At 41.6% G+C, this 288,358-nt stretch overlaps 8 protein-coding genes, 2 long non-coding RNA genes and 1 other non-coding gene across 12 annotated transcripts in view; 6 read left to right on the top strand and 5 right to left on the bottom strand.

Annotated features, from left to right (window-relative positions):
• fzd4 (frizzled class receptor 4) overlaps window positions 1-6,733 on the top strand; it is a 12,275-nt gene extending 5,542 nt beyond the window's left edge. Inside the window, exons 4-6 of the mRNA XM_049576515.1 lie at window positions 650-795; window positions 1,464-1,711; window positions 3,541-6,733. Coding sequence (XP_049432472.1) covers window positions 650-795; window positions 1,464-1,711; window positions 3,541-3,959 — 813 coding nt within the window. The 3' untranslated portion in view covers window positions 3,960-6,733. The remainder of the gene's footprint in view (window positions 1-649; window positions 796-1,463; window positions 1,712-3,540) is intronic.
• Window positions 6,734-52,143: 45,410 nt separating this feature from the next.
• On the bottom strand, window positions 52,144-62,618 carry rab38a (RAB38a, member RAS oncogene family). The gene is made up of 3 exons (XM_049576362.1): window positions 62,229-62,618; window positions 56,896-57,176; window positions 52,144-52,430 (listed from the first exon to the last, which is right to left on the bottom strand). Exons 1-3 carry the CDS (start codon window positions 62,428-62,430, stop codon window positions 52,275-52,277), a joined length of 639 nt encoding a protein of 212 aa, XP_049432319.1. The 5' UTR covers window positions 62,431-62,618; the 3' UTR covers window positions 52,144-52,274.
• A 2,151-nt stretch (window positions 62,619-64,769) lies between these two features.
• ctsc (cathepsin C) lies at window positions 64,770-75,965 on the bottom strand. Its single transcript, XM_049576358.1, has 8 exons — window positions 75,372-75,965; window positions 73,683-73,828; window positions 72,852-73,006; window positions 71,403-71,558; window positions 71,061-71,179; window positions 68,523-68,654; window positions 65,855-66,087; window positions 64,770-65,686 (listed from the first exon to the last, which is right to left on the bottom strand). The coding sequence occupies exons 1-8, from the start codon at window positions 75,535-75,537 to the stop codon at window positions 65,420-65,422; spliced, it is 1,374 nt and encodes a 457-aa protein (XP_049432315.1). The 5' UTR covers window positions 75,538-75,965; the 3' UTR covers window positions 64,770-65,419.
• Window positions 75,966-96,158: 20,193 nt separating this feature from the next.
• Window positions 96,159-192,874, bottom strand: grm5b (glutamate receptor, metabotropic 5b). 2 transcript variants are annotated; one of them, XM_049577267.1, is made up of 18 exons: window positions 192,811-192,874; window positions 184,754-185,144; window positions 183,116-183,553; window positions 182,758-182,872; window positions 167,547-167,621; window positions 166,936-167,110; window positions 119,231-119,466; window positions 118,396-118,517; window positions 117,483-117,607; window positions 117,213-117,381; window positions 115,605-115,731; window positions 111,376-111,493; window positions 109,553-109,739; window positions 107,945-108,103; window positions 106,598-106,723; window positions 104,024-104,206; window positions 102,624-102,790; window positions 96,159-99,200 (listed from the first exon to the last, which is right to left on the bottom strand). In XM_049577267.1, the coding sequence occupies exons 2-18, from the start codon at window positions 184,943-184,945 to the stop codon at window positions 98,063-98,065; spliced, it is 3,852 nt and encodes a 1,283-aa protein (XP_049433224.1). In that variant the 5' UTR covers window positions 184,946-185,144; window positions 192,811-192,874; the 3' UTR covers window positions 96,159-98,062. The 2 variants fall into 2 exon arrangements, with proteins under 2 accessions (XP_049433224.1, XP_049433223.1); XM_049577266.1 differs by lacking the exon at window positions 192,811-192,874 and adding an exon at window positions 190,947-191,096.
• Window positions 192,875-204,474: 11,600 nt separating this feature from the next.
• tyr (tyrosinase) lies at window positions 204,475-209,067 on the top strand. The gene is made up of 5 exons (XM_049576446.1): window positions 204,475-205,302; window positions 205,826-206,042; window positions 207,757-207,904; window positions 208,089-208,270; window positions 208,366-209,067. The coding sequence occupies exons 1-5, from the start codon at window positions 204,475-204,477 to the stop codon at window positions 208,611-208,613; spliced, it is 1,623 nt and encodes a 540-aa protein (XP_049432403.1). The 3' UTR covers window positions 208,614-209,067.
• A 591-nt stretch (window positions 209,068-209,658) lies between these two features.
• Window positions 209,659-242,688, bottom strand: LOC125889452 (NADPH oxidase 4). Its single transcript, XM_049577481.1, has 18 exons — window positions 242,271-242,688; window positions 241,732-241,827; window positions 235,298-235,408; window positions 234,757-234,841; window positions 231,922-232,019; window positions 230,658-230,685; window positions 230,226-230,298; window positions 226,894-226,974; window positions 224,792-224,951; window positions 223,628-223,792; window positions 223,381-223,443; window positions 222,610-222,670; window positions 219,485-219,566; window positions 217,397-217,516; window positions 217,177-217,285; window positions 215,062-215,130; window positions 212,151-212,251; window positions 209,659-212,063 (listed from the first exon to the last, which is right to left on the bottom strand). The coding sequence occupies exons 1-18, from the start codon at window positions 242,325-242,327 to the stop codon at window positions 211,943-211,945; spliced, it is 1,680 nt and encodes a 559-aa protein (XP_049433438.1). The 5' UTR covers window positions 242,328-242,688; the 3' UTR covers window positions 209,659-211,942.
• On the bottom strand, window positions 214,279-214,350 carry trnad-guc (transfer RNA aspartic acid (anticodon GUC)). Its single transcript has one exon. It is a non-coding gene; the product is annotated as a tRNA-Asp (tRNA).
• A 6,946-nt stretch (window positions 242,689-249,634) lies between the features above and the next one.
• LOC125889437 (putative N-acetylated-alpha-linked acidic dipeptidase) lies at window positions 249,635-265,976 on the top strand. The gene is made up of 20 exons (XM_049577460.1): window positions 249,635-249,796; window positions 250,427-250,538; window positions 251,791-251,977; window positions 255,697-255,798; window positions 255,906-256,031; window positions 256,349-256,429; window positions 256,718-256,823; window positions 256,906-256,999; window positions 258,297-258,392; window positions 259,173-259,258; window positions 259,528-259,647; window positions 260,800-260,882; window positions 260,964-261,027; window positions 261,134-261,201; window positions 261,348-261,439; window positions 262,289-262,379; window positions 262,914-263,178; window positions 263,282-263,363; window positions 264,500-264,592; window positions 265,547-265,976. The coding sequence occupies exons 1-20, from the start codon at window positions 249,715-249,717 to the stop codon at window positions 265,734-265,736; spliced, it is 2,220 nt and encodes a 739-aa protein (XP_049433417.1). The 5' UTR covers window positions 249,635-249,714; the 3' UTR covers window positions 265,737-265,976.
• Window positions 265,977-278,540: 12,564 nt separating this feature from the next.
• Window positions 278,541-279,729, top strand: LOC125889383 (uncharacterized). Its single transcript, XR_007449452.1, has 3 exons — window positions 278,541-278,618; window positions 278,784-278,866; window positions 279,504-279,729. It is a non-coding gene; the product is annotated as an uncharacterized LOC125889383 (long non-coding RNA).
• A 29-nt stretch (window positions 279,730-279,758) lies between these two features.
• Window positions 279,759-280,771, top strand: LOC125889382 (uncharacterized). Its single transcript, XR_007449451.1, has 3 exons — window positions 279,759-279,860; window positions 279,935-279,983; window positions 280,072-280,771. It is a non-coding gene; the product is annotated as an uncharacterized LOC125889382 (long non-coding RNA).
• A 5,268-nt stretch (window positions 280,772-286,039) lies between these two features.
• The window catches only part of LOC125889378 (uncharacterized), a 4,133-nt gene continuing 1,814 nt past the window's right edge, over window positions 286,040-288,358 (top strand). The window contains exons 1-6 of the mRNA XM_049577290.1: window positions 286,040-286,081; window positions 286,465-286,794; window positions 287,171-287,297; window positions 287,463-287,545; window positions 287,907-287,960; window positions 288,281-288,358. The exon at window positions 288,281-288,358 is cut by the window's right edge and continues 27 nt beyond it. Coding sequence (XP_049433247.1) covers window positions 286,470-286,794; window positions 287,171-287,297; window positions 287,463-287,545; window positions 287,907-287,960; window positions 288,281-288,358 — 667 coding nt within the window. The 5' untranslated portion in view covers window positions 286,040-286,081; window positions 286,465-286,469. The remainder of the gene's footprint in view (window positions 286,082-286,464; window positions 286,795-287,170; window positions 287,298-287,462; window positions 287,546-287,906; window positions 287,961-288,280) is intronic.

The following is a 288,358-nucleotide window of genomic DNA, read 5'->3' as shown; positions in this document are numbered from 1 at the left end:
ATTTCATTTAAAGCCATACCATGAGGATTAATTATTAAAAAAATGAGTATAACAAGGCTACAACACAATGACTGATGCTTATTTTCTAGTTAGTAGCAGAGAACAGCAGAATGACTGTAGTAAATGTTAACACACTCCTACCCGTGTATTATACTGCTGAAAATGAGACCCAAACAGTTTCAAATATTCAGAATCCACATGTATTGATAAATCGATTCTTTCCCTTGCCTTTTTTAACATTTGGCCGGGGTCAACAGATACAAATTAGGCTAACAAGGCTTAGAGTTTTTATTCCTGTCGATCAATGAGCTTTGTCCAATAAAAATAATTAAATTAAATACATTAAAAGAACAATAACTGCACCAAGAAATTAATGGGTTGATCCCTATGAAATGTGTACATTATTCAACAAACCAAAGCAAATACAGATACCAGTCAAAACAATAAAGCAGTAATAAACCTAGTTTTAGGCTTTTTTAATTACCAAATACTAATAAAACATATTTATGTTCTGCATATCTAAATGGAAAAGTCAGATTTTGAGTTGGTTTGTAATAAGAATAACAGATTATGTGACTTTATGTCTTTTATGTATTAATATTTTTTTAACCATTTTCTTTCCACTGTCACTGTCCGTCCTTTCCTGCAGGTACGGTTGACACTGGGCAGGGAGCGTGTTTCCTGTGACCTGGATGCCACCGCTGTCCCGATTCTAGTACAAGAAGGGTTAAAGAGCACTGGCTGTGCCATCGTCTTCCTCCTGCTCTACTTCTTTGGCATGGCCTCCTCACTCTGGTTAGTACAAACACACACACACACACACGTTTTATCGTATCAATCTTTCATGTCTTTGTCCCATTGTCATCAGCTGTTGTGAATGGACTTTTGTAGAACAATTGGAACACAAGACTTGCATCCTGTTTTCTTTAAAGTCTAACTATCCTGTCTCATAACCTTTGGACTAGATGAATTCATTTCCACGCACAAAGGCAGGCTTTGTAAAAAAAGAAAAAGAAAATGCCACTTTTTGAGTGCGTGCTATACTACAGTCTCAGTGGAAGCACTCTGCTGTCGCAGCGCTTTTTCTTTCCTTTTCACTTTGCCCTCATTTTCCTGTTTGTCTTCACTTTTTCCTTTTGGAAGAGCAGCAGACTGAAAAGCCCAAGGACCTCACTGTCTCCTTAAACATGATCACATCCCTCTGTTATGTAACCCATAACTATCTCACGATGAGCTAATTACAACAGAGGGAATTTTAAGGAAATGTTATATAGAGGGCAAAGTTAAGTTTTGAGCTCTGCAGCAGTAAACAGTAGCCCACTGTAACCTCAGCATCTTGTTTCCAGGAAACATGTGATTGTTATTTGCAACTGAATTGAATGCCGGTTCAGATATCTGATAACTGCACATATGAGCTGTGTTTAACCTTTTCTCTTACTCTCCTTGTGCTCTCTTTCTTTCAGGTGGGTGATCCTGACCCTCACATGGTTCTTGGCTGCTGGACTGAAGTGGGGCCATGAAGCCATTGAAATGCACAGCTCCTACTTCCACATAGCAGCTTGGGCAATCCCAGCCGTTAAAACCATCGTCATCCTCATTATGCGACTGGTAGATGCAGATGACCTGACAGGACTCTGCTATGTGGGCAACCAGCAGCAGGAGGCACTCACAGGCTTTGTGGTGGCACCGCTTGCCACATACCTTCTAATAGGTAATTACAACATGATAGTACAATCAGTTTATCTATTTTTTAAGTTTCCTTATTTTTTAAAATAAATAGTGCTTATACCAGAGGTGTGGACTTGAGTGGACTAGAGTCACAAATTGATGACTTTTGACACAATTTGACAAAATGACTCATGTCCTCATTTGGACTTGAGCCTTTTGACTTTTGACTTGAAAATACTTGATACTTTTCCCCAAAGATATTAAAGAAGGTCATTTAAAAAGTGTGCCGTGAATCAATTTATTTTCCCTTATTTCCTGAATCAGCTAACATTCACGCTATTCATTCCCAAGTCGACATTTGAGTGCTCTGACATATTTTCCGCATTGAACGTCTGCAGACAGCTGTAATGACCTGGGCGCACGAATGGTTCTATTCATTGTACAGTTTGGGGCTCTGCCTCAGTTTCCAGCAAATAAAAGGAGGGCTGGTAGGTGAGCTTACCGTCCTCCTATTGCAGTGACTGTGGAGAGCTTGACCACAGTGTTTTGGACAAGACTGGAGTATAGAACAAGAGGCTGGAGGATGCGCAGTCGCCATGCTTGCTGTACATACAGTTTGCATGGTCACATGGGTGGATGACGATATTTATGTCGCATAGACCAACGCAGACCGTCGCAGACACGGAAACTATGAATTGGCCCTAAATCCTCAGATGATGCAGTTTGTTTGAACCTATCCGAATTTTGTTTGAACTAGAAAAGCACTCAGAGAGTGCAGACCTCCACCAAGTAGGTGATATTCCCTCCCCCTCTGCATCAGATTTTGCAGCCTGCATCACAATTAGGTTATTTATAGAATACTATTTTTTCGCGTGAGGCGCGCGTCTTGGAAGTGTTTGCATGTGTTTTCCCTATGGCGATGGCGCTTGCGCACCGAAACGTGACGTGTCTGGTGAGAATGCCAACAAAAACCGCGTCGCTTCTGCCACCTGGATACAGGTTTCCATGTTAGCCCCACCCAGACATCAAGTTGGGAGGCAGTTTTAATCAACAGCAGCATTTTGTACATACTGTGTCATTGAGTCAGGAAAACCCCCATTCAGTCAGACGATAGACTTTATGTATTCCTGACGAGCCCAGTAGGCCTACTCGCACTGCCAGCCGGTGGCGCACGTCTGGTCATGGAATGAGTCTATTCTAAAACTCGGTGAATACACAGTGCCATTTAGCGCTATTTTATTATTTTATCCACTTGCTTCAACTGATCATCAAAATTATCATCTGTTCCTTGTCCCATTATCCACCTTTCCTGAAAATTTCATCAAAATCCGTTCATAACTTTTTGAGTTATTTTGCAGACAAACAAACAGACAAACAAACAAACAGACCAACACCGGCGAAAACATAACCTCCTTGGTGGAGGTAACAAATTGCAGTATGTAAAATATGAAGGTTGAAAATTGCACGCGATGACGCAAAACTTCCAGCAAACATGTTTTAAGACATAAAACACAAATTTAAAAAAAACAGTTGTGATTTTTTTGTAAATTTAATGTATTATTGCTCTGTTGTTAAAATGACATTACATTCGGTGAAGAGTGCATTATGATTTGTTTAGGAAACTCAAAGTTTAGGACTTAGGAGTTGATTTGGAACTTCAGTGAAAAGACTTGAGACCCACTTGTGACTTGCAAAAACAATGACTTGGTCCCACCTCTGGCTTATACCTATGTTACATATACACAGGCCCCACAGTCTTTCTCTAACATGTATAATCCCAAGTTCTTTAATTGCTTTGTGTGACTGTCATTATGTTTTTTTCTTATATCTGCTGGTCTTTATTTGACTATTGTTACCCTCTCTGAACCTCAGGCACTCTGTTCATCTGTGCTGGCCTCGTGGCTCTTTTCAAGATCCGCTCCAATCTGCAGAAGGACGGCGCCAAAACAGACAAGCTGGAGCGTTTAATGGTGAAGATTGGAGTATTTTCTGTTCTCTACACCGTCCCGGCATCCACCGTTATTGGCTGTTACCTCTACCAGCTCTCCCACTGGGGGGAGTTCAGAGCCAGCACCCGGGACTCATACGTGGCATCAGAGATGCTTCGAATCTTCATGTCACTGCTCGTAGGCATCACATCAGGCATGTGGATCTGGTCAGCAAAAACCCTCCACACCTGGCAGCGCTGTTCTGCCCGCCTGCTCAGGGACAGCAGGGCAAACCGAGGGGGCAAAAGGGCTCCGGGCGAGGGCTGGATCAAACCGGGGAAAGGCAACGAGACAGTTGTGTGAGGAGGAAGAGAGAGGGAAATGGACTTCTACCTGCTTCTCTGTCACTTACAGATACTCACTCTGCCGAACAAAAGGTGGAGAGGACAGAGGAAAGAGATGAGAGGGAGAAGCAGGAGTTTCTCAAGGAAGCCACTGGATGTAATGGCATCATAAAAGCTCGCTGAGAGTCTGCAAGCATGCCTCACCCCCTCTAACTGCCTCTTACAGTGATAATGGAGGAGAAAATTGGAGGATTGGGTCGTACATTAGTAGCAACAGTAGCCTCTCTACCTCTGTTAGACTTCTTTTGCCCAGAGAGATAGAGAAAGTGGAAAATGAAGGAGACAGAGAGACGAAAAAAGGCAGAACAGAAGCGTCAATATGCAGACCAGGCACACCCACAAGCTGTGTAGCACCACGTCTACCTCTCTGCCTCGCTTTCCTCCAGAGCCCTCAGCAGAAGAGACTGAACCTGCTGGAGACAGTAACCCTGATGCCGTTGTGTCTTTTGGGGGTCTTTTGAAGTTTTGAATTTTACACTGGAGAGTCCTGGTGCAGACATTATACAGGTATAGGTTGATGTTTCCCAAAAGCATCTGAGTTCCTGTGAGGTTTTTTTTATGTCCACACGGGAAATTACAAATGAAATCCCAGACCAAGAGTAATTATAATATCATAAAAACATAAAATATGGCCTTAAACCTGTGATTTGTTTACTTTTGAACCACGCTATTCTACATTTTTGTAAATTATTACCTTTTGTACAATATGAAAGAGCAGGTGATTTTATTACTCAGAATTTTTTGGGGAAACCAGCTCTAAGCTGTAATAATGCACTATAATTCTCGACAATATGTGAAGTGTCTGTGCTTGTCACAAGTGCATTACCAGGGACGGCAGTGATGTAACAACAAATTATTACACAGTATGTTAATATGCAGAGAGCCTTTAACAATTTGGTCGATTTTCATAGTGAACGCTGCAGAAAAAATAACTAATTAAGTCACAATCACTTTTTTAACAAATATTGTGAAGGCAGGAGCAGCGAAACATAGTGAGATTATTTTTTTAATGTGTAATTGAGGTAAAGTCTGTGGTAGCTATAAAGCTCACTACAATGAATCCTGGGAGCCCCCCAGCCGTGCCTTTTATTAACCCATAAATGTGCAAGCGGTGAGGCGTCTGGGAAATGTAGGCCTGTGTGTTTTACCTCAGTAATCTACGGGAAGCTCAGCTAACTTCTAATGATGTGTGCAGCCTTTGTGCAAACCCTGTACTGTATATGCTCTTGAGTTACCATGAAATCCAGGAAATGAAATTATTCCCTCTGCCCTCTTTTCCAAACACCGGACCCGAGGCACGTCAAAGAATTACACGTTATTAGACAATCACTTGCCAAAAGACACATTATGCAGTAACAGAGAGCTGTCACAGACACATGCATGTGCACATGCACATATATGCAGATACACACAGAGGAATCAGTTCCCACGAATCTCATCCGCCAGCAGTTATGATCGCTATCAGAGTAATAACTCCAATAATAGGAAACGGTATCTGCTTAATTATGTCTGCTTTCCATCTTTTTTAAGCTATGATTCTTCATCCCTTCAATTCATAAGGCCATCACTGTCTGTTCTACCTGCATATCTGTCTGTCCGTGTGTCTGATGCTCTCATTAGCCCGCTGCCTGCCTGTTGCTCTTTAACCTCCTCTACTGCATAGCTCATTTCCCAGACAATCAAGTCATCCCTGGCAAAGATTATTGTACATTACATTTCAGAAATTCACGGACGATAGGGACGAGATAACTGCTTATAGAATGTACTATAAGCTTTAATTACAGTGAGTTACACCTGGTCGTTCTGCTGCACTCACCAAACTCTGCAACTGCTCCAGTGTACCATATATTTGCCTGACAATCTAGCAAAGCTCTTGCGTTTCAGTAAGTCTTTGAATGTATAATACGTGGGGGGTGTCACATTACGTATGCCTTCTACATTTAAGTAAAGAAAATTTGATTCTTGGCTATTTCAATGCATAAGGGCTTGAATAATTTGGAGCTTTGCCCCTGTGTGTCATTTGAAACCATATAGTGCCTCCCACAGCTTGTCACAGGTATTTTAACATTGAAGGGGACAGAAAGTAGCTTTAAAGTGTGCACGGCCTTTTACCTAAATCATGCTAAATGTAACAGCAGCCTTATTGCATTCAGTTTACTTCTGGTGGTTCTGGTGAAACCTAGAATGCTGTAAAAAAGCAGTTTTTCTCAAACCAGCACACTTTGGCACACTTATTGAATTTCCAGAGTCAGGCAAACATTACAGCGAGTTAAAATGAATTGAATTAACCTCTGACCACCTCCCCTCTGAGCTAATGCAGTTTCCCTCTGAAACTCAAGTTCTGGCCGTCCACTCTGGTATGACCACACTGAGCTTCAGGTGACATTTCCAAACAATCACTCAACAGTGGTGCCTTGAAACATGCTGAGTGTGTGCCGCGGCGTAATGAAGACTGAGAACCACTGTTACTACAGATGTGTGAACGCTTTTTCAGAAGCCCAGATATGCATTAAAGTTGGGGGTCAGTTCGTCGGCGCTGATCATAGCCTTTAAGGTCTAGACTGTTCCTTTTGTGTAGAGAACATGTTGTCTTGATGATGTCATCAATGTATTATAAAGAAATTGCTAATTTATCCTTGTAAAAACGTGACAGCAAATTTTAAGACTTGTTTGTTATTTAAAAACACTTTTGTATCAGAAGAAGATGATGAATAAAAACGTTTTGGTTTCCAATATGTGGATGCAAGTTTCTGTATTCACGTGCATGTGTGTGTGTGTGTGCTTCAAATAAGTATAATAGAAATAGGGCTGCAACAATTTTTCTTTTTTTTTTTTGCAATTAATCAGCTGATTTTTTTTTTTTTTTGTGACTGCTTTTTTGGTCAAGGTAAAAAAAGCCTTTTACAATTTCCTGAAGCCCAGAGTGACATCTTTGACTGTCTTATTTTGTCCAACCAATAATTCAAAACCAAAACACATTCTGTTAACTATCACATTCGACAAAGAAAAGCAACCTATTTTTACATGTGGTATCTTGGCTGATAAAAGTATAAATAGATTTTCCAAAAAAGATGCTAACAAACTCATCTGCCAACTTATATAACTACTGCTCTACAATACGATACGATACGATACGATTTTATTGTCCCTGAGGAAATATGTTTTGGATACATGCCGTACCTGCCGTTAAAAAGATACAAAAAGTCTGTATATACAGTTCCTATGTATTCAGTCCATACACAGAGCTGTTGCAATTCTCAATCCCACATACTCAGTACCTACAGTACATGTACAGACTGCCATCAACCAACAAATTCCACACTGCCCAGTGCACCACATATCTGTCATCATAACATAACATAACATAACATAACATAGTTATGATGTTAAAAATAAGAAATATACACACATATTTATATATACATATGTACATATATACACACATAAATAGACACTTACATGCACATACATACCTACACATACACACTGTATGGTTGAGCTACAGTTAGCTTCCCATTTAAGGCTTTAATGGACAAGGGGACAAAAGAGTTTTTTAAGTGGTTAAGCCATCTATCAATCTGATCTATTGATTTATTGACTAACAACTTCGACTTCAAATAGAGTTAATGTCATGTATTCACACCTGTACGGCTGGTAAACATGTTGATGTTATTATATTGCTATCGTGATATTAGACGTATCATCTTAGATTTTGGATATTTCTTAGGGCGTTTGCAGACCTAAAAGTCCGGACCAAGGTTCATGTTTTTGTTACATTGTATACATTTAGTCCCTTGGTTTTGCATTCACAATGCAATTCTGTGAGCGGACTAAAGAACTTTACATGACATATTTACGCTCATCTACATGGGTTGCGTCACCTTATATTTGACATCGATTGGTTTATAAATGGGCGGGGGTCTGACATCAGCATGTTGTCAAGTAGGCGGGTAGGAGTCCCCTCAATGTTTACAAACATTACCTCACGCAAATGGACGAACCGATTCTAATAATTGCCACGCTACTCATGCTATTATGGCATTGCTATCAGCTGCAGCACCAACCTAGAGCACAATACTCGCGGCTCATACAAAAACGAAATATAAATCTACACCTTGTGCGAACATGTCATCGTCGCCTGCAGGAAGGAGGTGGAGGAGACAGCTAGCAATGTTAGCAATGCTGAGAGCCCTGCCAACATGGGGGTGACCAGTGTCGAGGTGAGTGACCATAGACGGCTCGTTTTTGATGGTGGACTTGACTTCTCTCATGGCAGAAATGAACAACCGGCGCACCAGAATTTCTTGTCAATGGTCTGAAAGTCTGAACCATCCAAAAAAATTCTTTCACACTAGTAACGGACCTGACCATAGTTCTGTTTGGTCCGGACCGAGGCAACCTCTTTTGGCCGGACTAAATTTCAGCCGTTTGGTCCGGACCGTGGTCCAGGGGTAGTTTTCACACCTGCGGACCAAACTGGAAAGTCCAAAAGTCTGCACCAAACAACCTAGGTGTGAAAAGGCCCTTAGTTTCAAAGGCTGCATTACAGTTAAGTGGTGTAATCTTCTGAACTTACCAGGCTGCTCTAGCTATTCTATTATTTGCCCTTTGTTACCATTAGTCAAAAATCAAGGTATCTGGTCAAAAATACTGTGATGTTTGATTGTCTCCAAATCACCGAGCCATATAGAGCAGGGATCAAAGACAAAGGCCCAGACACACCAGGAGTGGCATCAAAGAACCCATGGCGACAAGACCAACTGCTGCGTCGCCTGAAGCGTCTCAGCCAAAAAGTTGCACTTGAACATGCCACAAAACTACAGTCATCATCCAACTCGCACAAACATTCTGAGCCTGCATAAGATAAAATAACTCTCCAAACAGCAGGCAGCAGTAGTCTGTATTTGTCATTTAAAAAAAGAAAACCAGAGGACAGACGGGACGGATTCAAGACACTAGTTAACCAGTTACACACAACCCGATGTTTAAAAAACAAGGGATATTTACTGAGCAGTGACACAAAGAATCCCAAACTGTTTCTGCTGAACTCACTGGCTAAAAAAAAACAACTTACCTAACAACACGTTTGTTTCAATCTCAGGCCCTCCTGACTTTAGCCATTTGTTTGCTTTCCATAACCATGTTCCCTTTTCTTGCACTGAGCTGAACTACCAGTCAGAGCTATGTCTTGCACAAATGGGCCTCGCCGTCTCTGATTCTGATTCAACATGCTGAATCGGCCGAAAAGGGGACGAGGGCTGACCAGTGCAGTACACACCTCAAAAAGTGGGGCAACAGATGCTCACTGGAGGTTCGACCGCTGGCTTGGTGTGCCAGGGCCCTTAGAGGTTAATGAGCAATCCTGCCTCAGTGTGTCATGTAAAGACATCTCCATGCCCTGTGAAAGCAGCTACTGGGTTGTTAGGAGTGAGTGAGCAAAATGATTGAGTGATTCTGGGTCTATGTTGCATCTGAAACTCCTCTCCTCTCATTTGTGTTCACTTAATGAGTTGAACAATGCTGCCACCTCTTGTCTGATGAACAAATTAACCGTCTGTGCTTCATCAGGCACTAACTATAGTATCTCCACATAGAACATCTATACAGCAGCGACTCTGTTTTGATCTCTTTCACGTTTCTTTTTAACAGTTTCTTTGGGGTAGGATAAGAAATGCTCCATGACCACTAAAATTTGTTTTGAATCCACAGTGGAAACACAGTGATTATACTGTGTAAACATTACTGTACCATCAATCACATCTCATCAGCTATGAACTTACAACCTCCCCAACACACATGCTCACTTACACGTACACACAGGAACACTCACAGAGGCACACACACACCTCCTCGCACTTCGAAATTAGTTGTAATTTGGTTTTCACAATTACACTTAATGCAAGCTAGGCTGTAATTTACCAGCGCAGGGGTAAAATTGCATTTGGAGAAACTGATTAATTCTGGGCATGCTCTAGAGTGTGTGTGTGGGTGTGTGTGTGTGTGTGTGTGTCGGCAAAAGAGAAAAAGACAGAGTCCAAATATCTAAGTCTGCAGCTCAGATTGCCTTCCTGTAATTTACTGTGAGTGAACTGAGTGTTTGTTTAAGAACTCACTCAAAGGCCTGAGGTAAAGGGAAAGTGACAGCATCTACTGCTCTATTGTTTCCAGATGTGGCTCCACTAACACACACAAACACACACACATGCGCGCACGCACACGCATGCATGTTCACAATCTGACATGCACATTCACACAAATAGACAGAAAGAGGAGGAGCTGGAGACGTTCAATGCTCTGAAATTCATACCCTACATGGTGGTTTCTGTATACAACAGTGAGTGTGTGTGTGTGTGTGCGTGTGTGGGTGTTTGTGTAAGTCTGTGTCAAAGCACACAACTGAATGCCACAGGTCATTTTATCTCCAGGCTTCTCCTCCCGGGCAGCAGTTTCCACGTTTCTGTGGTTCTTTGGAGATTCAGTAACTTGTCACACATACAAATCTTTAACAGCTAACAGTTCGCCCTGAATGCTGATTTTCCAGACTTAAAAATAACAGAAAATTACACTTCTAACTTTAATTCTTACTCACAAATGACAGCTTTTACCGTATAACCTCTGGATCTCCGCTCTTGCGGTGACATTTAGACACAAGCGGTTCACACACATGCACACTCAGTAACACACACTTTGTTCCACTCCGTTAGCAGGCAGCATGTTAGTGTTTCTTTTTTCTTACAAAGCCAAAATGTAGAAGGGCCCTATTAAAATTCCTTGGACTAATATTCCTGGGAATGTATTTTTTAGTGTTGAGTTCCCTTGTGTGTATACGTCTGTGTGTGCACGCATGGCTGTGTGCGTGTGTAAAGGGGAAAAAGGGACTGCAATAAAAACTGAGTGACAAAGAGCGGGAGAGATGCTGACATAAGGACCATGAGACAGAGAAATTCAAGAGACAGAAAAGAAGAAGTGAAAGAAAAGGGAAATATGGAGACAAAAATAGAGAAGGGAGGGAAAGTGAGAGTGCCAAGAAGAGAGAAAAGGAAATCTGTCATCCTCCAACGGCAGAATGCTGCAGCTGTTCCCTCTCAGTAATGTTGAAATCATTTTCCCATTCTGCTCAGCGTCTACGCTGTATGAATAGTTCTGAGTAATGGCCACCACTAGGGATTCTGGGTGACGTAGTCATCTTGGCCGGAGAGCCAATTTGGTGCAAGAAGGATTTGTAAATCCTGGTTCCCCGGCCAAACAAGCTAACGAGTTGAGACTGAAATCTGAAAGCGTGGCCAAGAGGGAGATTGGAGAATTATTCACCATCAAGCTGAAACAGAGAGCTCTTTATGCACAGCAGGGGGTGTGAAGGATTGGATTTATTTCATGCTAGACAAAGATATACTGTATGTTTAAGGTCAGGTCAGGTATTTAAAAAAACATATTACTTTAAAGTCAAAGAATAATCTGTCAATTTTACTGCCCAAAACTAAAACAGCATTTTAAAGCACCATGTTTGGATAAAGTGGAGCAATACTGGAGCTATAGTGAAATACACTGATCAGCCACAACATTAAAACCACTGGTGGGTGAAGTGAATAACATTGATTATCACAGTGCCATTGGTGAGTGCTGCTGCCATGAGGGGGCACACTTGGTCCGTAACGTGTTTGGGTGGGTGGTGCGTGTCAAGCTGCATCCACATGAATGCCAGGACCTAAGGTTTCCCAGCAGTACGTAGCATTGTAACAAGATGATTTTCACACAACCTGTCATGGCTGATTGGTGTAGACTGTAGATTGTGCTTAATGTCTTCATGGTAGATTTCTGCCTCATTTTCCTCACAAAGTCATGATATCTCAAAACCTTTCAGTCCCTAAACAACCAACATCAGACTGAACCTCATAAAACCTGCACTTGACACAAGACAATTTGATGTTAATGTGTGAGCAGTGCTACTGCTATGACATTACACCACAATATAATGGTGCCTTGTCCTTTTGTCACCACTAGATGTCACTCTTTGTGCAGACCAATCCATCATGTTTCCATCCACCCATCCTAGTTTTATGCTCATTTGGTTGAATTGGAAATATTAATTGACCATAGATGTTGCTTACATATATCCAGCACATTACTGGGGAAGCTATTTTACTGAGATCATCATGTCTACTGGTTGGACAAGAAAAGAAGACTGATCTGATAATCAAAAATAAATCTGTGATAACTAAACCTGTTCTTTGTATTTTACTCATGACTTTCTGTCATTTCAGTACCATATTTTTTTTTTTTTTGGGGGGGGGGGGGGGTTGAAATCCGCTCAACAACTGACAACATATTTCAAATGAAAGATAAAATCACTGTTTATCATTATGGATTATAGTATATTAAGTTGTGTATTCCTACTTCCTTATTCCTTTTACTCCACTACTTCCCACAGCTGTAGTTACTTATTACTTTGCAAATTAGGCTCTGAACTACACACAGATGTTTTTAATTACTCTTGCTAATTAGACCTCTGGTGAGGTGTAAGATGGTTGGAGCTATGCAATCATGTAATGCCGCTATACTCAATGTACTAATGATGCCAAAGAATGATACAAGTGTAAGTCGTCCTGTGGGGGGAACGTCAATCATGCCCAGTCCGTGCTCACCCACATAGTCCTGAGAAGGATACAATAAGAGGATAACTGAGAGCACACTGTGTGAGTGGACTATGGATGAGCAGGGGCTAACAAAATATATGATCCCTCACATAAAGTAATATGCATTGATCTATCTCATGCTGTACGTAAAGGGCACTCAGGGGTGCAGTGTATTGTGTATAGAGACTGTACTGTTGGAGGTGAAGCAAGTGTGTTACCATGAATAAATGTGGTACGATGGTGCAGAGAGGCTGAGTGATTCCATGTTATTTCAGCAGGCCATTTGTCAACTTTAGAATGTCAACCGGTCAATACAGTCACTTCATCTCTCTCCGTCTCACTCTCACAGACAAACAGGGAGACAGACAGAGAAGGAGAGAAAAAAATGATTGAGTGGGGGAGGACAGGAAAGAGAAGGGAAAGAAGCGGGGATTGAAAAAGAGAATGACAGTGGCGGCGTTGTGTGCTTGTCGAGAAAAACTCGGAGAAAAAGATGGAAGGAAGAGTCTAACAAGCGGAGCATAAATGATGCTATTGTTTTCCTCAATCAGAAAGCCAGTTTGGCCAGCCAAATGACTGGAAATGACTCATACAAACATAATCTATCTCCAAGAGCCCGTCTTGGTTTGTTTCCCATTAGTTTTTCCTGTGCGTCTGAGCTCAGACGGTACAGAAATAGAAGGCATAGAAAGACCTGGAAGGTCATTTTGTTGATGTCGTATTTTCTCAGTGTTCTGCTTTTATGTGGTTTGAACCAAAAGAAGTCAGCTGGTCTTATCACTGTTCCAGCTGCCTGTCGTCAACCTAGCCCTGAGCCCTCATGGGGAAATGGTTAGTTGTTGTTTGTGTGTCATTACACACTTGATAGCTTTACTATTTTTGTTAAATGTAGTTCTGTTTTCAATATTTTCAGATTATCTTCCTCAACTTTTCCACTTCATGCAGGGGCATGTCCCTCTGTGATCATCCCATGTCTGTTCTTTGAACTCAGAGGTTTTTGGGGGTCCCTGAATGCAGCTCAAGCAAACTTCATGACTTCAGTTTGAGTCGCGGGGGAGATAATTAAGGAACAAACTGTTTGATTATCACATTTAAGACTACCTTTCGATCAGTTTGTAATCAGATCAATCTGAGCTGATCAGATTGGATTGATGGATTAGAGGAGCAGCTGCTGCAGAGGCAAGTGAAAGCAGTTTTCTTCTGCTGCCGTTACGATGGTTGGACCCAGCGCTGGACCATAGTGGGCACAGTTTCCATGGGAATGCAGCCTGTTTCATCTAAAGCAGGTTGAACCGATAGATGACATTAAAACTATGTGAATTGACGAACGCTTAAGAGTCACTTTTATCGTGCTTGGCACCCTGCTGCTCTGTCTGTGCAAAAAAAACGGCCATGCTCTGCCATGAGCAAGGGACAGAGAGAGATGCACCTCTGGACATTAGCAAGCACTATGACCAGGAGGACTACCCTTCCTTTGCTAACCAAGCGCTGGAGCCTTCGCTCTGCTCCTCCCTGCCCTCCGCGCTTCCACTGCGGCCTGTTGTAACCAGGAATGCCTGCTGCTGGGGCTCAGCCTGGAGTCAAAAAGTAAACTATAACTGCGTTCTCTCAGCTGTAACAAGGTTGCTCGCAGATAGTGTTTGCTCTTGTTCTGTCATGATACATAAAAGCGAGGGAAACCAATAGGGCTGTACCCAAATATTCGGATATTCGAATATTCGTTTCTATGGGTAGGTATTTGTTATGAAAATTTGGTATTCGATATTCATTTTTTTATTTACTTTTTTTTTTTTTTTTTACATATTTCTTGGTGCTAAATGTAGTCTTTTTGTTGTTGGTAAATGTAGGTTATCAATAAAAATCAAAACTTTTAAATTGCATTGTTAAAAATGTGAAAATATAGTATCGCCTACCAACTGAGCTTGTGCGCACGGCACGGCAGGCTTGAGCGCATCCGTCTGAGGCTGTGGATCAATGCCAAGTTTTACCGCTTTATCACTATTCCCTCTAACTTGTAGCTGTTTTTTCGTTATCTTTTGAATTCAATATGAATTATGGAACCGTTTTTGTCAAGGTTTGTTTCCCCCGTTTTGTACAATAAATTATTGTTTAAAGTTTCAACAAGTTTCTTTTGGAGTGCGTGACACAAGTGTGTTTTGAAAATGGCCGCGGACTGTCACCTGCTCAATGCATCAGTACCTTCGGATGCCATGACAGCCAATGATGTCAAAAATTTACAGACCGATTTAACAGACGATCACTGCTGCCCGACCTGCAGGTCCATTTGCGGGCCCCGCGGGTTACGGGTCGACCCGCGCATCACTACTCAGCTCAGTCTATAAATGCTGTACACAACAGTAAGGCTATAGACATTATATTCTGTTCAGGCCGGCAGAACCAGCAACACATCAGCTCTACAGTGCACGCACAGCACTGCTGATTAACTATTTCATTGCAGCACAGAGTGTCTGCCAGCAACCAATTACTTGCAGAGGCTTCCTACAACTTGTTTCAGCAGTTCCAAATTAATCAGAAGACAAATTAAACAGGGTGACTAGCCAATGTGAAAATCAAAAGAAAGCATAGAATAATGTACTGAAGGAGACTGTTGTGCCATCACATTTTTTTGTGGTTTGAGAGTAAAGATCCAGTCGCCGCTGTGCAAAACTCCCCAATACAATTAGGTCCGAAAAAACCCCGGAGGAATGCTTTGCAAGGAGTCTTTGAAAGGAGCCGAGCCTGGCGTAAAACCGGAGAGAGCAGGCAGCACGGCCACAGCAAACAAAATTAAATCTCTAATGGCAGATGGTTGGCTTGTAACACAATTCTGATTACTCAGATGATCTCATCTTCGAATATGTAAAAGTAGAACAACAAACTTTAAAGCCCAAATTTTAATTAGACCCTGAATGTCTCCTCTCTAACACTGGTAACAGGAAGTCATTGGATTTGTATGCAAGTTCCTGTGTTTGGGTGGTCTGTGTGTCTGTATGTAGTGTTGGCACGTTAATGTGCCATCTCATGTTTGACAGTGTTTGCGTGTGTGTGTGTGTGTGTGTGTGTGTGTGTTGTCTTAGCCTCATGGGTCACTGACTTTGTACTGCCAGTTTTAAACTTTGGACACCTGAATAGCAATGAGACAATTAGCTAAAGCCTATGATCCAGGACTCACTGTGCCCTGCTTATTAGAACTGGTCCACCTGCACCCCTGTCAAACCGATATGGAAATTAAATGGTGTGCACACGCTGCACACACACACACACACACACACACACACACACACACACACACACAAATACAGACACAGTTACAAATCAAAAGTCATCAGACAAGGAATAGAACTGCAGGCAGAATACGAGGAGAGACAGAGCAGGGGAGGAGGAGAGGCCAGGAGGGTAAAAGATAGCATCTTTTTTGTTGCATGTTTTATCAGCCACATGACTACGGTAATAAACATATGACCTGGATCCAAGAGTTTGTGCTCTACAAAAAAGGACCAGAACTGATACGCTACAGCATTCATTGAAGATTATTGATAACCTACTTAAAACTCTTAAATTATTACTGGGGACTTTATTTACTGCTGGTTTGTTGAACCCCTAATTCAAGTCATAAGTGCACAGAGGAATGAGGAAGATGCTTTAGGCCACAAAAATATAAAACATTTTCTGCAGTGACAAATGTAATACAACTGTCAGTGGAGGCTGGTTTGGGTTTTATCGCAGTGCCATATATTTACAGTCTTAATATGATTATTTATGAAAGGCTGAATTAAAGAGTTTACATTCAATAATTTAATGGAAAAAATGCTATCTTCTCAATGCCTATCCTTAATTCTATCACCATGTGACACTGTCAACCTTGACACATGAACACCAAGTGAATCATATGTTTAGGATTGAGGACATTAGTTACTTATTTTTAACCTGTGGCACATATCCAAGAGGCCATTTTTGACAAGTATGTCACAAAAACTGCCTCGGGGTAATGCAGCGAAAGTATTAGTTGCAGTTTTCATTTGAAAAGGCTAAAATACTGGATAAAATGAAGAAAAAAGTAAATATAGTGTAGCCACCTGATACCTTACAACACTCACACCACATTAACCTTGTGTGTGTATTCTGGAGGTGCAACAATACACACATTCGTATTGAGGCTTTCAGTTTGGTACAAATTAGAAGCCGGACAATACATTGAATGATCCTATTACATTTGGAAAATAAAGTACAGCTTAATCTAGTGGTTCCCAACTGGTGGTTCACCATCCAAAAGTGGGTCCTGGGTTCATTATGAATGGACTGCAAGTGACTCGCAAACATGTCAAGTTTGTAAAAAACACACCTTATTTTTAAGTGCAGTGAATTTCCAACAGAGCTTTTGTTTTGAAGTGCCATTTTATGCTGTCAAGTGAGTAACTAATGGAAAGCTACTTCACAGAGACGGCAAACTAGCTTGAAGACATGGCCAAATAGAAGTAGGATGCTGAATGTATTAAACCGTTTGGACCTTGAGCTAATGACTAAGGAGAAATCTGGACCCCGTGACTGGATAAATCAAGAGCCCTTTTTACACTGACAGATTTTCTGTGAATGTTGGACCGTTTTGCCGGCAAGCTGTGAGCATTTAGACACACAGAGCCAGATTGGCGAGTTGATCCGAGGTGCCCAGTTTTCCGCCTCGTAGGGTAGTCAATATTGGCGGAACTCTTTTAGTTTAAAAAGACCGAGGCGGGGGCATCGGTAGTGTAGTGGATAGTGCCGGTGCCCCATGTACAGAGGCATTGCCTCGCTGCAGTGGCTGCGGGTTTGAATCCGGCTCGTGGCCCTTTGCTACATGTCAGTCCCCACTCTCTCTGTCTCCCCCTTTCACTAACTGTCCTGTCATTAAAGGCAAAAAAAAGCCCACAAAAATAATCTTAAAAAAAACCCAAAACACCCAGGCAGCATTCCGCAACGGGAGGGGCTATTGAAGACTTGTGGGAGGAGCTGTTGATGACGCCGCACGTGCGAGCCACTGGTGGTGGATAAACAGGAAACAGCTGATAGCAGGAATTAGCAAGCAGCTAGTAGCAAGAGGGAAACGCAAACCTGACCTGACAGACACTGTAAAGATGAACAACTTAGGAGACAAGGAATTGTGCAGCCTCCTTGACCTCGCAAACAAAGAGGCCATTAATCATCAGATGGCAGGAACGGTGAAGAACAGGCCGACCTACGAGAGAATCGCCGAAGGACTGACCAGCTTCCCTCCCACGTCACTGTTTACGTCACATGCTGAGCTACACGTTTTGTTACTTGCTCACGCCCCCCATTGCTCCGAAAAAGGCGCATTCTGTATAAACAAAAGTAGGCAGGCGGCAATTTGCTGCACTGATTGGGCTTTCCTGCAAATTTGCACAATTCCTATCTACAAAGGGCTAAGGAAAAAATTTTTACAAATCAAGGAAATTTCTCCGGCACTTCTACAGTTTTGCTGTATTGAAAATATACCAGACCGTGACACCACTGTATCGAACCAAACTATGAACTTTGTGAACTGTTACATCCCAAGTACCCATTCAGCTTGCGCCTAAAGTAGTTAAGTTATAATGTGTTTACAGTACATCACACATAATGAGAAAAATGTTTGCCTGCGGGTTATTTCTAATGATGATAACTGGAGTTTCAAAGCTTGAATCGAGAAGAAAGGTTAGTTTCTGCCACTGATGGTGGATTTTAGAAACTTGAGTTTTAATGTATTGCCAGATAGCACCAGGACAGTTAGTCAACCGTTTTAACTGATTCAGTGATTTAAGAGCTTAAAGATTTAAAAGCTTTTGATGGAAGAGTGAAGTAAATCTAAAACACAACTTCTATTATAATAATTAGAGTGTCTTCACGAAAACAGCTAACAGATGACTGCAGTAGATGCTCATGAAGACAGAGTGGATATTCTGTGCTTTCTGAGAAACATTCATATTTCAGATCTGTTTGCGTATTACTGAGGCTTTCCCTTCCTCCTCTCTGTTTGGTTGCAGCTTCATGTGCCCTTCCTTGTGTTTACTTTTTATCAAATTTGTGGTATAATGTTTGCAGCGGGCAGCTTCTCTGCAAATATCACAACTGGCAACATATGAGTAGGCCACAGTGTTGCTCAAAATACTAAAAAATATGCTACTTTTTCAGACAGAAACCAGCTGGGCCACAGCGGCCAAGTCACAACTAATCTCCCCTTTTACTGTCAGCGGTGATGATGCTGTGGTACGAACACAGTCCAGCAGGAAATGGAAGAAGAATGGATTTGTTTTGAGCAAAGCACAAAGGAAGGAGAGTGCCATGGTTTTTAGTTGCAGGCCTCCAGCTGTAAAAGATGAGGATGTCAGGTGGTTTTTGCACAGGCTGGACCCAAATTACACCAACTCCAAGGGCATGTGCACATACAGGATGTGAATGTGCACTAGGGCTGCCAAGATTAGTCGACTAATCGATGACTAATCGACTGTGGTCAACTAATCGGTTTGAGTCATTTTTCATAGAAAAGTACTATAAAAGTACCCCAAAATACTCTTACTGCAGCTTCTTATGTTGAAATATTGGCAGCTTTACACACTCTCCCATGACAGTGAACTAAAACCCTTTGGCATGAGTATGTAACAAGAGATTAGATGACATAACTTTGGGGTTTGGGTGAGACAGATTGACATTTTTCAACATTTTAACACATTTTTCGATGAAATGATTAGTCGACTAATCAAAGAAATAATCAGTCGACAATGAAAATAATCGTTAGTGGCAGCCCTAATGTGCACAAAACATTCAGGACTCTAGTTTCTAGCAGACCGGGCGAGGCGGGGGCACAGCGCACCGGCGCTTCGCCAACTGGGTGTGGCCAGGTGGATTTTGCAAGTTTGACACACCGTGCTCCTGGTGCAGCTACTCCTCTTTCCCACCTCCGTCCTTCCTACCTGCGCAAGTCGGAAAGAGGGAGGAGAGAAAACGTGGAGTGGGTTTTACACACATCACACCAATCAAATGAGCCCTTCTCCTCGCCCTTAAATGCACCACGCGAAGGTGTAATGAGAGTTTACTGAATTCGCCATGGCAGAAGAGAGCAGCAGCGTCAGACGGCCAAACTTCTCCCAGGAGGAAACTGATGTTTTGGTCCGGGAGGTCTGCTCGCAGTGTCCGAATATACGGAACTGCGAGCAGACCTCCACGGGCTGATGATGCAAAGGTAGCCTGGGAGGAGGTCACCACAATTGTAAATCAATGTTGCGTTTCTCTCGAGCGCGCGCGCTGTCTCTTTCTCTCTCGCAATCTCACTCTGTTTCTTTTCTTTTGACTATTCTAAGATGACAGATGCTGAATATATACTCCCTATCTGATGCTGTGGCTGTTTGTGGTTGGCTGAGAGGGATGTGAACTCATTAGTTTTGTTAATCAAATCAGGTTGGGTTTCCATTACACGTGCCAGTCCCCTTTGATCTGACATCAGATGTGACGGGACAGTCGATATAGAGATACATTTATGTGCTGATTGCAGATAGTTGCATTGAATAGTGGTTTTGTTGGGTATTTATTGCCTGATATTCTGGAAACCTGCCTGTGACATTTTGGTGAGGTGTGCGCACTGTATGCCCGTCAGCCAATCTTCCACTTACACCAGCTGCGCTCCACCTGCGCTAACAGTAGACGTGGTTTCAGCTGGCGAGCTTTTAGCGCACCTTCGGCGAAGCCTTTTGGCACGAAACTGTCACTGTGCCAAGCTGGATCTGTCGACACCTCCCCCTGCTGCACCGCCACACCCATCTCAGCGTACCTCGGTCTGCCAAACTACCAAACTGAGCGCGCCTCGGGTTGCGCTGCTCGAAACTAGCTCTGCGCGGGGTTCACCACCCTGCGCTGCGCCGGGAAACTAGAGCCTTCAATGTTCAAATTGGACAATTAATCATATTCGCTTTTTCAGGCTCTATCGGGGGAGCACCAAATACTACACCACTATTAAGTATGAATGCATAGCTGCTGTTTTCCTGTCAATCATGAATTAAACAGTTTTGTTTTGGGGTTTGGGGGAGAATGCCAAAGAGCCATACTGCCAAATAACAGCGTCTCTCATGAAGGAGTGGGACATCAGGGACAGATGCTGCTGCATTTATGAAATTCAGCCATGCTGTTTGCATAAGTGCAGGACGTGGACACCTGTTCCTTCCACATACTGCAGCGTGTGAGAGCCACTGGCTCAGCCCTGGTATGACAACAAACACTATCCCCTGTGACCACAGAAGAATATAACTATACAGGTGAGTGCTTCAGTGTGCCGTCATCCTTCAATGATGCCACCATGGAGCTGTCAGAGGAGGAGAGTTTTTGGCTCCAGTGCAATACCACTATCAAGAATGATTGAGTACTCTGTCCTAGAAAGAAATCCCTTTGCAGTTTACCTAGGAGAAAACCTGAGTATAATGTCAATAACAACAACGCTGGAGCCAAGATTTAAGACCAAGAGATTCTTTAGCCAACACTGAGCTGCCAAGGCAACAATGGCTTACATCAAAGTGTACTTTACTAAAAACAGCAAATCCCTCTGTAACATCACAACCATGAATGAAAACATCATTTTCATCCCACATTGTTGTACTAGCAACCTTCCCAGGTGATCTTATACTATATTTTATCTGCAATATAGCTTACATATATGAGTATTATCATAGAAAACAAACAGATCAGCAAGCTCACAGTATTCACTGACAGTCTGTCACCATTCTTTGAGTGGAACCATCTGGGTGTATTTGTGGAGCGTAGCAGGAGGAGATAGTGTGACTGAAACAATGCCAAATAAGTACATCCTCACCTGTAGAAGCTGGTGACAATCTAAACAAAATCAATTCATGTTACAGAAAGATTTTTTTTTATAGTGTAGTTTAATTTTGTTTGTTTGGTGCGACATTCTCTTGTCACCCCTCCATGTTTCTGGGGACACATAAGCACTTATGACTCACTTGTGTTGGCTGCACATTAAGCTACCCTTCTCTGCCTTTAAAATGTATTTATTTGTGTGCTATTTGAGAAATCAAAGGCAACTGGCTTCCCACTTTTCTCGTGTTCGTAAGATGTGAATCACCCACAGAAGGTTAAATACTGCAGAACTCGCCCTCCAGTTAGCTGAAATGAGGAAGCCACTCAGACGAATGGCATCTTCAAAACTTTACAGCAAGTTCATCTGTCTTTACCAGGGTGGTAGCTATCACTGACGGCATGAAAGAACCAGTATGGAGTAATAACAACAATGGCAAGTGCTGTAGACTAAGAGAAGATAGACACTGCTATCAAGGCTGTTCTTAATTGAGATGTCTTCTACATATTGCCCAACAACGTAGTTTGTTTCACTTAACTCCGTTCCACTCTTAAAACCCTGGCAAAATAGGTAAGTTGGCATGGCTGTGGACTTAAAATGACGTTAGACTCAAAAGGATACATGGGTCTCACATGACTGATTAGGGAAAATTGAATCCCCTTCCCTAATAAAAATCAATGTGGACACATTGTCATGCTAACAATGAAAACCAGCTGAAAGTTCTGTCTGATATCAGGTAAGTGTTATTGCTTTAGGTCAAAAACATAAACTAAAATTAGAATTACTGCCACATGGATGTATGCCTCCACATACCAGTCAAGTTTATCTTACAGTTTAAATCCATGTCTTTGAAAATATGGATGCTTCGAACACACTGTCCCCCCGACAGCACAGAAGATCTACACCATCAGCACATTATCTGACCAAATATTTGTCCTTCTGTTCCTGAGATATGACACAGAATAATGGCCAGAGATACGTTTAAAGTAGAATATTATGATGTCACAGTGAAGCTGATCTCTGACCTGTTGGATATAAAATGTCATAACTGCATTATTTTATCCTATTAGACAATTGTGTGAAGTTTTGTCATAATTAGCCAATAAATTCTTGAGTTATGGCCCAAAACGTATTTTGTGAGGTCACAGTGACCTTAACCTTTAACATTCAACCACAGAGTTTATTCTTCAGTCCAAGTGGGTGTTTGTGTCAAATTTAAAGAAATTCCCTTAAGGTGAGCTTGAGATATCGTGTTAACAAGAATGAGACAGATGTAAGGTCACACTGACCTTGATCTTTGACCACCAAGATCCAATCAGTTCATTGTTGAGTGCAAGTAAACGCCTGTTCCAAAATTGAAGAAATTCTTCAAGGTGTTCCTGAGAGATTGCATTCACAAAAATAAGACAATGTCACAGTGACCTTGACCTCAGACCACCAAAATCTAATTAGTTCATCCATATTTTTTTTTTTTTTTGGTTAAAGATTTTTTTGGGGGCATTTTGGCCTTTAATTGATAGGACAGACAAGCGGAGTCAATGGGGGTGCTGTGGCCGTGCTGCCTGCTCTCTCTGGTTTTACACCGGGCTCGGCTCCTTTCAAAGACTCCTTGCAAAGCACTCCTCCGGGGGGTTTTCGGACCTAATTGTATTGGGGAGTTTTGCACAGCGACGTCCGGATCTTTGCTCTCAAACCACAAAAAAATGTGATGGCACAACAGTCTCCTTCAGTACATTATTCTATGCTTTCTTTTGATTTTCACATTGGCTAGTCACCCTGTTTAATTTGTCTTCTGATTAAATCGGAACCGCTGAAACAAGTTGTAGGAAGCCTCTGCAAGTAATTGGTTGCTGGCAGACACTCTGTGCTGCAATAAAATGGTTAATCAGCAGTGCCGTGCGTGCACTGTAGAGCCGATGCGCTGCTGGTTCTGCCGGCCTGAACAGAATATAATGTCTATAGCCTTGCTGTTGTGTACAGCATTTATAGACCGAGCTGAGTAGTGATGCGCGGGTCGACCCGTAACCCGCGGGGCCCGCAAATGGACCTGCAGGTCGGGCAGCAGTGATCGTCTGTTAAATCGGTCTGTAAATGATATTTTGACATCTTTGGCTATTACTGTCATGGCATCCAAAGGTACTGATGTGTTGAGCAGGTGACAGTCCACGGTCGTTTTCAAAACACACTTGTGTCACGCACTCCAAAAGAAACTTGTTGAAACTTAACAATAATTTATTGTACAAAACGGGGGAAACAAACCTTGACGGTTTAATTACAAAAACGGTTCCATAATTCATATTAAATTCAAAAGATAACGAAAAAACAGCTACAAGTTAGAGGGAATAGTGATAGAGTGGTAAAACTTGGCATTGATCCACAGCCTCAGACGGATGCGCTCATGCGTGCCGTGTGCACAAGCTCAGTTGGTAGGCCATACAATATTTTCACATTTTTAACAATGCAATTTAAAAGTTTGGATTTTTATTGATAATCTACATTTACCAACAACAAAAAGACTACATTTAGCACCAAGAAATATGTAAAAAAAAACAAAAAAAAAACAAAGTAAATAAAAAAATGAATATCGAATACCAAATTTTCATAACGAATACCTACCCATAGAAACGAATATCTGAATATTTGGGTACAGCCCTACCAAAAATGTGGAGAAAGAATTTTTACTCTTATTTTATGGTTGACCAAAAATTTCCTAGGGAGCTAAGGTTGCATTCGGGGACTTAAAACTCTTGACCTCAGTATTTATAAAGTCCTGGCTCTGGCCCTGCCTTTCAGTCACTTTTGCCAGATATCTCATGACCTGCACGACCGACAAACCTTTTACAGACACATAGCAGTAGTTAGGAGTTAGCTTTGGAAGGGCAGACAAGTTATTCTCACGTGAAATGTTCAATAACTTGCTGACGTGCAATGAAACCATGAGTCATGTAGTGCATGTGCCAGTCTCTTGCCCTGCTGTGCCTCCCAATTCTCCTCTCAGTCAGGTAGCACTGCCCTGGCCAAGTGATGATGTAATAATATCCAACTAAAATCCCCTTGAAGCTGACAGCTCTCTGGTTTCGGAGACTATGTGGTCTAATAAAAGCTGACACTGCCACATCTGTGGTTACTTATTAGTTATTGCTTTAGGGAAAGTACAGAATAATCAGTCGAAGCAAGCATTAAAATTAAACCAATGAACCTACTGTATGAATATTGAATACATGATGTAACAGCTGGCTGTGTGCCATCTCTGATTTAGTGATGTAGTCATGTGACTCTCAGGAAATGTTTTCTTTCTTTCCCTTTTGTTCATTGGGCTATTAGATGTATTAACACTACATCTGATGATCCAGGTATATAACTTCATTTAGCAGCTTTCAACATCAAAGTGTTTGCTTCGAGAAATGCACATAGATGAATAAATCCTATAGGATCAGACATTAAAATACTCATTACTTTCAGATTGAGCCCTGTTCCTGGCAGGCAGCCTCCCTGCTGTCTGAGCCAGCTCACCACCAGAGGGTGATCAGTGGGCAGTGCTGCACAATTTTTCCAATGATCCATGCGGATGTCCAAAACATATGCCTTCAGGTCTCGTTTAACAACTACAGAGTTAATCACCAACTCGATGAGTTCTGGCACTAATTGCACTTATAAACCACCATGTGTCAGGACAATAAATGTGGTCTGAACAGTCTAGGAGCAACACACAGAGACTGGCTGCTGTATATCGGTACTTAAAATTCCACTCCACCTCTGCCTCCCCTTTTTTCCCCCTGAGAAATGATGCACCAAATTCCCTGAGCCAGTTCATGTTGTCACGTTCAACATTACATGATGCTTCATCTAAGGCCGTTCTGCCCTGTTCTCTGTACACACCACCCTCATCCTTCACCTCGCAAATGAGCAAATATTATCTTTTCTCCCTGTGCTGGGATAGTCCTGGGTAATACTGAGGAATTTAGGGAGTCTTTGCAGGATCCTGCAGATCCTGCAAAGGTAGTGTGGACATCGGTTCATCACTGGTATGCCCACCACATGGGGATATGCAATGATTGAAACCACACAGCCGAGTCTGAGAGACATTACCGCAACAAAAGAAGCCAAAGTACATAGACAAACGCACATGCACTTGAATGTGAAATGGCATACATAAGTGCACTCACGTCTTTGAAGGGATACTCTCCTGGAATACACAATGACTCTCATACATGGAGGCACACTTAACAAACGTTGAGGTGGGTGATCAGTCTTATTTTACAGCAACATCTTGGGAGCAGTCTGCGAACATCTATGGTAAATTTAAATGTCAGACAAAGCTTTAATGACAAAGCTTTTATATCTGAAATGTCAAGAAAATCTACATTCCTCTCGCTTCCTGGGTCTGTCCACGGAGATACACACATACACAAAGACACACACTGACATACCTATTAACAAGCACATCGTGCCAGTGCTACTCCACATTTCCATTTCTCTTCACTTCTCATCTCTCTTTTACATTTCTCTCGTCTCCTACTTCATGGTGACGGTGATGTCAGTTGTCTTCGATCAGTCATTAATCCCTCTTACAATGCAGTCCATGACAAAGTATCTCAATTAGGGCTGCAACTAATGATTATTATCATCAGTTATTCTTATGATCGTTTTCTCGATTGGTCCACAAAATTTTAAACAATGTCGATCATTACTCCTTTAAGGCCATGGGAACACTCCAACAGCCAAAGATATTCACATTACAATGATATAAAACAGTGAAAAGCAGAAAATCCTCATATTTAAAAGGCTGAAACTACCGACTGTTAAACATGTTTGCTTATAAACTTGCTTGAAATGGGTGGCACAGTAGTGCAGTGGTGAGCATAAGGCCCGTTTCCACCGCAGGAACTTTGGGGTAAATTTACGGGGCCGGGGCCGTTGGTGCGTGTCTCCACCGCAGGAACCACCCCCAGGACAGAGTTCCGGAACTTTTACAGGGGCTAAACAAGTCCCTGCCTCGGAGTAGGTACTCAGAACGGCCCCAAAAGACTCCTGGCTGGGGCTTGGGGTTTATTAACAGAAAGCAACAAAATAGCCGGCATTTTTAAAACTCAGCAGACGAGGATTAGCTTGTTCACATAGCTTCCGCCGCCATGTAAAAAACCTCACTAAATGGCCCGTGAAAAAATTATTCTTTCCAGCGGATATCTTAGTTACAACATGATTGAGCTAGCAAAGCAGTTTTGTGTTGTTATGTGTGGTATTTATTAAGTTATGGGAAATCACGATGTCTAGAAAGCATCAGCTGACAGGGACGGCTAACAGCAGCAAAGCTAACATCAGGACATCATCTGTTAAAAGCCTCCCGTTGTCGGATACGACATGAAACTACTCCAGTTAGCTCAATCATGTTGTAACTAAGACATCCGCTGGAAAAAATATTTTTTTCACGGGCCATTTAGTGAGTTATTACAGACACCGCTAACGGCTAATGGCATCCCTACGTCGCCCCGGTCAAAATGGTCACATCCAGAGGCAGCCCGTAACTTTACAGGAACCTTCCTCGTACTTCGCTCTCTCAGTGGAGACACGGCGGTTGAGAGGGCCGAACGAGAGGACGTTCCTGTAGTGGTTCCTGCCCCCCAAATAGTACCAGGAACTTCTTCAGTGGAAACGGGCCTATTGTCACCTCACAGACAGAGGCCTCCTGGTTTGAACCCCATCCTGAGCGTTCAAACCCCGGGTTTGGGGAGTCCTTCTGTGCAGAGTTTGTTTCCCTGTGTCAGCGTGGGTTTTCTCCAGGTGCTCCAGCTTCCTCCCACAGTCCAAAGACATGCAGGTTAATTGGTGACTCTATTGTCCGTAGGTGTGAATGTGAGCGTGAATGGTTGTCTGTCCAGGATGTACCCCGCCTCTCGTTCAGTGTCAGCTGGGATAGGCTCCAGCCCCTCAACAACCCCTAAAAGGATAAGTGGTAACTGAAAATACAACTACTACAACTACACCTACTAGAATGCACTGCACTGCACTGGACCAATAAACCTTCCCACTGGTGAGTGATGTAATGCAAGAATGGCCGTTTTGACACAGGAAACAATATGGCCGCCAGCTGGTAACAAATGAACTCGGATTGCAGTGAGACAGAAAGCTAGAATATGTTTCTGAAAACATTTTAGGTGAGAAATATGCAACGCAGTGACAGAATCTTGGTCCTTACTTGATCAGCACTGCTTGGATTTACATTTTGATCAAAGTTTGGTCTGACTTAGAGAGTTAGACAGGTTCTCTCTCTTGATCCGCTTTTATAGTCTTTGGGCCTCTGCAAAACCGGATCCTACCCACTCCCACTTCATCTTGGAGTGTGGCTCCATTTGTAGTCACCTTCATAGCTGAATGAAGCACCCAATATCAAAGTGTAGGGTGTAAACATAGTGGCAAGCTTTGGGACACACATCCACACAAGGAGCTGTCATTATATTTGGTAACCATGGAGAAAAGAAAAAAATTACTCCCATTTTATGATCTTTATATGTATTTACATCACTTTTATTTGATTCATGCTGCTGTAAACCAGGATTTGGGTAGCATATATTATTCTTTTGTCATTAAAATAAACAATGAATAAATAAATAAACAAAGTGAATAAATAACACATCAAAAGGTTTAAAATGTATCCCTGGGATTCACTGGTGACATTTCTTGTCTTTTACTTTGTAAACATCTTTTTGTTTTTCACTCTTAAGTTTATAAGCTGCTCCTTTTTGCAACACTTCCGGATACACTACTGTTGATAGCTGATGGGTTCAAAGATGCTACCATTTTATAGACACTAGAGAGGTGTATATAAGATCTGCAGATTTGAGATGGGAGATCTGGATGCTGGTAAGATGAAGGGAAGTTTAGCACAGTTCATTAACATATAATATTCACATTGTTATGATACAAAGCTGGTTAAAAAATGGCAAAGTGTCACTTTAATCATTTAAGCTCTAACCTCAATAACTTTTGGCCAAGTTTTCATTAAATTGGCTGTTGTTATTCAAAGACCCCAGAGGATGATTTGTTTTTTGGTAACCTTTGATCTTCCTCGTGGCATCGCCAACAATTTCTCTAAAGAAGAGAAATTTAATGAGCACACTTGGAAGATCAGTATTATACTTTTTGAGCTTTGCTCTAGTTTCACCCTAAAGTCCAATTGTCAAGTTTGGACATGATACCTTATAATCTAATAGCTAGATTGAAATGAAATTTGCGGAGTACATTTATGTGCCCATGCTATTTTATTTCAGTGGAAGCAAAGCCACCCTCAGGACAAACTTCATGTTCTCAGATAGAATACCAGCAAAATGGCAGTATGATGTTTGTCAGTTTCAAGAGGTTTCCCTTTCTCTGCCTTACACTTTTCCATATACCCATCCTTTCTTAGCGCAGTTTCCGCTTGAATTTGACACCTTCTCCCATCTCCTCCTATAGACCACACTCCTTTCTCCTCTCCTTTACAATCACCTCCTATTTTCCATAACCTCTTGTTCCACATTCGTAATCCCCCACATGCACTTATCTTTCCTGCTTCCACCTTAGCCTCATTCCTGGTCACACCCCCTCTGTCCCTTTCCATCCCCTCCATCCCATCCATCCCTTTCCATCCCTCTCCTCCTATTGAGTGCTGCTTAAGGCCATAATCTGTCTTCCAGTGCTCACCGCTGATTGGGTCCGCAGGGAAATGGCAGCAGGAGACAGGTGGAGCAGCAGGGCAGCTGTGACTGAGAAATAGATTGTGTGTGTGTGTGTGTGTGTGTGTGTGTGTGTGTGTGTGTGTGTGCACACGTGCGTGTGTGTTAGAGCACGTGTGTGCGTAACTGCGAGTGTGAGCGAGAGAAAGAGAGAGACAGAAGCAGGTGAGTGTATGAGAAGAGATGGAGGAACACCTGAACATAGGAATGAGATCTCTGGCCCTCATTTACGTTTAACTTTTCTCTTCTTGTTAAGCTCCATTTTCTGTCAAACAGACACATGCAGTCAAACACACATGCTCTGTCTCTTTCCAATAACCATGCAGGAGTTGCATGCATTATGCATGGACGTGGATGAGGCCAAGGAATAGGCAGGTTATGTGTGCGTGCGTCTGTGAATGTGTGCTGGGCAGTGCAGTGTGACCTATCGGCTATACACTCCCAGTCCAAATCCCCTTTTAGACAGGTACGTGGCTTAGATCGATTCCTGAGATATATAAGAGATGTGTGTGCTCAAGCACAACTGTGCTTCACTCTTCATGTCCATGTGCACATAATAAATCTGTGTCTGGCTACTAAATCTGTGTGTGTGTGTGTGTGTGTGTGTGTGTGTGTGTGTGTGTTTGTTGATCTCAGTCCCGGATGTTTGTTGTGCAATTTATTCAAACAACCTTTACAGCGGGAGAGCTCATTTAAGTCCAGAAAGGCCCTCAGACTAACTCAAGAAGAAGAAGGTATTCTAAGCATATTAAACAAACTTGCATAACACCAAAGTTCCACAAACTTTAAAACTTAAATCTTATGACTGCACCAGGCCCTTAAATGCAGGCAGGAAGTTTAATCCCTTTTCTGAAGACAGCCACTTTGCAAACTATGCATACAATCACGGATGGATTACTGAATGGGCCAACCGAGCACAGGCCCAGGGGCCCAAAGCATTAGGGGCACCACCTGGCCTTCACCTGAAAAATGTCAGTCAAATTAAGGTGCACGGGACCAGGAAGAGACTCAAAATGGCCTCAAAGAGACACACAAAGACCATAAAGAGATGCAAAGGAACTGCAGAGACACAAAATAACTACACAAAAAGGGCCAAAACAACCACAAAGAGACACAAAATTACATCATGAGGCACAAAACAACCACAAAGAGATGCAAAACTACCACAAGAACACACAGAATTGCCAAAACCACAAAAAGATGCATAACGACTACAAAGAGACACACAACAACAACAACAACAAAAAAAGAGGCAAAACCAGCACAAAGTCTACGGGTGCAACCCATGTTTCCCTCATTTGCATCTTTTCTTTGCATCTTAGTCCCTCCCACCAGGGATGCATGGAGAGATGCAAGAAAACCATGCAGATTGAAATATGTTTTTGAAGAAATGAGATGTTGTTTCCTCTGAAGCGTCTTGTCAAGCAACGACCGTTTCTGATAAAAGTGACATCTGATCACAGCTGGATCAGCTGTCAGACGGCTTTAACAGCTGTAGAGACTTTTGATGGAGCTTGTTTCTGCACATGTGCACTGTGCTCATACTAATAAAGGCACAAAGTTCTCACTGCCAGCACAACAGTGAGCTATCTATTCTCTGTTTCACAAACACCTTAACATAAATAACCTGCATTCTGTATTTGAAATACATATGTACTGTGTCCCATTTGAAGGTGCAGACTGTCTTTATATTATTTATTCATTATTTGCATCAGTATTTATTGATATTCTGATTGTTAATTCATATTCTAATAACCCAGAGTATGATTATTGTGTCTTTTCAGGGAAAATTTAAATTATGCAGCTCATCAACCTGACGCTCAGAAATGATTAGCCTCATGTGACTGAATGGAAATGATTATCGGTGATGTAGAAGTGTTTCTTGCTGACAGATACGCTCTCTCTGACTTTAATTATCTCCATAATATATGTTAATGTTGTGAAAGGAAAACTCTTTCTAATAAATGAAGAAAGCTGTCGGTCTTTACTTGTTAAGACCTACTGTTTACACAGCTGATTTTTAACTAGATGATGAATCAGAGAAAGAAAATATAAAACTTGGGATTGATACACTCGAGTTTGTTTATCTCTTATCTGATTAACCTGGAGTGATCTGCTTGCAATATATGCTGTTTAACTTTAAAGTTATTGCTGCACAGATTGTAGACTCTAACATACTATAATTGTGACAGTGAAGTTACATCTACAGCTCTGTCTGTTATTTTTATAGCTATGTCCTGTTGTTGTTTGCAATAATTATTATTATTTTGTGCACTTAAACAATCAGTATTCCTATTATTAGTATTGGACTGGTGATCAGTTACTTAAATGCGCCGTCATCCATCATTACGACTTCTGACAGCTGTCAATCAGCTGTCATCTGTTTGCAGCCAGTAGATGTGACATATCGACCGCCGGGTCATAATACTAAATCTTTTTCTGGCATGCTATATAGTGTGGCAGTATGGGTATTGGAATGCACATTTGCGATGTGCCCCATGTGTCTTGCTTCTGAGTGTGAGAGGGGGAGGGGCCTTTTGCATATCTGTGCCCAGGGGCCCATATTGTCTCATAATTCGCCCATGCATACAACTGACTATAACTTTACAGCCACGCTCCTCAGGAGATCCTCACTGAAAGTAACCACACATAAGGACAAACCATGCAATTCCTGAAACTGACCGACATAAATAAAGTCAGACTATGAACACCATGGCGGGTGCAACAAAAATCAAATTATCTGGCATTACAGTAACACACAGATGCAAAAGCGATACAAACACCTGCAGAAACTGCAGTTTGGGGGCATCATTCAGTGCGCAAACACTGCGCTGACGCTCTTTTGGGAGTTCACCTGTACTCACCAGTTTCAACAGGCTCAGCCTTCAGATAAGACAAATACAATCTTAATCTCTAAAATTCAACAAAAATGAGTAGTTTATCTAAAACGTCATCTTGTTGAGTCGACATCTGAACCAATCAGCTGTTATATCAGATGAGAGCCAGGCAGTCGTTGGAGAGCAACTGCAGTGCCTGGCTCTAAAAACTGCGGCCGCCTCGCTCTCGCGGCTTTATCGCTGTCCACTTTTGTAATACGTCAGAGGAGGTTGGGATGAAGTCGGACACAAAACTAACCGGCATGCATTGTGCGCCGATTGCCGGTGATCGAATCTGCGCAGGACTGGCTCATCTCGAACGAACCTAACGTTGCGCCCTCATTGCGTCTGGTCCAACCGATGCAGTCTGCCTCTCTGTCCCGCTGCGCTCTGTATTTATTTTTTATTCCCAATTTTACGCACCTAAACTGAGTGTTCAGCAGTCACAGCGCAGGAGTTTACTAGGGAAACCACACAGGCCGTGCGCACCTGTCTGCAGCTACAAGCCTCTACCATGCGCACAGCCACACCCAGCATGCACCTTGTCTGTTTGCTGCGCATCATTGCAGGTGTGTTTGATTTGGATCACACAGCGTGCCAGCCGGGTGGTGTTACATTCAGCAAGATGCAACATCTATAATCTATGCCACAGTGTAATCCTCTTGACCACATCTCATAATGACTTTAAATTAATGCAGTGTCCTGTGTTCAGAAACTGCCAACACAAACACAAACTATTAAATTTAGCCTGTCCCTCCATCTTCATTGTTTAGGAGAAAAATAAATTAAAGGCAAGACACCATATTAGTGCTTCACTCGCTGGTGTTATCTATTTTGTAGCTTAGACATTAAGCTGGAGATCTCATGGTCATTTTAAGAGACCATTCTGTAACAATGTTATTTTCTCCCTGTGTGATTTTAATGTTCAACATGTCCAAAAAGAAGCCTTAGGTCTTTAATTTTAAGGGACCCTGAAACTTGATGTTTTAAATTATTGAAAAAGGCTCTGCTGTCAAGCTCTGTTCTATCTGTGCTGAGAGAAATTGATCTACGGTTAGATAGTTAACCACGGGAATGACAGCATAAACCAGCAATGAAAGCAGGCGCAGTAATCCAAAGCAATCCGCTTTCAGAAGTGACTGTCATAATATGGATTTTGCCTTTAAGACTGATGGTCTGAAATGTTAAGGACATGCTGGCCTACAGTGCAACGACCAATGCCAAGCCTCAGTATAATACTGAAGCATAATGTGTGTTGATATTCAGTCACACCCAGTCCCACATCAGTGGTTGAGGCCACTTGTAGATCCAGAGGCATCATTATATTTTAATACAAAACTGAACTATGTAATTTTAGCCGTGGGCATATTCAGCTTTGCTATTTTATGACAGCAAATCTGTCTCTCCTCTGTGGGCATCTGTGTGTGTGTGTGTGTGTGTGTGTGTGTGTAGGAGTTGGCTTGTGAGGGACAGTTGCAGAGGCTGACAGTGTGCCCATGAAGCCGTTGCAGCAGGAGCATTTGCCAGCCCCTGGCACTTCATCAAAGACAACAAGATGGGGACAGAAAGAGAAAAAGACATGAAAGCGAGACGGGGTGAGGGAGATGGGAGAGGGCTTGTGTTACAGCATATGGCCTGTGTGGGGAGACAGATGTTTCTGTGCGGTTGGGAAAGGTGAGCGCATACGTGCCCTGTTGCGTCTGCAATTGCAATCCCCCCACCCCCCCCATGGGATGAACAGACAGATGTGTGGAGAGGCCGCACTGGCATGCTGTGAATCTCAGAGCTCATCCAACATCTCTCTAATGAAATTCTCTCTTCTCCTCTCCACCATTGCCATCATCATGTCCTCTTCATCTCCTCATCACGCCTCACTTTCACGATTCCTCCAGAGTTGCTCATACTCTGGCATCTCTCCTCTCAGACCCCCCTCTTCACAGCTTTCTTTTCAGTTACTCATCTTCTCACTTTTCCTACAGTGTGCATGTTAGCCATTCTGTCGCCGGCACTCGTGCATGTTCAGTGCACGATCTACAAGTTTGTGCATAGGGTGTTTTAGGGTGCGCTCTTAGTGCCTTTTCTATAAATATGTCCCATGATTCCTGATTTAATTACTGCTGTTTATTTGACAGAGAGCGCTCAGGGTAACATTTTGCCATTCTCAAATACCTTAACAAATAAGAGTAACTGACTCTAATGCAGTGGTTTCAGATTTCCTTCATTTTCAGGCTGGTTTTGTGGATTTGGAGCTAAATGTTTTGCCTGGAGCACATAGTGTATTAATGATACTCGCTACCTGGAGAGGTTGGAAAAAGATATATGTGTCTTCCCTGTTCCAAAACCAAAATCAAACCCTGAAAAGTGTAGGGTTAGCTAGCTAGCTACTGAAGATACAGCCTACTGAATGTATACACATGCTGCTTTTGCTTTTTAATGATTATAACAGTGAAACAAAGACTGACCCTGCTGTACAGGAACCAGTGAAGGGAAGCAGGGGAACTTTGCTGATATTCAACCAGCTGTGTGTCATCACAGTGTGCACAGATGAACGATGTTTGACTTCCCCTGGAGAGCCCTGCCCATCCCAGGTGGGGCACTGGCACAGGGGTGAAGCCAAACACAGTTCATCTGCACACACTGCGATGCCACACAGCTGGTTCAATATCAGCAAAGTTTCCCTTTATATTCATTGTCTTCTGTGGCGATCAGCAGTGATGTGGTGGTTCACTTTTACACTGTGATCTGTAGCCTATAGTTCGGCTTTAGCTTCTAACTATCTTTGTCTTTTGAACCTGTTGTTGCTGCTGAGTCAGTTTGACATCCTGGATATATCCTTCAAACACAGACTGTAGACCCCTCTGTCTGCTTCTCTCTGGAATCACTCTTTCATTTTTCCAAAAATATGATAATATTTCTTCAGGGAGTGCAGTTAGCTACAGTGTGGGCTGCATGCTTACTCTGGCAGTTTGTCGGACCATCACAACGGGGCGGGGCTTAGCGAAAGGTCAGTTCAAGACTTGGTGTGTTTGCAGGAAAATAAGACAGGTTAAAAACAATGTGGTGTTTAACTGTCTCTGGTGACAGTGCTGATATAGCTGTGGTAGGTGAGCCTCAGTTTTAGTACAGATCAGGAGCAAGCCAATCTGTATGATATACTCACAATATTACAATTATTCCCAAACCGATCAGGAAAATAGTGATTGTGGTCCATGAAAAAAAGATAGGATGTGCTTCTTTGACAGCTAAACTACCCCAATAATCCTACTTGTCCAATAGTGCGACAGTATGGCTTCCTGTTTATAAACTGCATGTGATATCCACAGGTCTTCTTGGTGTATACATCAGGACAGAGAGAATGTAGCATTTGTTCTTCTTTCATTATCTTTACTGCCTGTGAAATATGAATCCTGGAGAACGTGTGCATCATCGCAACAGACCTCATATTTGTTTTCTTTTCACAGATTTTTCATCTATCTGCTATGTCCATTTATCTTCTGTCTTTTCTCTCCTTCCTCGCTGTGAATGTGCACAGATGAGTACGGCGTCAGGTCTCAGGTGGTCTCATGTGTTTCTCCTGTTTTTATCCTTATTCCCTCTCCCAGGGAGAGTTATAGATCACATTGTATGTTGTGTGTGTGTGTGTGTGTGTGTGTGTGTGTGTGTGTGTGTGTGTGTGTGTGTGTGTGTGTGTGTGTGTGTGTGTGTGTGTGACAGAGGGGGATAGAGAGAAAAAGAGAGAGAGACTTGATTAAGGAGCAGAGAGTGAAGCAAAGGCTGTGGCAGGATGGTAAAGGTGAGACAGACACATTGTCTTGCTTACAGAGGATTTCTGGATGTAAATGACTGCATTATAACATAATTTACAGTTTAGACATTTAGAGAGAAGAATTATAAGTGGGCCTAAACTGAGTGACCCATTGTTGAGGAATAAAGGAAGGTTTTGGCTGTGTTGCAACATTTACTTCTTTAAAAATATGCTGTACAGGGTTTACCTTTTTCTGCAGAGACTCTGCCCTCTGCATTTATTTTCTTATTCTTTTAATATTTTCTGTACCTGGGACATTTATGGACGTGTACCCCCACAGGTCTCAGGTGAGGCTGGCGGTCTATAAAAAGGTAGAAACCAGGTGCCAGACTGTAAGCAGCTGGCATTCAAGAGGCACAGCACCAAAAAAACTCAAACATCCCAAGGTGAAATGGCAAATATGGGTGAATCTGAGGTTTACTTTTCCTTTCAGTGTCGCTGGTGATGGTCTTTACAAACATTAACTGACAGTCCTGCATAGTATACCTTTAAAGCAGTGGTTTCCAAGTTGCGGGTCCATTCTGAATGGATCAGAAGTGACTCGGGAACATGTTGGGTTTGTAAAAACACACTTTAATTTGAAGAACAGTGAATTTTTGGCACAAAGCTTTTACAGTGAAGTGCCGTTTCCTGCTGTAGGACATGACAGCTACTTGACAGAGACAGCAAACTAGGTCAAGGACACGGCCAAATGTATGTATGGACCTTGAACTAATGGCTGAGGAGCAATCTGGACCCCGTGGGTGGACCACATGGGAACCATTGCTTTAAAGGGTGATTTTATAATGAAGTGCTAGTTTTAAATGCTGACAATATCTATAGGTCATAATACAGTACTGCTTTTAAGGGACATATATAAATGAAACCATCTAACATTAATCAGTCATCATTCATCTACTGAGTTATAATCACCCAGTTTATTTAGTGCATCTGTTATTAGGCTAATAGATAATGAACCTGACAGAGTCTGTCTGTTTTGATGCTTTGAGACACTCTGTGTGCACAGTTACAACCAACAGGTACAATGAAATATATACAGCATACAAACCTCCTTGTGTGCAATGAGCTTCTTCGATGGATTATTCTGTGACAACTCCTGTTTATAATCAGCACCCTGGAAGGAAAGTCCTGCTGTGCACAGAGCAGTATTAGCATTAGCATTATATTAATGATATGTTACTGCAGCACTATTATGAGTCCAGTAACTTTGACTGGAGTGTGATCTGGATAAGAGTGTCAGCTGACTGGTAAATGTAAACATGGCGCCAGACTGTTATTACAGACTGAGCCTGAGAAAGAGATTAGATGTTTTGTCTGACGCAGGTCACATTCCTTGACCTTGCATGTGATGTGCAGCATTGATAACAATGCCCTAATCTGCTCCCAGTGCTACTGCTGTTACTATAACTGGGAGCAGTGGGTCGAGGTTACGCACTGGTTTTAGTCTTGGGCAGAAAAACACATCACATGGAGCCACAATCAAACAACCACAGACACTAGCTCCATGGTGAAGTTGTCAGCTGATGTTTTTATCAGCATGTATATGTGATATTAAAGCTTCCATATGTAGCATATCCTTATACAGTGGTTCATGTGTTATTTAATGAATTAGTGCCCTATGAGTGATGGCACTTCCTTCTCTACTCCTGTCAGTGCATTGATTGCAGCCTTCCTGAATACATGGTTGCATGGATTATGTGGATTATACACAAGTACAAACAGTGCACGAGAACAGCCTGCCATATGTCATCACCTTATGAAGTTTATATCGCTAACAAGTTAGCAGATAGTGGCCTATCTATACACCCCGCAGACACATAATTAGGAGTCGTGTTTCTGTTGACCTGAGGAATCTAAGTTGAATATTCAGTCTTCTTGAAGCTCTGTTTTGCTCCCCACCAACTCCTGAGGGAGTTATCTAACTGTTTAGCTGCTAAGCTAGCAGCTGGAAATGACTGATCCAAACCAAAACAATGAGCTGATGCCAAAGACCGTATAAATAATAGACGTAGCTACCGTGATCCCAGCCATTGGTTCACAGTCTGCTGTTTTAAACTTGAATTTGGCATCTCAGCCATTGCCATCTTGGATTTTTGGAGCCAGAAGTGACCATATTTGGATGGTAGGGTGGAGCTGTGGAGGGGCAAAGGATGAATCTGACTCATAGCGATGCCTAGCAGACAGCCATCACTTGCCCTCCCCTTTATTTATGCATAACTTTAAGCTTTAATTAAATTTAAACAAGTTGCTTATATAAAAATAAACCCCTCGTCCAGTTGTCATGAAGGGGGAAATTAGAAATAGAGACCAAAACCGTATTTGTGCCAGGCTGCAAACATGTTTATTGCTGCTGTAAAATTGGGCATTTTAACATGGGGGGTCTACGGGGATTGAGTCACCTCTGGAGCCAGCCTCAAGTGGCCATTAGAGGAACTGCAGTTTTTGGCTCTTCTGTGTTGGCTTCATTTTTCATCCCTGGAGGTTGCCACTTGGCTGAGATACACTAAAGTATTTGAGAGAAACTGCAGAGTTGTGTGATGGTTTTCTGTGGGCTCGTCACCACAGAGATCACCTTTTACATTACATATGATCCAAAAGTACAGATTACTGACAGGATCCGTCTTTCAAAAACTGTGTCTGTTTATCTTTGATGGTAATTTATTGATCTTTGGTACAAACTCCAGCAAACTCTAAGCACCGGTGAGAAACTAGAAATGCCTGAGGGTCACAAGCCTGACAGAGTTAAGCGGCCTCTGTGTTTTGATGTTAGAATTAATGGGCCATGTGTGTGCCATGTAAGTTGGGGAGAGGGGGAGGTATGGTGAATTACAACTCCCTATGTAGGGATATCCCACCATTGAGTCTATGCAGGTCATTAGAGCGAAAATCCAAACACACATACACACACACAAATAAACACTGTGGCAGCCTCGCTTCGATTTATTACCTCTATTTATATCTGTTACGGCCGTGGAGGAGAGGAGGAGGGGGATGGAGTAGGAGGAAGAGGAGGAGGACTGGGGATTGGAGAAAGCGGAGAAATGGGGCAAGAGAGAGATGGATCTGGAGAATAGCAGGATAGGGAGGTGGGAGGAGAGGAGGGGTGGGGGGCAGGATGAGGAGTGAGCGGGTGTTTTTGGTACAAAGAAAACAGAACATGAGAACACAAGAAAGAGACAAAGAAAGGCGAAGACAGACCAGAGAGGAGAGAGATGTCTGTAGGATTCTGGGACAGCTGAGATCTTGCGGAGCAAGACGACATCCTCTGTTGCCATGACAACTGCCTCCACGTGAGCGATCGCTCGGTCCCATGCTTTCTCGCCCACACAGAGAGGAGACACACACATGCTCATAGACACAACTCTTCAACATGCCCTCAAACTCCCACGCTGCCTGGCAACTTACCTCTCATCCGCCCACCTCCTTCCTATCCGTCCTCCCACTCTCCAGCCATCAATCTATCTGTGCAGCCAGCACATCAGCATCAATGCTTCCTTGTACCGTCTACCACCCTTATATATGTCCACGGAGTCATTTCCTTCCTTTAGGGATGTCTTTTGAGTTATCAGAGACGAGTGTTGAAAGTTTTGCAGATGTACAAATGCTTTAGGTATCACAGCCTTAGATCATGTGTTTAACTTTGCAAAGCATTACCTTTCTTTTTTATCTCCAGTTTAACATGTTTGTCTATGTGTTTGTGCAGCCAGATTATGTGGGAGTGTGTTTGTTGGTATGCAGTGTTTGTGCAATGCAACACATGCACTGCTAGATAGCGCTGTAAGGCACCACAGCTGCTGAACCGAATCCACAGACACCTACAGTGACTCCAGAGTACAAATCCATGCACAGTTTTTGAATGTGTGGGGGGAGAAGAAAAAAAAAAAAAACACTCACTGACACACCGGATTGAACACACTCAGCACAAGGTCACATTAACATGGTTATTCTGTACACATGCTGTTCTGTACACATCCGCAGGAGGAGAGACAGTTGGCACAGAAGGGAAGGGCATTGCTGACCAATATTCTACCTAGCCTTTTTCTCTGCCAAGGCAAAGAGCGCCAGTAAACATGCTGCTGCTGCCACACACACACACACACACACACACACACAGTGGCCTTGGCCAAAAGAAACCCAGGGACAAACACAATGCAGCAGCAATCAACTTCCTGAGCGGAGAGACACTTGTTATAAAGTGGAAACCATTAAATCCATACTGACATAAATTTTGCTGACATTTCCTACCTCCTTTTGCCACAGTCGAAAGAGGGTTAACTGGACAAATTGAGTGTAATTGTATGGTAATGTGACACAAATATAACCCTATTGTTTCGACAGGGGACACTGAGGCATTGTGCACCTAGAACATGAATAAGTACCATAGACTGTATAAAATAAGTACATGGAAAAACAACAATTAAAGAGACACCCAGCCAACATTTGTATGTGGGGCCCATGTGGGTGGTAAATGGGCTGAAAAATGGACCCTATGTTTCACCTAAAAAACATAGCTCGTCTCCACCCTCACTCTCCCCCACTGTTGCTGAAACTCTCATCCATGCCTTCATCACATCCAGAATTGACTACTGTAACAGCATTCTTTATGGTACACCATCCAAACTCCTAAATAAACTCCAATACATCCAGGACTCTGCTACCCGTCTGCATCACCCCATCCTTCAGAACCTCCACTGCTCATAAAGCCCTCCATAACCAGCCTCCTCCCACCTCACTGACCTGCTCCACCACCACACTCCTTCCCCGCAGCCTCCGCTCCTCTGACGCCAACCTCCTGACTCCACCACTCAGGACCAGGCTCTGGACCTGGGGCGACAGAGCCTTCTCCATATCTGCCCCCTCCCTCTGGAACTTTCGAGACTGCTCTGACCTCTTGACTGAAATCACTACTCAAACCTCATCTTTTCAAAACGGCTTTAATGTGTGTATTTTATTGTATTCTAATTTGTGATCGATTTCAACCAATGTGCTCTATAAATGAAATGTATTATCATTATCATAATTATTATAAATGGGTTCCATAATGGCCCCATGCCAATTGCCCACATGGGTGGGTTTACTCATAGGCCTGCCAGATTAGATGCCTATTTTGGGCTCACACCCACTTGGTACCCAGGTAGCTGTGGCGTAACCCATGTTGGACCCACAGGTAAACCCACCTATGTGAGCATGTGTCATGGGGCCGTTACAAAACCTATGGACAATGCCATATAGCACCCATTTTCAGCCCATTTACTACCCACATGAACCCCTCATACAGATGTTGGCTGGGCAATAAGGTATAAGACGTTGCAGTGACAATCAACAGCCCTATTTTTAACATTCGGCACCAAAATGTGTCACATCGCTGTCCAAGGTGCTGATCCTGGGACAGGCAGGGGTACAGAGTTGTTGATGCACTGACAGCAGTCTGGAACTGATGCATAACATGTGCAACATAAAGTAAAAATCACTCAGGGAGGACATGAAGACACAATACACTTATTTTTACACATCAGTGTCTCTTAAAATGCTCTCAGTGTGTGTGCTGTATTTAATTTGAATATAAATCATACCATTATTTCCGGTGAATGCAAAATAGTACCTATACCCCACAGTACAGGACACATCATACATCATGTCATCACTCCACTAGATGCACTTTTGAATGAGAAAAAATGGCCTTGAGTGCTCAGACTTTCTTGTTTGCATGACGGCAGGCTCGGGCTCTTCCAGCATGCTCTAGAGAAACACCCTGAAAAGGTCAACAATCTACAAGGTTAACACAGACTCATACACATACCTGCAGACTGCGCCTTGGAAGAAACTTGAGGACTATAAGGGGAAACCTAAAAGGAAGACAATGCAAACTTATCACAGCATGTGTGTGTGAGTTTTTCTCACTGTGAGTTGACAGTGCTAATCACTGAGTCACTATGTCACCTCATACACAGACAGCCTGTTCAAATAGAAAGCAGGCGCTGTCGGTCACTGATGATCTGCGCGGCGGTGTTGATGACAGCCGAGATTTGCAACTTCGGGGACGATGCCAGGTTTTCAAACCAGGCAGAGATCCAATTGCATACTAAGCGGTCTGTGATGAGTCTGTAAAAACAGTATTTGTCTTTTGTGTACATTCCAGCACTCCCCCCCCTAACTGTGTGAACCTGAATGTAAGTGACTACTTGCTTTTTTATGTGTGTGATGTAAAATTAATAGCAGCCAGTTTACTGAAAATCGTGAACTGAACATCACAACCATTTTAAAGTTTGTGGATGATTAAAAGTCAAACTCTAACATGGCTTAAAAGGAAAGTGTACATGTGCAATCCACTGAATTCTTCAGGGATTTTCAGTCTCTAATCGTAACAACAGATGATAGCAATCATCTCCTTTTCCTTTCATAACGTGCACAAACACAAGAAGGGAGTTCTTGTAGCATAGGAACAGCATTGAGATCTTAGAGCTGCATTTTCTTTCAAAGGTTCATCCAGGGACTTAAAGATGTTTTCTTTGTCTGACAGTGTGGTTAATCAGGTGAAACTAAGACTACACTGCTTGGTGTCAATAATATAGTGTTGGAAAAAAACACTCTAACAAAGAAGTCAAACTTAATCACATGTGTAAGGACAAACAGTCTGTGTTGTTCTCCATCTTTAACTCAGCGCAGAAACATCTCAAAGAAATTACTTCCTGCTCTCTGGCTCATTCAGTGCTTGTTAGAGTGACAGTGTAGGAGCACTTGTCTGGCTTAGACAGAGACATACCTGATGTGCCCTCTTTAGCTCTCCCAGCACAGGTTTTTTTTTTTTGGATTTAGACAAAAAGCCCCTGGTGGGCAGTTCTTTGCTGTCTGGACAACCACTCAGTCAGGGGCTGCCCACAGTACATTATTGTGTTTTTGGCCCAGTTGGCAGTACATTACATCACTAACAACCTTTGCTTCTGGATTTTAAGTCCATCAGAGGGCAGAAAAGACATGAAATTAGACATGATGTAAAAGTGCACTAAAAAGTTTTCGGTCTCTGTAGAAGAAACATGAACGAGAGTTGAATGAGGTTTTTATTTACCTCCAAGTAGGATATTATTTTAATAGGAGGTGCTATCCTGCAGAATCTGAGTTTTATAAAATGAAATCAGGCCTCAGTTCAAATCCAAATAAGTACATCTCTAGATTGTATAATGCTCTCCTTCATGCTAAACATTATAAACGCCTTGAATGTTAAAGAAAAAAGGAAAATAGAAGCAACAATTGAGCTTTCTGAAAAGGTTTGAGGGGAAACTTGCAGTTTTCAGTCATCCTCAAATACCTCCATGGATTGGAGAGAACATGTGGGTAAAGAAATATCAAGAAATGTTAAAATCCTGCACCAGCAAAAGTCACAAGAATCTGAGTTGGACAAGGTGGAGACAATGTGGATCAGAGAGCAAATCGTTTTCATATATTCTGGGACTGTCTGAGTTTATATTAGAAGGACATCCTCCAAACATTAAGCACATTATTTAACACTCCAATACTCCTGAACTTGGAGACTTTCTTTATCTCAGACGTAAAATAAATACCTCGTCCTCATATTAGATTCACAGCTAAAATTCGAGAAGCATGTTAAGATGATGAGCAAACGTACATACATTTAGACTTATCAGAGACTATTTACTATCTCACAGTTTTGTGCATGCTGTTTTTTTCACATTTAAGTTACTGTGTAAGATCTTGGTCACAAGCAGCATCTACAATAACTAAGCCTCTTATGATGATATACAATCAAGCAATTAAAATTTTGGACAGGAAACCAATATGAGCACATCATTGTCATGTTCTTCAGAAACTAAGTTTTGATAATTGAATTAATTTTTGCCAGTTTCAAACTCATCCATAAATGCCGACATAATCAGCCTCCCCAGGTGCTCAGTGACCTTGTGGTTCCACTTAGAGCTCCTGGCTCAGTAACACGTGGAGCAGCCAACGGGAATTGTAAGGTTCCCCTGTGTAACTCCTCATTTGGGCAAACAGCTTTTTCTGTCTGTGGAATTAACATGTGGAATTCTTTACCTACAGAACTCAAATTGGATCCTGATTTAGATCCCTCTAAACTCAAACTGAAACAGTTTTTGAAGAGGAATCAGTCATGCAGTCATGAATAATTTGGTGCTTCCTATTCTATGGTGCTAATTATGTATCGCAGTTTGTGTCTTGTATTGTTCTGTCTGTATTTTATTGTTGTTTGTACTTTGCACTGTTATTTGTGTTCTTGTTGCTGAGTCTTTTGTCTTTTGTATTTTACAGCCCAGCTAGGGACAGGCATTTCAAATTAGCTAAGGCTATAAATGCTGTGGTGTGTGGCATTTATGTATGCTACATACTTGTCCCTATACAAAAAAACACTAAATATATAAATAAATGAACAAAGGGACTCACAACAACTAAGGAAAGGGACAAAACAATTGCAAAAAAAATACAAACTGACTACAAAGATGCAAAGCAACTACACAAAGACTCAAAACTACTACTTAAGCCCTATTCGGACAAGATTAGTTTTACACAGGTACGTGGGGTAAAGTAATAATTACCAGAGATTTTAGTCCCGTCCAAATGTGCCATGTCAGTAATCATTACCGCATGATGTCAGTGAAGATTACCGCGACTTTTACCTTCTGTAATAGGGTCCCGGAAAATTACCTCAGGTAATACTAATCCCGTGCGAATAGACCAGCAGTAAATATGCGTGTGTAGATATTTCGTCATATCCTGTTTACAAGTGGTTTTTCACGGATTTTCAAGCACGAAGGCTCTTGAAGAAGCACTCAGTTTTGCACTTCACAGTCGGACAAGTCCGTGTGAAACCTCAGGTACTGTGGGCCTACGACGAACACGATTCAAGTGTGGTACGCACAGGAAGCAACGTCATACGCACATGACAACAGGAGGGGACGGCGGTGCATGAAAGGATTTACCCCTCCCACTTGTGGTTGTTTTACTGATATTTCTTATCCCCTGTGAATTGGCCATTAATATTACCGACGTCCTGTGGTAATGTGACATTACCCCACGTGCCCATGTAAAACTAATCCCATCCGAATAGTGCTATAAAGAGACTCAAAATGTCCACAAAGAGACTCAACATGCCCACAAAGAGACTCAAAATGACCACAAGGAGACACAACATGACTACAAAGACTCAAAATGACTACAAACAGACACAAAATGACAACAGAGATTCAAAATGACAACAAAGAGACTCAAAATGACTACAAAAAGACAGACACAAACAAACAGACACAGAACTGGTAGCCACTGTTTCATCCACGCTTCCACAAGCACCCTACCCAAATGCTTGACTCATTTAATAGTTTCCATCTAATTTTAGCATTTCAGCTTTAGATGAATCAAATAGTGGGCATAACCAGAACACAAATGAGCATTTTCTGAGGGAATATCTACTAATTTGTACCAACGTATGACATCATTAAAAACAAACACAAATGAACAATCCTTTAATACACAGGCCTGTAAATCCCATCAAATCTAAAGGTACAAAGGCTGGTATTGGTGGCAAAAATGTACAAACAATATCACGTCCTGTATCACTGCTGTATGTGTAAGCAAATCCTCAGGTGTAGTCAGTACTACATTTGCCTGCGTGTGTGTGCATGCGACCTGGGTCTGGCATTGAAGCGGATTCTCTCTCCAGCCAACGTGGTTGCAAATGATGAATCATCCAGAGTAGGCCTTTGATATTCCACATAGCACTCCATTTAAAAACTGCTGCTGTGAGGTCGGACACACACACACACACACACACACACACACACACACACACACACACACACACACACAGGTAGACGCAAATGCAGACAAAACCTCACACTTATCGATGAAAGTTGGAGGTGCAGCCGCTATTTTCATTCATGCAGAGTCTCCCTTGGCTCCTGCTATCGATTCCGTTTTACCGGGTGTTTAATTCACAGCCAGGGTACGCCTGCCACAGTCTCCACTTCCAACACCTCTCTCAATGTTTATCGACCGTATAGTTGCACTGCAGCCGAGCTCAGTGCCTGTATTTTCACTGTGGCTGTTTTATTGCTGCACTTATAAATCATATTATCCATACTCATATGTATCAATGCTGCAAAACCAAGATGCTTTATCTTCGAAGGGTATTTTGTCATTTAAGAACAAGAGGCTGAATTTACAGTGGACAGCCATTAGGATTTATTCTTGCAAAGTTTGTTCTTGCCAAGAAATCCTTGCAAACTCCAGCTGAAGGCTAATGCAAACATTTAATACCATGTACCGAACAATAACTGTGACGCCCTGACAGGTAGAGCTGTGTGCATATATATATTGGTGTGTATGTGTGTGTTTGAGTTAGTGTGTGTGTAAGAAAGAGGGAGAGAGAAAAGCCTTTTAAGTCATTCTGCAATCACGTGCAGCTTATTTCCCCCTTATCCTGTATGACTGAGAAGTCTTGTGATTATAGTCCCTTGTTGTGGTTCCTCTCTTTCTCTCATTTTTCTCCTCACTCTGTTACACGGGAAAGGAATCTAGAAGAACGACAAGGACAGGGCCTGTGAGTAAAGAGAAACGACACTATCACTCTCTCTGCAGCGTGTTGCCTTAGAGACCAGCAGAGAGCAGATAAATCTGTGAAATCTTCTGATCATCTCTGTATGTGTGTGTGTTTCAGTGTGTGTGAGGAGGGTGCCTGTGTGGGTGCACAGAGAAGGGGGTCGGCATCTGACACACGGCAGAGGAAAATTCCCACATAACCTCGCTCCTTGCTCCCTCCGCCCTGTGTTGTCTCTCACAAATTGTTAGATCAAAGCTGAAAAATCGGATCCAATTATTATTACAAATTACAGAGTGGCATCGTCTTTCTCCAGCACATGCCCTCACATCTGAACCGATAACCAACAGAGACTCTGTTAAACAATAGATTGTGTATTTTGGTCTCACTGGGATAAAAAGAAACCACAGTGTTAAACAAGGCAAAAAATGTTATCTTCAGAGGGTGTTAATTAGATGGAGTGTGTGTCAGGATAAAGGAGAGGAGTGGTGGTGGAGGCAAAAGACTGGAAAAGGTTGAGTAACAGGACAGTCGTGTTTTGGTACAACAAATTTACAAACTGAGCATCATCTCACCACACTAGTGAAATTAGCGTCTGAGGAAGCTACAGCGGTTGAGTAGATATATCTGCAGCTGGAGCAGCTATGTGACCCACCCACATGCTACATGACTGCCCACACAATCAGCCGCCTTCACTCCTTGATCCAGAAGCAGAAGCCCTATAGCAAAATGACAAGCTAGCACTTCACCAGCTATGAAATGTTATGTAGGATTTATAGGCTACTTCTGCGTCAAATCGATGCTTACCTATATTGTAGGCTCTGCGTAGACGTAGCACCTACACCATACCCTACGCCATAGCCTAATGTGCAGCTCTCCAGAAATGTAACTGCACGTTGCGGCGACACAGACCACCTGTCTATTTTTGCAAGGTGAAACCATTTCCCTCAGTGGAAACAAAGCTTTTAACTTTAATTTCACAGATTATAAAAATAATTTGTAAAGACAAAGCCTTCACAGAATAGAATAAGTCTTGTGAGTTATTTATCCTGGCTTCATATGAGTAGAGGAAATATCAGCCCGTTGCTAGACTAATTTATACAATGTAAAATGCCATAGGCTTGGGCTAATAACGTTAGCATGTTGTATTTGTTTGGAAACCGTGTTTAGTATCAGACAATTGTTTTGTCAATGAATCTTGTGAGTTGTTATGGAGCTGAATTTTGTAATGTTACCTTTGTTAAATGTTGCTGTTGTCCCTGGTTTCATATGAGTAGAGAAAAAGTCCATTAGCTGCTTGGCTAATTTATACAATGTAAAACGCCATAGGCTTGTGCTAAAAACATTAGCATGTTGTATTTGTGGGGAAAATGTGTCCGGATAAAGACAAGTACTTTGTCTGTGAATGCTGCGAGTTATAGTGAAGCTGATTTGTGCAGTTGTGTTTGAAATTGTCTCTATTAAGCCATGTTTAATGTGTGTTTAATGTGTGTTTTGAATCAACCAAACTTTACAGCACTTCACAGAAACCCCGCCGCCCACTAGTGTTTTGGAGGTGTAACTGCAGAATGACAGACACACCACTGCACTGTTGCGTTGGAGCAGAGTTCAAATAACCATTGGGTTGGTGGATTTGTCTTGTCGTGGTGGCGGGCGCAATTTGTATGTTCTCCATGTTGTGAAGGCATCAAACTGAAGAACAGTGCTGCAGCTATACAAATCTCACAGCAGTTGCAGTTGCTGGTGAACAAGCAAACAAGCCAGCAGATATTGTGGCAGGCAACAGTCTCAATCAAATGTTGGTGGCAATGCTCCATCCAGTTGCAATTTGGCATTAAAAGAAAAGAAGAAGCGGTCAGATGTTGGCAATAACCATTTCTGTGAAGTGCACAACAGCAGTGTTTGATTTGAGATGACAGTATCCTGTCAAAATTCACCCATTACACAAGTACACAGTGTACACAGTGTTCTACATAAAAGTATATTAACAGAAGTATTCAATTTAGACACAGCTGGATTAAAAAACATATACAAGTAAATCTAATTTAAATGTCACAATTCTACTTTGTGTGGTTGCTTTTTTGTCCTACAGTGTGATGGTCACAGCCAACACAGGTTACTTTCATTTACGGTCAACTATACCTGAACAAGTCAAATCACACAGTTAGTTCAATTTAGAATCTGTTTATTTGCTTTTAATGTTACGTTGTTTAATTTAAGTGTACACATTCTGGCATTGTAAGGTTACAAAGGCAAATTGTTTGATATTAATTATCTGTTTCTTTGTCTCCAAGTTACCGTGGTTGTCTGGGGAGGTCCCTTCCTGGTGGAGCAAAAGGCGTGGCTGAGGGCTGAGGGCTGAGGGCTCCTAAATCCTGGAGCCAACTCATTGGACCAAACCATGTGCTGCCATGTCATGGGGGGATTTGGATTTAGTTCGTTAGTTTTGTTATGTTGACCTTTTTTATAGGCCTAGCTGTCCATTTCTTGGTTTGAAATTTTTCATGCATTTTTGGTGGAAATAAAAACCCACGATTTTGTCAACAACTCCCATGTCCTTTTGCCTCACTGCTTGGTTCCTGACATGACGAATTGGTGCTAGTCATTGAGAGGGCGTGTGGGTCAGCCCCAGGTTTGCCTGTTCTTTGCTGTGACAGCCAAGGTGGAAGCTACACTTGGTCTTAAAGAAATGATCATCAACATCAAGAAATTCTAGGTACAGTATGACGTATTATGTTTCTGAAACAATGGACCACTACAGTGTTATCTGGTATGAAGGTAAAGACTGTGCAGTTCCAGCTGGCTGCAGTCATATGGCAGGTCAGATGCAGGTCACTGAATAAAGTAAATCAACAAACAAAACTATTATACTGGAATCTGAACTCTCTGTGAAATTGGATTTTCATCATATTTAGTGGGGGTGACTGGTAACTCATACTGTGAGAAAAACATAACCCTCTCCTAAGAGGAACTGAATGAATGTTTATCCATGAGCCTGAAATTTCCTAAAAAGAGAGACACCGTAAATAAATCCTGTTGTTCAGTGCCAGAAGACTTAGAATTGCATAAACTGAAATGTGTTATGCTTTCACTGAACCTGTGAATCTAAAAGGTATGATGCAGTCTGATTTTTAGTAACCACCTTCTAACATAATACACCATTTATTTCTCATGTGGGTCCAGCAATGATGATGGTGATTTGGAAAATGGTGCATTAATTAGCTGCGTCTTCAAAGGATATCTGACCTGAGTGGTTGTGAGGTTGCCGTTTGCAAAACCTTTACTCTTAGAAAAATTGGTTCATAGCAAGGCTGATAAAATTACCAGAAAAATAACAGGAGGATGTCAGTCACGCGCAATCTGGTCACAACCTAAAAACAAACTAACTACCCACAGATATAAAACCCTCAAATTGATTGTCATTGTACCAGGGACACTCTCTAAATAAGATTTTCTCCACCAGAGCCCCTTCTAAATGTCTGCTGTTTGACTGGTGTATATGACTTAAAACAAAATATCTGGATCTGCTTACGGGGACACAGACACGCTCTCTTAAAACAAGGGAAATAATGGTGAAATGTATCCCGCATTAAAACAAAATCCACTGTATATTTTATGTTAGAAAACAGCATGTTTTTAACGGTAGTTTAGCCCACTGTATCAGAGTGATTTAGATGTACGAATGCTGTCAACTCACCCAGGTGTTTTCACTTTGTTTCCTGATTAGGCCCCTTCTTGGGGCTGTGTAGATGTGTACCACCTTTGCTCAAAAGTATTTTCTTTCATATGTAATGTCACAGTGTCAGATGTTCATATTAGACATGGCCAAAGTTTCAAAAATGTGCCGCAAAGTGCCGCAAAGTGCCGCATTTTTCCATTACAGTCATTCCCCAGCTGCAGTGATGGACCCAGAAATGCTGCCCAATCAGAGCAGACTGGGCCTTTTTAGGAGAGGGGCTTAAAAAGACAGGTGCTAAAATTGAGAGTCTCATACAGATGGTGAATATGGGTGTTCCAGCACAGACAGTATAAGGGAAATAAGGTGCTGTTTTTAACAACCCATTCTCACTCCGAAGTCATTGAAATCCAGGGCATGGGCTGTGACTTGCGGTGTCAGACACTGAGAAAAAAGTCATCCTTAACGTCGGCATGATACACAGCCGGTCGCCATTATGGTTTAACGGTGCTCGCTGGTGTCGGGGGAAACGCGGTGGGACAAGAACAACAATTAAGGCGGCAAAAGTCCAAGGAGGGAAGGTGGGAGGGGTGGTGGATGGGTCCAACAAACAGCAACTTTCACCCGTGAGAGTGGTGTTTGTGTCTTGAAGATTATAAAGCTAAACCCTGTTCATTTTTCCTAAACCTAACCATGTGCTTTTGTTGTTAGAGGGAAAAAAACTTCAATTTGTGTTGTTGTACTGATGTAGTGCTTTTATTTTGAAAGAGACTGTATGTAAAATGATAAATTTCCTGTGAAAACGGAAATGTATTTTGAAAGAAGACAGTGCATTTAACAGGCAGAACTTGACACGGCTTCCCAGAACGTCAACAACCAACACACCCAGGCTACCTTTCATAACATATCTTGAAGTAGAAGGTCCATAACCAAACGTCAATATGTGACGAGGTCGGAGTAAGAATGTGATTTGAACAGTAAAACCTGTTAACGTGTCCTAGTAAAAACCCAAAATACAACTACAAACCCAGAAATTGCAAAAAAGCGTAACAGATCCCCTTTACTCAACAGCCCCCTCACTCTCCTGTAAATCTGTCGCACCTGTTAGGGCGGGACTATTCACACCTTTATCATCATTGGTCCAAATTGCTAGAGTGATTGAAAAAACCCAGGTGTGTAGACTAAATCATAAAATCACATCCAGACATCGGTCAGTAAAGCGATGGTTTATTCATAAGAACATGTTGAAAACTGGATACATCTTTGGTTCTATAATCTGTCTTATTATTCTGTATATAATATGTACATGTTTGTATATATATATGCATTTATCCCATAATTACAAATATTACAAATATCAAACAATAGAATATAAATGTAATATAAAACCATTGAATTAGAATGGAAACTTCTTTCTTTAAGGAGTTCTTTAAGTGGAGTTCTATCACAGTGATGGAAAGTAAGGTACATACCTTTAAGTGCACTTATAAATAAAATATGTAGTGACATATCTATTGAAGACATTAAATAAAATGGTTTGTATTAGAAAAGGCACTTAGATCAATATAATCTGTTATACATTACTGCAGGTGGCAGATGTGCATGAGGGAAGACATACAAAGACAAATGACCGTGTAAAACAAGATGAAACCAGATCTTAAGAAACCATTGCTAATAATGTAGCTGTAGTGTTATCAACAAGCAACAAGGAAGAGACACAGAAAAATAAAGAGTGGGCAAGAGAAGGAGGGAGAAAGAGAGACAGCGTGGTTCGTAAATAGAGATTACATCCATGGACCTTTCTACAGATTTACTGTGATATTCTGCAATCTTTCTGTGCCTGTGCTCATTAACTGTGTCTCCATGGTAACCCAAGTGGCAGTGTCAAGGTTTGAAGTCGCCCAGAGGGTGACCTTGCCTTGGACAAGCGCACACAGCTGCATCCATCTCTCTTTCTGTCTCCTTTTCTTGAGCCAGCTGCCTGTCTGTCATCCGCTCACCCCCACCCACCCACCGACCCAACCACTCCACCCAACCCGAGCTACCACACAGGAAAAACAGTTGGCAACCCTACTTCCTTCCTTAAAAAGTGGTTCTCCCTCTGTCTCTTGCTCACAGACAAACTCAACTTTGTGTGTAAAGAGATACAAAAGGACATCCAACTGTCGGGGGCAGTTACTGGGATCTGAAGCAGGAGGAGCATGTCCCGCCTTTGTCATTCTCTAACTGGGGGGTGATGGTGTCGGGGACTTCTGATTGGAGCATGTCATTCTCACTGGCAATGATGTGTTTCACCAAGCAGTTCGCCGCTTCATCGATGTTGATGTTTTCCTGAAAAGAGAAGGAAAAAGTAAAAGAAACAAATAAAAATTGAGACTGAAATATGAGGAGGTGGGAGAGAGAGGAGAGGAGGAGGCAAGAGAAACACTTTTTATCAAAGAAACAAAAGTGCAGCAGGAAAAACCTGTGGGAGCAGGTGAGTGAAGCAAATGGACCATTACTAAACTGAGTAGATGGATGACGCACCAGCCAGCAGCCATGATGTGAACACAAAGTGAAAAGGGAGTTTTACATAAATTTCTCCCCAGCTGCTGCCACTGTGTCGCTGCCGTGGGGGCAGTGACAAATGACAATACAACCTCATGCTTCATCTACGCACAAACACGATGCGATGACTGATCAAACAATTGTAACGTGTGAAATCTCTGAATTGAACAACAGCATTAGAGTGTAACAAATACAGACAGTAAACCAAAGCAGAAGTTTCAACAGTGCGTCTACATGTACAGTATTAGAAACTATTCTCAGCTTGAATGTCAGTGCCTTACACGCTCTAGCAGATAAGGTATTGAGCGTCTCCTCATTTTGGATGAGCTGGCTACACTCACAATGATAAAAAGGCTATGGTTACATAAAAATACAACACAAGCACTCACATACAATACAGATGCCAACCCAAATTAACTGTAATGATTAATCTATGCAAATTGTATTCCTTTTCCAACATGTATCTCACAACGTCAAACAAAATTCATCCAAAAATAATTTTTTAGGTCCTGGATAATGTGAAAGACTGTGTTTTCTGTTACAGGTGAGTAGCTTGATTTGTCTTGCCTGATTCTACCTATTCTGCCCATCAAAATAAAACACAAATGCAAAATGACCATTCTGAACAGCACCCAGAAATTAGACAGCACCAATACAAAAGATTCAGAGTGACTTGGACCGCAGCTGAAGGACTAGGGAAATAGAGAAATGGCCCTGGGCGTTCGAGGGAGGTTCACATGAGGAGAGGACCAGCAGCACCAGCGAGTATTAATGAGACACACACACACACACACACACACACACACACACACACACACAGACATGCACACTCGTTCTTAATATGTGATGCAGTAGCAGCAGAGATGCTGAATATTCATAAGATCTAACAGTGTGCTCAGTTGGATGTGACATGGTGCCGTCTGCAGCTCCCTGAGCTTCTCCCACATACAGAAAAACCCCTCTGTGTGCCATGTCGTGATCTATCCTGCTTACTGTTGGATCTGGAACAAAGAATTCTTGTGCATGCAGACCGTGTGCAGCATTGTTGAAGATAAAAGTTTGAAATGATTCTCCTGGCATGTTATTTGGCAGTGAGCTCAGAATACGTGAGATATCATCCTGATATGTTACAGACTCACTTAAAATTCAAAACTGTATACTTTCTAGTGGTGTCACAAAACTGGAATTTCTAGCTTCTCTACAATACCTTGAAAAAATATCAATACATAAATACCATTTTTTAATACCACAGAAAAATGGACATAAAAGGCATTAAATGTAAAACTTATATTAAAAGACAAATATAACAAGGCTGAGAAAACACAGCTGATGAAGAATTAGGTAACGGTGTATCGATACCATTTCAAATACTCAGAATCCATGTATCGATAAATTAATATTTTTTGACAACACTACTTTCTTATACAAATGACACTTGAGGCATATGGATTTAATGGTCAATGGCTTTCTATATTTATGGTTATAAATATGATGACTCTTGGTCACATGATTTGTGGTGGCGTCTCAGTTCCTTTACTGGTTTATTGAAGGCTCTCAGTGAGTGTGCCACACTGTGAAGCCAATTTGACATAGTGGCCAAATTGTATAAATACAACCTCCGAGTCCATCATGTAACGCCATTGGGCCCAAATATGAGTTTTTCTCATATACTTATATTAGAGGAAATGTCTGTAAAGCAGTGGAGATTTGATCCATTCATTCTAAAAGTCTCCCGCATTATTGGGCTCTATGGGCCCAGTGATGCTGGCTGATTTTACGCTTGGGAAGCCGAACCACTGAGCAAGGACCAGGGGCCCGTCTCAACACTCTATCAAGTTTTCTTTGTACATCTGTGGGTTACTGCCTCGATTTCAACTGCTCCAGTCCTAAATTTATCTTTGGCAACTGGGGTGGCCTTTAACAAAAAGGTACATAACTTCCAAATGGATCTACAGTCTTCCACAAGATTTCTTTTGGGAAGACATGGTCATGAGCCAAAGGACAGCTGATTAACAGTTCATGCCAATGGGGTATCAATGGGAGCGGCCTATAACAAAAAAAAGCATATAACTTTAAAAACGGATTAATGTGACATAACTAAACTTTGTAGACAGACAAACACACACACAGCCACAAACACTCATAGACAAATACACACACACCATTGTGCCATGTCTCTTTTCACAGCTCATGAACTGGTTGTCGTAGGGAGGTGTCATTGGATGAGTGACGAGTGTTTTTGAGGTTGTGTGCCTGTGTGAATGCATGAACGCGTATATGCTTGTGTGTGTGCTCATTCATTTTCCGTAACTGCTTATCCTGTTAGGGGTCACAGGGGGACTGGAGCCCACCCAGCTGACACTGGGCAAGAGGTAGGATACACCCTGGACAGGTCGCCAGACTATCACAAGGCTGAGACAAAGAGACATACAACCGTTCACGCTAGATTAAAATCAATAAACATTTTCTATTGCCTTGGTGAAGGCACACACTGAGTACTCTCTGTTGTCAGTTTGACACAGTTGTGCACCTCCGACAGCTACAGTGCACAAGAAAACAAGAGAGAGAAAACACGTCTCGGCTTTTTTCCCTCACCTACCATCCAGCTGTGAGATTCCTGCGCCACATTAGCTGCTATCACTATCAGGCTTGTGTCGGTGTCTCACTGAGTTAGTGTGTAGGTGGGTGAATCCTCAGCTCATCTCACAGTCAGAGCTCAGTCACCACGTTCTTTCACTCCTGTCTGCGTCTAAGAGTCTTGACTTATACTGTACATTTATTTGTTAGTTTAAAAGTCTTATATTTGTGTTTCATATTTTCAGGTGTTTTCCCCTGTTTTCAGTCTTTGTGCAAAGCTAAGCTAACCATCTTCTAGCTCCAGCTTCCTATTTAACAACCATGACAGTGGAATCAGTCTTAAATCACATAGGAAAAAAAGCAAGCATTCTCAAAATAAATCCCCTCGAAAGGTGCACGGCCAAAAACAGCGACAAAGGGAAAAATGCCAGTGCTCACAAATGTCCTTTTGGTAAATTTAATAGACCAATTTGGGTGAAAAAGACAGAAAACAGAAAGTCTTTGTCACATACTGATGAAGACTTTTTGTCGAAACGTCTGTGTTTCTGGTACTGCCACCCAAGTTGGTTTATTAAATTTACCAAAAGGACATTTGTGAGTGCTGGCATTTTTCCCTTTGGTGGAATCAGTCTTCTCATCTAACTCTGGGCAAGAATGCAAGTCAGGGTATTTCCCAAAATGCCCCACTATTCCTTTAATGTCTGTATCCATTAGTAGAAATCAGTGAACTGATATATTCCCTCATCATTCTTGGACACCCTCCCTGGATGCAAGAAAAAAACTGATGCAAGTGCAGCTGACCTAAAATAACATAGTGGGAATGTCTGCTGTGAGACTCAGATCTGCTCACTGACTGAAGCAAAAACTGAGTAGACTGAGAGTCTGTTAAACTCAGCACTTTTAAAGGAATACTTCCCCAACAGAATGATCATTTGTAAATCACTTACTCACCCAGTGTAGCCTTGAATTCACAAGGAAAACGTAGTTATTTTTACATACCTCCCCAGTAAATGAGGAATCCAAAATGAAGAGAATTCTTCATGTCTTGGAGTAGGAGAGGCAACAATGGTAAAACTATACCAAAACATCCGTTTACAAACCGTCACACAATTTGTGCAGTATAATGCGAGTCTCATTTTTCCAGTCATATGCTCACTGCTTCCCAAATGCATGTATTTTACACCACAACCTTACTATTTAAAATACTTCCTCATTAACATTCTCATGGGAGACGAGTAGCCCGCCTAGGCAAGGACGTACTTTGAACTCTGCTCTTGCATTCCATTGAGCAGATTCATTGCGCATTTTCTCCGTTTATGGATTCTTTGTTCAACTTGTTCAACTGAGTTTTCCTTGCTAATTAAACGTAACGCATGGTGAGTAATTGATATAGAAATGGTCATCATGTGGGTGAAGTATTCCTTTAAAGAATTTCTTCACTTCCTGAATGTGCCTCTGTGGTAGTGTCTCCACGGGTTAATCAGGTGTTTGGTCTGCTACAGTCCAGCTGGTAGGGCGTCAGATGCTTCTCAAGGACATCTGAACAGGAAGGACATGCTTGCTTGAACCTCAGCGCTCCGTCGAAGGCTACTCTATGTAGCCACAGCAACAATCCCGACAGCTGTGTTGCTGCTTTGTATTCATGTATGTGTGTATGTGCCATCTTTCTCACCTTGGCAGACGTCTCGTACCATCCCACAAAGCCGTTCTCCTGGCAGAACTGCTCCATCTTTATTCCATTATTGGTCAGAACATCCCGGCCCTGGTCACATTTATTGGCCAAAAGCACAGTGGCTACATGTTTCCCATTGGCAAGTGTCAGTTTGGAATCCAAGTCCTCCTTCCATTTGGTGACGGCCTCAAAGGAGGCGGGCCTTGTGACGTCAAACACGATGAAGGCGCCCATGGCCTCACGGTAGTACACGCGGGTCATGTTGCCAAACCTCTCCTGACCTGGAAGACACACACGGACAAGGACATAGATGTATACACACAAAGAAAGAGACTGCAACTTTGGTACCAGTGTAAAGATGTAAAGATGTGTTATACTTTCACAGATGCACATAGAAGAATTCTATTTTTATTTCGATCAGCTTTATGCTGGCACTGAAAGAACAGCAAGTGATGCTGCTTCACCTCAGCAGCAAACAGACACAGAGGCATGCAACATCCGATTTACTCATTTTATCACACCCCTGTCTCAAATGTGCTACCATGCAAGCATTCCCGACATACCCACTCTCTCTCTCACACACACACACACACACACACATAATTACATGCATTTTTTTAACTGTTAGATCTGCAAAAAGAGAAAGATAAGATGTAGATATGGATAGAGGCAGGACAGGAGGAGGAGAGAGGAGTCTTTGGTGTGTGCCTGCCTGTGAACTGTAAAAATTCCTCAGGGTAAAATTAATTCGATAAGCTCTGTAGGAATGTTGTATCCTCACAGATTTTTCCCATCCATAGCGTCTGCTAGAGCACCATCAGTACCAGCCTCACAGTTCAGCTTGTGGGCAAGACATTTTCACACTGTAGAGTAACCCCAAAAATCTAAACCGATCCTCTCAAAAGCAGTTTGCATCCAGAGGAAGAGGAATCAAGATGGTATTAATTTCAGGGTTGTCAAATATACAGCCCATGGGCCAGAACTAACCCACCAAAGGGTCCAATCCAGCCAAGTGGACGACTTCACGCACTAAATATTGATGTACTTGCAAAGGCTAAGAGGAGCCAAGTTTCAGGAGCAAGGTAAACAACAATACTGCCTCAGAGGCTTTTCCACCCTGACCAGAACACAGCAAAACATATTCAACTTGATATTGAACACTGTACAAAATACTGTCAATCAGCAGCTTCAGTATAAAGAAACATGTATCAGACTTCTGACTTAAAGCAATACCTTTAGATTTGTGAACTGTTGGTAAGGCAGGCATAACTTCACCTGATTCCTGAATAGCTTCCAGGTTAGTTTGGTGTGGGGATGCCAGCCTTACTACACAGGAGTGGAAATGTATGGAAAAATTCACATGTAATTGTACTAAGTAGAGTTTGATACCCCTGCTTTACATGCGACTGTGTTGAGGCCCACGGGATCATTTGCTACTCACCTGGCGCCTTATTTCGGAAACTTCCTAAGTTTGAAATCCGATCTTATCTTAGTTTAGGATGACAGTTAGCATTCTTAGCCTGTGCAGAAACACATTTCCTAACTGCATTTAGGAAAGAAAAAATCCTATCTCATCAATTTAGCCACAACTGTCCTAACTGAGGGATTTCCCACCTTATGAATCCTAAATTAGGATGGCATAGACTCTGTCCTAAATTCATGAAAACTGCCAAAACTGCTCGTCCATCCCAAGCAGCCCACTGGTGCATTCTATCAAAGATACATACCGTCTCTTGCACTTCACCCACAAAATGGCCGTCTGTAAATCAGTTTGTCATTCCATGTTACCTTGAGTTGGTGAAGTCATTTTTTTTTCTCACATGCCTCATGAAACATGGCGAACATATTGATTTATCGGGGGGCCACGTTTAATACAAACTCTCACACAACTCGAGCAGAATAATTCAAATCTCATTTAACCAGTCGTATGCTCAGTAATTCTGATTTTTTTGAATGAATGAATTTTGCTAAAAACCATATGATTTAAAACTGAACTGAAAGTGAAAGCTATCTATGCTTTCTCTGAAGCCAAACTCCATTGCTAAGGTTTTTCAGGGAATATTCATGTTCACTGTTAACCGTGGAGACACGCGAGAAGAGTTTTCTTCACAAATTCAAAGTAACACGGCATGACTAACTGATTTACAAATGGTCATTTTGTAGGACAAGTATTCCTTTAACATAGATGCAGGCATGACAGGATGAGTACAAACCGAAAAATGTAATTTACAGTTGTAGTTAGGATTTCTTAAGACAAGACGAGACAATATAAGACAATATGAGATAAGATAAGATAAGATAAGATAAAATAAGAGCTCTGAGATAGGATAGCACACACCCATGAATTTAGGAATTGCCTCTGTAATAGGAAGATAGGATTTTTCCTGTCTTTGACACTTAAGTTAACACAGCACAAGCAGTTAGGATATTTTTTTTTCTGTAATGAGGCCTCTGCTTTCCTGCACAGGTGGATCAGAGCACAGGGTCAGCTGCAGAACAGCTGGGAGAAGGTGTGTCTAGTTCAAGGACATGTCAGAAGGCAGAACACTGTATTAGATCCATAGAAGTATCACAGTGTCACCATATACCAAATGAAAAATAATGTTCCCACATTTCTGTCTGAACCAACTAAAACATACCAATGTTTTCCGGGCAATGATCAAGTAAAAATACTATAAAATGTTTTCAAACTTTATAACTATAATATTCATGATTAAATGTGTTCAGAAAAAGATAGCCTTATCTGTTCTACTTCATCAGGACTGTGTGGATGTAGTTTGATGAGATTTGACAGACAGTGTATCATTTTAATTTAAATATTTTTAAATCATGATTGATGCACAGGTTTAATTGACATCACCTTTCTGAAACTGAATCTTTCCAAATTATACTGCTAAAAAGAACTCAGACAAAAACATAAATACATAGATCTCTCATATAAAATAAACCAAACTGTTTTACGATGGCAAAAACTTGTGTGTTAATGCGTAGACCCCTGTGCTGATAGTAAAGAGCTGATTGAGAAAGCAGACAGAGCCTTTAAGGTGCAACGGCTTCATTAATAGAAATTAAATGTGATAATTATTCCATCGAAATGAGGGAGGGCAGATGCCCAAAAGGTCGGGAGTTCATCTCAGTATTATGTCAAACCTGGTCTGCAGCCAAAGACTCCCACTCAACATGTTTATCTATGTGATTTCAAGAGGCTGAACAGTATATAAAACTCCCATAATCTGCCCTAACCCAGCTTCACTCACATCTTCATGCTATATTGAGCAGCTGGCCATGTTATCCTGTCGGCCCTGAGCATAGAAAAAATGGCAACAAAAATAGAACGGTTGAAGTTATTATTTGTCTTGGGAAACGTACAGAAACAGCAGGTGATTTATTACATCTGTGGCCTGAGAAAACTTCAGTCCAGCTTCAGATCCCCAAACAAACCCACAGCAGTGCTGGGGAAAGTAAATCTGTTTTAAAAAGGACATTTAATCCACATATTTGTTTTGTAACCTGTGATTATTTGACAATGGACACATAATATGGCCCACATAATATTATAATGGACAGACTGTACGGATTTAAGATTAACAGGCTTTTTCCAAGGCCTCCACGACTTCAGAGTGACTGTAGGGAGCACATACAATACAGACCTATTGCTCTGAGGGAGACACTCATCCTTCGTTCACAATAAAAGCTTTCTGTATACAAGAGCTTGGGCCTCAAATCTCCCTCACATGAGTTTGAGACACATGACTGCTTGCGCTCACTGGAGAGGGCGCACAGGAGGGGAGAGAACAGCAGGTCAGAGGATTCTTCTAAACCTCAGCCGACACTCATGTGAGATGAGACTGCTGTAGCCTTTAGGTTTCATGTCCTTCCCAACAGCAGCCCACTCAAAAGCCTTCATTATTTCAGTGTCTGCCAAAGGCAGTCAAAGCATTTCAACACTGACTGCGAAAAGATATTAGAATATCTTATTTGCACAGAAGATATTTTCTACGCTCTTATCAAAAGGACTGAGGCGGGCACGTCATATCTGAACCTCAATAAATGCATACAACAAAATAAATTTTAAAAAAGGTGAAGAATACAGAGTATCTTAAAGGTGAGGAATGTCACGCAGCACATAAGATTGCAGAGAAAAGGCAAGTGGCCACTGGAGGCAAGACAGAATTACTGTTACAGAATACAGATACAGAATATATGTATCAATGAATTAATTCATGAGTAACATGACTTAAATCTTAAAGACAACTCAGATGCCACCTGCACATGGCCCCACAGAATAGAGCAGATTTAATTTTGTTTAAGAAAAGTGAAAGGTCATAAATACTTTCCTGATTTAATAACAACAATATATATGTAATGATATCCATAATCCATATGTGATGTTTTTGAACCTTGGTTACGGAGAAAGTTTCTCTGTCTGGATTTGTGTGTGAGCTGCTTGTGAGTATAAATAAAGAGAAACATGTAATTGCAGCAATGCATTGCCAAGTGATTTGAAGTGAGTAACAGGTCAGCTGGTGCACATGAGGAACATTAAGCCCGGATCACAACTGTGACGAAATAGTCTCATGCTCATGCTCTGAATTGCTGTCTTTTTCTTTATCACTAACCTTAATCTATCTGTGTATCTAAAGTACGCAATTCTTTGAAAGTAAGGCCATGACATCTGACACAAGCCTATATTTTCTATTTGAGCAGCTGAATTCTGATAAATATTTAAATTATGATATGAAAAGTTTTGTCTCTAACCTTAAACAACATGCATTAACATTGGGGAAAAAAATGATTTTCATAACCACCACACTGAGAGATTGTAGAGCAGATTCATTTAACCGTGTGATATTCAAAAAAGAATACGCAACATAATTATAAACATAATTTCCTCCAGGACTAAAACTTGCAACTAACATTAATGAATTTCCAAATGTAGCCTTCAGCTATTTTTACTTAGAAGGACATTTTCAAATAGACTGAGTGAATTTATTTAATTGTCTATCAAAGCAGTTCATTTTTCAATTTCGTCTGAAAAACAAACAACAAAAATAAGTATTTTCTCAAGAGTATTAACCAATAAACTAATATCCATCTATTTTAGAACAATGTGCCCTGCCATATGGGCTACATCTGCACAAATCCCAACTAATTTCTAATATATTTATTCAGTTAAAGATACTAAATCGACTTTTCTCCTTTGCTGTGGCTTACTCAAAAAAATGTATAAAGTTTGAGTCAAAGAAAATTCATAGAACCGCCTGGAAATTTCAAACTTCCTATCAAACTTTCTATGATCCCTCATATTTGTTTGCGTAAAAGTTGGACCGTACCTGCAATGTCCCACAGCTGCAGACGCACCGTCTCCTGGTCCCAGTTGAGGACTTTGAGTGCGAAGTCCACCCCGATGGTGGCTCGGTAATTGGGGCTGAAGTTGTGATGCACATACCGCTTGATGATGCTGGTCTTGCCCACACCGAGGTCCCCTATGACAAGAATCTTATAGAGATGCTCCTTGTTGTGGTTGTTCTGCATGGCGACCGAGGAGGGCGAGAGCTGAGCATGAATCCACCGTTGTGGAGAGGGCCGGGGGATGAAAGGGGGAGACGCGCAGGACGGCGCACAGAGGACTGAGGGGGAGCTGGGAATGAGTTCAGAGGCGAAGCTGGAGAGAGGAGAGGGGAGGTGAGGTAACGTTACGCCCTGGCCCGCTGAGGGAAGCGGAGCAGAGACGTCTGGACCTTGTGACTCACGCAGGGAGCTCCCTGAGAGTGCCGGGATGTATTTGAAACACCCAGTGGACAGTGGAAGAAGTAATTAGATTACTTAGAAAAGTAGCAATCCATTAGAAGTAAAAGTCTTGCATCTACAATGTAAAATAATTGTCAGCAAATTGTATTTAAAGTTTCAAAAGTACAAAGAGTGGTGGAAAATAACTACATTTACTCAAGTGATGTAGGCTACTTAAGCACAATCTCCAGGTACCTGTACGCTCCACCTGTTATGCTCCACTAGACCTCAGAGGCAAATATTATACTTTCTACTTTACTTTTATTTTTTCATAACTTTGCAGACTCAGATTCATAATACAAAATATAAGTCAACAAATACACTATGGCTTATTATGATGGATAAATATAACACTATTGATGAAGATGAAGAAAATGCAATTATTTTTATTGTCACTGTATATAAATACAACAAAACTCAATACACAGATTAAATTCATTTCAAGAGTGATAAATTAATAATAAAGGAGGGGATATCATTCATTCATACTCTAAACACACACACGCTGCACACATACACACACACAAGCAGTGTTAACAGCTGTGAACGTGAAGTAAGAAAAAAGTAAAATAAAACCACCACCTCCTGGCGATGGTGAGGCCTTCTACGTTGAGCTGGAGACCCGCTATCGCTGCAGTCTGTGAACATTGTGAAGACACTGGTTTCGCTTTTCGCACGTAACCTTGCAACTATTCTTTAGCTACTCGCAGGAGAGGCCACCTGGAGGCTGTCTTCAACTCCCCCTGAAACACAATCAAGGAACTATGGCTACGCAGATGACCTGGTCATTCTATTCAGCAAGTCATCCTGGGAAGCAGCAGCAGAGGGCCTCTCTGAAGACATGAACATCCTGTCGTCATACTGTACCTGAAGAACTGGCGACTCAAGCTCAGTGTTGACAAGACCGTAGAATCAATGTTCCACCTCAACAACAAAGTTCAACCCGCGAACTACAGTTCCAGCCCTTCCCCACATATCTGTGTGTGAAGCTTGACAGGACACTGTCATTTAAACAACACCTGGTCAGCGTCAAGGCAAAGACAACCGTCCGTGCCGCACTAATACACCGTCTAGCTGGTGCCACATTAGGAGCCACGATGAAGACACTGAGCTTTTCCACCATGGCCTTCGTGTTTTCAGCCGCTGAGTACTGTGCTCCAGTCTGGTGCTGTAGCCCCCATGCCACGAAGCTGGCTGCCGCACTCGAAGCCTCCCTACGGACTGTCTGCAGATGTCTATGAGCCACCACAACAAACCAACTGTCGGTCCTCGCTGGTATCGCTCCAGCAGGTCAGACGAGCAGCAGCCACACTGGCCCTTGCTCAAAAGACACAGACGAGTGAATCCCACCTCCTCCACAAGATCGCAATGGAGACACTACAGCGCTTGCATCGGAAGTCCAGGCGCCGTACAATACCATCTGATACCTCCAAGGCCGCCTAGGTCAAGGCAAAATGGAGGGAGCAGTGCAGGAACCATCCAGGCTTCACCACTACACTGCAGACTCCACACGTTTCCGGCAAGCACATACTCTGAAAGCAATGGACAACCCTCAACCGCCTGAGGACAGGCAATGCATAATACAAAAATTGGGTCTCGTAGAAAGTGCCCACTGCGAATGCAGGGATCCACTACAATCTGTGGAACACATAATAACCAGCTGGCCCAAACACCAGCCACCAAATGGCAACTGTAGTCTAGTTGACCTGAACAATGAAACATTGGATTGGCTTGCCTCAACGGAGCTGAAGGTCTAAGGACCTACGCCAGAAGAAGAGTAAATACAAGCTACTTAGTTACTTTGGTCAGAAAATTAAACTAAGATTTACCCACATAAAGGAGCTCGTGACAGTAAATCAACCATTTTTCCATTCCTTCACCTCCTTATACAGTTATATTGTTTTGCTTGTAGTTTGTTGTTAACCTCATCATACATTTTGGTTTGTTATGAGAATCTTTGCTTGAGAGTAAACTGTTGATTGACTCCAGTCAAAGCTAAAACAGACCTTAAATAAAATCAAACATTGCAGGAAGATTGAATTAAAAATTCGTTCCATCTTTCACACGCAAAGAAATCATGCAGACATTTTGAAATGCTTTTATTCTGTCAAATTTAAAAAAAAACAAAACAGTGCAAATCAGAATAAAAGGCACCACAATCAGTAAAATCCCTTTATTGATTCTGTATTCCCTTTTAAATGCTTCAAAGGAAACGCCTACAAATTGCCCCAGAGAGAAACACGGCAGTCACGGTTTCAATTTGATGCAAGGACAGAAGGTGTTACAATTCTCCACTGTTGCTTCCCTGAGACAAAGAATCAAGGTCCTGCACCTGACAGGCAAACACAAACACTGACTCCTCAGTTACCAGTTCCCTTTCAATCAGAATTTATCACACTTCATGATTTGTCACAGCATGTACCGAGACATTTTGAGTCCAAGTTTGTGTCGGCAGTTACAGCTTGAATTAAAATCGTCCATAGGCAGCTAATCAGTGATTGGTAAAATCAGGAAATGTTTAAAAAAAATAAAAGCAATGTGGTAGGCTAACATGCTAAAATCATGGCATCCAAAGAGCAGAAGAGCAGTTTTCCTCCAATTCAAATCTGCTGTCAACAGTATGTGTCAGTACTTACTTATACTTTTAACTAATGTCAGAGATGCTTAATTTTATGACATCTACAGTGGGTAGATGTTGAAACTATTCCTTCCTTTCATCCTCACTTTACAGCCTCTACAGTTTGGGGATGGGGTTGGCTGCTACAGCGATGCTCTCGATGGAACACTCATCGCTACCCCGGCGGATTCGGAAGTAGCCATCCTCGCCCCAGTCTGTGCCCCAGCTGTTCTTGACAATCCAGTACTTCTGTCCGGTCTTGTGGCAGCGGCCATACCCAACCAGCAGCACGGCATGGTTGGTCAGCTCGAAGGGATTGAAGGAGTCTGCGAGGCCTGTGTGGTGGTAGATGCCCTCCTTATAGTTCATGAAGTCAGGGTAGACCTGTGGGAGGATAGGGGCACTTTAAGACTAAGGATCTTTTGTTTCTCAGATAAGTTAAGGATTAAAACGCAATTTCTCAACCACAAAACTCAACCAAAACTCTAAGCTGCACTGACAGAGCAAAACTATACTATGCTGTATGTATAGAAACAGCAGCAGCTGTTTTACCTCAAAGGCCACTGCCATGGGTCCATTTTTGACGAGTTCCAACATCATGGCCATCTCACTGCAGCCGCCATAAAATCCACCGACGTAGCTGTATTCAGCAGTGTAAATGCGGCCGCAGTTTTGAGGAACACCACATGGAGAGTCCTTTGCAATATACGGAAAGCATGACTCATCCACAATGCCAAAATCCTGTATATACTTCCCAATCAGGTATGGGAACCCACCATCGCAACCTTAAAGAGGAGAGATGAACGTTAAATACTGTTTGTTCAAATAGGTCTGAAATTCATTATCATCACCAAGAAATATTATTGGAGGTCCTCGACTGTCTAACTGGTTAAGAAAAACAAAACAAAACTTAAGTATTCTGATTAGGGAGGACGGTCTGTCCCAGAGCTCAGAGCCCAGAGCGCTCTCCATACAGCAATGTTACACTTTTCCTTCATCATAATGTATTGCAAGATAAATATTCGACTAAGTAGGGGAGACTGGGAACAGCTGTAACATTTTTTGGTCTTGATGTCATTACTCCAAAATCTCTTGAGCCATTTGGATACAGTTTTTATGTGGGTAACTTGTGTCTGTTTTCTACTTGATGACAGATATTAATTGTTTTTACAAGCAATGTTAGAGTCAGAACATTGATTAAAACATTAGAAGTTAAATGTTGCATCTGCCCCAAGGTGCAGGGAAGATTCAAACAGCTTATGAGGGTAACTGTAACAACACATTTAATACCTTCATATAAATACCAAGGACAACAATAAACTTCTATGCAGGGCTCAACAATAACAATTGCCCGATTGCCCGGGGCAAGTAAAACTCAAGGTCAGGCATGTAAACTAACAACTCACTTGCCCAATTGGGCAAGTTGCTAAAAATAGTAAAAGTTAATAACTAATTGATAAAATAAATGTATTTTAAAACACGCTCCTTTGGCTCTGATGCAGCGGTCTCTCTGCCGGAAGTCACAGGCACACGCTGTGTAACAATATCCTGCCCACAGCCCCCATTTATTGGTTACATGGCACAAGTGAAGCCAATCAACCAGCACTGCAATAAATCGACCAATCGAGCAGGGGACTACAGCCCTAATAAACAAAGAAGGCTGAATGAAGCCTGTACTTCTGGTTTTCACTTGCACTCACATGATTTGACACTGTCATTTTTGTGTAGGAATTAAGCTACAATACATGACATATGTTGTTTTACAGTGTGAATAAAGATTACATAACATAAAAATAACTGCAGTCATTGTTATTTGATAGCCGCTTAAATTAAACAATTTTAATAGGGCAAGTAAAAACTGACCTTAGGCAAGTAGATCTCTGACCAACTTGCCCAACCGGGCAAGTGAAAAAAAACCTTAGCGTTAAACCCTGCTATGAATATAGATATGATTAAAAAAAGTCATTATCCACTGAACAATTAATTTTAGCTTAATTAGAACAGTATATTTAATAATACAGACATCAGTTTGTCTTTTGACAGGCAGAGAGGGACCATCACAGACTACATGCATAATGGTGTCATAGCTCTGCCTCATTTCAGGTTTTCCCACACATTCATTTGTTTGTGGCGGCCCGCCACAATTAAAACATCTGGTGCACGTAAAACATCCGTCATGTTTTGATTTTCAATTTTTGGAGCTGGACTGTTCATTAGGGAGCGCTGTTGGATTACACATACCGTGCAGTTATTCATAGCTCCTTAAGACTGTAAAAATAAAAAATGTAGTTACTGTGACGTCACTCGTTTGGGGGACTCCCATTTTAAAGCCTTGAGTTCTGCATTTCAGCCGTTGCAGTCGCGGTTTTTTAAAGCAAGAAGTAACTATATTTGGGTGAGAGGCTGGCGCTGTGGAAAAGTGAGGGGTGGATCTGACTGAGCAGCTGAGTACACTATCCACAGACAGCCTATTACCCAAAGTGGACCGCCCTTGATTATGTACAACTTTAAACTGTGAAAAAATATAAATGGATGGGTTGTATAAAAATTCAGCCTGCAGTTGTCATGAAGGGTGAATTTAGCAATAGAGACAAAACATGTTTTTTGTACCAGGCTGTAAACATGTTTATTTCTGCTGTGAAGTTGGGCATTTTAACATGAGTGTCTATGGGGATAGGCCTGCATTTGGAGCCAGCCTCAAGTGGCCATTCAAAGAACTGCAGGTTTTGGTGCTTCTGTGTTGGCTTCATTTGCAAGCCCCAGAGGCTGCTGCTTGATTACTCCACACTCTCAGAGCCCAGATCGCAATCTGGGCACTGACAGAGCAGCAGAATGCAGTGGAAGTGAAACTAGGGTCTAAACGTTTGCCTTGCCTCTGCAGCAGTTGCTCCAGATCAGATCGCCTGATCAATAATCTAGCCCACAACTCAAAACTCCTCAAACTGCTGCGGATGAAAAAAAATAACTCATGAAGAGCTCCGCCTGTGGTGCCTTTGTGGACACAGACTGATACAACAGGACACACAGGCAAGAAAAAAGATTTTAGAAGATTTTAGTTCTGATTGCCGCAATGTGAGATGTTACCATTGCTCCTGGTCTCCCCTACATCACCTACATTTTCTAACTGCTGCCTGATCGATATCTACAATACTCTGCCTTTTTAAAGTAAAATGAATCAATATGGTTGTGAAACAAGATTTTAGAGTTCGAGTTAGTTTACCTTGAGAATACTCAGAACAGGAAACCACTTGCTGCGGGCTGAGGATGGGATTCGCGGTGTTGTTGGTGAGGATTCGAATACGAGCTTCCAACATTCCCATGGAGGCAAAGGAGTAGCAGCTTCCACATGATGCTGTAAACAGAATGTCAAAGATTCACCTTTGAGTTAAATCGCACTGCTGTGAAATACAACACCTTTAACACTGTCCACAAAAACTGTCCAAAGACACTGTAGGTACCTGTCAACAGCACATGCAGTCCTCTAAAAGACCCCTAAAATAAAACCCTCATAATGTGGTAACTGTGCACTGTAATTTGTTTCAGAGTATATTTCATCAATTGGTACCAAGTTTCTGTAATTCTCCTACTCCAGTATACTTATCCGCATTAGTTGTAATGCATAATAATGGAGCAAGGCACAGACACAGATACACTCATTAAAGCCGCTGGTTAGCATCAATAATGTGAGACACCAGGTTCTTAATAAAATGCTCTGCAGAAACAAATTAGGTCAGAGAACAGATGCTGTGGGGATTTGCAGGGTGGTTTAATTGTAGTAATGATTCAAGTCAGGGTGACAGTGAGAACAGTTTTCATTTGAGTCCAAGACTTAAGTCTCTTAAGACTAATAAGATGTTACAACTTTAAATTAAAGATCTGCGCTAGTGGGAAAACTTTGCCGTCCTAATATTTTATAATATGATGTAATCAGTTCCCGAGATGAGAGATGAAAAGTTTGTCACGTTTGACCCACAGGACACAAAAGTTAGAGCTCCCTCAGAGGACTTATGTGGAAGCTTTAAAGGAATACTTCACTCAAAAAATGAGTTTTTGTACATCAGTTACCCCGTGTTACACTGACTTTGTGAAGAAAAATGGTTTTGCATTTTTCTCACACGCCTCCACGGTGAAGGAAGAATCCAAAATCTGAGAAAATTATTAAAAAATTGGACTAAAAAGGGGGCTGCAATAGCTAACAACAGCAGCTATCAAAACCATCTGGATACAAACACTTACACAACTCTTGCAAGTCTCATTTATGCAGTACTTTCACATGCACGGGGTCAGTAACTGAAATACAAATGATCAATTTGTGGGTGAAGTATTTCTTTAAAGGGCACCTATTACTCTTTTCTGTGCTTTGTTTAATGTTACAATGAAGGATGTTGATATTAAGCGTGGCCAAACTTTCAAATAATGAGGCAAATGTATGTGGAAGTAATCCCTGTGAGACAAAACAAAGGTTTCCCACCATTCTGAATGCTTTGTTTCCAGTAGTTTTCTACTCTGGTTACAGTATGATGTCATAGTGTGCTAGATTTATTTATCTGTTCCAGGCACGCTACTGCAAGTGTTTACATAGTCTTACTGCTACATGAAGCTAAGCTAACATCTGGGAAACCAGTAACCTTGGTTGCTGATGTTGTTATTTGCCCCCAGTTTTTGGATCATATTGGATCATATTACTGTTCATTTTGAAGCTTTTATTAGTGATTTTTCACAGTAGAAAGGGCCGCTATTCTACGTTACAGCCATTCCTCGGTTGCAGTGACGGTGCCAAGACCCTGAGATATGGAAGACCTGTAAACACAGATCATTTAGAGCAGACTGGGCTTTTTTCGGTAGGGAGGCTTAAGGAGACAAGCGCTAAAACAGAGCATCTCAGACGTAAGATGAATACAGGTGTTCCAGCCCAGACAGCATGAACAAAATAAAGCGTTCTCATACCAATTTTTGTGAACTGAAATGGAACCTACAAAGTCCACCTGACTCAAAACGCTGAAGCAAAAATAAGCTCCGCAGCACTGCACAGTGGCTTAGAGGGCTTCTATTGAGACTCTCCAGCTCTCTCCAGATCCTTAAACCCAGCCCTACAGAGGCCCTCTCAGACACTCAAACTACTCAGCACGCATAATCTCTCCACTCACACACAAGGCTGTACAGAAACACAGGAGGAGAGCAGAAAGCAGACCCGGGCCTGCCAAGAGGAGCGCAAAGTAGCTGGCGAACTGCTGTTCAGTGTCTGCCTTACCGACAGCTGCTCAAGTGTAAAAGTGCGGCTTTGTCTGCCTCCTGGAAGTCTTCTGATTCATATCTGTGAAATTTCTAATATCATGTGTGCACAGGTGTAACACAGTTAACTCTCTGTCCCTTTAAAATCAAGTTTTGGGATGCTCACAGCAACTTAATGTGATACAGTCTCCAGCTTTTGTTTGATATCTAGTGTTGGAAAAAAATGTTGTACATTTCAAATCCATTGTTAGCATAGTAAGCACCCATTATCTTGGAAGGCTAACTTGGTTTACTATAACAGGTGAACGACACTGTCACCCAGAACATCCCGCTGAACCACATTCAAAAATCTGGCACTTCAGTGACGTAAGAAAAAGGAGCAAACCGTCGAATAGTCAGTGAATCCAATTCGACTGACACAATTCTGAGTCGTGTACAGCCCTATAACCAATTAACCTTGCATGTCAGCACACAACAGCAAAAAATAAAGCCTCAAGGTTTCTAAAGAACAGCAACTGAATGTCACCTTGGTTTCGCACAGGGCTGACAAAGTTAACGCCGTCAATGTTTCTCCAGTCCCAGTGCTCAGGTAGAGCTGCCGCCATCTTGGCTACATTAGCTTCCACAGGCCTAGGGCGAACACGCCTAAAGTAAAAAGGAATGATGAGGGAACTTTATATTAGACATTTTGCCTTGAGAAACAGTTTTACAAGAAACTTAAGAGGCCATATTATACATTTTAGAGTGGACATCCACCTCTTAAATGCACTAGTTATTCATTTAGAAGATTATATGTCTAATATTTGTGCAATGAAGTATTTTTTTTTCCTCCGTGGTTATAGTATGGGAAATGCAAATAAATACACACATGGGGATACGGGAGGCGGGCCCTCCTGCTCTGTAGTGAAGCTCCTGCAAAGTGTACATCTCAAGCTCTGGGTAGAGTGCAGCCTTCCAGGATTTCTGAACAGTGTTGATGGTTTCAATGAAGTCCAGGTTGTGTTTGTACGGCTTCTGGAGCAGCCTGAAGGGCGAATAATGTTACAGGTTAGGCTTTTTTTTTTCCCATAAAAGGGGGCTCATTTGCCACAGAAACATAAGAAAAAAAGATATTGCAAGCATCTGCTGAGTTAAATCACAGTGTTAGTTAGTATGTGCATCTTTGACAAAACACACACCTGTCAGTGTAATAAAATTATACAGTTGCACTGCAAAAAAGTACCACTTCTGTTAGTTTAAATTGGATAATTAAGACTTGCAAAGATATTTTCCAGTTATTCATACTTAACAGTTTTGCAAAGGGGTTTAGTGCTAAATTGTTCCCTTGAGGGTTGAAAGTATTCCAGTATGAAACTACACCTAACAGAAAGTTAAAAGGAAGGACAGTACAAATCCAAATACAAAGCAGAACTACAGAAACCATCCACTACTGAATTACATGCAGAAATGTTAAGTGCAGCCTTGACAGACACACAAAGGTGTGAATCATTATCATGAGTGCAGAGTTTCACATTTCATAGTGAAAGAAGAGGTTACAATACTTACAGATTCATATTACAAAGTATATATTTTTTTAATTGCAACTGTGAGGAAAAACAGTTTAGATAAATACAACACTTGCCATGCACCCCCCCTACTGCTTGCAAGTTGAGTGGAATAGCTCTCGTCATAGAAACAAAGAGGGTTAGGTTGCAAAGCATTGCCTACACAAACAGACCTCAAATTCCACTGATCATTGTTGTCAGTGGAGGAACAAACATAGGTTAAACATTAAAACATCTTGGCATACTCTAAAAAATACTTCTGCAGTCCAAAGCTCATGAGCAAGCAGGGGCAAAGATGAAGACAGACATTTTAAATGTGAAAATGCAACTCTTTTATAGTTTTATGATGTAACTGTGGTCAAGAAATATACTAAAATAATAAAATAATATACTAAACAATAAATTGAATCTGGTTGAGCTCCAACTGGAACCAAAGAGGCCAGGAAGCAGCTTTATGTTGCCAGGAACTGTGTCAACATTCATTTCTCCACAAGGCATTTTGGTATCGCCTGTTCAGCAACATTTGTGCTTCAACATCAGATTTCTCAGATGTACATTCAGATTTCAGGCCTGTGCCCAAGCCTCACTGTGGCTAACTTATTCGCATCAGAGGAGGAACGAAGGAGGAAATGAAAGTGTTGATTAAAGCTGAGATGTCAAAGCTGCACAGCGCACTGAGCGCGGGCATCGTCAACACTGCCTGCGCTTAGATTCTGTGTACATCTGCACCACTGATGTCATGCTTGTTAGCTTAGCCATCATAATATACGTACCAGCTGCTGAAGAGTGGTTTGTAATCTACACGGGGTGGTGCTGATTTCACTCTCTTCCCCACAAAACAGGCCCAGTTGTTCCCCAGAACATCATGGACCCACCCTGGCAGGGTCTGGTCACAGTAGCTGGTCACTTTAGAGCCCTCTTGAGTGTACTAGAGGTGTAGTAAGGCAGATTAGGGATTGTTTAATATGCAATTTTATGCAAATACAAACACACAGGTCTTTAAAAAAGCAACTAAGTTAATATCAGATTATTGTGTATAAAGTAAGATATTTTCAGCACATTGTTCGGACATTCACTGTTATAAGCTTGAGAAGGAAAACAAACCAAAAAAAATTCTCCATTCATCTCACTAAAGCAAGTCTAGAAAATGGGGAAGTTGAACTAGACATGGGTAAATCATGACAGGCTTGAAGGCTGTCAAACTTCCCTCAGCTCCGTGTCACATGAGTAACGGCAAACATTAACACATGACTGCAAGATTAACGTTGAATATAGCTGCTTTCAAACAGTGCATTATTTCCTACTAATTTCAGGCTGGCCTAGTGCACCAAAGATACGCATAGTTTCCAGATGAGAGCAGAGGAAACTGAGTGACAGTGAAACTAAACCTTTAATGTCAGGAGGTGCTGAATGATGAACTGAACTTTGACTACATAAAGTCTGTGATCAGCTGGGCAGGAGATGAACAGTGCATGATACAAGCTGAGTTATACGAATGGAATATTAACTTGTTTGTTGCAAGCATTTTACTGGACTGTAGTGAACCTTGACCACCCAGGAAATTAAAAAATACTGAACTGACTGCTCAGATGTGCAACTTTTACCTTAAAGAAGGCGAACCATTTGTACCCATTAAGGACCACTTCATAGCCCTGGTTGTAGATGAGGGTGAAGAAGCCAGTGTGCCCCAGCTCATCTGTGGCTACAGACAGTTTCTCAAGGGTCACAGTCACCGTGCTCTCACCTGTGGCTGAGGAGGAGCACCGCAACATGCAAGAGTTACACTGCAGGAAATGATTCAACTTTTCCTTTACAATCATCAGTACTTAACAAAAAACATTAACCAAATGCTCCTATATTGAGCGTGGCAATATTACAATCTGATATAATGTTAATATAATGTTCTTAAAAAGGGAACACCACCTATGCTAAGAATTTCAGTACTTTCTAGGAAAGTGAAATCAATAGTTGTGAGCATGAGCTACTCTCTCAAAGCCAGAAACCAGAGACGTTACTTTAAACTTGTGATGTCATCAATCACAAACTCTGGAGCTGCTCCACAGACAATGAATGAGAGCCTGATGTTGTGGATCCACAGAATATTCGCTTTCTGTTTTATACACAAATGAGATTTAGTCTAATATAGCAAGCATGTCTAAAGTCCAGCCAGAGGGCGAATCGTGGCCTGTGGACCGATTTTAAACGGCCCCCAGCTTGTTCAAAATGCACTACATGTGGCTAACACACAATTTGGTTATTTAACCAAGTTCACTTTGCATTTTTTCCATTCACCTCACGAAGGCAAGACTATCATACAGTTTGTGGACATGCATAAAATAGTAACTATACAGGAAACTAATGTGTTTCCATAAAGAGATAGTAGACAAGCAAACGCACAGTCAACAGCAGACCTTTTCCTGCTTGGCAGCAAACATGGCCACAGCAAAGAAGAGATAATGGACAGCCAGGGCAGCCTCTTTCAGGAACACAAGGCAGTTGAATACTTAACTAATGATGAAACAACTGCATTTATCTTATTAGTATCCAATTTATTTGATACCTGACACTCTTTTATAGCGTACTTAGCTCTAAAACAGAAAAATGTACCCATGTAACATCTTTCCTAATTCATTGCCTAAGGAGCACCTCCAGACTTTATGCTCTGTGACATCATACTTTTTACTTTTAGCTCTCCAGTCTTTTGGGGAGAGAGTTGCTCATGTTGACTAATATTTTTTGACTATCTTAGACCATAGATATAACATGTATGTGATCTTAAGATGGACATAGTCCCCCTTTGAATTACAGCCCTGATGTAGGAGTAGTGAGACATACTGTAAGTCCTTTTCCTTTAATGCTCTAACATATTTTGCTAATAAAGCTGACACAAACTCTGATTTATATATGATGTGAAGAGTATTTGTATTTATACATGCATTAATGTGTAAGATATTTTACATAAAAGTTAACATTTGTAGTGTACCAATGTTAGCTTGAAGCTAATCTTCATCTGTAGTCCCTTGGCAGGTCAAAACATGCGCACACTGGTGAAAGAACACCACTAAGTATATTGTGAAAAGTACTATTAAAGTAATGTGTATACCTGACTGATGGTACACAAAGAGGAAGAAATCAGGGGAGCATCAGGATACACCCTGCTTTCTGTCTTAACTTAAAACCTAAATTCAGCAGGCCCTAAAATGTCACCTGATTTCCAAAATTGCGAAACTACTTCCGTCTCTTCTGCCCAGTCCCATGATGAGCAGTTTATTCTGTAGTAATATGGTCTTTACCTTCAGCGGAGCAGTTAACAGTCTTGTCGTGTCCTCCTTTGGACAACTGAAACACCCATGTCCCCAGCAGGTCCTCGTAGGTGCAGTTGGCCGGGGTGTCACCCCAAGACCCCTCAACCCACAGCAGCAGCACACACACGAGCACACCGCTCAGCCTCATCTTCATACACGGCTAGCTAACCTACCTATACACACACTTCAAAAACTACGCGGCTAACTCTGCGTCCACTGAGAAAAGCTAAAGCTTGAACCTGTTTGGTTTCAGCACCACCGGCCCCACTTTAACTCATCTGTTAACCCCTGTTTTCTGCCTGTTATTTAAACTTTTAACAAAGAGACACACTCCAACTTCTACGGTCAAGATAACTCCCTGAAGCTAAACACTGAACTGTACATGCGCCCAAGTAGCTAGCTCTTAGGCATTTTCTAGATATACAAGAGTATTTTCACGACATTAGCTCATTAATATTAATTAAACTATAAACATACGCGAGCTCTCAGCAAGCTAACATGTCTTATCGTAACGTTTCAACTCGTCCACTTCTGACCAATCTTGCTGTGATTTCAGCGAACAAGAAACAGCACACAGGTATATATCTCAACCACGACCGTGCTTTGTCTGTCCTTCGCTTTTTGGTTTCGGTTTCCTTGTCATGTGACTACCCGCCAGCTGCGGACATGCGCAGTATACACGAGAAATGAACCGCATGAGTTGCTGTCCCTTTTTTTAAAAAAAAAAAAATTAGTTAATTATGTCAGCTTTAGTGATATTTTAAATCAAATATCAGTTTTAAAAAAGAGAAATAAATGAAATGTCATACAATAAAAATTAAAATGTAACTGTAAGAATTTGAAAGTGACACCATGATTTAAAAAAAAAAAATTAAAAAATAAAGAAATAAATAATAAAATCAAAATACTATAGAGATTTTTATTTATTTATTTATTTTTGACTGTTATATGTATATTTTGGAGAAAAAAAAATCTATACTTATGGATTCAGTGTTTTTAGAGCCTGGGTTTTACTTTTGAAATTTTGGTCATACACTGTAGGCTTTTTTCACAGCACACATTTTATTTTTTCATAGCAGAAAAAAGCAAAGCCAGATGGAATTAATAACATTAATGACAACTGCATTAAGCATATGTGTGCCAGTTCCTAGGCCCACTGACGGGGCTTATTTGAACTTCCAAAGTGTGCCAACTTTTGTATTAGCGTCCTTCAGAACAATCCCACAATTGAACAAATTGAAGCAGTGTCCACTACTTATTGTTAAAAATCCTTCAATGAAGTGCATCACATTTCATAGATGCAAAAAAAAGAAATGTGGTGTTCAGGCAGTATTGGATGGTTGACACTGACTGTTTGCAGTATGCTGTGTGGCTACATCCAGTCATATTCATGCAGGTGTACAGTGCCAAAGTTATGATCTTCACTTATCACTGTTACTCTAACGATCATGCTCATGCAACGCAGTTTGCTGCCACAGCTTGTTCAGCCACCCCAAAGTTCTCCTTAGTTTATATAATATCTTGCATTGTTGATTTAACTAACATTTAATGATAATGTAGGCCTATGTGTTTTTTTTTTTCTCAGGGGGATTGGGTTTCTGAAGCAGAATCCTTGGATTCCTTAAGAGCATCATCGAACAGCAGAGCCTATTCCACCAAATCTGAATGTCAGTAAGAGGCAAAATCATCTGAAAAATCACTTCGCTGCTCACTATAGAGTAAGCTAAGTGTTTATTATATTGAGAGTCATATTAGTGAATGAATGAACCAGGTTGTGACTTCACACACAGCCAAAATATGACTACCAAGCAAGCTGCAAGTAAATCTACATTTAACCATTGTATCTTAACTCTTCATATCACTTTATAATCGACCATTTTATTACTGCACACGCACTCAGCTGTGGTAGAAACTAAAAGTTGTTTTTAAATGACAGTTTGGTTAAAGAGATCTCCATTAGTACTTTGATCATGTAGCAATGTTGAAACATTAACAGGGTGCGTGATGTCTTGTGTGATGAGCCAGAAAGAGCAAATGACATTGCATTAAGAGCTGGCAGCGGGTGGAGTGGCAGCAAATTGCCTTACACAGAGAAGCTCACCCAGAGGTTGATCCTGGAGTGTTTGAACATACTGAGCCCCAAAATTCACCTTTTGAATTAGTTTGTGTAAACAGGACAATAAGGTCCTGTTGATGCTGCTGTTTAGTTGCTGTTTGCCACTTTATATTCGTGTTTGCAATGCCACAATATTCTTACAATCCCTGTGGACGACGTCTCTTTTTACTTTTCTCCTGAGGGAGGTCAGAGTGTCAGCTTTCCTGTTTGCATGCGTTTGAGTGTGTGTGTGTGCGTGCATGTGTCACTGCATCCTGATGGGTCTGTATTAAAGGGGATAAAGAGCTTTATTTTTTACCAGCGGGCACTTAAGGGAAGTGCTGGAGGCTTTGATCACCATAGTAACCATGACATAGACTGACTCATCTCCTTGACAGACCATAATAAGCACTCATCTGAAGAAGGGACTGAAGAGGTATTAGTCATGCAGTCTCATTAGTGCCATTACACTGTGTTTGTGTGTGTGTGTGTGTGTGTGTGTGTGCGCGCGCGCATTAGTGTGGGCACATGTGTATATTATTGCGTTTATGTGACTGTGTGTGCCTATGCAATAACGCAAAATCGAGGAGCAGGGAGATGGAGGGATGATGTTATGAATGTTAACAGCCTGAACCCACTGAGCTCCCTCTGAGAGTGACTCATTGAAACTCATGTTTCAATCTTGATATTGTTCTCGCTTCCACTGGCAGGAAATTAAAACTCAAGTGACTTTCAGTTCTGCTATATTGGCACCCACAGATTTGTTCCCTGCTTGCATGGCTTCCTCTCTCCCTCCATCACACGTTCTCTTATTCTGTCTTGCCTTTTTGGTTTCTCCCCTCTCCATACTTCCGACTGGTGTTGTTTAATTTCTTGTGCGTGTCTCAACAACACATAGTCACACAAGCTCAAGATCTGATTTATACGAGTTTACACACCTATCAGTAACACCTGTTCAATTATTTTTTTGATTAATTGATTTGAGTCAAAGAATGTGTTTAAAATGTCAAAGAAATCCATCACAGTTTCCAAGAGCCCAATGTGACACCTTTTACTATCTTATTTTGTTCAAAAATAGTCCAAAACACAACAATACTCTTACAGACTCATCCATCCATTTTCATCTGCATATCTGGGGCTGGGTCGCGGGGGCAGCAGGCCAAGCAAAGCAACCCAGACATCCCTCTCCCCAGCAACACTTTCCAGCTCCTCCTGGGGGACCCCAAGGCGTTCCCAGGCCAGATGAGATATGTAATCCCTCCAGTTCTAGGTCTGCCCCGGAGCCGCCTACCAGTGGGACGTGCCTGTAGCACCTCTATCGGGATGCGCCCAGGAGGCATCCTGATCAGATGCCCGAACCACCTCAACTGACCCCTTTCGACGCGAAAGAGCAGCGGCTCTACTCCGAGCTCCCTCCAGATGTCCGAGCTCCTTACCCTATCTCTAAGGCTGAGCCCAGCCATGACACGGTGGAAACTCATTTCGACCACTTTTACCCTCAATCTCAGTCACTACCCAGAGCTCGTGACCATAGGCAAGGGTTGGGACGTACAGGTCCAGAAAATCGAAAGCTTCACCTTCTGGCCCAGCTCCCTGTTCACCACGACGGTCCAGTGCAGCACCCACATCTTACAGACTCCTCCTCCCAACTGAAAGCCTTTCGGCTGCCAGTCAGTTGTCTGCCAGTTGCCAGTCAGCAACAGGTCTCTTGACAGGGCATGTCTGGATCTCATTCCAGCCAAGGACCAGCCATGGACAGTACAAGGTCCCAGTGGGGATCCACCATGGCCCCGCCTGCACTTTTGCCTGAAAAAATAACTTAATGAATTGTTTCAGCTCCAGCCTGTGTGCAGGTATCTGTGTGTGAGTATGTGCACCTTTACAGGTGTACAGTATGTGTATGAGCATAAGCACGCCTTCATCTGCACTTATCTTCTTTGTATTCTCTTCACAGTTCCTCACTCCCTACTACATAAAAAATCCCTTTCCTGAAACTGCAGCAGCCATTTGAGCGTGATCAATCCTGTATTACCCATTTATGCAAATTTAAACTTGGAATAAATTACTGAAATTAATAGAAGTGTAATAATAATAAAAGTAATTTATGAAACCGTTTGCTCCAGTCCTCAGTTCAGACAAGTTAGGTCATGTTCGAAGCTATAAATACCTGATGAACATCTGTGACTAAACTGCCTTCATTTCTACATTAACATGCTGTTTGAAGGCCATTAAACTCCTCATGTCGCTTATGTGACTTCAGCTGTTCAATCATGATTTAGCTCCACTTGATGGGAGAGAACATTTCGTAATAGTACGAACATCATTTGCTTTTTCTGCCTTTTTCTCACACACTGATCATCTGAAAAAAAAAGAATGCAAGAGCAGCATTTCATTAAGTTAGAGGTGTGGGTGGAGCCACTCCATCACAGAGTGGGGTTGGCCACTCCGGCCCCGTGGTGTTAATGTTACATCCCTCACATTTAAATTAAGTCCTCTGGAGTGGCTTCACGGTCACTTACCTCAGCCATACACAGACACCTACATACAGCAGAGCCGAATGAAATGCTTTCACCTCATACATATGTACATGCCCACGCAGGCATGCTATGTATATACACGCACCTAATATGTATGTCCACGCACACGCATGCACAGTCTGACTCTTACTGTTAACCGCATGCTGCCATGACACTCTTTGCCCACACACACTTTATATATAGGCTCCGCCTGACTACGCTGAAGCCACAGCATGTGGTTTACATGGGAACAAGCAAAACTAATCACTGTACATATATCTTGTGGGATGTTGTATGAGGATTACTCACTACTTCCTGGTTTTATTCTAGTCTTTATTATTCAAGAAGCATGTAAAATGTCACACTGCAAATGTACAGTGTGACATTACAGTACCAAACGAACAGCTCACAGCTGAGTGAGGGTGTAAGGTAGAAAATTAGGGAATTTAAGGGGCTCACAAGGGTGGTGTGATGTCACATCTAGCCTAGCATCTTAAGATACATTTTATGGCATCAGAAATCAAATCAGAGCTTTTATGTTTCTTTTAATATCGGGCACAATCAGGGTTTTATTCACTTGAAGCAGGCCAACTAAAGCATTTACGGATGACCTCTGTGTTTGACCTTGTGATAAATTCTCCATTGCACTTATAGGAATATTTCAACATTAAAATCTGCAAAACTGTATTCCTGCCAAGAGTTAGAGAAGATTAATATCGCTATAGTGTCTCTGAATAGGGAGCTACAGAAGCAATCAGTTAGCTTAGCATAGCATAAAGACTGGAAACAAAGGTGAATGGCTAGACTGGCTCTACCCATAGATGCCAAGAGGCCTTCCAGTACCATGAAAGCTCAGTAATGAACACACTGTGTCAATCAAAGAGTCTAGACTGTCAAGCAGTGGGGCCTCCAGGAGGGCGCAGGGACAGCTCACCTCAAAAATCAAAAATATTGACTATTCCTCTTACATGTAGTGCCATTTATGAATTGTTTTGGTGTGAGTTGCTGAGTGTTGGAGATATAGGCTCTAGAGATGTCCTCCTCTCAATAATACTGTGATGAAACTTGATGGCACTTGACTTGTGGTACTCAAAGCACCAAAAATTCAGTTTGGGGAAACTCAACAGCAATGTTTCTTTCCAGAAATCATGATCTGGTTACTAAAGATAATCCTTAGACCTTGTTGTGAGCAGTTACATGTTGGAACTCTCTTCTTTCTACCAAACTACACCCATCAACTATACCACTACGCAAAAGGAAGCGTGCATCTGCTGCTAGCTCACATAGCACCACTGAGCCAAGGAGGACGCCATTAATGTTACCATACTTTTTATAGTCACAAGCACAGGTATCTCATCCACGAGTACATGCATGCTTCCTTTTGGGTGGTGATTGGGTTGGTGAGTGTTATCCGGTAGAAAGAAAATGTAAGAAACATGGAACTGCTCACAACAAGGTCTGTGGATTTTCTTGAGAAGCCAGATCAGGATTTCTAAAGAGACATTGCTGTTGAGATTTTTCAAATGCTTTGTGCCTCTAGTTCCATTAAATTTGAGAGAGGGGAGACATCTCCAACACCTGGCAACAGAAACCAAAAAAAAGACAGAATCTAGACTGATAAATAGCACTACAGGTAAGAGAAATGTGTATTTTTGAGTTTGGGGTGAACTGTGCATCCAGCCAAGAAATAGCTCCACACTACCACTGTGATGAGTGGTATTTAGGACCCAAATGCAGCACTCTGGAAGTCAGCAACAGTTGGAAATGACCTTTAAACACAGGCAAAACAGGAACTTGGGTAGATGAGGAGACAAAGGTTACAGTTGGTTCCTTAGGCTGGAAGTCCACTCACAGTCTCTGGGGTTCAGGCTTGAGGGTCAGACCCGGAAACGGGGCTGCGAGCCCATGGGAAAAACACAGTTCAGTCTGTTGGGGGGGTGACGGTACCTGAGAGGGGCAGGCAGGGGACGTGGTCGACAAAGCAGAGGGTTCAGAACCAGACAAGCAGGAGGATGAAGCAGAAGGACCTGGTAGGCTAGCAGACAGAGCAGAGGTGCCGACAGGGATGAGCAGGAGGCAAGCAGAGACCAGGCAAGGGATCCAGGAGCCAACAGGTTGGTAAATAGAGAACACATACACATGGACAAGCGCAGCATCTCACCAACAGTTTCTGAGTTGCAGCCGACAACAGGTAAGCAGATGGGAACACTCACACTGTGGCATTGATCAAAGGCAACAATGCAGCCACAGGAAAACAGAGGCGTTGACACAGAGCTCATGGTTGGGGACAGAAGGCTGGTGTGTTTACTGGGAGTTGGATGAGGAAGGCTAGTCTGAGGCAGGTAGAGTCAGCAACAGTAGATCAGGCAGGAAAAGGGTTAGAACGCTGGGAAGTCTTGCATTAAGGTGAAGAACAATCTGGCAAAGGGTGAGTAAGCTGGAGAGGCTTATACTGGGCTGATTGGAGATGAGCTGCAGCTGTGCTTGCAGGTGAGTGGAGTTGATGAGGTGGGAGTGGCTGGCAGGTAGAATGAAGCAGAGGCGGGGGAGAGTGGAAAATTGTTGAGGGAGAGGGAGAGCAGGGAAACTCGGAGAGTGGAGCTGTGACAGCCATGTTGTTTTTACACGTTTTTTTTTCCCCCCTACAAATTAAACAAGATACATGTTAATTGGTGAACTTAAAGGGATAGTGCACCCAAAAATGAATATTTATTATCTACTCACCCATGTGCCGAAGGAGGCAGGCTGGGCGCCCCAGATAAAAACATCCAAAAAACACACAATTGAAACCACAAAATATCTCCATACTGCTCGTCCGTAGTGATCCAAGTGTCCTGAAGACGTTTTTCCAAACAGCTTTTTATGTCGGGGCTTCAGGGCACTTGGATCACTACGGACGAGCAGTATGGAGATATTTTGTGGTTTCAACATTTTAATCTGGGGCGCCCAGCCTGCACGGTGGAGTTGTGTTGCTACCCACTCTCCCCTGGGATCTCCGCAAGGGATGTGAGGACTCCAAAACTTCACCTGAGCCTCCCTCGGCATATGGGTGAGTAGATAATGGCTGAATTTTCATTTTTGGGTGCACTATCCCTTTAAGAAGTGCTGGTGGCCAGATTTTGTTAACTTCACACAGAGCCAGGCTAGCTGCTTCCCTCTGCTTCCAGTCTTTGTGCTAAGCTAAGCTAATTGGCTGCTGGCCATTGCTAATGCATGGCAAAAAAGATTCCAAAAGAGTTGGAAAGTTTCTCTTTGGTTGAAAACAGTCAGGTTTGGTTGAGCAGCAGCCACCAGGGACTCCCAAACATGTATCTTATACTGTTATCTTTCCACAACAAGATTGTCGCTCCAAGCAGATTATCTATCAGGATAATTTATTGTCTTTCATTGATTTCTTCTCTGGTTTTCACTTCAGCATCAATAATTATTGATTAGTTGCTGAAAATGAAGTTTGAGGACAAACAATCTAATTAATTAATCTCATGCTGTTTTTTTCAGCCACTAATATAAGAGTGTTACCTGAGAACACATTCAGTATACCAAGTCTTCATGAAGAGAGTAACTATTGATGCTATCTGTGACATTTATATAGATTGTCCCACAGCACTGACACTGGTTATTCAAGCTGAAGCTACAGAGGCAGCTCTGGTGATCACTGAGCATTAAATCAATACATATTCCTTTGAGATGCACATGTGAGCATCCTACAGGAGATGACCGAAATAAATATTGATGCAGTCATGATACTTAAATAAACCTATCAATGACTGAGCTGATGAACGTGTTTGTGAGCATATTATATGCACTGCCCAAATTACCTCTATTGAAATAAGAAACCAATTTCTGGCTTCCTTCATTTTGTTTTTTTCTGTCTTTTTTTATATTCCTGACATTTGCTCATCGCCTTTTCATCTCTACCATTTACTTGAATAGCGGGTCATTTGCAACAATTTGGAGATTTCATCTAGAGAGAACATTTTCCATACCGAGAGGTGAAGAAAGAGAAATAAAAGGATGATGACGGAGGGGAATACACAAGGGTGAAGTGAAGAGGCCGGGAGGAGATGGGGAGAGAGAATGAAAGATGGCAGGGTAATTTCATTGTCTTGACCTGTATGCCTTCCGTTAAATGGGGCTGTTTCATAGCGGAGCTGTGTCACCCTGTCACAGTGGCTGTCACTGTGACACTGAAAGAGATGGAGGAAGTAATGGCAGCTCTGCGGTGCTCTGGTAATATTAAGCCTGAACCCTCCTAACTGTGGTAAATATTTGTGCACATTTTTCACCCCATTAGTATTCTTTTGTTTATTCTTACACATGTATTGTTTATCTTTTGGAGAACCAAACCTTAAGGGGTGGTGGTATCTAACAGTTGTGACTGAGATATTTGGTACATCTAAAATCACACATGACCCTGACCTGTTCCCATTTGAATAAGTGTAGACATGCCACTTGGAGGAGGAAGTGAATATCACAGGAGCTGTCAAGGTGCTGCCTAGCAGCTTCCACTGACTAAGTTCAACATGTAGGGCAGAGACTCACAGACTGTTGAGTTCATTTGATGTGGGCGACAAAACTGGGAGTCTGTCCAGCTACTGGATAAAATACAACCAATGGAGACTGGAAATGTAAGGTGTGAAAAACGTTTCTTTCTTTCAGGCCTGAGCAACATCTAGGTTTAGTTTTCAATTCTTTTTGCATGATGATTGCTGCAATATTTATTCATTTATGTGTGATAGAATGATGCTGTGAGAAAATACTGAATGGATCCATGAGTATGATTTATGGATATCTCCTGATACAGGCTATTATAAAAACTGAAACCTCACTGTGAGGAACTCATTGAACTCACACAATTTTTAAATGACATTGATAAAATTAGTATTTATGTGAAGTAGCTGCTTAATGTGGTAAAAATATGTGCATCCCCAATATATTCTGCATTCATTTATTATACATTTGCTATGTATAGCTTTTATTAACACATTCCTTTCAGTCATGTGAAATTAAAAACCCAGGAGTGAAGAGATAAATCTAAAGCCTATATATTTCTTGAATCTTATGTTTATTTCATTTGGACCATCAGCTATGTTGAAGTTCCTGAATTAACATTTCAGTGACCACTTTTAATCCATTAATATTCAACATCCTGTTTGGTACACACATTTATGTACAGCCTGATTTAGTTATTATGTGTTTAGATTAGGCTAACAGACCATAAGTTTTCGACCCCAGATCAAAAGCCTGGCGAGCATAAGATGGGTTGACCATTGCAACATTATCGCCAGCATGGATGTTGGCATTGTACGTTTCCTCAAAACACAGATATGTAACATTTCTATGATATTATGTAGTGGATATGTTAAAAAAAGTAGGTCTTTCTATTTCAGAAACACTGTGAATGTGTGGTTCATGTTTAGGCACAAAAACACATGATTATGGTTATGAAATGATCATGTTTTGGCTTAAAATACCCAGTTTTGGCAGTATAATCATGGCTGGAAATGCCACTGATGTCTCTCTAAAAATTGCCCGTTTTGGTGGCACAATCAGAACTATGTCACTTTAAAAATTTTTGATATGACAGGTATGCAACAATGTAAGGTATCCATAGTTCAGAAAACGTACAATGCAACATTTTCTTCTGATGACTGGGCTGGTTGACCGCATTAAGATTTGTATTAAAGGTCCAGTATGTATATTGGCAATAAGTATGTTTTCTTTCATGTATAATGACCCAGAAAGTAAGAACTGTTGTCTTCTCTTTACCTAAGAATAAGCCGTTTATTTATACATAAGGAGCTGGTCTATGTTTATGGAGATCGCCATATTGCACCGCCATGTTTCTACAGTAGCCCAGAACAGACAAATCAAACACTGGCTCTAGATAGGGCTGGTCGCATTTTTGCATTGGCCACCATAGTAAGAAGCCCAACTGCAATGACCAGTGGTGGAAACTGTTTTACTCAGTTTAAATCACCTGCTCAGCTTGTTTGGAGAGGAGACCTTTGTCGATAATTCAGCTTCAACGTCTGGATCTTATGTTGTTGGAGAAAAAAGACCACACAATAGCATGTGTTGGACTAGCCGCCACAGCAACATGCCAAACTGTGTCAAAAATACATTGATTTGCAACATGAAACTGTTTGATTCAGTGTTTCACCAGTTTTAATCCTGAACCTTAAAAACCTCCTGATTGTCTGGACCAGAAAAAGGTGAGCACACAATAGCATGTTGTGGGTGAGCCGACAGTATCCAAGATGCCAAGCAGTGTCGGAGATGCACTGATTTGTAACATAAACTGCTTTATTTAGTGTTTTTAGCTGTTTTAATCACCTGGTAGGGAGACCTTTGTGGATAATTCGGCTCCCGTTAAAAACCTCCTGAACAATGACCACTGAAGGAATGTCAGCTGTGGGAAGTTTAGCTAGCTGCAATCTGCGATTCACTGCAAGACACCATCAAGACACCACACTTCACCTTTAAACTGTTGTAACTTTCTTATCATATAAAGATTGACTAAAAAGATGGAAAAGACAAAGAGGTCAGTCATAGATTTTTTTAATAATGGTTTCAATAATGATTCAAAGGTACTTTTTAGTACACTTACACAATGATTTATCAACGGCAAAAAAATGAATCAAAAAGCAAAACCCTTTCTTTGTTTGTTAGTTTTTCCCCACACCATATCCCATCTCCTGTCTGACTCCACAGCAATGCTGCATGGTGGTCACACTGACTGGAGGGTCTCAGAATCGTAGCATTACATCCCAAGTTAAAAAAAAAAAAAAAAAAAAAAAACATGAAGAGAACCAAGTCATCGTGAAGAGCTGTAAGTTAGAGTTAATGAATGCCCTGTGACTTCTTTTGCTCCATGTAAAGAAGGCTACTCTCGCTCTTTCCTGGTGCTCAGTGTGTGGGCGTTTGACCGCGCTGAGTCAAACTATGGTGACTTTTAAAAATCCACCTGTTAATGCCAGAGTGCAGTGGTAGCACAGTGTGTCTGCAGAGAGGAGAAGTGCTCAACGAAAGATATAATTCATGTGTTCCCTTACCCGACACAGTTACAAAATCACAGAGTTACTTCCTGGTATGTGGATATGCAGCAAACTGTAGCCACCTCATGCTCGTCTAACTTCTGGTGCTCACGGTTTCTCTTTATGCACAGGCTTCTAGAGGTTTGTGGTTCTTCTTAGATCACATTTAATGCATCTGCACTCCCAGCCTTGCAATATTAATGTATTGAATATATATATATGAATATATTTATAGAGAGGTGTACCCACCTATGTTGTGCCACTGCTGGTGGTTTTTAGGAATTTTAAATAAATTTAATAAATAAATTGATTTATCTGCTAGTTTTTTAAATCATACAATGTGTTTTTTATTGCTCCAAAACAACTGAAAATAATAAAGCACATCCATATACAATGTATATGTGAACTTGCTCAAAGCCCTTCCAAAAATCTCACCGCTCCTCATTCTTTGTGTCCTCCAATAAACAAAAACAACTCTGTATGATTATATTAAGAGCACAGGGAGCATCCTGTTAACACTGCCCACTCTCCCCTCTCTTTACTGTTCCCAGCGGCCACAGATCAGCCCAGAGAGGTGCCTTCACAGGCATTGCCGAGGGCCAATTTGGAGTGAGGAGATAAAGATTCATTAATTGGGAGATGAGAAGAACTCTGTTTGGCCGCAACTGCTCGTGATCTCGCTGCCAGGTCGTATGGGATACTCCAAAAAGCCTGTGAACAAGGCCCCAGTGTCAGTGACAAAACAATCCAGTTTGGATCCCAGAACAATCTGAAAGCACTTTATTTGGTGATCAAACCTTTCTGGGAGCGAGACATCTTACAAAGGCCGAACTAGTCTAAAGCTAATTTGTGGCTGAAAACAACGATCGAACATAAAATCTGCCTAAAGTAGACGTCTACAACCCCTCCCCCACACCCACCTGTCATCAACCCCCACTAAAAAGCCACTTAGAAACATACTGTATTTCCAAATAGAGCCACACGCTATATTCTCACATTTCACAAAGCGGAGTGAAAATATTAAATAGAGAATCAAACATCCAAATATAAAACCATCTTCCATGATCACACCAATAGAAAGCATCAAATTACATTCTACAGTTCTGAACATCAGAGGAAGAAAAGCAAAAAAACAAAACAACACGCTTTTAAAAAGTCATGTTCATTAAACTAATTCACTTACTACCAAATGTCTCCGAGGGTGGATAAACACAAGGCTTCCTTTAAAAAAAAAAGAATTTAAACCGTCTTTTTCTTTACACAGACAAGATGTTGGCTTTGTTATACAGCTTCTGAAAAACATTTTTTAATTTGAAGCTTTCACCACATGTAGATGTAAATTCAGTTTAATCAAATTTCTGAAGTGTTTATCCACCCCTAGCAAAAAAAAAAAGCAATAGCACTTGAATTAAAAACAAAAAACATGAGAGAAAGTTGGCACTGAATGGTGGAGCTTATGTTAACGCTGCAATTCAATCTTAAATTTGCTGTTCTTTTTTTAAAAAAAATAAATAAATAAATAAATAGCACACATTAATCGTGAATTTTCATTTCAGTAATGGTGTCTGGCCGTCTGGAGTGAATAAATACCTCTAAATGAATATAGAAAAAATATATATTACATTCTACACACTCATTATAGGAAATTCAGCTCATTCCACTTCCCCTTAATTATGTTTATTGTAACTCATCACCATTTTCCTTTTATCTAAACGAAGCCCAAACTAGCCACTCCAATGAGCTCGACTGAATTACGGTTTTGATAAACCCGGGTTGTAAAGAGATTGGAACACAACACAGTGCCTTCATTTATATGCAGATGAGCTGCCTTTGACGAGAATAAGTGAAATTTGTTTTCAGCTCTGATCATCCACCTCAGTGTTTCTGGAAAAAACAAACAAAAAAACAACAACGTACATTTGCTCACAAGGTTGTAAAATGTCACAACAACTGAAGTCAGTAATTAAACGTGATCATCTTGATTATCTCAAGTGAGCAGTAGGCATGTAAACATCACTTCTAGGCAACATTCGTCTCCTTATTGATTTCTCTAACACTCTACTGAAAATAGAATCTCATCAGAATTTAAAGCAGGGGGTATTACTGGGATGTTGTTTGTGTTTGTGTCCACAGCAGTAATCCAAACAAGACGATCTATGGAGAATATATAAAAGCACACAGCATAAAACCATGTTCTCTGACTCTCAAAGAAATCACCCACATTGGTGTTTCTTTGATCCTCCGTCATGCCCTGCAAGGATTCCTCTGTGTTGTACGGTGTAATATCACAGCTCGGTTTGGTTTAATTCTCTTATAAATAGAAACATGAGTTTGTTTAACTAAATATATTTCACAAACCATCAATGTACAATACTGTAAATTCTGCAACTTCTCTGTATTAAAAACAATAATGCCCCAAAGACACACACAGACCTGCTTAATGAGTTATTCCACTTCCTCATAAATCCTGAAGCCAAATAAAAGCAAACTCCTCTCTTACTTCTTATCAATATAACATAGAACCTTATTTCTTATACACAACTCCATGTCCTCTGTACTATATAACCTACACCAACTACCTAAGATCATTTTACTCTATAGGCTGAGGAAACAACTGCATATCAAAACACACATGCTCCTTACTCAAGTTATAAAAAGCAACATTCAAATCAGCAGCTTCGGACAAACTTACAAAAATACGCTAATGATTTTTAAGACATCTAGCTGACAGCCCCCCCGGCCACGAGCTTCATAATACCAACTGCAGCAAAAGTGGATTCATCCAAGGAAGAATGTGCCATTCTCAACAGTAGGGCTGGGTAACGCTTCGCAGGCTTTTCTTTTGCTCTTAAAGGTCCAGTGTGTAGGATTTAAGGGGATACACTGGCAGTAAGTATGTTATCTTTAGTGTATAATCACCTGAAAATTTTTCTATTTTTGTTAACTTAGATTGAACTGTTTATATCTACATAAGAAGCAGATCGCCATCTAAGGAGACTGCCATGTTGCATTGCCATGTTTCTACCGTAGCCTAGAATGGACAAACCAAACACTAGGATTGGGAAGGTTCTTGGTAATACCAATTCGGTTCGGGACTCCGTCTTGGACCAGGTTTTTTTTTTTTGAGACCGACCGGGCTGCATACTCGGGTGGAACGTACGCGGAGCGGACTCCGCGGAGGTCCGCCCGGTAAAAGCGGACGTCCGCAAGCCCTGTGTGCGCAAAGCACGACCGTGCGGACTCCGATCCGCGCACCAGTGTCAAAAGACTGCTCGGCATGTATTTTTCACATCGCGGAGATTTTTCACAGACATTTTTACAGGAAACTACAACGCGGAAGTGCGCTTGACTATGGAAGCCCAAATGCCTCCGGACATTCCTTGTGGAGTCCACTCCGCTTATGGTACGCCCGAGTCTGTGAGCACCTGTGTCTGCCTCTTCGCCAAGCGCACAGCGAGCAGGAGAGAGAAGGGGGTGGGGGTGGGGTGGGGACTGAGCTAGGGGGTGCGAGTGCTCATGCACCGAGGCCTCTACTGTAGCCTGGGGAGTCGATAATGGCGGACAATTTAGTCTCGAAGAGATCAAAGAATGCGCCACTATGGCAACACTTTGGCTTTGAGCCAGATGAAGGAGGCAACCCTTGTTTGCACTGACTGAGTAAGCTGCAAAATTTATTTGTAAGGAATAAAAGAAACAACGTGTTAGTGTTACTCTGTTGTCCTAAGGTCGTTTTTTATTTTAAATGAGTCAATTTCGCCCCCAAGTGGCAAAAATCCGGTATTACTGACTTGATGCGGTTTTTCACAAAAAACCGAACCGTTTTTCTTTTTTTCCTCATACCTACCCAACCCTACCAAACACTGGCTCTAGACAGGGCCATTCATGTTTTTGCTTCACTCATTGTAGTTAGCAGCACCTCCGCTACAAGCAATGTTTTTACAAGTGTTTTTAGTGGTTAAAATTAGTGGGTAGATAATGCAGATTATTTGACTGGGGCTAAAAACCTCCTGAATGTCAGGATCTTTTGTTATCAGTAAAAAAAGGGGGAGCACACATTAGTATGTGCAGGACTAGCAGCCTGTCTCCAACATGCCAAACAGTGTTGGAGAAACACAGATTTGTAATGTGAAACTGCATTATTCAGTGTTTTTGTTTTGGAGAGAAGGAGACCCCTGCGGATAATTCCACTCCTGGTAAAAACCTCCTGAACGTCTGGATCAGACAAAAGTTGTGCTGGGCAAGCGGGCCATCTGCAATACGCCCAACCAACAGCAAAGGAGAAAGACTGATTTGTAACATAAAACAGCTTTGTTCAGTGTCTTTACCATTTTTAATCTCCCGGGGCCTCATTTATAAACATTACATATGCACAATTCGAGGCCTGAAAGACATGTACACCACCTCCCATGGAAAAGTAGTGATCTATAAAAACAGACTTGATTGGACAAACTCTGACCCTTGCTTACGAACATTCTGGAGACTGGCGATGCTGATGGTGAGGTGGAAGCCTGAGTGTAGAAACTGCCAAATTTTTTTTGCCGCACGCCATTTTTGGCTTTTGTCTGTACAAAGGTTTTTAGTAGGAATCCTACGCACTGTTTTATAAATGAGACCCCTGGTCTGTTTTGGAGAGGAAGAGACCTCTACGGATAATTTGGCACCGAACAATGAACACTGAAGGAATTTTTACTGGGTAAAGTTTCAGCTGGTTGCAAACTGCAATCCTCACCACTAGATGCCACTAAATCCCCCTAAATCTTACACACTGTTCCTTTAAATATCCCATTTTTACAACACTGCATGAAGTTATTCCTCTTAGGGATGAGTATCATTAGGATTTTAACCACACTGCATATAGATTTTTTGATTAGTGTGCAAAGAAAAGAAAACAATTGACAAATGTGAAGTGATTTACTGCTTGGCAAACAGAGGGAAGAGGGGCTGGCTGATCGTAGCCGAGAGTTTCACAACCCAGCCCTACTCTTCACCTCCCTCAGTGTGGTTTAGGCCACATAAGCATCTTGCCATTTACTCATTTCATTAACACTGTTAAAAGGTAAGAAACAAAATGTAATGTCTGCCAAATTACACTCATCAAGGTGTTCATCATGACACATTATTTATAATAATTCCACAAGAGTCTGTGAATGTGGGCTGTCAAAACAAACTTCTCCCAGCCTGCCCTGACAGTGTATTCAACCATATGTCTATGTGGTGTTTACACAGTAAACATAGTTCTGTTCTCTGTATCAAATCAAACAAATAGTCGTGCAGGGCAGCGGGAGAGGCTGCTGCCAGTCGAAGTTAAAACACGTCTCTTCTGAAAAACCGTATCCCTCATCGGTACATCACCAATCACCTCCAGATGCTGATTTACGCAACATAAAACTAAATCATACTGCACACTGAAACTAAGGCTTGCTTGAAATACAGTTATAAATAACACTAGAGGGAACCATGTGGAACAGCTCCATGATGACGTATATATCTGGCTCTGAACCAGGACTGGTTTTATATTTTCATTCACAAAGTATAAAATAAATGACCTTGTGTCTTTTTTTCTCCCTCCAAACAGCAGATGAGCACGTCTGGATTAAAAGTATTTTTGAGCACGAGGATTATCAATCCAATTCTTTAGAGTGCATTTTACGAAAATAAAAGCATTTTGGGTAGAAATCATCAGGAGATCATCTTCCCGGAGAGCATAAGATTTTATTCATCATCATCATGTTTTAGCTTGTATATGAGAGGAAATATCTATAACTGAGATCATCCCAGATTAATATGAGTGGTGGCTTTTTGTGATCCTTGAGGTAAGATGCAAAGCAATGGTTTTGGTGCAGAGAGCAAAATGTTCTCTCTGCAGCTCGACTTCTTTCATTTCCATACAGGGATGATTACTATGCATTCTTCATGGGAAATGTTAAAAAGACAACAGAAGAGGCTGGATTCAATGCAAGAGGGCCTGAAATCTTAATTTGTCAAAAAGATACAGTGTATGACAGATTAATTTCTATCTCCGTGTGGTTCTGTGGATTTATGTTGATCTTACAAGTCAATACCTGCATTATTTCTGCACACCAAATACACACAAGGCCATGATTCTCTGCTGCTTCAACCTCCAATTTCCTACCAAGCCTGCTCTTGCAACCAGTATCCTTTTAATGACTACTTGATTTTAATAAAAGATGATGTCACAGCCCTTAAAGAGAATAAGACAGCAGTAGATATAAGCACGGATCCTGTCTTTTTCTGCAGAGGTAGCACACAACTGTCGAGCCTCACCCAGGGGGGCTGATAACACACAGCTGAAGTGCTGAAGCAAGCTCCTTGTTACTCTCTCAGCATGTTTTAAACACTGTCGGTGACAGCAGCACACGAAGCAACTCCTCCCCGATAACATCTCAGTGATAGCACTGGTTCGTTTTCCGACAACAGGTCACGGCCTCGATTATTAAAATTAGATGAGGAGATGTGGAGGTAATGATGCACAGACAGCACTTTGAGACAGGAACCAATTATGTCAACAATTATGACCAAGGGTTCTCGTTCGGTGCTTTTTCTGTGAACATTTTTAACCCTCTTATAAGCAAAAATCTCCGTGCAATTATTTCAGATGCTGAGTTGTAGAGACATACTGTAGCTACTTTGAGGACACAAGACCAGATTTGCATTGATTAACCAGTGCTTACAAAAACAGCAAAAAAAAAATATTAGCAACAATTATTGGCACACACAAAATCATCTCTTAATTATCTCACACGTCAGCTATGCCATCAGTGGACTGGACTCTGACCAAAACTTTAGATCAGAGACTGAACCAGGGATACACAGCAGAAACAGTGGAACAAGCCCCAGGTGAGAAGATAACACAGCAAAAATTAGGAATCACACCTTCTTTGTTGCTAGAAATTACGAAATGCATCCTTCTTATTACATTAAAAAAAAATGTCAGCTAATCTACCCGCCATCTTCCTTTCTTAATTGTCCACCACACGGTACAGGAGGATGAAAAAGAACAACAATCTAAAACATTGTTTATGATTTAAGAAACCCCTCAGATGTGCACCTTGTATACGTATGGATAATATTGCTTTAACACTGGAAAATGTGGAATATTTATATAGAAAATATCCAAAACAATAGAAACAGTTTTACATTTACATTTTTAAACATTTTTTTATGAAACCACTTATTTACCCACGAGCTAGTAAGCTAGACCCTCCCGGACCCCTTTGGCACAATAATCATATTAATATTAATTATTATATTGTTGAATTACAAGACATTTGAATAGGAATGGTCACTCACACATTCAGAGTAGTAACACAGTTTCTGTAGTCGTAACACATATTGGTACTGTATGATGTTATAACATAGTTCAAAAACATCTCTTTTTTTTCATTTTTTTTTCACCTTTGTTGATATGTAAATAAATTCACTTTCATCTGAAACAAAACAGAACTGTCTTTGCATGCCCTTAGTATTTACAGAATCCCTTTGTCTGAGTTTGTTCTTGCTGGCTACTGTAGAGCAGAAATACAACACTCACAAGGAGAAATCAGATCTTGGACTGCATCTGCATCGGTCGGCAGATGAATGCATGTGCTGCAGGAAACATGGAGATCATGATGGACAATAATACACAGGCAACATTTTGAAGTACTGACTTTTGTTGCAATATCAACAGTCCAATTATCTTTAATTATGTCATATACTGATTCATGTCTTTGCTGCAGAGAACATTCCTCGTATAAAACATCTAAAAATGTTTGTGTTGTGTATCACAGCCTACTGACTCTTGTTTTTTTTTTGTTTTTTTTGACTTTGCTGAGTGTTTTCCTCTGCGGAGGGAGCTGTCACAAAGCCAGGGCCCCATTTCTCAAAAGCATCTTAGTGAATGCATTCATCGACACGTTTTAGATCCCAGTCTGGCTGTTCATGAATTCTGTTTAAATGTGGGCACATGTAAGTAAAATATATTCCTTTTTAAGACATACACTTTCAACCCAAATCTTAAAGGGACAGTTCACCCCAAAATGAAACTACATATTCTTCTTCTTATCTGTAGTGCTATTTAGCAATCTAGATTATTCTGGTGTGAGTTGCCGAGTGTTGGAGGTATTGGCCATCTCCAATATGATGGAACTAGATGGCACTCAGCTTGTGGGGCTCAAAGTGCCAAAAAAAATAAATACATTTGGAAAACTCAGCAGCAATGTCTCTTTCCAGAAATCATGACCTGGTTATTCAAAATAACAACAATAATAATAATAATCCACAGACCTTGTTGTGAACAGTTTCATGTAGGAACTATTTTCTTTCCACCAAACTACACCCAGCTCCCAACTACAAAAGTTAGTGTCCATCTACCCATGGACGAGAGGCTAGTAATCATGACCACGTGAGATGTAAACATTTGGGTGCCAGGTGAGCTAGCAGTGGATGCACGCTTCCTTCTGCGTAGTGATATGGCTGGTGGATGTAGTTTAGTGGAAAGAAAATAGTCCCCTACATGAAACTGCTCACAACAAGGTCTGTGGATTATCTTGGGTAACCAGCTCATGATTTCTGGCAAGAGACATTTTTTGGCTCTTTGAGCACCACAAGCCGAGTGCCATCTAATTCCATTATATTCAAGAAAGGGCAAACATCTCTATGGCCGATATCTCCAACACTCAGAAACTCACATCAAAACTATCAACATTGATAAATTGCACTACAGCAAGAGTAAAAATTTGTATTTTTTTAATATATATATTTATTTTACTTTTGGTTGACCTGTCCGTTTAAATTTGGCCAAATTAGATATTTTAGATTCTGCATTCTTATGTTAGTCAGGTTCTCCCTCAGGTCTCACTCTGAAGTCGTCGAAAACGGGCACGTGGTCAGTGAATTCCGGTGTGAGACACCAATTAAAAAAAGCCGTCCTTTCGTGTCGGCATGATAAGCTGCTGTTAATGTTTAACGTTGCCCGGCAGCATCAAGGGGAAACGCGATGGGACAAAAACGAAAGTTAAGGCCGTGGAAGTCTAAGTAGGATGGACGGGGGGGTGGTGAAAGGGCTCCAACAACCATTGACTTTCACCCGGAAAGATTATAAAGCCAAACGCTGGTCTTCGTTTGCAAAACACTGTTTGGAAAAAAAAGGTCAATTTACGACGTAGTGCATTTATTTTGAAAGAGACTGTATGCAAACAGTACATTTCCTGTGAAAATGGAAGTGTATTCTGAAAACAGGTGATACATGTAACAGGCAGAAGATGACACGGCGCCCCAGATCATCTTCAACCAATGCACCCAGGGTAAAAAGTCTATGGAAAGTCCATGACCAAACGTACGCCACCTAAACAGACGTCACATCTCATGTTAATATCACATGATCTACCACTGCTGCTGAATACTTTTTAGAGAAAAAGTGATTATGACTTGGATTGCATTCACTCACAACATCTTTCCCAGTACAGGAAGTACAAGATTTGGGATTGTTCTCAAGAGGCCAGACCTCATTTTAAAGGAACAGACTGACATTTTGGCAATTCACTGCTTCGCTTTCTTGCTGAGACAGACAGGAAGATCGATAGCACTCTCATGTCTGTCCATGAACCTCTTTTGTTATTCTGCCCTCCTTCTTCTAAAAAGAGAGGAGAGGTTCAGAAAGGTCTTTCCACTTGTGCAACAGATGACCCTCTGATCAACCAATCTGTGCCCACAAACATTAGAGATGATTGTGATTCCAATTAGTCCTAATCAAAGCACTGTCTGTGATGAACAGAGTGACACTTGTGTCCCGCTGACACATTGTGCAAAGAAAATGTCATGACTGGGATCCCGCTGAGCCTCACATTATGCTTTGTCAAATGTCACACACCAACAATAAGCTCTGAGGTCAGGTTTCTGCCAATTATCCATCTGAACAAGATTCAATGACTAAGATGTTAATGGTGAAACAAGGCCTGGTCTTGTCAATCCCTCCTCTCCCTCTTTCTCGAGTCACAGACAGAGAGGTACAAAAGGTTTGGTCCCAACTGCTTCAGGAATCATGTAGAAAATATACATTCAAACTTCTGAAGAAAACAAACTGGAAGAGTAGAAAATACCGAAACACTGGCAGGATAAAAGAAAGCAGCGAGAGAAAGAGGGACTGAGGAAAAGAAAGCGATGTGGAGGGAACAGACTGGAGAGCTGAACGAATAAAACGATGTGTTTGTGAGAAGGTTCTTCAGAGTAACATACAGTCTGGTATGTTAACACAATGCACTTTTGTCAGAAGCATGTTGGATTTTATCACCAAAGAAAAATCCATAACCTCTCATATATTTACAGTGTTTTCCCCTTACATTGTATCTGTGTGTGCTCATGCCTAAGTGTTTGTATGTGTGTGTGTGTGTGTGTGTGTGTGTGTGTGTGTGTGTGTGTGTATCAGCAAATGTACTATATGTGCCCTTGATAGCCTCTGTTAGTCCGCACAGGCTTTGGGAGTCTTACCTCATCAATACCCTTGGCTGTCTTGTTGGCATTTCATCTCACTGACTAAGATACGCCAAAACATACTCATGCACACACACGCACACACACCCACACACACAAACACAAACACACTGACACTCACAATCTCTAATTAGTTGATAGCCATGATACCTTAAGGCCACTACCCAAATCTAAATGATACGTAGCTCTAGACCTTCGAGAATGATTTCTGACTTCACAGACAAAACACTGCAAAGTCATAGTGGCCCTTTTTGCAGCTCTTCACGTCCCACTTGTGAGAAACTGCACTAAGAAAATAGAAGCTTCTTATACTTGCATCTCACTGCAAACATGTAAACACAACAGCAGACAGCAGACTGTCGCAGCTTGGTGCCTTCACCAACCAGCCCTCCACGACTCCTTCACTGCAGGTTTTTTACTCCACGTAGGGACGAATGGATTTTAGTCTTTCCATCCTCCGATACTCTTCACTCACATTGACTGTGTTGTTTCTGAGCGCTCCTCTTCACTTCGGCGTTTTCTTGACTTGTCATGTCTGCCTCACAGTGAGGATGAACTCTGACTGTAGTTTCTGAGTGTCAGTCTGCTGTACCTGGGTGTAGGGGGGGATGGGGGAGGGTGGGAGGGGACCGGGGGGAGACATAGACCTGTCTCTGAGACAGGTGAGCCGCTACTCGATGCCAGGGAATCGCGGAAAGGCGACGGCGGAGTCAAAGCAATAAGCTCCTCTTCCAACTCCCCCCGTCTCAGAGGGGAGTTGTTGAGGCAGGTGATCAGGCCTCCTCGCATGGGGGAGACAGAGGGGGAGGTCTGGGTGTGAGGAGGTGGCAGGGGGTAAGGTGAATGCGGAATGGGGTGAGCGAGGCAGCCACTCCGGCCCCCCAGGCTGGACTCGACAGGTGGGAGGGGCTGGACATCAGCATAGGTGGTGAGGGTTGGGGGCATCTGGATTTCACGTGGCAGCAGGTATGGGTCGGCGGGGTGAGGAGAAGGAGGTGTGTGTTTGTGCGTGTGTGAGTGTGTCGGAGAGGATGACAACATCATGCTGTTGAGCTCGGTGATGTTGGCGGTGAAGCGGTTTACCACGCAGCTGATCTGATCCATCAGTGAACTCTGTCCTGGGCGGTTGTCCACAGCAACCAAAAGACCGTCGGTCCCCATGATCAAACGACCATCACTGCATGCAACCAAGCGACTGTCACTCCCCGCAACCACAGAGCTGCTGCTGGCATGACCACAACTACTGCCGCCAACGCTGCCACCACTGCCACCGCTGCAAATGCTGCTCGGGTAGGTTGGGATACCAGTCATCGGAGGCTCCTCTGATAATCCTGCCCCGAGCCTCTGGCTGACCGTGCTGATTGGTGAGGGCGTCTGCGGCCGGTATGTCATCGAGTAGTGCTCCTCTGCTTCAGAGAGCTCATACAGGGTCTTGTCTGTGCCAGAATCAGGATGAATGGACAGGGAGGACATGGAGGGGAGAGAGGGCAGAGGGACATGCGGTGGCAGATCTCCCCCTCCACAGTAACGCTCCTCTGAAGTTTTGGAGAAGGGCTTGATGACGGCAGTCTGATTGTTCTCCTTCTTCTTAATGTGGAAGGACAGCCGTTGCCACAGGTGGTTGCCGCGTGAACCGCTGCGCTCCGTCTGCGCCCAGGACACTGATTTACCGTTGGAGCTGGAGAGCAGGAAGGAAGTGGAGGGAAAAAAGGAAAGAGAAGGAGTTGTTTATAGAGCTTGGAGGTAGATGTACCACTTTTAGTTAATTAGTAGCTGGGTTTTTTTCCCAGTTTGCTGTGAAAAACAAATTTAACTTTTTTTAGTTTAAACAAATTATTTGATGTGAGATTATACAAAAGAGAAGGTACACAGTTTTATTCCATCTTTTTCAGTTTAAATATAGAAAAAGGTTTTTGATTTGCATGGTTGTATTTTATGTTATGTATAGGTCCCGGCTTCAGCTTGACAACAGGCTGTCTAAATGTTTTTCTCTAACTTATTCCAACTGCAGACTCTACTTCCTGAACGTGGGCATTATAAACATACTGAAAATTATTTACACTTTCCTCTCCTTTGTTTTTGTATCACATTATATGACATTCCAAACGTAGATGTGACAGCAACTACAGTCAGTTACTATAGCAGGTGATTTTATTGTTCTTGAACGTGTAGCTTACTTGTTTCTACAATAAATGCTATTTTATTGTGCTGTTAATCATCAGTTCAGGGTTTTTCTTGATAGCAAATTTAGTAGTAAATTAGCATTACAAGCAAAATTACTGTTAAAAATACTGCTGGCCTTACACAGCTTCTAGTTTAACCTCAGTTGGAGCACACTCCCGTGAGTCTCCCAATTCTGACAAAATCAAACATTTTTAATATTACTGTAAGTTTTTAGTCAAGGTTTCGTACTAATAGTGAAGAATAGGTACGCTTTGTCCAGCGCCAACCAAAAAGCAGTCTAGTAGATAGTAAATATGGAGGCGCCTCAGAGGAGGCAAGAAGTTGTTTAAATCATATCTAACCAACTGGAACTTATTTTAATGAGAAAGCTAAGCTAAGCTAAGCTAACCAATAGAGGCTGGTGACAAGTTTAGGGCGACAAAATCCAAAGTGTAAAGTTTCACGCAAATACAGTTTATTTTTATGGTTTATGCTGATGCCAAATTGACAAGAATACTATCCATGTATGACACCTTTTATCTGGTGTTTCTAGAGGTATGTGTTTTTGTGGACATGTAAGGAACTATTAATATGTCATTATTTATTTATTTATTTACTTTTTATTTGTTCATTTTTCAGTTTAACAATGAACAGAATACACAATTAAACAACATTAATAAAAGAAAGGGAAAGAAAAATAATAATATAGACAGGGGCAATACTCTCTCTTTACAATCTCATGTATTGACTTATTTTTATCATGTCAGCTGGGAACACGACCCATAATTGGTCTTGTATGCCGTCCATTTAGTCCTTAGATAGTGAGTCAATTTTTCCATTGAGTAAATTTCCTCAATGATGTCCAGCCACTGCTCAAATGTTGCAGGGTCACATTTCAACCAGCTCCTTGTGATGGCCTTTTTACATGCAAGTGTCAAGACTTTGAAGAGATACATGTCCTCCTTTAGAATTATGTCGCCTGGTTTCAATCCCAGGTACACAATCCGGGGATCCTTAGGAATCTTGGAACGTAAAACAACCTTGAGAGTCTGAGTAACCCTGTCCCACTACGTCGTTATTTTTAAAGGGGGGTTGGCGCAATATTTTCCACCAGGACAAAGGTTGGCAAATAATCTCAAAAGGAATCTAGTTCTTTCAAAGAGTGACCCTGCAAGATCCCCCGTCTTCTAGTCTGTGACTAAAAATGTCACAATGTCTTTAGATGTGAGACAATGTCAAACTTTAGCCTTTAAAAAGTCTTTTCAAAGTCTTTTAAAGTATTGTAGGCAATAGTGATAAATTTGGATAAGGGCAAACAGTTTTTAAAAACTTCACTGCAACAAAACCAAACATGGCAAAAACATTACGTAAATGGCGCCTGTTTAATATTAGTTCTTTTTAAATATTAATCTACATTAGTAATGTAATTTAATTGATGCAAAAATTTAAATGGAGCCTTGGCTCAACCACAGAAAATCAGTTGGACTTCACATGCGGAGTAATTTCAATTACAATTAATTTCCTGTTCTATTTTTTCCAGACAGTATGTTCTTCATTTGTCTTTGTCAGGTTCTCTCTTCCTCTCTCTGTTCCTCCCTCTATCTTACACTTTTCTCCACTTTTCTCAGCTTCACATCAGTCACAGTACTCTGTCCCCTGCCTCCCCCCCAACTTTTTTCCCTCTCATCCTTTTGTCAGGTTAATTAGTGTGATTAATCTATAGTGGAACTTCTGATTAAACCTCACACCACCGTGGCTGGGGGTGAAAAGAACTCAAATCACCCTGGACACACACACACATAGACACATATGCACACACTGCATGTCCACACACACACACACACACACACACCCACATCCATATGCCGCACATGTCAACCTGCACCAACGCACACACAGTGCTGTGATCAGCTCATTTCAGCACACAGGAAGAGTCTCTGACAGACGCTTTTGGAGAAAGGTAGACCCAAACCCAACCTGCAGAAACATGTTGCACATACTGAAGGAGTGCTTGATTGATCTTATCTTACATACAGCGTGTCGCATCCAGTTTAATGTCTGGTGAAGGTAAGCTTCAGTAGTTCAAACATTTGGTTCAAACATCAGTCAAATATTTGTTTCTTCTTCTTCTTCTTCTTCTTCTTCTTCTTCTTCTTCTGTCTGCTGGTTTCATGTCTCCCTGTGTCTGTGCAGACTATACAATGACAGCATCTCAACAGCTTCCAACCCTGCACTGAGGAGATAGACAGCCCTGCCAATTACCGCCACCCACAGGGGAAGATAGGACCAAAAGAGATGGAGAGGGGAAGAGAGGAATAAAAAGAACCAAGATGGAAGCACTCCTGACATTTCTCATAAGAGCGTGATTGAAATCTTGCTTGCCAAGCGGGGTGAGCTGCAGTAACGTGCTGACAAACGAAAATGTGTTCTTGTCTTTTTCCTTCCTTTTCATTCTGGGCAAGTGGCTGTGCATCACTCCCTTTGTGTCCTTTGATCGGTTCCCTGTCACTGTAGATGGCTGCTGGATGGCCTTAAGCTGGGTGTGAAAGCCATTATGTCTTTCTTCTTTGCACTATTACTTTAGCTCTTTCTTCTCTTTCTTCACCATCACTGCTGATTTTCATCTCTCTGTCCGTTCCCTCCTTCCTCTGTTTGTATTCAGATTTCTCTCCCTCCCTTCCTCTGTTCACTTCTCTCCTTCTTTGCCATGTCTCCATTAGGCAATTGTCTGCAGTTCATGTTAGGGTCAGAGGAACAGTCAAGCAGACTCAGGGGAGTTCAGAGAATCAATCTTTCAGAGAGCTCTAACACACACACACCATAAATAGTCTCAGAGTGGGGCCATTACAGAAATGGTGCCTTGGACTGTAACTGAGGAGTAACCTGGCATTAACCTGGCCAATGAGCCTCTAGTGTACACACACTCACACACACGTACCTGAGTGTCTCTCCAGTGGAGCCTCTGCGTTTCCATAGGTTGACCAGACTAGAAGAACGGCTGGCGGCTGAGGACGATTTGCCGTCGCCCACGTGCATGCGCACCACTGTGCTAGTGGTAAAGGCACTGCGCACGTTACGCTCTGGTTTGGCTAGAATGATGTACACCTGTTATAAAATACAACATGATATTCAATATATGATGTTCAAATACAGCAAAACAGCTCCAAGACAAAGAGGACCACTTAATTTAATAATATACAGACAGAACAAATACCTACATCACTGCATCTGTTTTAATAAATGTTCTTTTAAGAGGAGTGATGGAGGCGTCATAGTACGCCTTATTAATGTAAAACTCTAATGAAAACACAATTCTCAAAAGAGGCAGCAGCTAATTGTTTTTATTGATTGTAATGCTGCTGCTGTGTCTGAGCACAAACTTTCTCCTTGAAGCTCTACAGGAGTATCGAGCTATTACTGTGGAACGGGGAGAAAACATGATACGTGATAATATTCTAAATTAGCCTTTTCACTTCAGCGCAGGCGTTTGGTGAAAATTTAATTTCAAGTTTCTAATCCCTTATTCAAAAACTGAAGTTGAACACTCACTTTCAATTACATGGTGTTTACTGGGAGTGCTGCCCGTGCATTACCACTCTAATGACAGGGTTACTGTTAGACTGTCAATAGGAAAACAGTACCGTGGGGTGCTTTATCGTCAAATGTAAGTCTTCACATACCAAATTGTAGTTGTAAGTGTAGTTTACTGCGTGCATAACATGAGGACGGGTATCAGGGTGAGTATGAACAAGTAAACTTGTGGAAGAAACACAAAGAAAATAAGTTTCTTGGTTCTGGAGTTGGACATCAACATTCATACAGGGGCCGAATAACTTAATCAGAACACCTCAGAGTGTATTACTGAAGTCAACCTGGATTGTACCAAAAACAAAAGATTGTCAGGAGTTTAACATGTTTGTAAGTCTATTTCAATAATAAGATTTAAATGCTATAACAATGTAGCATGACGTATCAGTACTGTTGTCATGGTTACCTCCTGTTTAAATAAACCTTGGACCGTGGATCAATGCAGAGAGCTTACAACCACAATATGTTTGAAGTTGAAGAGTGTGAAGAATTTTCTCAGTTTTTGGATTCTTCATTCACCAGAGGATTGTGAGAAAAATGTACTTTCTTTTTTTGTTGTTGACAAATTCAGTGTAACATGGGGTGAGTAATATAACAGTGCAGAACAAAATAGACTACCAAGCTTTTATTGTCATTGTACTGCATACCATGAAAGTATTCCCTGAATGTTTAGGGAGACTGAAAGATATATAAATCAAAAGCAATGACTGAGTGAGATGTAGAAACCATGCATTTTAGCTTCAGCCTTACCTTGGGTACGAACATGCAGCACAGTGCCACAGTGGCACTGAGGCTGACACTGAAGCACATGGTGATAATCTTGTAGTTGGAGCCAAAGTAGATAGGTACAAAGGCCAGCCAGATGATACAGGTGGTGTACATGGTAAAGGCAATGTACTTCGCCTCATTGAAATTAGCTGGAACGTTACGGGTCTTGGGGAGAGATAGAGTCAGAGACAAAGTGTTAGCAAATATTCATACATTTCCTTACTGTTGTTGAATCATTCTGTGGATTCTGCCTTAAAAGGGAAATTTCCGTTTATTTCAACCTGTCTCCTGTCGTCCTAAATTTGTTTCAAGTGACTAGTGACATAAAAATAATAGTTAGCATGTTAGCCGTTAGCCTAGATACAGCCAGGGCGTATAGTAGCGTCAGACCTGTTAAAATGTAAGTGAACGGACATACTTCAAGTGCAAAGTTAGTCCACTAAGCGTTTTTTCCACAAAGACCACCTCATATCGTTAGGATAAATGTCAGAGAACATACAGAAAACGACATGCAAACGTGTTGTCTTATCTTACCGGTGTGGTGCCATGTTTGTTTACATTTAGCTCTGTTTTCCAAAGCGCGGACGAAATCTCACGAGAACAAGCAGCAACAGCTGGAAGGCAGAACCGGACAGTAGCCTGAAAAGTTCATTCATTTATTTTATGAAAGATTTATAGAATAATGGCTGACTTTTTGCAAGACTTCGACTTTGTGGAGGAGGAATTTGATTTTGCAGAGTTTTATGGCCGCCCTTATTTATTTGAGCCAGAATACACTGATGAAGAGCTTCGTGAAACTGAAGAACGGAGGAGGAGGGAGAGAGAGAGAGGCGCAACAGGTAGAGGACGACAGAGGAGGAATGGCTGCTGCAAGGCTGCGTAGCTCTGGAGATTGGTGGTGTACCTGTGAATGCTGTGCCCCAGTGCCCACAGAAGAGGAATGCCTCTGTTGCAAGGAATGGGACCGGTTGCAGCCTTATTTTCAAGGTCTGGACGTGACCGAGGACAAGACACCTCCACCTGGAGTAGTATCCAGCTGGGCTTTATCTAGAGCTCCCGAAATATATTTCGGCTGCGCTTTGGAAAGCAGAGCTAAATGGTAAACAAACATGGCAGCACACTGGTAAGGTAAGAAGACACGTTTACATGTCGTTTTCTATATGTTCTCTGACATTTATCCTAATGATATGAGGCGGTCTTTGTGGAAAAAAAAGCTTGTTTAGTGGACTAACTTTGTACTTGAAGTATGCCTGTTCACTTACGTTTTAACAGGTCTGACGCTACTATGCGCCCCGGCTGTATCTAGGCTAACGGCTAACATGCTAACTATTATTTCTATGTCACTAGTCACTTGAAACAAATTTAGGACAATAGGAGACAGGTTGAAATAAACCGAAATTTCCCTTTAAATTAGGAAATAACACAAAAAGGTAAACTGACAGCTTTGGACTACAGGCCTTTACAGAACCAGAAGTGACACTGTTAACACTATTACACACCTTTGCCTTACCGCTACCCTCACTGCAAAAACTCAAAATCTTACCAAGAATATTTGTCTTATTTCTAGTCAAAATGTCTCATTTCTAGTCAAAAAAAATCTCATTACACTTAAAATAAGACTCATCACCTAAAAAGTTACTTGTTTTTAGGCAATTTTCACTTGTTTCAAGTAAATTTTCACTTGAAATAAGTAGAAAAATCGGTCCACTGACAGATTTTTCTACTTATTTCAAGAAAAATCGGTCCACTGACAGATTTTTCTACTTATTTCAAGAAAAATCGGTCCACTGACAGATTTTTCTACTTATTTCAAGTGAAAATTTACTTGAAACAAGTGAAAATTGCCTAAAAACAAGTAACTTTTTAGGTGATGAGTCTTATTTTAAGTGTAATGAGATTTTTTTTGACTAGAAATGAGACATTTTGACTAGAAATAAGACAAATATTCTTGGTAAGATTTTGAGTTTTTGCAGTGAGGGTAGCGGTAAGGCAAAGGTGTGTAATAGTGTTAACAGTGTCACTTCTGGTTCTGTAAAGGCCTGTAGTCCAAAGCTGTCAGTGTACCTTTTTGTGTTATTTTATTTTGACTAGAAATAAGACAAATATTCTTGGTAAGATTTTGAGTTTTTGCAGTGCTCACCATTATGTGCTGGTTAGTTGGATTGTTTTTCTGCTGCTGTGCTCATAAACATAGGTTATTTATTTTCCTGATGTGCAGTATATTTCAGCGTTTGTCTCCTTTTACCGTTCTGCTCTCATACACTGCAGCAAATGGATGGCTGCGGGCCACTGATAATCAAACACTGACTTTATAATGTGTTCAACAGAATTTCATTTACTGCTGTTGAAAGTTGGAGAGCATCAAAAACAAACAGCGGTTCAATCATTGCTTTTTACATTATGTCTGTGTGACCTTTCTTATGTAAAGCACCTTCAACATAGTATGAGTACATGTTTCTAAAAATAAGGACTACGCTTGAGATATCCATTAAGATATTTTCATTTAAATCACACTCGACACTGAATCACAATAGTTACAAACACTTCAGCCAGTACCTTGAAGGCATAGAAGGTGCAGCTGAGGATGAGCAGGCCATTGTATCCCAGCGGAGCGACCACGCCCAGGTTAGTGGTGTTGCAAATGAGGTTGACCTGGCGGATGCTGGGGTAGTCATGAATCACCTACAGAAGACGGAAGAGGAATAAAAGTCAGTGATAAAAAGCTTTACAAAGTTTTTGCTACAAGCAAAACCGAAAACTCTAAATAATGTTTGCCGATATGAGTGTGTTTATATGGACATAAATAAACCCATTTATGGTCAGGTTGTTGGAGTCTCCAGTTTAAAGTGTTCAACCATGCATACACCATATCCCATTTTCAGAAACCAGGATAAGACCTTATCCCGTTTATGAGAAAACTGAAGATCCTTGGTGGAGTGCTACAAAAGAAACTGGGATACTGCTGCATGTACACACCTTACCACATTGTCTCAGAGCCACCATCTACCTGCAAAGGCATGGCTTTAGCTGTGTAACAGAAATTAAAAAATGGCGGCAACGACAGTGTCTCACTTTTTGAGCAATGAAGCAAATTAAAGTCTTTCGGTAATTAAAGAGGCTGTGTATTTTCATCCATTGCTCCCCTTTCCTACATGGTGGCAGACACAGCACTGGTCAAAATGGAGGACAGTGTTATTTCGAGGAGCATAGCTGCTTTCAGGAATAATGTTAGCTGAGTTTTGTGGTGCATTTGTGATTAAGAGAGAAAGACAGTGGAGGTGGTCAGAGCAGACAAATGTTAGCAATCAGAGCAGAGAAGAAATTGCATAGTGTGGTGTTCAGTATTTTCTGTCGCTCTCATCTCCCATTGCTGATTTGTTTTCATAAACACTACAGGTCCCTGCGCAAATAAACTGCAGTAATCAGTAACTAGGTCACTAGTATATTTCATGTAGGGGAATAATCATAACCTGACTTCTCTGTGCTCATGTAAACACCATATCTTGAATAAATAGGATTATAAATGGGATACGCCTCATAAACGGGTTATTCATGTCCATGTAAACACCCTGTATGTGACAACGGTGGCATTAAAATAGAGTGGGGAAGCAGTATAATTTCACAAACTAGCAATTCCCTTCAATACGCTGCCAAATTGAGATCAACACTTAAAGTCTGCTGGCAAAAATGACAAATAGAGTGGGACTGATTAACTGCTTTGGATAAAGGCAAGAAAAGTGTTTCATTCAAGATTCTACTGCCAAATAAGCTACAACTGTATGGGTCAAATGGTCTTAAAAACATAAGTGACTTAATAGAAACAGACTCAGTGAGATCACAGGCCTAATTATAAGGTAACTTCTGCTCTTGATTCGCCTTTATGTTTCTCTGTCTCTCGCCTACCTCAGGTGGCTCCATGAGGAAGAGAGCCACGATGATGCCCAGCTGCAGCAGTATGAGGAGGAAGGCAATGATGAGCTGAGCGCAGGCAGACATGAAGCGAGGTTTCTTTGTACAGATCTTCTTCTTGCTGCCTGCCAGGATCCGAGCGATGCGGTTTGTCTGGGGTCAGATTGCAAATAACATTTAATAAAATATATACTAAATATACTGGCCCTCATTTATCAATCTGTCGTACAAACCAGCTCAGATATGAGTGCAGAAATCATCTAACGACAGGATTTACGTGCAATTCATGAAAGGTTCTTATCTTGCTGATGACAGTGTATGAACGATCAGGTGTCGATAAATGTGGCCACTGAAAACAACTGTCAATTACATATCCCAACCAAATAGATTCATGGTTTAGAGGCCTGGCCCCTCAAGTTTATGACATGGAAAGATGTAATTCGGCCAAGAGGAGAAACTTCTCTTAGCTGGAAATGGAAACAATGACATCTCAAATCCATATAGCGGCTATACATTTTTCAGTGATTAATATATGGCTGCAAATACTTGGATGCCAGTCAGAATATGGTCTCATAACAATTCTCCAACTCAGTCAGATTTACTAAGGTGAGGTGAGGTGAGGTGGGGTGAGGTGAGGTGAGGTGAGGTAAGGTAAACTTTAATGTCCCTGAGGGGCGATTTGAGATATAGACAGTAGTCCTGTGTACAACAAAACAGACAGTACAGTACATAACAGACAGTATCCAGTATCACACTGCAAATGGCGGCGCAGTGGTTAGCATTGTCATCTTGCAGCAAAAGGGTTCTTGGTTTGAACGTGGGGTTGGGGAGCCCTTCTGTGCGGAGCTTGCATTTATCTCCAGGTACTCCAGCTTCCTCTCACAGTCCAAAGACTACATGTTAGGTTAATTGGTGACTCTAAATTGGCCGTATGTGCGAATGTGACCATGAATGGTTGTCTGTCTCTATGTATCAGCCCTGGGATAGTCTGGTGACCTGTCCAGGGTGTACTATCTAGGCCCCCAACAGGATAAGTGGTTATGGTTTTTTTAAATGAGGGTCACTGTATCAAAAATTCCAACCATCTGCTTTCTGTATTTCTATACTGCTGCTACCGTCCTCATGTAGATATATTAGTAAGAAAAACTTAAAAGATATTGCACACAGTAGTCAAGATCTAGTACGATACGCTCTAGATATTCTTTTATGGGAAGGACATTGCAGTTCGCTGCCATCATTGAATCCTTCCTCCCTGTTCCCTCAGCCCTCATTTGAAAAATCCCATGGGCAGGGTTAGGACAGACTGGCCCTGCTTGTAATGTTATAGTACAAATCTGCACTATCGAGCAACTACAGCCCCTGTTTTTAACCCAGTTTCTTTCTGATTAAGCCCCCCCACAGGTGTATCCCTGGTGCTGACTGTCTAGCATCTGAGGCTTTTCTGTGGCTATTCACTACAGACCACTGATGACCAAGGCAAGTTAGCATAGATCTAATGATAGGAGTATTCCATGTCTTTTGATGTAACTCCTTTAGCCCTACACCTCTCACAACTGTGTCACCCTACATCTCATACTTATTCCACAGATCCTTAGACATTACCTTGGTGACAAGTGCAGAGTAGCTCATAGCAGGTGACAAGCCTATTCCCAGTCGTTGGAGGTAGCAGTGGATGACATGGGGTTTGGCTATGAGGCTGAAGGTACACAGGTATCCGAGGCAGATCCCAGCCAGTATAATGTAGCACAGCTCCCTGCTGGAGGATTTCACTACTGGGGTGTCCCGGAACCTAAACACATCCAAATAAACAATTATGCACAGATAAATGTAAGGGATAACATACAGACATGCAGAAATGCAGATTATATACAATTTAAACATGCACAGTGGTTAAAACTGGGGTAGGCAGTTTAGAGCTCTCTCCCTATATCGCTCTGCTTCATTGATCCACTGTGGACTGCTTTGCTGGGAAAAGGGGAGCAGCGAATTCGGAGACAAACTGTCACCGAACAACTGCAGCAGCCAGCCACAGCACTGGATCTAACAACAGCAACAGAGTTGGGGAGTCAGGGCTGTCCATTCCCTGGCGCTGGTTGCTGCAGCTGCTAGCTGGGGTCCGTCTCGAGAGCTGCTGCCTGCACTTCTCCCATCAAGGTGGTCTGTATTGGCAGGGACACACTGTAATTGTGACACTAGCTAGCTACATTAAAATGAACTTGAACTGGCCACATATGTGAGCCTTTGGCTACAGCTGGCAACCCTAACCCAAAACTATCCATCCATCCAATTTCAACCACTTAACTGAAGCTGGGTCAGGGGGGCAGCAGGCTGAGCAAAGTATTCCAGATGCAACTCTCTCAAGCAATGCTTTCCAGCACCTTCTGGCAGATCCCAAGGCATTCCCAGGCCAGATGAGATATGTAATCCCTCCAGCGTGTTCTGGGTCTGCCCGAGGCCTCCTATCAGTTGGACATGCCTGGAACACCTCTAATGAGAGGCTTCCAGGAGGTATCCTGATCAGATGCCTGAACCACCTCAACTGAATCCTTTCGACGCAAAGGATCAGCGGCTTTATGCCGAGCTCCCTCCGAATGTCCGAGCTCCTAACCCTCTCTCTAAGGCTGAGCCGAGCCACCTTTTGGAGGAAACCAAAAGTTGTATCCGTGACCTCATTCTTTCGGTCACTACCCAGAGCTCATAACCATAGTTGAGGGTTGGGATGTAAATGAGATCAGCTCTCTCTTCACCATGATGGTCCGGCACAGTGCCTGCATCACTGCAGATGCTGCACCAAACTGCCAATCCATCTCACGCTCCATTCCGCCCTCACTCATGAACAAGACCCCAAGATACTTGAACTCCCTCACTTGGGACAGTAACTCTCTTCCAACTGTTCAACTCAACATTTTCTCTACATCTCTGAAATGCGTTGCCAATATTGACACACGTTTAACTTTATTTATTTATTTATTTATTTATTTATTTATTTATTGTCAGACTCACTTTTAGACTTTTTTTGGTTGCTTGACAATGTCGGCGGTTGTTGCCAATGCTGCAATAGCAACTTTTTCTGTAGGATTCTCCGCCATTGAATCAAGCTTTTACAGAAGAGACGTGCATGTGCATTTGTCTTTGTAGAGCAGCCAATAGGAATGCCCTCTCTCTGACATGACCTGTGATAGGCCAAAGTCTACAGTCACTGCCTACATTTTCTAAAGCCTAAATACAGAGCCCAGTAAAGGTGCAGAAGTCTGGTTTTCTCCCATACTACTTGAATTGCAGTATGCTCAAAGGTTATTATGGGATTTTTGCCCAATAAAGCAGAGTAACAAATAAATAAAACTGTCTATCACAGTTTTAAGAGAAGAGTAGGTATGGTTTTCCTCAGCTCTTATATTTTCTAAGACAGATGAGAGAATGATTACCTGATAAAGACTGCAGTGACAAAGAAGGTGAACATTAGACCAAGGCAGGCAAAGACCACAGCAGCAATGGGTTCAGGATCTCCCCACCGCAGATACTCCACTGGGATTGGGTCACAGCCTGGGCATAGAAGAATGAAAAGATGCAGTTCTTGAGACAAAATTAATCAAAGACTTCTTTAAAGTGTGAAGCTTAGCAAAATGATAATACAGAGTGAGCTTTAGGCAAGACTGTCATATTTTGCCACACATTTAACTGTATCTTTATCTCTATCAATCTCTATCTCACTGTTGCTCTTGTAGTGCAGATTTTCCTTTTACACTTCTTTCTATGCCTCTTACATCACACTGCCTTTTGACCTTGCAATACATACTTCTCCATTTTCCACACTTTCATCCATGTCTCTATTTCTCCCCTTCTGTGTTCATCATTCAATCTTTGTATCTGTTTCCTGTCACTCTCTTTTTTTCTGTAAAGCCTCATCCATCACTGTCCCTCTGTTTTCCCCCTAATATCTCCCTTATCTCTCCTCATCCTCATCCCTCCTACCTTTCTCCCTAATTCTCTCCCTCCATCTCTGTCTTCCTCCTAGGCAGGGAGATAAAGTGTCATTAATTAAAGGGACAGTTCTAATTATGAACCGTCTTCACGTTTGCTGAAATTATCTGGCTGGTTGGTCTAGACATACTGTAGCAGCAGGGACGCATGTAGACACTTTAACAAACTTTCTGTCCTGATACTTCTTCACATTTCCCCCTATCTTAAGTATCTCTATCTCCCTCCTTCTCCCTTGCCCTTGCTGTAACCCTCTCTTACAGACATGCACAAACACACACGCATGCAAGCACACACACTTGTTCATACAGTAATGTGAATCACAGAGAGAGTAAGAGTCATTATAAAAGACTCAAGTAATTTAATGACTTTGTCTTTAACACGGTCAATAAAGTTTATCAAATCAGTGAAGTGGTTAGGTCTAGGGGCATAAACAGCAGCCTAATTGCTAAATGGGAGCCAAGGGGATGGAAACAAACAGACAGAAAATAAGTCAGGCGCAAGCACTCTGCAGAGGATGTGGCTCAATTGCCGGCTTGCATCACTGAAAAGCTCAAAGTGCTATTTCAGTTAAAACTGAGTAAAATCTATATAAATCATGATGTAAACAGTGTTAGGGTACTGAACAACATGCAGTGTGTCTAGAACAAAATAATCTGTCCAATAATTTTATAACATAAACCATGCAAAATGTCAAAATGGAGCAGCTTCACAACAAAATCTGTTACTTGTATGAAAATGTAACTGTTTAACATCATGGAGGTTTTTTAATACTTAAAGCTACAGTTGGTGTTCTTTAAGACTGTCAGTATATTCTGAAAGAAACACATGAGACGGATAGTCTGTGAAACACAACACTCACTTCCGTAACATCGGCCACGCCCCCTTTTGGGTGAAAGTTTTGAACTCGACCCAGGAGAGGCGCTAGTCGCAGCTAGGAGTTCATAATGCCAAAAAGTTGCTGCATTGTTCACTGCACAGCAAACAATTAAAAAAAAAACAACAGAATTGCGATTTGCTTTGCCCCCGGATAGAGTGAAGATTGGGGAAAGAAGAAATCTGTGGCTCACAGCCGTCAAACGGCAGGGTAAAGACGGAAAGCTGTGGGATCCAGCCAGTCACTACATCTAACGTTACGTCTGTGGCAGGCACTTCATCATAGGTTATTTGGCTAACATTAGCTAGCTAGCTAAAGTCAGTTGATCTCAACAATAGCATGAAATGTTCAAAGCCAAGAAGCTAATTCTAATGAATGTTAAGTAATGAATCGACAGGACATGAATTGAATGAATGAATTGACAGGGTCATTCGTCCACACAGAGGCTGGCAGCTGAAAGGGCAAACACCTCCTATCATTTTCACTTTCTCGTCGTACCGAAGGTGATCAGGACCTCTTTAACTCTCTCCCTAGCATGTAGCCTGACTGGCCACTTCATTCAAAGGGGAAAGACTCAACTGATCTGTTTTTATTTACACTTTACGTGTGTGAAGAGCTCTGCCGCCAGTCAAAATCCCATGTTTCTATCACCTATGATGTCTCTGGCACGCGACCCGTTGTAGTTCGTTGTAGTCCTGTTGAAGTCATGTATGCTACTATGATAGCCCAATAGTGTACGCTATTGTGCACATATGGTCTTGTCACATCAAAGACTTCATCATCATTATAGAAATTATTCATTTAACTTAACAATTTTAATAGTATATTTATAGATTTTACAGCTTACAGAAATATAATAATATTTTTGTGTTCGATAGCTGACTATTCAATTTGTTTTCTTAAAAAAAAAGAAAAACTAAGACAGGGTTTGCCTTTTTGAGGACATATATAGCAAATGGCACTATTTTTAAATGAATACTAATCTCTCTACAGGCCTCTCCACCCCAGGGGCCCTTGTGCAATCGCACTGCCTGCACTATCTATATTTACACCCCTGGTTTCAGCAAATACAATTGCAGTTATTCTTTTTTATAAAAGTTACCAACCGTAGCTTTAAGTATATCCCCTCTTGAAGACACAAGCACTACAGTAACTGTCCTGCCTAGCAATGAGGGTTGAGGACCACCCATCCATGAAAATGCAAGGTGGGAGGAAGCATTTGCTGAGAATTTAGCTCCAATTAATCCTGCTCAAATTAATCTAGATGTTGGGGCTGAAAATCCCAGATCAGTGTTTTCCTCATGGGTTTTTCTCAGAGTAGTCGAAAAAGCATCGGCTACGTCGGCATTTTAATACTTAATTAGTTCACGAAATCTGCAGGAAATGGTGTTGTGTTTGACCCTGGGCCAAACTGCTGCAGTGAGGGGGAGGGAGGGCGTTTGGAGGGTTCAGTCGATATAAAGTTTTGAAGCAAACTCTTTCAAACATTTACAATCAAACTGTGGAACTTCACTGATCAGTGGAGAGGCTCAAATCCCAAAGCTAATCCTCCCTTTTTCTGCTCCTTTCACTCTCCCTGGCCGCTGCTTCTGTCAGTATTTATCTCCATCTCGCTCTTTTTCTCTTTCAGCCTCACTTTTTCTTCTTCTTCATGTTTCTCAGTCTCTTTCCTCTCGCTCTCTTTTTTCTTGTTTTTGCTCTATTCCTGTCACCAAAACTCTCCCATTGCTTTCTATGGTTTTCACACCCACTGTACCTCTGTCCCCGCCAGCTGAGACCTTGCTCTTTCTCCTCTGTTCCCTCTGCCTCTTTATCTCTCTCTCTCTTCATCTCGCTTTCTTTTTGGCCTCAGGGAGAGAGATCAAAATGTCTGCTGGAGGAACAGGGCAAGCAGTTTGTTTACACCTCATTATTACTGTTCCATATAGCCTCGCTGGGGAACACGCAGCACTTATTGTTGATGAAATGAGTTGCACACACAAACTCACACACATGTGCATGCAGTCAAACACACACAAAGTAATACATGGGTAACCCTGATCACTCTTTCAATTCGTTCTCTCCCCCGTTTTTATACTGCCAACTTTCTCTTTGTCATTTTTTCACGGGTTTGCTCCCTGTTTTAGTGTACGGATGCTTCTCTCGCTGGCAGTGAAGCTCTATCTGAATTTTCAGCAGGGCTCGATTCATGTTTTAATCATTGAGCTTGGTGAGGAGCTAGCAAGCAGTATAATGAGTAGCTGAAAGCATAACAAGGCAATATCCAACCGCTTCCAACGCAATGGAGAGGAAATAAATTTTCATTGCAACTGAAGTGCATTTGCATTGAAAGCTGCTCTTGATGCAGAATAATTAAAACACTGGTGACCATGTTGGCAACAAATTAAAGGGATGAGAGAAAGAAAGGGGAGGGGAGGGTGAAACTGAGAAATTTTCTAATTTTTTCTTTCTAATGTTACTGGTACAGGACTTACTGTATAAAAAATATGCTGTAATGGCTTGCTGTATCAGGAAAAACACAACTATCTAATTCTACTAAACATCCTTTACCCTATGACCCTACACACACACACACACATGCACACACACATACACTGCACAGTTTCCTTTGAGCCTCACTACTGCATCAGTGTTACAGCATTTTCATGCAGGAGCACAGTCAAATACTGTAGCTTCATGTGCTCATTGCAGTGATTCTATTCAAGAGTTGTCTTGACAGAGTGGAAACATCTCTGCGATTGCATTTACATATTATAAATAAACATGTGGGAATGCACACACAAACACACAGACACTGACCTGTGAGGTCATCTGTAGGCCAGGAGCCCAGTTCACAGGCTCGGCAGGTGTACTCGTCAAACACAAACTCATTTTCTTTACAGGGAGTGCACGTCCAGCAGCAGCTCACTTCACCCTTACGGATCACCTGGAAGGGACAGAATGCACGTCTGTGTGAGTATCCATACCTTTGTCTAGTGCATGCTTGCAACTCATGGGCACCAGCCACTGGAGCCTTTTATTCCACTAATAATATAATATAAGCCAGTAGTTCGTATATAACCTATGTAATCAATAACACTGTGATTGCGTGACGGGAGTAAAGACAAGAGTAAAAACATAGTATAAAGAGCTAAAGTATGTGTAAGCAGACAGGTAAGGACACCATTTATAGTCCACTAATTCAGACGATATCCAAAACATTCTCACGCTAACCTCGTCACATATTGACATTTGGTCATGGACTTTCCAAGTCCAGATACGACATTAAAGGTACACTGGTGCGTTGGTTGTTGACGTTCTGGGATGCCGTGTCAAGCTCTGCCTGTTACATGCATTGTCTTCTTTCAAAATACACTTCCTTTCTCACAGGAAATTTACCGTTTACATATTTCAAAATAAACTACGCCGGTGCAACAACGCAAATTTCCTTTTTATCCTTCCTGGGTTTAGGCAACTAATGCACATGGTTAGGTTTAGGAAAAAAGAACAGGGTTTGGCTTTATAGTCTTACAAGAAATGAACACCACTCTCCCAGGTGAAGGTCGGTGTTTGTTGTACCCATGCACCATGTGTCATGTCCATCCTACTCAAACTTTCACCGCCTTAACTTTTGTTCTCCTCCCACCGCATTTCTCCTTGACGTCAACGAACATCTGAAACTGTACCAGCGACCGGCTGCGTGTCATGCTGAAGTTAAAGGACGCTTTGTTTGTCAGCGTCTGACGCTGGAAGTCACTGCCCAAGCACTGGATTTCTATGACCGCGGAGTGAGACTGGGTTGAGATATCATACGAATCATTGCATGAGGATACGTTGGTGAAGTAAATACTCTATGGGAGGGTGCTGGATTGACTATATTGCCTTTTTAACTTTAACTGACTGCAAAGTAAATACTAAACAGTAAATACTGCCCCGAAAGACCGCTCATTTGAGGGGAAAATAATCACTGCCACAACATGCAACCAGGGGCTGAGATGCTAGCAAAATGCCTGTAGCTAGCTCAACACATTAGATTTCAGCATGTCAAAGGATTATTTCAGCACCCTATGTCTTCCAGAGAGGAAAAGGAACACTGACAAACTCAATATTATCTCTCTATCTCATTGTCCTCTTCCGTCCACCTAATTGCCTGTATCCACATTTGTCTTCTTAATGGTTCAGTTTTTCAGTTTGGCATCTTATAAGACTACATTCTGGATTATTCACACTGTTGGTCATGCATTCCACCACACAGAAGCTTTATGCATTTTTCTGTTGTCTGCTAGCAAACTAAAGTGACTATGAGATACGTTCATGCAATACAAAGTCACAGGAGAGCAATGGATTGTTGTCCTCTCTGGAGTGGGTTGAACTTAATTGCGTTCGTCTCAATGTAAGCTGACATTTTATCTGTAGGAGTAATTTTACCTTAATCTGTCCCTTGTCACAGGGTTCACTGCAGACTGACTTGATTATGGTGTCTTTGTTGGGCCAGATTTCATCGTCATCTATCTTCAAGCCTCTGTTGTCCCAACTGCCGACATTTATGTAGTCATAGTAGTCATTCCCCATCTTTTTAAAGTTCATTATTTCATACCTGCGGATGAGAGGTACACAGCATACATCTGACGCATGAACACCCACATAGTCATACACCTATCGAATATGTGACAGCTCTGTTACAGTTACAGTTTGTACCTGCCAGGTGAGTCTCCATTCGCATCAAATAAGATGCCCTCTCCTGACACGCCTGTGAAGTTGGTTTTCATCAAGAAGTCCAGCAGTGTAGCACCATCTATAGGTCGCATGGCATCACACAGGCCCTTAAAATACATAAACAATCAAGTCATATCCAACATAAATGCCCTGAGCCAGAGCTTAACAATCACTGTTTCATGTAAGTTTTGTGAGCGCACAAGTAACTTTGAAGATGGTTGTATTCATGCTGATAAAATACAAATAATATGAACAGTAAAATATTTCTTTAGTTAAATCTCAGCTTCATTACAGTACATTCAAATTATAATTACTGTGCAGTTGGACTAAAATAATATAAAGATAAACTTGAAGCTATCAAAACACCAGCAGACAGGATGAGTCATCCCCCCAAGTTTAATGAAAATTGAATGTATGGTGAGCGGTGCCAAGCTGAATCATCTCATGACATTCAGTCAGAATTGAACCCTTGTGTCCATAATATTACACTCCACTTTACATGTCTGCAAGGAGAAAATCTGAAGTCATTACCACAAAGTTACAACGAATGTGAGCCATAATCTGTACAAGTTAAGCAGCACTTATGTATCTTCTTCGGTATTTTCTGTCTGAGCTAAATGTGTTTTAGTTTCGTACCTTTCTGTCTAAATCAGCACATAATTAATTAGTTATGTTATTATAGTTTACGCCATCATCCAGGTTGCCATTTTGCACTTTTCTTGTGAAGTGTATAGTGCGACAATAAGTCAAAAATGGCCACCATGGTAACAAGGTCAAATATAATATGGCAGCATTACCCAGCTGGCACCTTCTTTTGCCCCCATTCATCTCCCTCCTTTATCTCCTTGCTGTGTCCTAGAGTGTTCCTCTATTCATCCATCAGAACAGTACATACCTGATAGCCTGGGCAGAGCGCCCGTTGCATGTTATGCAGACCATATGCCATTGAGTAGATGGCATTGATGACAAATCCCATCTTAGTGTCCTGTGCATACTGCTGCCGAAGCGACTCTCGCTCTGCAGAGGTGGGTGGGTAGGGGGAGGGAGGATTGGGTCGGTGAGGAAGAGTGGGAAGAGAAAGGCAGGTATATCAGAGAAACTCTTAATTTCCCCTCTAGTTTTATGAAACACAGCGTGCTTTTTTTCCCCTGACATCAAAGACCGCTCTCTTTCCTCTCGTTTCTTCTCATCGGCCGCTTCCCACCTCCACATCTCTTTCTGTCTGCCTCTCTCTGTGTCCTGTTCATTTGTATTTCACGTCCCATTTCATTAGAATACATGAGACATGACTCCCTTTGATGCAGCTCTCGCACACCGTTTTGCCTATGAATGGAGAGAATGAAACAGAGAGAGAAAGACAAGAGGAGGAGACGAATACAAAGAAGTAAAGGGAGGGTGCACTCACAGCCACAAGGGATATCTCCAGATGAACCGGAAAGCTGTGTGCATCCATATGGTGTGTGTGTGTTCAGCCAGTCTGGTTGTATGTTATTTGCATTAATAATGGCCACTCTGAAAGCCTATCAATAAAAGTGCAGATCGTAACCATAGCTTGTTATGTTGAACCAAAGCAATGCAGCCTCTGTCTTTCTCTGTACCCCAGATGGTCGTGGTCAAAACTGAAGTACTAATGCAAAAACACTGGGTCGTCTCTGTCCATACTCACTGCCACAGGTGTTCAATAGGTAACATTCAGGTCTTATCCCCATTGCCCTTGTATCTGTACTTACTGCTACAGGTCCGGTTGTATTTGCTGCTCTCCTGCGGGTGACCTTTAAGTCGGCAGTGGAAGCGATGCTGCCAGAACTCCGGAAACCAGGGGTTCCTGAGGTTGTTTTCAGGACGAAGTTTAAGGTAGTACTCATCAAACCATTTTACATCAGCCGACTGGAGCTTGATGGTAATACCACCCGCTGCTTCCCTCACATAGCCATCTGTTACATCGTACCGGTCCGCCCAACCGTCGCTGCAAAGAAACACAGGGAAAGACAAGTAGAAAAGTTTAGCAAACTCAGAAAATGAAAATACCTGCTCCACTGTTTCACAATCAAAACAAAATTTGCATTGATTCCTCTGAATATGTGGTGGAGTCATTTGATTATTTCCAAATACGTGTGCGGATTGTACTGCACAAGCCGTTTATAGAACCTGATTAGACATTTTATGCTTTTCAGAGGTATTTTTTTTGTGGAGAAGCCTAAGGTGGAGCCTCCCAGTGGCAAACCTTTAAGGTAAAACACACTGTCATTGCAATGCAGCATGTCATATGACACTTGTCAAGCGCCAAGTCTATGTCAAATGGTGTTGCTGTGCTGTGGCGGCCATTTTTCATGAAGTTGTTGTAACTTGAGCATACATTGTCCAATCTGTCCCAGCCTCATGCCATCCACATGCCTAAATTAAGTTACAGACATAGCGCCACCTACTGGCAACAGGAAATGACATGTTTTATACATTGACGTACTCGTCCGACACGGTGACCAGATCCTCCTGACGCTTACCTGTGAGAATTGTATCTAGTTTAAATCGAAGGACACTGCCGTGGTGACGCCTTATTCGCCTAAAAACAGGAAGTTGCTGTAGCTTCCATGTACCTTGTTCAACCTGCCCCAAATTTCACTTGTTTTATAATGTTCCAGGACTGAAGCTACTAACATGCAAATAAGATGTCATGGTGATTGTACCACTTACTGCAAACAGGAAGTATGACTTGTCAGACAATTATCTTTGGATTTACATGATGCAATTGATGTACAGAAACATGATGCATAATTAGTATGTTCTCCTGTGCCCCATAGTGGACGCAGAAAGAAGTACCAAATGTGAAATAGGTCATTTCACCACCCACACTCTATGAAGGATATACGATCTCACTCTTGTGTGCAGTGTCTGACTTTCACAAAAACCAACAGCAGCATCAGCCAACGTCCTGCCAGTACCCTCAACGTGAGTGACGGTGCCAGGGCACGTTCATGGCTGCTTGCAGCTTTAATTAAACTTGATTTCTCACCTGAAGTGCTAATCTCCAGATAACTTGCCAGGCAATACCCTTTTTGTCATTGTCTATATAATGACAGGATTGTGGGTCGTGTAGCACGTGATATCTTTTACCTCAGCATGTACTTTCTCCTCAACACATATGAGAAACAGCAACAGCAAGAGGTGAGGAAAATAGTTGAGCTGCCACAGGAGCTGTACAAGTGGGGGCAAAAACGTGTTTTTTCAGACGCGGTGCGGCTGGAAATAGGACAGTGGTGTGAAGTGTTGTGGGGTGGCACATCGACAAGAGTGGGTGCATGTCTAGTTGTTTGGCAGCAAAGTCTTTGAGCCTTTACACCCCATCTGGACCCTATTACTGTTTTAAAAGCCCCTGTCTTTGTGAGAGAGCCTCTAATGTCTAAAAGGGACCCTCTGGCAGGTGAGCTGCCTTGGGGAACTTTTACAGGGCCATCCCTCTGTGAGTGTGTACAGTACATTATAATGTGCAGAGATGCAAAGTTGAGTGGGTCAGCCTCTGGAGAGTGCTAAGCTGTCTTTATAGTGCTTATATTACAATGCACAACTATGGGTGTTGTGTGTGTGTTTGTGTGTGCGTGCAGTGAACAGCTGACATGCCTGTTACTGGATGAAATTACATTTTTGGGTTGAGAGGTAAAGTGCAAGGGCAACAATATGTCAACATAACAAATAAACCCCATTTCACACACACACAAACACACACACATTTACTTGGCGAGTGTTCCAGTTTTCACGGAGGAAGGGACAAACAAAAAGAATGAGCAGCAGAAAGATGGGAAGAAGAGCGAGAGACAGAGAGGCAGAAATAGCAAATCAGGGAGAAAACCAGTAAGAGGAGGCACAAACAAAATGATTAGCGGAGAGGACACGTGGGAGGGAGCTCTTACATCATTATAGGCAACGTCCAACACTCATCATATCGCTGACAAATAGGCATAAACACTACGCACAGACACACATACACCAGCCGGGTGCCGAGATGATCTAGGTCAAATGGAGTATTTTGGCTGCAGCTCAGCAGCCGTGCCCCGTCAGACACCAGCAAGACGAATATAACCGCCTCACAATACACACACTGACAAACTGTGGAGACATATCGCTGTAGTTTGCATTTTTTAAGGGGGAAGATTTGAGTTTACTGCTCCTCAAGGAAGCACAGATGGCACAGTGAGTGTGTGTGTGTGTGTGTGTGTGTGTGTGTGTGTGTGTGTGTGTGTGTGAGGGAGAGATAAAGAGAGGAAGGGAAAGAGAGAGAAATGGATGTGAATGACAAATCTTCTCTACTACTGCCAACATGGCCTCAAGCAGGACAATGATCCTCAGCTCTTCCTGTGGAAATTCTTATTTCTTTCTTTTCTTTCTTTCTCCCTCTCTCTCCCTTTCCCTCCTTCTCTCTCTCCGAGCCTCCAGAGAACAAAACTCATTTTCTCCTACAGCAGGCCTTCCAGCCTCAGTCTGATTGGAGACCCAAAGTGTTTGTGTGTGTATGTGTGTATGTGTGTGTGTGTGTGTGTGTGTGTGTGTGTGTGTGTGTGTAAACTGCCTTTCCCGTCTGCCACTATTTGTGTCTCTCTAAGCGTCGCACTTTTTCTTCTTTACTTCTGTCATTCTTCTTGTCACCCTCTGCCTCTAAGCAGTGGTCATAAATCACAGTGGAAGCATTTCTAGATGGTTATCCATTATATGATATACCATGGCTGCAACCATCCAGATAAATGTGTGACGGGGTTGGGGGTTGAGCAAACGTTATGTCGCCAAAGCTTGTTTGGCTTATTGTCACAGATGAGTGATGAGATGCCACTTTAGTGGACACTGACTTGAGCAGAAGTGCGTTAACTGATTTCTTTTCGTTATTAGGGCTTAAAATATGTTTCAGAAAACCTAGATGTTGCATGAAAGAATTAAAAATTAATTTTAAATAAAATTCAGAGTCACCCTAACCTGCATGTCTTTAGACTGTGGGAGGAAGCCGGAGAAAAACCCACACTGATACAGGGAGAAAATGCAAAGTAGGAACCCTCTTGCTGTGAGGCAACAATGCTGAACACTGCACCACCATGCCGCCTGAAAAAACATTTGCTTTACAAAATTGTATTCATTTTATTATTTATTCAGACATTCCTGTGATCTCTGCTTTAAAAAAAAAAACTACGAATCTAAGTCTAATTAAACTTCTCTGCGCCTAAAAATGACGCCATCACTTATCGGTTGACGTGATAATAGCCCGTAGAAATGTGCAGCCATGACCCAATGTGATGGGTCACAAGCAAGACTTCATATTAAAGGAATACTTTATTTTCAAAATGATCATTTGTGTATCAATTACTCAACCCATGTTACATTTAATTCCTTAAAAAAAAGTATTTTTCTCAAATGCCTGCACTGTGAACAAATTACCTGAAAATGGAAATCGAAAATTAAAATCATAGGGTGCTACATTTAACCAAAGCAAAACTATATCAAAACACCTTCTTCAAACTCTCACACAACCTGCACAGTATAATCCAAGTCTCATTTATCCAGTTGTATGCTCAGTACTTTCCAAACACATTCAAAACACCTTTGCATAAACAGTCTCACGCACAGATGAGTAGCACCTAGGCAAGCGCATGTGTTTGAACTCTGCTCGTGCATTCCATTAAAACGTTTCCCAGCTTGTTCTTTGGCCAGGAAGAGACAGGTGTTGGTGAGTGACAGCAGAACTCCTTGCCAGTAAACAAACCAGACTGAAACTGTTAATGCTTAAGTGTTGTAAATAGTAAGATTTTAGGTGTTTGGGAAGCACTGAGCATGCAACTGGTTAAATGAGACTTGGATTATATTGTACGAGTTGTGTGGGACTTTGACTGTTTGGATATAGTTTTGCTGTTGTTAAATATGGCCCCCTTTTATCTTAATCCATCAAGTATGTCGACCTTTTATAGATTCTTTGCTCCCGTTGAGGCATGTGAGAACAATACACTTTTCTTCACAATTTCAAGGTAACACAGGGTCAGTAACGGTCCCGGTCCAACCTGGTCACATATCTATGCTTGGTCATGGACTTTCAAAATACACTTCTGTTTTCACAGGATATGTACAGTGGTGGAAAAAAGTTTTCGGACACCCCATGCATTTGTGAAATATTGCATTAAGAATCACTCTTAGGTCTTCCAGTGCAATTTCTTTTAGTACAGTCACAGCCAAAATACTAAATAAATCCTAAAAAAGCCATTAAAAACTTAAAATTGATTGGTTCCATAAAAATACATAAGAAATTTTGAGTATTGGGTCATTTTGGTACCAGTAATGACGGTCGTTCTTTTTATTAAAAGACACAATTTTTGTTGCCAAGCTTCATGTCTACATAAAGCCAGCACATTTGAAAGTTCTTCAGACACAAAAATGGCTAAAACGAGGAACCTAACGCAGGAAACATGCCTGAAGATAAAGATTCTCAGCCAGGAAGGGTACAGCTGCCGCCAGATAGCCAGGAAGTGCAGATGCAGTCCTTCAGCAGTTGGATACACTCTGCAGAAATACAGACGAACCAATAGCTTGGAAGACAAACCAAGATCTGGGCGTCCAAGGGTTTCTTCAGCAAGAAATGACTGCATCCTGATCCGCATGTGCAGGCAAAACCGCCGAATGACATCAAACCAAACTGGTGTCCAGTGTTCCACCCACGCTGTACGTGGCCGACTTTTAGATCATGGTAAGGTCCTACAAGGCTATCAAGAAGCCCCTGATCAATGAGAGACAGAGGTTAGCCCGGCGTCGTTGGGCCCAGGCACACAAGAACTGGACAGCCAGGAATTGGAAGAAGATTTTGTGGTCAGATGAGTCCAGTTTCCAGCTTGATCTTCCTCCTACTAATGTGAGGGTACGCAGAAGGCCAGGCGAAGCATCATCTCCAGCATGTACAGTACCTACTGTCAAGCATGGTGGAGGCAGTATCATGGTTTGGGGATGCATGAGTGCTGCTGGTGTTGGTCATCTCACTGTCTGTGATGGCACATTGAACTCTACCAAGTATTGTACCATTCTCAAAAACCCACATGCTCCCTTCTGCGTGCACTGTTCCGTCGAGGTAAAAACTGGATGTTTCAACAAGATAATGCCCCTTGCCACACATCCAAGGCCAGTAGAACTTGGCTGCAGGAGCACAGTATCCAGGTCTTAGAGTGGCCAGCTCAATCCCCGGACATGAGCCCCACTGAAAATCTGTGGTGGATTATCAAAAGGTCTGTTTCAAAGCATAAACCAAAGAATTTAGAAGAATTAAAAGCAGTAATTCAAGAAGAATGGGACAAGATTACCCCTCAACAGTGTGAAAGGCTTGTGGGGAACATGCCAGCCAGGATTAGAGCTCTACTACGTGCCAATGGCAGGACTACTAAATATTAATTTGATGATGTGATGGTTTATTTATTTTTTGTTCAGTTTTGAACACATTCTCTGTTATTTGTTGACTTTGATGCCGACAATGTTGAGAACTGACATATTGAAACTGTCAAGAATTTAGTTTTGTTAGTTTTTCTTGTAAGCAATAAACAAAACAATATAATTTGTATTTGTTTGTATCTGTCTAATGCAGCCACACCTTTTGAAACACAAAAAAGATTTTTCCACAAATATTTCATGATAATATTTGAGATTGTGTAAAATTTTAAGGGTGTCCAAAAACTTTTTTCCACCACTGTACAGTTCGCATACAGTCTCTTTCAAGATAAATGCACTGCGTTGGTACAACGCCGCAATTTCATGTTTGTTTTCCCTCTGTAACAAACGCATGTGGTTATGTTTAGCCAACACACATGGTTGGGTTCAGAGATAAATAGCAGGGTTGGGATATAAGCAGTTCACAAAAACCATCCGAAATTTATATATAAAAACACTTTAAGATCCATTCACTTCTAAAAGTTTGTCATATAAAAACTAAAGTTATGGTCAAAATTGTCACAGTGATATTTAAGGTGTGTTGATTGATTCACGTCATCAACTCATGTATTGAGTAACATTACAAGTTAATGTTCCACCTTAAAAGTTGCCGGCAGGCAGCCAAGTGTATTAGGGTTTTTTTTTGTTTGTTTTTCTCTGACTCCAGCTGCTGTGAGAGTCAGCAAAACATCCTTTCATTTTAAAGTTACAGTTTACTAATAGAACACGCAGTATGGCTAGTGGTTACAGAAGCCTCAGAAGCAGCCACAACTCAGCCATCTGCGATTGACCAGTCAACGGACTGCAGTGTTCACAGCTCCACCTTTTAGTACCAGATCTGTGTGCTAGGTACCCCAACAGAGGGGTGACCAAAATGGGTCCATGTCATTGGTTCGACAGCCCATTGGTTCGACATCCCATTAGTCCGACTGCCCGCGGTGCTGAATGGCTCGCGGCGGGCATATGGTGCGCCGCGACCGGCTTGAGGCAGAGCAGGCTCACAGCTTATGTGTTTGTCACTTTCTTTTTCATTTTAACCCACACCATGATCTTTTCCTGACCCTAACCAAGTGGTTTTTGTGCCTAAACCTAACCAGACCTTAACCACAGGGCATCATGATGATTTCGGAACGGACCTCGGAACAATGAGTTTAATATGATCGGAACAATGGGATGTCGAACCAATGGGCTGTCGAACTAATAGGCAGTTCCCACCAAAATTTGGGTCAGTACAGAACTGTTCCATTGGTACCATCCACAAGTTTTTACAGTGGAAATGGAAAAAAAGCGAACCAAACTCAACTATATCGCACTGCTCAGTGGAAATGGGGCTTTACATTGTTGTCCAGCTGCGTTCCCCTCTGACGCCGTCAGTTGCCCATACACAATAACAGTGACTAGCCACGAATCAAACTGATGTGAGAGGACTGCTTTTTCGTCTGTGTCTAATGTGGAAGTAACTGCACAAGCACTGGTATTTGATGCCTTCGGAATGAGACCAAGTTAATGGGAACCACTGGTTTATCTGATACCAGAGTTTACATCCTGTTCCACAGAGTCTACAAACTTATTATTCTTATGTGCTGTCACCTAGACATAAACTATCAATGTGTCTATAGGTGCTTTCATGCCTTCTGCAGTAACACTACATTTGGTACATTACTTTTCATTTAACTAGCTGGATGATTCTTGGCACATATTGTTCTACAGTATGTTTTGTCTTGACTTAAAGCCAACTCCCTGTAAAATGAGTCTCGCGGCAAAAAGCGAATCAATGGGCCTTAAAATAGTTTTGAGCATTGGCTGTTGTAGTTTTTATAAATCCACACTGTTTCTCAAATCATTGACCATTTTTGGGTCTGGCATCATGCAGAGGATGCTGTCCACTGCAGAGCAGCAAAGCACAATCATTGCACCGCATGTCCTCACAATGAATCAATCAGTAGCTCCCCTGAGGGATGAATAAACAGGATTTGGGGTATTCATGTGCATATTCGCTCCAAGTTTGTGTCTCACATAATGTTGTATTGACATTATGAGACACAATGAGTGGAGGAGTGAGAAATAAAGTTAGAAGAGGAGAGAAGAAAAAAATAAAGACAAAATCAAAGAGATTGACGAACGAGGCAGTGAAAACGTAAACAATCAATGATAACTAATCAGCACTTTCTCACCCTGTTGATAGTTTTCTACTTTGTTTCTCACAGCTGTCTCTCTTGCTCTCTCGCACTAACAACTTCAGCTTTCCCTTGAGCTCCCTCACTCTGTTTTTCTACCCTTTTCTACCCTTCATCTTCCCCGTCCTGTCACATTCCACTGCATCCATCTGCACTATTTTTCTCATTTTCTTCACACAACACATACACACATCTTAAATAACTCAAACACATGCACAGTATGTATTGTTTCTCTTGTGCTATGTCTTTTTTTTTCTTCTTCTTAACCTTTTGGGGCTTTTTCCACTCACTTTTTGTCCGGCCCTCATCCCGTCCTTTCTTCCACTTGTCATCTGTTTGGCAAGCTTCCCAGCAGGTCACACCTGCAGCTCCTCGGAGGCCAAAATGACAAGCAACGCTGGCACCATACACACAAATACACTCACAACCACACCTTCACTAATCACCACTTGAAGGTCAAAATAAGCGACTCTGTTTGTGCTGCAGAGGTTTTGAACCTAACTGGTGACCTTCACTGTCTCACCAAACAGGTCCACTCTCACTGAATTACGCTGTCCGTGATCAAATTTCAGAATTAAATAAGTAAAGATACTCATCAGCGATAATAGAAAAATAAATAAATGTTGAGTTTTATCACCAAATTCTAATTGCCCCTTCAGGAAGTGATATGTTTCGTAAGCTTTCCAGTACAATCACAGAAAATGATACTTGCTCTGTTCTCTGTTTAGCACAAATAGTGTAAGAAATGTGATTTTAATAATGTCCCAGTTAACACAGTGACTCCCACACACGTTGGAACGCACAAATAACAACAGTACATTGCATTTTTGAGGGTTTGTTTTTTTTTTACATGTGAGTCAGTAACTGTTCTCGTGGTTCTGTTTTCTAGGCAGTGTTGTGCTTAATTGGGCAAAGTATCATAAACAATCATGCAGTGACTTCTGTTTAAGGATGATTTTTTATTTTCTTTTTCTTAAAATCCTCATTAGTGAATTTTCTGGAATAGCTAGATGAAAGCAAGAATCACTGATACAGGGCAGTTTTCACTTCTACCAGCCTCAAAAAAGAAACCTCCAACATGTACGATGTGACAGCGCACACTGCACGGTGAAGAGCTCTTTTTCTAACACACAGCGAGGTCTGTCTTCACCTGCGCCTGTTTGGTATCTTGGTGACTCGCCTTGCGTCAAGTAGGCGGCGAGGCACAGTAGGGGTTGAATGCTACTGTCTTTCAAACAGAAAACTGCAATCTTGGTGTCAAGGCTGAACACAAATAAGTACTCGAAATAGGTCTTTTCTAATAACTGTACAAACAAAACTCTTTACCTGCACATGGGTTTAATAAGTGTTTCAATCTCATAACCACTCACAATGGATACAAATCATAATATGCAGCCTTTCAGTGTCTCCAATAATGTTTATTTAACTGCAGTTCACTTCAGGGTACATCACCAGCTCTATGCTAGTATTCTCAGTCAGAAGAGTGGACTCTTTGTTCAATTATGAAGTGTCAGTAATTGGTGGTGGGGAGTTCACAGCTTTTAAAGGGATGTGTGGAGCTGATGTGATTGGCAATGATTGACAAGGGCCCCTAACACTGATAATGTATGATAATTGATTCCTTCCAGCCCATTTTGAAGCTGCCCCCAATCATAAAAAACTAAAGGTGCATTGGTGAGTCCTCTGCATACAATCTTTGCTCTAAATTAAAAAACATAAATAAACATCCTGTTGAGTCTCATGTGCTGTACGGACTTTGAACCAAATGCAACAAACGTACATTAAAAACACACACAGATGTATACTGAGCAACATTTTCAGGGTGTAACTGTGTGGGCGATGCTGCCGCAAGACAACGGCTAGACAAGATGTCTTCAGGGTAAATGTATACGTCAGTGAGAGAGCTAAGAGATAGAAGGAGCGTGTATGAGTGTGTGCAAGGTGGGGCAATGAGTCCCTATGAGTGTGTGTCAACAAAAATTAGGCTGATCAATCACTCACTCTATTCTTGGTCAGTATTACTGTAGTTAATGACATCCTGGTTCTTTCTCTCTCTTTCTCTCTTTCTCTGTCTCTACATGTCTAAGAGCCCAATGCCGTTGCCATGGTTTCCAGCCCACGCTCAACCTGCTGTCTGTACTTTGTGTCTCATTAGAGCGCACTGGATTTTAAGTGTATGCATACAGATATACACACATGCTCTCTCTCTCTCTCTCTCTCTCTCTCTCTCTCTCTCTCTCTCTCTCTCTCTCTCTCTCTCTCTCTCTCTCTCTCTCTCTCTCTCTCTCTCTCTCTCTCTCTCTCTCTCACACACACACACACACACACACACACACACACTTTCCTATTCACTATTCAATTAACATTAGACGGCCTGTCTCTACCAATATTGGAGATGCTATTTGCATAATAGTACAGTATGCCAGTGTTGTAGGCCAACGCACTACCTTAAGCAGAACTTCTACAAACCAATTCTACATACTGAGGCCTGGGGCAATTGCCTTTCCATTCTGTTCACTCACAGTATAAATAGAAACTGGAACTCATTTGCGAGTGATTATTAATTTTCAGTTAGTTCTTTCTTGGTTGTGAAATCCATCTAAAGCAAGAAGTGTTTGACTCTTTGAATTCCAGCAAAAGTCGGCCAGTGGGATTTGGCTACAGGAGTAGTAAAAGCACTAAACAAATCCATCTTTTATGTAACTTGTCGCTTGGTAACACACTTTCTGGTGTCTACCCCTTCTTAAAATGGTTGCAACTGACAGTGCAAACAACTATCATCACAACTGAACAAGCATGCCATACAAAAATGTGTGAAAAGACATTTAAACCAATCACTCTATCAATGGCAGTGCAAAGTAAAAGGAGAGTGCTGTGGCAAACCTTTTTCAGAGTCTCTCTCTCTTCAAGAAAAGAAGTTGCGTTTAGGCACAAAGCAAAGTGGATCTTGACTCAGTTTGACTGCTGTTGTGGGTTTTCACTCTTTTGTGACAAAATTCTCCAAAAGACTGTTGCTGTGACAACAAGCAGCAACTCTTTGCTTTACACCTCAGACTAATTTCAAAATAAACCAGGGACTCGATTTCCTCTGATTCCAGACTCCTGTCTGTTGTTAGTCTCTGTGTATTCATAAAGATGATGAGCTACAAATTTTCATTCTTATTATTTCTTCAGTTTTAAGGGAGAGGGCCTGCATTTAAGACAAGGGCCATCAACTACATCTGTCCAAGCAGACACTGCAGGGGCCAGACTTTCACATTTCACAAAAGTTTAGACCTAATTAGCATATAATACAGGGCAGCAGTGGTGAGCCCTGTGATAGTCTGGCAACCTCTCTCCCAATGTCAGCTGGGATAGGCTCCAGCACCACACCCACAACCTCTAACAGGGTCAGTGGTTAAGGGTGCTTTCACCCCTGCCCTGTTTGGTTAGGTTCAATCAAACTCAAGTTTGTTTGCCCCCTAGGTTTGTTTGGGCAGGTGTGAACACAGCCATCACAATTGGGCATGCACCGAAAAAACAGGTCGAGACCTTCTTGAAGAGGTGGTCTTGGTCCGGTTACAAACGAACTCTGATGCGGTTTGTTTGTGGGAAGAATGTGTTGTGACCTCGATCTGAACCAACTGCAGTCACATGACACATTGTTTGGGTTAAACATGAGCATGTTACAGTCCTGGAGGATTATTAATGTGCACCTCCTCCTGTACTGCCTTAATATGCACATTCAGCACATCCAATGCTTCAAAACATTGTTTTCTAGTTGGAGCCGCGCCTCGTTTTCAAACTGTATGGTTTGACTAAAATGAACAATGACACCAATATAGTTCACGATGACCAGCGCTAAAATCAACCTACGTAGTTGTCCCTCCATTGTGACATTAGAAAGTGTCGTATTTATCTTACAAGTGTACTCTTCTTCAACGTTTTGTTTACTTCCTGGATTTTTCCCGCATGGAAATTCTGACCAATCAAGAGCAGCTTTCTCGCACAAGGCATTTCATCTGGTCCGCTTGTAAATGCTGCCGTGAGAACACGAACCAGCTCTAGGCAATTATGCAACTTTATAATAAAATCAGTCTCTGATTCAAGAATAAATGAATGAATGAAAATAAATACATTCTACGTAAGTGCTATGAGTTTGTCCCCACTCTTGCGTAATGATATGGTGAAAGCTGCTTCAGCTTTTCCTATACAATCCACACCAAAATATGCATTAATTAACCACATGACCAAACCTGCAAACTGCCAACTTGATGCATTAAAGTAACAAAATAGTCAGGACTGAGGACTGAGACAAGGACTGAGTGCTTTGGCATGTGTGCATGGGCTGACAAAACACGACGTAGACAGTGGACTATTGCACGTGTTTCTTAGTTATTTACAACTAAATCTGATTATCAGAATATTAGATTTTTTCTAGTGAGCATACCTGAAGCTGCCCTGTGGGCTTTAGGTTAATCCGCACGTCAATACTAGATGGATTTATAACATCTTTAGCACCTGGAAGAAGCACACATAATTGGGGGTGGGTAAATCATTGCTATTAACATCATGTCCATCTCAAATGCTTCAGAGGTTGCTTCAATATAGGAGGAAAACACTGCTAGATATCTTAAATGCCAGAACATGTTTATTTCCTCCTCACATTTTCTGAATTCATTAATATTTTGCGGGCCAGATGGGAAGCTTTGGGGGGCCATATGTGGCCCATAGGCCACCAGTTGATGATCAGTGATCTATTAAATGTTGTGATTCAATAAAGAGAGTTCATGAAATTGTCTAAGAATGGTGGAACTCAGAAGTAAGTAAATAGGAAAAAAAGGTGAACTTGACAAAGGTCACAGTAAAAAGTACTGTGACTGTATCGATGCGTGAGCTCTGTGTTGTAAATACAACCAAATCAAGAGCTGAATGTATCATTACGTCTGTACGACTAAACAAGGTCATCCCTGCGGAGCATTTCATCTGAATTAAAGTGAGTTAACATTTGATCAGTGAATGAACCACAGTGGGGCTCCACAGCTTAAAGTGAATGTTCATTTGTGTTATTGTTTTCCTTTGACCTCAGCTGTGCTGCGCTTGGTCACGATGCATGTTTGATGAGAGAGTAGAGAGTGGAGGCATGCATTTCAATTTCAGCGCTGTTATAATAGGGTCCAAATTTGGATTGTTCTGTAATCACTGTAGAGAGATCAGTTGAGCTCGGGAAAATGAGGTCACAGATTTTGTATTGGCAAAATATTTGAATCTGATCTGAAGCTGCGCTGCCAATAGGTCACTATGGTAATTAATGTGTGAGTTCAATAATAACATACCACCCGACCCCAACCCACCCACTCTCTAGCTGCCATGGCAACCTGGCAGAGATTCTAGATGAGCATCTGCTGCTTACAACCATACATACTGCGCGCGCGCACGCACACACACACACACACACACACACACACCAGCAGTCCACTACCCAAACCTGACAGCATTAATTAGCTGGACAGACAACACAAGTGGGAAAAGAGAACACAGAGCGCACACATACGGACCGATACAAGCTGACAGGGCAGAAAAAAATTGTAAGCTGCTCTGCATGTCTGTGAACATCCAAAACTTCAGTGTCGGCAGCACAACAGCTGTACGCGCACAAGCTCTGCTATCAATTCAAACCCAGAAGACAAACAATAACCAAACAATGATGTTGTCCAAAGGCTTGTGTGAATTTGCTTGTGTAATACATGCAAAATGCTGCTGTTCATAAGCCCACGTTTAAGTCAAGGTAGTTGTGTGTTCACAACTGTCAATTTGTGTCAACACACATCATAATCTGCAGCAGACTATTTCAACAAAATAGGATAATGCATGCAAAACACTGGTAGGCTGTGCTTTTTGCTAATCCTATGCAGTCATAATTTGTGAAGGAGAGAGCTCACAAGAGTCAGCTTAGTCAGCTCCTCCTCGCTAGTAGAGAGTGGAAAAAAATCAGTTCATCGCCGTGGGTTTTGATGATGTGGATGAAGTGGATGGTTTTGACCAGACGAAAGCTTAGACAGCTCACAGAGCTGCATGTTATGATGCAATAATGCATGTTATAGTTGTTGAGGCTCTATGATCTATGGTTTTTGGATTTGGAAAAAGTACATTGGTATCACATACTATGATTTTCAGAGTACTTGGCACACCCTTGTTTAGGGTTGGGAATTTGGTACCAGTAGCCAATACCTTTTTTGGTACCTCCCTTTCTCCGTAATAACAAGATGTAATTTTCTGCTTTGCTCTAATCACTTCTGTTTTTGTCTATCTGTCTGGCTTTGTGTGTGTGTGTGTGTGTGTGTGTGTGTGTGTGTGTGTGTGTGTGTGTGTGTGTGTGTGTGTCTGCATGCCTAGCACCGATACTAGGCTTTTAGTTTAATATAGAAAAAAAAAATAGACCAGATGCCAAATCTACTGCTGTAGATCAGCAGTGCACCGACAGTTTTGGCTCACTGGGAGGCAGACGGAGCAGCTCTGGCTTTCCAACAATACAATACACAAATATTGAGGTTAGCACAGATTAGCGTGTGATCAAGTCACTATGACGAGTGCAAATTGATACAGTCAGTGTGGCAGTCAGCTACAACAACACCAGGAAGAAAGTTGTGCATAAGAATGGGACGGTGTGGCAGTGTTGCTCTGCAGCTGTAGGGGATGTGAATGGAAACAGATTCAGCATATACTAACATCACCCTTACATGTCTTCGGGATGAGGAAAAGTCAGCTCCTTATCCTTGCTACTTTCTAGCAGCCTCAGGTTGCAAAAGCAGAACAGGATATGGTGTAGGTTTATGAATGGAAACACACTGTGCATGATAACACACACGATCACAGGCACTTTTCTATAAGGTAGCGTATAATCGATGACATGACAACACACAGCAACCTTTGGGGGATGTTTTTTCTGGCGGTGGGTGAATCAGCGTAAATAAGTGAAAAATGAAAACAATAAACAGCTTATTTTGGTTGTTAACACATTATATGACATTGTAAATATAATAACATTACCTAAAATACTGTCGGTAATGCGTTATATTACTTCCCTACTACTAAAAAGTAATTTATTATTGTAACCGATTACTTTTGTAACACGCTTTTCACACTTACCCACACACATTTTTTCACTTTTCTAATGCGTTACCCCTAACACTGGTTGGTACCCTTAAAAGTGCTGATTTTGGGTACCCAACCCTGCCCTTGTTAAAGTCACGCATTATATTTTTCATTATGTATTTAGCGTGTAGACAAGGCCCGAGTGACAAGCACAGAAAGACGCAATAATCCCTCAGTTCGTGGAGGGTTTCAGAGCGAGGCTTTAGGACGAGTATGAGCTCTGACATTTTTTAGCAAACTGTAATTTGAATGGAAAGTATCATCCAGTCATCGGCTGCGACACCTCATCTATAAACAGCGGCGACCAAACGGAGGTCAGAGTTCACCATGACAACAGCAAAACTCATTAAGCCAAATGTCAGAACTGTCTCACACACAGACACAGTGGCGCTAAACTCCGAGTGTGTGTGTGTTACAGACAGAGAGATGAATACCAGGCCCGTTTCCATGTGTGTACCCAACTGTGTAATTATGTGAGTGATCGGACCACTTTACACACCCGTCATTCAATAACACACACACACACGCAGCAGAACGGCCCACGCCTGCTTACCTTGGCAGCGGGTTCACTTTTACTCATCTATCGATGCCACACTTCATTACCCTCTGTCTCTGTTTTTTTCCTGACAGTCTCTCACCTCTTGTATTTTTCCAGTTTCTCTTTTCTCCCCACATCTGGATCCTCTTTTTTCCCCCCCTCTGCCCATCTCTTGGACTTCATACCTCTCTCACATTGATTTCCTGTTTTTCTCCACACTTTTCTTGTTGCATTGCTGCCTTTGGGTCTGCATGGGTTGCTGTGCATTCTCTTGCCATTTATCCATCTATCGTTTGACTCGTGCTTTCATAGAACTAGCTACACTGGCAGATCATTGTTTGACACAGACGGACAAACACACAGAATATTCATATCTACGAGGGATGGCGACTGTTTCAACAATTGGAAATAAGCATTTTCACCTCACAGTCTGAAACTGTGTCACTCTGAGGCCTCAATCTTAGCACTTTCCATAGCCTCGAACTCTAAAGCGACCCTTTTTCAAACTGAAGATCAACAAAAAGCACTAACATTAGAAATGCCCTCACTTCCACAACTGTCTGCAAAGATAAGTCACAGATACAGAAGTGCACACTCCGCCTCTTCCTCACACTCACTCACACACACTTTGTCCAGGCTAGTTTGGGCATACAGAGTGCATTTCAGATTTTGGCAACTTTGCTGATTTCCCCTGGGCTTCAGACAACAGACGATGATTTGATATGTGGCAGGGGGACAGAAACAAAACTGTCAAGGCAGAAGAGAGAGAAGACACAGAGGCACAAAAAGTTACAGAGACCAAAATATTCAGTAGAGACCGAATGAGAGAAACAAACAGTCAGGAAGAAGAGAGGCCGAGAAATGAAGTAATACAAAGTAGGGAAAAGTAGAGCAGACCATTCACAGTGCGAATATGGATTATTGTTTCCCTTTTTTTATATGCACATCACAAAACCCGATGGCCAGACAGACCTTTCCATTCATTCTCATTCATTGTGGACTGACTCATTGAAGCAAAGTATAGCTCAGAGAAGGTCAGTTGAAGAGGGAGGGAGGAGGACAAAGACGAAGAAGTAGTGATGGAAACAAAAAGCTCTTTCCTAATGGAGAAAAATGATCTGTTACAGCAATATTTCTTTTTCCATATGACAGTTCATTTTTTTTGTTTTTAGCATGCTAACTTCAGCAATGTGTATTGACCTTCAGCGCCCGTTCAAACTCGCTCCATCACTGTTTGTCAAACGAGGAAAAGTCCGTCTTGGAGTATATGTCAAAAGCAATGGGGAAGAATTGCTTTGTAACAAAAAAACATCACAGCACTTTCCACAAGGACATATAGGCAACACATTGGAAAATATCCAATCCATTTTGTTTTCATTACTGGACAAATTTACTTTTAATCAGTGGAAGTGTGGAGGAGATAAAGATAGAAAGAGGGGGGTTTGGGAGGCCAGATAAAAGTAGTAATTAGCCACAGCTTCGACAAAGACGGAGCAGAGAGGGAAAGATACAGGGATAAACAAACAGACGTCAATTTCGCCAACGGAAAGAGGACGACAATATACCCCTTTCTTCCTAAGCCATGTAACAATGCCTTTTATTACGAGTATATATATATATTTTGATCGCCGTGTCCCCGGTGGAAACTGAAGCACAAAACTTTTCATGCTCTACCTACTAAAACATAATTGAAACCATTTTATGTGTCTCATGCACAAACAGCATGGCATTGAAGCCCCATTCAAATACAAAGTTTGCACTTTCTTGCAGACTCTGACTTTGTAATTGAAGTACTTTGTTCGCACTGAAAAAAGAGAAATCCCAAAGCTCATCTTTGCAATTGCGAAATGGATGAATGATCACGCAAAAACACCTCTCAGCCACAAAACTAGATAAGTATATAATGTTAAAAAGCAAATTGAATAGTCTCCTTTGGAATATAGATAAGCCTGTGATTAGAATAAATGGTTATTGTATTTCTGTTCACTGGATGTAACAGGATTATGATGCGGAGGGCATGAGCACTTACTGTGAAGTGGACCTTGCATTATCATTTTCATATTGGCAGACAGTCTTTATGCCTACTGTGAGCTTGACATGCAGCTTGACTCTAAGTTTAAGTGATGACTGACTTGCATGTTAAATGAGAAAAAAAACACAATCGTCTTTTTGTGTTTTAATAATAATCACAGCAGAATTGCCCCTCTTTACCAACAGAAATATGGGGGAAGACAGAAAGCAGGGGTTGCACTGAAATTAGGAGGAATGAGGAAGGAGATGAGAGTGAAAATAATTTGAGATGAGGGGTATAGACTGAAATAGAAGGAGGGTACGAGGGAAGAAAGATGGATGAGTGCAGATAACAGACATTATTCCCCTCCAGCTGGGGTCTTTGTCTGGACGCAGTCAGCTGTGAGAGTAACACACACACAGATATTTAGAAGACACTGGAACACATACACATTGTTTTGCCAAAACAATCTCATCATCTGTTGAATGGTGTGTATGTGTGTGAGTGGAAAAAATACAGTGAAGGAAGCTCCATTATATCGACTGTGACTTTTTTTTCCGATCCCAGTATTTTGGGTCATTCTTCTTGTTTGCTGATTTTAAGCATTGCCATGCAGACCTTCAGTGACTGTAGAGAAGGAAGAAAAACAGAAAAACAAAACTAAAGTGGAGCAAAAATGCAGGTCAGCAAAGAAAGGATGGGATGAAGAGGACATTAAACTGAAAGAAATGGCAAAAAGGGACAAAACAGCAAAGCAACAGAGCAACCGGAGAAGTTACAGACAACTAAATCCACTGAGATAAGACAGGACTGAGGCAAACAGAGAGAGTGAGGAAGGATAAAGTGACACAGATATGATCTCTGGGGGGGAAGAGATAAAATGACTGACAGAGAGAGAGGGGAGGATCAGCAAGGAGACGGCAGTGTTTTGTAACTGTGCGTTTCTCAGCGAGGTTGAGAAAGATGCAGAGCAATAATGTTTGAGGTGAAGAAGTGAGTTGAGCAGCGGAGGAAGAAACACACGGAGAGAGAGAAAGAGACGGAGGAATGATGTCAGGGGGGAAAGAGTTAGAGGGAGACACAGGCTGTATATTCTGCCTATTCCTCCTGGTCTGGCTTCATCATTTTTTATTGCTTCTCACATAAAAGTGTCATCGCTCATATTCAGCACAGCGGACATTGTAATATCACCTGCTGAGGTAATGCAGCATCAATGTAACATTACTCTTTCTCTCTCAGCCTCTGATTTCTGCTTCATCTTTATCACCATGTTGGCCTTTTGGTCTCTCGCTCCCTGATGCTCTCGCTGTTCTCTGCTTTTCCAACCCTCTCCCCATCATTTTCTTTTCCTCTCAGCACTCCCTTTATTTCTCTGTTTCTACATTATAGGACCACTGTGCCAGAGCCAAGTTATTTAAATGACTTTCAAAGGTAACATCCCAGTCTGGGACCAGACTGTAAGGTGAGTTTGAAGTTAAGTAGTGTCATTATTTGGCAAAGCCATTTCCATTATAAGCCAGTCAAATGAATCAACATTTAAAGGAGATGTTACAGTTGGGTCGATTTCCTGTTTTATGGGTCCGAGCTGGTGTACTAGCTTAAACTGTTTCGATTTTATGGAAACAAATTGAACTAGCATTTGTCATAACGACATGTTCTGGCCAATCAATAAGTGGTCTAATTGAGCAGCCTGCACTGACGGTGTCACGGTGCTAAGTCCAACATGTATTGCATTAGTAATAAGCAACATGACAGGTGATACAACATTTTATGTTTTAAAGAAGTACTAATGGAGCCACTAGTGTCAGACCGGCTGTAAGCTGAGCACAGTGACATGAAGGAGATATGTCAGGACATGAGAGGGGCAGAATGATGAATGCATTGTTTATTAACAAAAAAGTTCATGTGTTTTGGGGTGATGAGAGGAGAAATGGCAAGAAAACAAAAACTGCACCAACTGGCAACATTTGAGATATGAAGCCGATGAAAGAGGTTTCTTAAACAGCCGTGAACGCTGCTGTTGTGAGCTAAAGTTTATTCACATGCACGGTTTCTATTCCTATCTGTCGCTGGCTTAGAGCTTTGAAAGTGTCGCTATGGATGAGGAAGGGCTGATTTACAGAGTTGAAATGAGGAATTATCTACGCCATACCTTCTTATTTCAATACAAAAACCTAAATAAGGTTCAGCCGGCTGAGGGGATCACCTGGAAGCAAATGTTTCTGGTGAGCTAAATGACCATTGCTAATGACAAGCTAGGCTGCCTTCTGTTGGCTATATTGTATGTCATTTCCATTAAATATCACAAAATAAAACCTTACAAATTGAGGAAGATAGCAAGTAGGCTGTCCACCCATCTTTGAAGTGGTTACCTCTCCGGTCTGATCTGGTGCACACAGCTGATAACTGGTTTGCTTGTTTACATGAAGTAATAGTAGTATTTCTTGTACTCAGCATGGACAGAGAGCTCTGGTGTTAAATGACAACCTGGTCTCACTCCGTCAAAATCATCTGAGTCGTCGAAATTGTCTGAGAAAAAAAAGCCATCCTTTATCGTCAGCATGATACACAACTGGTCGCCATTGTAGTTTAACAGCTGCCAGTGGCGTTAGGATGAAGAATAAAAGTTAAATAAACTCCGAGCAGGGTGGGTAGGCAGGGTGGTGGATGCATCCAACATAGAGCTTAGATTCTCTGCCCGAGGACAGAACCGGGCCATAATTTCCCTCCTGTACTCTCGGGCTTGGGCGGCTCGGGCTCCTCATAATAGACCTAGGCTATGGAACCAACTACTTATCACACCTTGACGGCGCCACTGGCCGCGCACACATGAGTTGTCAACAGTGACAACGTGTGTTCGTCGAGTGTATCAAGTGCAGCACGATGCTGGTATATGAAAGCAAAAAGACGGGGACCCTGACACTTAAGAGGCACACGACGTCTTGCCATGCCATGCCAGAGAGTCAGCCTTTAATGTCCACATTCGTATCCTTAAAAAAAAGAAGTCAGGCTCGGACTCATTATTACAGTTAAAGGGACGGGACGGGCCAGGACGGGCTCGGACAGAACATGCATGGGCTCGGGTGGGGTCAGGCTGGATTTTTTGGGGGCCGATCTAAACTCTAATCCAACAAACACAGACTATCACCCGGGAGAGCAGATCTAAAGCCAAACCGGTTCTTTTTTTCCTACACCCAACCACATGCTTTTGTTGCCTAAACCCAACCATGGGCGTTTGTTGTTGAAGAAAAAAAAAGTTTATTTGTGTGTTGTGCCAACATACGGAAGAGTATTTTGAAAGAACACACTGCATGAAACACGCAGAACTTGACACAGCACCCCAGAATGTCGACCAATGCACCCAGGGTACCTTGCATGTTGAATCTGGATGTGAAAAGTCCATGACCAAACATCTTTATATGATGAGGTTGGAGTGAGAATGTGTTGTACATAATGCAGCGCTTGTTGTTGGGACACAGTGTCATTATGTTCCACACTGAAGAGGCTGCTGTGTCAAGTGCAACACCCTGTAGTATACCAGTATACCAATCCAGTCTTTGACTTAATATCAAACTGCTTTGAACAATCCTACTATATAAACACTACACCAATATTCAGCTCTAAGAATTTTAATTTTACAACAGTAGAGGAAAACATGTTTTAACATTAAGTTCAGTTAAAGTTGATTAAAAGACCATCAACATTAAAGACAACAATCTCTAATGCCAAGTATGTACACACACACACACACACACACACACACACACACAAACACCACACACTCTTCTCTACACCCATGCACACACGGCCATTAATGGACAATCTTGTGTAACCTAATGATGGGCCGGTGGCTTAGAAGCAGCAGTCAGAGCTATTCCCTGCTTTACACGATGGCAATAATTATACTGGTAGGGCCGCGCGCACACTAACACACGTACACACGTACACACACACACACACACACACACACACACACACACACACCACCACCACCACCAGCCTGTCTGTCTGACAGCAGGGATTAGCAAGGAGAGGTGCAGCTAATGCCCGGTAACGAGACATCCAGCTTATCGCCCACAGAATCGTGAATGTGTGTGTGTGTGTGTGCACGCGTGCGTGTGTGTGTGTGTGTGTCAGAGAAAGAAAAAGAGAAAGTACAAGATAGATCTACAGTAAATCAGCTGCATGTTATTCTGGACTTTTATGACGTTCCCACATCCCACTTGTACAGTACCACACGAATCTTAACTTTGCCTCATTTGCATGAATTGGTGATAGCTATTGACACAACAGTAGCCTAAAAAATAACAGCAATAAGTTAAATAGAAGATTCAACATATTGTGATCACATGACAAATGATCACATGACCAATGTGCTGACTTGAGAAAGGAAGGAAGTAGTATAAAGACCAAAAGTATATGTAAGGATGCAGATTGATTGATTGGTGGGTGGGTCAAACAACAAAGACCTTTTCCCCAGGAGACCAGCACTCTGAAACATATGACACCAAGTGAAACTGTATATATAGTAGCTGTAAGTAGGCACATGTACTTAATAATTCACATCATATACAGACTTTGAATACATCCGCGTACACAGTGCACATACACATGGATTCATAATGGCATCATGGGACTGATGTTTTACTCTGATGGCAGGGGATGATGTTATCTGCAGATTGTTGTGGTTGTGTTTGCCTTCTCACCCAGAGCAGCAGCTCCTCACAGCTTGAGTCATATAATTCTGGTATCCTTTCGGCCAAAATTGGGAATAACGACAGGTGACAAAAAGAAAATCTGACTAAATGAGCGGAGAAGCGTAACGAATGCAGATGCATCCACACAGGTGCACTGGCACAATTAAACAGTTAACATCCAATCATGCTCTGTGGCATGTAAATAATGCTGAGCAGGCCCCATTGATTCCAGACTTTGTATCAGAATGTTAGACAGCGCCTCTCCGCCACCATTATTAAAACACAAAATGAGGGAATATCTTTTAGAAAACTGTGTTTATCTCTTCAATAGAGTCTGAAAGGCTTGTTGAATTAATATCAAGGCACAGTGAAGCACTTCTAGTTGCATGTTCTGTTACTAAGACACTTTGATAGCTTTTATTTCTCTGCTAGAAAGATGGTCTTTTCACAAAACTGGAAAATGCAAACACTTTTGAAATCGGTGCTACATGTCCAGAGAAAACAGAGAAGAAAAGAGCTGTGGCATTTGCTTTTGCTCAAGAGGTATAAAGAACCCTGCGACTTCCAGAATGCACTCCTCCACACCAGACCACTACAGAAAACAGTATGGTGCCCGCCTCTTGTTCACAAAGTCTTGTATTACAGCCAAACAGTGCACTAAAATAGGTCTCTGAGGACATTTTAGGTGAGAAGTACGCAATCACAGTGAGACAGCCATGGTTTATATTTGATCAGCACTGCCTTGTTTTTACGTTTGGTTTGGTCTGAGTTGGAGAACCAGAGAGGGGAAGGTCTCTTGACTCACTTCTATGCTTTTTATGTGCATGGTGAAAAAGTGGACTTACAATCTGTAGTTTGAGCAACAGCCCAAGAACCAGCAAAAACACATGAGCAGGGAGATCTGGGAGCTGGTAAGATGGAGAGAAGTTTACCACAGTCAGTTTACACATACAACCCACACTGTAATTTTCTCTGATCTGTTAATATTCTGAGCAGGAAAGTAAAAAATGCTGCTTGTCCTCTGTGTGTCCTAATTAACAATGTTAGCATAATCTGGTCCCTGGGTAGCGATGTTTTTGCTGTGGCGGCCGATCTCTATGGCCAGACTGCGTCCCTGGAGTTTGTGCATGCTTAAGGATTTGTTTTGCTTAAACTCATCAATGTCAGCAATGGATTTGGGAGTTCCCACATAAAAGCTTTACGCTGTATTGGAATGAGTGGTGAAACTTTTTGATGGCACTCTTTTGTATTTGCAGCAGCAAAAGATGCAGTTCTTCTCTGGAGGCAATGCTTGTCGACTCTAAGGATGTTCTTGGTTTTCTGAAACATCACAACTTTTACCATGTTTGTATTTATTGATGATTAATTAATGAGTACGTCTTAAGATACAGGAGTATGATATTTGCACTGAGAGGACATTTTATTTATTAGTCCCTAGTGAGCCAAGGTGATACAGATGAGTCATTGATATAAATGTTAAATAATGTTCAGCACAGATTGTATTCTTATGTCATCTAACCTCAGCTAAAGATGCTAATCGTGAACAGAATTGTGATGTCAAGGACTTTGCCCTGACACTACTTTGAAGCAATTGTAAGAACAGATTCTGGAGCCAAATAACTTCGGAAGTCAATTAAATCAATAGATCTGCTTTCCTTGGTATTTCTTCCCTTAGATGACACAAGGCATGGGTTTCCTCTGATTGTTTCAAAGTTATTTATTTTGGCAATAGCTAGAATTTCCCGGTGCTCCATCTGTGCTCCTTCTCAATGTTTGAAGCAGATTCATACATTTTCATATCTCACCAGTAATGTTGCCATTTTATCCAGACATTAGCACAGTTTGACTTGTGTTACATTGTTGTTTAACTGCATAACTTTGCCTCTGATATAGATGTGTTGCCATGTATGTGAGTGTCTCTGTCGGAATTGAAATCTGCTCCAACCCTCAATCGGTAAAACTGACCTCAATGATCCAACATAAAGGATCTGAGTGAAGAATCCAGAAACTGTCGTCATTCTATCAAGGGGACACAGATGGAGGAATGTGTGAAGTACACAAGTAAACATCCTGATCTCTCCCTTGCAAACTTTCCCTCTGTCACACGCACTCTCGCTCTATCTCTGTCTTTCTATAATTTTCTCGCTCTCTGTCTCCTGTGTTGCTATGGTAACAAGCCGTGCGGGGGCTGTGATGCGGCACACATCACACCCGTCTCGCTGAGCTCACCGGAAGAGAGGGGAAGCGAGGGAGACAGAGACAAATGGGTGACGGGGTTTGGTGTAGGCTGTGTGTTTGCCGGGGTCGGGGGAGGATACACTTCTGCTAACTTTGGGTGTCATCCAGTCGCAGGAAGGCATTCAAGTTGAAACAAACACTTTGATGTTAAATAGATAATATAGTTTTAAGGTCCTGCGCAGGATTGAGGTGACATCTGTGGTGTTAAATCTGTAACCTAAGTATCTATGTCATCAGTTTGAAATGATTGCAAAGGTAATTAAAAGTGAGTTTTCACTGCGTAATCTGGCGCTTGCTTGGGCTGATGCTAAACCTGGCCAGCACCTGCAGATTCCTGTCAAAAGCTTGCCTGTGTTAAAAATAATTACATATCCAAGCCAATCACATTGTCTGACAGTTTCGTACAGTCACCCAACACAGGCATATGATTACAGAGTAACAGCTCATTACTCAGAGTTCTACATGTATTGTCTGATTATGGTAGGTTACCCTGATTAACCTTATCTTGATCACAGTCTTCATCAAAGGCTGCAAGCTGTCAGCACTGGTATCTTTCTGAATAGAAAGATAAGTAGATACTGTAGAATGATATACTGAAAAATTTTGAGAGTCGGACTATAAATGAAAGCAACCACCATGTTTATTTATAGCGGCAACTGCAGCCGCAATGAAATAAAGCTTAAACTATTTAGTGGAGCACTTGGGGACATTAAATGCCCTCTGAAGGAAGATCTGTGGCTCATTAGGACACAACAAAGAGGGAGAGATCGACTGATTATTGACTTGGCTGATTATTGGCTATGATACTCAGCATTTTGACCATTACTGGAAATGCTATTTTTTTTCTCCAGGAGCTGATAAAAATAATTACTTCAAAATTGCTCTGCTTTGGCTCTGATGCAGCCGCCTGGGCAAGGACGGACACAGACTGGGGCTGCTCTAGAGCTGAATGCTGAACATAAGGCAGTAATAAAGATCACAATCCTCAGTGCTGAAGTTGCAAAACCATCCATTGTTTCCACTGGTAATGCTCAGCTGTTAGTAACAATAGTTACTGGATGTAACTTCAGCTGTGTGAGTACGAGAACTGCAAGGAGAGAAGGGGAGTAAGACGTGCCTGGACGTGGCCAGAGATGTGATCAGATTATCACTGTTAATATAAACACAGCACAGTGAGGATACAGAAATTTCATACACGATACTTATGCTGTATAACACAGAGCTGCTGATGCCCTGTCTCTTAAAAATTATGTTTTTACTAGTCCATACCCATTGGTAGCTTTGTCACCCTCTACCTATGCCAGTCCTCAATGCCTATGTGCAGTTTCACATAGATTGACCACGTCAGTGAGTAGAAAAACGTGGGACAGACAGAATGACTGACAGACAGAATGACACACTGAGAGTTTCCGTGATTATGTACAGCATACCATACCATGACTTAGTCATACCAAAAATTAGAAAGAAAAAACCAAACATTGGTCCACAGGGGGAGCCACAGCAATCGGTCACATTTTAGCCATTTTTAAGCATTTTTCTATTGTTATAGCGCCACCCAGTTGCCAATTAGAGTTAAATTTCTCCGGTCACCTTGAGGCGTCCTGTTCTACATATCTACCAAGTTTAGTAAAAATCAATATGGCGGTTAGGCCTTGATAATAAATTAATAAATGGAGGGATTATGTGTGGCCATATGCCTACAAAGTTGTGTGGTGATCGGTGAAACCCTTGAGATGTTATACACCTTTATGTGATGAGCCACGCCCTCCACAATATTCATTGCCTTATAGAAGCTCAGGTTTAGTAAGTTTTCCAACTTTTGCCAAAAGGGAACTTTAGATATTGGTCCCTAGATTATGTTCACTGAGTTTCATGCAGATCGCTCAAACTTCCTAGGAAGAGATCGATTTTAAGTGTTTTTCAAAAAATTCAAAATGGCGGAAAATCTATATAACCGGAAGTTATGGGTTCTTGAGGCAAATTTGTTCCTCATGAGGAGAGGCATCTCTGTGCAAAGTTTCATGTCTCTACGACATACGGGGCATGAGATATGCCCATTCAAAGTTTGCAATTTCAATCGGTTGCTATAGCGCCCCCCTTTGGCCAATTGATGTAATATTGTTTCATTCGCATCCTCCCACGACCCTCTACCACTGTGCCAAATTTTACATGGACTGACCAAGTCAGTGAGGACAAAAACGTGGAACACAGACACACACACACACCCACAGCCAGAGTTTTCATCATTATGTAGTAAGATACAACTTATTTGAAAGAGCAAATGCATTGTTGAGGGAAGAGCAACACCTAGAAAATTATGTTTTCTATTAACATAATGAGGAAATATTGCCCAATGTGCCTAGCAAGTCACAAAAATGTTGATTCTAAATCAATCTTGCAATACCATACCATATTCCCCATTAAAGGTTTTTTTGGGGGGGAGTTTTTCCTTATCCGCTGTGAGGGTCCTAAGGACAGAGGGATGTCGTATGCTGTAAAGCCCTGTGAGGCAAACTGTGATTTGTGATATTGGGCTTTATAAATAAAATTGATTGATCAAATTGAAATTGAATATAATATCCAATCATAGTGATACAGCAAATTCATTTTTATTTATTTTTCTTGACGTTACCATTAACATTTAATTAAAACCATGACCTTTCCCTAACCTTAACCAAAGTACTTTTGTTGCCTAAACCTTAAACAGTAGTCCGGGCTCAGGTACCATACTCCCAAACCACCACCTTCCGAAGAATACACGGTACATGAATGAAGTGTTTTGTTGCCTGAAAAAACGTTGTCTCTGAACATAATTGAAGCACTCATTATGTTGCCACAACAACGTAATTAAGAAAGTGGCTCAATAACTTACTAACATTAATTCTAGAAGACAGAGTTGGCCAATTCAATTTAACCCATGTTGGACCTGTTTATATGAGTCAGCCGTCACTCTGTTTGTCACTGTGGCTAGAGCATCCAGTCTGCAGTGTGGTGTACACTTGACTGATTATACCAGAGAATGTTTTAAAGCAACGCTAAGCTTCATGTTTAAATATAAGTTTTGCAGCACACCAAACCATCAGTTGATTCTCTCTCGTAATGTTCATCAACTTAGCTTATGTGAAGAACATACTGTACTTATTCTAACCCAAACCATAATGTTTCCTTAAACCTAACCAAGTAGTGTTGGTGTTTAAACTAACCAGAGGGTTATTTTGAAAAGACACTGTGTGCATTTAAAATTGACACATGCAAACAGACGTTGACCACTGACCAAGCTGCCATATTTGATAAGTTGGTAGTGAGAACAAGTCCGTTGTAAAAGGTACAGATGTGTGTTTAGATTGCTTTGTATATGATCCAACAATTGTCAAGTTTCCATCTAAAGGTAGATTAAATTTGATCAAATATTCAAAAAAAAAAAAAATCAGCATTTCGATCCACTACTGTTATATGAATATTGGTGGTAGTTTCATTGAGATAATTAAAAGGTGGTGCTGCAGCAGAGGAGGGCACAACGAGATGATGCAACTAAGAAGTGCTAGTCAGACCACAATGGATGCATAATAACAGAGAGCAGAGATGATGAAGAGAGCTTGCAGTGGCCGATGCAACAATGGTAATGTTCATCACGATCCCTTGAATCTGGTCGGCTGCCCTCTTCCCTCACTCCAGGACACTGCAAACACACGCCACCTCCCCGGAGCCCAAAACATTGTGAAAGACTGCTCTCACCCTGATCAACACCTGTTTGACCCCCTGCTCTCAGGCAGGTGCTACAGGTCATTGAAAACTCAAACCACCAGACTCATGAACAGCTTCTTTCCTAAGGCCATTCACTCTGTGCAATGCGGTTTTTGCAGTGTGCTTAATGTTTTTTTTTTAATATTGTATTCAATGTGTCCTTTTTCCTTTTAACTCTTATGCACCAAGCAGGAGTGGCACTCCAAATTTTCTTGTATCCTGCACAATACAATGACAATAAAGGCTTTCTTCTGTCTTTTAGAACTACTGTACATAAACTTTCCAGCTACCCAAGTGTAGACATTTTTTGCAATATTTCAAGATTTATTTGATTTTTTTTGGTGATTCCACCCAGTTTTTAGGTGCTATTAAAAATACATACAGAAACAGGTAGAGGGGAATACACCTTATGTCATTCTGGGTTTATATTGTTGTGGCCAATATCTCACAGATTTCATACATCCTCTAGCACCATGTAACACTGTATGTTTTGTATATGTGTTTGTATGGCCAGAAGATATAATTATTGAGCTTCTCGAACACCTACACACATGTCGTTTTGCCGAAACATCCACCCTTTTCATTTTTTTCCTGCATGAAGGACATGTGATTCATTTGGAGCTGAACTATGAATTGTCAGAAGCTGGTGTAAGTCAGTCCATTTCTTCAATATTCTTGTGAGAGTCAGCCAAGGCAACCCATTTTCAGTTAATATTTAATTTAATTTGATGACCCATTTCTTGCTGTAACCCATTAACACATTAGGCAACTGAACAAATTGCCCGATGTGATGAATGGAATGGAAGCATCCGTTTTACTTAACACGTTAGGAGGAGCTGACTTCTTAAAAACTGAACAGGAAGACAAAGAAGAACAGTTAATGAAATACTGATGACTAGATGTCTTCTCTCTCTCAGCCTGTGTCACACAATCCCATTTCTTCAATTGCTCCCATTTTTCTGTTCACACACACACACACACAAAAAAAAAGCGGAGAAACAATTTTCAAAATATGGTATCTGACAAAACACTGAGTCGCTTCAATTTTTTCGTATTCCCATCTTTTGTTTCAGCAGTGGTCTGCCATTTCCTGGAGGCATCACATCCCATATTTCTCTTAATTACCTTTGCCTGGTTCAGAGTCAGAGCTAAATTAAGGGCCAATTCATTTCCTGTCCAGACACTTCATGCAATAGCAGAGCAATTCTTTACAGATAGCCTTTCAAATGTGTGATGGATGACAAGCGAGTGCATTTCCAAGAAAAGACAAATAGGCTGAAAAGGTGCTGCCGATTATGGAAATAAAGCAGAGAGATACAGAGAGTCAAGTGTGGAAATGGAAACAGTTGGAAGGGTTGAAGAGTACTAAGAGCAAACATCAGAGGTAATTTGCATCCTGATTTGATCTGTGTTGTCATTAATGTATGTCAACTTGATACCAGCGTAAGAAGTACAGTAAAATGAATGTTCAGAACATTAGCATATCTCAAAAATGAAAGAGAAAAACGAAGGGGGAACCCTTTAGATTCCTGTGTGGATTACTATAACGACTATAAAAAGGATTATTTTTGTGTGCATGTGTGAGTATGCTGAGCCACTGGGCTGACGTAACAGTCGGTTTAATCCCACAGTGTAAATCTCAGAAAATGAGCAGCAAAATGCCGAAATGAGAGCTGGCAACAGACGAGCCGCACAAACAACACAGTTTGTTTTACCAACACACAGATTCATAAACACACAAATTCAAACAGGGACAGATATAGATTTACTCTGGTTAACCTTCTTTCTGCCTCCCTTCCCTACTATCGCTGTCTGTCTGTTACGTCTGTCTGTCTGTCTCTCTCTCTCCCCCTCCTATCCTCTTTAATTCCAAGCACTTTTCCCATTGGAGTGCTGTAAGAGGATAAGGCCATTCCCTGGGAGAGCAATAAGAGGATGAATCTGTGTTTGTAGGTGTGTTTGTGTGTCAGCCAATGCTCAAGTGTGTGGGTGGATGCTCATGTGCATTTTTTGCATGTTGCACATGTTGGTAAGCCACCTGGATACAGGTGTGTTTATGTGGATAGTTGTAAGTATAAGTGTTTGTGTATCAAAGTGAGGTTGTGTTTGTACATTATGTTGGCTGACTGTGTGTGCATGTGTGTGTCTACATGCCCACAGGTCTGCCCTACATATGGAAAACCTCTTAATTCCCTGTCAAGAGACCGTGAGAGTTGGAATACCATTAGAGATTCCTGTGCATTCTTCTTTTGTTCTTGAATCCTCCTCTCTAACTGCGGAGCGATCACTCACAGTCATTAATCAGCCTGTCCCTTTCAGTGGGAACAGAGAGAAGAAAGATGAAGGGAACGTGCTGCAGTAGAACTGCCTGATGATTTGATGTTTGAAAATGAAGTTAAACTAGCCACTCATATGTCGATGTTCTCAAGAGGTTTACTCGTATGGAACCATGAAGGACTTCTATCATCAGACCTTCTGAAACTTCTTTATTCCTTATATATGCTGTTTCAACCACAAATACTGTACATTCAACCGTGTAACCAGCACCATTGCAATGTCACTTCTGTATGACTTTGAAGGGATTCTTTGTCAATATACAGCATTACAATGTTGGCAGTCTGTGTCCCTCCATCTTGCCAGCCCCTAGATCTCCGTGCTTATCTCCACACTCAAATCTGCGGGATGACCCTAAACACATCAACTGGCAGATTTTTGCTGACTCTGGGACTGTTGCTCGAACTACAGGTTGTACTTCTACATTTTTGTATGCCCGCCTCCACGGAAACAAAGTGTATAGAAGACTACAGGGAGTTGCCCCTCTCTCTCTGAAATGCCTGGTCTCACTCAGAAGTTTTCAAAAACCGGCACTTGGGCAGTGACTTCTAGTGTCAGACACTGACATAAAAAGCCATCCTTTCACGCTGGCATGATATGCTGTCAGTCACCATTTTTGTTTAACGGCACCCGGTGGCATCAGGGTGAAACACAGCAGGACAACAACGAAAGTTAAGGGGGCAAAAAGTCCAAGTATGGTGGACGGGAGGGGTGGTGGATCGGTCCACCAACCAATGACTTTCACCCAGGAGACCAGTGAATGTAAAGCCAAACCCAGTTCTTTTTTTCCTAAACCCAACAATGTGCCTTTGTTGTTGAATGAAAAAAACATCAATTTGGGGTGTTGTACAGACATAAACGGTAAATTTCCTGTAGAAACAAAAGTGTATTTTGAAAACAGACGATGCATGTAACAGGCAGAAGTTGACACGGTGTCCCAGAATGTCAGCAATGCATGTACCTAGGGTACCTTGCGTGTCATATCTTGACGTGGAACGTCCATGACCAAACGTCATTATTAGCTATGTGAGAATGTGTGTGCAGACCAAATGGAGCCTAAACTGTAAAACCAGGCAGCACTGATCAAATATAAACCAAGAGTGTCTCTCTTTCTGTCTCATTGTGTCATGTGGATTACTGTTAATTTGTTATGCTGATCTGTTCTGTACGACATCTATTGCACGTCTGTCCGTCCTGGAAGAGGGATCCCTCCTCAGTTGCTCTTCCTGAGGTGTGAGGGTCCAAAGGACAGAGGGATGTTGTATGCTGTAAAGCCCTGTGAAGCAAATTGTGATTTGTGATATTGGGCTTTATAAATAAAATTGATTGATTGATTGATTGAGCTGCAATATAGTTTCCTGTGCCAAAACAGACCAGCTAACATTTCATCAACCACCAGCGGGAGCCTTTATAGGTGCAGTGCGGTGCAGTGCATTCTGGTAGTTGTAGGTTTTCTACCTCTTGAGCAAAAGCAAATGCCACAGCCCTTCTCTCTGTTTTTTTTTTCATGTAGTGCCAATATCAAAAGTATTTGCATCTCTGTACTGCAGAGACAGCCTTGTTCTGTAAGAAGACCATCTTTCCAGCAGTGACGTTCGTCTCTAAGCTATGGCTTTACTGAACCGTCTAAACCATGACAAGAACTACATTTTTTTTAACGAAGGTGATATATGAACAGGAGGTGTGATCACTCCATGTTCCTAGATTTAAAAAAATATTGAGACTTGTCAAATACATTTTAATTTCAAATGAGTTAAAAATATAATCATGGCTTTATCTGTTCAGTAAAAGAGTGGGAGGATGGGCGAAAACTGAACAAGCAGGTAAAAGAGAGAAAACCGTATTTGGTGGGTTGTTTGTCATTTTTGCTGTTGTACCTCAGTGTTGGTCGAGTTCAAATTTTGTGGCTAAAAATAACCTCACACCAGTTTTGTCATGCACCACTGTTACATGGTTAAAACAGCATTATATTTAACACCAGTTTTTGGTGCTGTGTGATGTAATGCTATTTCTGTGGCCTCAACATCCCATTAAAAATAATTCACAGCTAAAATCCTGCTGCAGGGACTGACCTAGAGGGAGTGAACACAATAACAGCAAAACCTTATACAACAGCCCCAATACCTCCCTAACAGTGTCATCAAAAAGATATTTTAACTTTCACAGAGACAGAGATCATCACTATTGTATAAGACTGGAAAATACTGTATAATAACAGATGCTCCTGTTGTTGTGTTAATCCCCAGCACGATATGGGCACATTAAAGAGTTAGTATGAAATGATGCTACACCATCAGACACAAACAGAGACATATGCACACTATTATGAGGCACAGCTGTCTACCAAGTCAAAGCCTATAATGGACTCTTCTTGTGCATCTTTTCAAATAGTTTAAGGTACAGTTAGTAGGATTTAGCATCTAATGGTGAGGCTGCAGAATTGAAACTTCTATGTGCCAAGCATGTAGAACTACCGCTGCTGATGCAAAAACATGATTGGCCCTATCTAGAGCCAGTGTTTGGTTTGCCCGTTCTTTGTGAGAGAGGACTCACTCTGTGTGTAGCAGGCCCTGAGGAAATACACTGGGTCTCAAAGCCAATTTTTTTTATAGTGGCCAAACAGTGGAATTACAACTTAGGTATTTGTTCATGTGATGCCATGTGGCCTAAAATGACTTTTTTCCCCACTGACTTACATTGTGCCTTATATGTCTGTAAATCAGTTATTTTTTGAGTGTTCGATGCCCCATGAAATGATTTGTTTCACTATCAGGATTTGGTTCATTTGGTCCAATAACATCTGGAAAGTCTCAGAGAGCAGTACGATTAAATCATTTTATCCCAATCCAAGTTAGTGGAGTGCTAAAAGGGAAGGTAGCCACTTGGCCAACTGGAGTCTCTTGTGTGCTTGTTCCTTTATACATGGCAGATGGCAACTTCCATAGGAATGAACGGGGTCCTGCCTCCCACACTCTCCAGATCTCTTCATACATCAATGGTATGTAGACGTAAACTCTAAGGCAACAAAAACACAACAATTCTTATTTTCAGGTGATTAAAATGAAAACATAATTAATATTATACACAATTTTTGCCAGTAGATGTCCCTAAATCCTATACACTAGAATATCCGTAATCGCTTATCCTGTTAGGGGTAGCAGGGGGGCTGGAGCCTATCCCAGCTGACATTGTGTGAGAGGCAGGGTACACCCTGGACAGGTCACCAGACTATCACAGGGCTGACACATAGAGACAGACAACCATTCACACTCACATTCACACCTACGGACAATTTAGAGTCACCAGTTAACCTGCATGTGTTTTGACTTTTGGAGGAAGCCGGAGTACCTGGAGAAAACCCACGCTGACACAGGGAGCACATGCAATGTCCGCACAGAGGGTTCGAAACACGAACCCTCTTGCTGTGAGTCGACAATGCTAACCACTGTGCTGCAGTGCCGCCGTTTTTGGAATGTTTTCACTGTTAAAGGGAATTTGTTGTTGACTTGGCGGCAAGGTGGTGCAGTAATTGGCCTTATTACCTCACAGCAAGGGGGTTCCTGGTTTGAACCCCAGGTGGAGGAGCCTTTCTGTCTTTTGTCCGTAGATATGAATAGTTTTCTGCCTGTATGTGTCAGCCGTGTCATAGTCTGGTGACCTGTGTGTGGTGTGCTCCAGCCCCCTGCGACCCCTAACAAAATAAATGATTATGGATATGAATGTGTTGACTTGAGTCAGTTTCTCTACATTATGAAGAAAATACGACTGTGCTTTTAAAGCAATAAAACGATGAATGAACTAAAAACAGGCCAACTTTTTGTTGTTTCTGTGTTGTTCTCATTTATATTATATTCATGTATCCAGTGAATACCTCAGTGCTGTAACTCAAATTAAAGAATTATTTACACCAGTGTATTGGAGCAGCTCTGCAGACTCTCATCCTGAAGGCCTAACGATGAACAAAGAAGCCGTCTACTGTGAAGATGCCCGAACTCAAGCCAGTCTAACAACAGGGAAGCTGTTGTCCTGAATATCACTGCAAGTCTCCCCTCTCAACTCTAACAACATTGATCAGTAGACCTTCCTCTTAAGTTAAATATACAGACCAGGAAGAAAACAATGCTTTCTGGGGTTTCCTTTCTGAAGCAGGAAGAGAGCGAAGTAAAGTGTCAAGAAGACAGAAGCAGCAGGAGAAAGAGAGGGAAAAGCTGTGAGTTGAATAGAGAATTCTTTGATTTTGAATAGTTTCAGTTCAGCAGCCTTTTGATCGCTTGTCTTGGAGGACTTCACCCACACTGACAACAGAAAATGAAAGTCAAGGTAGAGATTCATTGGGATTTAAAATGAAACCTGCAGAGCTCTTTGATATGAGGTTGACATTTTTGACACCAAGTAAGAAAGAGATCCAAGGAACTTTGCCTTATAAAATCCTTCCCTTGTCAAATTTATAGAAAAAGGGCTTGATGTTGTACAACAAAAGAATGTCAATAACAATGACAAAAACACACAAAAAATCTAAATTTAATAAAAGGCGTTGGCTCCTTTTCTGACAGACTCTGACAGAGTTTGGGGCGTTTAATTTAATATGCAAAACAATTCTTTTATAAGGTTAAGTTTTTGTGGCCATGATTTAACGCCTACTCAAGCCCACTTGGTATGCAGTTTTGAACACATATCATGAAAAAAAAAAGACACTCCAAGTACAAAGTACAGACATAAAGAACAAGGCAAAAAGCCCAAGAAGACCAAGGTCTGGGTCAAATATACGAAAATTTGATTTAAAAAACATAATGGAAAACACTTTGGACAAATTGTGCTGTCCACATAATACAAACACATTTTCTGCTGACAACTTAACAGTTACATTTCTAGAGGTCTTTAAGCTACACATTTTAAGTGCAGACCTTGGTGCAGACCTTCTGAGGAGCTTCTGCTGCAAACACAGTCCACACCACACAAACCAAAGCAGAAGTAAATTGACCCCTCAAGTCGTATACAAGGCAAAGAGATTCAACCCTCCAACTTTTGTTCCAGAAGTAGAAAAACCTCATTCAAAATGTGTACTAACATAGTTAACCGTGTGTCCGTGGTTAACTCCATATGTCTAGATTAGGGATGATATTTAAAAAAAAATATTTCAAAAAAACCCCAAAAACACTAAAATCACTGTTTTTCACTACTATCTAACGTTTCTTCAACAAACACCATTTCCCATAAGTCCTACACCATTGTGGGTTACACATCAGAGCTCAACAGACAAGGTCAGTTCAGGTCCAGGTCGAAGGGTTGTGTCGAGTTCAGAGATTACACGAGAGATTAAACTGATTTACAGAAGATAGTGAAACAGGGGCCATCCGGGACATGACATCAGGACTTTGGCTTTCTACAGATAAGGGGTGTAATGACCCACCGAACTTGATCGGTGTATTTATGTAATGATCAAAGATCTAATATCATTAATGCAAAGTGAAAACATCGACCCATATTATCATATTTAAGGATACGCCTTTATTTTGAAATTCTGTGTCACCATCACACAGCACCAGGCAGATAATTGCAAGCATCTGAGAAAAAGATGATTAGTATAACCTTATTGACCAGGGAGTAAATCAGCAGTGTAGAAATATTTTGGATTTGGTAGAAAATTTTAATCAACAGGCAGAGCACATGCCGTGTGTAAATAACATTTTTATGAGATAAAATACTAAGGAAACACAACGTACCTGCCTGCAGCATCTCACTCCACTGACATCTTGCTATGGTAACATTAGCTGCTCTATTTCAACAACATTAGGTTGAAATATTTTCCTGGTAGACGTGGTGACTTAAACCAACATTGAGTGAGGAAAAAGTACGAATAATATGTGTAATTTGTTCAGCTATGAGTAGAGGAAATCTCTGCTGGTCGCTAGGCTGATTCACGTAACGTGAAAGTTCTTAAGCTAATAATAGGTGAATAGTCTTTGAACCTGGACAGTTTATACTGAGCATCCTGAGGCTTTATGGTAGATGACTCTTAAGTTCCAGAAAGGTCTTTCTGACTAAAAGCCCTGAATGCTAAAGCCCAGTTCAGGCCAAAGATTTGCGACGAGACAAGTTAAAATGGGCAACTACTTGCAATGCACTGTTCTGCAACATTCTAAAAACCTGCCAGTTCACACCAATGTAACTAGATGAAATGGCATATCATCTCTATGCAACAACTCTCTGTACTTCTGTTATGATTTCTAGCTTTTCAGGCCTGCGATCTGACCAGCTGAGTTGAAGGTGACACCATCAGCCGGCTTGAGTCAAGCTCAGAGGGCCAATTTACACGGCTCCAACTTTTCTCTGCAATGTTGTCTCGTCGTGAATCATTGATCTGAACTTGGCTTTACTTATCTCATGTGCTGTTTTATGTGTGTTAGTGGACTCAATTTAAAATGAACTCAATTATTTACAATTATTTATGTGCCGTTTTTATGTTTCATGGCTGAGAGAAAAAAAAAAACTGTAATCGAATCAAATCGAATTGAGCTGAAATTGTATCGTGGCAGACTTTGTGTTATCGGCAAGTATTGTATCATTGTCCAAAGAATCTAGATAACATCACATCATGATGAAACTACTGATTTACACACACAGAATCCACTGAGCTACAGACCATGTATTGATCTCACAATCTTTACAGATGAGTTTGCACCATAGGGGGATCATTTGCTCACCACACAAACACACACCCCTGCATACACGCACAGCGTTTCACATTATGTAAAGACGATGAAGAAGATGCACACTCTCATAAACACTGGCGATGTATAATCACACACACACACTAATTCACATGAAAATTTCTCTTAATCTCCTCCGTCTCCATCTGTCTTTCCGACATATTCCCCTGTGTTTAATTAGCAGCAGTCTTTTATTTTAAGCGATGAAAATAAAGAGCAGAATTAATTTCCGTCATTTCATCAATTAAATGACACGAAGCATTTCTTGTTTTAATCAAGAGTGAATTAACATGACACCAGCAAATATTACACAGCTGCATACCCCAAACACCACAGACCGAAGAAGACCTTGTTTGTGCGTGCATGTGCAGTATGTGGGAGTGTGTGCATCAGCAGCTCTGTGTGTTATTGTTCGCCCGTGTAGACGTGTGTGTTTGCAGGGGCAGATTCATACTAAACCCAGCGGTGATGCGAAAATTACACTCCTACTGTGGGCATTTTGCTTTTCATGTCTGATACAAATTTTCTATTACCATTATATTTGAATACAGGCACAGACACACACACACACACTACACCTGTCTTTGCTCTGCCCTCAGCTGCTAATCTCTGCTCTCTTCAATCATCTTCTCCCGTCTCTCCGATTCCTCGCCTTTCTGCATCTTTCCTTCCCCCTCCTCACTCTGTTTGCCTGCTCTGCCCGAACCATTGCTTTGATCTCCTCTCACTACCACGCAGGTGTACAATTCACTAAAAATCATTTTTGAAGACGGCGGCTTTGAGACATCTCTGATGTTTTGCCACAAGATGCCGTTTAACCTCTCCCTTTCAATTTCTCTCAATTTAAAACCACGAGGAAGTGCGGCCTTCGCAGACAGCTGCAGTGTGAATTGGGACACTGCGGGGGTCTGACCTCTGTTAAACGATCAGTTCAGGGTCTCAGTTCGCATACATCACACTCTTACACTCTGACAAAACGCAAGCAGCTGGATTCAGAGAGGGACACGGTGACAGACCGTGAGAGATGATGAGATAGAGTCACAAATGAGAGGGGAAAAAGGGTAAAGGCACAGACTGAACAGAAATTCTTTAACGAGGGAAACGCTGACAAAGATGAGAAATGTGAAAAAACAAGAGAGTTATGGGAGATGAGAGGACAGTGAAGTCGCAGAATATCAGCACAGAAATGTTCAGGCTCTGATCTGAATTTCACTGAAATGGCCATAAGCGTTATCAATAAGCCCAAATTCTAACAGTGGTGCTGAATGTAGTTAACGCCACTTTCAATATGACCGTTAGCTACACAGATAAAACCTGCTATACAGTACAGTAACATACACACACACACATATATATATATATATATATATATATATATATATATATATATAGATGCACCCACGTACGCACATAGCCATTCACATAAACACATGCGCATGCGCTACATATCACCCCAGCTGCTATGCTGGATTCATCCAAATATGGTAGGGGATATTTCCATGGCAACAGCAGGCAGAAGGGGTGCAGACTTGTGCTGGATGATCTCCAGAGAGAGTCTGCTTTTTGACTTTTGATTCAAACTATTCTCTTTCAATTCATTCAACAGTGAAGTCGATCTTCAGTGCAGTCTGAATATGAGCCTCTTATGAAAACAGAGAATCCAGCAGTGGTTACATACTGGCTGCCATGGAGATGCAGTTACACCGCTTAAACCGTGTGGAAGCTGACTTACATGCATTGGTTTTAACCTATCATGTCGTCAATTTGTTATATTTGTACTTTTTAAGATGTTTTAACTGTTTTTGAGTCTCCTCTCGTAAATGACATGCACAGCGCAGAGGATGTTTCCCTGAAATCTGTTGCTGCTAAACAGCTGCACATGTGCAGCACATTTATAAATAGCACTGATGGAGGAGACATACAGTAACAGGTAAAAGGCAGACAGTGCTTGGGGAGGGAAACATATTTCAAACTGGAATGCCTGACCATAAAATACAGAGATGTTGTTGTTGTGAAGTCAACCGTATGATAAGTCATAGCTATTATCACCGCCTGCCCTGTGTGGTCTGGATGGGAATTTGTTGCGAGGAGGGACGGTGCGTCAGGGCATTCTGTGTGAGCGTGTATGTACACAAGAAGGTAAATACCATCTTAAACTCCTGCTGCCTTACCCAGTGAGTCATGCATCTATTCTGCATCTTCACTCTATAAACCAACACATACTGTAGAATGTGGATTTGTCTAGTACAGTACACACACACACACACGCACGCACACACACACACACAATCTGCACTCTTTCTGTAATATGTCATTTAGGGGATTAAAGATTTGTGAACCTTTTTAGACTAACACGTCAGACAGCATTTGCCCATATTTGCTGCGGGGCCCTGCCAAAGAGGCGTCATCATCTGTGTGTTTGACTGATACAATATGTATTTTTGGGGGGAGTCTATGTATGGCTGCGAAATATTGGAGGAGGAAATGCAATTTTACAAGTGGCGGCTGAGACAGACTTACTTGTGTGTCATTGAAAGGACCTCATTTGAATTTGAGAAAGGAGAGGATGTTTCACTTGAAGACAGACAAAAGAGGTTATTAAGTTGATTTAGGGAAACGCTAATGACATGGGGGCATGTGAATTTGTGCTCCTAAGTGTGTGTGTGTGTGTGTGTGTAGACGTGTAAGTGTTGGGGGGTGTTTGTGTGTCCCATGTGGCTAGATATTTATCTCAGCCCAGCTATTCATTAATGGGTCTGTAGCCTGCTGGCACCATGAGGAATTATAGGACAGAAGCAATCAATACACTCAGGCTCCAAATCCAGACTGCATGTGTGTGTGTGTGTGTGTGTGTGTGAGTGTGAGAGAGAGAGAGAGAGCGTGTGTGTGTGTGTGTGTGTGTCTGTGTGACATAGTTTTCTTGTGATGTGGTAGTTAGCCTGAGGACCTGACGTGGGTTTTTAGGATTATTTCTAGAAGAAGAACATAAGGAATCTAAAACCAGACACGCAGTTTAAACTGAGCACCTGCTGAGGCTTATAAAAGTGACAAAATGCAAAGGCCAAGTTCATATAAAGAGCCAGCACTGACAGTATTCCTGATGTCACTGTAATGCCTTAACTGCTCTTAATAATCTTGGCTTTATATAATATGCTAATGTTAATGGGGTACTATGTGAATTTTATTATCACTTATTAACTGCAGGCCCATATACATTACCTCCTAAATGACAAAAGTGCACAAAGCCTGTAAAAATGCATTTACTGAACAGACTTTTTGAATTGATCAATTCATTGAAAGTGCAAGTGGCACAGGCTTAGATTTAGAAGGAAGAATTTAAGTTTGAGAAGGAAGGAAGTTGCTACCAATGTCCTCAGTAAAGGGTACTGAAGCTGTGGCAGAGAGGACCTATTCAAAGTAAAAGCAAAGGGGGGTTATTATGTTTTGTCAGTGCCTTATTTTGAAAGGGGTAAAATGTAAGCGTTACTCAAAATAAGCCCACTATGAGAGGTCGTTGGAGGATATTGGAGGATTCATCAGACAAAAGCTGCTGGACAATATTTCTTCAATCTGACTGATATCATTCTGATTATAGATTCCATCTTGTCTGTTTACATCAACACTAAATGCCAAGTTCAAGCAGTTCTGCGTCCTGTGAAGGGTCTATCTGCTGCAAATGTAAAAATTCCAACTTTACTGAGAAAACTCAAATCATTCAATTTATAAAGTACAGAAGGAGAATAAGTGGTTCCACCTGTTAATGCAATATAGTAGAGGTTGAATGTAAACAAAGTACATTCACTCAAGTACTGTACTTAAGTGCAGATCTGAGGCACTTTTACTTAACTTGAGTATTTTAATCTCATGCCACTTTCTACTTATGCACTGCTATACTTCATAAGTAAATACTGTACTTTTTACTCCACTACAATTATTGATATCTTTGATTACTAGTTATTTTACAGATTAAGTTATTGCACACAAACCAAATGGAAATCTACAAGTGCAGCTGGAACGATTAGTTGATTGAATAGAAAATTAATTGGACAGTATTTTGGTAATCTTCTAAGTCATTTTTACTTCAAAACATTTCATGGTTTTTCCTTTTAATCATTTTTATTATTATTTTATTATTCTTATTTAGCGTGGCGCACAGAGAAGCAGTCGGAGCTACAGGCTACAGTGAGGCTAGAAACAGGGTCCATACGACGTTTTTCGAAACAACTTTTTATGTCGGGGCTGCAGCACACTTGGATCACTATGGATGAGCAGTATGGAGATACTTTGTGGATTCAATTTTGTGTTCTTGGACGTTAGTCTGGGGTGCCGTCTGCCATTAGGTCTGCTAGCCGCTTCCCCCACCGATCTCCGCAAGGGATGTGAGGACTCTAAAACTTCACCAGGGCCTCCTATGGCATATGGGTGAGTAGATAATGGCTGAATTTTCATTTTTGGGTGCACTATCCCTTTAAGTCTTTTCCTGATTGTACTTTCACCCTGTTACTTAGGTAACATTTTCAATGCAGTGCGATATTCATTCGTTCATCTTCTAACCGCTTCATCCTCTTGAGGGTCGCGGGGGGGCTGGAGCCTATCCCAGCTGACATCGGGCGAGAGGCAGGGTACACCCTGGACAGGTCGCCAGACTATCGCAGGGCTGACACATAGAGACAGACAACCATTCACGCTCACATTCACACCTACGGACAATTTAGAGTCTCCAATTAACCTAGTCCCCAAATCTGCATGTCTTTGGACTGTGGGAGGAAGCCGGAGTGCCCGGAGAGAACCCACGCTGACACGGGGAGAACATGCAAACTCCGCACAGAAGGGCTCCGACGCCCGGGATCGAACCGGCAACCCTCTTGCTGTGAGGCGAGAGTGCTAACCACCACACCACCGTGCCGCTCTCAGTGCGATATTATTCATTTTAATTAAGCAAAGGATCTAAATACTTCCTCCACCAAAGCAGTTCAGTCGTAAGTAATGTAGAAGTGACCCAGGTCATTTCCTGTAGCTACAAATAACAGATGTCCCTAAACACCTCACATGCAGCATACAGGTAGAGCCAACAGTTTACAGATGTTCCATAAATGTCTCATATGCAGGCTACTGCTTCCAGTAACGGTAGACTCCACATTGGCACCTGTAAAAACTGTTAGGTAAAGCGACTGTTTCAAAATCAAGAAGCGCTCACATCAGAATGTAGCTTTAGCAAAGTGCTACATTTTTTGTTTATGAATGATTCTCTGTCAAAATCAACAGAGGGAGGTACGCAGAAACAGCTGTTGTACCATGTCAGCACATGTACCTCCTACATCACCTAATGTAACCCCTAACATGGGGCAAAAATGCACAGGAAGAGATTACACAGGGTTATCAAACTTTTACAGCACCCTCTGCGATCGGACCCGTCTCTTCCAAATGAAGTGTGTGTACATGAGGCATTTTAATACTGATTGGGATATTATTCTGATCATTAGTGGAGTATTAGGGTCCATGTAAATGCACCCGGTGACTTGACCTATATTCAAAAAACTCCACAAGATCAATTTCATGTTTAACACATGTTTGAGCCCATAATACAGACAGACAGGATTCAGAGACAACCAAACATCTTAAATTACATACGTCATCCAGCAAACAGCCCATCTCAAACAGTAAAAATGCAATCTGGAGATCTCGTAGTCGTCTATTCTATTAATGACCCTACTTATCTGCCTAGGTAACTGAATAATCTTCTGTGTGCTCTTGTGGTAATGTAATTATCCTGGTGTTAGACATGTGTCTGCCCAACTGGGCTAATCAGAAGTTCCTTCCACAGACCTCCAGTGAGCAGGGCATCCACCCGTGACCATCTCCAATTTATAACTACAGCCCATTTATGATACTGACACTAACGAAGGATGATATTCAATTAACCAACCTAATCAAGACAGACTGGCCGGAGACAGAGGACTACAAGATATACTGCAAAAAACATCAATTTTAACAAGCCATTAGGTTCAACAGTATATTCGGCCTGAGAAAATTATTTTCTTCACACAAGTGGAAGCCAAATGGTGTGAGAGCTTTAGCTGCTTTAAATGCATCTTCACTTAGATCAAGAAATTCTAATTTGACAAGAAAATAGGGAGACTGGTCAACTGGTATCAAGGTGCCGTTGCATAATTGAAGGAAACTGTAGGAATACACTGATTTAATTTGGCAACGCATCGCAATGTTATGTCAGCTTAAAGTCCAGGATCTTGATGAACTTCTGAGATGTAATATCAAATAACACTTTATTTGGTATTTGTTGAAGTGGAATAAACTGCAAACTGCTGTGCCAAATTTCAGAGTCTATTTGGTGTACCATATCTGGTCTTTCATCTTTTTCTTATCTAGTATTTACATTACTTTATCCAAGAATGTTTTCCCTGTTTTCCTCTTAATTGGAAGTCATTAAATGCATTTTCATCCATCTCTTTTCATGCACATTTCAATTTGTGTACTGAAAAACCCGAGTGGAAAAGCCAAAAAAAAGAAAAAGCTTGAAATATCGAAAAAGGCCAGTAAAGTTTTTACAGCTGGGAGAGGATGAAAAGTTGTTGTGTCAATAAAATGTAAATGTGACTAAATGCAATGAAAACAAATTCAGTGACTGTTGATTTGATTTGTTGATCATTACATAGGCCACTGGAAGCTCTCTTCGTCATCTCTGGGTGGGCTATTAACACTCTTATGTTACTTTTTCACAACTCTCTAATTCCAGGTTTGACTGGCTCTCTTCCTCTGCAGTGGTATAACGACACCTGACTGGAGAATCAGTGCTACTTGCTGCTCATCTTGATGAACCAGCTCCCAATATTTGCGTGACAGTAGTGGATGAGAAATTTTCTGAAAATCTGGTTAAAATTTCAACTACATTTCAATGTAAACCCAGCTATTGTCCACTGCTAATTTTACTGGGGAGGTGTAAGACAGCTATGTGCTATGCAAGCTGCTTCTTTTTTTTTTTTTTTTTTTTTTTTTTTACCTAACAGGATATAAACCTTCGCCAGAAAAGTGTGAAACTGACAGAGGATCCAGCCATACCAACCCTGTCTCACTTTGGAGTCATCGAAAACTGGCGCTTGGGCAGTGACTTCTGGCATCAGACACTGACATAAAAGACCATCCTTTCACATCGGCATGATATGCGGCTGGTCACAGTTATTGTTTAACGGTGCCCTTGGCATCAGGGGGATACGTGGCTGGACAACAATGAAAGTAAAGGGGGCGAAAAATCCGAGTAGGGTGGGTGGGAGTGGTGGTGGATGGGTCCAACAACCACCGACTTTCACCCTGGAGATCAGTGTTTGCTTCCTGTTTCAATATAAAGCCAAATCCAGTTCTTTTTTCCTAAACCCAACCACTTGCATGTGTTGCCAAAATGTAACCACATGCGTTTGTTGTTGAAGGGGAAAAAAAGTCAATTTACAGTGTTGGACCGATGTAGTGCTTTTAGTTTGAAAGAGACTGCATGCAAACTGTATAATTCATGTGAATTGGAGGTGTATTTTGAAAACAGACAATTCATGTAACAGGCTGAAATTGACTAGCTTCCCAGAACATCATCAACCAATGCACCCGAGGTACCTCGCCGGTCGTATGCCGATGTGGAAAGTCCATGATCAAATGTCAATATGTGATGAGGTCGGAGTGAGAATGTGTTGGCTTTTCCCCTGATGCATTTCTCCTTCATGCAGGTGCTCTGAATAACTGATACAAGAAGCAATGACAAACCAGTGATAAGGGCAAGAACCCTCAATAGCTTACAGCTCACCAAAACCACAAACTGGGTTTACTGGAATGATTCTTTCCCAGAGTTACAGCATCTTCTGTTGAAGAAACCCCAGGTTTCTGAAGCCTCTAACCGAGAATGACAATTCCTCTCTTTTATCCACTTGCACATATTCACATTTGGGACCTTACATAATATTTTTGTGCTGCTGACCATTGAGCAGCCACACTGGACCAGTTGGAGATTAAGTGTTTTGCTCAAAGGCATATTCACAGTAATAATTAGAAGAGGAGAAAGCACTGTTGTGTGCTTCTCCTTGGTTTTGTAGCTTTGGACCACTGTTCACAACAGATGTGTTGTAGTGAGACTATCCATCAAACTGTATTGGAAATAATCACATATTAAAAACAACTCAACCCATGACAGGATGACTTAAGCTAATAAATCCATTCACCTTTGAGGACAGGATATTTATCTCCATTTCATGATCTTTCTCTCTCTCCTACTTTTATCTTTATCAGCAAGGCAAGCCCAGTTAACAGAAAGTAGAGCATGTTTAGCGTGGTTTAATACTTTACCTCACTCTCAGCAGGATGGCGACGATGAGGATGTGGATGAGGATGAAGATGAGTAAGATGAGCATGATGATAATGAGCATCATGGTGGCGACGACAACAAAAATGATGCTGGATATGATTTAGTTACACAGCACAGGTCACTGCGGGAAAAGTAGAATATGTTTAAATACAACTGTGGCATTTTAATGGTAAATAGATTATAATGGCTCCAATCTATTCAAAGTCTGTTCCATTCTCTGATTGTTGGCTGGCATGGCTGCTCAGATCATTATTCATTTTATGTTTATCGCACAGTTGGCATGGCAACCAAAAGGCTTCGAAACATACTATCATACATAAATGCACACACACACACACACACACACACACACACACACACACACACACACACGTGCACAGATGTAGATAAAAACAGCCTATTTGGAAGGTTATTTTTGCAAGTGAAATGTAGGAGGAATTCATCTAAGTGAGAACAAAGCTTAATGTGAAAACCACCTCTGAAATTCAAAACAGCATGTGTGTGTGAGTGTGTTTGTGAATGTCTCTTGCTGTATGTTTTGGACGAATAGTCTATTTGGGTATTTAACACCATTCAGCAGGGTTCTCTGTGTTTGTGGTACAAAGACGACTGCTCCACCATTTTATGACAGAAATCTACAGTTTTTCCACTATCAAGGTTCAGACGTTCCTCCATTCAAAATGAACAAAAACTCAATAAATAAATGTCTTTGAAAAGGAGTTTTTAAAACAAAGCAAACTCAAACAAGAGTTAGAAATGATCTGGTTCACAGCCATATAATAAATGTACTTGTTGCTCTGGGGTAATGTCGAGCCCTGGCGACTACTACACAGTTCATGTATGTACCAGGGTTTGCTGCACCCTTCTGTAACAGAGGCAGTCTACCTACTCCACTAACATCAAAAGAAGTGAATGCACATTTATAAAATTAACCAACTCAGCTGACAGCAAAAGAGAGGATGTCTGAATCTGTCCAACTCTGCTCAGCTTATTACAGTCACTGATTTATCAGGCTTATCAGTCATTTGCTGAAAGGGACACTTCACCCAAAAATCAAGCCGAAGATTCATATGGGAATTATATTTCTTTCTATCGAGCGACACCAGCCAACTGTATCACCTTACAGAAGAAAGCATGCAGCTACTCATGGACAAGACACTCAATGCTCTTGACAGCGGGAGATGTAAAGATTAATGGCGTCCTCCACAGCAGAGCTAAACTGTTAGCTAGCTCAGTGGTGCTAGGTGTGTTAGCAGGGGATGTGCACTGGATGGCACATGTTGCATGGAAAGAGACAATGGTGTTACGTTTTTCAGATGTACTTTTTGTCACTTTAAGCAACACAAGTTGAGTCCCATTTGGTGCTATCATATTTGAGAGAAGGCAGGCCTCTCTATGGCCGATATCTCCAACACTTGGCATCTCACACCCAAACAATCTAGGGTGATTTTTTTTTTCAGTTGGTAAACAGCTAGCATCAGTCACAATCATTTGGGAATGTGTGCAGAATAATTTAAAAAAAAAAATGTGAAGACAAGCAGCATTGAGCAAGGTTGAAGTTACTTTGAAGTTTGATAATCACCACTTGGATGCACATTTTATACAAAGAACATGATTGATTTAAGTTTGAAGTAGCTGGGCTCTTGTTTTAATGTTAATAGCTCTGTGTTTATCATCATCAATGACTCTCATAGGAGGGTTAGAGAGGAGCGCAGAGCCACAGCTTTGCCTCTCCATCTGCCCTCCAAAACATCCAGTGGCTGAAATCCCCAGTGGATCACACAGTCTGAATATCGCTGCCTGGCTGTGGAACACACTAGTTACAAAACAGAGACTTCTCCATCTTAATAACTGTTTTTACTGATTCAATAATTTTTAATTTCCATACTGAGCAAGACTCACAGACACTGAGCAAACAGAGGAAATCAATGACGCACTGACATATCTCAATCAGTCAGAAAGACTAACCTTCCTGAGGAAACCCTACATCAAATCCTGCATATACCACTGCTTAACATAATACAGAGGAACTAAACCTTGTAGCGTCACTGACCTGCCGATGAGTAGAAACTCTCCCACCAGCCCCTGGCGTCTCATGGCCATGAGGATGTTGCGGACAGTCATGCCTTCACAGAAACATGCCACCACCCTGGCCTTAGGCAGGTGGCCCCTCAGTCTCTCCAGCAGTCGATCAAAGCTCTGCTCTCCGGCATTGCTCCAGATTTTGCCTGGGGGGGGAAACATGTCAGACAAATACAAACAGGGTCTGTGATAGATGTGATAATTTTAGATCTCTGTTACTTCAAGCATTGAGTTTCTTTTTTGTTATTGTTGTTTTGTTTTTTAGTCACAGTTTCTCTATTTCACTATTTCATTGTGCTCAAGTGTCAACCACCTGACGCCCACAGTGTAAAATGGGCCTTCATGAGGTAGTAAAACAACAGGCAGATCTTTATTGTAAAATATACGTCTTCATGTTCGGTAGATGTCTGTAAGCTGAGACGGCAGGTGAATTCATTTTAACTGCTCACACCATGGCGTCCTTGTTTAACGAAATGTAAAAAGGTAATTAGATGTGAGTGCTGCTTGTTGCTGTTTGTGTGAGAAAGCTAACGAACCCTTGCTCAAACTATAAACCCACTAAAATTCAATGCAGTCTCCTACCAGAGTGGGCGATACAGATGCCTTCCTTAGCTGCCATGTCCTTGAACGCTTCCATCCCACTTTCACCATAGTTGCCTGAAAAACCACAGAAAGGGTAAGGGTGAGGCATGGTTCATTGAGGATAACTCCAACAGCTTTTTAAAAGGCAGAGGAACATGGATGTATCGATGTCAACCCAGCAACCAGAATAAAATTTAAACCCTGGGTGGATGACCCTTCTTTGTGGAGTTTGCATGTTCTCCCCATGTCAGCTTGAGTCTTCTCCAGGCACTCTGACTTCCTCCCACAGGTTAATTGGTGACTAAATTGTCCGTAGGTGTGAATGTGAGCGTGAATGGTTGTCTGTCTCTATGTATCAGCACTGTGATAATCTGGCAGCCTGTCCAGGGTGTACCCTGCTTCTCGCCCAATGTCAGCTGGGATAGGCTCCAGCCCCACCCCCCCCTTAAGAGGATAAGCTGTTACAGAAAATGAATGAAGGAATTTTGACAATTCAGATTACATGTATATGAGCCAAGCTTCCTGTCAGGAGAAGGAGGGAATGGTGGATGGCTTGACACCTAGGTGAGACAGAGACTGACAAGAGTGTGCTTTTGAACTAGAGTTTGGGACACGTGCAGCAGTGGCAGCTGCTGGTCTTTCAAACACGGGAAGCTTATTTTAAGTGTACATCACAAAATTTGTCATATTGTAGCGAGGCAGTAACTTATAAAAGGAACATTTAATTGAAGCCGTTTTTCAACCACACTCATGCCATAGAACTGCAGCAAAACACACCTCAAAGATTTCCAGATGGGTTGTGTGTGTACTGTACAAACGGTGAAATGAGCTATATGGCTTACGGAAATAAAGAACTCCACTTGCAGATATCCGCATGGGACTGAGCTCAAAATGTGAAGCACTGCCAATCACAAAGGGGTTCAGCCTTTTAGACAATTCCTCCAATCATCATGCATACACCAAGTGTCCTCTCCCACCTACCGCTCCATTAGGTCCCAGGGAAGCTGAGCCTCCCTCAACCGTCTCGCTTTGCTGCATGAAAAAAACCTGCTCAGCGCTGTCTCATAGGAATGCTTGGAGGCTCCGTGTCCACCGTGCTGACGCAAGAATGTATGACAGGGAGGTTGCATTTGAAAACTGGTGATAAACAGCTGACATTTGGACATCACAGTCATGATGTGAAATGCATCCTAGCGCACGTTTAATGCAATGTAAATTCTTATTTTAATGTAAATTCAATAGTGCATATTTGACCATTTCTTCTATGAAATTTTAGGGGAAGTTCAGCCTCCCTTGTTGTCTCAGAGTAATCGCCCCTGATGTGCTGTCATGTTTGTGGTGACACATTTAACTAGTTTAGGACATGTTCATCTGTGTTTGCTGCGACCAAATTGGGCAGTTTTACAGAGAGTTTCGGACATGTCCAGCTGTGATTGCAGCAATAAAAAGCAGGCATTTTTTAACCATAGCGGGTATTTTTGTCATTTTTCATGCTTTCATAGAAAATGAGAGACAGAGAGAGGGGAAGACATGCTGGAAAGGGCCCTGAGCCAGACTCAAACCCATGCAGCTGCAGCAAGGACTCAGCCTTAATAGTTTGCACCCTATGTGGTGAGCTACGATAGTTGCGGATATGTCCAGCCATGTCTGTAGTGACCAATCCGGGTATTTTAATAACCTTTCGATAACCAAGTAGTTTTTGTGCTGAAACTTCACCACACATTAACCACACAACTTAAAACTGAAAACTGAAATGTGAAGAAATGTAAAGTTTCAACATACCTGCTACATGTTAAACGCACAAATGCAACATAGCCGTAGCTTTTTGAACAGAAGGATTGATTCAATTGATTCAGTTGTTCAAGCTACGACTAATGAGGACAAACTGAGAGAGGAAATGTGCAATCACAAACAGTGTATTTCTCCCTAATAGATGATATTTTTTGTTGGAAAAGATGACAGTGACAGACCTGATCCCTTCTGATTTTCAAAAACATGCCCACTGCAGTAACTCGCCTGCTACTGCACTACTCATGAAAGCTCAAATTTATGTCAGAGAAAGCGTCTCCCCACTGTGGCACCCGTTTCTTTGCCAGAGAAAGTGGGTGACCTGGAATTTATGCTAATGAATGGTTGTACACACTGGCAAAGAATATGATAGGATTCCCCTCTTTAATTTCTCTTCCTCTGCCTTTTATCTCTCTCCGTTCACTGTGTTGATTGAAGAAAAGATCAAAATTCTTTCTCACCCTTTTTTAATTTTTTTATTACCAGTGTGTCTTTTTTCCCACTTAGTGAGCACTTATATTTTTATTTTTTCCTATCAACAATAGGGTGCAGTCTAATTAGGTATCATGATTTATGCTCTACTTAAAGTGTTGAAGATAAAGAAGAAGTCAAAGGAGAAAAGTGAAAGATATAGGTAGAAGAGAAATGAAGGCAAATCATGGCAAGACAAAGAGAGAACGCAGAGAGGAAAGAGGGAGAGATGAAATGTACACAGACAGTAGAAGAGGTCCCACAATCCCTGACCGCTGCTGCATCTCAGTGTGTGTGTGTGTGTGTGTGTGTGTGTGTGTGTGTGTGTGTGTAGTCAGGCCAATGATGAGTGTGGTGGAGCGAAGTGTAAAGTCCTGTAATTAGTGTCTCAGTGAGAGGAATGGGAGACAGATGGTACAGACCGTCCTTCCTCTGCACACACACACACACACACACACACACACACACAGACGCTCGTGCACACACATTCATAGTGTTACCATCATCAAAATCGATAAAGCTTGTAACCTACTTCACTCCGGTCTCAACAGGGATTTATGTGTGAGACAAATCTCCCTCTCTCGCAGCCCGTCATGTGTCTCTGTATCACTCTGTTTCTGCCTCTCTATCTCTCAAACACACACTCAATGCTACTTTACATTATTAGCATGCACACACAAATACACACACTCATCAATTTTAGATTGACTGTAGGCTATTGACATTGAAATCCTCTAGGCTAATTTATACAGACACTTAAAGCATGCGGGTCCTATTTGTCGCATAATTTTAAGAATACTGACCTCATATGTTGGGTGCGTCACTATGTCATCTATACTAATCACCTTCATTTCACATTGACTGTGATCAAATACACTATACACAAATGCAAGGCAGAAGGGCTCAACAATTAATCAAATTTTTATTGAAATCTTAAGGCCTACTGCAATTTTCAAAACACAGGAGGCACATTATTTCTTAAAGACGAAACGTGTGTCAAAATACCATTTTAAATTAAACAGGCCTTGTTCACACTGCCAGCCCGAATCTATTTTTGGCATATCCAGATTGATTTTGGAAAGTCTGGACTGTAGAAAAACACATGAAATGTAGTTTTTGCAGAGCAGATCCAAACCACATTTGAAGGTGGTTTGGAATATGATTTCAATCGATTGTCCAGATGCTCTGGCAACTCAAATCGGATTTGCGTCTTTGAACGCCACACACGACAGCAGTGCCAAATCCAGAGTGCTGAGCAGAATCCATGCTGCTACAAGCAGAGCACTACGGAGGACAACATGGAGAACAACAGTTCATGGACAGACGCCAAAACAAATTGAAATAAATCACTGCGATTTGACAGCGTGATTGTTTCGAGGACAAAATGATGATTGGCTCCCGTGTTGGAAGGCAGTGTCACCAGCATTGCTACGTAGTCACTCACGCTTATGTTGTTACTGTGACAACCTGTTAGTGATACATGTTAGTGATGTCTGGATGCACAAACCTGAAATGATTAAACCCCTTGAGATGAATCATCTCGTTTTCGAGGGCATCCCGAAACACAGTCATAACACTAATGGAAAACAGAACAATGAAAAAATATAAAAAAGAACAGTGCAGACAGTCTGTCCTCAAATCTGATTTGAGAAACAAATCTGACTTGCCTGCAGTCTGACCCTGAACACTGCCATATTGTCATGCTGCTGAGATGTCCTGCCCTTCACGTCATATTCTAAAGACCTAAGAAAGCATCTATGTTTGGTACAGATCACACTATGATCATTTTAATATGTTTTTCAATGAAAATGAGAATAGTGAGGTAAAATTATCTTCACATGTAATATTGCAAATCATTACCCAAATGCAATATCAGTCAAGAAATCACAATTAGATTTTTTTTTTTTTTAAATCATTCTACCCTACAAAATACAGTGAAAATGAACCAAAAAAAAGTACGCTCCTTTCAATGTCTTTGATTCACCTCACCCATCTTCCCTCTTTCATCTACTCAGACAGGCCATACTCTACACAGGCTAAACTACATACTGGCAGCCATTATCTCCCGTGTAGCTCCACTGTGGAGCAAACCCCTCATACATTTACCCCCAAACTCTCTCCTCACATGCAGTGACTCCCCTGGTTTTATCACCTTGCACTGGACAAAAACAACTGGAACATCCAGCACCGAAATTGCACTTTCACAGCCTCACTCTGTTCACTCCTTTACCCCTTCATGCTTTTTTCACCTTTTACCTCTTGCTGGTCTCCTCTACACAGCTGTGTCTCTTTAATCCCTAATCTAAATCTATAATTCAAACGATAAACAAAAAAAGAGCAGAAACAGCTTCAAGAAAAAATCCACAGTAAAACATGAAAGATAAAATAAAAGGACAAAAATCCATTCGCACTGTGTGCTCCCCACTTGCGTGGCCCTCTACCCTCGGCGTCTTTGATCTCTCCTCATCTTGTTATTCAGTTGATATATTGCAGTGAATTACAACATGCAATCAAATGCAAAGCTGAAGGGTCTTCTGCTTGCCCTCCGCGGAGCTCCCTCTCCTCCTCCTCCTCTAGCTACTGCTTCGTCCACCCCCCGCTTTCCTGTAGCCGTAAATCAGGCAAGTAAAATTTAAGATAAAGAGACAGGTGCTTCTGTGTCTTTCCCCCGATGGTTTCCATGCCTTTCGACTTCCTCTCACCCTTCCACCATCCTTCTCAATTACCACCCTCATCCTCTTGTCACTCTTATCAGGTCTATTACATGCAATTAGATGTGTCCTCCCTCCTCCCCCCTCTCCCTCCTCCCTCCCTTCCTTGTCTGGTTCCTCTTTTCAAGCCTCATTCCCTCTGGTCACAGCTTCACCAAGAGAAAAACAACACGCTGTAAAAATATAAACATTGTTAAGTGAAGGGCATCATCCTGTCCTCTCATCCTATTCCTCGTGATCCCTCTCTCGTTCCCTCCCAACTCTCCTCGGTCCTCACCAATGGCTGCCACCCCCACCCCACCCCCCACTACCCCATATCACATCTGGAGTGCTACAACAGTGTGCAGCTAAATGTCAAACACAGTAATACCCTGGGGAAGACGCTCGCTGACACTCACACTGTGTCAAACACCGAGTTAAACAAGATTACAGAATTACACGGCTAATGGAGCACACACATAAACACAAATACATGGCAGCACGCAGCAGCACACAGATATGCACAGACTCATGAACCCTGTATTTGTGTTTGTATCCCTCTGTTTTACTGAGGAGTTGTTGAGTAAAGTTTGTTGTAAAGTTAGTGGCAGACGTGTTATTCCTTATACTAGCTACTGGCACAAATTAAGGCTGCAATCAACAATCATTAAATACCACAATTATCGATTGAGCTGCCAATTATTTTCTCCATCAATCAGTCAGTTGTTTGGTCTAAAAACTGTTTGCTTGTAAATAGTAAGAAATTAAATCCCAATTTCCTACAGCCCAAATAACTGTCATTACCATTACCTTTTTCCAACCCCAACAATCTATAACTCCTAAATATTCAGGGTGCAATTAAACTAGACACCGAAAAACTCGTCCATGCTTTTATCTCCAGCAGACTTGACGACTGTATCGCCCTGTTCTCAGGCCTCTCAAAGAAATCTTTAAAACAAACTGCAGATGATCCAAAATGCATCAGCACATCTACTCACCAAGACAAAACATTGAGAACACATTTGTTTCAAGGTCTTCATCGACTTCCCGGTCATATTAGAATTCATTTTAAAATGTCGCTTTTAGTTTTTAAATTGCTTAATGGTCTGGCTCCTGACTATTTATCGGATATGTTGGTCAAATACAGTCCTTCTTTATTCCTAAGATCCTCCACCTCTGGTCTATTAAATGTCCCCCAGAGTAAAACTACAAAGTACGGTGATGCTGCATTCTGTGTCACTGACCCTTATCTCTGGAACAGCCTCCAAGAGGACGTCAGACTTAGTAGACATCTTCAAACGAAATCTTAAAACCTCTCTTTTTAGACTTGCATTTTGTAGCTTTTATTTAATTAACTTGTATGAAACCTACTTCTTATTTTGCATGTTTGTGTATGTGAGAAAGTCTGTGATCAAATCTTTTTCTATCTTTATGCCGTCTTTTATGTGTATTTTCTCATTTTATTGTGTAAAGCACTTTGAGTTGACCCAGAACACAATGGACGGTTTACATGTCTCATCTGGCCTGGGAATGCCTTGGGGTCCTACAGGAGGAGCCGGTAAGTGCGCTATCCAAATTATGTTGTTCTTACCATTATTACATTAAACACAGAAAACCAGGTAATCCTCACAGCTGAGGGTCTGGCACCAATATGTGTTTTTGTCTTTTTTGCAAGAAAAAACAACTTCAAAAATCTATCGATGATCATAAAAGTTACAGATAAATTTTCTGTCCTTCATAAATAAAATACAGACAATAACATAATGATCAAAACACAAAATGACCCTTTGCAAATCAATTCGTTATGTCATATTACGTTGAATTCATGAAGAAACGTTGGCATGCCTCCACTGAAAGCAACAAACAGATTAATTTGTGGATTAATTTGGAGCCAGGTTTAGCAAGAGATGTCAGCGTAAATGCATGTGTTTGGGAAGTGCTGAGCATACGAGTGGATAAATTAGACTAAATTAGTTATGCTGTTGTTAAACTCGGGCCCCAATCAATCAGTATCTTTGTTGTTTTTCCTGAAGGCATGCAAGAAAAACAAAGGTTTCCTCACAAATTTAAGGGTAGGTAATTCACATCATGACTAATTGATTTACAAAGTGAAGTATTTCTTTAATGCCATTACTCACTCAGTGAATGATGGGAATCTATTCTGTAGCTTAGAGATGGGACAGGAAACATTCAGCCTGCACTTCCCTAGTCTGGTAAGTCGTGAGCAGTCTCAGTGGAGCTTATATAAGCTCTTAGATGATGCAGTCACAATCACAAATTAGTCTATTCCAACATATGTATCCACTTTTTTTTCTCTTTCTAGGCCTGCAAGTCATCCTGCAGGGTTGTAGTGCCAGTTAGTTGCTCAGTTCAAGCCACTAATTAAGAGTGAATAGGAGAGAAAAAAAAATCTGAAAGACCTCAAGGGGTCAGTAGCCATTATGACTCTTAGATTCTTATTCATAACAGTTAGCTGTTGGATACATCCTCATGAATTTCAGATAATATGTGCACGTCTGTTATCCTATTTTTTGCAATGGAAATAGCTCCAGGCTGCAGACGAGATGAATATCTGCAGTTTTAAAAGCATAACCAACTCCAGTATGCTTTACTGAGCAAACTCTGGCTCTTGCAATATACTATGTTTGTGAAACTGTTCTCATCTTATCTCTTACAAACACACGTACATACAATCAGTGCACATCATTTACACTGATGCATCCATGTGCTCATATATCCTGTACAGATGTGGGTGATTACTACTATAATAAACAACTGCCCTGCACATATATTCTCCAGTAAATGCTTTTAACCAGTTTTAACACGGCAACAGCTTAGACATTTCCCCCCTTAATGACTTACGAACATCTGTGCCAATAGGAAATCTCTATTTAATACTCCCTCATACATATCGTGGATAGAGCCCGGGCAGCAGAATGGCTGGCAAACCATCTATCTATCTTAACAGAAGCCATTAAATGGATTCCCAGAACATGAGTTCTGCAATCTGAGCCCGAGCCAATTTGAGTAGATGTAGTTCTGTGACCCAGGCTCATTAAAAACACTGAAGAGCTCTTGTTATATGGGGACCCACCAGAAACTGGCCCATGACCCACTTTGAATCTTCACCCTTAGGCAACACTGCCAGAGAAGACGATAAAAATGTGAGCATATTCAGCCATTCTCCTCTTCCCCATTTATCATACCTTTCTCTACAGTGTGCTTCCCCAACCCATCACAGTTTCATCTTCCTCAATTTTGCCAAGGCCATGACAGTTAAATAGGAGCAGGGCATGTCTTGCTACAGAGACGGGGAGGGAGAGGGATGGTGGGAAAAGAAAGGCAGAGAGAATCGGAGGTGGAGGAGATGGGAGTGCATAAAGACAAAAAGGAGAAACAAATTAAAAAAGTGAGAAAGACAATTGGGGAGAAAGATAAAAGAGGAAGAGGTGGAGAGAAGGCTGACATCTTGATTTATTGAGAGACTGATCAATTTCTGTTGGAGCGTGCTTGGGTGACACATGTCAAATTTCATGTCAATAAAACCCATTGAGCTGAACTGAATTGAACCAAGAGGGGTGACACGGAGGGGAATGAGGGAGACGGAGGTAGAGAAAGAGTCAAACGGTGGAGGATAATAATGATTCTCTTCAGATAAATACTAAATGAACACTGACAGCCAATTGCAACGATGTGTGTTTTTAATGATGAGTTTGTTTTATACGTCAGACTGCGATCAATACTGTACTGAATATGCACACTTATTTTCTATACAGTAGGACTGTACACATATGTGCAGTAATGTAAGTGATGGTGGATTAAAGAAAGATGCTGACTACGAAGAATGGACAACACCGCCCTTCCTCTTCACAGCGCCTAGTGAAGCAGTTGAGCACCTTCAGTTACAGACTGGTCTCCCCAAGGTGCTCGACAAAGACTTTATTCCAGGAATTGTTAGACTCTACACCTCCTCTGTCTGATAAAGCATTGGCTTCAGTGGTTCTCTTTTCTGTGAGTCCCGCAGACCTCAGCTTACTGAAAATTCATATTCATGTTTCAAGCTCATGTATTATTTTGTATATGCCTGTACACATGATCTATGCAACTGACCGTTTAATTCCCTTGTTCCTGTTTTTAGTATTATTTCCAAGGTTTTAATCCCATGTTATATAACACAGGTCATCTGAGTTGCTATGTTGCACTGCATAATGACTATCCATCGATCTACCCTTTGTGTCTCATTTGTCAAATTTGTTTTCATCTCACATCGGATTTTTGTGGTAGTTAAGATTTGAAAGTAAAATCATGCTGCAAACATGAGAAATGGAACTGATGATTAGCCCTCCCAACCATTTTAGTATTTTTTTTAATTGTTAAATAAAGAAATATTTAAAAGTTAACCAGCCATTCTGTTCTTAATCCGATCCCTGGCTGCGTACCCATGCTGCATGTGTAACTTATGAGCTCATTCATACCCCCTTTATGCACAAAAATAGATACGTCCATTTCAAGCGCTGTAAACGTCACTGTCCTCGTATTTGCATGCCTCCTTTATGATAGCACAGACAAAGCCAATAGATGACACTGGAGGGCAGAGTCAAATGTTTCACACAACAACAAACGAGGCAACGGTGGAGGAGGCCATAACAGTTTACCTTTTCACAGGCACAGCATTGTAGATGGTGGTGGTCTGTGAGGCTTGAACTACACTACACTGCCCCCATGATCTCTGGTGGTACTGCTCTGTTTTGTCCACATGTGTAAGCTTTCAAAAAACTAGCACAAAGATGGACAAAATGATTGCAGAGAAGGCTCCGTCCACGTCCATATACTTATCTAACATGAGTATAAATGAGCGCCTAATGATGTGTGTGTCAATATATATCGATTCTGTATATCTGCAACAGTTGCAATACACATTTTCCGCTGTATGGATGCTATTGATACTACTTTCTCACTTTGACACACACACACACACACACACACACACACCACTGCGGTGCCCCCCTTTTATCTCAGCCACTCTGACTGCATGTAGGCTTTTGCAGCACTTTTTTGTTTTGCACAAAGTCCCGGAGATCGCGGATACAAGCGGTGGAAATGAGTTTCCTCTGTGGGGTGGCTGGGCTCAGCCTTAGAGATAGGGTGAGGAGCTCGGACATCTGGAGGGAGCTCGGAGTAGAGCCGCTGCTCCTTCGCGTCAAAAGGGGTCAGTTGAGGTGGCTCGGGCATCTGATCAGGATGCCTCCTGGGCGCCTCCCGCTGGAGGTGTTCCAGGCATGTCCCACTGGTAGGAGGCCTCAGGGGCAGACCCAGAACACGCTGGAGGGATTACATATCTCGTCTAGCCTGGGCACGCCTTGGGGTCCCCCAGGAGGAGCTTGAATGTGTTGCCGGGGAGAGGGATGTCTGGGCTGCTTTGCTTGGCCTGCTGCCCCTGCGACCCAGCCCCAGATAAGCGGATGAAAATGGATGGATGGATGCTTTGTTTTGCCTTTTATTTGCACATTATTGTATTCTGAACGTGTGACGATCTAAGAGGCTTTGAACATGTGCACGACCACAAGAATAATATTATTCTGAATATTTGTACTGATGTAAAAAAAACCTTTAATTATTGTATTGTTTACTACAGTCACTCTGCTGTTCTCTGCTACAAGTTGTCATCATCATGTAATAGCCTTGTTAAATTTATCTTTTAATAAACAATTTCCCTTGTATGCCCTCAATATAATTTTTTTCCCTTAGAATCAAAATGGGATTGAATATCAATATCAAAAACTGAATTTCCCGGAATTGTATCAAAGTTGGAAATTCCAGTTCGTGACTCTAGTGCTCGCACACGTTACGCTACGTTATGTAAGCAATGGAGCATTTTCTGATCAAGAGAATTATGATTAGATTATTTGGAATGCATGCATTTTGGATGTCTTGTGTTGCATTAAAAGGGACAGTTCGCAGATTTTTAACCAGCTTTGTATCATAACAATGTGGGTAGTATGTGTAAATGAACTGTGGTAAACTTCCTTCCATTTAACCAGTGCCTACATCTCCCTGCTCCCCTCAGTTGCTAGAACTCAGTTGCTAGTTACACACTAGTGCATAGAGTGCCGAAGTCACGCCCCTTCCGGTGAAGCTCATGGGACCGTAGATTGGAAAAAATATGAATGGCAGTGAATGAGGAGAGAAATATTATCTTTTGGTCCCGTTTGAGTTGCGACATGAAATCCAAATATGTCGTTAATGAATTTAAAAAAGTCATACTTTGTGGTAAAACTGTTGATAGATATAAGCTTTTGAAAAAACGTAATTTGAAAAACTACACAGGAGGAGGTCGCGTATGTGACGTCATAGCTTTCGCTCACTTCCTGCAGCTTGGAGTGACTGCAACCTGGCACAAAACACACAGACATCTTCAATCATAAATCGATTAATCATAAAACAGTGGAATTTCAGCGGGGGAGGCCAAGCTGCAGGAAGCAAGCAAAAGCTATGACATCACATACGCGACCTCCTCCTGTGTACTCTTGAGTCTTTCTAATTAAAAAGCTTATATCTCAACAGTTTTACCACAAAGTATGACTTTCTTGACCTTAAAATGTATGTTTTAAATTCATTAACAACATATTTAGATTTCATGTCGCAACTCAAACGGGAACAAAAGATAATATTGCTCTCCCCATTCACTGCCATTCATATTTTTTCCGATCTAAGTTCCAATGAGCTCTACTGGAAGGGGCGTGACTTCGGCACTCTGTTGTCATATTACCCTCCACCAATGCCACCACCATGGACACAAAGAGTATAGAAGTGGACCAAGAGACAGAACTGCCCCCCTCTCTTCCTCAAACTCTGACCAAAGTCCGCATCACTTATTTCTAGCATCAGATGTTTTCGGTAACATGTTTTAGCTTACCATTTAACTGTACTACAAGTTTGTGTGTTACCAGCCAGCTGCAACTGTGCCAAACGGACAAGTTTGCATTACGTTACACACTAGTGCGAGAGTGTTTACTGGTTAGGTGTGGTGCAGTGCATTCTGGTAGTTGTAGGTTTTCTCGCTCTTGAGCAAACATGAATGCCACAGTCGTTTTCTCTGGTCATGTAGCACCAATTTAAAAAATGTTTGTGTCTTTCTACTGTACAGCCCAGTTTTATTAAGAGAACATCTATCCAGCAGGGACATACAGATGCTGAAGTCTTTCACTTTTGCACATGACAGACATTTTTGTCATTGCCTTGGTCACTTAAACAAGGCTTAAAGCTATTTTGCTGAATATTCGTTGGCCAAATTCAGTTAAAAACTACATTTATACTGAGCGTGCTGTGTGCCATATCTGCTTTCATTGATAAAATGAGGACTTCCTTGGAAAATGACTCTAAAGTAATGAAAACTGAGTCTTTTCTTAGCACCCCACATATTGGTGAAGCTCCTGCTTAGCACTGGAGACTAAAACTCCTGGTGCCCGCCATGGCCCAGAGAGACCTCTTTTCATTACAAATGGCCCAGAAACAGTTGTAAAATCCACACATTACATACATATATTCTGCCATGTATGATAGATACGATGTCCCCAATACTCACGATACTCTCCAATAACATTATTTCATTACGCCAATATAATTACTGTGCTGATACTACATGTATTATTCAGTTTCTTGCATATCAATTTCTATCGTCTCTTGCCTCCAGATGCAAAATGTTAATGCAGAGAATTAATGAGTACCCTCCCACCCCCCTTTTCTGAATCTGCAGCTCCTGTATGCTCTCTTATCTATGGCGGCTTTCTGGCACTATTATCATTGCTCTCCCTATTCTGTCTTCCTCCCCTTCTGTCCCACATCCCCGATATTTTTTCTTCCTTTCCCTCCATAAACCCTTCATTTCGTCCCCTCCTCCCTCATCTTCCTCCCAGCCTTCCCCTCCCTCTACCCCCTTCTTCTTGTCTTCTCCCTTCATTCCTCCAATCCCCTCCCTATCCCTTTCCTCTCTTCCTTATCGCTCTCTCTCTCTCTTTCCTATCCCTTCCTAATTCTTTCAGTCTCCACTCTGCCACCCTCCCTCTCTCCGTGTTTGAGACTGATTGTGTTTGAGAAGGCAGCAGTCGACCTCGAGGACCAGTTCCAAGGTCAAACACGCTTGTCTGAGGAAATACAAGGACCGATACTTTCCTGACAAACACACACATTTGCACACACAGCCACAAGCACTCTCTCAAACACAAATGCCTTTACACGTACACGCTCCCTGTCTAAGATTAATAGCAGCACACCAGCAAGCTCGCACACACACACACACGCTCATATAGATCGGTCTCGTGAGGAGACAAAAATAAATGTCACATACTGTTACAGATATGCAGGGTGAGGTGTCTGTCATCATTTACGTAAATGTAGACAGATTTGCAACAGATCTGCAGAGAAATCACATTTTAAATTGGAAGAATTAGAATAAATGGTAATATAATTCTGCAAGGTTTAACGAAAGGTCTTGTGTGTAGGGTTTAGCGGGATCTAGTGGTGAGGTTGCAGAAGTGTGGCAGGCATGTAGGTGAACTACAGTGGCCGATGGAAAAAAATATCTGGACCCTATGTCGTATTGCTTATCAATACGGACTCTTAGTAATACTCTTTTTACCCATAAAGTGGTGCAAAAAATAAAGACATGGCATAAAAAGGTGGAAACATTCAACTGCTTCACTTCCCAAAATTTGACCAGTATTACAAATGACCAAAGAATTTAAGTCCTTGAGCTCCTCGGAAGCGAACAGCAACAGATAAAGAAGAAAGGTTCCTAATGTTAGCCCAGATTGATCATTTGTTAGCTATGACGAGTGGAGACCACAGAATTTAAACATTCTGTTATGTAATGTCAAATGTAATCACATGACGCCGGCAGCTTTGTCATCATGAGGGCACTGTTAGGAATTTGAAAATGCCCGCTATGTTAGAATGAATTCATGCTACTGTACATAAATACCAATAGCAGCACCGTTTGTCCAGGAGCTCACTGGTATTTCTGTACTGACGTGTGAGGAACCTGTACCAATTTAGTGCTGGTTCTCAGTACCCATCCCTAGTTAATACACATACATACACACACACACACACACACACTTGCCCTTCATACCTCAAATACTGTTGTAAAGCCCTCAGGCAATGCCAGAGGCCAGGATCGAGTCCTCAGCGTGCGCGTGTGTGTGTGTGTGTGTGTGTGTGTATGCGCGTGTTTATCGCTCTTTATCACACTTTCAGGTTCAACAAGCCATCTCTCGGTGGACACATGCACACACACAGACAGTGTAACTGCATTGTCCTCCAGTTCCTGTAGCTGTCACACTATCTCCCAGACGTCCAACTGACTCAACTCACCACCACCTTCAGAGTGAGTGAGTAAGTCAGTGTGTACAGTAAATCTCCACGCCTATATCAAATACATAATAATGCTAAAATCAATCATGTGTCCAATCCTCCTGCAGGTCTCCATGTGTTTCTCTCTTGTTATTCATCATTGGGGATTTAACATACTTTAAACTCTGACTTCAGTGGCATCTGATGCTCTATTTTTTTTTTTTTTGACATGCTCTTTGGCATAATGTCCATCTCCCTCCGTTATGCCCAGATGTTTATTTCTGGCAGTGTAGCAACCACCTGTTCTTGTAACTCCATTCACTTCCTTATCCTCAAGCAATCACCTGCTGATCCACACTGCTGTTTTTGGATACTACTGCTTCATCAATTTCTTGGCTTCTAGCTGTCTTCATCCCGACTACAATGATTCATTTTTAAAATTATATTTACTTCAGTGACCTGAAAACTCATCTCTTAAAAAAATACTTCCTTCGGCTTTGTTGCATGTTTGCTACAACCCTCGTCTTCTAGATTCCTCTCTACCTTGACTTCCTTTTTCTTCTTGTTCTGGCGCTGAAAACACTCCTACAAAAACTTTTCTGCTTTTTCTCCTTTGCTCTTATTATTCAAAAAGTTACAATCTGTAAGGCATCACAATTGTCTTCACAATTGGATATTTGAGAGCAATCAAGGACTTTCTATTTGGACTAACTGGTCCATTTATTTTAAGCCACTCTGGATAAGATCCAGGTAAATAAATGTAATGAGGAGTCAAGAATGCAGTATAATGAGTCAGAGGCAGAGAGAGGATGAGAGAACACGAAAAAGGAAAAGACAAGAGTCTGTGTGTGCATGTCTGAGTTTGGAAGAGGAGTTTAAAAGTCAGAGACAGAGTGTGTGGGTGGTTGTACCTTCAGTGTGTATCGCAGACACGTAGCTCCAGTTGTATCTCTTGACAATGTCCACCATAGCTCTTGCCTGCTGGGCATCTGAAGGCACCACCCGCATAAAGTACTTATAAAGGCTCTGAAACAATGGAAATAAAATCAATGACAAGAGTTATCCAGGAGCATCTAGAGCATTCAGTTCGGTAATGGGTAATTCTACACAATTACATTAAAGTTACATTAAAGTAGCAGTAATACATCATCTCTCTAATTGATTCCCTCTTGCATTTATGGGCCTACGTCTGTACAACGTAGGCCCATAAATGCAAGAGGGAATCAATTAGAGTGATGTAGAAATTTGTCTGCAAGCACATGGTCTCACCTTATCGCTGAGGTCCATACTGGTGGCAGAGTAGGCAATCTGTGGTATGTTGAACAGCTGTAGAAGGTTCTGGACTTGGATGGCCACTGAGCTCGACCCCGGTCCAATTAAACCCACAATGGGTTTTTTCCCCCGCATCGGAGTGGCAGAGGGGTCCGCGCACTTCATCGTCGCTCCTCCACCTCCTCCCCCACCCCAGGCTCCTCCTCCACCCCACTCCTCGGCCTCATCGGAGGAGACAAGCGAGTCCCGTATGAACTCAATGCTCTGCTCCAGAGCCACAGCAGAGTGCCAACAGGAGTCCCGGATCTCACAGCCAAGGGAGATGTTGGGAAGGATGTGCGGGTCGGTGTTGATGCGGTCCAGTGTGTGCATCATGGCCTCCACCCTCTGGATGCCATACTGCTCTCGCACTGCGCCACACTTGCGCTCATGTACCTGTGCAGGCAGGGTGAAAGAAGACATCAGATCAAGTCTAATTGAATTGGCGTTTAGATAACACTGTCTAAATGTTGTCATTACTGTTGATGGCAGTAATTATTGAGAAACATTTTCATATTTTAACCAGAGTGAATAAACAGTAAGGCACATTTTTTTGTAACTTGTGCTTTTCACACACGGGTGCTTCACTGCTGGATTAATATTGGTTTTATAGTTAAGTGGTTTCATTATAATTATGTACATTTATGCTACCTTTAATGTGTATTTTGTATATGATGTTGTCTATTTACATAGTAGGCCTATGGTGCCGTGATGTGATTATTATGTATGATTACACTTGTATAGCACTTTTCTCGTCTCAAAGTGCTTTAACACTACATGTAACATTCACCTATTCACACATTGGTGGCCGAGGCTACCATACAAGCTGCAACCTGCTACTCAATAACCATTCACTCGCACTCGCACACTGACGGAACAGCCATTGGGAGCAATTTGAGGTTCAGTATCTTTCCCAAGGATACTTTGACATGCTGGCTGGAGGAGCTGGGGATCCCACCGCCAATCTTCTGATTACTTGACGACCTGCTCTTCCTCTGAGCCACAATAAAAGCACTGACAGTTCTGAATATTGCATACATTTTCTGCAAATAGATGCTCTTAAATCTTACACTGGACCTTTAAGATGGTCTCTCCCTCTGTCTTGTAAAATAAGCGGATGAAGGTCTTTGCATCTAAAAAATTTTTACCAATAATTTTTTTGACTGTTGCAAATGTAGAAGACAGTGTGCAGGAGTTCTTTGCTCTATTATGTTCACATGGCTGCCATGTTCAAAGTGTTATTTTTTCCCTGTTTGCAATTACCTATAATGAGATGGGGGAAAAGCTTAAATGTCAGTGGGTGATTGCAGGTTCCTGGAGAAGCTAATGGAGGTTGAACGTTTATGGACACAAAGAGGTACCCATTGTTCTTTGGGTCTTAATAAGCAGACTAACATCAAAACTCATCTCCAATATTTTTTCTCACCATAATTTTACCTATTTTCTGTCTTAATTTCTCTAACATTTCCAAAGTGCCTCATTTAAAACTCAGCACAATTACACATTACATTACACAAGATTTACACTCGCAAAAACTGAATTCCTATGTCTACAACACACAAACCATCCTGCAGACATACACAGACACAAAATTACCTTGTCAGCAGGAGGCTGATGATGGACAGAGAACAACGCTCCAATGATGATGTCACCAGACATGTGTGCTACAACTCGCCGTTCAGACTGCGCAGAGTCAGCTTGATTAGATGCCACCCAAAAGGACAGAGATAGCAGCAGCCAAATCATCATCGTGGTCCGTTGAGGTAACATGGGAGAAGCAGATGTCATATGTGTCGTGTAGAGCCGTCACAGGAAACTACTTGTCCGAGAAACACTTTTCCTGGCCATGGCATGAGCTCCTGGCACAGAGGAGTTTTTGAGAATGGATGATTTCAGTATATTCCTTTTTCCTGACTTGTCTTTCCGTCCTTCAGATTTCAAGGTGGGATCATCACTGCAACAGCCGAGACAGGTGCAGCATTGCAACCTGGGAAATTCAAAAGAAAATGTGGGCTAAGTCTCAATGGCTGAAACAACTTCAGGCTCCCCCAATTATAAGGTAGAGTTGGTTTCCACAGTAACAGGTGACAGACAGACATGTTCACATAAACCTGTGAGCAGAAAAGACTTTGTTAGAATTTCAACATCTCAGTTGGTGCTGGATTTCACAGGCATGCTGGCCACACTGGCTTGTTTGTATTTCAACTGCTTGATCTATTTACGTCTACATAATCACAGTCTGTAGATACAATCCCCCATCTTTGCTCAAGCTTGATAGATCTCCAATATCACATTCTTTTGCATAAGCATTTATAATATTTGATTAAATACCCCCCCAATCTCGCATATGTTATGAGTTTGATGTTGTTTATGTATTAAGATAAGTTTAGTTGATCATATGGTACACTGTATGGCAAGATGGGGAAATGCGTTAACAAATATAACATGAGAATTTGATGTCTATTCATAAAACCTCACACAAACAGGCAAACATGCTGGAAGATTGGCACAGTCATTTTCATTAAACACAAGTATTTTGGGTAAATCAGACCATCAGTCAAGTTTAAAGGAAACACATTTATATGAATGATTTCCAAAGACATCCCACTTTGTCTTTTCCGCTACTACTGAGAGGGAAAACTGTGTAAATTAAAGCTTAAACTCATATCACTCTCACTTGACGCTGTGTTTGTGTGCACTCATTTCACAGCAAAAGTCAGTCTCAGCACACTTGATGGTTAATTGAAATGGGAATGCAAACTGTAATGAAATCAACATAATGACCATTGCATCGGCCATTATAGTGACCAACATAATGAGCTGTTACTGTTTGTCCTTAATGAAGCTTAATGTGATGACTAGAGAATCAGCTCTGGAACAGTACTCTTGATTTATGTAGGGAGGCTTTAGAGAGTCCAGACCAGCTTTATAGCCTTGTCCTGTTCCTCCTGATGCACAGCTCCAAATCACTGTGACTGAGCGGCGTCCCCACAGTCACCACTAGGGGTGGGACAAAATATCCATGCAGGAATATACTGTATTACTTCGCCTTGCAACACATTGCCTGGAACCACACTGGAACCAGAGTTGCCACTCTATGACTTCTCATGGTGGCACTTAACAAATGAATGAGGGTGAAGTGAACAGAAGTTAAACAGCTTGCGATGCAGAGGAAACTCAGATGAGGAAATGGGGAATGATACGAACAGCGGGGGAAAACGAATCAGAGAGGCACCCCATCATCTCGGCTTTTACAACACAGATGGGACAAACAAAATCGAAAGGCGACGTGATATGCAAGAACGGGTCCATGAACACAGTAAACACGATGAACACGCATAGCCACCAGGTTCATCGCTATCCTGATATTATCATGGGAAAAATGGCTAATGCTAGCACATCTGTCAGTCAGCCTACAACAAATACAGGGTGTGTGTGTAGGTGTGTATGTTAGAGGCACTAAGCATAAATTCTATGCACTTTTTTGTCATTTTTTTTATCTATGTTGTTAAAATCTGTGAAAGTGACACCACAATGCAGTGAATAAATACATAATCACTCATTTTTGCCTTCTTAGGGGTGTTTTTTCTTTCTTCAGTTAGTTAGATATTGTGATGTATCACAAATGACTGTCTAGCAATGCATCAAGTATTGCAGAATTACATCTGTCGCTACATATTGATTTTGTATTTTTGGAGCAGTTTGTTGCATTGGGCCTAAAGGTTTGCTTGTACTTGCCTCTGCAGCTGTGGCTCCTCTCATTTATCAATTCATCTGATCAACTCTGCAACCATGACACCCCTCAAACTGCTGCTGATGAGAAGAAAAGAAAAAAAACTTGAGGACTTTCGCTTTGCACTGCGCTCACGGACCCACAAACCACAGAATGATACAAAGGGACACAGGGAGACCCCCTTCCTGTCATCAGCTACCGCCACACATTGATTCAAATTCTGTGAGAAACACTGCCACCGTTGTCATGCAACTTATTGTGATAGTTTCATATCATGACTTACACTGCAGTTCCCACCCCTAGTCACCACTGTGCATAATATCAATAACAACCACAACAGCGTATCACACCTCACAGCTGCTGTGAGGAATCTTTGGTCGTCTGACAAGTTTTATACAGCACTCGCTTGTAAAACTATAACACCAACAAGGTCACATAAAACCTCAGGCAGTCCCATTTCTGTCTTTAATTTATTTTTGTTTTGGTCCTTGAAGAGTAGAGTAGTAAAAGCCATGATGAGCACCAAAAAACGCCATGAGTGTAACGTATGTCAATCCTTAAGTGTCTGCCCCTCGACTCTCACCAAATCAAAGTTTGTATGTTATGGCCTGTTCTCCCACTGCTTTATTGGTATTACTTTAACACTGGCTTTGGGTGTTCTCTCTAAATTGGGCCCCCTTCCATTGTTATCATTACAGTGTGAATTGTTTTCGAGGTGGAAACAAACAATTCGGCAAAAACTGTGCATTCAGGGGTGTTTTGTATTCCCTTTGTTTTAGCACAGAAGGTAGACTATTGCATGTGCCTTGCTTTAATGAATTATAGAGCGCATCCATTTACTGTGATGACTTACAAACAGAGGTGAGGCAAAAGTGAGGAATCCCCTTTGCAAAATGTGTGCAAGTCAACCTCTAAGTGGATGATTCCAACAGACATACAGGACACATCTAGCTATGAGAAACACACCAAGCATACAGTGTTTAACAGTCAGCCAAATGGGGGGACATCAGAGTCCTCCCCTGATTAAACTTTGAAGTAGCCATTCCTACAATTTGTTTAACCTCAGAGCTACACAAATACTTTACTTTACCGCAATGGAGCAGTTTAATTGACCGTAAACAGCAGGGGATCGGGGACAGTTTAGACAGCAGAGGATGGCATCCACTGCTTATGCAAAACAGGATCAAGGTCGTGACAGGGATGTTGGTGGTTAGCTGAGTTTGGGGAGGTGGAGTGTAGGGAAATATAGGAATAGGGGATGAGAGGGAGCAAACAGATGCATTGGATGAAAAAGACAGAATGAGGGGAGGATGGGGAGAGAAGAATAAAGAGGGAGAGGTGGGGAAGAGAGAGCACAGAGAAAGAGGCAGAGGAGGATAGATAAAGCCAGAGAGGGAGATAAGAAAGGAGACTGAGGAAGGAGGAGAGAGTGATAAAAAAAGAGGCATCAAGGGACAGAGAGTCTCCGAGAACGTAATTAACATGACAGTGTCAGGATGGCAACAGGGCTAACTGCTGCTCCAATAATGAACAAATCAAACAAAACTCAGCTCGCTCTCTCACACACACACACACACACACACACACACACACACACACACACACACACACACACACACACACACACACTCTGTCTCTACCGATGACGCAATGGTGTTTCTGTCTGACATTCTCCAGCTATATCTACTGGCTTATAAATGTAAAGAGTACAAATATCATTTTTAAGCTCTCCTCACTTGGAATTGCACTCAGGTGAGACAAATTCCCACTCATCCAAAATCATTTCACCACACTGTTCTCCCTCCCTGAGACAAGCCATGGTTTCATTTGCAATCCTCCAGTGTGCCTCTCACACACTCAGTCACATACATGCTGCGTCTCTCTGTCACGCTCCCCCTCTGTGTCTCTCTCTTGTTGTGTAGGCCTAACTGTAGCCGAAAGGAAAAGAAAATCAAATCCTCATTCCCTAAACAAACATCTCGCACACGCCATTAGGCATTTGTATCTCTAGTTCTATACGAACTACGCACAAGGGCATTATAAAACCTTCCAAATCAACTTTAACGCAAACACAAACAGACGACATGGGCAGACACAAACATTGGCCCTCCCTCTTTGTCTTGCTTTAATTCAATGAGTTTCATTAGTGCTGACACACTGTTTTATGTGTTGAGAAAGCATTTAATTTACTGCGCATTAAACAGGGACAATAACAATTACAATTTAAAATAATCCCTTGCACGCAAACACATTTATTTGCTCTATCTTGTCCTGTATGACGCACAGACATTTGTGTTTGTAATGGCGCAGGGGGGCAGCGCTTGGAGTTTTCAGAACACACTGTTGCTCTTTTCACCATCCGAGCAACTAAACATTGAAAGTAACAACCTATTGAAACAGGTTATTTGCCACACACAAGACACAAATATGCTAATGGAAAATGCAGGCATCTTGAATACTCTACAATGATGGATTTGCATTCACCAACATTGTCTTAAGAGTGAGCAGGACCTTTATCAGCCTCTTGAAACCTAGGAATAAATGAAGTACCAGCACATGAGCATATGAGTTTAACAGGCACATCTTTACACAATGCAGTATGCCCATGTCTTACTGTGAATATAAGACATACCACCTTCTGGTCACAGAGGAGAACTCAGGGGCATGACTGTTCATCAGAAACCCCACCAACTCAAATTATCTGCTGGCAACTAAATTGGGTCGCACTGCCTTTTTGGTTGTGTACACAACTTAAGGAAGCAGTAATATTTTGGGAAGCTTCAGTTACTCAGGGAAAGCTTTTTGCTGAGTGGGCATGTGACGATGTGTTTCCATGCACCTCCCAAGTGAGCAGAGGCACAATATTTTGCACCTGAGCCCCAGGAAACAAGGTGTTTCAGCATGTTTTAAAAAGTTTAATGGTTTATTTTGATCATCACTAACTGCTGCTGTGTTTCTGGAAATATCTTAGTGCCACTAGGAGCTGTTCTGATGCTCAGACCTGGGACGCCAATGCTCGCAATAGTCAGATTTATATCTCTTGTGTGTCAAATACATTTTTCAGGTTTGATCTTATGGGCCAATAAAGGACAGGAGGATGTCAAACAGCATCCAAATCGCTCTGATACAAATTCAGTATACGAATAAAAAAGATGCCTACATCAGACAGTCAACAATAAGTCATGCACTATTGACTTCATACTGCCTCCCTATGGGAGTCTTACACGGTCTGCAGGTATAGTCATTGTCGTCAGAGAGTGCTAACACAGTAATGACTTTACCTGCTGCAGCGGCTCATCAGACAAGGTGTGACACAGCGGCGCCTGCTTCACTCTCCTAAACAAGCTCTGACCTTAAATCACTTCATCCTGCAATGTTTCAACAGGGACTTGCAGCCCACACTGGTACCCTCCTCAATCGTCGATTTTCAGCGACCTCATTGTACATTACATTTTTCTCTATTATGGGTTCGCTGATGTTCCTTTGGTGTCCTTATTAAAAAGGAATGCATTGACTGATGTGATGTTTCTGTATAACCTTAGTCACTGACACAAGCGTCTGGTCACAAACTGCCTCTCTCCAAGGAGATAGAGGATCCAGAGACAACAACAATGACTGGCGCAGCGCTGCATCCGTCAACCGCAATGGGAGATCAGAGTCCATCATTTGCACTGAATCAAACACACACACACACACACACACGATTTTTTTTCCTACAAGCGAATGGTGCAAAGCATGACAGAGACACCGTCTGAAATGAACATGGCCACAGCATGCCGGGGCTCTGATCCCTCTCTGTCTTATTGGCATCTCCTATTCATCAATGCAACTGGCTGCTCTTTTTTTAAACTAGGTTATGGGATATAACGCAAGGATAACTAGTCCAGATGCAACTGCATGCAAGTCATGTTATGCATACTGCAAGAACAATAGGTAGGCAAATAACAAAGTGCGGCAAAATAATCACTCTGAGCAGAATATTGAGTAGGGCAGACGGGATAAGTCTCTGAAGAAACACGGTGCTCTCTCATTGCGCGTATCTTTCTGTAACCTTACCTTATAGGAATCTGGATGTCGCTCTGGCGTCACCAGCACGGTCCCGCTTGATAATTAGGTTGCAAGTTACTGTCACTCAGTAAAGACACAGCCGATAATGTGTAGTCCAATGTCAAACACGCCGGAGCTGCCTCTGATTGCTGTGCAGCCTCCGAGCTCCCTCCGTTTTCCAGTCACGCACACCTGAGCCTGTCTCCAAACACCTCTCTCCTTCATCCCACCCCTTTCCCTCTCCTCCGCTCCTCCTCTCCCCAGCCCCTCCGCTCATCTCTGTCTCCACACACACCCCCGTCCCCGCTCATCCATCCCTTTCCAAGTCCCCATCTCTGTGAATTCATCCTAATATAGTCCATTTCCTCCTAATTCTCCTTCTCTCTGACTCTTTAAGAACACCTTTTCATTTAACTCATCTCCTCTCCTGTCCTCCCTTTGTGATGATGGGGTGAAAAATGAGGAGCTAGCGGACTTGTTATCATCAAGTCTTCTTTTGCGATGCTTAACCTCAACCTAATATTACCTTTACAACAGCATCGCACCTGTACCGGGTTAGAGCGTGATTCAGCCAATCAGAGCTGAGTTCTTGCCATTTCCTCTCCTTTTCTTTCCAATCTCTAAATATTTAAATTCAAAATGTGATTTCCTGGCATGAACACAGCACCTTGTTGCAAAAGGATGCCAAGTGTAGGCTATATTAAGTCGCACCAAGAGAGAACAACAGACAGATGGATACGTGCAGAGACACACAGTGAAAACTCTGCAGCCTGGTCAAACCGAGTGTATTGATTTGTGTGACTAGTGTCTTCTCCTCTCTATCCTGCTCTATCCCTCCGCACACGCTTTTCCCATTTCTCTCGTGTGCAGCCCTCTCCGCCTGTCTGTTCTCTGGTGATCCCTCTGCCTCTCTGCGTAAAATCCTGCAACCAAAGCGCCTTTAATTTAGATCAGAAAAAAAGACTTATGCATTGCAAAAACATGCAGCTGCAGTTCTTCTTATAGCCTAATGTTTGGATTAAAGGTGCTGTCTGCATCTCTCCCCCCTCTCTCTGATCAAATAGACATCAGAGGTGACACTGTGGGCTGGGATAACGACGCAGCGGAGGAGATCGATAACATTTGAAGTTTCATAGCGGTCACAGGAGTAAAGAGCCATTAACCTATACAGTTTCGCCCGGCGTTCACTTGAAAGACCCACAGAGATCAAATCATTAAAGATAAAAAATCGATGCAAATCTAATGGAAACATCCCGCTCCCCTGCAAACGTCTCCAGCCATATAACACTGGCTGCCACTGCCTGCAGCGACGGTCTGCTCAGGTTTTGCACGAAAATAGACTTGTTTGTGTTTTTAAGGGCATGGTAACTTTTAATTATATTAAAGTTTTATAATTCTTTTTATATAAGACTTGAGTCGTTTTGTAAATGCTGTTTTGGAAAGGCTATGAAAAACACATCTTTCCTTCTCTTGCGTTTTACTCAACTCTGTGGAATCTGTTTATGTGACTTGCTCTAAATGGGCTAAACTATATTCCCATGCAAAATAAAATAAAAAGTGATACAGCACCGTCCACTAATGTTACATAAATCTTGCAGCAGAAGGAATTATAGGAGATTAAAAATACCATATGTCGCCATCAGCTCTCAGTGAGTAGCCAGAAGACACCTTTTCTCAAAGGAATATTACAGAAGTGATTTTTAATGGGTTTAATACACGTGCCTGTGATAAAAGGGGGTATCTGAATCTGGAGAAACCCCTTAATGTTTGAGATGTATTGCCTACATCAACTTGATGCTCGTGAGAAATCAGTGCATGAGACCATTTCAGTACAATTTCTCTCCACGAATGGAAAACAGGACAAGTTACGTACCTTTGCTTGCAGGACAGGTGAATGCTCCCAGAGAAACACAGCATCCCTCACGCGTCCATCAGCGCATCATGGTGTCGGTGGGTAATCTACTTTTTCACTATGGCAACAAATGAACCCCCCCTCTGTCCTCGCGCTCTCTCCGCCGCGCCACGCGCTCCAATGAGGAGGCTCCGCTCGCGTCACAGGTCATCCACCCTCTCTCGCGCGCGCTCTCACTAACTCTCTCCCCCTCTCTCTCTCTCTCTCTCGATATCACACCTACCTCCAAGATACCATCTGGAGATAGATACTGATAGAGAGTAGCCCGGGAGGGAGAGTGAGAGATGGAGGGAAAGACGGGGGGGGAGGGGGGTATGGGATAGAAGGGGCTTTAGAGCTTGGCTATGACAAGGCTTGGATTAATTTGCCAGCCAAATGCATTTGGGATTAGTAGACCATTAAAAGAGCATAGACACAGACACACACGCACGCTACTGCAAAAAAATTTACACACTGTCTTTCACACACACACACACACACACACACACACACACACACACACACACGCAGGCTGGATATGGCTTTAGCTGATGCAGTGATAGCCTTACTAACCCTGACCTCTATCTCTCTCAGTCTCTCTGAGGGCTAACAGGCAAACCAGTGCACACACACACACACACACACAATTTCACAAAAGTGTGCTACAGTGTGTCTGCTTGTAAAAATAATGTGTTGATGTAGTAGACATATATGCCACATTTTGGGTTTTCAAGAGCCAGAACAAAGTAAGTCAATATCTCAATCAAAGTCAAAGCTCAATTGACCTTTAGCTTAGCCCCACTCCTTTCTGATGGTCAGACAGAGCCTGGTCTCAGTCCGAGGTCATCGAAATCCGACGCCTGGCCTGGGCAATGACTTGCAGTGTCAGAAACCAATGAAAAAAGGCCTCCTTTGACACGGCTGGTTGCCGTTAGTTTAATCTGCCCGGTGGTGTCAGGGGGAAACACAGGACACAAGGACGAATGTTATGGTGGCGTAAGTCCGAGTAGGACAACTGGGCAGGTGGGTCCAACAAACACTGACTTTCACCCGCCAGAGCAGTGTTCACATCCCGTAAGATTCCCTTGTTTTTTTTCCTAAACCTTACCACGTGCTTTCGTTGCTGAAGGAAAAAAAAGCATCAATTTGTGGTGTTGTGTCAACATAGTGCATTTATTTTGAAAGATTCCTGTGAAAATGGAAGCGTATTGTGAACGAAGACAATGCATGTAACAGACAGAACTTGACACGGCCTCCCAGAACATCAACAACCAATTCACCCAGGGTACCTTGCACCTCATATGTGAATGTGAAAAGTCCGTGACCAAACGTCAATATGTGACGAGGTTGCAGTGAGAATGCATTGTCCGACAAGCGTCCGACAGAGTAAGCATGGAGCCCACACTGTAGCTAACTGCATTCCCTGAAGAAATATTATCATATTTTTGGAAAAATGAAACAGTGATTCCAGAGAGAAGCAGACAGAGGGGTCTCCAGTCTGTGTTTGAAGGATATATCCAGGATGTCAAACTGACTCAGCAGCGACAACAGGTTCAAAAGACAAAGATAGTTAGAAGCTAAAGCCGAACTATAGGCTACAGATCACAGTGTAAAAGTGAACCACCACATTACTGCTGATTGCCACACAAGACAATGAATATAAAGGGAAACTTTGCTGATACTGAACCAGCTGTGTGGCTTTGCCCCTGTGCTGCTGCCAGCACCCAGACCTGCTCTGCTGGACAGGCAGGGATCTCCAGGGGAAGTCAAACAACATTCATCTGCGCACACTGTGATGACACACAGCTGGTTGAATATCAGCAGTTTCCCTGCTTCCCTTCACTGGTTCCTGTACAGCAGGATCTGTATTTTTTTCACTGTTATAATCATTAAAAAGCAAACGCAGCATGTGTATACATTCAGTAGGCTAAATCTTCAGTAGCTAGCTAGCTAACCCTACACTTTTCAGGGTTTGATTTTGAGAAACGTATATATATTCGAAGAAACATATATCTTTTTCCACGACGTGCCCCAGGCACAACTTTTAGCTCCAAATCCACAAAACCAGCCTGAAAATGAAGGAAATCTGAAACCACTGCATAAGAGTCAATGGAGCACAGCTGTGTTGTTATCAGACCCTGGTCTGAACCGACGAAATGCTACTTTATGATTGGCCTGCGTCCAGGGATGGGCTGAGCGAACGGTCAATTGCCAATCCTGCAAAACAGGCAACTACCAAAGGATCCTAGACCCTCAGAGGCCCCATGGACCCTAGGGCGACTTTGTGGCAGTTCATTTTTTGGTAATATGATTTGGACTCTGAGGCGACAAGTGCATTATTATCCCTATTTTACTATGAGGTCTAGTGAAAGGACCATATGTCAGAACGTTCCGCTTGCCTGTTGTATATCCTTTAATAAATTTGCATTTCATGAGCTTTTAACCAAATTAAGTTAGAGAACATTTAGGACTCAAAAAGGGGCCCCCCAGCTAAATCTTCACCCCAGGGCTCACTGGTGGGTTAATCCAATACTAAAACTGCCGAAAGTAAAAAACAAAACAGTTACAGCACATAATCCTTGTGGGCAGTTGTGCACTGCAGTTTACATTCATTGAAAGTACTTGTTTTTGCCACTGTCAGGTTCAGATTGATATGAGATGTGTCTGACAACATTACAGAAAGGACCCCGCAGAGAAATGAAATGTTTTTCCATACCTTTCGCTGATCCCGTCTGTTTGTTACGGTGACCAAGTCTCACGCTGTTGTCATTCAAATACACTGCAAAACATTGCAACAAGAAACACAAAAGGACCCATGTAGACTGTTTATATTAGGGACTGTATAGTACACTGGTGACATCACAAATTCACAGAAATCCCGACAGCTTGTTTAAAGGCACAGCTTCTGAATACAAACTGTCATTTATCATTTATTTGACACCTATACCTGTTTTATCTTTTAAAAGATAGGGACTTGGGTTGGGAACTGGAGGGTCGTAGATTTAAGTCCCTGTCCGGACCAAACATGGCGTGTGGACTGGTAGCTGGAGAGGTGCCAGTTCACCTCCTGGGCACTGCCAAGGTGCCCTTGAGCAAGGTACCTAACCCCCAACTGCTCAGGGCGTCTGACCATGGGCAGCCCCCTCACTCTGACATCTCTCCATTTAATGCATGTATAGGTCGTGTTTGTGCGTGTGTGTATTTCAGGCCTGTGTGTCTGCGAATACAGTGGAAAAATAAATTGAATTTCCCCTCGGGGATTAATAACGCATATCTTCTTCTTCTTCCAATGGACATAAATTGAAGGTGCACAATTGCCCACAGGGATTATTGCAGCTTGTTTTGCCTCTCTCAGTACTGGATCAGTTTCAAAGACTGTTGTCTCCATTTGTTACTTAGACCCAAAGTCATGGGAAAATAGGGTCCAGGTTCAAAAGTATTGAAGTTTCCCTTCAAGCTGGATCATCTGAAAGGACACAGTCCACAAAGGCAGGTGCCTCAGGGGATCTGATGGCCAAACTGCTCTTGTCCTTCCTCGTGTAATCTCAAAGACCAATCTCGGAACCCATCGTCCATCATCTAACAACATGAAGTCGTTATGTCGAAATGTGATCAGGTTTTGGACCTTGTCCACTTTTCTGTCGCGATCAGCTGCAGACTGACTTGGCAGAGATGGTTGCCATCTTGTTTTTACATGGATTAATGTATTGTGGTCTTACTGCCTCAAGATGCCAGCCAAAAATGTCCACAAACAAGGACATCAGGTCTAATTTAAGTAGAATGAAGTATCCACTAAGGTCAAGAAAACCCCAAATATAATGTAGACACAGGGTCTCAGGAGGGTCTTCAATCAAAACAGCAAACAAAGAAGAACATATCAGTTAAATCAGGCAAGTTACACAGTTTTTCCATGACACAGTATCTGAGCTTACAGTGTGAGTTGTAACGTTTCAGTTTATCACATAATGGAAAACTGGTCAGCAATGTACCAGCCTTTGACATTGGTGAATGTATCTGTATATATCTGTAAATATACTTGTGGCTTCCACCCATATAGCCATGTAACTTCCACATGTCTGTGATGTTCTCTCATCAACATCACAGTTAGGCTGCTAACAAGAACACTGACTGGTTTCAAATACTCACACCTTTTTTATTGATCAAGATTATGTCATGCATTAACCACTGACTCGTGACCACATGAATACAACACATGGTGTGCGATCACTCGAATGCACCATTAAACGACTGACTGGACCGCAGTGGATTATAGGATACTGATGGTGGCAGTGATTCACCGGCTGTCTGCTGCAGATTCAGGAAAAGTTGGCATTCCTTGAATGGCACAGCTTTGTTGATGCATTGTGACACACTGGGTGTTAAGCTGCAGACTTTAGAGGATCCAGTCTCTAATAATCCTTCATCTGCTCATATGCCCCCGCTTTAGGCCAAAATAAGCACTCATTATAATCTTAGAAGCTGGATCTGACCTTACAGATCTCTATCTGGTGAGCTGTCGATCGGAGTATCTCCCTCAGATGGATCCTTGCACGTGTGTTTTTAAGAACCTCCCTGATCACTCAGACATCAACAATATACAGAAAGCTTCTGACCGCTGCTGCATCACATCGTGTCCTTGATTTTCTAAATAGGGCTGTTTAGGACGGATGAAACACCAGAATGATCTGGGGTCACATTTCCATGGCAACCCCTCGCTGCTGTAGTAAAACAGAAAATCAACAAGCAGCCAATGGATCAGCTTGATTTTGTCTCACATGGAGCCAGTCACACACTCTTTCTCCCCCCGCAAACTTTGGTCAGTAGGCACATAAATGACGGAGCAGAGTGTGCTGAATCCTGAAGAATTGGATTGAGAGGTATGACATGAAAACTATCCAGTTACCACACTGACTGTGCTTCATCTGACACTGACACTGTTAAGCAGAGTGTGTGGGCTACAGCGGAGTTCATCATATAGTGACAGGTCCCCTGGTTACAAGAAAATAAGATTACGGTGACACAACAAGGACATCCTATGAAACACACCTGTATTCTCTGTGTGTCTGTGTAGCTATGTACAAGTGTGCAGTGCATGCATCTAAACATCCATAGGGTAAAATTATCTTTTTTCACCACCCGCCTCCACAAATCACAAGCACAACAGAGTCAGTGTCACAGTCGGCAAATCAATTATTCAATGGCATTTCAAAATAACAGTGGATACCCATGGTTGCCATAGACACATAGCTGATTTACAGGGTTGTCGCTCGTCTGTGATATTCCCACTCTAAGTAGGACAAATAGAGGAAAAAAAAAAAACTACAACCGCATTATGCCAACGGAGAAACGAGGACATCAGTTATGAAACATTCACTCTCATGTTATGTGATTCCCCTTTCATTAAATAAGTGACGATTGAGGTTTTAATGTCATTTATATGTTTTAATTGAACTAAACAATACGACTGTGGCATGTGGTGAACATTCACCCTTTTGGCATTTAGTTCCAAATAAGCCATGATCATGATTTACATTCAAGCCTTCTTAAAAAAAAAACGTAAAACGTCTGAAATATGATTTGAAAAACTTTCCCAGTTGGCTGAAATAATGCCACACTGTCACAATTTTCATGTGACACTTTGACACAAAAGGCAGATCTGCACCTACTTCAGCATTACGCAACTCAACTTGGCAAAAATATTGAAATTAGTTGAAACACACTGTAATCAAGTGGAAAAGTTTTACGTCATTGCCAGATTTGTAATTAAAAAATGGAGGAGCCCGCCAGAGCAGATGCAGGTTTAGTGTGTAATATAACATAACACTGTGTTTATAGTTTATTTAGCTCATTTTTAAGGGGAGAAATGCAAATTTGATGCACTTTGAGGAAAGGAGTTTGTCCTCAGATCCTGTGGCAGGCTGTTCCAGAGTCTGGGTGCATACAAACTAAAAGCAGCCTCGATGTCGATGTTAACTGTCAGCACAGGTTGACAAGCTGTCATGGTGTCTCTGAGTACCAGGACGCCCTGATAATAAGGACAGCACACAGACTGGGGATGCTGCAGCTGTGTGTGAATTTATACCTCGCAGAAGTGAAATAACAAAATCTATCTATCTATCTATCTATCTATCTATCTATCTATAATAACCATTAGTTGCAGCCCTAACATAGATAGATAATAGATAGATAGATAGATAGATAGATAGATAGATAGATAGATAGATAGATAGATAGATAGATAGATTCAATCTGGTTATTTTCTCAATTAACTGACTTATTGTTTTGTTGACAGACTGTCACAAAATTGGCATTACAGTATTTTCACAGCCTAGGATAATGGGTGTCATTTTGTGTGATCAAAAGGGGAAAACCCAAATATATTTTGCTTACTTTTACAGGAAAAAACAGGGAATACTCACATTTGAGAAGCTGGAGCAAGGGAAATTGTGCTGTTTTTGCTTTGAAATGAATTAAATGATTAACAGATGGGCAGTAAGGGTTGCATATAGATTTTCAGTTGATCAACTAATTGATTAATCTCATTTGTAGATCCGCCTGCCTCAATCGCTGTCCAGATGCAGATGAGGAGCATGGGGTCAAAGGTCAGTAGGTCATACCCCCTGACCATCCCTGATCCTGAGCCACACACACACACACCCACATGATCAACACTTACAGAGAGTTACACCAACACTTTTCTCCTCCCATCACTCCTGTCCTGTGAGCCAGCCGTCCACCTGTTAAAAAAGATTTTTCATAGAGTACAAAGCCAGTTAGGTACAGTTCCACCTCTTTCCAAATTTGAAAAGCAATGTTTCTATTTTCAATCACATTTTCTAGTGAAGAAACAAATTGTCTCCTTGGGCATCGAGGTGCAAATTATGTCTCTCCCCTGTAGTAGAAACTAGGAAGATTTGTCTTTCATCTGTGCAGGGCGGCAGGGTGGATTTTAATATGAATAAGCCTTGTGAACTGAAAAAAAAAAGTCACATAACCATATGAAACACCACCAGCTGGTCAGATCATCAGTGTTCTCCCTTCTCTCCTGTCTCATTACAACTGATGAGCAGGAAACAAACTGCGTGCTGCGACAGGCAGTCACCCTGTGGTGCGCCTCTGTTCCAGGCAACAAAGGGGTCATGCTGCCCTCTTGTGTCTGGTTGGGACAAAAGAAGAAGAGATTTATGAGAAATCTTTACTTGATGTCACGTGGTTGTTGAAATATTTAGGAGTTACTGGGGTGAACTGCTGTAACTTGAGAGCTTTAAAGCAGGTGAAATTCTCAGTGAGTTCAAAGAAAAACTTCTCTCTTTTACACACACACACACACACACACACACACACACACACACACACACAGTCTGCCTCTCTCTCTCAGAGCAGCCCTGCAGACAGGTTTATCCTGTGATGGTCATTCCTGTGCACTCCACTGCGTTCCTGCAGCGGGATAAGCTGCACCCCGTGCCAGGCTACGGCAGCATGTGACCGGCTTGTGATCCTGAGTTTTGCGCAGATGACTTTCTGCCCCGGGCCCGACTGTATTAGTCTGCCTACCAGAGGAGACAAAGCATATGAGGGGGGAAACTCTCTTTCATTCACTCTCTTCCTCGTAGGCTCCACATATTGTACATTCTTGTATTGTGCAGATGATCGTCACGCTGCAACATGTGGTACAGATGATGAGGACACTGTCAAAGAGTCTGTTATATTGTTATAGAATGGGCTACTTGTGATAAAATGTTTCAGGAAGTATTCTGTAACTTTTGTTATTCATTTGTTACACGTATATTAAATATATTTTATGTATATATATATATATATATATATATATAATTTCGTTTTAACCCTGGGGACACACATCAAATTTCCTCCCCCAGGAAATACTTATTTTCCTGCCTGTTGTTGAATTTTTATGCATCAGTTTGTTCATTTTCTGCATCAGTTTATGGTGGAAATGTATTTAATTTAGTGAAAATAAAATTCCTGTTCTACGTTTAGAAGGGCTTGGAGTTTGCATTTTCTTCCTGTGTACTTCGGCTTCCTCCCACAGTCCAAAGACATGCAGATTAGGTAAATTGGCGACTCTAAATTGGCCGTAGGTGTGAACGTGAGTGAGACTGATTGTCTATCTCTATGTGTACTTTAACGTCGGCATAATACACACCTAGTTGCCATTTAACAGCGCTTGGCAGCGTCATGGGAAACGTGGGGGGACAAGGACATGAAGTAAAGGAGGTGAATGTCCAACTGGGGCAGGTGCGAGGAGTGCTGGATGGGTCCAGCAAACATCGACTTTCTCTAAAGAGAGTTGTGTTTGTGTCCTGTAAGATTCTAAAGCCAAACCCTGTTCTTTTTTCCTAAACCCAACCACATGCTTTTGTTGACTAAACCTAACTGTGTGTTTGTTGTTGAAGGGGGAAAAAAAGTCAATTTGCAGTGTTGTACCCATGTAGTGTGTTAATTTTGAAAGCTTGTAAGCAGTTCAGAGGAGGACCCAAATGCAGACCAACTGACAGTCTGAAGTCCCTTTTATATGACAACGATTTCAACTGAAAACGGTAATCTTTAGTTGGGTTTTGGCTGATCGTATACACGACAGCGGCATTTTGGGTGCCTGAAAATGCAACGTTAGAAACGGGTTCCGAGTACAATTTTCTGGAAATAGCACCGTCTCCGTTGTCATGTAAACTTGCAATATGCAGTTCCTCTGAAAACGGAGAATTTTCGCACATGTGCATTAGGCATGTGCGAGAAAGTCGACCATCATAACAATGGCGGACTCCCGAGCTCTGTTTGTGCTGCTCACCCTATTGAATTTATCAACGCTTCTCCAGCAAAGTGTAGATTTACTGTAGCAACTTCATCTTATTATGGAGTTTCATTGCGAAGTCACACCACCAACTTCTGGCCTGGCATGTATACTGCAGCGTTTTTGGTCATTTTTGCGGATCTGTGTGCACAGCAGTTGTTATCAAAACGTTGTTGTCTGAACGCAGAACTTTTTTCAAAACAAAAATGAGAAACGATTCCATTTTCAGCGGATCGTTTTCGCGTAAACATGGCCTAAGTTTCTAACAAAAAGCAAGCTTTAATGTAGCGTTGTAATGTTGAAAATATCCAGTACAGGCAGGCAACTCAAAGTTCAAACAAAAGCAGAACAAAAACCAAGCTGAAAACCAACCGAAAACACAAGATGAACAGGGATGAGCACAGGAAGACCGCAGGGGTGAATGCAGTAACGACCATGGACAAACTGACAAAGGGAAACACACAAGTATATATATATATATGTACAGAAAACTAATCACAAGAACGAGACACAGCTGGAGCAGGTGGACACGGGCAAAACGAGGTAAATTGAGATTGGCTAACAACAAGACAAGGCTAATACAGAACAGGTGTGAAGGGAAGACTCTTGGAACAGGGAGGGACAAATGAGACAGGTGTGACAGGAAACAGGTGAAAAAACACACAAAGACAGGAAGTAAAACCAGATACAACACATGAGGAGAGAAACTACAAAATAAAACAGGAAGCAGATTAAACATGAATGATAACATGAAACAAGGAACACAAACAGAAAACTCCGAAACAAACTTCACAGGATAAAAGAATATAAACAAGAACCCAGGGTCATGACAGACAGTATGTAAAAGTTAAATTTCCTGTGAAAACAGAAATACATTTTGAAAGAAGACAATGCATGTAACAGGCAGAACTTGACACGTGTCCCAGAACGTCAACAACTAACGCACCCAGGGTACATTGCATGTAATATGTGGACGTGGTAAGTCAATATGTGATGTGGTCTGAGGGAGAATGTGTTGATCAGCCCTGTGATAGTCTGGCGACCTTTCCACAGTGTACCCCGCCTCTCACCCAGTGTCAGCTGGGATAGGCTTCAGCACCCCCAGGTTCACATGTTCACATGTCCCATGACATGCCCCCTGCGCCGCCCCTGAAATCTACGCCTATGTACATTATTGCCATCGTAATCAGTGTTGGGAAGATTACTTTGGAAATGTAACAGATTAAAAATGACTGTTTACCCAGTAAAAATGCCATGAGTGGCAATAAAGCTGAAAATGTTCAGATCTAGACTATGCCAAAAGAAGACATTCCTGCATGATGAAAAAGATGCAAAGCAACAGAATGTGTGTTTTGTTCTACATACACCAGTTACATGTAACTAGCTACATCCCAACATTGCCCACGATCAATGTGCTTTACAGTTACTAAGTACTTGTACTTTATTACTAAATGTTATACATGAGTAGTTTCATGTTTTGTACTTGTATTTTCCTGTCAATACCTAACTTGTATTTTCACACTGTGCCATTGCTACTTAAGCAAAAGTACTTGTTGGACCTGTGATTATCACCATATTCTAAAAATTATTAAATAAACTGATACTAATGTTGACACAGTTTGCATAATACCTTGGCAGCCTTGAAAAAGATCTGCGATTGTCTACTATGTGTTTGTGTGTGTTTACCAACACAGATGCACAGAGGAAACAATAGCCTGTATGCTGTGAACAAGGGCAGCGGCACCTGGAAGAAGCAAAACAATTGCTGCAATTTCCACCAGGAAAAAATCTCTTCTCACTCACACATTACTTGAAGGTCAAAAGTGATGAGCAGCAACATTCATCAAAAAAGAAAAAAAAAAAAAGCACTCAGAGGTTTACTTTTTCCTCTAAAGTGTGGAAATTAAAGGTTGGAACTTTCTCCTCAACACTGCAAAACACCAGTGACATTAAATGTTTGTTTGATGGAGCGGTCTGCATGACATGACCTCCAGACCTCAAGGTCACTGTGGCACAAGACCTGATTCTCATTAATATACTGTGTATCATCCATTTCTTAGCTTTTGTTTCTTGTATCTCACTTTTTCTGTTCCAACTGCATGTCTACTTCACACTCAATCATGCATAAATTCCGGGCCCGCCTTTGCCAGGGGTAGGGGGCTGTGCACAAGACACACACTCAGACACACACACACACACACACACACACACACACACACACACCACATTTTTTTCTGCCTGAGGTATATTGGAGCAGAGGTCGGCTGGTCTCAAGACAAAATGTAAGAGGAATCAGGAATATTATCCTGAGCATGTGATGGTATGTGAGTACACGTGCTTGTGTGTGTGTGTGTGCGCCTCGACGAGTGTGTGACATCACAGTAAGATCACAGACTTTGTCGGAGGGCGGCCCCTAAAACGGCTCAATGAGTAGGGAGAGAACAGGAGGCTGTTGGCTGGGTGCAAGAGAGAGGTGGAAGGAGGCTTGTTGGAGGGTTAGATGGTAGCAAGAAGTAGAGTAGCAAATTTCAAAAAGCAGCAAGCTACAATTTTCTAAAGACAGTAATTGGTTGATTGCAGGCACCTGAAAAGTTTGTATTTTTACTCTTTAAGTCTACAAGTCTTGTCTAGATCAAATTCGGCTGAATCCTCTCTTTATCTATCGTATACTTATCGTTGAAGAAAGTCTCCAGCAGTCAATCTGCTCCTCTGTGCAGCTTTTGGGTAACGTTTTCTGCTGCAGTCTGTGAGGGCGTCAGGTGCCATTGAGTCCATCTTTTCAGCAGGAGCTCACATTCCCACTTTGGTTCAAACTGGAGCTGTTCTGACTTTTCATCATGAAGAGCTTGTGTGTATCTGTAGTTCTGCTGCAGTTCATCGGGACTTGTTTATGCCAATTCCCTCGCCCATGTGCCAACTCAGAGGGACTACGGACCAAAGAGTGTTGCCCGGTATGGGATGGTGACGGCTCAGCATGCGGCGCCCTGTCAGGGCGTGGTTTTTGCACTGAAGTGGAGGTCTCAGATGAGCCCCATGGGCCCCAGTACCCACACAGTGGAATTGATGACAGAGAGCGCTGGCCTTTAGCTTTCTTTAACCGGACGTGTCGCTGTGCTGGTAACTATGGAGGTTTTAACTGTGGCGAATGCAGGTTTGGTTACTGGGGTTCAAACTGTGCTGAATACAGGGAGTCAGTGCGCAGGAACATCCTGACCTTGTCACCTGCTGAGCAACAGAAGTTTATCTCTTATCTGAACCTGGCAAAAAACACCGTCAACCGTGACTATGTGATCTCCACAGTGACAAGAGCAGAGATGGGTGAAAATGGTGAGAACCCCATGTTCTCTGACATCAACACCTATGACCTGTTTGTCTGGATGCACTACTATGTGTCCCGGGATGCCTTTTTGGGAGGGCCAGGGAACGTATGGAGAGACATAGACTTTGCCCACGAATCTGCAGCGTTCCTGCCGTGGCACCGAGTCTACCTGCTTCACTGGGAGAATGAGATAAGGAAGATGACAGGAGATTTTAACTTTACCATTCCATACTGGGACTGGAGGGATGCCCAGTCGTGTCAAGTGTGCACAGATGCTCTGATGGGCGGACGCAGCCCCCTCAATTCTAACCTCATCAGCCCTGCTTCAGTCTTCTCCTCATGGAAGGTAAGAGTATTTGATTGTCTCTCGGTGACTGAGTGTGTGTATCTGTGAGTGAAAACTGTGTGTTTAACTATGTGAAGATCTATGTGCAAATCTTTCTTTTCCATTATTACATTAGGAGATGGAAAGTTCCATTCCCCAAGAAAGAAACAAAGGCTTGTTTTATTTCCATTTCACTCTGCGGGTCTGTTGTTCTAAAGCTGGTTTAGCCTCTTAATCCAAATTAGAGATTTGGTTGGAAACACACATTTTTTTTAAGAATTCATCCTCAAGTGATCCAGCCAACATAAAAGATCAGAGTGAAAATCCTACTTCAGAGGCTTTGTTTCCACATCCCCGAAAATGTATTCAAATCAATCTGACAAAAAATTTGCAGTACTTTGTATCCTGCACTTCATGTTGATGGATAGAGCTTCATGAAGGTCTTAAGACTCTTTAACCAGTAGCTCACTAAATGTGTGTGTGTGTGTGTGTGTGTGTGTGTGTGTGTGTGTGTGTGTGTGTGTGTGTGTGTGTGTGTGTGTAGGTGATCTGCACCCAGCCAGAGGAGTACAACAACCGAGAGGCATTGTGTAACGCCACCGGGGAGGGACCACTCTTGCGCAACCCCGGCAACCATGATCCCAACCGCGTGACGAGACTCCCCACAACAGCTGATGTGGACTTCGCTGTGGGCCTCCCAGAGTACGAGACAGAACCCATGGACCGATTCGCCAATATGAGCTTTAGAAACGTCATAGAGGGTAGGAATGGCAGACACACACACACTCACTATTATTAATGCACTTCAATGCTTAACCATTGGACCTGAACCTAATCCATGGTCCAATCTGTTTAATCTAGTGAATGAGTTTTGGCTTGTTTGGTTCATACAGGGGTAGAAATACAATCATTTGTGTGTTTCTCACTTTCAAAGAGAGAAAGCACAACTACAGACATGCATCTTTAAAATAAAGGTGCTAACTCAAACCATAGGGTTTCTCGGCTTGTCCCAATAGAAGACCTCTTTCTGGTTCCTGCTAGAACCTTTATACCTAGAACCCAACATAAAGGATTATTGATAGAACTCTCTATAAAAGGATTCACCCAGAACCTGTCCACCTTCTAAGGCCCAGATTAGATGGTGCTCCATCCCCACCAAGCCCTCTGTTTCCATCTTCACAACGTGCTGGTGCTGGATGGTGGGTCGCTGAACGGAACCAGTTCCATGCCGGTGGAAAAGGGATACCAGAAGTGCTCTAAAAACAGTAATTGACTACATTTTCCATAGACCTCTCCCCCACTAATCAATTTTAATTTAATCACTTTAATTTAAGAGGTTAGCTTGGGAACAAAGGAACCATTTTTAGAAGCCTTGGGCGTCATGAGGCTCTCAAAGGGCCAGGGATGATTTGGTCCAGTGCAAACCACAACAATCATATCCACAATCACATTTTTAGGAGCCACCTCCTAGATTTCGTGAAATCCCTGCTACTACAGCCTTTACTATTTCAATGGTGCACTAGGGTGTTGAACTGAAATTGGAATACAAAATGTCAAGTACCAGGTATCTGTAAAAATAGATTTCAGCAGACAGTGTGGTACTGGTATAAAATGGTTGTTAAGATAGTAACTGTGGCAGAACTCACGTAAAATAAACTGATTAAAGGGATTTCAGATACAACTACATTTAAAAATGGCATTTGAAACATGGACAAACTTTTGAATATCTGAGGCTGAGGATCTTTTAACACCCATCCTGTCAACAATCCTTGGAGAACTTTCTCTTACAGAAACATTTCTTTGGATACAAAGGGTTATTATGCTTAGTGCCTCATGTGTTTGTAATTTTTTGTAGTAACTGCTTAATGTTAGATGGCAGATAGAGTAGCCGTCGGGGGCAGGCCTTCCTGTCTCTCCCTGCTTCACCTTATCTGATGCTGATTTTAGTACGTGTGCAACCACGGCCCTATCAGTTTTTCCTCACTGACTCTCCTGGCATGCCGAAAAAAAAAGAGTACGATACAGAAATGTGTTTAGTTGTCATTGGGGTTAGTTGTAACACTTTTTAAAAAGGTGTTGCAACCATCCCTACCCCTGTCAGCCAGTGGTTAGCGAGCTGTAGCAGCATGGTGGTTTGAAATGAGCAAAGATGAAATGCCCTGCATTTTACAATGGAGACCACCCTCTCATTCTGTAGAAGTTACATAATTATAATTGCAACAGTACCAGTAATAATCAAAATATATACTTGGTCCAAAAATACTTAAATGCCTCAAAATCACTGTTTTCACTGTAAAATTTGCACACTTACTCACACAGCTATGAAAATTCAGGAATAAGGTGATCTTTCGACAAATGTATTACCTGACTCCTAGGTCATCCCTTCTTGGTGAAAGTGGAGCTGTTACAACCATCCTCTTGTTATAACCATATCCAGTCTCCCCTTCATGTTCTCACTTTCCTCCCCACCTGCAGGTTTCGCCAATCCATCGACAGGCATGGCAGTGCAAGGCCAGAGCACCATGCACAACGCCTTGCATCTCTTCATGAACGGCTCCATGTCCTCAGTGCAGGGCTCAGCCAACGACCCCATATTCCTGCTGCACCATGCTTTCATTGACAGGTACAATGATGCACACAACTCATTTACTAATGACACAGAAAAGAGAGTGCACACTACAAAGTCACTTATTCATGTGGTCGATTGCAGTGAATAACCACATTTGTTGAACATGATGAAGAAACTGTTTTTCCTCTTTTATCCTTCACTCCTGTTTACCTTTTTGTTCCTTCCTTCTCTTCTCCAGCATCTTCGAGCGCTGGCTCAGAGCCCACCAGCCTCTCCGGACCAACTACCCACGTGCCAACGCCCCCATTGGCCACAATGACGGTTACTACATGGTGCCCTTCCTGCCTCTCTACAGAAACGGAGACTACTTCCTGTCCAGCAAGGCTATGGGATTTGAGTATGCCTACCTGTTGGACCCTGGTTAGTACAATAACAACAAACAAGTCCATTAAGCGTGTGTTTCTACAACTTTTCCTTAGTGTCAAACTGTCTCGCACTGTGTATCTCCACTACAGGCCAAAGGTTTGTTCAGGAGTTCCTGACGCCCTACCTCCAGCAGGCCCAGGAGATCTGGCCGTGGCTCCTGGGAGCCGGGATCCTCGGGGCGCTGATCGCTGCAATCATCGCTGCACTGCTTATTGTTGCAAGAAGGAAGTGGAGGCGTAACCAGAGGAGAAAGAGGGCGTCAAGCTATGGAGAGAGACAGCCATTACTGCACAGCAGCTCAGAGGAAGGTTCATCTTCATATCAGACGACTCTGTAACACACACAGACACTGTACAAACAGCTGTATATTTTCATGAAACAAATTAATGAATCCTGGAACAAAACCTACATTTGTAATTGATTTCCCAGAATAAATCTATTTAAATTTCAAAAAGGTATCTAGCAGAGAGTTCTGTGTTGTCTTTGCCTCTGAGATATTCACTGCCAAGACTTTTGCACCTCAATACACTTGAGGTGGGAATGGAGAAAGCACTTAAAAATGTCAGCAACATGTCTTTACAGAAGCACTGTCAAGGGTTTAAAACAACTTTTAAATATTTTTTTATTCTTTAGGTTTGCGAGTTTTTCCAAATGTTTTCCATAGTTCAAAATTTTGTGGGTAGTGACAGTAGATATCTCAGAAAAAAAATGTTGTAGCTTCTAATCAGTAGAAGTGAATGGGAAATCTATTTTGGGATTTAGGTGAACTGACCCTTTACTGTGTGAGACAATTTGAATGGAGATTATAGATAAGGAGCAGGAACGCAACATCTGGAAGACACACAAAGCCATCAAGTGTTCATTAATACAATGCAACACGTCAGAGTACAAATTAAAATTTAAAGATTTATACAGTACACCTCAGTCTATTCTTGTATTTGAACTGTGACTTGTGTCAGGTGATTATTTACACAAACTACTCAGCAGTCAACGACAGCATCTGTGTTTGGATCAGCAAAAAATGTAAAGTGATGTGGCTATTCTTTCCCCCATGGCAACTTATTTTTTTTTACTTACCTTGCTGCCTTGAAACACAGATGCATATTACATAATTTATTATTTTAATGTATGGCACTCTAACTGTGATTCTGTTTACAATAAACATACTGGACTGACTATAGCTTCAGAAAAAGTTAGACGTTAAGGAAGAATTTTTGATCCTCAAAATCGAGGCCAGGTCTGCTGCACTGTAGCTTTAGTGACTGCTCAGGTTGCAAGATCACATTTTTTGCCTTCTCATACTGAATAAATCAGTGTTAGAACTAAATTAAAGTCCTTTCTCCCAAATTACCTCTCTCCCTTCATTAATTAAAAATGCACTATCTAAGAATTTTTCTTGTGACTGAGATCCAGTCTACTTTTCTCTATGTAATTTGAACATCAAGACTCCTCAGAAAAAGCTTTCATGTACCTCTCTTAATGTGTATACAAAGATGTGGATTTTGGGGGGGACGCAGGGAACACCTCCCCTCAAAATTTAGAACAACCCCCAATAAAAACATGGCAGTAGCTGAGGACTTTTTATTTTGACTAAATTAAAGACATTTCCACCACAAACCGGTGCAGAAAAGGCAAAAATTGACGCACATAAAAATTCACCACAATGCAGGAAACTAAATGTTTGACACTAAAATTCCTGGGGGAGGATGCCTTGTCTGTGTAGATCAGAATGGCCGACCATTCACTGATTTTAAACGGTTCATATATCAGTGTCTTTCAGTGCGAAACAGTTGTACAGAAGTAAAATCACTTACCAAATCTCCAGCACACTCTATTGTGTGTTAGCACTGGTGCTAAAGGATGACAGTATGATGACTGTGATGTGTATCATGACAACAAAGATGAATCATGAGTTTGTACATGCTGCATTAAAAACAAACTAAATCCCATTTTCAGTGTGATTTTTTTTTAATCTGTCGGTTAAATAGGAATGTTGATTAAAAACACGTTACCTAAGATGATCACATCTTTTAAAGGAAATCTGAATGTGTAGAGAGAGTTAGCAGATAACAGGACAAAGTGTTAATGTTGCTAAACAGTCAAACTGCTGTTTGACAGTATAATATTGTTTCTTAAGTATTTGCTTGTGCCTATGAATTATATATGTGTTATATATACTATATATATGTATATTTAAATCGTGCCAGGATTAGAAAAAGTAAATATTTTCCCACTTATTATGTGCAGGTAATCAAAACATAATAAATAAAAAAATCTCTTTTATTTCAGACATTGCCTTGTTCTTATAAAAAGAGGACAATCCTGATAATAGACAAACACCTTAACATTTAAATATATTTAAATTATAAATGCTAAATAAATGGTTGCTAATCACAACGTGAGAGAAAACTGTTCTTTCAGTCACAAAATCAGAAATATCAAGATGTTGATTCTTTGCAGAAACCTGGTGTTTCCAGTTTTGGCATTAAAAAAGCAGACTCTAAAACCTGACAAAATATAGTGTTAAACTTGCAAATGATTTGTTAGAAATGCTTTCATTCATTTCTTTTATCAGTAACTTGACTTTCAGGAGATATGTAAAACACAATGACACCTAATTTGTTGAGAAATTGCCAAAGCCCTGCAGAAGTTTTTTCACATAAAATAACTTTAAAACATATAAATAAATTGGAAAAAATCTAACTAAGCATACTGGCTTGAGGTGTTGTGTAGGTTTGCTTAGTGTAAAGACAGATCTTTGATAAGCATACATGAACAGACAGTTAACCAACAAATAAAAACTGAACCTAGAGTTTTCATTTAGGTTCCATTTAGGATGACAGGAAATCACTGCGGATCTCATGATTGACAGTCTCACAGACAACTCAAATACTTTGAGACTGTTTCCAGCTCAGACACAGGAAGTGTTTGGTCTCTGACGAGGGACTCAAAACTAACATTTCCCTTCAGGCTGTCTACAAATCCTGCTTCCAAACTTTTTGGTCTGTAGAGTGTGTTGGCTGCCAGGTTGATGTCAAGTAAAGGTTATGTAAAGTCATTAAACTGACACTAAACTAGTTCTTGGTTACAACAGTTGATTTGCCCATGTGGTCCCAATTCATGGTTGTATACAGTAGGATAACAGTTTCTTAAATGTGATGTTTCAGCCCTGATCCACTGAAAAATGAATTCCTTCTTGTGTAATATCATTATCTTGCTGTGTTTGTGGTCGTTGAATTGCAGGCTGTGTAAGCAAATTTTCTTCCTCACAATGGCAACCAGCATGAGAAACGATTTTACTTCACAGTAAGGATGTGTTAGGTAAAAGATGAAAACAAACAGCAACTTTAGAAACTCAGAGCACCATAAGACGAAAATCCGAGCAGTGGGCTGGTCCCTTCAGTTTCACAGATGTTGGCTGGGTAAGATGTTGAAGCTTTTAGAGCCGTCAGTTGGGGGTCAGGCTGGTCTAGAGAGAGAAACAGGCCTCATCTGCATGTTATGGTCTTGTCCTGCTGGGCCTTTTGTGAGCATGGGCGGGGATGCACATGAAATAATAATAATAGTCTGTGAATACTCAAGTTCTTTTGGCACGTTTCATATATATCAAATGGCAAAGTTGCTGTGAGGTTGACCTCAAACTTTGGAACCGGCTCTAATGTTGGATCAGCTGAAGGACTCCTTGTTGAATTCAAATGTTGTTCCAGAGTATCGGGCTGAGTTACACAGTCTGTGGAGAGTCCTGGAGATGCCCTTTGGTCCACAGCAGAAAACACCGACTCGCTTGCTGAAACCACAGTGAGAGAGGAAAGACTTAACAAATGTAATAACACTGGAGTCATACTCCATCCCTGGACATTCCCACTCTACTCACTGCTTATTGGTCCTCCCGATCTCATCAAACAGTAACTTCCACCTGGGGCGACCGACCAGCAGCCTGGAGGTGAGTGGGCGATACCTCTCCTCAGACATACTCTGAAAAATGAGAACAACACAACAAAGCTGCAATAACTGATTTGTTTTGGCCATTTCAGAGCAGCAGAAACAAGCGACACTCATATTATCTTATTTAATTGTTCTGGGCAATAACACTAAACCAATGTCCAATTCATCAGGCGTCTTTGAGTGCGGTGACCCATTCATTTTCACATGTGCTCACCTTCACACAGTTAAAACATTGTCTGCCCATAATTTATTTTAGGCTGGTTTCCACAGTCAGTCACAGGTTAGTGTCCATTCAGTAGTTCAGTGTCCAAGTTTCCATTCATCAATTCCAGTTTCAACACGCCACAAACTCTTCATGCTGCTTCACTTAACACAGTAAAACTCTTTGCTTACCCCGTCACACACCTGCTGCTCATCACCTGCACCTCACCTGCATTTTCCCTGCTCTAGTGCGCCACCTCATGTACAACCAACAAAACTGCATCAAGGGTTGGCTTTTACTTTCAGATTAAAAACAGTAACCGACAACCCTGCAGAGTATACCTTTAACCTATGTGGCTAACTTGTTAGCAAATGAGCTCTGCATCTACAGTTTAAAAGATCCAACTCTGATATGACAACAGTTCCTCCACCTCTCTCGCTTCCCCCCCACTAACCTACAAACTGTAGCAGCCTGTGCTCTCTAGTTTAAGGGCCATTAGATGTTATCTGTAGTGCAAACAGCTGCGGGCAGTTATCAGCAAAGAAAAGCAAATTCTGGGACTGACGAGGTGGGATTAAGTAAAAGATAATGAGCTGCATGGGTTGTTTGTGTACCAGCAGGTTGAGCTGCTGATCTATCGAACCTTGTCAGTTTAAATTTGAGCTGTTTCAGATCAAAGGCTTTTCAGTTTGCCTTGAAGATCCATCAGCCACCAGGTAAAGTACACTGATCTGAGCCTCTTAATTTGCACTACTTTATATCCTTATATCTAGAATCTCTTTTTGTTTCTAATTGTGTGATTTTGTTATTAAATTATTATTGGGGTTTTTTTTAAATATATATATATATTTAAATAATAATGAATACTCTTGCAAATGTTGCTTACTTGACATTAACTTCCTGCATGTGCACGTGATTATTTTATATATTGTGCAGGCCGGAGAAGATGTGTTAAAGCAGAAGTTCCCAACTGGTGGGTCGCGGTCCAAAAGTGGGTCACAGGTCCATTCTGAATGGACCGCAAGTGACTCAGGAATGTGTCAAGCGTGTAAAAAAAACACTTCATTTGGAAGACAGTAAATCTCCGGCATAGAGCTTTTATTTTGAAGTGTTGTTTCCTGCTGTATAATGAGTGAATAACGGACAGCTGCGTAACAGAGACAGCAAACTAGCTTGAAGACATAGCCAAATGCAAGCATGACGCTGAATATATTAAAATGTGTGGACCTTGAACTAATGACTGAAGAGAAACCTGGACCACTTTGGCACCACTGTGTTAAAGGACACAGGACGGTGTTGACAATGTCGTTTTGCTCTCCATTAATAGGCAACCAGGTTTATATTTAAAGCAGATTGTATTATTCATCTACAATATAACAGAAACAAATGATGAACATACAACCCTTGAACTTTTTAGCCTGCTGGTTCAGTATGTGTTAAGAGACTGAAAAACCAAGACACTAAATCTCAAGGCATTTCCAAAGGACATGGGTGTGAGACACAGGTCAGGAAAAGTGTCCTGCATCGATCCTTTCTCACAGAGCAGCTCTGATACAGGTCAGGATCTGTCTGTAGAGGGGTAAGGCAACACCGACTAGTGTTCTCTGATTTTCTTCCTCTACCAGGGCTCATCAGAGATCAATACAGCTAAGCGTTTGAGCATAGCATGAGCGGGAAAACTACCAAATCAGGAGCATGAAACAAAAACCTGGACAAAACCTCCCTGTGGAGTGTTTCACATAGTTCTCCCGCATTAGTCGTGCTTCCTGTGACACGCCTCCGAGTCATGACAGACCGGTTTTACGGCTTCTTGTGAGCTCAGTCATGGTGCAGCTTGCATTTAGAAAAGTGTACTCTCCCCGTCGGGGAATCGAACCCCGGTCTCCCGCGTGACAGGCGGGGATACTCACCACTATACTAACGAGGAGTTGTTCTCCAAAAGTCACATGATCACATAAATAGGAAATGAGCAGCACGACAGTAGAACTTGTTGAAAGCCGAATCCAAAAACCTGTGTTGGTTTTTCGATTTGATCCACACATATGTCTAACATGTTCAAAAGATCATTAAAGGTTTGGCTTGATTTCAACACCTTGAATCAATAATTACATAACACTAAAGGAAATATCAGCAGCTTTTTGAAGTACGATCGAAAACATGCTTAAAACAATTGACAAAATCAGTGATATTGTTATTCTATGTATTGTTTTATTGCTGCATGTAGCCTTTTGGTTATTACATAAACTGAGATGAGTAAGCATTTTTGTCAACATGAGGTCCATTCATGGTCTTCAATGGATGTTTGCCACAGAAAGAAAAGGTGAAGAGAGTTTAGGTTTGAAACAAGTGGATTGCTTCAGAAGGGCTCACGCTGAAACAGTGTGACACAATAAATACCGTGTAGTTCAGAGAGAGATCAAACAGCAACAGACAAACAGTGAACTCAAGACGTGAATGTGCTGTAGCTTCTCTCTGTCATATGCTGCCCTCTAGTGACTTAGGTGTGTAACAACTTCCAAACAATGGATCAGTGAGGAGATAAATGAGTGAGCAGACATAAAAAGCTAGACCGTGTGTGTGTGTGTGTGTGTGTGTGTGTGTGTGTGTGTGTGTGTGTGTGTGTGTGTGTCACATCTACCTGCAGGTTGTCTGTCTGACTGACGTACAGTCTCAGATTGAAGTAGTCTGGTCTGTTTTCCTGCCAAAGCTAGACGACAAACACAGACATGGACATCTCAGGATTTCACTGGTGCTGCATGTATCTGGTTTAATTCAACAAAGTCACATTTAGGATAAAGTGCAACATTTATTCCTTTGTGGGTCTGGATACCAAACTCAGAACTTTTTAGGGTACCAAATTACATCGGTACGACTGAGCATCTATTCACGTAAAATCAATCAGTGCCAAATTTTGGTACCTAAGAGCCAGTGGCGGCTGCTGGTCTTTCAAGCAGGGGAAGCTCACTTTAAGTTTACATCATAAAATTTGTCATAATATAGCGAGGCAGTAACTTATAAAAGGAACATTTAATTGAAACCATTTTTCAACCACACTCATGCCATAGAACTGCAGCAAAACACACCTCAAAGATTTTCAGATGGGTCTAACGGTGAAAAAGAGCTATATGGCTTATGGAAATAAGGAACTCCGGACAGCACTCTGTCAGAAGACTCCACTCGCAGATATCCGCATGGGACTGAGCTTGAAATGTGAAGCGCTGTCAGTCACAAAGGGGTTCAGTCTTTTAGACAATTCCTTCAATCATCATGCATACACCGAGCGTCCTCTCCCGCCTACTGCTCCTTGAGGTCCCAGGGAAGCTGAGCCTCCCTGGAAGTGACGATTTTGTCGCATTTATCCAACGACCATCTCGCTTTGCTGCATGAAAAAAAACCTGCTCAGCGCTGTCTCATAGGAATGCTTGGAGGCTCCGTGTCCACCGTGCTGACACGAGAATGTATGACAGGGAGGTCGTGTTTGAAAACTGGTGATAAACAGCTGACGTTTTAACATCACAGTCATGATGTGAAACGCATCCTAGCGCATGCATGCAATGTAAATTCTTATTTAAATGTAAATTCAATAGTGCATATTTGACCATTCCTTCTATGAAATTTTAAGGGAAGTTCAGCCTCCCTTGTTGTCTCAGAGCAATCGCCCCTGCTAAGAGCACACCTGGGTGAGAACACTGGGTTCAGAAAGGAGGCAGAAGCACTGTGAAGTGCCTGGCAGCTGGGAAGCCTGCCACGGAGCTCCTTCGGCTTCCCAGCAAGTCGAAAATTATCTGGTCTATTTTCTATTTTATTCAAAAATAAACTAGTGTCACTGCTATTTGCTATTGTGTTAAATTATGTAGTTTTTCCATATATTTATCTGTTGTGTCCAAACAGAAAGCAAGAGAGACAGACAGAGATGGTCTTTGTGTGATGAGAAAAGAGAAGAGGAGTAGAGTAGCTTGTTGACTGCAGCTTGTTCAAAAATCACACTTTTGGTGCCTGCAAAATTAGTGAAGCACAAAACAAGGTACCACTGGGTACTGATACTAGTTCAAACGTGAAGCCCATCTTAGACTTCCTTGAAATGGGAGAGGTAATATCACTTACAGCCACAAGATGGCGGTAAATACAATAAATACAATTAATGCTCTGCTGACTGTTTCAGTAGGCCTGTGGAGAAGTTTCCAAAAAAAGTTGCAAAAAACAAATCATTGACAAGAAAAATGAAGTCTGAGTTGTACAGAGGGTGATACATGACCTAATGAGTGCTTTTATTTAATCATACCAAATTTCTGCACCATCTTTGTTTGACTGTAATCAGACTTTAAAAACCCAGGTCCCTCAGTAACAACTCCCCTGTTGATCGGCACTCTTTTGCACTTAGCCTCTGACCTTCCACTTCCCCTTAAAACCCAGAAAAAGTTCACTGACCTGACTGAGCACAAACACACACAGGAATGGAAAGTTGCTAGCCACAGTAGCCTGTGGCAAGGTGAAGATCTTTGCCGGTAAAATGGCTTAAGTTATGGTAAAAGCAGGGGATGCACAGACATGTTTAGGGGCAGTGGCTCCATTCAAAGTTGCAAAAAAGTTCTTTCAGAAAGTGAATCTTCTGACCCAATGCTGACATTCAAGCACTGAAAAGCACTGGATGCTGGTCAAACAATTATCAAACTCTGATTTTGGACCACAGTTAAGTCCCACATGTTTTAATTAATATAACATGTAGACTATAGCACACAGACTGTGTCCTGACCTTGTGATGAAGTGCACACAGCAGCTCAGCAAACCAGTAGAAGGACTGGAGTTCCCTGCAGACCCACACAAAGTACAACCTCTGCAACCTGAAACCCGTCCAGCCGTCACTGGTATACAGCAGGGAGGAAGGGAGAAAGGAAAAAAAACATGCTAATGCTTGCTGAAATTGTTCATCATTTGTCAGTATGTGATGTTCGTTTGTTTTTTTCATAACTCACAGCAGAGCATGCAGCATGCAGGCAAACGGCGTGACTCCTATTCCACCCGCGACACAAACGCTGACGTCGTAGTTAAACACTTCCTCTGATGGACTTCCAAAGGGCCCGTCCACGTAAAGCCTGAACATACAGTGTGGATAAAAGCACAAGAGACAATCAACAAAAGAACTGGACAAATACATACACCTATATTTATACTTTCCCCTCAGGGCCAAACACACACAAAAGTAGATAAACATCCTGCATTTGAAATCCCACCGTCTGGGTGCAGCTAGTCTGATCCCCCAAACACACACACCCATCATCTCTACAACAGCTGCTTAAACACTTGGGTCATCGAAACACACACACAAACACAGATACATCTTTCTCTCACATACACACAGAAACAAAATCACCAAGCACAGTCAAACCCGAACATTTAAAGAAAGTACATCCAGATATGCTCGGACAACACTACACATGAAATTCAAAACTGAGCCCAGTAAATGGTTGGTAATGCTACAGCAGCCTTCACACACCCCAACACCCACCACACAGCCAAGTGAGGCTTGGCTCGGTGTAACTGTCACATAATCACCAGCGCTGCACTCGGAAATACCTCCGATAAACTTTTATTCATGGCCAAAAACATGGTGTAAAAAGTCTATAACATCAGTTTGACAGCTTTGCATTATCACAGAGCCATTTTTTCCACTTTTCATGCAGCTTAGTAAGCAGTTTCTCTCTGTTTCCAGTCTTTGTGCTAAGCTAGGCTAAACATGTGTTTAACCTATTTCCTCACAGAAATGAAACTACTATCAATATTGCAGATATTTCAAACATGTCTGACTGTTGAAAAGAAAAAATAAAGTATTTTAGGGTAGTTATGTGTTGAGTAATACCAGCTGTACTCATTCTACCCACCACTTTATTGGTGACATTTAAAAACTTGACGTCTTAAATAACACTGCTTTCACTGATTGTTTTGTTACATTAAACCTTATATTCAAAGAAATTAAATTATATCAAGCGGCAACCTCCGGGGCTGAAAATGAAGCCAAAAACTGCAGTTCTTCTACTGGCCACTTGATGTTAACATGTTAACAAAGTGCAGGATGAGGGTTACGTTTTGATGATGTGTTATGCATGCGACCCACCGTGGGAGATTAAAAAAGTAGCTAGCAGCAGTTGGCAGCTAACTAAAAGAAGAAGAACAGTGGCCGGAAATGTCCAAAAATTCAGAGAGGAGGATGACATCAGCCACCATATGATAGGGATGGTAAATGATTGTTATTGCCATGTTGTTTAGGAAATGCTGCCAACACAGATGTCACTCTCAAAGCTTATGTTTTACGTCATGCCTGCCACGTCTCTTTTGCTTCTGGGATAATTGTATGCTATCTAAAACCACACACTGGAGCTGCATGATGCTGCCCGTGTTTGGTTCTGTGTAAAAATGCAAAGGTGGCATAAAGAGGGGACTTCCTAGCGGCCATTTTAGCACAATCTCTGAGTCAGATCCACCCCCTGCTCCTCCACAGCTGCGACCTCTTATTCAAATATGGTCACTTCTGGCTTCAAAAAATGAATATGACGACGGCCAAAATGCCGAACCCGATGCTTCAAAACAGGAGTCCACAAACCAGCGGGTGACGCCATGTGGCTATGTCGAATATTTTTATACAGTCTAAGAATTACAATGAATGAATTATTGGATAAATTGAATGTTCATGCACCTTCAAGTGTTACAGGCAGAATTTAATAAACAAAATATGCATGTCCACTAGTTGAACTGCACCAGTAAATGTAAATCAACCCAAACCCTTCAGACCATAAGTGGGCGCTGTTGTGCCCCTCAGCCCATTTAACAGACAGAGGGGAATAGGGGGTTTTGATGGTTTGTTTAGCTCTAGTTTACTGTCACAAAACAAACTCATCTCCCTTTCTATCTCTGCCTATCTGTCTCTCTCTCAGACACAGAGCAGGAAGAGCACAGGGTCAGAGGTCAGGAGGTCGAAACCTCTGACCCTCTGTAATTCTAAACCTTCATGAGAAATCATGTCAGCCACATCACACAAACACACACACACACACACAGAAACATACTTGGGGTATCTCCTCTGTTGCACCATGGGAAGGATCTCCAAGTCTTTCCTCGGTTCAGGAAGTAACAGCTGTGTGAAGCGCTCTGGGGGGAGGAGAGAAGAGGTTTTGCATTTCTCATTATATTAACCACTGATCTAACTCTCTAAGAATGAAAAGTATCGTATAGATTCCCGAGCAAATGTTACTGTGTAAATATTGCCATATTTAGAGGTGTCTATACATTCCAGCTCAATGCTTTACAACCTTTCCTTAACAGCATGTGGTCATGGCAGATTAAGGGGCCAACACAAACAAACCCACTTCCCTTCCTGTGTTCTGAAAGCGTGTGTGCGTGGAAATGTACAGTAGCAAGTGGAAATGAGTGTACATGTTCTCAAATATGTCACAGGCTCCCAAAGGACACAACTTCCTCTAGCAGTTAGTCCCTTTTGAGTCTGCTGCATACAAATTTCAACTGTTCAAATTAAAGTACAAGACAAAGGAAAGTAATTATCATTGACCTTTTCTTTTTTGTAAGTGCATGTAAAGTGTTTGAGTCTTTAACACAAACACAAGCTCTGAAAGTTAAAAACATCCTAAAGAGATCTACTGATTGCCAGCTCTTTGCGTGTAGGACTAAGGGGGATATAGAGGCAGAAATGGAATGTAATACATTAAGTATTTTATCTGTAGTGTATAATCGCCTGAAAATAAGAATCTTATTATTGTAGTTACCTTAGAATGAGCTGTTTATATCTACATAGGGGGCGGGTCCTCATCCACGGTGTCCAACATATTGCACTGCCATGTTTCTACAGTAGCCCAGAATGGGCAAATCAAACACTAGCACTGCACCCGACTCGAATCAGATTTGGCCATTTAATACGAATATTCCATGTTTCTTTTTTTTTTATTCATATAAAGTTTTAAAGTTTGAACAGGGCTCAGCAGGACGTTCAGTGTGACAGCAGCATTCATGTTACATAGTAAACAAGCTAAGCACTAATGAAGGAGCAGAAATGTGCAAAAACATTTTCTGCTGAAACTAGATATCAAATAAAAGCAAGACACTGTGTCGTATGAAGTATCTGTAAACTGTAAATTCACCACTTCTAAGCAGAAGAGAGAAGAAAATGTTATCTCGGAGCCGCAGTAAAGAGTTTCTCCTCCTCTGTGCTGCTGCATCACACACACACAGCTGACTGTACCAAAGAGTAGCATGAAAGTCAGGAGTACTCACTCTGCAGCAAAATCTGGGGACCAAAATGTCACTAGAAGTACACTGCACAGCACACTGACTAGCGAAGAAAATAAAAGCTTGATTTGAAGCAATCTCAGTTAACTGACTGATGATTCAAATCTTCATCTTTCAAGGAGCAGCCCTACTTAACACTGGCTCTAGATAGAGCCATTCGCATCTTTGCATCAGCCACTGTAAGTAGCCCTTCTGCAACGAGCAGTGTGGGAAAAACACATTTTTAACGTGAAACTGCTTTATTTGGTATTTTTCTAGTTTAAATCACGTGAACGTGACTACGGATGTCCCGATCCGATATTTGGATCGGTATCAGTCGCTGATATTAGCAAAAAACATGCAGCGGCATCTGATTGAACTGCATGGAAAAATGCCGATCCGAGAACTCCGATCCAGCACTTACTATCAATCCACCAGGCCAGCATGCAGACGGCAGACACACACGGAGGGTAGGAAGAGTAGCGGTCAACTTAGTTAACTATTTGTTTTTTGCTCTGGTTTTTTGAGAGTGATATTTTTATTTGGTTTGCACTCTTACGGTTTATGGAAAGAGCACTGATGGCATTGTTTTGGGCGCAATTAGTGAAATTGGAGCCATGGATGGACTATTGCTTGTTTAAACAGTTGTACAATATTGTGTGCCTGTGCACCAGGCTGGCACTGACACTACTAAAATAACTGAAAAGCAAAGGCTGCATTGTTTGTTAAATGTCAACAATGTCTTGTGGTGTTAATCTATTTCTTATTTATAGGGGGCCAGAGCACAAGTGTTTGGAGTCTTGCTGCTATTTTAATTTCAATGTTAGACATTTTAAAGATTTCTTGTGTTGATTTATTTTCTATTTATTAAGGGGCCAAAGCTAAACCAGCTATATTTTTTATTTAATGTTAATGTTCAAGTTTAAAATTTGTTTATTTAACCCTTTTAACAATAAACGGGTCAGTTTCTCATACTAACTGTTGTGGATCATTCTAACTAACCTAATTAAGTAGTTGTTCTTGTTAGAGTAATATTGCAGATCAAACCTTTTCTAACACGACTGACAATAAAATAAGTGAATATGTATAATACGCGCTTGATCGGATCAGTATCGGCCAAAACTCAAGGCTGTAACATCAGTATCGGATCGGAAGTGAAAAAGCTGGATCGGGACATCCCTAAACGTGACCTCTGTGGATAAAAAAGAATAAAGGCAAGCACACATTAGTGGGTGCTGGGCTAGTGGCCCATCTCCAGTGAGTAAAACAATGCCGAAGAAACACTAATTTTTAACATGAAACTGCATTATTCAGTGTTTTACCTGTTGTTATCACCTACTCTGTTTGTTTTGCAGAGGAAGAGACCTCTGTGGCTAATACCTCCTGAATAATGAACACTGAAGGAATTATAAACTGGAGAAGTTTCCGCTGGTTGCAATCTGCAATCCTCACCACTAGATGCCACTAAATCCCTCTAAATCTTGCACACTGCTCCTTTAAATGTATATTGTGTGTGCGTGTCTGCACACACATTAGTGTGTCTGCACTAATGGTAAATACATTTTTCCAACCGGACAGTAAAACTGTGGGAACCCTGGAGACACAGCAGGACAGCGTCAGGGAGGGACACTCACTCACATGAAACGGTAGTTTTCCGGACGTGCATCCTCCCCAAAGAGAGGAGACAAAACAAAGTGACCTCCATCCTGTCAACTGTGATAGGGAAGTGAAAATGTGTGCCTGTGTCTATGCTACGTGTTTGTCCTTTTATCTGTGTTTATCTGCATGTGTAAGTCAATGTAAAAAGCCCTCTGTCAGTGTGTGTCTGTGTGTGTGTGTGTGTGTGTGTGTGTGTGTGTGTGTGTGTGTGTGTGTGTGTGTGTGTGTGTGTGTGTGTGGCATGTACACTCACCAGTCCAGTCTCCCACGACTCGAAGATGGATGCCAAAAGTTTCCTTGTTCTCCGTGGGACACTGCAGGGAGTTAAAGAGCAGACAGTGAGTCACAACAAAACACACACACACACACACACACAAGTACGCATACTCTCAGTTGTTGGAAAGCACAAGAAAAAACTAACATGCACGTGCAACTATCACAAAGACATGAATATGCACATACACACACATCCCAATGCACATCAACAGTGCATAGCTACAACTCTTTTCATCAAATTTAACAATGCACACACACACACACACACACACGGACACACACAACACAGCCTTCCTGTTGGCAGACGTTGTAACTAGCCTCAGGGGTCTGTCTGCTCTCTGTCAGTGTGATTCTCTGCCCTCCTCCTCAAAACTCCATAACACACCAGGCATAGGCATGCACATACTGCAGTGTGTGTGTCTCTTTGTGAGTGTGTGTGTGAGTAAGTATAAGTCCATTCCTGTATGCTGACTAAACAGAAAGCTGTTTATTTGTCTTCTGCTTTTGTCTCATGCAATCTGGACTAAATCAGAAAACATCAACAAACAATGCCAAGCAGAATATAAGTGGACGACCCAGCTGTCATTCAAGTGTCATCCAGCAGTGGAGGAGGGCGGGATGTTGGGAGAGACCAAGAACTGCATGTTCCTCGCCAGGGGGAAGAAAGTTTAAGGAACTATAAAAACATATGTGTGTGTGTGTGTTTGCATTGTGTCATGAGTGAGGAATGTGTTGCATAAAGTCTTACCGTCGTGAGCGTGAAGGGATGGTTCTCAAATGAAGAGACACCTGGACAGTTAAGAACAATATACTGAGATGGAGAGGAGATGGGGAGACAGCAGGATGAGGGGAAGAAAGACAGGATTAGAGAATGTGGAGAGAAAACCAAGGTAGAAGCACAGAAGAAAGAATTAGATGAATCTTTTAACTTCAGACACAAACCAGAGTTACAGCGAAAGAATTTATATTGTCCCGTTCACGTCACATCTTCTCACCTGTCCCGGACGAGCCTTGAAGTTCTTCTTCAGCATGCGCAACTCAATGACATTACAGGGGTGCCTGATGACTGTCACTATGGTAACAGGGCTGCTGCTCCGGATGTAGCGGTAGAAACGTTCGGCACAGTAAAGGCAGAGTGGACCGGACACCCAAAGCCACGTCTATAAATACACAGAGACTTTCTACATCATCATGTTAACACTTAATCACCAGCAGTTTGATGTCATATTTGTTGCTCAGTTGGACGATGTCACCCTGTTCAGAGCTCTCCGCAGTTACATAGCTACGGTAACATGACCAATAAAACCTAACTAATTGTAGTTTTCCTTCAAGGCTTTCTTGTCTTCTATATTTGGAAACAAATTAAAAAAAAACTGTGTAGCTCCTTTTTAATTTCTGTCTTGATTGCATTAGTTAAATTAAGTTAAATCATAATCTTATTCAGATGTAACCGCCAGCGATGACTTCGCAGCCATTTTGCTACCAGTTTACGCCCACGTCTGTAGTTCTTAGGTTGCTCATGATTACAGTTTGTGCGATATGACAAGTCTGCAGCATCAGCCCCGACACAGGCAGCGTTGTATCAGCTGGTGTCTGTCAAGGCTTTCTAATTCTCCCAATTTGTTTCATGAAAAACACAGAGAGGCACCAAATCAAACCCAGCCAAAGAGAATACATGCATAAAGAGGCATGTGAAATCTCTGCAGCTTTCCATCACAGTGTGTGGCATTTCTGTTTCTGTCTGTTGCCAGTTACCTGCAGCAGACTAATTGCTAACAACTCCAGTAAACCCTGCAGAGCACATTCGGGTTTAAGGGGGATTTTATGGAACCAGCTCGTTGCTTAACGACCATGTGCAAACACATAATCACACACGCAGGAAGAAAACACACACAAACACAAGCCTTGATGTAGAAAGAGGATGCCTGCCCCTCCCTCACAGCACTACACCTCTAATAAACGCGACCAACTCCCACCAACACCTCCCAAATACTGAACACACACGTCTTACACACCTTCTGCGTCAGACACACACTTGCAGGTACGAACACTTCTTTCAGCATGAACACAAATAAATTAAAATGCTAAGATACATGTAATAGACACCACTAACGTGCACACGCACACACACACACACACACACACACACACACACAGACCTGGGGGTAGTGTGGCTGGAAGTGAGCCTCCTCTTTACATCTCCTCTCTTCATCTTCACCCTGCTCCAGCTCCTCGCCCTGCTGATCTGTGCTGCTCTGATTGGCTCTGAGGCAGCCAGGAGGGTGGGCCTCTATGTTGGTTTGATACTTCAGGGCTCCGCTGATGGGAAAGACAACATTTATTTACAAGATGTTTACATTATTTAGGTGCATTTTGATCCCCTTTTACTTTCACATTCGGTCCTCCTGATATACTTAATACAGAACAATTCATGCAATCTACAAGTCAGTGATGATGTTTATATTATAAAACACTTTTAATGACACTATGCGTTCAGTCAATCACACTGTACAAAGGCATGCAGTTCATCAGGGGTATAAATCACAAGTTTCGTCACAATATGATAGCATTATGATTCTTTGGACAATGCCATATTTTGCTGATATCGCAAAGTCTGCCAAGGGGCCTGAGATCAATACGAGATGATATCAGTAAATACCCTCAATGTGTTTTTCTTGGCTGCTTACTATTATCTCCTGGCACTAGGCCACAAGCACTGTTAAAATGTTTAGAAAGGAGGTGTGCTTGGATGGAAATGGTGAAACAGATGTGCCATGGGAATTTTGAAATGAAGAACTATCTTAAAGTTGACACTATGTTTTCTTGTTTTCACTTTGCAAAGACGATATTCCCTATAAAAAGATTCTGCGTATGTGAGCAGAATCTGTAGGTGACAGGACAAGTTTTGGGACTGGAAGTGTTCTGGTTTCTGTTTGTGGCCCAAGTGGTACTGTTCGATCACATGTAAGCAGCACGTAAAGAGTCCATGTGGAGAGGCAGAATGCATCAGACAAAATGCAATCTCAGAACCCCTCGGCTATGTCTGATGATCATTTAGCTGTATGTTACCTTTTTTTAAAAAGAAAAAAAAAAAAAAAAAATCTCCATTCATGTGCAGCAATCTGTTTATAGAAATTGGATAAGATGACCAGCACATGCAAGAGCAAGTGTTGACCCCAATATCTGTTGGCTACACTGGATCATCCTGATATACTGGCCTTCGCCCCCAGAGGCTAATCGTCGTCAGACCAATAGCCGATGTGTTCCGAGACTGCACTGATGATAATCAATCAATCAATCAATCAAACTTTATTTATATAGTGCCTTTCATACATCAAAAATGCAACCCCAAAGCGCTTTGAATAATAATAATAATAATAACAATAATAATGAATTCGAATCGATTCACCTATCTAAATCGACAGATCGTTACACCGCTACAGATCAGTGCTGGAAACTTGCCTGTAAAGTAAGGATGATTTTATTTTTCATGTGTTCGGCCTGTGGCTACAAATGTGATCCAACAAGATATAGCCATTAGTACAGCTACAAGCTGTTGGTTAATAAAACATATTAAATTTAACCCAACAAAATACTGCAAAGAAAGACCAGGCCTTAACTTTTTCCAGCACTTCAATGACACGCTGAAGCATCAACCAATCATATGTTTTTGTTTCTAGCTGTGACACTGCGTTATTAAGCTTAGTTAGCTGATGCTATGCTAGCTTTATGTGCATTGCGGTGCACATTGGGATGAAGTGGAGTGGCGAAATGTTAAGTTAAAATGGGGCTCCGACATTGATCAAAAACATATAATTTCTGACCAAATACAAACATTCACTAGAGGTGCTTTGTGGCAAGTAGGAGACACACTTGGCAATAACGTAGCTGGTCACACTGTTGCATTGTTGCTCGTAGTGTGAACACAGCATGGGTAAGTAAATAAATTCCTATAGCCTGATTTCACCTGAAAAAACTTGACTTTCCTTTTGTCAGAACAAGAATGACACTTTGTGTTGGTGTGATATTTCATTTTAAATAAGTCTTTTTTAATAAAGTCAATGCATGGTTTCTTGAAAAGCAGAGAGGAGAATTGCCATGTCAGTAAGTCTGGAGCTGCTGACGGCAGCTTAGAGATGTCTCCAGCTGTCAGCAGGAGTCTCCAATATTTGCTGACATTCACATGTGAAGCAAACTCTTATCTTGTCTTGTGGAGGTTGTGGTTGAGAGGGAGAGAAACTGTGTGTGCCATCAGACCTACCCGACCATGTGCACCATGAGGATGACGTAGAAGACAATGAAGAGGTTGTGAGTGTACCAGAAGATCTCATAGTTGGACAACCTTGGAAAAAAAGGCAAGACAACAACATATATGATTATTTTTAAAGAAACTCTTACTTCGAAGTCACACCAATTATGTTTTGAAAGACAGATAACAACCAAAAAGAGATGTAAATGAGGAATTATAACATTGTAACATGACAGAGGGAAACAAGAGAGCAAGAGACACAAAAAGAGCAGAGACAACAAAAGAAGAAAGCGAGGTCAGAGTTTGTTCAGGACCAGACGCACAGACTCCCAGCTGAGAGCCTGAGTAAGCAGGACATCAGAGGTCAGTATTAGAGGGGTCATTACACACAACGACCCCCCCCATAAACACTGCAAACACTGAACATCATCAAACCCTGTATTCATCCTCTTTTACTCCAACTTCTTTCATGTTAGTTTTCCTAAAATATACTCTGTTTCTGTACAGCTTGGTCATTTTAAATCAAAATGTATGTGTTCACCCCGGGTAGGTGGTCTAAACCAATCGTCCGCTGAAAACAATAATAACCCAAAGCTGAATTACCAAATATACAAAATGTTACAAGATGTGAGGGGAAAATGTGTATAACATTGAACATTTTGTTTACCTGTACAACTATATTTCCAATTAAACTTCTTCTCTTCTCAGTAGTGTGCTTCAACAATGGCACCTATTTCTATCTCCTATTTTGGCTGTATAAGAGAGACATTTTAATATATTATCAGTATTCGTGTAATCCAATTTATAACATAAATTTAAGGCCACATCGTGCTTGGCTCACACAGTTTTTCAGTGTTTTGGAAAGACAGGACTGGGGATGGGAATTGAGAACTGGTTCCAAATCGCACAATCAATCAGTATCATTTGCCTCGAAGCCTATTAGTTCTGGTTTTCAAAGGCCAGGTGTTCTTCTGACAGTTGTATATTGCAAAACAATGGCGTCAAACTCATGCATCTACACTGCTGGAAAGAAGGAGTCATGGTGGATAGGAGAGCGTGGCGTCATTTCGCAAAGAAAGATGACAGCTATGTTTCTTGTGATGTCTGTACAATGATGGTTTCAATTAAGGATGGAAATAGCAACAATATGCTTAAAACATCTCTCTATATGGGCTTTAAGTCCAGGAGTGGCCTGTATTTGACACTCTACACACGAGTGCTACTGCTTCCAACAGAGCAGCAGCCTTTGAGGTTGAAAAGACAAAAGCCCCTTTTACACTGCCAGATTTTCCGCGAATGTTGGGCCGATTTGCCGGCAAGCTGCGAGTGTTTAGACACACAGAGCCGGATTGGCGAGTTGATCCGAGGCGCCCATTTTTCTGCCTCATAGGGTAGTAATATTGGCAGAACCCTTTCAGTTTAAACAGTCTGAGGCGGCCCTCTGCAACAGGAGGGGCTGTTGAAGACTTGTGGGAGGAGCTGTTGATGACACCACACGTGTGAGTCACTGACGGTGGATAAACAGGAAACAGCTGATAGCAAGAATGAGCAGCTAGTAGCAAGAGAGAAATGCAAACCTGACAGACACTGTAAAGATGAACAACTGGGGAGACAAGGAATCGTGCGCCCTCCTTGCCCTCGCAAACGAAGAGGCCATTAAGCGGCAGATGACAGGAACAGTGAAGAACAGGCCGACTTAGGAGAGAATCGCCGTGGGACTGACCAGACGTGGCTTCCCTCATACGTCACTATTTACGTCACACGCTGAGCTACACGTTTTGTCTTGCTCATGCCCCCCATTGCCCCGAAAAAGGAACATTCTGTATGAACAAAAGTAGGTAGGTGGCATTTTGTTGCACTCTCCGATTTTGTTTTTATACTGCCAATGCTGAAAAAAGACTGATTGGGCTTTCCTGCAAATTCCTACCTAAAAAGGGCTAATGTGCCAAAAACTGCAGTTCTTTGAACGGCCACTTGAGGCTGGCTCAATATTTCACAGCTCATATTTCAGGCTATGAAATACTAATATTCACAGCCTGGTACAAAGAACGGCTTTGGACTCTAAAGCTGATTTTTCTGTTCAGAAAAACTGAACGGCAATGACTTTTTATATAAATCACCTGTTTACATTTTATTAAGGCTTATGCTCAACTAAGGGCAGGCTGCTTTGACTGACAAGCTGTCTGCCAATAGTGTCCTCAGCCTTTTAGTTAGATCCACCCCTCGCCCCTCAACAGCACCAGCCTCTCGCCCCAAAAATGCTCTCTTCTGGCACCAAAAAAACAACATGGTAGCGGTCAAAATGCAAACTCAAGGCTTCAGAACAGGAGTCCACAAACCAATGAGTGACATCCCGGTAGCTGCGTCCATTATTTTTACAGTCTATGTTACCAACCAAGCAGTCTATGTTACCAACCCTCTTTAACCTCTGTTAAAGAGGGTAAATTTCCTGTGATATAATATCATAAGTGCCACAACACAAGCACATACATTTTACAGTAATAATCCCAGGCCAGAGACCTTTGGTTGATTATCTTTTGCTTACATTGACAAACTGGAATGATGTTCTTTCTCCTGCCTTTGTTTTCAGATTAGCTTATTAACTACCGATTTCTGCTTCCATGGACAAAGCATCTAAAAATTCCTAAGAAGTATGTAATTAGCAATGTTGTTTAAAAGTGAAAATGAAGATGCAAAGTGTTGTAATTAACAGAGCATGTTCATAACCTTGGAAGCATTAATGTGTGTTAATATCACTGGATCATTGTGACTCATTATGTAGGTATTCTTATGGTAAGTGGCAGCCCTCATCCCACCGCTCCAGCCACTTACCCAAACTCTTATCTAAAGCCTTAAGTGGTCTGGAAAAGCCTCTTATCCTCTGTTCAATTACTGAACAAGGCAAGGACAGCACATGCACACACACACTCCAAGTCTCACACACCTGCACACACATGCAGAGTGGGTGACCTGCTATGACCCAAGTAATGACAGAGCTGTGAGTGGAACACTTGAGTGAGGATTTGCTCTGTAACAGACCTCTGCTAGCATGTCTCCTTATGTTTTCCATCTTGTATTTCTCTCTCTTAAACACACACAGGCTACACTACACACAAAGAGATACACGTAGAGGCAGAGACACATAAACACAAAATCCAGGGTTGTATTGAGACAACTGGATGCCACATTCCAATACGGCTCCTGTTCATTTCAAGGAAAGTGTCTCACAGCGAACAAACCTTTTAGGTTTTCTCTCACACATGCACAGCCCACAGACACTATTGCTTTGACTCTACAACATAAAAAGTGATTTTCTAGGCTTTGGGAAACTTTGGTTGACCTACCGTACGCAGTGGGAGGAGGAAGTGAACATCAGGAAAAGGATGAGAACCAACAGAACGCCTGTGACTCCTGGGACTGGAGATAATCAGCAAATTAAAAAGTGAAGACAAAGTTGACATCCCAGGATACATACATGCAAGACTCATGTAAGTGGAGATATCTGCTCACTATGACACTCTCACATAATTAAACAGTATGCAAGCAGTCCTATTTTTTTCTTTGAGGTCATATTTTACCCACTAAAACACCAAAAATACAGAGAACAGAAAGAGAGAACGAAACACAGCATGACCCTCCTCTCCTCTTGGCATAAAGCCACTCTAATCTGCAACACATTCACCACATTTCATTGCTATACAAGTCAAAAATGTACCAGCATACACACACCTCTGGTCTACATGCAATACTGTATTAGAAAGAGTAGTTCTTCTTACTTGTGGTCAAAATGATCAGCTTGGGGTCCTGGAAGGAAACGCAAAAATAATGAATTGTCAACTTCCTGCACTTGCTTGGCCAGGTGTGCAGAGGTGAGGTGCAGGATTGATACCTCCCGCTTGGGCTTTTGTTGAACCCTTCAAAAACTACTTTTGTAGGCACCATGAAACACTTTGGGGAGACTGACCAGAGTATGTTACCATTAACTGGTTAACCGCTGAATTATTTTACTGCACTGTGCACTACCCACATCTGGTGGGAGCCAGCCATCAGAGCCACTCATTCGGTGGTTAACACTAATAAAGCCGTCCTGACCCAACAGGGTTACGATGCAGCTCCACTATAAACGACGAGAAATTTCGCTCCCATTCATTGTGTATTGGTAGAGACAGTTTCACTGCACAAAATATGCTGGGATACCTGTGATGTGGACTCAACTGGCTGTATGACGAGCCAATTAAGCTGTGGCAAAAAGGGACGGGCAGGGCAGGTCAGATACGAGTTTGTGCAAATTGGTTGTGAATACAGAGGCTGCGCCATTACAGTTAAAACACTACCCACCCTCCGGTCTCCCCTAGGTCGCCCTGGTGAGTAAGCAGGTCAATTTTGTGCAGCAAACACCCTCTAGCATTGTTAGCTACTGTATGTTATACCTGTTAGTTCTGTTAGCAGTGTCATCACAATAAGCAGTGCTTAAATGAAGACACTTTCTCAATGGGGCTAAGTGGGGTGAAACCAGAGGGTGGCTACCATGTTTTTAGATCAACGCTGTCCCACCACCTGAACAGCGTTACCAGCAGTAATTGCCGAATGAGCAGCACCGCTAGCTAGCTCCCACCTGACCCAGGTAGTGAACCATGCAGAGCAGCCTAGGCAAACATTAGATTGGAGACTGTACAGTGTGCACTGTATTTCCGCATGTTAACGCAGCTAGCTGGTTGGCTGTCAACAGAGCCAACAAAAAATTAAAAAGGGCAAGACATGTACATCACAAAACATTAAAATTTCACCTAAATCTAAATGGAGACAGAATTCCTCTTTTATTTAATGTCATTTTGTGTTTTTTTTTTCTTACAATTACCTGATTAGTTACCGGTAACATACAATTAACCAGAGCTGACACATTCCTAGTTCAGACATCCTTAAGGTCGAGGTAAGATTTGGGGTTAGACATGTCGTTGTGATGGGGGTCATGGAATGCATCAAATCAATGAGGGCCCTCATGAGTATAAAGTGTAAAATGTGCATGCGTTCGTGTCTCACCTCTCCTCTGTAGCGAGCCAAATTGAGAGCAGGAAAGTCGTCCGAGTAGCTCACACTGAAGTTGACAACATTCACCAGGTGGGCAGACACGTGTACAACTGCAGGAGGAAGAGAAAGGGTTACACGATGCTGATTTATAACACATTTTTGTGCACACACATCAGCAGACATGCAGAACAGACCCTCTGGTTCAAACACACGCACACACGTAATTATAAAGGTCAAAATGAACTCCTAGTGGACACTCGTACAAACATCTCTTTGTCTATTCAGCAGAAAATCAGCAAAACATCCTCCTGACTCACCAGCACACACTTGCACACACACACTCACACACACACACCTCCCTGACATCATGGGCTAACCATGCAGCCGTTCGACAGCTGATGGAATTAGAGGGCGTAATCATGAGACACAAGGGTCCTTTTTTCTCACTCACATCCTTTCTCACTCCCACTGCTTCCCACCCCCCTCTTCCCCCTCTCTTTCTCTCTTTCTTCTCTCACTCTCTGTCTCTGTCCCATCCCTGCTGTCTCTCTGTCTTCATTGTCATCTGTTGTTGTCTCAGAACTGTGGAACGCTGCTATTAGAACATGAGAGCTTTGCCCCAAGAGAAGAGGGAAGATGTTGATGATTTGAGGAGTGAAAGGCAATGATGAAAGAGGACTTAAGCTTACAGATGATGTAATAGTTCAGAACAGATGACAGAATGTTATATTGGCTCAAGGGACGGTCGATCCTACAGACTAAATGTCTCAGCGGCTAGGGTTTGCCATGATTTTTTTGCAACTACTAGATGGACTGCACAGAGGATGAATCCTGGGTGGACTGGGGCAAAATTTTCATCTCACACCATCAGCAGGTCATAATTTTCAAATGTTAACTGATACGGCAAACATGGTAAACATCATAACTGCTTAACACCAGCATGTTAACAGTGTCATTGTTAGCATCTTAGCACACTGATGCATTTAGCCTCACAGAGCAACTAGCATGGTTGTAGCGTGGATTAATAGACTTGGTGTTGTTTCTTTGTATCTGGTTTTAACAATCCACCTCACTATGTTTGTTTTCTGTTTGTTTTGGGGGGCACTCCTCTGAATTTACATGCCAAAGTCAGTTTCCTAGTAAGGCTGACTCAATTCTACAACATCATCTGTGGTTCTGGAGCAGCTTTGTCAACTCTAACTTTAGAACATAAAGGGCCCTCTCTCACAACCGGTGCAAAGCACAACTGTCACTGCTGTTGTCATTTGTGTGGTCAGCACACAGGTTGTGCAAGTAGCAAATGTACATGGGTTTGTACTTCTTAAAATGAGGTGTTGTCAGGTGCACTGTTGGCACATTACTATTCTGAGACAGCAGAAAGCAATTGACCAACAAAAACCTGGTCTAGAGTCAACGGTGCAGTATTTTCCTGCTATTTAAAGGGTGCATTAGTCGGATAGCAAGATGCGTATACATTGGCGGGTTTTGCAACACGCTTACACGCTGCTTGTTAAACACACAGGGAAAATATTAATTACAACAATTACAATTAATTTTCTAAAATGTGAACAAAGCAGAGAGCAGAGCAGAGCTGCTGTGAAGACTCTGCATTACAAGAGATGCTGTTTGCATTTATGCACAAGGAGGAGCATTACTTCGCTGACTTTTTCAAATGTCAAAGTTAAGATCTGTTTTCTTGGTCAAGTTTACAACTACAGGTTTTAGTTTTGCTGTTTAAATGTCCCACTGAATTTGCTGCCATGACATAACTGCTCTTACTGCATTACTCTCAGTAGAAACCACTCTTATCTGCAAAACCCACTGGTGACACACGTGCTTTTTTAAAGGTTTGGGAGATGACAGTATTATTTGTTGAATTCATGTTACACCCAAAACATACTTATGATTGTTTAAGAGACTACATACAACCCCTTTGCTCCTTGTATCTAACTTTGCGCCCAGTTTACGTGCCGTCAAAAGTGGAGTTGAAAACATCCTAAATGCACTCGCGCCATGCACATTAGATCAGTGCCCAAAGCCTGTATTACAAAGACATAGGTATTTACAATGCAGATAGCATATAATAATTGATAATCGATTGAGCTGCATTATGGGAAGTGTAGGATCTAGTGTTTCTGATGTTCAACACACACAAACGAAAGACAGCAAATCTTGGGCTGTGCTGCTTTGATGTTTACCATGCCTTTACAGTCTGTCTGTTTTGATTTCCCAATTTTCTGGTAGTAAATACTTGCTAAAGAATTCATCTACATGCTATCTAATGGAGCAGAAATGCTTGAAGTCGGGAGATATTTATAGACTGTTTGTAGACAACAATGTCTCTACAGGCTTCGGTGAGTGTTTCATTCCAACACTCATCAGCCACTGTGACGACTGGATCACTGCGAGGAAAAGCACACAGCATGTAGATATGTGTAGGTGGTGAGCGCTGACTTAGGTTTTCTTTTTCGTGAGAAAAAGATAGTCATGTGTCACTGTACGGCCATGAAGCCAGATCTCCAAAAAACCATGAATGAATAAGAGGAAAAAGCCTGTGAAGCGGAGACCCAGAGGACGCACAGCTGCAAGAAGCTCCCATGATGTCATGAGAGGAGACTCACAAGAGCAACAACTCACACGCATACACACACACACACACACACACACACACACACACACACCATGACCAGCTGGAGGGACATCACAGCTGGTACGCCAGGAATGCTGAGCTAGCCTCGGTCCATTTATCTACACTTCACACACACACACACACACACACACACACACACACACACACACACAGGGATACATGAAGACATGTGAGCTGTGGTGATAAGTGAGTTTTACCAGAAAAGATGCAGATGGCTACTCCACATGCCACATGAAAGGTCTTGCTCTTGTCCAGCAGTCTGCGAGTCTCTCTGCTGGATACCTGCATGAGCATGTGTGTTGGAACACAGACAGTAGTATTATCTTTGTGGCCGGGATTCAAGGGAAATTCATTTTCAACGTATCCTCTTCCCTTCCCTATATGTGGAATTTATCTTTAACAGTAATGCACTGAAATTCAAAATATTTCCTTGCATTTTCTTGCACTTAAAAATCTCTTAAATATACCTCATGGAAAACACTGCATTTAAGCAGTTCATTTCCAGCAGAGCAGGTTTACGTAAAAACTACTAAAAAGAACATCATCACAGATTTTTGAATAAACTCCACATTTCATGTGTGTATGTCCCCAAAATATCCTGCAACTTCACATCTTTCAAAGTGACATATAAGCAAAAACTCTCTGCATATTCCCAACTCAATACACCATTTCTTCACCTCCCTCTATCTTTGCTTTCTCCCTCATTCCTCTCCTCAACCCCCTCAGTCTCCTTCTCACCTTGTGTGTTCCTCGGAAGAAGGTGAGCAGGGAGCGACACATGGGCAACAGCACCAAGCTGCAGTTCAGATTCAGCACAGACGCAGACGCCCTGCTGATGCACAGCCCTAGCTGGGAAAGACACACACACACAAACACACACATTGTTAGATGGGTTGCTGAAATGGGGCTGGATACAGCGGATGTAAAGTAATAAGGGGCCCTGTGGATTAGGATGAACATTTTTGAGCTGCTCCCATTCAGATTTTGGGCTATTAAGTGTGCACACTGAGGGCTTGAGGCATGACTTCCCCGCCACACAGGGTTATTTAAAACCATCTTTGTCCTTCTCAGTATGGGGAGCTAATAACTGCTCTGCTTTAGGCATCTCTCTGCTGGAGCTTTGCCTTTAAATAGAACACTAATTTGGTTTTGTCGGGATGATGACAGACAGACTTCTTTAGTAATTGTCTAAAAGAGAATTTACCATATCCATTAAAAAATCTAAAATGACTGGGGTTAATTTATTTGAAATGATAATAACAACAACATTGTATCCTTCAGTAAGTTAAGTAAGTTGTATATTAAAAAAATAGTTTACATTATGGCTGCCTACACAATCAACTCTCCAGTTGCACTGTTGAATGCAAATAAACTGTGTGCCAGTGTTGCAAGATAGGTCTTGGTCTTGAGACCCTCTCAAGACCACTTTTTTGAAGGTCTCAGTCTCATCTTGGACTTGACCCAATTTTGATTGGGTTGGTCTCGGTATCAGACAAAAAAGATACTGGATTTCACTTTAAGACCGGTCAAGATGACAACTGCAGGGATACAACTAAATTGCCTGTGCAAAAAGGAGTGTTGAATCAAGGTAGTTAAGTCAACTTTAAGTCCTTAGTGTCGGCAAATCAATTCTTTTATAAAGACATTTCTCATGGCACTCTTGCACTTACCAGCCATGGATACAGTATGCATGCAAAGAGATGCATAAAGAGGAATCATCATTTGTTCTCTGTCTGTCTTTTTATGTTTTTAATGAGGATTTTTCAGATTCATTTGAGGAGTGCCCATGGTTTGCATGTTCCACATTTTATCATAGTGTGTCACGCAGTGTGGGACTCGCACCGGTCTGGTCTTGGTCTTGTCTCAGTCTTGATACACTCTGGTCTTGGTCATGACTTGGCATCAGTTTAGGTGGTCTTGACTACAACACTGCTGTGTGCAAAGAAATAAATATGAATGTATGAGTAATTTTGTGTTTTCCAATAAACCAGGGTTTTTCAAAGTCTGACACTGTGGGCCTCCTCTCCGACGCAAATTTAAAATTGCTGGTCTCAAATGTTCACGTTTTCAACGCAGGGCAAATATAGGGCACAACTGATGTATGCCATTTTAGGGGTTTCTTTGTGTAATGTACCCTTGGATGTGCAGACATCTATCATTGAACTACAATTTGCTCTGCCTCACTAAGAAATCTGGCCAATGTGGCAAGCCAACTTTCATTGAGCAGTTGCATCTGCCACTCAGTCAAGTCGCTTTCACCATATAACATCATGAGATCAGGGCTTATCTGATCGAGTATGCAGCTTAACTCCTTGCACAGTCACTGGTCACCTCTCGCCTTCACCACTGTAACGTCTTCTGGCAGGGCTGCCAGTGTGCACAGTAAAACTTCTGCAAATGGTCCAAACTGTGACCAAACATCAGGTCTTCAACCAGCCAAAAAACCACCTCTTCTGACAGTATGTTCTCACCTAATATGCTCTTTGTCTCTCTCTCTACATCTTGAATATTGTCTAGTTTTTTCTAAAACAACGTAAATTGCTCGGCACTTATACTGTATGTTACTCCATACACCTGCAAGCCTTGTAGCAATTGTGTCAGATGGAGTGGTGAGGCACTCTCAAAGGCTCAAGGCTAATTCAGCACCTGACACTAGGATGAAAAGAGTGCAGTTTACCTGAATCGACATGTGAGGGATGCCTGCGATGTAATATGACTTTACAAATCTCAAGCTACAGCTCAATAATCAAAGCTGTTTTCAAGCGGAAACACTGGATGTACTTTGGCGTCGACTAAACTCAGCACATTTGAACGCTTTCTTGGCAGACTCTCCGAGCACTGCTGGTGCCGTCTCCTCTGATTATCCCAAAGAAACTGAAACAACTAGTGTGAGAGATGAAGGTGAGTGACTGCAGATCAGGAAGACAGAGAGACAGGTCATGTGTAAAACTGTAGATCTTGCGAGTATTGAACTCTCGCCCCTTGTAGACTGATAAGGTGGCTGTTAAAAACATACTGTCTAACATAATGAACATTGCTACTGTGACGTAACCTCCTAGTCTGTTGACTCCTGTTTTGAAGCCTCGGGTTGGGCACTTCAGCAATCACCATCTTGGTTTTTTGGAGCCAGAGGTGACCATATTTTGACGAGAGAGTGGAATTGTGGAGGAGCAATGGGCGAATCTGATTTATAAGCCCCTTTTACACTGCCAGATTTTCCGCAAATGTTAGGCCGTTTTGCCGGCAAGCTGCGAGCGTTTAGACACACAGAGCCGGATTTGCGAGCTGATCCAAGGTGCCCAATTTTCCGCCTCGTAGGGTAGTCATATTGGCGGAACCTTTTTGGTTTAAAAAGAACGAGGCGCCCCTCTGCAACGGGAGGGGCTGTTGATGACTTGTGGGAGGAGCTGTTGTTGACGTGGCACGTGCGACCCACTGGCGGTGGATAAACAGGAAACAGCTGATAGCAGGAATGAGCAGGTAGTTATAGTAGCAAGAGGGAAACACAAACCTGACAGACACAGTAAAGATGAGAACTGAGGAGAAAAAGAATTGCGCGCTCTCCTTGTCCTCGCAAACGAAGAGGCCATTGACCGTCAGATGACGGGGACGGTGAAGGACGGGCCAACTTATGAGAGAATCGCCGAAAGACTGACCGGCCGCGGCTTCCCTTGGAGAAAGGCTGTTTACGTCACACACTGAGCTACACGTTTTGTTACTTGCTCACGCCCCCTATTCCCCCCAAAAAGGCACATTCTGTAAGAACAAAAGTAGGCAGGTGGCATTTTGCTGCACTCTCCGATTTTGTTTTTATCCTGCCAATGCTGAAAGAAGACTGATTGGGCTTTCCTGCAAATCTGCACAATTCCTATTTAAAAAAGGGCTATAGGCTGTGATTATGGCTCGCAGTCAAATTATGTGGCATATAATATAATATGATCACCTTCACCTTTAAAGATCTATTCTCTACCACCTCCCGAAAGAAAACTTGGCTTTTTAGACTTCTAAATGCTCCACTATGTTCACCTGCTGGTCGTACAGTGGGTTTTCAGAGCTTTTTTTCTGAAAATAACATTATCAGAGCAGTGAGAGTGAACCAAAATATTAAGTAGCGGGGAGCTGCAGATTCATGTGATAATTGTCGATAGGGTCATCAGTACAAGTGATTCATCCAGCTAACTAATTTATATGTTAATATCTAACTGGACAAGCACCAGTTGTAAGTGGTAACACAAGTAAAATGACAAAATTCACCCCCAGTAACGTAGGCAAGAAACCAAAGTTTTCTTCACAATTGACTGAAAAAGAAGTGCACACTGTGGTGTTTCTGAAACATAAGAATGAAGCACATAAACAGGCCAAAGTGAGAATCTACATATAGCGAGTCAAGGCTAACCCTAGTGTGCTTCAAATTCTGATACCTTTACCCTTTAAAAACCTCCCACGCACATTCACTCAACTCAGCTTCCCACAGAAAAGCAGCTGACGGCAAAACCACAAGGAGGAGATCTGATATCCTGCTTTCTGTACAACCCCAACACCCCAAACAACCAAACACACACACATACACACTCACACACACACACACACACACACACACATACTGAACCATACAGGTGAATGAGATAAGATGCTTTTTGAGGTTAAATCTGAATTCCCTTCAGCGGCATTAAGCTTTGAAATACATCTCCATCATGCATGTGTACACACGCACACACACACACACACACACATAAACTTAAGCCCTCTGGCGAGGCATTCAGTCAAAGCCAGCGGCGTGCCCACACTTGCCCCTGTCTCCCCTGTGCCTCCCACTGTACAGGCAGTGCATGAACAGATCACACATGCTGCTTTCTGCCACATCTTATTTTTCCTGTTGTTTCATTCTGCATAATTTATTTTCTTCACCTCCATCACAAAAACACAGGTCTTAAGAATAAGGAAGCAAACAGCTGGTGGAGAGCAACAGGTGGTGTCTGAGCTTAGAAAGTCTCACGTGATTGGACAGTAATGTCAGTGACATTTGTGTGATTTTCTCCGAAGGCAAGGAACATTTTCACCGGCACAAACATGCATTAAACACACACACACATACACAGTCACACACACACACACACCAACATGAACTTGTGACAATAATTACACCAACACTAACATGAGTCAACTAGCATCAAAATTGAATTCCTGATTTTATGTGAGTGTGTGTGACTGTGTGCCCGGTCTCGTGTCACTATTGACCAGAACAGACCAGCCAATCTGTGAACACACACACACACACACACACACACACACACACAGCGATCTGGCTAATTGCCGTCACAGAGTTTAAAGTCACAACTCAGACTCATTAAACCTGCATGTGACAGTCGACCATCCATCACAAAACCTGCTCCTGTGATATGAATAGAAGTCTGTGAAGCCAGCAGCAGCATCATTCTTTAAAAACAGATCTAGTCCCAGTACTGATGAAAACTAAGAAGTGTCACATGACCAATTTTAGAGCCAGTATTCCATATTTATTGTGTATAAATGTTGACCCCTCACGAGCATGCAATTATTATGACCTATGACAGTTTCAATCTGATGTTTCTCCTGAAGTGTTGCATTTGAAAAAGCTCTTCGTTGATTTTCCTCCGTCTGACCTGCTACTTCATGAGTTTTGTAACATTTTTTGTCAACACTTAAACTGTAGATAACTCTTGTTTTTGCATAATCACACACTGTGTACAAACACAGTCTTAAGTAGAAATCTAATCAAGCATCAGTAGTGGAAACCCCTGTGTGAGTGGACAACAGGTGCCTTAAGAAGTCCAAAAAAAAAGAAAAAAAGAAATGCCATCAAACAAAAGAGCTGTGTCCAAAATCAGTCACTTGTTCACTCACTAGCTACTGCCTGTGTTGGAAACCTAAAGGGACAGTTCATCCAAAATTAAAAAAAAAAAAAAAAAAAACCTCATACCTGTAGTCTATTTATCAGTCTAGATTGTTTTGGTGTGCGTTGCAGAGTGTTGGAGATATCAGAAATAGAGATGTCTGCCTTCTCTCGACTATAATGGAACTAGATGGCACTCAGCTCTTGGTGCAGTTAACGGGTGCAGTTCGGTACAAAGAAAATAGCTCCTGCATGCAAATGCTCACAACAAACTTTGTGAATCATCCTGAGTTAATTGTAATTTTAGCATCTATATAATGCAGCACATTGCATTATGGGTTTGTTAGCAGAGGGTGGTGTTCATGCAGACACTCAAAAAACTTGACGGAGGTTAATTATATTAAGTATTCAGGAAGAGGTGAGTGATTTCAGACACAGATTAAGTCTTTTTCACAGCAAACATTTTGACTTATCTCAGGAAAAGCACAAGTGTTGATGATAATGTTACTGATGGCTCTTTTCTAGTCATGTTAACCAGCAATCCATTACAGTCTGACTTTGAGTCAACATGCACAGCACCTGCACCCTGACACTGAGGCAGCCAAATGGAATACAGCCATCTTTTATTTGATACTTTACACCCGTTTTTTGCCTACACTGACATGTCAAAATATCTGCTATCAATCCAAATCAGCTCATCTAGTGATTCATCTAATTCAAGGGTTTGGATGTTATGGTATTTACTATGTCTTGCTACTGTGGTGCTCCGAGTGGGGTTGCAGGAAACAATCTAAAGCTTTTTTCTAAACACTGTAGTCAACTCTTCAAGTTTCCTCCCACACCACAGATGACTTTTGCAGAATAAAGGGAATAAACAACAACAATAAACAACATGAAACCTCAAACCGAATCTTCGTTTAGCAACTTTTGTCCTGTACGTCATTATTTAAAGGTCCAAGTTGCATTGTTTGAACTATTTTACAAATACACAGTAAAGGATTCATTTAACTTGCAGATAAAAGTAAAAAAAATGTGTTCTTTTTCCAATGACTGTAATCAAAACTAGCCTTGCCCGCATCATAAAAGCCTTTAATATTTTAAATTTAGTTGCTAAACACTTATTCATCTAGTGTTTGGAAGTGACAACAGGTTACAAACCTGTAGTTTTGAATTTCGGTGGCAGGGTACACTTTTTATTTATATTTAAGTTACAGATTATAACTTTGAAAGCACTGACTATCAGGTATTGAGCCATAGCTGGAAAATGATAGTGCAGTGTGCAGTTTGTGTCATGTCTTACCCCGAGCATCTTGTAGAGGTAGTGATACTGCTGTCCAGTGGAGTACAACAGGAAGGTCTTCAGGAACAGCCAGGTGTTCACTCCCAGCCACAGCATCTACACACACACATACACACAGCACAGGATGTACAGTATCGTTTTATATTCATTATGAGGACATTTTCAACACATGGGAATAGAAAATACTCCAAACAGCATCTCTAATGTTTTCTGTTGAGCTGTCATGAGCATTTTATTTAGCCTACATATATTTACATTTGATCTTAAAGCACATTATAAATCCATGGCACATAATGGTTGTAGGCTGTATGGATACAGCACATGAAGTACAATAAACTCACTGCACAGCATTGACAAACTGGCAAACAGTGAACTAAGCACCTCCTCGGGATGAAAGTTGAACTTCGTGAACATAATGTGCAAACTGTCTTGGAAAAACACAGGTGTAGCAACAGCTCGTGAGCAGGTAAAACAAATATATTCATGAACGATATGAGTGGAGCCAAGCATGTAAAATCTCTCGACAAAAGTTTCCCCACCAGGACCAAGTGCTTTCCTCCCTCGTTGGCGACCCAGCTCCGCACAGACACAACCATGATGCCTTCACTGTCCCAGCGGCTGCCCAAACTTTTCCCACCAAAGCCTCGGTGTGACTGAGAGGCAAAGACTCGTCCTTTCTGCAGCTCTGTGTCTATGTCTCTGTGTGCCTGTGTGCAGCGTCCACAGACCGGCCGGTGTCTGCTCCGTCCCCCCTGCACCCCTCTCCGCCGCCGCTGCTGCTGTGTGCTCTGAGCGCAGCTTGACTTTTCATTCCCCCCCCCACAAGTCTCAGCGATGAAGAGCTCCGTGTCAAACTATCTCCTCATCTCCTGTCGGTTTGCTCTCCGACAGGCCTGAACGTTAAGTGTGCAGCGTTGTTAAAACATCTTGAATACAAGTTACTGTGGGGCGAGCAGAGTCACCCAACAAACGGACTGGAGAACAATAAACATCGCTCCACGCTTGCTCATCTCCGTCACTAGAGGGCGCAATAGTCTCACAATGAAGTGCACCCTCACCTGTGACTGCCATAAAAGGTTTTCCACTTGCGCGAAACCACCATGGCAGGGGCGGAAATATAAACACTGCAGGCAGGGCAGTTGCACTGGGTCCCATTGGGTGAGGGGGCCCATAGTTAGTGGGACCTCAAACAATATCTTCTAAAATCTGTAATTTAGATTGCCACCTTAGAAATACGCCAGAGTTCAAAGAAAAGCATTTAATAAAAAATGCTGCTATGTGCGTTAAATGACTTTGAAACGGCAAACCCACCTCTGTCATGGTTGTCTTTCTTTTCTTTTTGTAAAATATCCAGTAGCAATCTATGGCAAAATATGATACGCTACATAAACTATAAATATTACGTAAACTATAAAAAAAAAGGTACAAAAATTAATTAAGTTAAACAAATAATTCCTTATTTTCTTTGGTATTTTTCTCCTATACATAATGCAATTATGGTTTTTGGGTGATATGTATGTTGTTGTTTTTTTTTTCATTTCGTTTATTTTTATTTTATTTATAAGGACAACACACATTAATCAGCGTATTCTATTAATGTGCCAGTAATGTGCAGTCCTTTAGCAAGATGTTTTGAAAGCAATAATAGGGTAAAATTCTCAGGACAAAGACAGCAAAGAGGCATAAAGACAGCATTAATTGCTGTAATTAGGAACTGTCAAGATGAAACAGAAGCCATGCAAAGCAACAAGCAACAGCAAAGCATCGGTACAATACAATAACACAACAACAACAACGAACAGCATGTTAGCACAAACACACAGATTAGCATTCAGACATGCAGAGCAGTGGTCGAAAGTGAACACAGATAAAACACAATAGTCATTATGTATGGTCATATGCACTAACACACAAGCCATGCGACAGAAAGTTAGCCATGCTGTTAATAAAATAGATATTGTACACATACAAATGTGAAATAACAACAACAGTGTTTCTGTGAACAATGTGCTGTGTTGATTAGAAATGTTCACATGTCTGACTGTTCAATAACCAGGTCTTGAGCCTTCATTTGAAGGTGTGATATATGTTAGCGTTTCTTACTCAGATGGGAGTTTGTTCCATAGTTGAGAAGCTCTGACAGAAAAGCATGATTGGCTGAGGGAGCTGGACCTGAGAGGGATTACACAGTCCCATCTCAGTGCAGACCTCGTGGATCTGGAGTTTTTCTGTTTAATAAAAGCGCTGAGTGGTGGAGGAGCCTTGGCATTTCATATTTTAAACATCAGGCAGATGTCGGTGTATTTCCTTAGATTTTGGATGTCATGTTTATCAAGAATTTTGCAGTGATGATGTGTATTGGGTGTTCTGTCCAACACTTTGAGAGCCTGCTTGTAAACCGAGGGACTGGGCTTCTTTGTTATCCAGTGTCAAGTCTCTATTTGATCATGTGATGATAAGATTATATGGTCGGTAGTTTAGGCTCATAATGGGAACTAGCGTGTCTTAGGGCCTGTCATGATACCATGTGCTCCTGTGGGACCCATTGCAACTACTTTACACCACTGCACCATGGGTTACTGAAGGGCTCACTGGACACAGGGTTTGGGGCCCAAAGTGTCAGGTACCCCCCCTGGCCTTCACCTGCAAAATATCACTCAAATTATTACTTAAAAGCCAGATAGAGACTCAAAATGACCACATAGAGATGCAAAGGAGCTGCAGAGAGACACAAAATGACCACAAAGGGACACAAAATAACCTCAAGGAGACACAGAACTACAAAATCAATGCGTAAAGATTACAGAGATGCAAAACAAAATATAAAAAAGAGACAAACCAACACCAAGTCTGTGTGTCTGGCCCCTATGTAAAAGAGGTGGTGAGACCTTTTGCATATCTGTGCCCAGGGGACCATTGTCTGATAACTGCAGATTTGATGCCTTATTAGAAAGTGTGACACTGATGGTCATGTATTAATAAATGATCAACACTTATAACTGCTCTATGAACAAAAATTAAAGTGTCAACACCTGCCAAAGGGGACACAAATTAGTTATTATGTCTTATAACTGAGCCATAGAGCATAGATGATTTAATTAAATACGCAGTGGTTACAATTTATTAACCCTAAAGGCTACCATATTAGGAAGTGACCTCAAAGTGGAAAAGGCAGCATAGTCAATGCTTTAAAAGTGTAAATGTTTATTTCTGGCATATGTGTTAATCTCTGATATTGCTTTATAGTTTCAACATCTGTAGACTGATTACCCGATCTTTTGATGAAATAAGCCACATGACTGCAAGTTTACCTCACAAGTGTCCCAAGTACTGCACCATGCCATCTCTGTGAGCTGTTGGCGCCATCTTGTGTCTGCAGTAAGAAATGCAGCTGAAGCGGTGATGAGAGGAGATTTCTATTGGACCAGAGATTTATCTTGAAATATAGGACAATGCAAACAGATGTGCATGCTGGAGAAAATAAACATGAAAAGAAAAATAAAGTAAAGGTGTGTCTACATGACCTCTCGGATAAGAGACCCAAATAAGTCACTAACCAAATCACTAACTGGACACAAGCTTCCACAACTCAGGGTAACCTTAATGCTACAACATTTTTTACACAATATATTCTTGTCCTTAGCAATTGATAAAACAGTCTCACTTTAAGGTCCATTTAGCATCTATTTTTAATCATGTGAGTTTTTAATGATGCTCCAGAACAGCTATTAAAAGGACTTTGAGATATGAGATTGTTTTATCGGTTATAGATTCATACAGAAATGGCTCGGAGTTTGGTTTGTAAGAGTTTAACTGGCCTGCAGAGAGCCCTGATCTAAACCCCATTCTGCATCTTTATGATGAAGCTGAACACCAAGTGTGGGCCAGGTATTACCAGCCAACGTAAGTGGTGAATACACTTCAGGCTGAATGGAAGCAAAACCATGCAAACATGTTCCTAGATCTTGTGGAGAGCCTTTCCTGGAGAGAAGAAGCTGATATAGCAGCATTTTATTGTATATGGATTTTAATTACAATAATGTACAAAAATCACAAAATTTGGTTCAGTCTTTATTACCCGACACACTTCAGCCTCCGTACACAATATGTGTAATGTTTGATATCCAGTTTTTGTACCCCTGCGTTCACCCTTGGGGGTACCCCACCTATAAAGGGGTGTCTCCCACCTTGCCTCTCCCCTTTTGCTGTTGTGCTCTGTGGGAGGGGCTGGAGTTTGCCACTAAGTTTGCCATTTGCTGTCAGGAGAGGAATAATGTTTTGCTTTCTAAGGAGTGGCTGCAAGAGGATCTTCTGTAGTAAATTTGTGTCTCTTGGCAGTTTGCTTGCATCTCGTTGTGGACTTTCGGTGTCTCTTTGTGGTCATTTTGAGTCTCTTCCTGGTCGATACATGTTGTTTGAGTGACATTCTGCAGGTGAAGGCCAAGGGGGGGCCTCTGACATTTTGGGCCCTTGGGCCTGTACTCGGTTGGCCTGTTCAGTAATCCATCCCTGCATGTTACTTCCATCGTCCTGGGCAAAAGTTTTGTGAACTTAAAAAATTTGCTTGTGATCTTAAGTTAGGAAAGCTAGTTAGGAAAAGTTGGGAAAGTTAGGTTAGGAAAGAGTTAGGAAAACTTTAACCTTAGTTACATTTTATTTCCAAAGGAGGAGTCCTGACATTCCTGGATTAGTTTATTTCCTCAGTGGAACAATTCTTGGGGAAAAAATGCTGAAAAAAACAAGCAAGAGGTCAACATACTGTCATATACCAGATACATGGACTTTGAATCTCACAGCTGTCCTGACTTTGAACCCCACGCACGTCATTTCATAGTGTAAAAATAATAAAATCTATATTGGTTTTACTGTAGGAGAAATTGGGCACCCAAACAACACCCCCATACCTGCTCAAGGCTGCTGATTCAATGAAAGTTTTCTCTCCAGATAAACAGTGTGCTGAGGATGAGGCAGAGCTGTGGTCTGTGTCCTCCCCACATTCCTGAGGGCCTCCTCTCTGCTCACGCTCCAGCCCACCGCATGAAAGAGCCGTCATTCAGCCCACACAGCTGTTCACAGGACCAGGAGGGGTCAAGCACAACAGAGGCCTGCATGTTTTATGGTGTTGGAAAATATGTCTGATTATATTCACCGGTGCTGTAACTTGAGTTTCCTCCTGAAGAGAACCAAACTTTAATAAACTGACTCACTCCATACCAACACGCCCTCTTCTGTTATTGGTGTTTGTTGTTGTTATTGTTATTTGATTAGAAGTTTTGATGACTGACTGAAGTTAAACAAGCACATATTTATATATATGGAAACCTACTTCTACCAGTAAAAGAATAAAAGGTGAAAAGATGTGTATGATAGTTAGTTTTCATACGAATAAAGTGTCTGCAGCTAGTGTTAATGCGTTACAATTTCTTATCCATCCACCTTCTATATCCAGCTATACTTTAGTGGCAGGTGAACATGTTTACTTAAGGTAGGACACTACAGATGAAAATATTTTTCATGCACGGGTCAATTTTAAGATTTCGGGCTATTTTGCCTTCTTTCTGACTATAACAACCAAAATCCACATTTAGGTGTTACATTTAGTTTAGAAGTTTGTGCAAAACGTGAATATTAAACCAGATATTGCTTCCTTTGCATATTTAAACATAAAATTTCAGAAAACTTTGTGTTCGTATCATCATCAACTGATCACTACCTGGTGGTGAGTTGGATCAGACGGTGGAGGAGGCTGCTGGACAGACCTGGCAAACTCAAACGTGTGGTGAAGGTGAAGAGGAAACGTCTGGCTGAGCCCCCTGTCCGACGGGTCTTCAACTCCCACCTCCTGAAGAATTTCTCATGCATCCCAGGGGAGGTTGGGGACATTGAATCCTAGCGGTCCATGTCCAAATCCTCCATTGTGGAGGCGGCTGCAAGGAGCTGTGGTCAGAGGAATACCTAAAAATAATTGTCCTAATACGAGTACTTAACAGGACAAGTTTCATGGTGAGATCGATTACTTAAAAATTTCATCCTATTCACCTGAAGTGTCTTTTATTGTGTGTGTTCAAAGATGTATAGAGGTTTAAAATGCATATCTCTAAAGCCTTTAAATTGATTAATTCATTCATTCACGTTATTTCAACTCGGAAATACATTGAGGTAGCAACCTCATTTAAAATGTAGCTGAGTAAAACAATACAAAATAAAATCACTTAGACACAGGCAAAAAGGCAAAAAAAAAAAAAAATCAAAAATGTACATAAATAGATAAATAAAAACATTAATAATGAATAAAAACTGTAAAATACATTTTACAGAAGCAAAATGATACAGTTAAAGATTTGAATTGCCCTATGGATAAAAATGAGGAAAGCTTTAAATTGTTCTGCATGTTGTTCCACGTCGCAGGTGCACAATACAAAAAAACTGGATTTTCCAAGTTCAGTAAAAACTGTAAGTGTAATCCAATCACTAGGCTGAGTTTGGTAAAAGCCCACATTGGAAGAAAGCACTGAATTCGTATAAGAAGGTAAAAGATAAGAGCTTTTTAAACAAATAAAACCCAGTGTCTTTTATGTCTTACACAGAGAGAGGGCCACAAATGAGTTTTTTCTCAAATGCTGAGCAAGAGATTTCCACTGCAGCAGCACTGACATGCACCAAACCTTCCAGTTTTGTTCCTTGATATGTTCCAACAGAGGTTTTAACAGAGGGGTGTATTCATATATCATTCATAGCTGAATTTATACTGTTTATTCCTAAAAACATGGTTAAAAAATTGATTTTGTTTGTACTTTCTGATTTATAAAGTGATAAGAAGAGATATTTAGAATCCCCTCTGTGAAAGCCCTTGGGAATATTAGCGAAATCAAACAACAATTGTGAAACTGGCTTTATCCAATGTTCAGGTTTATGTAGTGGAAATGTGTGCAAATTAGTGCATATTTAATTATTTAATTTGTTATTAGCACATTTAAAATAACATTTCAGAAAAGCTGTAATACAAAAAAAAGTCCTGATATAAGTAATCAACTGAGAAAGTCTCACAGTGACATCTTAAAAGTTTTACCCCATAGTATCTCCCCTTGAATAACCTGTTGAGGAAATTACAATATAAATAGATGGGTCAAGTTTCTTACTAAGATGTTATTCCACTCTAAACTTCCAGGAAAGCTCCAGTCTCTATCAAGTCTCGGAAAGTTTACTGATGGGCTGAAAACATTCTTATAAAAGATATTCCCTAGTTTGGTTGATGATGGTGGTGGTGGTAGAGAGAGTGCTGCCTAACATGTGGGTCCAAAATGTCTTGTATGTTCTGCTGACTGTGGAGGCGGAGTTATACATGACTCACACACACATTTTCATCCTCTTGAAGCCATTCAGTGACCACTTGTGGCCCGTGCGGACACATTTGTATTTTTTTTCACTTATTTATTCATGTTTTCCTTCATTTTGTCTGCAAATTGGTCACCATACATCATTTTCATTACTGCACGTTCACTTTTTATTCTAGCATGTAACTGCAGTTAACACATGAGCTGAGTGGAGGTATCTGTTGATTCAGTGTCACTCTGTAGAGACACACTCTTGATTCCTTTCTGCACCGAATTGTTACTTATACAGCTTATTCTTGGCTGGATTGTGGATCCTTAGCCATTGAGACTTGAGTTGAGTAATGCTGAGTCAGCACACAAATGGACAAGTTGCACAAGAAAGTCATCAGCCAAACATATTACCAATGACAAGCTCTGCAACTTCTAACTCGCTGCGTCTAGAAACAGAAACAAAAACTCAGCTCCTCCCCTTCCCTCTCTCCCTCCTTCTCTCTCTCTCTCTCTCTCTCTCTCTGTCTCACTTTATCTCGCTCTCCCATGCTCCCACTGTGCACTATTTAAACGAATACTTCACTCTCTCTCTGCCAGTGTGCACTGCGGAGTCACTTGTGTCGGTGCGTGGAAGCCTTTGGGACATACTGCTTCAAAAATGAGAAAGGAGAGCAAGTTAATTCGATGGATCGGGTGGATTGTGTTTGTGACAGCTTTGTTCTTGCTGGGCTTCATCATAGGTAAGATAAGTGAGCACAAGAAAAATTCACACCGGACAGTTATATAATATTCCACAAGGGATATCTGCTATACTCTGTGTGTTTGTTAATGAAAAGGCCATTATTCAACAGTGTTTTAACTACGAAAAAATGGGATCACTGACCAGGAGAAGTGTATAAATGGATGTGAAGGCAGCTGGTGAAATAACAGAAACAGACTCACAGCATAAGGAGATACAATCCAGCATTTTTAGCTGATTTCTTTAGAATTACTGCCATGAACATCAAATCTACAAAGTGTTGCTAAGTTGAATCTTGAAGGTGCGTTGTTGTATGTTTGGGCTGTAGTTTGTCACTGCTCTGACACATTTCACAAATCCCTGCTCACAGCAGGTTAACACATGCTGTCTATAACCACCAACAAAATCATTTCTAACTTGTCTAGCTTGTTAGGATCTAACACAGCTGGGCAGTGTGTGACTATATAGATGTTCTGTATGTTTCCTCCACTTTGTCAGACTGCAATTTGTCATTTTTGTATCAAATCATAAAGTCATACAGTGGTGACAGTCTTCCTGAGAGAGCGGCTAGTGTTGTTGAACTGTCTGTAATGTGTGTGCGTGTGTGTATGTGTCTGTGTGTGTGCTGTAGGCTGGTTTGCAAAGCCCACACATCAAAACACTGCAAACAAAAGTGATTCCAACAAGTATCTGAGGGAGTTTCTGGACGAAATGCAGCCAGACCAGATCAAAGAGCATCTCAGGTAAAAAGCACCATTGATACTGAACCTGTCCTGTCCATGGGCACTCCCAAGGCGGGGGGGGGGGGGGGGGGCATTGCCCCACTAAAAAAAATGCTGGGTCCCCCTTTGTCCCCTCCTGGCAAAAATAATTGAAGGCTGGACCTGTTTTTTTTTTTGTTTTTTTTTCAACTCCCACCTTAGATATCTGAATGAAAATGTGTTCTACAGGTACCCACTATACTCTTCCCTAAACTTGAGAGGGCTTGTTCCTAATAAATGTTTTGTTCCTTACAATCAATGCACTCCTTTTTAAGGAAAAGGACAACCAGCCTATTTGAAGGACAATGAATCACCGAACACATACACATGCATAACATATAAAAAAAGGGTTGCTGTGGAACTCAAAATATTAACTGTACTTGTATTTAGTCTATGCACATCAGATAATTATTAACATAAACTTTAAAATAAGAAACCAAAGAACCAAAGTATATCAGTATGCAAACCCTTAATGCTCTGTATTGACATAGTTTGCATCTAACTTATATACTTCAACAGTATGAGGGTTTAGTTTGGTGCCACCAAAACTAATGACACTAACTTTAACCTCTTCAACCCAACTGGGTGAGTTAGTGAGATACAAAATCATGCTTTGCGGCCAAACATCGATCAAAACCAAAGAACTTTATTTTTGATTCTAGTGGGGAAAAATGTCTGAGTGTATAGGCTACTGTGAGAGCTGGACAATGCCGAAAAACAACACACACATCAACTGTGAAAGAGCCTGGATTAAAACAGCCAAAATAAAGCTGCTTAAAGGGAGCAAAAAGAAGAAAACTGGTGTTAACTGGTTTACTGCACCTATCTTCATAGTATGTCATGATACTAAATGTCATAAATATTGTAAGTTAGCATGCTAAGCTAACATTGCTATGGCTTACTGGGACACTTAAATAGAAGAGAGCCTTTGTAAATGCCATTAGTAACACCTGCACCTGCGATCAGTAAACACTTGTAAAACAGGGGCTTTTAGACGTATGATTCATGATGTTTTCAAATTAAATCAGACACGTGTATGTATCGTTCTTCTTTACCTTACTTTTATTTATTTATTTATTCTTTAAATATAATTTTAAGGGGAAAAAAGTGGAGACTCTAACACTGATCAGCAATACTGGGGATTCAAACTGAGTGCCTTCTAGCCAAAAGACAAGCTTTTTAGTTTGTAAGCAACTTGTAGCCTCGCGACTAACTGATTATATCCTCTCCACAGGAAATTTACACGACTCCCCCACCTGGCTGGTACAGAGCAGAATCTGAGATATGCAGAGCAGATCAGGAAAGAGTGGCTGGAGTTTGGACTGGACTCTGTGGAGATGGTGCCCTATGACATCCTGTTGTCTTACCCCAACAAATCACAGCCAAATTACATCTCACTTGTTGATCAGCTCGGCAGTGAGGTACAGTACATGGACACATCAGGTGGAATGCACTCATACTTCGAAAAGAACACATAATTTCAACATCTCTATGAAATACATGTCTTGCAAAAACCTCTGTACTCGTTTCTGGTGAATTATTGTCATTACTGTCTGCTCCCGTCTATTATAGCATTAGAATGCCAGTGAGAGTCTGTTTATTACACAGCTGCAAGTTAAATTATTTAAACTAACCATTTGCTTGACTTATGTTCACAGTAAGAAATGCCAAATGTTATAATACCAACCCATTTTATTACTTCAAACGCTCTGATGAAATGCATCTACTCTCTCACCCCTGTGGTGTTTTCAGTTTCAAAGGGGCTGTGCTTTTCTCACGCACATGAACAACAACACTAACTCAATCCAAACCCCTTGACTATTTCTCAGTCCGTCTGGGGAGATAACAAAGTTGTAGCATGGACATGGAGATCATACAGATACACACAGGCCTTCTTTATACAACACTGCAAGACAGTTCATTCAAGTCCAAGGTCCTTTTATAGCCTTGTGGTGAGATAAACCTCTGTATGTATCTCATGAGTAGAGATAATGATACAGCACAGAGGTAAACATGAGCAGACCAGAGTTAAAGGGCCAGTGTGTAATATTTGGCATGGTTTATTGTCAATCTGAATCTGAATCTGAATATTCTACCCATTAATATGTTTACACAAGTGTATGATCACTATAAAATAAAATTTGTTTGGTTTTCGTAGTCTTATAATTATGCTTTTATATATATATATATAGCAAGGGCCTTGCTTTAGAGAGGTCGCCATCTTGCGCCGCCATGTATGTATGGCAGACCGAGCGGACAATCCAGCCAGCCAGAGAACGCGTTTCGCGTGTATAAATAAACCAACGAAGACAGCGGGAGGAAGGAAGAAGGAGGAGGAAACAGGAGAGAGTGTTAGTAGCTCGTCGATAGAGAGTAGTGAAATGTTTTTTTAGTTATAAAGTTTGCGAATGGACCACACTTACCATGCAACAGGAGAGAATGAACCCGAACCGTCATCTGCGAGGAAAAGAAGACGCAACTTCACTCCTTGTGATGCAGTCTCTGCGGCGCTTTTCCTCCTGATGATATATCTCCCCAACAATGGCAGCAGTAGCACCAAATCCCATTCTGTGCATTCAGCCTCTCTTCTCGCCCGCTCAGCATCAAACACATGGAGTTCCTCATCTGTATACTCCGGCTCAAACAGGTATGGCTCTGGGTCTGTGTCCGTTACAAGAAACTCTTCAAAATCACGTTCAGAGTCGTCCATTGCAGGGGAGGGGGGGTCCCCACTAGGTACTGTAAACGAGTAGGTGTGTAAAGTTATGAAGTGTGTCTGTTACGCCAGAAGAGTCAGAGTTTGGGACGGAGTGGAGTGTTACTGGAGTTTCTGGAGTGCTCAAATAAACGGGCCTTTTTCCCGCACTCCCTTCTGGTCTCCTGCTCGTGAGGGATTCATTACAATATCGTAACATGGTTTAGATTTCTAAATAAACATTCACCTCATCGCTAGATAGACCTACTCCTGAAAAACTCGTGCACAAGGCTTTTTGTCCCTACGAGGCCACTGTCATTTACCCGACTGGAGGGGTGAGCGAGTGAGCCCTGCAATCTAGAATTTGACCACTGATGTCACTGTTTCCAACAGTTTTCAACCCATTTTACACACTGGCCCTTTAAACACACTGTCATACTGCAGCATGCTGCTGAGATGCATTCAGGAACTTTAACACAATCAGGATTTACATTTCAGCTAATTCTGTAACACATTTCAGCTGATAACCATTCAATAAATCAAAACTGAAAGTCCATTCTCCAGCTAAAAACAGGATAAAAAAAAAATCATGGGAAGTGTTACAGACTTCAGAAAATAAATTATCCATTATCCATGATGACACCTTCATGTTGCTCGAAAAAAAAAAAGAAAAGAAAAGAAAGACAGAAAATAAAAGAAACATGGAGAGTCTGGCATTTTTGCATGAAAAAGTTACTTAAAGGGCCACTGTGTAAAATGGGTTGAAAACAGTGACATCAGTGGTCAAATTCTAGATTGCAGGGCTCACTCGCTCACCCCTCCAGTCGGGTAAATGACGGTGGCCTCGTAGGTACAAAAAGCCTTGCGCACAAGTTTTTCAGGAGTAGGTCTATCTAGCAACGAGGTGAATATTTATTTAGAAATCTAAACCATGTTACGATATTGTAATGAATCCCTCACGAGCAGGAGACCAGAGGAGCATTCGGGAAAAAGGCCCGTTTATTTGAAACTCCAGTAACACTCCACTCCATCCCAAACTCTGACTCTTCTGGCGTAACAGACACACTTCATAACTTTACACACCTACTTGTTTACAGTACCTAGTGGGGACCCCCCTCCCCTCTCTGCTCCGCCAATTTCCAGCCCGCACACTGACTGACAGCGTAGCCGGTAAACAGAGCTCAGCTGTTTATTTGGCCTAGCAATATCTCCGGACTATAGTAGCTGCAATGGACGACTCTGAACGCGATTTTGAAGAGTTTCTTGTAACGGACACAGACCCAGAGCTATACCTGTTTGCATACAGATGAGGAACTCCATGTGTTTGATGCTGAGCGGGCGAGAAGAGAGGCTGAATGCACAGAATGGGATTTGGTGCTACTGCTGCCATTGTTGGGGAGATATATCATCAGGAGGAAAAGCGCCGCAGAGACTGCATCACAAGGAGTGAAGTTGCGTCTTCTTTTCCTCGCAGATGACGGTTCGGGTTCATTCTCTCCTGTTGCGTGGTAAGTGTGGTCCATTCGCAAACTTTATAACTAAAAAAACTTTTCACTACTCTCTATTGACGAGCTACTAACGCTCTCTGCTGTTTCCTCCTCCTTCTTCCTTCCTCCCGCCGTCTTCGTTGGTTCATTTATACACGCGAAACGCGTTCTCTGGCTGGCTGGATTGTCCACTCGGTCTGCCGTACATACATGGTGGTGCAAGATGGCGACCTCTCTAAAGCAAGGCCCTTGATATATATATATATATATATATATATATATATATATATATAAAAGCATAATTATAAGACTACGAAAACCAAACAAAAAGTGGAGCTGCAACGATCAATCAATTAGTTGTCAACTACTGAATTAATAGATTTGATAACTGATTCATTGGTTTCATTTTTAAGAGAAAAAAAGCCAAAATTCTCTGATTCCAGCTTCTTAAATGTGAATACTTTCTGGTTTCTTTACTCCTCCTTGAACAGTAAACGGCATAGTTTGGAGTTGTGGATAAAAACAAAAAATTTAAGGATGTCATCTTGGGCTTTAGGAAACACTAATCATCATTTTTCACCATTTTCTGAGATTTTATTGAGCAAACAACTAACAGATTAATTGAGAAAATAATAAAAAAAAAGATTAATAAACAATTAAAATATTTTTTTACATAGAAATTTCCAAAATCTTCTGAAATAGCCATCGTCCCATAAATGCAGTGGAGGAAGATGTAAAATATTTCCCTCTAAAATGTGGTGGGGTAGAAGTGTAAAGTAGCATATGTGATCTCATGTAAAGTACAAACACCTTCAATTTGAGTAAATGTAGTTACACTCCACCTCTGAGAGTTGACAATGGATACATTGCAAAGTTCAAAGATGTTGGTACCACAGAGAATAAAGGTTGTTCATCAATATTTCATCTAGTTCAGTCTGCGCTCATCCTTCTTTCACAGGTTTTTAACACTTCCCTGGCTGAGCCAGTTCCAGAGGGTTATGAAGATGTTTCTGACATTGTGCCTCCATACAGTGCGTTCTCTGCCAAAGGACAACCTGAGGTACACACATGCACACACAAACAACCATACTGACAGGAGGACAGTAATGTTTAAATACATTTTCATTGCCATTGTAAAAGTTGCCTCCTCTTTCTGTCTCTCTCCAGGGGGATTTGGTGTATGTGAACTATGGTCGGACAGAAGACTTTTTCCAGTTACAGAGGGAGATGGGCATCAATGCTACTGGGAAGATTGTTATCGTCAGATATGGGAAAATATTTAGAGGCAATAAGGTAGGGAAAGTCTTCATCATAATCCTACATCAACACCCCAGTAAAAGGATTTTTGTCAGTCACTGAGTATTGTCATTTAAAGACCTCACCTGTGGTTAAACATACTGTAAGCTCACATCTTAAAAGCAGATAAATACAGTTACATACCAGCATTTCAAAAATATGTCCCTGCATACCTTATAATATTTGATGCAGTTTATCAGTGTCAAACCAATTAATGGCTTGTGATTCACACGGCGAAGAAAAGGACAGCGATAAAAAATGTTTTGCACACCGTCAAAATGACTCACTTCCCTCTGTCTGTTTCGCTCCACCAGGTGAAAAACGCCATGTTAGCTGGAGCAAAGGGGATCATTATGTTCTCAGACCCAGCAGATTACTGGGCTGCTGGAATTCAGGTATGCTGTATAATTTTAAACACAGTATTTTTGTATTAATGTGTGGATTATGAAACTGTGTTTGTGTAACAGCCAAGAGGTTGATACTGACCTGACAAGCCTTAAAACAAGCCTTGATCAGCAGAGTAAACAGACAAAAACTATAAATTCATGATCCGGCTCATGATTGGAAATGGTAGCAGATTCTACAAGATAGCCTTCAGGACCTAATCTCTGGACACATTCAAATCCAGGATACACTGCAATCTGTGGATTCAAATAAAGCGTTTTAAATATGTGTGTGTGCAGCCCTACCCTGATGGCTGGAACCTACCTGGTGGAGGAGCTCAGAGAGGAAATGTTCTCAACCTGAATGGAGCAGGAGACCCTCTCACTCCAGGCTACCCTGCTAAAGGTGTGTTCTCTATGTGTATGATGTGCATTAAAGCCTGAAGGAGTTTATACATGTGTGTGAGTTTATACTTGCTCTCTTATAGAATACACGTATAGATTCAGCCTGGAGGATGGAGTAGGTCTTCCCAAGATTCCTGTGCATCCAGTTGGCTTCCATGATGCAATTCACCTGCTGAAGTAAATAAATGTCTCTTTTCTTTTCTTTTTCACTTTTCCACTTTTCCTCGATCCGAAATGCAGTCATTCACAGCAGTGCTATTTGAAAAAGAATTGCGAACCTGACATCTCTCCGCCAAAAAGTTGCACTTGAACACACTGCAAAGACTACCACCAACAGCCAACTAGCATGACGTTAGTCTGTAGGCTGTTTGTCATTCAAAAAGGGGAACCAGAAAATCGAGAGGATGGATTCAAGACAATGGTTAGCCAGTTAGCACATTAACGACACTACCCGATGTTGAAGGAACAAATTACATTTGGCTTGAGCTAGCAAACAATAACACAAACCATTACAAACCGTTTCTGCTAAAGAGCTCAATGGCCAATGATCAGACAAGTTTGTCTCGATCTCACACCATCTTGACTTATGCTTTTTTGTTTACTTTCCTCACTTTGGTTTCTCATCTCGTGCACTGAGCTGAACTGCCCATCAGAGAGATTCAAATTCACTGACAGGCTCTGCCGTCTCCGTTGCCAATTCAGTGTGCTCAGTTAGCTTTTAAAAAAACCAATAAGGGCTGACTAGTGACACACCACAAGACCTAGGGTGACAAATGCTCACTGACGGCCCAACACTGACCGACAGCTGACTGTCTGATTGATGTGTCAGGGTGCTAACATGCACACAATGATAATGGTAACATTGGCAATGATGAGGTAGCATTTACCTTAGTTTAATTTGTTAGCATGCTAACATTTGGTAACTAGCACAAGACACGAAGTACAGCTGTTAAGTACAATTCTAAAAGTATTTGGTCATAGTGGTGCTAGATGAAAAGTGAGGAGCCTAAAGCGGGGGCATTAATGTATTTGCAAATTTTCATGGCAATCTATCCAATAGCTATTGAGATATTCAGGTAGCTGTGGCTCAGGAGGTAGAGTGAGCAAAAATCGGTGGATCTGTATTTTAGTCCCCAGCTATTCCGATTCACATGTCAAAGGATCCTTGGGCAAGATGCTGGACCCCAAACTGTTTGCTGTGTGAGTGTGTGTGAATGTCTATACTGAGCCTCGGCCACCAGTGTGTGTGAATGTGTAAATGTGACTCTGTGATGTAAAAGTAATTTGAAGGAAGGTGCTATACAAATCCGTCCATTCCATAATTCAGCATGGATCAACTGACAGTCAGACACTAGATTGGCTAAAAACTTTTGAATCTTGAATTTAGGGCAAGAAACTAAATTGTTCATGATGTCCCTAAATGAAATGAGCAGCTATTATTTCCACAGTATGTGAATTATTTACCATTCAACAGGAACATGGGAGGACAGATTCCACCCAACAACTGGAAAGGTGCTCTGAATGTCTCCTACAGGATTGGTCCAGGCTTTACGGATGACTTCAAGAGCCAGTAAGTGCTCACATTAAGCTTTTTTGTCCAGTGTCACAGTGATCACTTGTGTCCACTTCACCCCGTGATAACATGATTCTCCCATCCACTTATTTTTTTTAATAATAAAACTCTTTCCTCACCAGTTGACAGTCTCTCCTCTCTTGCTTCACTGCTGTCCTCACTCCTTAGTGGTTTTACTGTTTGAATTGTCTCTTGCTCCGCTTTAATGACCCAGTGGCATGTAGCCAGCGGACATACAATAGAAGCCCTTGTACCCCCTGTTTGTGAGGGACATAAATAACACATCCACACACAAACAAGCTGCACAAATTAAGGATGTACAAGTAACTGGGGCATTTCGTGCCTTTGAACTGTGGTGAAGGTTTTGTGAATTTCTGGAGCAAAAGCCACCATAACAACAAATATATGTATTATTCTACAGCCCTGTTTCTTTAGAACTGATTTTTGAGGTACAAAACACTTAATAATGAACTTATATGCTGCTGTTTGCGAGGGTTGGATCTCTATTCCCTGCTGTCTTCTCCTTTGTCTATTTATGTATATCATTGCATGAGATAAACAAAGTAAATGTTTTTATTACGGTGCTGTGCATTGTAAAAACAAATGGAAAACATTTGTATTATGTGAATGTTTCCTGTTCATAAATTCTGCTTACGTTCTCATTTCCTGTTAAAAGTTCCTGTTCCTGTTGATCTGCTTCTCCTCTGGCTCTTTGTTTGTTGCTGTATCTCTTTCTCCCCTGTGCGTATTAACCCTTCCTCAATGCGTCTGTCTCAGGAAGGTGCGTATGAACATCCACACAAACAACCAGGTAACCAGAATCTACAATGTCATTGGCAGGATAAGAGGAGCTCTGGAGCCAGGTACAGTACTGTAACCTAAGCTGCTCTAACACTTCACTAAAGCTTTCAGCAACATTGTACACACATGTGAATAACACTAATGATGCCAACATGGACACTGACACTAAAATAATCATGATAAAACGTTAGAATAGAAAGACAAACTAATTTAAATGCATCTCAGGCTCTTAGGTAAGAGGTTCTGTGACAGAATGAGCAATTTGGTAGCATTTGTATATTATAAAGAATAAACACTGTATACAATACAAATTGTGTGTGTGTGTATGTAGACAGGTATGTGATTCTGGGAGGGCACCGGGATGCCTGGGTGTTTGGAGGAATTGACCCCATGTCAGGAGCTGCTGTGGTCCATGAAACTGTCAGGAGTGCTGGCAAGCTGCTCAGTAAAGGTACTTCTCTGTAAGTGTATGAGTGTGTGAGTGATGGTCTCAATAGACAGTAGTCTCAGTATGTGCGTGTGTGTGAGTGTGGCATAAGCCAGGAGGACATCATGCGATTGATCGTGTGCGTTTATATACGTCTTTTATCACCTCATCTTACAAACTACTGGACCTATCAGCCTAATATTTTGTGTGTACAGTTATGACTGTATGCTCAAGGATCTTTCACGTATGCAGTGATTCACGATTGCTTAAAAAAAATGTATTGGCTGTTTTAGATCATCATTGACTGCTGACTCCTCACTCCACAAGTTTTCTGGAAATCAGCTCGTCTAAAAACAACCAGCCTTACCGTCTGTTGCAGGACACATTCTAGTCTTCGTCTAGGCTCAAAAACTGACATCCATTGAAAAGTTTGGTCTCATTTTGTATCAGAGCATCTGCAGATTAATTCCATACCTGATACCTTATGATTCAAGAAAGCTAAGGAGGACATGAGATAAATTAGTCCCCATTTTTGACCCGGTTTTGTTCTGTCCACTGCACAGCGTCATACCACACCAGAAGTGTTTCGGTAGTGGGGCGTTTTGCCCGCCCGATTTTGTAGACTTGCAAATTTCGTTGAGTTGTCATTTTTTCTTGATATTTGTCCTTCTACCATAAGAAATTAAGTAGGCTATGTAGCTAGATGTTTTCTTTTCTCAGTCTGATTTAATTGAGTCTATTGTTCTTTTCTACTTTGTTGTGCTGCAGCTTTCAGACAGAGCTAAGCAGTCCAGTTATGAACGACATGGATCAAAGATTTTTGGTTTTGTTTTAGTCATTAGAAATACATTGATTCTCATAATTACAGCGTAGGCTATCTTTATTTCACCTAAGTGCCTTTTATCAGGAGACATTGATCTGCCCTGTGCAATGTGCTGCAGCTCCATTAAAAATAGACAATGTGTGTATTTTTATTATCATCTGGGACACTTCTGAATAGTGTTGCACATCTGCTGGAAATGTAAGAATAGAACAGAGTTACAGCAATCCGCTCAGGCAGTGATGCTCTCTACTGAGTGCACTTTTCTAGTTAAATGCTGTGCAGTCCTCAGAAAGGTTGGTTACACATGCTACAATGCTACAAGGTTGAGAAGGTGTGTGTGTCTGTGTGTACAGGCTGGAGGCCTAGGAGGACTTTAATATTTGCCAGTTGGGATGCAGAGGAGTTTGGACTGCAGGGATCTACAGAATGGGCAGAGGTACTCATACAACAACTCATACACCTTTGCACACACACACACACACACCACACACTGACCACACTTGGTCCTTCTCAACAGGATAATGCCAAGGTGCTGCAGGAGAGAGCTGTTGCCTACATCAACGCTGACTCTGCCATCGAGGGTGAGCGTGATTGTGTGCGCTGCTCAGTACTCTTAATAAATTATAGACAGTGTTGTGACTGAATTTGTTTTGACATTGCTCATGTGTGGATCTATTTGAATGCTAGGCATGTACACACTGAGGGTTGACTGCACTCCGTCTCTAAACACTTTGGTGTACGACCTTACCAAGCAGGTGAGCAGACATATACATGCAAAAGGAATGGTACATCAAATTGATTTAAGAAAATTATTTTTGTCTTCCATGTTCACTCTTATGCTGTATTCCTGTCTTTCTCTCTGCTTTATCTCTTTCTCTTTCTTTCTGTGTTGTGTATGTAGATAGCCAGTCCAGAGGAAGGAGAGGAGGGAGTATCTCTGTACGAGAGTTGGCACAAGAGGGACAACTGGACGAATGACCGCGATGCACCCAGGTACAAAGTTGCTTGATCTGGTCAGGGCCAGGGTGTGCACAGACGAACAGATTAACTATAACAACAGTAAAATACACAAGGTTCAAGGAAAAGAAAATGTAGGAAGCCACAAGAGCAATGCTGCAATCAGAAGTTAGCAGAGGACAAAACAATTGGAGGGTTAATAATTTTTCAATGCAACTGTTAGAGAAATGTTTCAGTTTTGATTTACAATGCAAAGATGTATACAGACTATTGACAAGCCTGAAAGGAATATTTCACCCTCAACTGATCATATGTTTATCAATTACACGCCCTGTCTTAGGCTGAATTTGTGAGGAAAACATATTTTTCTCACATGCTATCATGATCACGATTAAGAACAGCAAACCTATATCAAAACATATCAAAACTCTCACACATCTCATGCAGTATAACCCATGTCTCATTTCTCCAGTTATGTGGTTGTTTGTGTTATTGTGTAAGTTTGCAAAATCTGAACTGACCCTGTGAAACACCAAAGTGACACAATAACACAAACTACCAATTGAGGCAGCAGATCAGCAGCTGACGTGCTCAGCAAGGTAAAATAACTGTTTTATCAGTGGAATCTGGCTTTAAAGAGAGCACCAACAAGTTTTATTTTCAGTTCAGTTCCCTGTCAGAGGGGGCTGTCTGTTTGGGAAGTACTGATCAATGAGCTGGATAAATGAGACTGGGAGGGTGTAGTATTTCATGTTACTGTGTGAGACGTGTGTGGGGTTAAAACAATTTTTGAACAAATACTTTGGAAGATAATCAATCAAATAATCATGAAACTAATGTAACAAATCACTAAATCAGTTTGTCCTCCACTCTGGTGTCGTGCAGGATCAGTAAACTCGGGTCAGGCAGTGATTTTGAGGCCTATTTTATCCGTCTGGGAATTGCTTCAGGCCGAGCCAGATACACCAAGAACAAGGTGAGACACACTCCACTTACTTACAGGTTTATCTAAACATTAATATTAACATATATTTCTGTGTTTCTATAACTTTGTGTCTCTGTTTGTATTGTGTGTACAACTGTTCTATCAGGATGATGAATTTTTCCTCTTTGTGAATTTCAATCATATGCAAGCCTGTGCATATGAGGACAACATGTTTGTTAGTTTAATATTTGTACTCTTTTTTTCTTCTTTTTCTCTTCAGTGCAGGTTTTTGTCTTGTACGTGTTTGCAGCGTCAGTGTGATACCTACTCTGCTTTGTCTGTGTGACTTTATCCCTGTCTGTGTTTGATCTATTTGTACTACGTTGTGCTAAGGATGAAATTTTGGATTTGAACAAGTACAAGAACAAGTTTAAATTGTAGTTTCACTAAGCACAATCTGAAGTCATGTCTGTCTTAAAGGCTGAGTTAAGGTTTGAGCAGAAGCAGAAAGAGGGGTACCGTAAAGGTAACTGAAAGCCTCCAAGGTGCCATCGTAACTAAGGAAAATGTCCTCTGTGCGTTCAGAAAACGGAGCGGTACAGCAGTTATCCAGTCTATCACAGTGTGTATGAAACCTTCGAGATAGTGGAGAAGTTTTACGACCCCTCCTTCAAGAGGCTTCGGGCGGTGGCCCAGGTGAGAGGCGGGCTCATCTTCCTATTGGCCAATTCCCAGCTCCTTCCTCTCGATGTCAACCAGTATGCAGACTCACTGAGGAAGTACGCAGAGAGCATCGCACAGCTGGCACAGAGACACCCAGAGGAGATGAAGATGTACGAGGTGTCGTTTGGTGAGTGCTATTTAAATATGAAGTTTAAGTATTGAAAAATATGTGAGCCAACTAACTAACTTTTCCAAGACTTTCTCTGCATTATTTTTTATATATTTTGTAGCGTCCTTGTTTTCTGCTGCGGAGAACTTCACTGTTGCAGCCAGGGACTTCCATGAGCGCCTGCAGACTCTCAACAAAGCAGAGTAAGAGTGTGTTTAACATTTCGTATATTTCAGCTGTCCAAACAAAGGCTGAAATATGTTGGTGTGCATGCTCTTGTTTATTTGAAATGTACACTCAGTACTCTACTAGGTACACATGGGTAATCTGTTGCAATCTAGCACAACAGCTCTGCCATGAATTCTGCTGTTATGAAGTTTATAATGTTCAGTTTTTGTTGACAAATGTGTACATTTAACTAGATGTTTATTAATGAGGTCACACTTAAAGGAATACTTCACCCACAAAATGACCATTTGTATGTCAGTTCGTCATGTTTTTTCTCACATGCCTCCACGGGAGACAGCGAACATACTGAATTATTGACAGATTGGAGACCACATTTAACAACAGCAAAACTATATCAAAAAATCATTTTAGAAACTCTCACACAACTCGTGCAGTTTAATCCAAGTCTCATTTATGCATTTGAATGCTCAATACTTCCCAAACACATGCATGTTCTCTGACACGGTGCTATTTAAAACTAAACCTATCTTTATCTTTATTTATCTTTATTCTCTGCAAAACCAGACTCCAACACTGACAGATTTTTTCAGTGAAAATGCATGTGTTTGGGAAGCACTGAGCATACGACTGAATAAAGGAGACTTAGATTATACTGCATGAGTTGTGTGAGAGTTTTTAAATGGACGTTTTGAGATAGTTTTGCTGTTGTTAACGCGGCCCCCAATCAATCAATACATCAATTGTTTGCTGTTTTTCACACAGGTATATCAGAGAAACGTTTACTTCACAAATTCAAGGTAACACGGCATGACCTACTGATTTTACAAATGGTCATTTTGTAGGTAAAGTATTCCTTTAAAGGTGGATTACATAATATTGAGAGGTGTCCGTTGAATTTTGATACATGTGGAGGGCAGAATATTAAAAACAATTTATTTATTTGTTTATTTTTTTAGAGTCTTATTCCCAGGTCATCAAATACTGAAGCTTCTATGACGGTTTCAAAAGCAACTGAACATCATAGGGATCCTAAAAATAGACTGTATCGAAGAAAAGTTATGTTGAATTGTTTGTGCATGTGTACTGATAAATTTGCCTAATTTGGTGAAGTGTGTAAGTGAGAGGCGTTTAATGTGCATGTGTGTATCAGTCCTCTGCAGGTTCGCATCATGAATGATCAGCTCATGTATCTGGAGAGAGCCTTCATAGACCCTCTGGGCTTACCTGGCAGACCCTTCTACAGGTTAGTCACACCAACAATCACACAATCAAACAATCGATTTATATTTGTTGTACATGCTTTTTCAAGAGTTCATCAACCAGTCAAGCACTTGTGCACTTGAGCACTATGACCACTAAAGGGCACTGTTCTCAGCATTTGACTTTGAATGATCAATCTACCTGCATGTCTTTACATGTGATACTAAAAACATTAACAATGGCTCTGTTGACTGTCCATTATCTCTCTCACACTATCCTATTTAGTTTTAATTTAAGCATAGTCCATCCTTGTCTTATCAGCAGGTCTAATTTTTGCAGCTGTCACAAAGCAGACTGAGGGAAGGGCTTGTTTATCACATGAGAGGTGAAGATAAAGACCACGATTCTCTAGCAAAACACTGGGAAAAAATGAAATAATGGCACAAATTCATTGTGTTATCATCATCTGATATATTTAATGTTGCATTTTCAAACCCTTTCAAGATTGTTTTTTCATACTTTTCCATGCCCTGGCTTGTTGGCTACAGATTGCTCTTACAAGGCTTGGCCAGTGTCTGTTTTTTCACACCTTTCTGAAAATTCACTGAGGTATACAGTGCCAACCCCCCCACCCCCCAGTTATATCTTAAATAGTGATAATTACTCGATGCAGTATCCTAATTGGGTCCCAAACATGTCACATAAGTTTGACCGTAACTGAAATGCTTACACTGCATGCACAAACATATCTAAGATGGGTTTTAAGTTTTTGATCTAGACAAGGCCCATCCTGCATAATTGCTACTGCATACTCTGTTAGGTCTGCATGTATGACTGTTTGCAGGTTTAATTAAAAATATTTTAGAAATCAGTTAACCATCATGAATACCTGAGGAGTGCCGTTACTCCTAACCCCTTGTTAGGAAATACCACACAAATGTTAAATCTGTAATACCTCATTCCTTGACGTGCCACTTCCCCCTCTTCTCTGTTTCAGGCATGTTATTTTCGCTCCCAGCAGCCATAATAAATATGCAGGAGAGTCTTTCCCCGGGATCTTTGATGCATTGTTTGACATCGAGAACTCAGCCAATCCACAGAAGGCCTGGGAGGAAGTCAAGCGTCAGATCAGCATCGCAGCATTCACCGTTCATGCTGCTGCCATGACACTAACACCACCTGCGTGAATAAGGCGCAGTTTAAAGCCGTGTGACGGAGCTATCTATTGACAATTGTGTTCAAACACCAGACTGTGAAGAGAAGGAATACACTGCCTCCTGCAACACACAGAGATGGACAATTACTGTTTTCTGAATCAGTCACGTTCCAGCAACATCCGGAGCTCAGTGACACAGTGACTCTCTGAGCGCCATCACCATTGCACCTTCTGATTTATGTGTCTACAATAAAGTCATGTTTTGTGTTTATTTGGTTGGTTGTTGTTTTTTTTTGTTCGTTTGTTTTCTTTTTTGCTAAGTCTTGTACATTTTGTACATGTGGGCAGAAAACAGCTAATATCCTGACCATGTTGGTCTGAGAAAAGAGCCTGGTCTCACTCTGAAGTCGTTAAAATCTGACACTTGGGCAGTGACTTACGGCATCAGACACCAACAAAAAAAAAGGCGTCCTTTAACATCAGCGTAATACGTGGCAGGTTGCTGTTACAGTTTAACGGTGAGTTCAACAAACATCGACTTTCACTCGAGAGATCGGTGTTTGTGTCCGTAGGATTCTAAAGCCCAACCCTGTTCTTTTTTCCTAAACCTAACCACGTGTCTTTTGTTGCCTAAACCCAACCATGTGTGTTTGTTGATGAAGGAATTCAAATAAACACAAGAAGGTTGTGCTCTAGAGAAAGGATCAGCACTTAGTGAATAACCTCCTAAGCCCTATGATAAGCTATTATGGCAAGGCTTAACTATACAGACCAGTGAGCAGTGATAACTAGCATGTCTTTGGGGTCATCGGGTGGGAACCTCCTTTTACCGGTGTTTTGTCTAGTGGTCCCACGACACCTCCAGGAGGCTAGACAGTGATCTCTGGCGTCCCAGAGACATTCCCCTAATGCCAGGTCTCACTGCTCTCCACACCAACCCAATAACCTCCTTTACCTTACTTACACGTGGCTTTCTCAGCCCAAACAGCACTGCCACCTTCAACCAAACCCAGGCTCCGTACATGCAAGCTCCAGGTAGAAGCAATGCTGATACTACCTTTCCTAGCACATTCACCATACTCTGTTTCACACGCTACATAGCATAACTACAATATAACCTAAAGTTAAAGGAGATAAATAAACTTAAAGGATCAGCAAACACACTCACCTTGCAGCATGGTCTCAAACAAAAGGGATTCAAATAGGCCACTCCCACACTTAAATACTTCCTCTTCCTGGACTTCCTCCTGACAGGAAGTGGATCTCTCCACCTGATCTCAAGGAGTTATGTACCCTGCTTAGTAGTTCCCCCTGCTGGCCCCCAACTGACATTATTTCTTCTGAAATAAATAAACTGGCTGGTTCTTACTGCTTCATCTGACATTTCCTTCACTGTCGTCCTCAAACTCTCTCCCTGCACTCCGAGTTCCCCCAGGAGCAAGACAGCTGATCTTTCTATGAATCCCCTACACCCCACTTCCACTGGACAAATCCTAGTTTTCCATCTTGGCTGCTAAGCTTCTGCTCCTAAGTCTGCATATCTAAGCTTTTTTCTTTCATAGGCTTCTTCCACTGAGTCTTCCCAAGGAACTGTCAGCTCAATGAAATAAACTATCCTACTACTCAATGACCACAACACTATGTCAGGCCTCTGCTTGGTACAAACTATTTCCTGGGGAACAACAAGCTTTCCCCCTAAATCTACTTGCATTTCCCAATCACTAGCACCTTCTAGGTGGCCACACCCTTGCCTCCTTACTAACTTATCCCTTCTGTATTTCTCTCCCTCACGGACAAACTGAATTGCTAGACTCCTATCCTTAACACCTTCTGAATTCACCTGTCTTCGTTTCCCTTCGATTCCTGCAGCTAAACATTTCAACACCTGGTTATGTCGCCATGTATATCGGCCTTGTGACAAGCGAACTTTACAGCCTGACAAAATATGCTTTAAGGTTGCGGTACGTGAACACAATGGGCATGATAGGTCCTCATTTACCCACAGTTTTAGGTTCTGGGGGGTTGGTAACACATCGTATGTAGCCCCTACCAGGAATCTAATACGATTCTCCTCCATACTCCACAGGTCCCTCCAACTAAGCTTCCTCTTCTCTACACTTTCCCAGTTCAACCACTGTCCCTGTTTAGCCTGGGCCACTACCTTTGCACCCCTTACTATCTCCTCCTGTCTGCGTATCTGTTCCACAACAAGCTTCCTTTTATCTTTGAGACCTGCTGTATTCCATACCGGTTTACCTGAGCCAAGCCCCAGGCCTCCCCGGCCAAACTGAAAAAGGAAAAAAAAACAAAAAAACGTCAGTTCGCAGTGTTTTGTTTTGAAAGAGACTGCATGTAACAGGCAGAACTTGACACGGTGTCCCAGAACGTCATCAACCAATGCACCCAGAGAACCTTGCACGTCATATGTGGATGCGGAAAGTCCATGACCAAGCACATCAATATGTGATGAGGTCGGAGTGAGGATGTGTTGTAGAAAAAAAAAAGTGAAAAGTCATTTACATCCATACTGTTGCTTTTTTTTTTTTTTTTTTTAAAGATTTTCATTCCTTAATTTTCTTAAAGGTCCACAGTGATTTTATGCACACCAACAACTACAACAGATTGTAACAATAAACCTACATTAAACCAGCTTTTTGCTTAAGGAAATACAGTTTATAATTTTAGTCTTTAGAGTTAGGAAACATTTATTAATTATACATAACCTCCTATGCAGGTATTGTCTGAGTACTGCAGCTGTCTCTTGTGCTTCTTCAGTTTTTTTTTTATCTCTTTAGTTTCAGGATTAAAACATTAACTGTTTTTACTGGTTCATGAAGGAATGAACAACATAAGTCCAGGAATAAGAGAACTGGATATGACATACACAATGCTCACAGGCCATCCTTGAGCATGGAGTGCATTGTTGTCTGTCAGTGTTTTTATCATCATACTGCCACGGGAGGGCGCCAGAGTCATGACCTTTCAAATTCTAAATATGGTGTCTTGTCATCTTTTCTTCAACCATACCTTTTATCTAAGAAACTGGTTTTACTACTACTGTAAAGCAAGATGTTTGATCACCCCCCCATAAGCTGATCTTCTGTTCAGCACCAAACAGATGTTCACTTGAAACAATCAGAGACATATACTGCTGAGTATTTAGACATACTGTATGAGGGAGTATATGCTAGAACATGTGAGAGAGGTTGAGTGTGAATGCGTGTTATGATGAGTGTGGGCGTGTTGTCATGTCTGCATGCCTCGAGCTCGTGATGTTGTACTGTGATAGCTCGTGATGTTGTACTGTGATATCGTCACGGCTGTGATTGTCTTCGGCACTCGGCCTGCAGCCTCGTGCCTACGACCGAATCACAGCCGTGACGATATCACAGTACAACATCACTCCCTCTCGTGTGATATTGCTTAAATATGCTACAGTAAACGCCACAATTAAATCATATCAACACCAAATTGATAGTCTGAATAGAATCATCCTGATATTGAGCTGTGTTAGAAATTAACAGCTGCCCAAAAATATACCTAGTCTCCCTCTTTAAAAAACAAAAAGGAAAATCCCTCAAACACCATGAAGTGTAGACATGATGGGCTACTTTCCGCATTTCCAGCAGCAAAGCTGTCAATTAGGCCCATTATCTTTAACAGGGATCATTTCCTCCAACAAAACAAAATGTTGGCACTAATTAATGGTGCTATTAAGTGTCCGCAAATGATCAGTTTCTATCTTTTGAAGGGGTGGGATGAAATTTCGACTTCTTTTGACTCCTTTTTGAACAATCTTTTCATTGTCTGTTGTTGTTGCTTTCTTTTCTTTTTTAATGTTCAAAATAAACTTTCAAATCAAAATCAATCAAATGAATTAAACAGCGGAGTTATTTTTTTCCGAACAGCTGATTGGCCAGTGGGTGGTGCTTTTTATAGGATCAGATTCAACCCTGAACTTACCCTGCTCCAGAGCAGGATAGCCGTTCAGAGTAAGTTACCATGGTGATCTACCCCGATAAGAACTGAACCGGCTTCGTGAGACTGAAAACCCAGGGTTAACCCTGAAGTTACCTCGCTAAGACAATCCTGCTTCGTGATACAGGCCCCTGGTCTCCTTGTGTATTAATGCTTGTATAACCTCAACCCTGTACTGCTCAATCAAGTTATATACAACTTTTTTTCCCAGAGATATTCTAAAAATAGTAATGAGAGTCGTCTCATGTGGTATACGACATGAGCGACCCCGGAGGGTTAACCGGGTCAAATAAATAACGTATACATAGCCCCAGGTGTCTGCAAAAAATACATTTGTATTATGTTTTAGTAATGCAGAACACTAATACACACACACACACACGTGGATACATAAATAGCTGTAGTGCCTCCTCCACCATGAGTCCTTTAGATCGGTAAAATATGGTTGATGTTCAGTATGTTTTACAGCTATCAGTGTTGATTGACTTCTCCTTTTTTCAGATGCACCCCTCTATTTTGAATGATGAAGCCAGTCTGGGGCACACAACCCTTTCACCATCCGAGTTTGGGTGTCCTCTCTGCCCCAAATTTAAAACCAAAAATGAGAGCATGATCCAGAGGCACCTGAAAAACCATATGGAAAATGCAGTTCATTTCCATGGTATGTTGATGAGAAGTATCTGTTTGAGATCATATACTTCTACATTTAACAGTAATGTTTAATGGTATCTGTTTGGGACAAAACAAGACATTTTAGGCTGCATCTTGGGATCTTGTGATTTGTGGAACAGCGGTTGACATTTTATACCATTTTCTTACATTTTATAGACCAAATAAATAAATTATTTTACAGTTTTTCCATTTTTTTCTTTGTTTTTTTTTCTACTTTTGAGATTGATATGGATATCTGGAATAAAAACTTGTTCACAAAAAAGAGAACTTCAAGTCTACCTCTTTATGTTGCCAGTACAATAGTGTAATATTGTGTTTACATGTGTTCCTGAAATATAATAGAATATATCTGACAATATGACAATCTAATTATTAAGTTCATTTAATAGTTAAATAGTTACAATTAACCATATTGATGTAAGAGTAAGTATGACATTTGTTGTGTCCATGGTTTTCAGTTGTTTTGAATGACATGATAGCAATCTGCATGTTGCTGTACAACTGTAGCCCAATAAATTAAAGTGCTCACCTTATCTAATCTTTGTTAAAAATTAATCCAACTAAAATTCATGTGTTTGCTGATTTTCTGCAATTTTTGTAGGTTTAACTTGTTGAGGTCAATGTTATTCCAAACAAATCATGTATTTAAAATAATTGTTGAAATAACTGTACTATTATTATTATTATTATTATTATTATTTATTTCACAATATATATATTTATAATTGTTGGTTGCTTCAAAGTTTGTAAATGTATTGCTAAAATAAATAATATAAAAAAGACAGACTTAAAAACCGACTTCTGGGGAAAAAACTGACTTCCGGTATGTATGAAACTTCCGGTATGGACTTCCAGTATGGATTGGATATATGGCGGCGCCAAAGAGCATGGATACCAAGACAAATAGAAGAAGCTCAGTAGAACGTTCCATAGCAACAGACTCGTCCATGGTTTCATCCTACCGCCACCATTTTTGACTGTCAGCAGATCATAGCAGACCCGCTTGCATACAAAAACACACAGACAAACTGAAGTATATCGCTATTAATTATGCTTACAATGCTACTCACCTCGTGATAGCTTGGTCACAGCTGCTTTTTCACGTTTTTGTAAAGCAAAATATAGAATTTAAAAAAAACAAAACAAAGAAAAACGGCCTAGATGGCCTCTCTACATATTACATCCACTTATGAGAAGATTAACTTAATTACTCCTTCAAAATCACCCCATAAGCCAATCTACCAAAAAAAAAATCAATATTTTAACTAGAAACACATTAATGGCGACGTCACATAGTCAGGAATAAAGATTTAGGCTATTTACAGTTTGTAAAGTAAGGGGACAGTAGTAATAATAATAATAATAATAATATATAGGCTATTTTAATATGATATATTTTAATGCTAAAGCAGTAATCATTTCTGATATAAATGGTCCAAGAGGCTATATATATATATATAATCAGTGGGGATTGCTCTAAGACTGCAAGGGAAGCTCAGCTTCCCCTAAAATGTCAAAAAATAAGTGGTCAAATATGTACTGTTGTGTTTACATTTCATTGACTAAATATGCGCTAGAACGCGTTCAACTTTTGTTCAGAATCAGTTACTTATAACAGGTCACTGACGCGACTTTCTTCTCATTCATTCCCGTAGAGTCACAGTGAAGCTCAGCGTCCAAAGACTCCAATGGGGAAGCATAGAGTGGGTTGTTCCACTGCAGCAAAACTAGACAGTCATTGGATAAATGCTCGGTTTTGTCCCGCCCATCGGACGCTCAGCGTCTCTAGAGGACTATGGGGCAGTGGGCTGGCCTCGGCTGGCGTGGACGCTGGGCTTCTGCATGATGATTGGATGATCTGTCTGAGGCTGAATTCCTTTTTGATTGACAGCGAAATGAGCAAAACAGCGATCTTGAAATATAAACCACCGCCGGAGCATTTTTCAAGTTTCATTCCGTTGTTCCGAGATGATCTGGAGACTTCTCCAATCCTCTTAGTGACTTTTTCTTTGTTAAAAAACGACTAGCGACAATCTTTTTCTGGTGTTATTGGAGACTGTACTCATGTTTAGAGACTCTGTTTTCTGTCGCTCTGCAGTTACTGTCCCCAACAAACAGCGGGTGCTGCTGTGAGCCACTCCACCATCCCAAAGCACTCACAGGCGGTCACACTAGCCTCGCGCAGCAGCCCCAGAGGGTAGAATTTACGTATAAATAAACGGACACATTTTATGATGTAGGCCGAAAATGAGCTTCCCCTCCTTGAAAGACCAGCAGCCGCCACTGATATATATATATATATATATATATATATAACAAAACAAAACTGGCATATTAAATTGATATTAAAACACTTTAAAACTTACACCTCAGGAGTTTTTACTTGTCAGGATCCTTCGGGAAACGGTGGAAGGTTGGGTGTTCCACTGATAGTTGTTGCAGTTAATTGCACTACACTGTTTTCTTTTACTTTTTTTCTCTTCTGTCCTTGACATCTTGCATGTTGTCTGGGCGCAACGGTCCAAAATGGCGGCAGCGCCCCTAGTGGCTGTTGCAAAAATTCAACGGAGCTTCACCTCTTGGTATCCATGCTCTTTGACCAAGAGGCGAAGCTCCGTTGAACTTTTGCCAACAGCCACTAGTGGCGCTGCCGCCATTTTGGACTGTTGAGCTTGGACTCCTGCCTGCTTCTCCAAACTGATGGCGTGCAGACTGACATACTGTAAGTAATACACTGACTATGGATAAGTACCCCATATAAGCCCACTTCAAAATATCCAAATGATCCTATGATGAGAGGCATTTGTTCAAAGATAGAAGGAGACCAATGTTGTTTGCTACAAAATGACAAAAACAAAAATGCCATTTCACCTCACACTACCAGTTAGGTGTTAGATAAGCTTAAAGGAAATGGCCACTTTAGAATGAAAATACAGACAGTACTTACTGACCCTCATGCCAACAAGAAATCCAGTGTAGTTTTTTAATCCACAAAACTCATTCAGGGTATCGGAGGATAACAGCTAGCCGGAATAACAGCTACACTTGAAGTGCATGGAACCCACATTTTGAAAATGTAATAAAACTCTGCTAATGCATTTCAAAAATGTCAGAACGGCTCGTCCGTCGTAATCCAAGTGCCCTGAAGCCGCGGCATGCAAAATTGACTTGAAAAGACTTTGAATTTACTCCACTTTTATACAGTAGCATCATTTCTCGCCCTGCAGGCGTGCTGTGTTTACATGGCAACTTGGGGGAGACTAGCTGATGGCTAGTGGTGGTGCTAATTTTTGAGTCTCCTGCAAGTTGCCATGTAAACAAAGCATGCCTGCAGGGCAGGCTAACTGACCATGGTGAGAAATGATGCTATAAAAGTGGAGTAAATTACGTCTTTTCAAGTCAATTTTGCATGCCGCGGCTTCAGGGCACTTGGATTACAATGAATGAGCCATTCTGATGTTTTTGAAATGCTTTAGGGGAATTTTATTACATTTTCAAAATGTGGGTTCCATGCACTTCAAGTGTATGGAAAAAGCTGTTATCCTCCGATAACCCGAACGAGTTTTGTGGATTAAAAAACTACACTGGACTTCTTGTCGGCATGAGGGTCAGTAAGTAGCTACTGTCTGTATTTTCATTCTAAAGTGGCCATTTCCTTTAAGTATAGCTCAGCTATATGAAATATAAGCTCAAGGCTTCTTAATTCCTGTGAGGAGCTGTGGAGGATAGTGAAGCACATTTCCAATCTGAGTCAGATGCTGGGCACAGTGCCACAGCTGTGGAAAACATCCTGCGTGGTATCAGTCACCCCAAAGACCTCAATAGCAACAGGCCAGTGGCTCTGACTCACACCTGATGAAGACCGTTCCATGTTCAGCAAGTGCAGATACTGCTCCAGCCATGAATCCCTGGAGACTCCAACACTATTGTAAATTCTTACTCTTTGATCTAAGTTTGAGTATTCCCCGTTTGACCAGGTTATTTATCCTCCCGAGGTGACTGCCTGTAGTGCAGTCCTGCTGGGGCAGAAAGGAGGTGAAGTCTAATGTTTTCTCCCTGCAGCAGCTCCAGTACTTCATGCTGCAGACAAAAACACACACATATAATGAAGCATATTTAACTCAAGCTCTAAAACAAGCAATGTAGACTGACAAAAATGACACACCAAACACTTTGCCACAGCTAATTAGACAGTGTGCATTGTTTGCATCCTCACCCCTGATGGAAAACGGGAACTCCCTGATGGTGTCTGCAGGCTTCCCTGTGTTGTGCAGCTCCAGATTAAGACTGAGAATCCAAACTAACAGACAAATTCTGACATTTAAAACTCCACTCTTACAGGAAGTGCAAATCCTCACCTCATCATCATCGCCCTTCTGTGCAGAGACAGAAACGGCATTTATATTCTATGTTTTTCCCATGTGTACATGAGTTGTTATCTGTATGGAACACTAATCCATGTGATCGCCTGTGTTGTCAGCATGTTTACTGCCATTTAGGTCAAGTTTTTCATGAGCCTGTCTCAGTGATGACGACACCTTCTGGTTGCAACTGGTTCCAAATTACTTTGTTTATTCCTGTATAATTTTATTAATACACTTTATTACTGAATCATACTTCATGTCCATGGTGTTAACCAGTCAAATGGTGTCAATTAATCAGTATTTCAATCAGGAGAGACTGACCCCCAGATGGTATGATTTAAGGAGGGTGATTAATCCATAGTCAAATAGGGAATAGGGTCTAGACACTGGTGGTGGTGGAGGTGGTGAAGATGAGACGAGAAGAAGATGGAGAAGTGCCAATGATCTGGATAAGTAGAGGAATGAGCCTTTGTTGAGCGTGGTGGAGGAGGGCGTGACAGTTCTGCCTAAAATGACAGCTGACAGCAGCAGAGCAGACAGCAGGTTTAAGGTATTGCAGTGGCATCCTGATTGGCTGACAAGGATCATGGCAAAGTTTGATTGGATAACTAGAAGAGCGAACACCCATGGTCAGCTGATTAGAGGAAGCAGTGAGAGTAGGAGGGAAAGAATTGTGAGTGGATGAGCACAAAGAAAGTCTTCCTGATTGAACTTAATGCTGAGCTTCGTTAGTATGAGTGGTATATGGATTTGTCCTTTATATAACACATTAAAAACATTTTGTGCTTTTGCATCTGATTTATAGCTTTTCTTTATTTTAGATACATTTGGAAACCTGTTTTGGATCTTAACTCGATATTATTTTTATCCCCAGTTGTTGTGGGACAGGTCTCTCTTTAAAAAGACTTGAATGTCAACAAGACTGTGACCTCAGCAGCCTTCCTGTACAACTAGCACCTTCAACAAAAGAGGCATTGTCTCATGTATGCTGCTCACATAAGCCAATACATTTACATTATCTTCTTGATAATTAATAAGCATCACCCAGAGGGCAGATATTTGCATCCTGTAGGACTGAAAAAAACCTCCACATTGTTTCGGATTCTGAACTTGGATTTGCATGAAGTTCGTGGAAAAAGGGAACTGGTGTTTTTAGCTTTTGGATGGACACAGAGGCCTCTATCATTTATTTTAATATGGGTAGATCCTGTTGCAAACACTGAATACAGTGGAAGAAACATGTTTCCAAAGAACATCAGACAGAAACAACACACAGACAAACCAAAAGGTTAACACATAAGTGTCTGTAATGTTGATTTGTGTGCATCCAAAGCCTCAAAAATATTGTAGGTTTTAACATCAAAGTCAAAATGTACATTTTGCTGATTTATTGTGTTATAAGGACTGAGCTGTACGCCTGAGGATGAGACAAGGTGATGAGATAACAGTCTTGTGTGGGTGTTGTCAAACAACCTTGTCCTTGTCTCATGCTGTACTGCTCAGTCTGTCAGTAACGTCTCCATAGTCGGCTCAGCACACTTGGAGACACATCAAACTGATGAGCTACCACCTGAACCCCTTCACCATCTTCCAGCAGTTAAACTGCTGTCACAGTCTCAGTCTGGTCAAAATGCTGTCTGACACCACCAGCCACCATCAGGAGACACCCAGCATTCACAATCCATTCAAAAACCATCATCCTGCCAATAGACTGGATAATTAGCTGATAAAAGGAACACAAACTCCATTCCTTGTGTAGGGTGTGTTCACACAGCCACTCCTATAGGCATCGTCTTCACACTTTAAACCATTCAGACATGAAGCTGTTTTATACTGATTTAGGATGTGCTGTCAGTTTGCTTTGGCGAATCTTTTGTGGGTTTATATTTACCCTCGAATATTATAGCAATATACCATTACATGTGCTTTTACCTTAAAAATGAAAAGATAAACAGCCAAACTAAAGTTTGGAAATCTCCTCACACTTGTACCCTGTGTTACAGTGTATACACATTACACACTGACAGTGTCTTTAGACTTAACATAACCTCCCCCCAAAATTAAAAGTCACTCTCAATCCCCTATAAACAAATGAGCACTCTGGTGTGGGTGTGTTTCTTTGGCCAAAAGGCGGAGGAGGAGGTAAACAGCTCTATAAAGTGATGCACAGTGAAGACTCAGTTCACATTTCCCTACCCACCCTCCTAACACATTTTACAGAGCCACAAGTCTTCATTTATTGGGTAAGTTTTTGATGAATTCATACAGCATTAACATCAGATGGATACTGTCATTTTGGTGTTTCATCATGTAGAACGACTTAATACAAGTAGATATATTTAGACTTAGATATTTTTATTTTGATGTAGAAAAGTTGTGCATGGAAATTATAGATTAATTAGTGTGTTATTACACATTAGGTGCATGTTTGTCACATTAGAAATCAAGAAAAATCAAGACTCTTAAATATTTTTACTTCAACATATTGCATATTACGTTCCCAACTAATGTTGCTGCAAGTTGAAATATGCAAATTATATTCCCATGAATAGATGAGCTAAATCTGGATCCATGGTGTGCTGTGCACTTCTCTCCTTAATCTGTAAACTTTTTTCTTTGGTTTCAGAAGCCATGGCACAGTTCATCCATCTCTTGCTGCTGCTGGGTATGTGTCATGTTGCAGCAACATATGTTTTAGAAAGACAGGTGTGGCTGCTGGAGGGAAGCAGTGCCACTTTCCCATTTCCTAAAGATCGGACCATTAAATACTGTGGCAGAGGAGGCAGCAAGTGTGAATGTGTTTCAGGCAGGTGTAAGTCCAATAATGCCAGCCTCCCCGGAGTCACAGTGACTGACAGAGCCCTCACCATTACCAACTTTATGCGAGAGAATGACGAGATCAACCTCTGCTATGATTCCTCTCCATCCAGGCAACCAGGTCTGTGTGTGCATCTGAATGTGTCAATAGGTAAGCACTTTAAACATTCACAGATAACAGCTGTGTTATCTCCTCAAACATATTAAAACATTATTTAGAGTTCCTCTGTTTTTAAATTCACATGCTTTTCAAATGTCCAAATACCCAGTTTCCGTAAATGAAGCTAATGTCAGAGGAGCAGGATGACTTATATTGTCACAGCTGAGGGAATCATTCATTCATTCATCTTCTAACCGCTTCATCCTCTTGAGGGTCGCGGGGGGGCTGGAGCCTATCCCAGCTACATCGGGCGAGAGGCAGGGTACACCCTGGACAGTTCACCAGACTATCGCAGGGCTGACACATAGAGACAAACAACCATTCACGCCTATGGACAATTTAGAGTTACCAATTAACCTAGTCCCCAATCTGCATGTCTTTGGACTGTGGGAGGAAGCCGGAGTGCCCGGAGAGAACCCACGCTGACACGGGGAGAACATGCAAACTCCGCACAGAAGGGCTCCTACACCCGGGATCGAACCGGCAACCCTCTTGCAGTGGGGCGAGAGTGCTAACCACCACACCACCGTGCCGCCTGAGGGAATCATTTCATGTTGAAATGAACTTGGTCTCCCACATGACAGACTGTCAGAGTGTCACTTACTACTTGAACTTAATTCCTGGCATGAAGCCCAACAAGATGTGTGCACTTAAAACACTTTATTAGCATGTTTGCAGGAGAAATGGATTTAACAAATTCACATAGAGGAAATGAATAATGAGGAAGTTAAAGAAATCTGTCTGCACTCTGACTCTAACTATTTTTCTGGATTCTTCTATGTTTTTATTTATCAGGTTGTTCAGAGTCAGGTGGTATTACGTTTGCAAAAGGTGACACCAAACACAAGGTGACGACTGTTGCTGACTGCAGGAGACTCTGTACTGAAGATCCCACCTGCCAATACTTCACATTTTATACAGAGTAAATATCTGTTGTGTGGACTCGTGGCCATAGGAAACATAATGAGCCAGCATATTTCTGTCATTTGATAAATATTTACTTTAAAAACACTATGTAGCAGCACATAACTGATGGGACATCTGATTCAACACAGATTTGTGATCAGCTTTACATTTTTCCCCAAAGCAATAAAAACTGTTTCCTGATGACATCAAGAGATGACATGTTGATACAACTTCATTCATATGCTGTCTCAGGGAACAACTGTGGTGAGTTAAACTATAAACTGGAATTCTGTTCAGTCTTTATTCATCCCACAATTTTTCCTTAAAAACCACAAAAAAAACCAAAATATCATTTCAATGTGAGAAGTATTTCACTTACAGTAGCTATAGATTTTCCCAATACTACTACTAATGATAATAATAATAATAATAATAATAATAATAATAATAATAATAGACAGGTCTCCATCTCACTGGAGATTTGATTTTACTGTTAGCAGTTTTACACCAGGTACATGGAAAGGCACTGCTAAATAAAGACTGCCATCCTATGGCCACTTATGATAGTGCAGCTTTTGTTGGTAATAATATCAGTGATGCATCTTTATTCTCAGTTCATTTAATCATGAATCATGTTACACACCAATGCTCAATGCCAGTAGACTACATGTGAGGTGATTACCATGGGACTACAGCAGAGACTCCAGTCTGCAAACATACATTTATTATTAATATTTCAGGTCCTCAAATGGGTTTTGCAGGTGTGGTTTGTTACAACAATGTAGCCTATAAGGATGATCTGTGGGGGCCCAGTATTATATTCTTTCATGGGGTCTAAAATCTCTGGCAGCACCCCTGGTTGCGACATGCACAAACTCTCAGTGTCACCTCTTTGATGCAGGTCTCCGGTTCTACCCGGAACACAAAAGCTGGATTGATGCCCTGCAGCACTGCCAAAACGAGAAGTCCACCCTGGTCCAAATCACCAACCAGACAGTGCAGGACGCAGTGAACTCTGTCCTACAAAATAAGAGTGGCTTGGATGGTGGAGTGTGGATCGGCCTGGAGCGCTCCATCTTTGGTGTAAACGTCCCCTGGCAGTGGATTTCAGGGGAAAGAGTAAAGGAACCTCATTGGAGCAGTAGCGCTTTTTGACCCTTAAACAACCACTGTGGAAAGGTCATCCAGGTGGAAGGGTCACAAGAATTCAAGTGACTGGACGAAGACTGCCATAAAGAGCTGCCTTTCATCTGCCAAGGTAAGCTGCTGTTTGGTTTTCCCCCATTCTGACATGAGATTGTTGACAAAGTTGATCTTTCTTTTCATTTTCAGATCTGAATGGAAAGGCCTCGCCATAATCACTTCACTTCTCGAGACCAAGGTATATCAGCTGAAAACTGTTATGTTTTCCAGGTTGACAGCAGAAATGTTCTTCTCACTGTATGTTCTGTCTCGTTCATGTCCTGTAGATCCATCATGACGACTGCATGGGGCTCTGGAAACTACAAGAGTCACTCCACTATTCTTCTTGATATTATGTTTGAATCAATATTGGTGTTGTGGGCTACTGATTTTTGCATTGACTGTTCATTGCACTTGTACTGACTTTCTAATAACTGACTGATTTGCTTTCTGTGGGAAATATTTACTCATATTTTACTCAACTGAATGTATCAATAATCAGTGTATAATCAGAATCAAGAAACACATAATCATTGTTAATCATGTTTTGTTGTTACCCTAGTTAGGAGCTAAAAATGATGGTGTATGCCTTCACCATCTGTGCTCAAGTTGATGTGTTTGCACTCAGGTGATGTCATGATGTTCTGAGTTTAAGAGACAATGGTGGCAGAAGTAGAGCGTAGTGATCGGAGGGCTCTGCCAACAAGGCCTACAATGGGAGGGGAATGTGAACAGCATGAAAGTGAATGTAATATTGAAACAACTGAGTCTGCTCCAGGGTCCAGCTCAGTGTGTGTGTGTGTGTGTGTGTGTGTGTGTGTGTGTGTAATCTTTAAAGACTCACAGTTAATCTATTTCACTTTGAACTCTGATGGACTGCATTTTATTTACTGGTAAAGTGTGGGTAAAGATCTAATGAAACAAGCCTGAAGAAGGATTTTTATTCCACATTTCTTTCCCTGTAAAACCAATATTGTGATTTATTTAATGCAGGTTCCTATATAATATCATTGATCCAATAAAGATAAACATGTTTAATCTCACCTGTTTGTCTTCTTATTCTAGTTCATACATGTTTAACAATATTAACGTTAACAATATTTTACAGTACAGATCTTTAAAAGCTGTTTTCTGAAAGTAAGGTTCTTTTCATACTCTGATCAAAACATCTCCACATCACTAATATTCACATAAACCAAACTTTCCAGTTTTATTTCTATCTATATTCTGAACATTTTTACAGAGGCTAAGTGCAAAAGAAGTGCAAAGCAGATACAGATACATGTGAATACACAGTGAGATTTCAGGAAAACCTTAAAGCTCATCATTCACCCTTCCCGTTATTTTTCATCCACATTCGTCACTTGTAAACGCACCTACAGCTCTACCTATGAGAGCCACTCACTGATAATATTACTTATGACATGTGAGCTCTCCTTTTCGTGGCCTTTAAATGTAAACATCTAAATTAGACCTGTTTGTGTGCAGTGTTATATTGGCTTGTGGCCTCCTTTGAGGACTTGATGAGTGTTGCAGAGGGCTTCCACTTGAAGCAGGGCTCAAGGCCAGCCATCTTGATCATCATTATTTACGAGAGGGTTCCATCCAGGGCCAAGCTGTTCCTGGTTTTGGTCTCATTCAGCCCCACCGCAGAAAAGACTCACTCTGCATCTGCGTTTGAGTGGGGCAGAACCAGGACCAGCTTGGCAATGTCCAAGCTGCCTCTTGACCTGGCTAACCCCTGTCACGTTTGAAGAATTAAATGCCTAATTACTGTACTAAACAACCTAAACACTAGTTCCTGATAACTCCTTGGACCACTGTGTCCATGCAGCATAATTCAGATGGGGTGGGAATAAAAGGATAACATCCACATGACACGGATTTTTAATGCATGTCTATTCGTGGTATTGCAGTACAGATGGTGAAAACGGCCAGAAGTGACACCTGCTTTTCAGCAATGCTTTCTCCCCTGTTTCTCCCATTGATATACCAAATAAACAGTGCATTGTATTGCACATTATATGAATTTCAATCACAAATTATTAGAAGTTTTTCTACTGTGCTCTTTTTAAGAGGAGCTCTAAATTAAAAAATATCAACAAAAAAAACTTTTAACTGTCACTAAATAAAATGCTTATCATGTTATACATTTTATGAATGTGTTCTTGTTCTAGGTGACCCCCACTATGATCATACTAATTTTCATGCAATTTCACTGTAGAGTTGATGATAAATTTAAAGGTAAACTCTGCTCAAAATACAACATAATTTAATCACAGTTTCCATATATTAGATATTCAGTAAAAAAAAAAATCCTTCATAGCTTACATCAATCTTTTCATGCCATTTTCTTGGAGGTGACTCCCACTACATCCAGATTTATTTTCATACAATTTTCTGTAGAGTTTATGACAAATTTAAAGAGAAAATTCTGCCAGACATATATATCAATAAGATACAATAAAATAAAATAAAATAGTCAAAATTCCCCTGAGATTGCTGTGCTCTGTTTACAGTGCATTCAGACAGTATTCAGACCGCCTTCACTTTTGTCACTTTTGTTATGTTGCAGCCAGATGCTACAATCGTTTAAACTCTTTTTTTTTCACATTAATCTACACTCAGTACCCCATAATGACAAAGTGAAAATAGAATTTTAGAAATTTTTGCAAATTTATTTAAAAGGAAAAACTGAAATGTCACATTGGCATCAGTATTCAGACCCTTTACTCAGTACTTAGTTGAGACCAGACCGTTGGTGGACAGCCATTTTCAGGTCTCTCCAGAGATGTTCGATAGGGTTCAAAACAGGGCTTTGGCTGGGCCACTCCAGAACATTCACAGAGTTGTCCCTACGCCACTTCTGTGTTGTCATGTGTGCTTTCCTCGGCCCAGTCTGAGCTCCTGAGCACTGTGGAACAGATTTTCATTGAGGATCTCTCTATACTTTGCTCCATTCAGCTTTCCCTCAGTGACCAGTCCCCCAGTCCCTGCTGCTGAAAACATCCCCACAACATGATGCTGCCACCACCATGTTTCACTGTTGGGATGGTACTGGGCAGGTGATGAGCTGTGCCTGGTTTCCTCCACACATAACTTTTAGAATTGAAGCCAAACAGTTCAATTTTGGTTTCATCAGACCAGAGAATCTTGTTTCTCACACTCTGAGAGTCCCTCAGCTGCTGCTTTGCAAACTCCAAGCGGGCTTTCATGTGTTTTGCACTGAGTAGAGGCGTCCGTCAAGCCACTCTGCCATAAAGCCCAGATTGCTGGAGGGTGGCAATGATGGTTGTCCTTCTGGAACTTTGTCCCATCTCTACACAGGATCTCTGGAGCTCAGTCAGAGTCACAATCTGGGTCTTGGTCACCTCTCACTAAGCCCCTCACCGCCGATTGGTCAGTTTCGCTGGGCAACCAGCTCTTGGTAGAGTCCTGGTTGTGCCAAACTTCCTTCATTTAAGATTTATGGAGACCACTGTGCTTATGGGAACATTCAATGCAGCAGAATTTTTTTTAGCCTTCCCCAGATTTGCGCCTTGGAACAAGCCCGTCTCTGAGCTCTGCAGGCAGTTCCTTTGACCTCATGGCATGGTTTTTGCTCTGATATGCATTGTCACCTGTGAGGCCTTTTATAGAGAGGTGTGTGCCTTTACAAATCATGTCCAGTCAGTTTCATTTGCCACAGGTGGACTCCAGTCAAGGTGTAGAAACATCTGAGCAATGATCAAGGGGGATGAGAGGCACCTGTGCACACCTTTGCAAGTGTTGTTGCAAAGGGTCTGAACACTTATGCCAGTGTGATATTTCAGTTTTTCCTTTTTAATAAATTTGCAAACTTTTTTAAATTCTCTTTTCACTTTGTCATTATGGGGTACTGAGTGTAGATTAATGAAAAAAAAGGTGTTGTTGTCTTGTAGACAAAAGAAGGTTGTGTCTGGAAAAAAGAAAGACATCCACAAAACTATAATGTAAAAGGAGGCGTAAGAGAGCAAATGCGACAGACAACTTAAAAAGCTCAAGCAGGACACTGTAAAATATGAAGTTCACATAGGCTGAAAGACTTTGATGTTATTGTCGTTGTGTTTGCTCTCTTTCAATCTGTCTGCACATCTGTGTCTTTAAATCGGCCTAGCATAACTAAAATATTATATGACAGTGTTATTAAAAGTATTCTACAGACAGATTGCTAAAGAACTCAACAAGACTTAATTGAGGACAGGGAAGACATGCTGGCATAACACTGGATTTTGTTAAAATGTTTAGATTATGAACATGACAGTTTTATATGCTGTCAAAAATGGTGCCTTCATTTCACAGAGAATCAGGTATGTAAACAGTGCACAGCAAACTGAAAAGGACATTTTGACAAATCTATTTCATTTTACTTTATCTTATTTGTTTATGTGTTTCAGCAGACTTTACCTTTAAATTTATCATCAACTCAACAGAAAAAGTGTATGAAAATTAACATGACCATAGTGGGGGTCACCTAGAACAAGAACCCATTTATAAAACGTATAACATAACGAGCATTTAATTCAGTGACAGGTAAAAGTTTTTTATTTATATATTAGATATTTTTAATTTAGAGCTCCTCTTAGAGAGCAGATATTTGCATCCTGTAGGACTGAAAAAAACCTCCTCGTTGTTAGGTTTATGAACTTGGATTTGCATGAAGTTTGTGGAAAAAGGGAACTGGTGTTTTTAGCTTTTGGATGGACACAGAGGCCTCTATCATTTATTTTAATATGGGTAGATCCTGTTGCAAACACTGAATACAGTGGAAGAAACATGTTTCCAAAGAACGTCAGACAGAAACAACACACAGACAAACCAAAAGGTTAACACATAAGTGTCCGTAATGTTGATTTGTGTGCATCCAAAGCCTCAAAAATATTGTAGGTTTTAACATCAAAGTCAAAATGTACATTTTGCTGATTTATTGTGTTATAAGGATTGAGCTGCACGCCTGAGGATGAGACAAGGTGATGAGATAACGGTCTTGTGTGGGTGTTGTCAAACAACCTTGTCCTTGTCTCATGCTGTACTGCTCAGTCTGTCAGTAACGTCTCCATAGTCGGCTCAGCACACTTGGAGACACATCAAACTGATGAGCTACCACCTGAACCCCTTCACCATCTTCCAGCAGTTAAACTGCTGTCACAGTCTCAGTCTGGTCAAAATGCTGTGTGACACCACCAGCCACCATCAGGAGACACCCAGCATTCACAATCCATTCAAAAACCATCATCCTGCTAATAGACTGGATAATTAGCTGATAAAAGGAACACAAACTCCATTCCTTATGTAGGTGTTAGGGTTTGCACCAGTTGTCGTCTTCTTCCCTTTCCTTTGCCCTCTTATTTCCCCTTCCTATTATTTGTTCTAAGTTTGTCTTCCCTGACTGAGTGTGTGTGTGTGTGTGTGTGTGTGTGTGTGTGTGTGTGTGTGTGTGTGTGTGTGTGTGTGTGTGTGTGTGTGTGTGTGTGAGAGCAGGTGGTGCAAGGAGCTGCAATCAAGTTGTCACACCTGCAGTCCATTTGGCACTTACCTCCACCTGTGTTTACACTAACTCCTATCTCCATCCAGCAGTTAAACTGCTGTCACAGTCTCAGTCTGGTCAAAATGCTGTGTGACACCACCAACCACCATCAGGAGACACCCAGCATTCACAATCCATTCAAAAACCATCATCCTGCCAATAGACCGGATAATTAGCTGATAAAAGGAACACAAACTCCATTCCTTATGTAGGGTATGTTCACACAGCCACTCAGATTCAGATTCAGATTCAGCTTTATTTGTGTCCCTGTAGGGCAATTAGTGTTGCAGCAAGTAAAAAAGACATAAAAAATGTACAAGACATACAATTAAAAGTCTAAGAGAGGGGGATAATACAGTGTGCTGAAACAACATCAGTAGCAGCGACTCAAATAGCCCATACAAGATAGGGAAAGTGCAAACAGTGCGTATTATCAATTTCTGCCAACATCAATAACACCACATGGAGACAAAAAACAAAAATCAGCCTGCCTGTGAGAAGCCCCATGAATATCAACCAGTCAGGTACGACTCCTCTTACCCTGTCCTGAATTCAAAAGGGAAATGGCTGTAGGGACGACCTGTCTACCTGTCACTTTCATCTGGTGTCATCTGGTGTGGGTGTGTTTCTTTGGCCAAAAGGCGGAGAAGGTAAACAGCACTATAAAGTGATGCACAGTGAAGACTCCGGTTCACATTTCCCTACCCACCCTCCTAACACATTTTACAGAGCCACAAGTTTTCATTCACTGGGTAAGTTTTTGATGAATTCATACAGCATTAACATTAGATGGATACTGTCATTTTGGTGTTTCATCATGTAGAACGACTTAATACAAGTAGATATATTTAGACTTAGATATTTTTATTTTGATGTGGAAAAGTTGTGCATGGAAATTATAGATTAATTAGTGTGTTATTACACATTAGGTGCATGTTTGTCACATTAGAAATCAAGAAAAATCAAGACTCTTGAATATTTTTACTTCAACATATTGCATATTACGTTCCCAACTAATGTTGCTGCAAGTTGAAATATGCAAATTATATTCCCATGAATAGATGAGCTAAATCTGGATCCATGGTGTGCTGTGCACTTCTCTCCTTAATCTGTAAACTTTTTTCTTTGGTTTCAGAAGCCATGGCACAGTTCATCCATTTCTTGCTGCTGCTGGGTATGTGTCATGTTGCAGCAACATATGTTTATGAAAGGCAGGTGTGGCTGCTGGAGGGAAGCAGTGCCACTTTCCCATTTCCTTCACTTCGGACCATTACATACTGTGGCAGAGGAGGCATCAAGTGTGAATGTGTTTCAGGCAGGTGTAAGTCCAATAATGCCAGCCTCCCTGGAGTCACAGTGACTGACAGCGACCTGACCATTACCAACTTTACGCGAGAGAATGATCAGATCAACCTCTGCTATGATACCAGAAAGACTGAATGTGTGCATCTTTATGTGTCAGTAGGTAAGCACTTTAATCATTTGACAAGCTGTGTTATCTCCTCAAACATATTAAAACATTATTTAGAGTTCCTCTGTTTTTAAATTCACATGCTTTTCAAATGTCCAAATATCCAGTTTCCTTAAATGAAGCTAATGTCAGAGGAGCAGGATGACTTATATTGTCACAGCTGTCAGAGTGTCACTTACTACTTGAACTTAATTCCTGGCATGAAGCCCAACAAGATGTGTGCACTTCAAACACTTTATTAGCATGTTTGCAGGAGACATGGATTTAACAAATTCACATAGAGGAAATGAATAATGAGGAAGTTAAAGAAATCTGTCTGCACTCTGACTCTAACTATTTTTCTGGATTCTTCTATGTTTTTATTTATCAGGTTGTTCAGAGTCGCATCATATTATGTTTGCAAAAGGTGACACCAAACACAAGGTGACGACTGTTGCTGACTGCAGGAGACTCTGTACTGAAGATCCCACCTGCCAATACTTCACATTTTATAAACCGTAAATATCTGTTGTGTGGACTCGTGGCCATAGAAAACATAATGAGCCAGCATATTTCTGTCATTTGATAAATATTTACTTTAAAAACACTGCGTAGCAGCACATAACTGATGGGACATCTGATTCAACACAGATTTGTGATCAGCTTTACATTTTTCCCCACAGCAATACAACATGTTTCCTGATGACATCAAGAGATGACATGCTGATACAACTTCATTCATATGCTGTCTCAGGGAACGACTGTGGTGAGTTAAACTATAAACTGGAATGCTGTTCAGTATTTATTAGTAGGGTAGAGCACGCACATCCAAAGTAAAATTTTTCCTTAAAAAACACAAAAAGAAAAACAAAATATTATTTCAAAGTAAGAAGTATTTCACTTATAGTAGCTATAGTTTTTCCCAATACTACTACTACTACTAATAATAATAATGTATTTAAGGTAGCACTTTAAATTCTAACCCCAAGTGAGATTTCCCTTTTCCCTATCATAGTATACCATATACACAATTACAGTGTTAGTGTGCATCAGTAGTATGTGGAGACCTCAGGGTTTTAAGTCATCCAAAATGTAATCACTATCTTAATCAATTCATGTCGATACAGCTCCAGTGAACCCAACATCAGTCCCTCCCCAACCCTCAGATGAGGAAGAAGAAGGTGAGCAGTATTTCACTTATAGTAGCTATAGTTTTTCCCAATACTACTACTACTAATGATGATAATGATAATAATAATAATAATAATAATAATAACAACAATAATAATGATAATAATAATAATAATAATAATAATGATGATGATGATGTATTTAAGGTTGCACTGTAAATTCTAACCCCAAGTGAGATTTCCCTTTTCCCTATCATAGTATACCATATACACAATTACAGTGTTAGTGTGCATCAGTAGTATGTGCAGACCTCAGGGTTTTAAGTCATCCAAAATGTAATCACTACCTTAATCAATTCATGTCGATACAGCTCCAGTGAACCCAACATCACTCCCTCCTGGTCCGACCACTCCCCAACCCTCAGATGAGGAAGACGAAGAAGAAGAGG

This window comes from Epinephelus fuscoguttatus, linkage group LG5, assembly GCF_011397635.1.
Source record: "Epinephelus fuscoguttatus linkage group LG5, E.fuscoguttatus.final_Chr_v1".
NCBI lineage: Eukaryota > Metazoa > Chordata > Actinopteri > Perciformes > Serranidae > Epinephelus > Epinephelus fuscoguttatus.
Note: the sequence above shows the minus strand (reverse complement) of the source record. Positions and strands in the feature narration are given on the sequence as shown.

Coding starts and splice junctions, on each gene's coding strand:
- rab38a (XM_049576362.1), bottom strand. CDS start 62,430: ATGCAGAACAACCACAACAAGGAGCATCTCTATAAGATTCTTGTCATA. Junction 57,177..62,228: donor GCAGCTGTGGGACATTGCAG/GTACGGTCCAAC, acceptor TGTGTCTTCCAG/GTCAGGAGAGGTTTGGCAAC. Junction 52,431..56,895: donor GGTACGAGACGTCTGCCAAG/GTGAGAAAGATG, acceptor TTCTCTTTTCAG/GAAAACATCAACATCGATGA.
- ctsc (XM_049576358.1), bottom strand. CDS start 75,537: ATGAAGATGAGGCTGAGCGGTGTGCTCGTGTGTGTGCTGCTGCTGTGG. Junction 71,559..72,851: donor AAACCACTCTTCAGCAGCTG/GTACGTATATTA, acceptor TTCGCCCTTCAG/GCTGCTCCAGAAGCCGTACA. Junction 71,180..71,402: donor CCCGCCTCCCGTATCCCCAT/GTGTGTATTTAT, acceptor TTTTTACTTTAG/GCGTGTTCGCCCTAGGCCTG.
- grm5b (XM_049577267.1), bottom strand. CDS start 184,945: ATGACATCTGCTTCTCCCATGTTACCTCAACGGACCACGATGATGATT. Junction 167,622..182,757: donor GTCTGCGATACACACTGAAG/GTACAACCACCC, acceptor GTGGTTTTTCAG/GCAACTATGGTGAAAGTGGG. Junction 99,201..102,623: donor TCCACTGGAGAGACACTCAG/GTACGTGTGTGT, acceptor CCTGCTCTCCAG/CTCCAACGGTAAATCAGTGT.
- tyr (XM_049576446.1), top strand. CDS start 204,475: ATGAAGAGCTTGTGTGTATCTGTAGTTCTGCTGCAGTTCATCGGGACT. Junction 206,043..207,756: donor CTTTAGAAACGTCATAGAGG/GTAGGAATGGCA, acceptor CCCCACCTGCAG/GTTTCGCCAATCCATCGACA. Junction 207,905..208,088: donor CACCATGCTTTCATTGACAG/GTACAATGATGC, acceptor TCTCTTCTCCAG/CATCTTCGAGCGCTGGCTCA.
- LOC125889452 (XM_049577481.1), bottom strand. CDS start 242,327: ATGGTTGTGTCTGTGCGGAGCTGGGTCGCCAACGAGGGAGGAAAGCAC. Junction 241,828..242,270: donor GAGGAAAGCACTTGGTCCTG/GTGGGGAAACTT, acceptor GTGTGTGTGTAG/ATGCTGTGGCTGGGAGTGAA. Junction 230,686..231,921: donor TGGCTCGCTACAGAGGAGAG/GTGAGACACGAA, acceptor GTTTCCTTCCAG/GACCCCAAGCTGATCATTTT.
- LOC125889437 (XM_049577460.1), top strand. CDS start 249,715: ATGAGAAAGGAGAGCAAGTTAATTCGATGGATCGGGTGGATTGTGTTT. Junction 250,539..251,790: donor CAGATCAAAGAGCATCTCAG/GTAAAAAGCACC, acceptor TCCTCTCCACAG/GAAATTTACACGACTCCCCC. Junction 256,824..256,905: donor TCCAGGCTACCCTGCTAAAG/GTGTGTTCTCTA, acceptor GCTCTCTTATAG/AATACACGTATAGATTCAGC.